This window comes from Pan troglodytes, chromosome 9, assembly GCF_028858775.2.
Source record: "Pan troglodytes isolate AG18354 chromosome 9, NHGRI_mPanTro3-v2.0_pri, whole genome shotgun sequence".
NCBI classification, from domain to species: domain Eukaryota; kingdom Metazoa; phylum Chordata; class Mammalia; order Primates; family Hominidae; genus Pan; species Pan troglodytes.
In genome coordinates this window covers 123339829-123628186 of record NC_072407.2, presented here as the reverse complement: position 1 = coordinate 123628186, position 288358 = coordinate 123339829, and the positions used below count along the sequence as shown (strand labels likewise).

Genomic DNA, 288358 nt, shown 5'->3' with positions numbered 1-288358 from the left:
CCAGAGCTCACATGGGCTGGAAGATAGTTAAGCTCCAGCCAGCCAGCATGAAGAGAGTTCACAGAACCTCAGGGCATTTAGCAGAGACTACAGAAGAACCACACCTTAGCAGTAATAAGATAAAACTACCGTGAGGGTAAAGACTATTCTAGACCCAAGTTTTAAAAATTTTTACACAAATCTCAACACAGTCAGTGTGATCCACAAATAACTTAATAGTCTGCCAAAACAAAATTCACCGGTCTTTAAAGGAAAACAAGAAAATCCAAGACACTCAACAATGTAGCTTTCACAATGTACAACACCCAATGGACACCCTACACCAAAAATGGTTAGATATGGAACCCATAGTCAGTTTAAAAAAAAAACAAACAGGCAATAAGAACAGTGGCAGGACAGATAGAAATTATGAAAGTAGCAGACAACAACTTTTAAATGGCTAATATAAACAAGTTTAATGATTTAAGAGAGAATATAAAAGTATAAATTAAAAATATGAAAAAAAATCAAAATGGAACTCCCAGAGCTGAAAAATATTATATCTGAAATAAGAAATTTACTAAATAGACTTACCTAAAGCAGACTAGACATTGCAGTAAAAAAGACCAGTTCTGTTTTAAGAACTTGCCTGAAGTTCTTTTAGGCAAGGCAATATAAATTATCCAAATTGAAGCAGAGGAAAGAAAAAAAGAATTAGAAAAAAAATGAACATAACATCAGCGACTTTCAAGACAAGAGGAAGCAGTCTAGCATGTGTGTAATTTGAGTCCTGGAAGGACAAGCATAAAATATTATTTAAATAAATAATGGTTACAAATTTACCAAATTTGATGAAAATTATAAATCCAGAGATCCAAGACACTCGACAAAGAGCATGTAGAATGAAAATAATTGGACACACCAGAGTGAAACTGTATAAATCAAAGGTAAAGAGAAAATTGCAAAAGCACTTAGAGAAAAAATATATACAAAGAAGCAAAATAATACTGACTGCAGACTTTCCAAAAAAAGAAGTAAGCCTGAAGGAAATTGAATGACACTTTTAAAGTGCTGAAAGAAAATGGTCAATCCAGAATTCTATATCCATTGACAATCTGTCTCAAAAATGGAGGCAAAATAAAGACATTTTTTAAAACAAAAGCTAAAAGAATCTGTCATCAGCATATCTGCATATAAAAATATTAAAGAAGTTTAGGCTGAAGGAAAATGGCATCAAATGGAAACTGAGATCTACACAAAGAAATGAAGAGCATCAAAATGGTAAATGTATTAATATAAAATATATTTAAGTGAATTTAATTAAAGACATTCTTTTCAAAAACGCAAAACTTTCCCAAAAAGCAAACTCCCACCTCAGATGGTTTCCATAGTCAGTTAGTTGAAACTTACAAGGAAAAAATAATACTTTTTTCACAGAATATTTTTCAGAAAACAAAAAAGGGGAAACATTTGCCAACTCATTTTATAGGACAGTAATAATATGATGCCCAAACCAAATAATAAAATTACAAGAAAAATATTCAAACTAATATCCTTCATAAATATAAACACAAAAGTGTTAGCAAAATATTCGCTAATTAAATTCAGCAATGTATAAAAATCATAATGCATCATAACCAAACAGGATTTATACCAAGAATGTAATACTGATTCAACATTTGAAAATCAGCCACTGAAATTTGCCATAAAACTTTGCCACAAAATAAAGGAGAAAATTACATGATCATCTCTATAGATGCAGAAAAAGCACTTGACAAAATTCAACATTCACTCATGATAAAAACTCTCAGTAAACTGAGACTAGAAGCAAACTTTCTTCAACCTGGTAAAGGATGTCTATGAAAACCTACAGTTAACATCATACTTAATGCTGAACACTAAACTCTTTCCCCCTAAGATTTGTAACAAGGCAAAAATATAAGCTCTCACTACTTTTAGTCAACTTTGTGCTGGAGGTTCCAGCCAGTGAAATGAGAAAAGAAAAAGATATAAAAAGATAGCTGTTGGAAAGAAAGGCGTGAAACTGCTTTTATTTAGAGGCAATATCACGTACGGAGAAAATTCTAAGGAACCTAAGAAGTCGTTGAAACTAAGTAAATTTGGAATATCAGAGGATGCTAGGTCAACACACAATAGAGGATGCTAGGTCAGAGGATGTTAGGAAAGAGTCAGTTATATTTCTATACACAAAATAAAAAATAATATTTAAAAGCAATATAATTTGCCATAGCATTCAAAAACATGATATAATAAGGGATAAGTATAAAAATCTTTTCAAGACCTGCACACTGACAATGGCAAAGCAAAAGCATTGTTGAGAGAAATTGGAGAAGAAAGCCAAGATATGCCATGTTCATGGATTGAGAGACTAAATGTTATCACTCTCCCAAATTGATCTATAGGATCCGTATAATTAATTATTTATTTATTTATTTATTTATTTATTTTGAGATGGAGCTTCACTCTATTGTCCAGGCTGAAGTGCAATGGCACAATCTCGGCTCACTGCAACTTCCTCCTCCTGGGCTCAAGGGCTCAAGTGATCCTCCTGCCTCAGCCTCCCGAGTAGCTGAGATTACAGGTGTGCACCACCACGCCTGGCTAATTTTTGTATTTTTAGTAGAGATGGGGTTTCACCCTGTTGGCCAGGCTGGTCTCAAACTCCTGACCTTGGGTGATCCACCTGCCTTGGCCTCCCAAAGTGCTGGGATTACAGGCGTGAGCCACTGCACCCAGCCAGGATCCATATAATTTTGAGCAAAATTATAAAAGTTTTTTTTTTGTAGAATTTGACAAGCTGGTTCTAATATTTATAGGGAAATAAAAAATCCATAATGTATAATATAATTTTGTATAAAGAACAAAGTTGGAGAATTTATGCTGTCTGATTTTATATTTACTAGAAAATGACACTAACCAGTGAGGTTTGTGCTCACACATTGGTATGAGGTCAGGCATACAAATCAATGGAGAGTATATAGGGTCCAGAAACAGACCCACACTCGTATCTGGTCAGTTGATTTTTCAACCCTTTGGTCAGTTCATTCAAACAGTTGAACTGCCAAGGTAATGCAATGGGGGAAAAAGCAGTCTTTTCAAAAAACTGTGTTAGAATAACCAGATGTTTGTGAAGAAAAACTTAAATCTTGGCTTCTATTTCACATCACATACAAAAAAGTAGCTCAAAGTCCATCACTAAACTCAACTTAAAAGTTACAACTACAAAACTTCAAGAAAGAAACAGCAGAAAATGTTACCAATCTCAGGGTAGGCAATGATTCCATAATAAAGGCAAGTAAAGCATTAATCATATAAGAAAAAATAATCAATTAAGCTCCATCAAAATTAAATATGGCTGTTCTGATCTTTAATACTATTAAGAAAATAAAAAGAAAAGCTACAAATCAGGTGAAAAGAAAAACAAAACAAAACAACAATGACATTATATATATATATACACACACACACATAGGGAGAGAAGAGAGAGAAGTTCAACCTCATTAGTAATCATGGAAATAAAAATTAATTGCCCAATAAGTTATCATCGCACACAATACCAAATGATGGCAAGTATGTAGAACAACTGGGACTGTCAGCCAAGGCATGGCAGAGGTGAGCTGCAAACTCCAGGTGAGGGCTAGACACCGAATAGATCTGTTTTCTGCATCTCCAGCAAGGCATGGGAGAAGGCCTCAAGGGCCCTTTCCCAGCTCATGCCGCCAGCACTTTGCACCTGCTTACAAGGAAACCAGGAAGCCAGAGTGCATAGGTGTTGGTGCCTAGGACTCAGGGTTCAGGGTGCTAGACAGACAATGCAAGGTGCACTCTCATACACTGCTGACAGGAGGGTAAAATCTGACAACTACTTTGGAAAACTGGCAGTTGCTTATACAGTTAAGCATACACTTACCCTATGACGTAAAAATTCCTCGCTTAGGCATTTACTCAAGAAAAGTGAAATGAATGGACTCATACACAAGGACACACAGACTCACAAGGACTCATACAGGAATATTTGAGACTGAGTTAATCACGATAGCCAAAAACTGGACATAACCCAAATGTCCATCGAGAGGGGAGTGCATAAACACATTGTGACAAATTTACACAGTGGAGTATTCTTTAGCAATAAAAAGAACAAATTACTTATATATGCTACCTCATGAGCGAGTCTCACAAACATTATGCTGAGTAAAAATGGCTGGATACAAATAGTACATAATGTATGATTCCACTTATGTGAAACTCTAGAACAGGCAATACTGTACTAATCAATAGAGACAGAAGACAGAGCTGTGGTTGCCCGGATCCAGGAAGGGGTGAAAACTGCACACAAAGCGACATGGTAGATGGCAGAAATGTTCCGTCTTGACTGTGGCGATGCTTGCAGGGGTGCATGTGTTGGTCAAAATTCATCAAAATGTGCACTTTAAATGGGTTCATTTTAATCTATGTGATTTTTGTGTAAATTATACCTCAATAATATTGACTTTCAATAATCAAAAAAGATTCTATAAAATGGATTAAAAGTACGGGGCTTTGTTCTTGACCTTGCCCTGTTCCACGTTTTCATATGGCAAGAAATCCTACTTATTAGATTTACTGGTGGCACTTAGTTGTGAGAGTTTCTTTTATGTGTTTATCCAACAAATGTTCTTTAAGCGTCCATGTTGTGGTAGATATTTAAGACAATAATGATGAAGAAAAGAATGAGGTTTCTATTCTCATGGTATTACCGTCTTATAGGGGAAGCAGACATTAATTGAACAAGTAGAATGTATGATTTCAAGGTGAAAGAAGCTGAACAATTCTATGGGACCACATACAAAGGGACCTGGCCTAGCCTAGGAGAGCAGGGGAAGCCTCCTTGAGAAAATGACCATCCAGTTAGATGCTTAAGGATGAGTAGGTATGACTTCATCCAATTGGGGGCGGGGATGCATTTTGCATTTGCAAAGTCCCTGTGTGGGAGAGGGAAGCATTTTGAAGGAAGTATAGGAAGATCAGTGTGGTTGGAACTCTAAGAACAACAAAGCAAGATGAAATGCAAAAGGCAGGAAGTCATATCCAAGCCATGTCCTGAGAACCATGAAAAGCCAGCCAGGGGTCCTACGCAGGAGCAAGAGTATTAACCAAACAGTCTGGGTGAGAGAATTGGCAACTTCTGCTAGGCCGATGGCAGTGGAGAGGGAGGAAGTTGTTGCATTTGAAAAATAGCTAGGAGGTAAAAAGGACAGTTAGTGAGGGATTAGATTTGGAGGATGAGAGACAAGGAGGTGTCAAGGATGACAGCCAGCTCTCTTCCTTAGGCAACACTGAATGGAAGCATCTCCATTCTATATGAAGGTAAAGAGGCACTCAGGGGATTTTGAGGCAAAGATGAGGAACATATTCAACCTCACGTACCTAGAGGATGCTGATATGAAAAAGTCCAGATTACTCCACACGGTGTCCTGAAGTTTGGGACATCCGGGCTGGAGGTATGGAGATGGCACCCATCAGAATAGAGCAAAACCTTTGGGAGGATGAGGTCACAGAAACAGAGCTGTAAGGAGAGAAGAGTAGATCCTGTAACAGAGACCAGAGGAGAACCAGTCCTTAAGTGCCAGGCCAGAAAGAGCAGGGTCCACAAAGAACAATGAGAAGGAGTGCCCAGGAAGTGGGAAGAAAAACAGAAAAATGTTATACTGCAAAAACCAAGAGGGTGCAGCTGGGGATGGCGTCCCTTCTAACTCAAGGTTCCAGAACCATGCAGAAGGCTAGTGGGAGGGTGGTGATGGCAATGTCTAACGTGATTGAGTGCTTACTGTATACCCTGGCACTACTCTAAGCTCTTTATGAGAATGATCTCATGTCATCACAACAGTGGCATTGCGTAGGAAAAGGGATCACACTCATCTAGATCTCTCTGCCAGAGCCAGGATGAATACAAGACTCCTGACTTCTGAGCCAGTACTCCTCGCTCCTCTTGCCTTTTCACTGGCCTAGCCTACCTGGCCATCTCTTTCTCCAAAACTGCCCCTCAGGCTAGGTGACCTAAGTCTTCTGTACCATGGGATGTGATACTCATCAAAGATATTTGAGACTTCGGACTTCAGGGTCTTCTTCCTGGCCCACGTTGAAGCCAGCTGACTCTGACCAGAAGGGGAGGCCACTGTCAAGCAAGTCACCAGAGAAAGAGCATCTACTCCTGCAGGAACCTGGTGCAGCACCCCGTCCACCTACCTGCTTCGGGATTCCTCCTTTATCACGCAATTGATGGCACAATTTCTGCAGGAGAAGTCACTGTCACTGCAACCTGCTGTGGGTGGATAAAGGGGAATATCTCTAGCTCTGCACCAAAAGTGGCCTTCCCTGCACTCTCCCCATTCTTTCACTATCCCATCCCTTAGGTTGGCATCATTCTCTTTCCTTCCCAGGCCTTATATAGTCATGAAGTTTCACAAGAACTCAGGCTGACTGTGACTGTCTGCCAGCACCTCTAACCACTCTACTGCCAAGGCATGGCTGAAGCAAGCTGCAAACTCCGGTCAGGGCCAGACACCAAATAGATCTATTTTCTGTGTCCCAGGCACCCGAGAAGGCCTCAGGGGCCCTTTCCCAGCTCATGCCGCCAGCACTTCACACATGCTTACAAGGAAACCAGGAAGCCAGTGTGCATAGGTGCCGGTGCCTAGCACTGAGGGGCCAGGGTGCTGGGCAGGCAATGCACAGTGCCCGTGGATGCCTGGCAGGTGCTGAGCACCCACCCTTCTCCCACTTGCTGCCTGCACAGGCTGCAGTTCTTTGTGTCTGAGTTTCTGCTCCCTGTCTGCACTAGACTGGGTGGGGTGGGGAAGCCGGAAGTGTCAAATCAGCGTCTGGGTCTTGAGAAATGCCTAGAAGTGGACATTTGCATTAGAAACTTCGCCCGTTTGGACAGAACAAGTCTGCCTGTGCAGTTGTTTTCCTCTCCTGGCCTCCTTCCCTCCCCCGCACCCACTCCTTATCACCTTAGCTCCCCTTTCTGATTTCTCTACCAACCCCCTCCCTCCCTGGTCATCTGGATCTCGTTGTTCTTGCATTTCCCCAGCTGCCTGTCTGCATTAGCAGCCCTGCACGTGCACAGACACACACGTGCTCCCGGCACCCCCACCCTGTGGCTCTTTACCCCAACAACCCCACACCTTTTGCAAATTCACAAGGCAATTCCTTCCTTGGCTCCAGGATCCCCTTAACAGAATGGATTCTTTATTCCAAAGTAGGAATAGAAAGGGCCTTGGGTATAGTTAACTTGAGTGAGAGAAGCCACCAGGAAGGGGTGCATTTTTGTATGGGAGAGTGGGTGGGCGGCTTGTGTGGTTTGCAGTATTTTAGTCCTTTCTCAAAGACTATACCATATGAACAATCTACTTCTCCACTCCAGGGGCTTCCCTAAATGAAGACTGTTGAAAGGAATATATAGGGAACACCCTTAACAAAATGTGTTTCCCTCACTTCACCTAAAGGCCTTTTGCTGCATTCAATTACTGTTCATTTTATATTGCTTATGTTAACCAATGTGTTGAAAAAGATCAGCAAAAATCTAAGACATTGTCACTTTAAGAATCTAGACTAAAACACCTTAAATGAACTCTGCAGCAGACAGATGAAAAAAAAAAAAAAGCCCTTCTCTGGCCCTTGCTGCTTTTGCCATTATTCATGATGTAATTTTTCAGGTGTTAGTTTGGCAGAGAAAGATTGGAACAGAGCTTGTTGCTAGGACATGAATGAAGAAGAGGGATCCCATTGGTTCTTTGGGACTTGGCAGAAACCAATGGGAATGAAGGGGATGGAGGGGGGAAAAAAGCCACCAAAAGAAAAAAAAAAAAAGACTCTCCCGGCTGGACTATTATTGCGTTTTCTATGTTAAAGTGGGGTATTGTAAATTTATGGGAGATTTCGTTGGTCTATTTTTTTAAGGTGTAGGTGGGTAGTGGTGCTCGATGGACCAAGGCTGAGAATGAGCAATTAAGAGGCAGCTTTGTTCAGACTGTCCTGGGTTTCACTAATAGCTCACTGTTACTGGCAGTCTGGAGAGGTATGCAAACGAGGCCGGGTACATTTCACACCCTCGCCATGCTGCCACACACCGTTTGGGGAATACAAGTATACTAGAGCTGGAGGCAGGGAGGCAGGGATGAGGGTGGAGGGGCACTGGGATGCTTCCTCCAGCCTCAAGATTAGGTGAACCCCAAACAACCTTTTACAATGTAAGTGAAACTGCTCTGTGTGCGGAAACGAGGGGCCCAACGTGTTCCCTGCCCAACGCTTCTGAGCCGCCTCCCAATACGCTGCCCTAAGCATTTCACTGAGTCAGGGCAAGATGTGGCCCAGCGAAACCTCTAGTTCTGATCACACATGAGCCCACATGCTTGTTACCAGTGCAGCAGAGAATGTCACTGGGACTTCCAGACGGAGGCTATAAAACGTTCCCCCAGTTAAGCCGTTTGCGTTTCAGCCTCCCAGCTAGCAAAGTAAGCAGTTCTGTGTGCCAGTCATGCTTAGCTGCTTGATTCTAGGCAGAGCCTTGCAAATCTGGGCAGGAAGAGAAATATCGATCTCCACAGGTCCCCCTCATCTCCTCCATTGACTGTGTAGACTTGACAATCATTGCCCGGCCTCCGTTGCTATATTCCATTGTCTGGGCTCCGGCTGTAACCCACATCTTTTCTTTAATACATGGGCAGGGTTTGGGCTGAGTGACTTGAAACACACACACATAATAAATTGACTTCTATTGGGTTATAGACCTGGCCAGTTTATTTACACCCTGGAGGGGGCTCAACCTCTGCCAGATTCCTAACATCAGAGATTTTGTGGCTGGAGTCCAGCAACATAAAAGGATTTCTTTTTGTAATCGGAGCACTTCCTAAGACCACAGGCAGTTTCAACCAATTAACATCTCTGATTGCAATAGAAACATTTTAGAAGACTCACAAGGACTAGGAAGGTTTTCATTCACAAGCCTTTATTGAATCCATAGCATCCAGGAATTGATCTGATTATTGATTTATGATGATCATCCAGGAATTGATCTGATTATTGATTTATTTCTTGCTGATTTCTGTGACTTCTCAGGTTGTTGGCGATTTGGGAAAAAGGAGGGTGGGGTGTGGGCAGAAAATGGGAAGAAATGAAACAAAAAGGGAATTGTTTTTAATAGGCCTGTCTTGTTCTTTCAGCCAAACGAATCCCACGCACTGTTCATGTCCACCCCTCAGCATTGATAGAAAACATAGCTCCAAGTACAGAGCTTAATTGCACTCTTCAGGTCACAGGTAGCTTGTGTGCCTCAGTTCAAAGCCAAAGTCCGGGTTGAAGAAATCTGATTTCAGACAGTCAGCATTTTAAAATAAAAGCATTCACCCTGAGCCCCAAATGGGAGGTCTCTCTGCAGCTTTTTTGTTTGTTTTTTAACCAGGAATCCTGTGAGATGCACTGCAGTCAAAGTCTCCACTCAGACCTCACTTTGTTCTCAGTTCTCATAAAACCTCAGACTGCTTAACAAAGCTGCCTCACCCAAACTAAGCAGAGGCTTCAGAGCCTGGTGCCAGGGAGGGTAAACTGTACAGGAATGAGGTTGCAGGCAGACTCCACTGGGGAGTGGGGAGCTGAGCAGCCACCAAGGGGGACAAACAGGTCTCCGGAAAGAAGAAGGAAGGTGGCAAGGCGTCTCTTTCCCTATATCTCAATGCATTAATGATTTATTTATTAATTAGGAACCTTTCTATATTTACTGAGGAAAATGTGTGAAAATCATAAGATCTGAGCTCTCCCTTTCATGGAAAAAAAAAAAAAAAAGACAAAAAAGACTATCAGACCAGTTGAAGAATCAATACTAGAGCTCTGTCATTTAAGCAAAAGGGATTGTATTCAAAGCCAGGCTCTAACTTGAAGCCTCCAAATATCCAACTTATGTATTATTAACTGTATAAAAGCGTTGTCATTCCTGGGAGCAAGAAATTAACAAGGGCCCCACAAGTTAAGAGAGCTGCTTAGTGACACCCGATCAACCTTGGTCAGGAACCAGAAAGGAGAAAGGAACACCTCCCACTTGGATCAGAAAGGACCCTCCACCCACGAACAGACTTTAGAAATGAGCACATTTTCATTGCCACTGCGTGACCTATAAGCTAATTATGTTTTCCTGCAAGGGAAGCAAATTATATTGATTGTACAATAAAAGCTATTGTCATTCCCAGTATATTCATCATGACTCAGAAAGATGCAAAAATATTGACTTGCTCTAAATAGCATTTTACTTTTGTCTCCAGACAACAGTTTTTAAGGCGTAGCATGACTAGAGATGATTTTGTTAACCAGTCATGGGGAGGGAAAGGGACGGAGGAGAAAGTAGTTTATGGGCATAACCTCGTCCACCATTTGTGAATGACAGAGAACTCTAAGGAAAAGCATACACATTTCCAAGTTCATGAAAGAGTTAACCTTGGTTATTACATATATATTTTTTAAATTCCCTAAAACTCCCAATAGTACGCACGGTAACAAGAAAATAACGAAGCCCACTGACATCTTTGAAAAGAAGGTGATTAATTAAAGTAATTAGGCTGCACTGAATTATTAAAATATGAAGTCTTCTGTAGGGACGACAAAAAAAGGCAGAACATTTTTGCAGTTCAAAAATTAAAACCATATTCTGGTTCATTAGCTGAGACGGGAACTCACACGTTTTAGCCTACAATCTTATTCACAGATGCGTAAGTGTCTAATATTTCACACCTTTGTAATGGCTTTTGTAAAAAATTAAAAAAAGAAAATACAACAACCTGACTTTAATTATTTTATTGCTTGTAGAAAAGAGGCGATCTTTTGAAAGAATGGCAATGAGCCTTTCGGGTTTGCTTTGAAAATGCCCCAGGCTTTGAAATGCCAGGTGTGTTGGGGCCGTGACTAGGCTCAGGCTGGGGACAGTGAAGGGCAAGGAGACACCTCTTAACACATTTCTTGGCTGTGTCTTCAAAGTGGTCCATGTCTCTTTCCCTCTTACTAAATCAAACCGAACTCCTTAGTCTGACTTTAAAATCCCTTACCACGTTGCTTTGCCCTATCTGTCCCCACTCTATGAAACCTACTCCCAACGTAGTCAAACAAATCTCACTATCTTGCTCCAATCCACATTTATTTCTTCTACCTCCTCAGCGGGCTTGTCCTTTGCCTGGAAAGTCCTTTATTTCTCTCTGATATGATCATAGCATCCCCATCACTCAGAATCCAGCTCAAGTCCCCTTCTCCTCTTCTCCCATGTCTTCACACTTTAGGGACCTGGGCCACTTATGATTTAATTACGAATCTGATCATGTCACTCTCCTCCTTTGAAGCCTTCCATGGTGCCCCCTGCCCTCAGAGTAAATGTTCGGGTGCCTTAGGCTGGTGTTCATTGCCCTCTGGAATCTGGACCTTACCTGTAACAGCACCCACTCTGGAGTCAGATGGCCTCAGGGACAAGCTTAGCTCTGCCTTATAGTACTACTCTGGACTTGGGCAAATTAACTTAAATAATACTTAAAATCTTTGGGCCCCAGTTTCGACAAAGGACTATTGAGATGACTAAATGAGTTACTATACGTGAAGCACTTAAAACCGGGCCTAGCACATACTTGGCACTCAGTTATCATTGTCCTTCATATCCTTCCTCCTCATCTCAGATCCTGCCCTCAAGCAAACTATTTGCTGTTCTATGTTGCTTTTCTACCAGCATGCCTTTGTTCAAAGACTCTATCAAAACCTACCAATCCTTCAGGCTGTAATGCCATGTTCTCCAAAATCCTGTCCTGGATTCTGTCCCACCAATCTGTCCAGTCTCTCAACTAACTCAGCACTTTATCTGTATCTCTCTGATGGTGCTTAGCACCATCTGTTTTGTGTCATAGTTTTGAACAGGAATTGAGGGTAGGGACTATATCTATCTTTATATCCACTCCCACGTGTCGCAGAAACTGTTAGTGTTCATCAAATATTTCATGTATGCTATATTAAAGTTCAGCCACAATATGGGGAGCTCCCATCTGTATGGGTCCCTGAGTGACTATGTGGAGCAGACAATTCCTTACACCCTTGTTGGATGTATTATCTGAGCAAAATTAACCCTTTGTTGTGTTAAAGCTTTAAAATCTGGGGACTGCTGTTACTTCAGCACAGCTTAGCTTATCCTGCCTATTTTGACACCCTACATTTTCAACACCTGATATAGGAAATTTAGCACATAGCAAGTATTTAATATTCAAATGCCAAATACATCATATACAGAACTACCTTTTTTTTTTTTTTTTTTTTTTTTTGAGATGGAGTCTTGCTCTGTCACCCAGGCTGGAGTGCAGTGGCACAATCTCACCTCACTGCAACCTCCACCTCCCTGGTTCAAACAATTCCCCTGTCTCAGCCTCCTGAGTAGCTGAGATTACAGGTGCACGCCACCACATCCGGCTGATTTTTTTGCATTTTTAGTAGAGACGGGGTTTCATCGTGTTGGCCAGACTGGTCTCAAACTCCTGATCTCAGTCAATCTGCCTGCCTCGGCCTATCAAAGTGCATGGCATGAGCCACCATGCTCGACCCAGAATTACTCTTTTTTATGAACCTGTCTAATCGTTTACGTAGTTCAGTCCAACTTTAAGCATTTTGTTTTGACTCCTTACCTAGAATGCACACCCTTCGTGGGTTTTCTCTGTTGTCCAAAGGACCTAGCATAGTACTGGACATGTGCTTAGTAAGACCTGTTGATTAATGGGTCAGCCTCAGTCCACCAGTTCACCAGAAGTCAACTCCAACTGAGACTACAAATTGGTAGTAAAGGCTCTGATGATAGCTGATTCCTCTGGAGCTACTTCTGGCTCCACACTCTATCAGGGTATAGTGGGATGATGGCCATGCAGTGAGGTAGCTGTTCCAGCTCCAGAGACCACAACTCTTTGGTGGACATAGAGGACAAAAAAGATCAAACTGGTTTTCAGTATTTTTTTTACCCATACCATATTAGTCAAGATTTTGCTAGAATTTTGCTAGATAGTTTATATTATAAACATTCATTTTCTAAGTAGGAATGTATAATGAATATATTTTTCTGAAAAACACTAGATTTTTTTTTTCCTCCTTTGCCCACTCTGGAGATTCTGATATCCACCAGATGGGTGGATATCGAGTTGAAGCCCTGTTCACAGTGCAGCTTTCTACCATCTTCATCCAAGATGGATGAGCCAGGTAATACATATGACGCCTCCCACCCTCAAAGAACTTCTCCCTGTGGTGGGAATCTGAAGACCCAGGTTCAAGTCCCAGATCTACCTAATGGATAGCTCATTCCTTCTACATCTCAGTTGCCATCTATAAAAAGGTAAAAGGTGAGGAGGAGCAAGCTATTCCACTCTCCTTCCTTTCCCTGTAGGATTATTCTAGTAAAGATTAAATAAGATACAATGGGAAATTCTTGGAAATAAAAAGACATGAACAGTTTCCTTTGGGCTTTTAAATAAAATCCCCTGTCCCCTAGAATGCTCACATGCACTTACCTGTTGGGGGCTGTCACAAGCATCTGGGGCATATGAGATAGTTTATATAATCCAATCCACCTTCAAGCATCTTATATTGACTATTTACCTAGAATGCACACCCTTCATTGGTTTTCTCTGTTGTCCAAAGGACCTAGCATAGGAGCTCTTATCTGAGCACCTGATGAGAAGACGACACTCAGAAATCTCGGTATCATGCTCACCTTCACTGTCAGGGTCATCAAAGTTGACACAAAGGGAAAGATTAAAATATCTATAGAATAAAAGCAACTCAATTCAGAAGAAGGGTAAATTTTGGAGTTTCTCTACTGACTGAAATTTAAGAAAAAAGCTAAGAGGGTTAAGAGGAGGCAAATTTCGTCAGTTCAGCTGGAGAAAGCTCTCCATTCTGAGGTCATGCTCTGAACCAAGATGCCGTCAATCCAAGGTCACCCACCCTCAAAAAGGAAAAACATTGAAATTCTTTTAGAGCAGGGAGAGTTCAAGAATAGGCACTATCTGGGCTGAGATGAACTGACTGAGGTAGGCTCTTTTCCAGGATGTCAGAACATTGTACAAAGAGAGCGCCCAGGGATTCAGGTAATTACCATCACCCTGACTTGGAAAGTCCACCAATGATAGACTGTGCCACGGGTCCCAGCATCTCTGAACTGCCCTCTTAATTGGTTTCATCCTGTGCCAGTTACTCTCAAAGGCTCTAAATGCCAGTTTGCCCTGTGGGGCATTGCCCCTGAGTGGACAGAACTAGCTCAGAGCTGCCAGGGCCACCTGGATGTCAGGCTGCTCTGAACCACTACATGGGTAAGGCAGGATATCCCAAAAGGAAAGGGCTGGCTGAAGGCGACCAAAGGAAATCTCAGCCAGGAAAGATAGGCTTTGTCAGGTCACTGCTTAAAATGCAACAGGGAAGCAAAGCTGGTCTCTTGAGCCAGGTGGGAGCCAAGGCTGGTAATTAAGAGGTAAGAGACACTGGAGCCAGCGGGCTGGGAATTAACTAAGCAGATGGTGGAGGTGGAAGTGCAGTTGCTCCCCAGCCAAGTTCCCTTGTGCACAAATGACATTGTTGGGTACGTGTCCTACCAAGGGCTCCAGCTCTTTGACACAGCAGTGCGACTGTCCTGCCTCCTGCTACATGGAGACACATTATACCATACCAGCTCCTACACTGTTCCGAAAGCATGCTAAAACAATGCTATCTCAGCCCCCGAAGCCTCAGCTTTAAGGGTATTTTATTCTCCTGCTTGGCCTTTGAGATTCCTTCCTTCCTTCCTTCCTTCTTTCTTTTTCTTTCCTTCTTTCAATTCATTAGACAATGAGCAAGCACCAATTATGTGCCCGGCTTTGTGCTGTGCCCTGCCGATTCTAAGATAAATGTAATTCCTGTACAGTCTGAACTTGAGCTGGACTTGGAAAATGGGTCTAGTCAGTGAGACAGACAAGTAAATATGTGCATGAAGGTGACATCGTTTCTAGGAGTGAAACTTTACATGGCTGACCAGTGCTCCCTTAACACTGTCTGCTCTGGGCTTCAAGGATAGCACAGTCACCTGGTTTTCCTCCTAACTCAGTGACGCCTCCGTCTCAGCCTGCTTTGCTGGATCTTGTTCCTTCATGTCTCAGAAAGTCCTATGGCTTATTCCCTGGTCCTCTCTTCCCCTGAGTGACATCCAACACAGTGACTTTAAGTACCATCTATGTGCTGACAATTTTCAAATTTATAGTTCCAGCCCAGTTCTCTTCTGAGCTCAGTTCCCTACATCCAACTTCTCTCTGACATCTATGTTTGGATACCTAATAGACATCTCAAGCTTATTTACTGTTTACATGTTGACTTTCCTCTTCTTCAGGTCTGCTCCCACATCCACCAGCAAATCCTCACTCCCTCAGTACATGGCAGGACACCCATCCAATCACTCAAAGAGAAAATCCAAGATAAAGAAAATCAATCAATAAATCAATAAGTCCAAAACAAAATCCAGCATCTGCTACTTCTCACCATCTCTTATGCCCTAACTCTCACAGCAGTTGTGGACCTTATCCCCAAAATATGCATATATGCAACATTTTCCATATCATTTCAGAGGTTTCATAGACTCATTCACACACTGCTGGAGGAGAGGCTTGTCAGTAGATTTCAGGTTAAGAACCCAGGTCACACTGGCTGCTACAGATGAGTGTTTATATCTGTTTAGCAGTTTTAGATGTTAAGCTACTTAGGGACAGGGACCCTTCGTGTAATTATCTCAACAGAGCACCTGGCACTGTGCCTCATACAGCTAATCCTTTAATTAATTCTTTTTGAATATAATATGGAGAAGAAAATTAATCATTCATCCAATAAACGTTTATTGAACATATACCATGTGCAGTGACCTGTGCTGGTTGTCATGGAAAATACAAAGATTTACACAAAACATAGAAGGAAAATCAGCCAACAACACAAGGAATGGCATGAACAGGAAGGGAGTACAGGATAGAATGGGACAAGGTAGGCTTGTTAAAGAATAAGGCAACTCAGCATGGCTAGAACAGAGGGTGTGGAGAGGGCTTGCTGGAGCCAAGGTTAGGAGGTGATGGGCAGTGGAAGCAACTCTCAAGCAATACTTTCCTGTGGCTGAGTTGGCAGGAGGATCATTTGACAATGTTCAAAATACATTGACTCTGAAAGGTGGTGGGCAGCCTCCTTTATTTTCCTGTTTTCATGCTGGAAGACGGAAAATGGGTTGGATCACACTCTTCAAAGGACACTGGGGTATCCAGGTACTTACAGAGGGCACTGGGGCATTGGGTGCTTAATTGTACGATGTATTTTTGAGTGTTTTACAGGCGCATGTAAATTAATTTCAAACTTATCACTCCCTTTTAAATAGGGGTGCCTGAACTCCACTATATAAAGACTGCTAACATTTTCTTTTAGCCTCTCTGAAAACCCTGATTGTCAACATCTGTCTCTCTATCAACGGTTCTTCATCCAGTGCCCCCAGTTCCAACTCTCTGTTCTGATGGCTGTGGATTCCCCACCAAAGTCAAGTGAAGAGGAATGTCCCAAAATAATGGAAGTACCATTTGTAGCACTCTTATCACCAGTCCTCTGAATGGCAGGCAGAGGGTGACTATGTCTGAAGCCAGGGAATTTAGAAATAATCATATTTAGAAATAATATTTCTAACGGAATGAGCTTTGAAAAATTGAATTCAGAGCCGGACTATTCTTTTGCATACCAGCTTTTATTCAAGATTCTCAACTGAATATAATCACCACTCATATTCCCATTTCCTGGGGTCTCCTTCCTCTACACCCAATTTATCTAACAAAATCTGAAAGAGGAAATCAGTTCTGTGGTCCTACAAGAAGTTGGGGTAGAGATGGCTATAGATCTAGACAGCCTTGAGGAAAGGATCAATGTCTAGTTCATAGTACGATGGCCCTACAGCACCTGGTGTGGCATCTTATTCCTGAGAGCGCCTCAACAACAAATAATCACTGAATTTCACTGAGCCTAGCTGAATCAAAATGGCCCCATGAATACTGCTCAGCAGAGAGTGTGGTAGGTGATTCCTTGGTCACAAGTTTCATCATTAGTAGAGAGAGAATCCTGGTGCTCCTAGTTTGAGAAGGTGGAATCAAGAGATGACAAGACCTCTCTATCACAACGTCCAGTCCCTAAGCCCAATCAGCTTTCCAGGTATCCATTCCCGGGCAGTGGAATCAATCACCCAAGCCATTGTCAGTTGTCCTGCATGGGATTTAAGCTATTGTTGGATCCAGTATGAAACTTTTATTTTTCTATAAGAACCAAATAAACATGGTCAGCTTGGTTCTGAATTATGAAATCAACTGGAAACTTGTTTCTTATCCTTTACAGATAGGGGCCTGGGGGTGAGGGGCAGGGACAGAGAGAATATTTTGAAAACAGTCATTAAGGAAACACTGCCAGGACAAATTACACAAGCCAACACAATTACTCACCATCTGTTACATGGACAAGGGATGGTTATTTAGTGATCAGAACAGATCCCTTGGTTCCTGGCCTGAGCTCTTCATGGAAACTGCTTTGTGCTCTGAAGTTGGTGCCTCTGTCTCTCAGCACACAATTTACTGGTGTGTCAAACAGAGGTGAAACGGCCATACCCTTGCGGATGTGATGACAAAGTTTTTTCCATACAGATTGAGCAGGAATGTGACGCTAGCAGTCTTTAATTTAATTAGTCTTTGCTACATTTTGGGTGGAATTACTGGTGAAAAGGGCCACATAGAGGAGCAAAGTCTTGTTACTATAATTTATGACTCAACTCTTTTCCCAAGCTCTGTGTTGATACATTTTGCAATCCTGTGTGATTTCCACAGCAGAGTTCATCTCTTCTACATGCATTGGAAAAACAGCTTCCCAGAGGAACACCACTAGAGGCTCTCACTGTCTTAGGGAGCCATACTTAATGCATTAATACAAGTGCACACAGAAATGAAACTTCAATAAGGGAGACTCTCCGTGACCTATTTATGGCTGTCGGTTTCTAAACACATAATCAATTCTTAATTATGCATTCAGATAAAGGACAAATGATGTAGGAATCTAAATGGATGTCAATGAAAAGATACTTCTCCTTCCATCCATTCATTTATCCACTCATTCTTGCAATAAGCATTTATTGAGCACCTGCTAAGTATCAGGAAGTATGCTAAGTTCTGGTGATTCAAAGCTGACTAAGATACAAGATTGTCCTTTAAGGACTCACGGTATAGCAGAGAAAACAGGCAAAAAAAAAAAAAAAAATATCACAATACAAGATGATAGGGACTGTAGCAATAAAGGTATACAAAATTTCCCTGAGAACATGGAGGAAGAAATGCTCTTATTTCCATGCTGGTGAAGTCCCACTGACAACCCAGCTGATGTGGGGCCCTGGCATAAGCTGGGCAGCAGCCAGGCCTCTCGATCCTGCAAGCTCTCGATCCATGGAGCTGGCAAACCAAGGTAACATGAAGATATCAAAAAACCATGTGACCACTGGCTGGTTATCCCAGCAAGCAGACACTGAGGCAAGTAAGTGTGTGGAGCTGAGTTGTGGAGCCAAAGGACTGGTGATCCAAAAAGGATAAGAATAAGAAGCAGTGGGCCAGGTGCGGTGGCTCACGGCTGTAATCCCAGAATTTTGGGAGGCCGAGGTGGGCGGATCACTTGAGGTCAGGAGTTCGAGACCAGCCTGGCCAACAGGGTGAAACCCCATTTCTACTAAAAATACACATACACACACACACACACACAAAAGGCAAGGTGATGGATGCCTATAATGCCAGCTACTTGGGAGGCTGAGACAGGAGAATCACTTGAACCCAGGAAGCAGAGGTTGCAGTGATGCCAAGATCATGCCACTGCACTCCAGCCTGGGTGACAGAGCAAGACTCCATCTCAAAAAAAAAAAAAAAAAAAAAGAATAAGAACCAGTGAGTGCATTCTAGAGAAAGCAGGCAGAACTGGCTCTTGTCAAGACTGACCTTACCTGCTCCTGGTGACATCGCGATGAGTGTGAATGGACTTCAGAAACAGAAAGAGAAAAGGCCAGAGTGACTAGTTCTATCTGCAGAGGTTGGGTAAAACTTTAGAGAGGAATCTTATGTGCTAGTTTTGAAGAATGGGCAGGAGTTTGCCACAGAAAATTCATTAGTTAGACAACCAAGTGTTGATGGTTATACTGCAGCTACTTGTGGGTGCAGCATGAAATACATGTTTGGTTTATCTCTTCTTGAGGTCAGAGTTTTAATTGCTTGTATAGCTTTTGAGGCACCCATTGTCAGACACCAAGCAATATTTATACCCCGTTACATCCCTCCCCATACCTACTACCTTCCAGTCACATAGAGTAATCTCTGTGCCCTAAACAACTTCAGGCTCTGTAACTTTGCTTCCATTGTCCCCTCAGCCTAAAATCACCCCCCCCACACACACAACCTTGCCCTTTTCCTGTTGAAACTGTACACACCTTTCTATACCTAATTCAAATACTGCCCCATTAAGAAGCCTTCCCTTACCCCCATCAAAGCCCTAGGAAAAATGAACAACTCTCCATTTTGGTCTTCCAAGATCTACCACTTACACCTCCTCTGGCCATGTATTCTATTCTGCCTTGGATTAAATATAGTGATTCACATGTCTGTTTGCCTTTGATAAGCAGCAAAGGGTAAATAAATGGGAAATGGAAGCCCCCTGTGGACAGGGGCACTCCCTTTTGGTCATGACTTTTTATTTCGAAAACTCATCTCCAGAAAAGTTGAGTTAGTCAATGAGCACTTGATACTCCCCATCCTTGATTCATCAATCATCAGCATCTGGTACATTTGCTTTTTTTTTCTGAATCATTTGAAGGAACGTTGCAAACATCATGACACTGATCCTTAAGTACTTCAGCATGTAAAATGTCTCATGTAAAACCACAATGCTATTATCAAATCTAAAAAATGTGTCAATAATCCCATTACGAGATCTATATTCAGATTTCCACAGGTCTCTCAAAAATGTCTTCTCTGGCTTTTTTCTTCTTCTTGGATCTAGGATCCAATCAAGGTCACATACTGTATTTAGTTATAATGCCTCTGTAGCCTCTTAATCTAGAAGAGTCATTCCTAGAAATAAACATTCTTCCCCATCCTTTTTTTTAAGCAGAGTTGGTACTTAACAAATGTTTATAAGATGGAATAAATGGGTGGATGGACAAACAAGCCCCAGTGATGCAAGATCCCTGGGCAGTTCCTCTAAGAAAAGAAAGAATTCTAGAGAAGGGACTTACATTAAGTGTCCTTTGTGAAGTCACCAGGCACTGGGTAGGGAACCAAGTCATTGTTTTTGTGTGGCTGCTCATGTTCTGACCTCCATGTTTAAAAATCATGAGTTAGTCCTAAGGTCACTGGGGAAATGCCTCAAGAGTAATTGACTTAGAGAGAGAAGAGAATCCAGAGCCTCACATCTGACCGACAAAAGGAAGATCCCAGAGATGAGGAACTCGTTGTCCCATGGAATGTCAGAGCTGGGAGAGACCTCAGAGATCATGTCCAACTTCCTGGCTTTTTTCCAGAGGAAAAAACTTGGGCCCATAGTGATACAATGGCTTGTCCAAGGTCACACAGGACACCGTTGCCTGACTCCCTGTCCAGCTTCATTTCCACTTTACCTGGTGACCACAATGTCTGGGCTCTTTTTCTCTCTTGTTCCCAATGAGTTATGGTAATATGGTAACTTCCTCAACCTTCGAGCATCAAAGATCTCAAAATATTCAAGTCAAACCAATTCTCAGAAGCATAGGGTTAAGCCAGTGACTGCTTCCTTGCCCACAGAGAACAGACGTATTTCTGAGGGTGTTTGTTACCTCCAGCAGGTGATGACTAACAAGAAAACAGCACCTTGAGCAGCCCCAGGGGAAGAGAGGTGAGATTAAAGCAGTGATGTCACCAAGGGCTGGGAAGTGGGTGCCTCCATGTTCATTTTGCCTCTGCCATCTACTTTGGCCCAAACACGGCACTAAACTTTTCTAGGGCCCAGGAGCCTCATCTCTAAAAACAAATCATTGCAAAGCAGTTATCACCATGATGGCCATCTGCAGGTATGAATCCCTTTTGGGAACATAAGTGATAAATAAGGGACATCAGGGTTGGCGGGGGTTAGATTTTCATTTCTAAAGGTCTCAGTATAAGCCTTTATTTAAAGCTACAAAGTTGAAAATTCCCCAGTAAGTACTGTTCTCTCTCGGTATTTGTGGGGAATTGGTTCCAGGACCCTCACAGATACCAAAATTCATGGATGCTAAAGTCTCTTTAGATGAAATGGTGTAGGATTTACATAAAACCTACACACATCCTTCTACATACTTGAAATCATCTCTAGATTACTTATAATACCTAATACAATGTAAATGCTATGTGAATAGTTGATATACTGTATTGTTTAGAGAATAATGACAAGAAACAAAGTCTACATGTTCAGTACAGACACAGCCATCCGTATATACATACATACATATATATTTTTTTAATATTTTGTATCTGAGGCCAATTGAATCCATGGATGAAGGACCCATGGATACAGAGAGCCGACTGTAAGAGGAATTTCTTATAGGCAACAGCAACACAGGTTGTGGCTGATAGAGGGTTTCATTAAACAGGGAAAAGAAGTGACTGGCTCAGTCATTAATGGGTTCAAAGATTGAGGAAAAGCCTCAATCATTGCTGAGGAGCAAGGAGGTCTTATACAGAAATTCCATACTTGGACTTGAATTTGTGTGACCTTGGCTGAGCCGCTTAACTCTTAGGAACCTCATCTGTAAATCAAGGGAATTTGGGTTAGAAATGCAGTGATTTTTAAATTTTGTTTTTTAGCTTCTAGCTGTACATTACAACCACCTGGGCAGAGAGTAAAATCATGACCCCTATCCCCAACCCCTTTTCATTGTGATTTCAGCAGCTCTGGGGGTAGGGTCCAGGCAATTCTTAAGTACGCAAGACTGAGAATTTCTGGATTATAGCATGTCCAAAAACTGATTCTCAGAAGGGAATAAAGTAAATGAAGCAATGGAAAGGAATACTGGAATTCCTTAGCCATTCTACGCACACAGGCCTCGAACCATTGTACTCACCTGAATGCCTAATTTGCCTATTTCCCTCCAAGGCCAAGTCCCCTCTAGGATCAGGGTGAGGCTCCCGCCAAGACAATCAGCACTTTCCCAACAATCTGCAGGGACACATGTAGTTTTCAGACTGAAAGGAGGATAGCAGGAAGTCTGGGTCCCTAAACACTCTGGAGGTATTGGACCAGATGAGTGCAGGTCCCACCATCTTTCCTATGCCTCCTCCACACAGTGGGGTGGCCCCTGCAGCAGGTAAGTGACGAGCGAGGCCCCAACCACATCTAACAAGATGGCCACTCTGTCTGCCTGGCTGGCTGATGCCAGCACCAGCCACTAGCTCCCGACATGCAGGACTTAAAGCATCTGCCAGACTGGTGCCAGCTTTTGATCAGTACCATGTTGAGACAGAGACCTGCAGGGAAACGGTCAGGCTCCCTGTAGTCGACTAGCAGGAATCTTACTGAAGAATTTGAGCACAGATTTAAAAGTGAGGTGCAGGCAGGGGGAAGGGGTGTGGGAGACTGCTTGACAGAGGCTGTCTTTTCAAGGCCAGGTTATTCCATCTCTGCTAAGGGAAGAGACACCCTTTCCTGGCTGGTGGTTGGAGCAGGATTTCTGGGCTCCCTTTGTACATTTTGCTGCTCTGCCCTGGGGGTCAGAGGGAGTCTTTTAGCCTCAGCTCATGCATCTGTAATACCCTGAGACCACCGGGATGGGTCCCTAGTCTCCCCCGTGTCCAGCTCCACGGTGTTGCAGTAAAACCACAGCAGGGCCGTTTACAAGACACTTGACGACTCCAGCCAGTCCACTCGCCAGAGGGCCTGCAGGAGGGCTCCTGCCTTCTAAACGAGTCCTCTGCGGCCTAGGCTGCTGTCCTCAGGAAACCCAGTCTACATCCTTGGCAGACATTCAGAGTGCCCCTAAAAGCTGTGTGCTAAGATGGGGAGCCCCCTCCTCCACTGCCCCCTTCCTGGGACACCAAGCCAAGTGTTAAGCAGAGGCCCAGCCCCAGAAACAACGCGTTTTGTGTCTGACAATAGCAGCCTACGTGACTTGAAGGACTCTGCTGTTGGTAAACCAAATGCACGCCAGTTTTGCTTATTTGCTCTAACCTTCAAAGAACCTAGAGGTCCCTTCCTAGTTCAACAAATAAATCCAGTTCCACTCTAGCGGGCCTCCTGGACAAAGTTCCATTGTTACGCCTTCCCTGAATGTCCACTGCTCGCTCCCTCTCAGGCACCCTAGCCCCACGCCTGTTCACCCTTCTTTCGTTTTGGGATAAATCAGCCTCCTTTTTTTGTTTTGTTTTGTTTTGCTTTAATTCTTTCAAAGGGTAAGGAATGTTGACACCCCCGAAACATGCCTCTGATGTCTGGTTAGACTTCAGACGGCTGTATTTGAACGTGCGCTGACGCAGTCGGGCAGATTGGGTTAAACCAAATATTACAATTGCAAGAACTCATCTGGAACTAATAATTTTGAGGCCACCGAAAGTAAAAGGGCCCTGCTTTGGGGCTGGCCAGCGGCAGAGGCCAGCTCGGGCCAATGCTGCCACCTGCCGAGGGCGCCGGGAACAGGGTGCGCCGCCGCGGCCTTCCTGTTTTGTTCTGGCCCCGCTCACCGGCTCCCACGCAGACAGGTTCGCCAGCCAGCCAGACCAGGGCTATTTTAAAAGGCTAGCGCCTCTTCCCAGCCCTTGGTGTAAAGATAGCTAGTCTGGCTGTCCCGTGTCTTCGCTGAAAAAAAAGACAACTTCCCAATTATAGAGCCGGGGCTGGCTACAAAGGCAGTTGCAGTTGGAGTCCGATTAAACATGTGCCGGGTGGATTACACAGATCATGTGTCAGTGGCTCGCCTAGGAGGAAGGCTCGTTTAAGTTCAGGATTTTTATTTTGCGGGGGATGATGGGGACGTACAACTCTGGGTTATGTCGGCGCATTGCTGAACTGCGAGTCACATGCCAGATCCAGAAATGATGAAAACATCTGTTTTTGCTTTAGACCAGCGAGGCTCTGGCGGTGGGGAGGGGCGCGAGAGGGACGGGAATGGCTTTGCTCACCAGCACCATCTGCTGAGCCTGCTGTGGAAACGCGTGCGTCCCCAGCACAATGCAGGTTGTCACTCGCCCCAGGAAGGGGGAGATCAACAGGTGGGGGTCTCTGCCGGGGCGATCACTCTCCATGGAGGACAGCCCCGATTGTGCCCTGGGGACTGTGCAATCCCGTATTGTCTCGGAGTGTTCACAACAAAGAGCTTTGTCCCTGGGGACTGCCCGAGGGCAGAGGAGGAGGAGAGAGAAGCAGCAAATGAATTCCCAGGTTGGGAAGGAAGGAGGTAAAGGGGGAGGGGAGTAGCTCCTTAGTGGTTTGCAGACAGTAAAAATTTGCTGTTCTTTCTGGCTGAAATCTACCAGAACAAAGGAACCACGTCTCTAGGAAAACTCCCAGCTGCACTTCCCCCCACCGTCCCTCTTGCCTGCGATGGTAGCTTTTGCTCGGCATGTCTGAGAATGTTCCAGTATTCACAGAGACCTTTCTGGTCTCTATGACCAAAGTATTCACAGAGACCTTTCTGGTCAGGCAGGGCTTGACCAGCCCTTCAACGTGCAATCCTCCCAGCTTCAAGAACCCAGCAATGGGATGGTTCTGAATCGGAGCCATACTGACAGCCAAGCCAACGGCATTCTTTCGATGTACAGCAAATATTTACTGCCTGCCTGCTAGGTGCCCGGAACTCACTCAGCACAACTATTTGTCATACAGTTTAAAAAACAATACAAATATGTCAGAGAAAAATGTATGTTTAGTGTCAAGTGCGTGTTTGAGACAATGACAGCTCTGAGTTCAGAGGCAAGGAGAGGATTGCAGACCTCGAATCTACCTTTCCTCAGTATTTGGGGGCAGTTCTGAGAAGAAGCTGGATTCCTCCAGCTTGTGTTTTGGGTTGTGTAGTCAAATCCCCTGAGTAACTGATTTTAATCAACCTGCTTCAGCTGTGACCTCCAGCCCTCTGGCGTTAAAGATAAATCCTCTACAGTTCCCATCCAAACGGCATCCATTACTCACAATCAGAATTGGGTGGGGACCTAGATTCCACTCCCAGGAATCTCCTCTGGGCCAGGTACAAAATTCTGAGCTACAACCAGATGAACAGTACTTCCCAACAACACACAGAGAGGTTAATCCAAGGGAGAAAAACCTGGGTCAAATGAAAAGCACGAGGCTTGCAGACCTCATTAAGCACAGTGCCTCCCTTTACACGCAGCTACCGAACACGCCCTCAGTTCTCTGCTGCCCACAGCTGAGGTTCCCAGAAGAGCAAATGCTGCTGATCCGGACCGAAGTTAGTCTCTTCCGTAGGCTCATTTTTGCCCACTTACCTATAAACTCCCAAGTTCAAAAAGGAAAGGGATCCTCTCCATTCCATCCCTTCTTCCATCCATTTCACTCCCAAATAAGTATAGAAAGAGCTGCCATTTGCGTGGGAATGGGAACTTGACGCTAGGGGATAAGTCAGAAAAAAGCCTCCTTCCCATTTTACAGCTGGACAAAAAATGTAAGAACCATCCCGATCCTCACAGAGCTTGCCGCCAGCTATATCCCCAGTGGCCACATCCGTTCCCACAGGACTCACGTTCTCAAATTATGAGGGCGCAAACTAATCCCCAAAGCCATCTACAAGTCCGTTGGTCAGTCACCTGCTCCGCTCTGATGTTGAAAGATTACTAGTTCAGGGGAGCCATGCAAATCAACACAATCAACTTCACTTTTTGTTTCAGGCCTCAGAAGATTAGAACATGAGACAGCACTTTAATCTGGTTTGGTATTGGGCTGATGTGGAGAGTTCTGATGAATTTTCTTTGTTTTATAAACTGAGGAAACCTTGTCACTGACCCGTATTTCTTTTCTGGACTCTTCTTGACAGTTTTCCTCATTTCTATCTGGTTTTGCAACAGGTCTGTGTTTGAATCTATTGAGGGCTGAAATTTTTCATGCTGCCTTGACAACTGTGAGCCCAGAATTTAGGGTGTTTTGTCAACATTCGGCAAAATAAAATCTCTGAACTAGGCTCCAGCAAGAGGGTAGAAAAACTGCAGATGAAAAAATATGTGGCATGAAAATAAACTTTGGTGATTTTGTGCTTTACTAGGCTTAGGATGCCAACCTCCCAACTATTTTTCCAGGCCTATATAAGACTCTCTTTTTCCTCATTATAAAAAATAATTTCTGTTGCCCCACTTCACGCCATACATCTTGGTGTGATTCTCTTCACACAGAGAAATAACCTTTGTTCAAAGCTCTGCTCTCCTAAGCTGCACTAAATTCTGCAAGATCACTCTCCACATACAAGATTAGCACCTCCTTTCCAGCTCCAAATAGACTATAATCCAAAAGCTGCTCTTTTAAATAGAGGTTCCTTTTATGCTTAAATTCCTACATAAAAGAAACATCAATGCTACTGCTAGTCTCCCCAGTTAAATCCGATTTGCAAGAAATGCTGCATGCTCAAAAATCTGGGTGTGAACTGAAGTCTGGGCTAAGGGAACGCATTTGGGATTCTCCAGTCATTCTCTATCTGGAGGGCCCTCCAGTGGCCAAAATAATACCTGATATAAACAAAGACCACCAAAGCAAGTGTTACAACAAAGGCAGAGGATGGACGCTGGCCTGCATTTAAAATGCTGCATGTGAGCCCCACATTTGCCCCTTAGAGGTGTGTCTCATTTAAAGAAAGCCAAGACAGAATCTCAGCTCACAAAACGAAGACATTATTTGCATTACAAAAGGACCCTTCACTTGATTAAAAAGAGGCAGGTTTGAACTCCATTAAACGACAACTCCCCCTAATTTCTTTAAGATTCTATTGAATTTGCAGGAAATAAAAAGACTGACATACAAATTTGCAGAATGCATGTGCGGCGTAAAACAAGGTACATTTGTAGTCACTCTGCACTACCTGACCTACCCCACCCACATCTCCACCTCTGAAAGCCTAATAAGCACTCTGACCATGAGACACGGGGGGAAAGTGCAGGTCAGAACCTGTGGAGGTAAGATCTGAAGGCTCAGGGCAAGTTCAAGGTGCTCGGAGCCCAGAGCTGCCCTTCTGGAGGACTGTGAGGGAAGCAGCCATTTGTTCCAATACAATTTGCTCTGGACCTGAAGGATGCTGTTGGTTTTCCAGAAGGAAAGTTCTAGCTCTGTCGTGTATTGTCATCTTATGACACGCAGGCATGCCTCACTTTCCACAGGTGTAAAATGAATGGGTGGACTACACAAGCCAGATACAAATTCTAGAACCTTGGACTCCCAGACGTCATAATGATCTTTTTTCCCTCGGAAGCATTGGGCATGAAGTGGGGAGAAAGGGGGGAAGGAAACTTTCTCCCATTAAGTCCTTTAGGTCCTTCTGACTTCTGCTTCTGCACCTCACCCTGACTCCAGTCCCCCAACCAACCTGTGACCTGCAGCAGCACCAAATTTCAGCACCCCACCACAGACCACAGTCTTCACACAGCCACCCTCACCTCACTCCCTGCTAGGCAGACTCCTCCTCATTCCTCATGGCCCAAGTCAAATGCCAGTCCTACCCTTAATCATTACCAACTTCCCCAAACACTGGGCTGTTTTCTTCCCCGCTTTATGTCCCAACAGCACTGTGCACCTGCCTCGGTCCTGGCGCTTGGCCATGCTGGTCCTCTCCAGCCTGAGGACTACAGGGCAGCCACTGCCTCCTTTGTAGCTACATCCCCAGGGCTTAGCATAGTGCTGGGGACATGAGGTGAGTAAACGGGGAATGAAAGCAAGGGATTCCTGAGAGCAGAGCTCCTTCCATTCCCTTGGGAGATGAGACAGTGGTTGGGGTCAGCAATCCCTTCCCCAGGCCTGCTCTGACCCAGGGCCATAGGCTTCCACTGCCAGATGCTGGGAGAAACAGAACAATGGTCCCTCCCTTCTGCACAGTGTGGTGGTGGTGATGGAGGGATGTCTTGTCCTCCCCATTCCTCTCTTTCAATCAAGCACCCGCCATCGGTCAGATCCCCCTTTGTGTTATAATGATCTGTGCTAGAGACTGAATATTTGTATCCCCCCAAAATTTATAGGTTGCAACCTGATCCCCATTGTGATGGTATAAGGAGGTGAGGCCTTTGGGAGGTGATTTGGTCAGGAGGGCAGAGCACTTATGAATGGGATTCATGTCTTTATCAAAGGGACCCCAGAGAGCTCCCTCACCCCTTTCTCCATGTGAGGACACAGCAAGAAGTCTATGAACCAGGAAGTGGGCCCTTATCAGTCATCAAATCTGCAGGTGCCTTGATCTCAGACTTCCCAGCCACCAGAGCTGTGAGAAATACATTCCTCCTGTGAATCTGCCACCCATTCTGTGCTATTCTGTGACAGCCCCAAACAGACTCAGATCACCTGGGTTCTTTTTGCACTTTCAACGAGGCAGGTTCTCAGTGCCGTGGGGACATAAAGCGGGGAAGAAAACAGCAAGTATCTGGAGCAGCAAGTGTCTGTCTGGAAACTGTGCTAGTGCTGGGCCCAGCCACATCTAGTTGAGGAGAAAGGACACATCTGAACAAGATGATGACGTTCTGAGGCAGGTGGGGGTGCAGGTGGCAGAGCAGTGAATTCTGAGGTGGCAGAAGCCACTGAGCACACAGGTATAGGCTGCAGGGCTGGCCTCCTGCTCTCCAGACACTCCTGCTTCCCCTCTGCCCACCAGACATGCCCCGGTCTTCCCCAGACTATGAGATCTTTCCCTTGATCTTTTTTTCACATTGAACCTACTCTCCCCTTTCTCTCTTTTTCAACATTTGTAGAGATAACTCTAAACTCATTTCTTCTCCCCACCTCTCAATCCCTGCTCATCCTCTGCTAGTCTGGTGTCGCTGCATAGTGTTCCAAAACCCGCTTGTTGAGGACGCCAATGGTTTCTTTATCTGTCAAGGGCTGCAGGAAGGATGAAGGAGGGGCACTCTCACAGCCAACACTCATAGTCTTGGTTTCGATATGCATTATTATCTCCTTATCTAATTTCATCCTCACTACAACACTGTGAGTCAGGTGCTAAACCACCCTCATTTACATCCAAGGAAACTGCGATGCAAAGGGTTAAGAAACCCAGAGTCACACGGCCCCTGAGTCCAGATCAAGCCCAGGCCATCCGAGCCCAGAGCCCAGACCGTTAACCACATGTGATTCTGCATGGAAAATGCAAAGAAGAGTTTCTGGAACAGAGGAGCTTCTCCACAGTCATCATCCCTGAACTCCCTGTGGTATTTGAGCCAGATCCTGCCTCATGAGCTCCCTGCGCCCCTTGACATCTGAGTGCTCCTGATCTCCACCTACCTCTCTGGCCTCCCTAGCACAGCCTGTCCCAGGCTCCTAATGTTGGATGTTGGAAGAGTCCTGGAAGTGTTGCTTTGAGATCTCTTCTCATTCCTGACATCCTTCTCCCAACTTTTCTCTCTACCCTCCCTCTTACTGCCACAATTCAAGATATAAATCTCCGGCAAACATCTCCAGCCTAGCTCTGCACTCCAAAAAAAACTGTCTAAACTGTCCTCCCCAACCGCCCCTCCCATGCACAATTCTCCTTCGAACTCTATACCTCCCGCAGCCCCGGCCCCCCAGCACTGGTAGCACTGACCACCTTCAAACATACGATGTCACTTTGTAATCTCTTGTGTTTATTGTTTGTCTCCCTCTGCTTGAGGCCAAGTTCCTCGAAGACAGCGGTTTGTGTGTTTGTTCACTGTATTATCCCCAACACCTGGAGTGTGCCTGGTACATAGTCACTCAGTAGATGTTTGCTCAATGAAAGAAACCAGCTGTCAACCAGTCATGCTGCCTGGAAGTGCCACTAGCCCTTCAAACTCAACATTTCCAAAACAGAACTCACCACCTTTCCCAGCCCTTGTCCTCCTTCCGCCTCTCCTATCTGGGTTCATTCAGCCAGACCCTCAGTTTTACAGGCTGGGAATGGTGGAAGTGTCCTGAACCTCGCTCTGCCTTCATGCCCCTTCCTCTAGGGGCACACTGCTAGCTGTAGTGAGTTCTCTGCAGATGGTGTGACCTCTGAGGTTTTGCAAAACAGTGATCTCTGTACTCAAGGAGACCCCTAACAACCTTATTAGCAAGGCATTTTCGTAGATGAAACAACTGAGGACCCACGTAAGACTAGATAATGAAATGGGCGGCACGAGTAGTGTGGTGAATGCAGTGCAGCAAAGTTGGTCACAAGACATTGGCCTGGGCTAGGTGATCATTTGCCAAACATTGTCTTTTTTCTCCAAACACTTATAGAAGGGAAATTCATCTAGTGCCTTCCAGCTTAAAAGCACTTGTACGACCCGGTGCTGTGGCTCACTCCTGTAATCCCAGCACTTTGGGAGGTGAGTCCTGAGGTCAGGAGTTTGAGACCAGCCTGGCCAACATGGCGAAACCCCGTCTGTACTAAAAATACAAAAAATTAGCCAGATGTGGTGGTGGGTGCCTGTAATTCCAGCTACTTGGGAGGCTGAGGCAGGAGAATTGCTTGAACCCAGGAGGCGGTGGTTGCAGTGAGGCGAGATCACGCCACTGCACTCCAGCCTGGGCAACAGAGTGAGACTCCATCTCAAAAAAGAAAAAAAAAAAAGCACTTGTACATCTACATCTTTCAAACCTTCCAACAACCCTGTGAGGTCCGCTTCCACATCATTCCATTTTATGGACAAGAGAACGAAGGCACTGAGGTACTGAGGTGACCAGGGAAATTGTCTTAGTGGTCACCGAGCCACGAAGAAGCGCTGAGGCAGGCTGATGCCTCAGCTTATACTCGCTCCCCTGCACCGCCCTTTGGGCTAGACTTAGCTAACCTGGCCCTCCGTATAATCCGGCCTGTTTTGTTTTTGTTTTTTGTTTTCTAACTTTTCATTTGTTTTACTATTATCTGCCACAGACTGTATGGCAAAGATCACTAGTTGCCTGCTCAATATGGATTCTCCCCTTCCTCCTTCCAGCGCTAGAAGTGGCAATGAGCCAGGATAAATGCACGTGCTTCCCAGACTCCTTGCAGGAAGGGATGGCCAAAGCCACACAATCAGAAGTTGTTGGGTGGAGATTCTGGGAAAGCTCTTTAAAAGGAGCCGACACAACAGTGAGGTACTCTTACCCACCTCACCTCTTCCTCCCTCTCGATGCCTGAAACTTAGACATGGTGGCTGGGATGGGAACTCCATGCAGGCTGCAGACAATGTGGTGATCTAAAGGAAGAAATTCACACTAAGGATGACGGAGCAGAAAGATGGGAAGATCCTGGATCTTTGATGGCCAAAGCTTCTATACCAGCCCAAGATTTCTTTTACACAAAAACAAACAAACACACAACCCCAGTCTTTTGAAGCCACTGTTATATAGGGTTTAGGTTATATGCAACTGAGCCACATACTAACTGATTGACTCTTCAAGAACAGGTTGATTAAGGCCTGGTGCAGTAGCTCACATCTGTAATCCCAGCATTTTGTGAGGCCAAGGCAGAGAATCACTTGCGCCCAGACTCTGTCTCCAATAAAAATTTAAAATCAAATTAGCCAGGCATGGTGGCACAGCCTGTAGTCCCAGCTGCCTGGGAGGCTTAGGTGGGAGGATCGTTTGAGGCTGGAAGGTCCAGGCTGCAAGTGAGCCATGATTGCATCACTGTACTCCAGCCTGGGTGGCAAAGTAAGATCCCTGTCTAGAAAAGAAAAAGAAAAGAAAAGAAACAAGAACAGGTTAATTCATCCCCTCATCCATTCAACAGATTCACTGAGTGTCAAGGATTGTTCTAGGCTCTATGGAAATAAACAAATGAGGAGCTCCAATTTAAAAGGTTCTGTATTTTCTACTTCTTCACCCTCACTCTACCCCTAACCACTCGGGATCCAGGGCTGACGAGTGGCAGGCTTTATTCCACAACAGTTTGCCCACTCTTGGGTAAGATCAATGGCCTTCACTTTTGTACTCTCCCCAGCAAGCTCACCATCTCCACAGATGGGGTGACTTGTGCTCCTGAAGCAGAGAGGTCACCTTTTGTGCTGTCTCCCCCTATCAGAGCCACTTCTGGCCCATGTGTCTCTGTGTGAAGAGCAACCTCACATGACCTTGGAATGTCTTTTAAGAGTGAGCCCCCAAAGGACTACTTCAGTCTGGCACTTATTCAGAAAGTTTGCTACATCTTGAAAATGTGTCCATTCATTCCAACCTATTCAATGTATTACCAAATTTTGCAGCAGTAGAAATTTAAAGATCATGTACCTATATAGAATAGATTACTCTGTGTGTGTTTGTCTCATTTTCAATGAGGAGTGTGATGGTTAATTTTATATACCAATTTAACTGCCCATAAAGTGCCCAGATTAAACATTATTTCAGGGTGTGTCTGTGAGGGTGTTTCCAGACGAGATTATCACTTGATTGCTGGACTCGCTAAAATAGATCCCCTTCCCCAGTGAAACTGTGAATCATCCAGTCCATCAGGGGCCTGAATAGAACAAACGTGAGAGAAGGAGGGGCTTGCTCCTTTTTTTTTGATTCCTACCTGCCTGCTTGAGCTGGAACATCTCATCTCATTGTCTCCAGCCCTTAGATTAGGATTTATACCATTAGCTCCTATGGTTCTCACCTTTTGGACTAAGTTACACAACTACCTTTCCTGGGTCTCCAGCTTGCAAACAGTAGATTGTAGGACTTCTCAGTCTTCGTAACTATGTGAGCCAATTCTATGTATATATTTCCTACTGGTTCCACCCTAATGCAAGGAGATAGGGAAATCACATAAATCTCTGGGCTCACTCTTCCTGCCATGTCTTGCTGCCTCTTGTAAGACATAATTACTCTGTCTTCTCCTTTCAATCTATCCCCCTCCACCCAGAACCTCTGAATACAGGAAACACTCAAGTAAATGTCGATTCCATAAAAGAGACCATCTGGTAACTAGCACAGTGGGGTTAACTCCAGGAAGGACCAGATAGATCTGGGCTCAAAACTGGCTTTATGTTCTATGTAAAACTTGATGATTATATTTATTCCAAAGGAGTTTTCATGTTTAATGATATGGCAATGCCTGGCACATCATTGGTCCTAAATAAATGGGAGCAATTATTAGGCACTCACCCGTCCATCCACCCAACAAACATTTCCAAAATAACCATAAATTCAGAGCAGTCTAGTGTCAGTGATAGAAAAGAAGTAGACAACATGGTCTTTCATTTTAGAGAACTTAGTTTTGCCAACCAAAATAGAAGTTAGGGGAAATTTTACCAGGTGAGAAGGTAAAATAGATTTTCCATCAAAGGGTTCCAATGGCCACGGCTCTCTGTAATCGGAAAGTTGATTCCCTGATGAATCCTCCAGTGTGATTTATTTTATTTTATTATTTTTGAGGCAGGGTATCAGTCCATCTCCTGGTCTCAAGCGATCTTCCCACCTCGGCCCCCAAGTAGCTGGGACTACAGGCGCAAGCCAACACGCCCAGCTAATTTTTGTATTTTCAGTAGAGACGGGGTTTCACCATATTGGCCAGGCTGGTCTCGAACTCCTGACCTCAAGCAATTGACTTGCCTTGGCCTCCCAAAGTGCTAGGATTACAGGCGTGAGCCACCACACCCAGTCAGTGTGATTTATTTTAGTAAGAAACCACATCACACCTCAGGCCCTGTGCATATATGCCATTCCTTCACACAGCCCAACTTGAGAGATGAGCAGAAGAGAGCTGCCCTTTCAGTGAAGGACTGAAGGATGCATTCTTCACTTTCCATCCTGCTGGTACCCCTGCTACAGAAGCTGACAAGCAGAAGCATTCAGGGAAGGACTCCGTCCCCTGCTCTACTGTGCAGGGGATGATGCTATTTTCACATCAACAGGCCATATGGGTGTAGGATGCAGCTGCTTGCACCATTGTTTCAAGGCTGTCTAAAAGAGTCAAGGAGAAGGAATCCCATCTATGGAGTTCAGAAAAGGGAGGAAGATCAACTTGTTAATCTGTGGTTTAGAGACTCATTTTTAGTATGAATTACAGAGTTTAGGGTGAAATGGTTAAGACAGACATATTACCTGTGCTCCATTAAGAAAGGGAGCTGAGAAATTCTGGAAAAACTTTAAAAGGTGGGTTATTCAAAAATGTATTTTCTATGTGTGTTTTATAAACAAAAAGCTTGCCTACTTGTGTACATTTTGCTGTTATTACAGTCAGCTTTTATTTCCCCAACATAAAATAACAGAATAGTGTTAGGTTGTAGGAGAGTATTTGGGTACTGGGATTCTTCCATTCGTCCCTTTTTCCATTTGAGGAAGAGTCTACATATAAAAAACAATGGCCAAGGGGAATAAGGTACCACATTATTAATAAAATCTGGATCAACAGACAACAACACAACCCTTCCGCCCCAGTGAAGAAGGTTTCTCTGAGAAGCTGAGTTGCAGCCTGACTCAGGCTGGAAATCAAATTGGAGCCTACTCCCCCATCCCAGTAGAATCACAGGATGTACAGCACAGGCTTCACTTCAGAGCTTTTGGATTAAAACTGATTAGCTCACTGATGAGCCAAACTCTTAGGCAAGTCATTTGACATCTTTATTCTCCATTTCCTCTTTTATCAAATCATTTATACTACCTACATAAGACCCGAAATGGCCTCTCAACCCTGAGGTTTTATTATTTGTTGCTCTGGAGAGCAGGAATCATGCCTGTCTTATTCCACATTATATTCCCAGGACAAATATAGGACTGGATACAGAGGAAGTACTCAATAAGTATTTCTTGAATAAATGTTGCTATTGGATCTATGCATCCAGTGCCCTAATTGACCAGGGAGTTTTGAATCTTGCCAAGTAGAGCTTGAGACCTCACTTTCCTCTTTAATTTCTCCAGAAACTACTAAATCCTCAGGATTCTCTTTTTCTCCTACTTGAACTTGATACTATATCCTGAAGACTGCAGACATAAAAGATTCCAATAGAAGGCTCAGCATCTATTCACATAGAATCCGAATTTTACATCCTCTAGCTCTGGCATCATAATCTCTTTGTCTTTATTTTTTTTATTTTTTTTTTTATTTTTTGAGACGGAGTTTTGCTCTGTTGCCCAGGCTCTGGAGTGCAGTGGTGTGATCTCGGCTCACTGCAAGCTCCGCCTCCTGGGTTCATGCTGTTCTCCTGACTGGCATCATAATCTCTATAATATTCTTGTGCTGCAATTTAATACTAAGGAAAACCATCTTGCCCATTTAACACATTCCCATTCTGAGTTGAAATGAAGAAAGTATTCACCACCCAACACTAAATACCTCCAAAGCTCCTTTCATCTCTTTCTCTTCCTCCCTCCCCATCACAGAAACCCGCAAACCAGTCCCACCACTGAGCTTTTAGCAGACTGTAGACCATCCACTTCTCTGCAGAGTCAACACCTCCTTGTTTGCAAGTCAGGTTCCTTTTGTCCTAAACGTGCTTAATGTGACAAACATGTTTGCGACCCATCTTCTGTTTATGTGCCTATGTTATGCTGTCTCATGTCTACTTCTGTTCTCCACTTTCATTGATGGGATGTGTTGATAGCTATTCCCCCAATCTTGTGAGCAGCAAAACACTGAATAGTAAAAACCTGGTGAGCCAGAGATAACGAGGTGACTGGAATGAATCCTCCTGGGAGCTCCATTAATGTGAAAGATGACTCAAAGCACTTGATTGTAATGATAAGAGAGGGAGACACACAGCTGGCGGTGCAGCAACAACCCCCTGGTGCCACTGGTCTTCCGAGTAAGTCTGTATTAAAACTGCTCACAGGGACAAAGGGGGAAGAAGATCCTGCTCGGCTTCTATCTGAATTCAGATTTGTCTTTATAGTTGGAACTAAGACCTAAGAGAAGTGACAGAGGTCTGGAACACTCCCACACATGGACTTAGTCATTGTCACAGCACAACTGTAACAGATGCCATCACTCATATAGAACAAAGCAATAAAAGGACACATACCAAATGTTAACAGCCATTATCTCTGGGATTACCTGGAAATCTTATTTCCTTCTGGCTGCTTTTAGTTTCCAAAAATGTCTACAATGGATACAAATTGTCAGGCCTCTGAGCTCAAGCTAAGCCATCGCATCCCCAATGACTTGCACATATATGCCCAGATGGCCTGAAGTAACTGAAGAATCACAAAAGAAGTGAAAATGCGCTGCCCCACCTTAACTGATGACATTCCACCACAAAAGAAGTGAAAATGGCCAGTCCTTGCCTTAACTGATGACATTACCTTGTAAAAGTCCTTTTCCTGGCTCATCCTGGCTCAAAAAGCTCCCCTACTGAGCACCTTGCCACCCCCACTCCTGCCCACCAGAGAACAACCCCCCTTTGACTGTAATTTTCCTTTATCTACCCAAATCCTATAAAACGGCCCCACCCTTATCTCCCTTCACTGACTCTCTTTTTGCACTCAGCCCGACTGCACCCAGGTGAAATAAACAGCTTTATTGTTCACACAAAGCCTGTTTGGTGGTCTCTTCACACAGACGTGAGTGAAATTTGGTGCTGTGACTCGGATCGGGGGACCTCCCTTGGGAGATCAATCCCCTGTCCTCCTGCTCTTTGCTCCATGAAAAAGATCCACCTACAAACTCGGATCCTCAGACCCACCAGCCCAACGAACACCTCACCAATTTTAAATCGTGTAAGTGGCCTCTTCTTACTCTCTTCTCCAACCTCTCTCACTGTCCCTCAACCACTTTCTCCTTTCCACTCTTCAATCTCTCCCTTCTCTTAATTTCAATTCCTTTCATTTTCTGGTAGAGACAAAGGGGACATCTTTTATCCGTGGACCCAAAACTCCGGCGCCAGTCACGGACTGGGAAGGCAGCCTTCCCTTGGTGTTTAATCATTGCAGGGACACCTCTCTGATTTTTATTCACCCACGTTTCAGAGGTGTCAGACCAGGCAGGGACGCCTGCCTTGGTCCTTCACCCTTAGCGGCAAGTCTCGCTTTTCTGGGGGAGGGGCAAGTACCCCAACCTCGTATCTCTGTGCCCCAATCCCTTATTTCCATGCCCCGACCTCTCTCTGTGGCCCAACCTCTTATCTCTGTGGCCCAACCCCTCATCTCCACGCCCCAACCCCTTTCCCGCTTTCCTGGAAGGTAAGAACCCCTGAACCCTTTCCCTCCGTGTCTCTATTCTCTCTTTTCTCTGGGCTTGCCTCCTTCACTATAGGCAACCTTCCACCCTCCATTCCTCCTTCTTCTCCCTTAGCCTGTGTTCTCAAGAACTTAAAACCTCTTCAACTCACACCTGGCCTTAAAACCGTATCTTCTTCTGCAATGCCGCTTGACCCCAGTATAAACTCAACAGTGGTTCCAAATAGCCAGAAAATGGCACTTTCAATTTTTCCATCCTACAAGATCTAAATAATTCTTGTCGTAAAATGGGCAAATGGTCTGAGGTACCTGACGTCCAGGCATTCTTTTATACATTGTTCCCTCCATAGTCTCTGTTCCCAATGCAACTCGTCCCAGATCCTCCTTCTTTCCCTCCCACCTGTCCCCTCAGTCCCAACCCCAAGCGTCACTGAGTCTTCCTAATCTTCCTTTTCTACAGACCCATCTGACCTCTCCCCTCCTCGCCAGGCCGAGCCAGGTCCCAATTCTTCCTCAGCCTCTGCTCCCCCACCCTATAATCCTTTTATCACCTCCCCTCCTCACACCCGGTCCAGCTTACGGTTTCGTTCTGCGACTAGCCTTCCCCCACCTGCCCAGCAATTTCCTCCTAAAAAGGTGGCTGGAGCTAAAGGCATAGTCAAGGTTAATGCTCCTTTTTCTTTATCTGACCTTTCCCAAATCAGTTAGCGTTTAGGCTCTTTTTCATCAAATATAAAAACCCAGCCCAGTTCATGGCTCGTTTGGCAGCAACCCTGAGACGCTTTACAGCCCTAGACCCTGAAAGGTCAGAAGGCCGTCTTATTCTCAATATGCATTTTATTTTATTACCCAATCTGCTCCCAACATGAAAGAAAGCTCCAAAAATTAAATTCTGGCCCTCAAACCCCACAACAGGACTTAATTAACCTCACCTTCAAGGTGTACAATAAGAGCAGAGGCAGCCAAGTAACAATGTATTTCTGAATTGCAATTCCTTGCCTCCACTGTGAGACAAACCCCAGCCACATCTCCAGCACACAAGAACTCCAAACGCCTGAACCGCAGCTGCCAGGGGTTCCTTCAGAACCTCCTCCCCCAGGAGCTTGCTACAAGTGCCAGAAATCTGGCCACTGGGCCAAGGAATGCACACAGCCCAGGATTCCTCCTAAGCCATGTCCCATCTGTGTGGGACCCCACTGAAAATCAGACTGTCCAACTCACCTGACAGCCACTTCCAGAGCCCCTGGAACTTTGGCCCAAGGCTCTCTGACTGACTCCTTCCCACATCTTCTCGGCCTTGCAGCTGAAGACTGACACCACCTGATCACCTCAGAAGCCTACAGGACCATCACAGACGCTCTAAATAACTCTCACAGTGGAGGGTAAGTCCGTCCCCTTCTTAGTCAATACAGAGGTTACCCACTCCACATTATCTTATTTTCAAGGGCCTGTTTCCCTTGCCTCCATAACTGTTGTGGGTATTGACGACCAGGCTTCTAAACCTCTTAAAACTCTGCAACTCTGGTGCCAACTTAGAAAACATTCTTTTATGCGCTCTTTTTTAGTTATCCCCACCTGCCCAGTTCCCTTATTAGGCCAAGACATTTTAACTAAATTATCTGCTTCCCTGACTATTCCTGGATTACAGCTGCATCTCATTGCCGCCCTTCTCCCCATCCCAAAGCCTCCTTTGCGTCTTCCTCTCGTATCCCCCCACCTTAACTCACAAGTATGGGACATCTCTACTCCTTCCCTGGCAACCGATCACATGCCCATTACCATCCCATTAAAACCTAATCACCCTTACCCCGCTCAACGCCAATATCCCATCCCACAGCACGCTTTAAAAGGATTAAAGCCTGTTATCACTCGCCTGCTACAGCATGGGCTTCTAAAACCTATAAACTCCCCTTACAATTTCCCCATTTCACCTGTCCTAAAACCAGACAAAGCTTACAGGTTAGTTCAAGATCTGTGCCTTATCAACCAAATTGTTTTGCCTATCCACCCCATGGTGCCAAACCCATATACTCTCCTATCCTCAATACCTCCCTCCACAATCCATTATTCTGTTCTAGATCTCAAACATGCTTTCTTTACTATTCCTTTGCACCCTTCATCCCAGCCTCTCTTCGCTTTCACTTGGACTGACCCTGACACCCATCAGGCTCAGCAAATTACCTGGGCTGTACTGCCGCAAAGCTTCACAGACAGCCCCCATTACTTCAGTCAAGCCCAAATTTCTTCCTCATCTGTTACCTATCTCGGCATAATTCTCATAAAAACACATGTGCTCTCCCTGCTGACCGTGTCCGGCTAATCTCCCAAACCCCAATCCCTTCTACAAAACAACAACTCCTTTCCTTCCTAGGCATGGTTAGCGTGGTCAGAATTCTTACACAAGAGCCAGGACCGCACCCTGTAGCCTTTCTGCCCAAACAACTTGACCTTACTGTTTTAGCCTAGCCCTTATGTCTGCGTGCAGCGGCTACCACTGCTTTAATACGTTTAGAGGCCCTAAAAATCACAAACTATGCTCAACTCCCTCTCTACAGTTCTCATAACTTCCAAAATCTATTTTCTTCCTCACACCTGACGCATATACTTTCTGCTCCCCAGCTCCTTCAGCTATACTCACTCTTTGTTGAGTCTCCCACAATTACCATTGTTCCTGGCCCGGACTTCAATCCGGCCTCCCACATTATTCCGGATACCACACCTGACCCTCATGACTGCATCTCTCTGATCCACCTGACTTTCACCCCATTTCCCCACATTTCCTTCTTCCCTGTTTCTCATCCTGATCACACTTGGTTTACTGATGGCAGTTCCACCAGGCCTAATTGCCACTCACCAGCAAAGGCAGGATATGCTATAGTACCTTCCACATCTGTTATTGAGGCTACCGCTCTGCCCCCCTCCACTACCTCTCAGCAAGCCGAACCAGTTGCCTTAACTCAGGCCCTCACTCTTGCAAAAGGACTATGCATCAATATTTATACTGACTCTAAATATGCCTTTCATATTCTGCACCACCATGCTGTTATATAGGCTGAAGGAGTTTTCCTCACTACGCAAGGGTCCTCCATCATTAATGCCTCTTTAATAAAAACTCTGCTCAAGGCTGCTTTACTTCCAAAGGAAGCTGGAGTCATTCACTGCAAAGGCCATCAAAAGGTGTCAGATCCCATTGCTCCAGGCAACGCTTATGCTGATAAGGTGGCTAGACAAGCAGCTAGCTTTCCACCTTCTGTCCCTCATGGCCAGTTTTTCTCCTTCACGTCAGTCACTCCCACCTACTCCCCCGCTGAAACTTCCACCTATCAATCTCTTCCCACACAAGGCAAATGGTTCTTAGACCAAGGAAAATATCTCCTTCCAGCCTCACAGGCCCATTCTATTCTGTCATCATTTCATAACCTCTTCCATGCAGGTTACAAGCCGCTAGCCCGTCTCTTAGAACCTCTCATTTCCTTTCCATCCTGGAAATCTATCCTCAAGGAAATCACTTCTCAGTGTTCCATTTGCCATTCTACTACCCCTTAGGGATTGTTCAGGCCCCCTCCCTTTCCTACACATCAAGCTTCAGGATTTGCCACCACCCAGGACTGGCAAATTGACTTCACTCACATGCCTGAGTCAGGAAACTAAAATACCTCCTAGTCTAGGTAGACACTTTCATTGGATAGGTAGAGGCCTTTCCCACAGGGTCTGAGAAGGCCACCACGGTCATTTCTCCCCTTCTGTCAGACATACTTCCTCAGTTTGGCCTTCCCACCTCTATACAGTCCGACAGCAGACCGGCCTTTATTAGTCAAATCAGCCAAGCATTTTTTTCAGGCTCTTAGTATTCAGTGAAAACTTTATATCCCTTACAGTCCTCAGTCTTCAGGAAAAGTAGAACAGACTAATAGTCTTTTAAAAACACACCTCACCAAGCTCAGCCACCAACTTAAAAAGGACTGGACAATACTTTTACCACTTTCCCTTCTCAGAATTCAGGCCTGTCCTCAGAATGCTGCAAGGTACAGCCCATTTGAGCTCCTGTATAGACGCTCCTTTTTATTAGGCCCCAGTCTCATTCCAGACAGCAGACCAACTTAGACTGTGCTCCAAAAAAACTTGTCATCCCTACCGTCTTCTCTCTAGTCATACTCCTATTCACCATTCTCAACTACTCATACATGCCCTGCTTTTGTTTACACTGCCGGTTTACACTGTTTCTCCAAGCCATCACAGCTGATATCTCCTGGTGCTATCCCCAAACTGCCACTCTTAACTCTTGAAGTAAATAAATAATCTTTGCTGGCAGGACTATGCTGAATCTCCTTAGGCACTCTCTAATTAGATGTCCTAGGTCCTCCCAATTCTTAGACCTTTTATACCTGTTTTTCTCCTTCTCTTATTCCGTTTAGTTTTTCAATTCATACAAAACCGTATCCAGGCCATCACCAATAATTCTACACGACAACTGTTTCTTCTAACAACCCCACAATATCACCCCTTACCACAAAATCTTCCTTCAGCTTAATCTCTCCCACTCTAGGTTCCCACGCCGCCCCTAATCCCGCTTGAAGCAGCTCTGAGAAACATCGCCCATTCTCTCTCTCCATACCACCCCAAAAATTTTTTGCCACCCCAACACTTCAACACTATTTTGTTTTATTTTTCTTATTAATATAAGAAGGCAGGGATGTCAGGCCTCTGAGCCCAAGCTAAGCCATTGCATCCCGGATGACTTGCACATATACGCCCAGATGGCCTGAAGTAACTGAAGAATCACAAAAGAAGTGAAAATGCCCTGCCCCACCTTAACTGACGACATTCCACCACAAAAGAAGTGAAAATGGCCAGTCCTTGCCTTAACTGATGACATTACCTTGTAAAAGTCCTTTTCCTGGCTCATCCTGGCTCAAAAAGCTCCCCCACTGAGCACCTTGCCACCTCCACTCCTGCCCCCCAGAGAGCAACCCCCCTTTGACTGTAATTTTCCTTTATCTACCCAAATCCTATAAAACGGCCCCACCCTTATCTCCCTTCGCTGACTCTCTTTTCGGACTCAGCCTGCCTGCACCCAGGTGAAATAAACAGCCTTGTTGCTCACACAAAGCCTGTTTGGTGGTCTCTTCACACGGACGCGCATGAAACAAATTCCTTCTATAATCCATCCCCTAACAGAACATTACTGTATTGAAAAAGGTAAACTGGCTGGTTAAAATAAATTCCTAATGTATACACCCAAAACTGTGCTATCAAAAGGGTTGTTTGGAGGGGCTGTGCAGTGAAGTAATTGAAAGCAGTCCGGAGCCAGGTTACCTGGGTTCATATCTCAGCTCTCACACTTAGAAGCTGTTGTGACCTTGGGGAAATTTCTTAACCTTTCCGTGCTTCAATTTCTTTATAATATGAGAATAATAATACCTTCCTTAAAAGGTTGTTGTGAAGATTAAATGAGTTAACATACAAGAAGCCCTCAGAACGGTGTCTGGCAAGTAGCAATTACTTACTACTTATTACGAAGTACTATTACTTATTGCTACAGTGTTGCCATTGCTCAAGATATTTTCGGACCACCTTTTGGGAGTCTTGTCATGAGTCTTAAACGCATTCTTTTGAATCACCTCAATGAGAACAAAACTTCTCCTTTGAAAATGTGCTAATTCTTAGGAGCAGTCAAGCAGTTTGGGGTCCAAACTAAGGTGTATTTATGAAACCAACAGGTTGTTCTCATGTTGTTCGTCTGCTGTCTATGAAGAATTCCATCAAACATAGCTGCGCACACACACCCAGACAGTTCAGCACCACCCAGGGCTTGATCAATCCCTGGGTAACTAATAAGTTCTGCCTCTGCTAGAGAGAGGTTGAAAAACAAGTTTTAATTATGAAACCTCTTTGTCTGATAGATCTTGAAGGCTTTACAGATTAGCATATAACCAAAGGGCAAATCTCATAAAAGGCTGATTTCTATTTAAATCCTAGTCTTTTTTCTTCCTCAAAGTTTGCTGATGCTGAGTTTTAAGTATGAAATGTCATTGTTTTCAAACAAATATTCCCAAACATTACCAATCGTCATTTTGGCATTAAATAGGGTTGCAACATTACAACGGTAACATTAGCATTTTAAAAAGCATAACATCATTGTTCTGTAAATTGTTGCAGGCTCAAATTACCCTGCACATGATCTCTTAAAATTAATGGGCCACAAGCATCAAAGCCAGTTGGGGCTGGATGAAAAGCATGGGAGCCACCTCCTTTTGCTGGGATTTTTGATGGTCTCATACTAGCCCAATTATCACCCTAATAGAACATGTGATGATGTACCTCACTGCATATGTAAATAAAGGTGAATAAGATATTCACTGAACCTTCCTATCCAAAGATGCAAAGAATTTTGATAAAATGTAACTGGGTTGCTGCAAAACAAAAGAATCCTCCATGTTCCTAATTATTGAACTCTTTGCAAAAACATTTTCCAATAAAAAAGGCTTCATTGATCTACCATCCATAAGTAATACTGTGTTCCATATAAATGGCTGTGCAAAGAAATCTAAGTATACTTCTTTATGTCTCCAAACGTTGTTTTTAATCTTTCTAGTGGAAATCCTTGAAATATCACTATTACAGATTCTTAATATTGTACTGACAGGGCTAAATAGCATGACAACTAAGAGCAGGAGTTTAAGGATGCAATAAATCTAGGTTATTTTGACTCTTCCACTTTAATTCATGTGGGACCTTGGAGAAGTTACTCTTCTTTTAAAGCAACATCTTGTTTCTTTTAAAGGAAAGATTAATACCTAAATCACAGAAGCGCTTTTAGAATTAAAATATGTATATATATATTTAATATATTTATATTCATATAATATAAATATACACAAATATATTTAATACATTTGATATTTTAATTCTAAAAGCGCTTCTGTGATTTAGGTATTAATCTTTCCTTTAAAAGAAAAAAAGATGTTTTTATATCTATAACAAGATATATAATCTTTCCTATAAAAGAAAAAAGATGTTGTTTTATATATAGAGAGAGAGAGAGAGTTTAGCATAGTCACTACCAAAGAACAGGGGTTCAACGGAAGGGAATGATAATTATTCTAATTGGATGGGCTACTTACTGTGTAGGACTCTGGTTTTATGCCAAATATTCCCAATAAGCATATTTGCTGGAGTTCCTTTATCTCTCACATAGGTTTTCCAGCAGTCCAACTCTAACTCGTGGCTTCTCTTCTATTGTCCTCGGAGTAGCTGCCTTTAGCAGCCTCAACCCATGTTCAATTTGCTGTGGGCTGGGGAACCCAATAATCATAGCTGACGGATGTAGTCAGAATCTGGCTCTTAGCCAGGAAGATTCGATTCAAACTCAGTCCAAATGCATTAATTTTGCTATAGAATGTTTTCATGAGTGGGAGAGTTTACTCAACAACAGGACATGTAGAGATGAGTCAGAGTGACCGATGTGGGAGTGCCCAAGCCCTGTCCAGGGGAACCACAGTGCATGGACTTAAAGTATTAGATCCCATTGGCAAGATCTTTTTAACTAGAAATGGATACAGGGTGTTGCAATCTGACGGCTTCAAATACTAAGTTTATATGGAGTAGATTATTCCTGTTGTGGAGTGTCAAGCCTTTGTTCATTCATTCAGTATTTATTGGGCAACCACTATGATAACCCAGATCCCTCTTACTTTTAAAACTCTTTGCCCCTGCTCTCCAAGCAACCTTCTGGTGGTGACTGGCTCCTGGGGTAGATCTCCCTACAGGGAGAGAATGCACTGGTCATGCAGACATTGTAAGGGACAGGACACTTTCCCAGGGTGAATTAACAAATGGACATTATGACGTTGCATATCAACATCCTGAGTTTGGTTAAGGTGTGTTTGGCCATGAGAGATGAATTCACTATCATGTGTTGACAAAAATTATCTAAGCCTGAAAACCTAAGGATGAGGCCATGACCAAGGAGGCTCACCCAGGTGGTAGTTCTCCCCTTGGGATTTCGCTTGGTGCAATGTGTTGGACTAATGTGTTCTTTGTGACACTGAATGGTGACATGAGGCGCTGTGGCGTCGTGATTCAGAAGAGGATCTGGGATCGGAAACACCTGGGGTGGGAGGCTGGTTTTGCCTTTTATGCTCTGGTTTCTCCTAAATTACTTCACTTTTCTATGCCTCCTTTTCTTCATTCACAAAACCGGATGATAATACTTCAGGGTTTGGCTCTGGCTCAGTGTCTAAACAAAAGCAGCATACCAAAAGACCTGTTAACTTCTTAAAAACCTGCCTCCCTCCCCCACCCAGTTCCACAGCCTCCAATCCTGACTTACAGGCCCATGGCCATTCAGCTGCCCATAATAGGTACACACAGCGCTCCTCACAAGACTGTCTATGGAAACCCACAGAAGTGCTCTTAGACACACAGCTCATCTATACTGCTGTGCTTCCGCCTCTTAGATTTGAAAATTGCCGTCTTAGCAAACTGTCTCTTAGCAAACGTAGTTACAAATTTAAGGGAGCCACTTTAGTCATTGTCCCTACGGAATAATTCTGTTTACTTCAAAACAGCCAGCACATCTCCCCCCTCCTCAACCAACACAAAGACATCGTGTTCTTCAAGGATCCACCATCTGAGACCAGCTTGTTAATAACAAAATTATTCCAGGCCTTGGTGTTCTCTCATCTATGAAATAAACATCCGTTTAAAACAGACCAATCAAATGGGGTTTGGAGACTGCGTCAGCCATCTTTATTGCGCTCTAAAGAACAACTCGAGACACACAGAGACAGTGGATTTTCAAAGAGGTGTTTTCTTGACCCAGTTAAATTTTTATTCAGTGAAAAAAGTTGACATTGAGACAAAAATTATCTTAAAGTTGTGCAACAATACAGTAAAACCTTCAGCAGATTTCAGTGACTTGGAAACTTATCGAGGCAATTGAAATTATAAATACTTAATTTCACTTTGGAGAGAAACAAGTATACAGTGTTTCACTTTAAATAAGAGTAGAATAGGCCTTTATTTTGCCGCAAATACTTTTGATTTTGCCTAAAGTTTCTAATAGTTCATAACAAGAGTCTTTAAATGAGAAGTGACATAGAATATTTGAGGATAATGGTCCACTCCAGCATTCATACTTATTCCATTTGAGCTATTACACATGAAACTAATACCATTCTTGGGTTATTACTCGGCTGTGATGATTTAATTCATAATATGGCTGCTCAAAATTAGTGGGCAGAAACATACATACAACCCATCCTCCCTCAACCCATTTTCGGTGCTGGTACTCCATCTGAAAACACACTTACTGTCCATGTACCCAGCAGTACATACTCTTGCTATCTATTCCATATCTCAGTCTTGCATAGAAAGTAGTCTATATAAACTTAATGCACTGGCTTTTATTACACAAAAATTGTACCTGAAAGGCAGCACACACTCCAGTTAAGAAAAATAACATAACAGGAATGTCAAGATACAATCCCAACACAAGATTCTGCACAGAGTTTTAGAGTCAATTCCTAAAATCAATATGGGATGATATTCAGTTTGGTTATGTCTCTGGATGCCTTCTCTAAGGGACTCATCCAACTGTCTGCAGAAAGAAGAAAATTTTCAGGAATTCACCATGACTCCCTTCATGAAGAAGGGACTGACCAAACCTGACAGGATGGTGTTTCTGCCCTAAGGAAGTGTACTGGAAATATAATCTTACTAGACGCAGTGACCACTTGGTAAGCATCTGAAGGCAGCATTCGCCAAGGAGGAGTAGGCGCTCATCTGTAAGGGGCTCACCATACTATTGCTCTCCCAAGCTTCCCCTGAAAATGGCCAGTTCTGAGAAGGGTTACATTCCCTAAATTGCTGAGTACAGCTTCATCTAGTGGGCCAAACATGATGGGCAGGAGAGAACAGGCAGCTGTGTGTCTTCTGTCTGTCCCACCCAAATATCCCTGGTGATGCTACCAAAGACAGAACCCCAGGAATTACTTGTCCAAAAGTCAGAGTTTCAACCAGTTACCCAGAATGATAACTATTTACCCAGCTTGTCAAGGTAGCCAGTAGTTCCTGGAGCTTCTCACCTGTCTGGAACTAGGACTGCACAGACATGGCCTCTTCCTGGAATCCTCTGTAGAACTCCACTCTCTAACATTTTATCCATGTGGACTCGTATCTCATAAAGCTCAAGGGGCATTCAATACATCCAGGAGTAAAATCGGTTTCCAGAGAAAACTCATAAGCAAACCCCCTGCCCACCAATTTTTAGAGGCCCATCGTGGTCCACATGGATGCAAGCATCTGACATTCTAATGTATGCCAGGAGAGAATAAAACCTTTTTCCTGCACAGTGTGAACTTCTGAGGTGGCACCTCCAACAAGGTACAAAAGCCCCTTCTTCACAAGCAAGCAGGGACTCCGATTGGTCACAGTGAAGACAGTTATCTGGTCACCTTCAAAGGCTGCCTGTAGTACAAGGCATTTGTTTTCATTTTCTATTGGCACTCCAACCTCTGGATTCTTTCAGACAGCATATATACATGAAATCCCCACAAAGCTACACAGAGGGAAACAGGAGTGTGTGCTTCAAAAGTTCATAAAAATATACAATTTACATATAGCTGCAGCTATCTAGCTTAGTCTTCAGGAACTTAGCTCTTCTGTTTATATAAAATACTCTAGCCCTAAAAGGCTGCTTTTTTTCAAACAGCACAGTGGCATTTTCCAAGGAGAGGGGTGATGGCCAGTCTACAGTACTGTGCACTAAGCATTGGGAGGCACTGGTAGCTAGAACCGGATGCTCGGAAATATCTCAAGCTGCCAACTGGAGACATATGCTCTGTAAAAAGGCTTGCCTATGGAATAACTGAAAATAACATCTCAGAGCCTTTTATATCAGCTTTTACAAATGCCACCAAAAAGTTGGCAGAAAAAGAAAAGAAAATACACTTCCTAGTGGTTCAATTAAATGACTTGCCTCCCACCAGGTTGTTAATGATTCAACTATTTAAAGAGCTTATTAAAGGGGAGGTGGTAGGGCTTAGAGTTTTGAACAAATCTCTACGGTAAGACAAGATAAAGCCAAAAAAAATTCCAGTCTTTAAAAAAAAAAACTTAAAAAAGGAGAGTGACAGGAAAGAAGAGAAAATACGCTAGAAGAAGGCTTATCATTACCACCAGTTGTTAAAATGAAATACAGTCCTACCCGTATGGCAAACTAAAGGTCGACAGCTTAAAATACTCATCCAAGTATACATATAAATAAAAATTTCAAAAACTAAAAAATTTAATTGGCTCTTTCTTTGTTTTCTAAACAATCCCTAAGTAGAATGAAACTATATTATCACCCAAGAATGATACTTGTGGTTAAAAGAAACTAAACACTTGTGAGAAGGTGATGCCTCGCACCTAAGGGGGGATGGGGTTTTACAAAGCTTGCATATCAAGGACACATATTCAGAGACATGACTTTGGAATATTCCCAGACCTCACTGCTTCTTGGCTGAAAGGAAATTCTTCAGTGAGAATCATACAGTACAAGTCACAACGATGCTCGACATTGGTGCCTACAACACTAAGCCTAAAGGGCTTGCATCGGCCCACGATGGATTCTACTAACTATCAAGTGGCCATGGTTTGAATACACGGGTGGCATTTTAAAGGCAGAAGAAAAAAAGCACAGCTTGTTTTACAGAGAGAATAAATGAACAAACTCTAGTGCTCCTGCTGCTGTTAACTGGATTGAGTAGTCTCAACTTTTTAGATCTTCTCTATCTCTATGAGAGTGTACAGCACTGTCTCTTTAGATTGGGTGGGGGCATGGGTGAGGGAGATGGAAGAAGAGGGAAAAAAAAAAAAAGAGAAGGCACTGTCCAATTCAAAATGACTGCATATATCAGTATGGATTTTTAAGGACAATAAGTGGCCATCTCAAACCAAATACATAATTTTACATTTGAGATCCTTCAGTAGTAAGTAAAAACAAAAAATGGAAAATGGAAAAATTATGTACTCTATTAGCCAGTGTATGGATCATGGCACAGATCTAGAACTCTCCCCCACAACCAGGGTAAGTTTTTGCAATGACAATGAAACCAGTGTGTAATAAAGCAGTGTTATCATTTTGTAGCTCTCAAAGCTACATCTTGTACAGAGGCACATACAGTAAAATTCCATCAATTAATATAAGAGAGGAAGCTGTGGGCTTACAGGGCTTCCCAAGCTGCAGCTCTGTTGAACTGAACTCCAGCAATGACTCAGTGCTCTCTCCTGCCAAAGACCATTACATGACACACAAGTGAATAAAAATGGATTGCTTCCGGAATGGCAAAAAAATATGCTTCTCTTCCCACCCCCAACCCTATGGGTAAGGGGCTCATAACACATGTGGTGTCTAATGACCACTAAAGCCTGGCCTTACACAGAGTCCCAATAAATTAACAAAATAACATAAAGAAACCTTCCCCCATAATACACCCACACACTTGCCTATAAACTATATCCAAACAAAATGGAATATCTGTACACACTTTCAAGGAGAAGGGGTTCCACCCATCACTCTCTCGAGGTTTTTATTAAATACATTTCTGTGTCTTAGAAAAATAAAAAGATTGGCCAATTTACTGAACCGAAATTATCTCACAGACGTAAAAGCATGCCCAGCAAGCACAGCCCTGTAAGACTACATTAATGTCAAATCAAAGCAATTGGGTTACTAAAATCAACCTGGTTTGAAGTTCACAGTTGATTACTACAAAGTTTATTCATTCCTTTCTTTCCTTTTTTTTTTTTTTTTTGTTTTTTGTTTTTGGCCCATATAAAAATAACATATTGCAACTCAAAGTGCATCTTTTAAAATAAACCATCAACTATCTTTATCAAATAAAATATTTACACCATTTGGTTTCTAGTGAGGAAAGCTCTTTCAGGCTATCACCATGGGGACGTCATCTGAAAATCCAGTTATCATAGGGGCATCTTCATCATCTTCCCCTAGAGACAAAACAGTCAGGCCTTGGTGAGTTCCAACACATTTTCACCTGACCCCACATCCCACCACTCTACCCACCCCTCAACCCTACCACAACCCTCTAGCTGAGAAGGTCAATGCCATAGCCAGGCAGCCACCATAATCAGTTGTGAAACCTAGCCCAGCTTCCCACTGTCCCTCCTGGCCACCTTCTACCCGTCGATGGATCCTCCCATTTATTTTAGTGGTCGTTTGAACGTAGCCAAATTAGGAAAACAAAGCTTCTCAGGAGAAGACTCTTATTACCTACTCAAAAGCTAAGTGGGTAGTTTGGGTTCCCCAGTTTGAGTTATCTATACCCTACACTAGCACAGTGAACTTCAGTGTCTGCTTTCTCTTCTGAACCCAAAGTGCTCTGAGGAAAAGGATCTGGGAGGAGTTTAAGCATTTTGAGGACAGCTTCCCAGACTAACGGCTGTCCCCTTGTGACGCCCGGTATAATCCTGTGTCACCAAGTGTGGACCGATACTCAGTGACTATCGCAGGGCATGATGATGGGTCCACTCCTGTTGCCTCCAACGGCAGAAGCAAAGAAGCCACCCCATTCACACAAGGCAGTCCAGGTGCCGGCTTATTAGGCAAGAAAGGAAACTGACAAGGAAAGGGAACAGAGCTAACATCATATGATCAGTGAAGGGGAATATACAAATGTCTTTATAAACATAGATAAATAATTGTAACTAGTTAACGGAAAAAAATAAACTTGTACATTCACAGTCATTAGTCTAAGTTTGGGGAAGCCTCGTAACACACCCACTTTATTATATTACTATCTTACTATCTCTATTAGCATTTAGGGTTTTCATTGTGCAAAGATTTCAAAACGGGAAATTTCTTACTTTTTCCCTTGCTATATGTTAAGACAGGGATCCCCAATGCCCGGGCCGAGGGCCATCAGTACCAGTACATGGCCTGTTAGGAATGGGGGGCCGCACAGCAGGCTGTGAGTGGTGAGTCAGAGCATTACAGCCTGAGCCTCGCCTCCTGTCAGATCAGGGCAGCATTAGATTCTCACAGGAGCGCAAACCCTATCGTGAACTGAGCATGCAAGGGATCCAGACTGAGCGCTCCCTATGAGAATCTAATGCCTGCTGATCTGAGGTGGAACAGTCTCATCCTGAAATCATCCCCCAACCCTTCCCCCTCCACCGCTGGTCCAGTGAAAAAAGAATTATCTTCCTCAAAACTGGTCCCTGGTGCAAAAAAGGTTGGGGACCACTGTGGTAAGGTACATAAAAGAATGGCTGGTGAGGTTACACTAGCAACCAGAAAGAGAAACAGCAAGATGGAAAGGGTCTCCTTTGATAGAAGCTGATTGGGAAAGCATTATTTTTTATCTTGGGTTAGGATCTCCAGAGATGTCAGACCTCCAGCTCAGTGAAGGATGAGACAGGGGTCAGATATTCTTGAGGATTTTCCGATACTTTGGGAGTCTCAAGGCCTGGGGCAAGCTCCCTGTTTCAGGCCAGAACTACACAATCAAAGAGAATACAACATTTTAATTTAACTGAAAAGTTAAAAAGTGAGGGCTCTGAATGGTTTAACCAAAACTCATGGAATCAAATCGCTGGCTGATGAAGAGCTCCTCCAGGGTCAAAAGAGGAGCTGAAGGTGGGTGTTTCCTAATCAAGTCATTGGCTGCGTGGGGGTCAGCCCTGGGAGGAAGAACCGACTCTCCCTGCCCCACTTACCCAGGTCATCCCCAGAGGAGAAGATTGCGGACCCCAGCCTGGAGCTGTAGTGGCTGTTGGCAAAGGCGGTGAAGCTGCTCTGCAGCCTCCGGTGCTTCGTGTACAGGATGGCAAACCCCACCCCCAGGCTCAGCAGTATCAGGAATAAGATGGGCACCACCACAGCAGCAACATCCGTAGATCTGGCAGCCTGCGTTGCAGATGCATCTGCACCTGCCAAGGCAAAGTTCCCACCAATAAGCCCACCTGAGGGCAGGAGAACAGACCAGATGACTCCTCAAGGCCCCACCCACCAAAAAAAGCTGGGCGATCGCCACAGCTACGCAAACTGCCTGTCTGGTGTGAGACGTTTCTGCATGTGTGTGATGCCTGATTGCTTCCCCACTACTTGCCATGAGCTGATAGACCAAGGGCCTTGTGCATGCAAATATGGTAATTACATTAGACTCCTAATCACTGCCTTGTTGGTTATTTAGATAATCTCTTGGAAGGGAGACCTTTGTTGGGGTATCAACATTGATTTCATTAGCATTATTACTTAAGACCACTTGCTTGCCTTACATAAGAGGATGTGAAATCAGACCACTAATTAACGAGATTGCAATTATTTCCCCCTACTTGGCACCAAAGTCACTCTGAACTGCAATTACCTGAAGCTCCATTAAGTGATACAAACGAGATTCCTACACCACAATACAGACTTAACAGCTCATGAAGTTTTATGAGGTTTTTCACTTAAGTGAAAAAGAGAGTGAGGGAGAAAAACAACTTTCCATATACATTTAACATTTTTTAAAGTTCTTTGCAAAGCCATTTCGGCATTTATAACCTAACAAAGATGGCCCCTTCCTATTGACTTAAACAAACAGGCTCTGTGATGATTCACTAATAGATTTGTACCACCAGGGCTCTAGGGCAAAGCCATGCCCCACGTCCCATCCTGCTGGGGTAGGGGCCAGTCTCCTTGAAAACAGTAGACTTTTCATGTTAAAAATCCCAGGGTAAGTCTGAACTTGAAAATGAAACCTAGGAATCAGTTTTTGGCAAAGGAAACAGACTGGACTTCCCTCAGTCTAGGTCTCCATGAGGAGCCTCAACAGGCTCAGGGTTGCTCCCTGGTGTCAGGAGAGGTGGCGCAGGCCAGGTCTCTGCTTCACTAGAAAGCTCTGTCACTCCCCAGGCATTCACCCTGACAGGGTATTCATCAAGATGGGCCAGAGAACAATCGTTTCTTGCAAACCTAATCTAACAATTCAATATTCGTGTCTGTATTTACATTTCTTTCATTATTTCCTTGCCAGAAAAAAAAAAAAAAAACTCTAGCAACATCTTATTTAATATGTTCCAACCTATTCCAACTGTGCAGTGGTTAATGAAGGGGGTGTGCTCGGCTGGAGCAGTGAAGAGGAAGTCGGCACAATGAAGGCTGGGAGCTCCAGGAACGAGTGCCCTCCCTCCCCCACCCCACTTCCAAGGGGAAGGTGAATGTGAAGGGGCAAGATGTTGGCCAAGAGCCCTTCTGCCTGACAACCTTGGTTCCATAAAGGTGGCCGGGAGGGGTCTGCACAGGAATTTTTCCCAAAGCATATTTCACAGGTTGCCAATTAGTTTTGCCTAAAAATGGGGCTCTGTTGAGGAAATACTAGGTCAACAAGAGTTGGGCTGGTTTTTGTAGGACCTTCTTAGAACCTCTAATATGTTAAGATTCTCCCAAGGGAAGTGGCAGGCAGTGTTTCCCTCTCTTAGTGGGGGGTGCCAAGGATAAATATTGCACGAGATCTCACCCTGAGAAACACTATGAGACGGAACATTTAACAACTCTAACACAAGATTTTGGCTTGAGCACTGGTTAGTTCTTGGCTGAGAGTAAATGGAACTAAAAAAGACCAGTGGCAAAACATTTGTTGAAATCCTGGCCAAACTACTATAATGTAAGCAGACTTTCTGTATGAACGGAAGGGTCCTCTCTTCCATCACTAGCATGGCCCAGCATAAGACATAAGACAGAGATCCCAGGACAAATTCCAGTCCTAAGCTTATGCTGAGAGCTAAGATGAAGCCGGGGCGGGGCAGAGGTGTGCACTGTAAAATCAGTTATATGATTTTACATGTAAAATCCATGACAAGGAGATGATCTACTGGCTTGGAGATCCACAGGATATATTAGCATGTTAGAGGTGCTGAGAAGTCCCACAAAAAACAAACGAAACTCTTGTGAACCTAGAGTTTCCCTTTTTAAACAAAGCCTTGCCTTTCTTGCACTTTATGTTCAGAATCCGGTCCCCCTGTAATCTCAGCTTCCTGTACCATGTTCAGCTCAGGAAGTATTTGTTAAATACATCACTACCTGACCAAACTGATACATAAATGATTTTCTTTTAAGCTGAGAATATCTTCCATGTGTTTTAGAAAGACACATGGTCATCAAACCATATGACATTCTTGCTATTTCCCTAGAACTGAAGACAGAAACGGGCAGCAATCGCAACTCACCAGACCCCAGCTCATCGTACAGCAGGATGGCAGGCTCCCCACAGATCTGGCTGCCAAAAAGGCATCTTGCTTGGACGGTGAACGTGTAATTATGACCCATCTTCAGGTTGGAAATTTTAAAGAAATTGTCAGTAGTATTCCCAAGGTAAGCTGTGATATTCATGGCACTATCAAACATGTGTATCTCATAGCCCTGAAAACAAACACAAGAGATTGCTCAGGAAGTCGAATATGGAAGCTGACAGCCTCTATTACTGGTTCCATCTTTATGTGAGCTCCTCACTGCGGGCTGCTACAGACGCGAAAGCGCCCTGGGTTTCTCCTTGTTCTTTTTACATTACCACTGAGATACTGGATTCAGAAAATGAAAATTTTCTCATCTCCAATATCTCAAATAACTGCCACACACCCGCCCCCTACAAGCTATATTGTGGAAATGAAAACTGTGGCCCTCAGGAAAGTCATTTTAACAAAGCCACACTCAGAGATTTGCTCAGCAGTCTGCCTGTCTCAAGCAATATTAAATGCCACCAAGAATCTGAACAGTTTGCCATAATGGAATTTGACTAATAATAAATCCAGGTCGCAGTGGACTCCAGCAATGGGGTGAGAAAGGGGAACTTGCAATTAGAAAAGACAAGACATTTGTCCCCAGAACAATATGTAGGAATGACCTTGTCGGCTCACTTCCTGTCTCCCTGCTTTCTAGCTCCTTCTGAGCCGATCTCAGCCCCCCAACAACCTGGCCTTGAAATCAGAAGCACTGCAGCCAGCTCAGGCCCCTGTTCACTGGAGGAGAGGATGAAATGTCTTCCTAGTTACAGCCCTGGACTCTGGTGCTGGGAAAAGCCATCCTGGGGACAGCCCTGGCCCAGGATACTAGCTGGGATGAGGGTTGACAACCTGACTTCTCTGCTGATCCCCAACTATTCAAGTGTCAAAGCTACTGACACTCTCCACCATCCCCCTGAAAAGACTCCATCACTTTTCTCTAGCCACATATTGGGCCCCCTTGCATAATCACAGTCTCTTGATCCCAATACCACTGACCCATCTATTCTTGATGTGGTTTGGCTGTGTCCCTACCCAAATCTCATCTTGAATTCTAGCTCCCATAATTCTCCTGTGTTGTGGGAGGGACCCGGTGAGAGATCACTGGATCATGGGTGCGGCTTCCCCCATACTGTTCTCATGGTAGTGAATAGTCTCACAAGATCTGATGGTTTTATAAGAAGTTTCCCCTTTCACTTGGCTCTCATTCTCTCTTTGTCTGCCGCCATGTAAGATGTGGCTTTGCTCCTCTTTGCCTTCCACCATGATGGAGAGGCCTCTGCGGCCATGTGGAACTGTGAGTCAATTAAACCTCTTTCCTTTATAAATTACCCAGGCTTGGGTATGTCTTTATTAGCACTGTGGAAACGGACTAATACAATTCTTTGAACTCCTTGTCAGAGGAAGGGAAGAAGGACATGCTATGCCTATGCCAGACCCTCCACTAGGAACGAAATACTAACCTAGAATCTTAACCTAAGAGCCGGGCTCCAGCCACCCAGGAAGGATCCCCTAATGGCGACTGGCTGCCGAACTGGGATTCCCAATACCTGCCTGGAATCTCATCCCCGCATTCTTTCCTATAAGCCAGCAGTTATTACCTTCCAACTAATAGATATCTGGTGTCGATCATTTGTAAAATACATAAAGGTTATAAAGAAAATAATTGAGATTACACAACATCAACCACCCATACATTATTTAACCCATCCTCTTCTGTTCAGCATCTCGGCTGTTTCCTCTTTCTTGCTGTCATAAATACTACACACAAATTCTTCATGCACATTGTTGCTTTAGAGTAAAATCCTACAACTGCTGGATCAATGGGTGTGAACACTTTCAATGTTTTTGATAGGTATTACCCAAGAGCCTTACTTGAGTTTGAACCAATTCATATTCCCAGAACGTTTACTTCCCCAACTACTATTCATACCAGTTATACTCTTCCCTGCAAATCTTTACCAATTTAACGTGAGAGGGCTACCTCTTTGTTATTTAGATTACTGGTGAGGTTGAACTTTTCTCCTTTTGCTTACTGCTGCTGGAATTTTCCGCTTTGTTACATGTCCCTTCTTCAAAATTAGAATTTTTCCATTTTGAACTTACTTGAAAGCTTTCCTTCTATTTAAGGATATTAGCCATTTAGATGTCATAGTTACAAGAGTTATGAGAATTCTCACCGAGTGTGTGGTGAGAATTTTCCAATTTTAATTTCACTTTGCTTTGGCATTGCATGGTGACTATTTAGAACCCATGGCTCTTTGCCTATGCTGCATCTCCAGGTAGCCATAGTTGATTCATCACATTCCTATTTAGCAAAGGCTTTGCTGTCTCTGGGGCCAACCCAGCTTTACTCAAGAATCTGTCCACCCCTGGGTGGTAAATCTACTCCCAGGTCTTACTCCTCTTCCCCTGTCTTTTGCTGTGAATACCATATTGGCCTACCAATAGCAAAACCAAACAAAACCAAGGTGTTCTTCATAAGTCAGCACAGTATCTTCAAGTGCCTCCTGCTCCCTGTAATTTATCTGGGAAGAGAGTGCTGAGATGCCAGGCTGAGAGTGCAGCTCAACTCCTGGTACTGAAGCCACAGTCCCACCCTCAGCGAGTGTGGAATAGGCAGGGCTCCTGGTTTAACACCCTGAGCCCCAGCCCAGCTGCAGCTTCTGCGGGAAGCATAGCATGGCCTCCAGCCCATTTGTCTTTCTTCAGGGGAAGACAAGTCAGGATTGAAAAGCGCTTAGTGCAGAGATTCTCATCTTTAACGGGCAGTATAAACATTTCGCTAATTAGCAATCCCACTGAAAATGGTCCTTTAATTCTCAAGTTCATGTCCATGTCCTATTCTTTTTCTTTTTTTTTTTTACACTATCTATGCCAGCATGCTGTTAACAAGCTCATCTCTGAAACAGCATTTCAATTAAATTTCCAAAGTCATTGAGAATGAGGGAGGAACTTACCCTGCTTTCATTAAAATGCTTTTCCTTTAAAGCCAGGCTTTTCCAAAACAGAAGAACATGGTCATTTTCTGTTATGATTTTTAAGGCATCAGGTGCTGATAATGAAACTGAAAATTAAAGATGAGATGGGATGCGGTTAGTGGATATACATTTGAAACTCCATTTTCTTGTCTGTCAAAGAGAGATTAAATAATGCTAGCCTTGGAGGGCTGGGTTACAGAAAAAATAAAACACATAGATTGCTGAGTACAGAATCTAGCACATGGTAGATATTCTTTAATTGGCATCTCTTTTATTGTTGTTATAACATCTTTAGCCAAGAAATTTGGACAGTACTTAATAGCCCTTGTAACCAAGTGTGTGCAAAAACAAATGGGGTGGGGTAGAAGGGTGGTGAGGAAGGAATGGGATGGGATAAGGAGTTCCATCTGAAGACAGGACACTGGAGTGACAATGGCACATGGCCCAGGCCCACTGCACACCACCAGCATAAATGGGGCTGGGCCTCCATTACCCAATATCAAAACTCCCAATAATACCTGCTGCTGTATGAGCAACGGAGCTTACTACCAGCTCTCTGAACTTGAGCCTGACTGCCCTTTGATCTACTGCCCAGCTGTGGGTCTCCCTCCATTTCAACATGTCAGATTGCCACAATGGACCACTGAGAACCTGTCATCCAGATTCTCAGATACAGCACTTGGTCTTAGTGCTAACTATTCAGTTTTATTTCCTCTCTTGGGCATCCCTCCTCTTTTCCTTTAGTAATATCAAAACCAGCGAGGGGAGTTAAGAAGACTTAGAAAATATAGAAAACGATAGCCACTCCCCAGCCCACTGTGCCCTGGCCACCACGCCATGGCCCAGACCCTGGAGCCTCTGCACTACTCTGCCCCTGTAGGGATATTGAAGGGCAGCGTTTGCACTCCCTGTGAAACAAACGCCTAACAAAAAGTCTGTCTCTGGAAGTCTAGCGGCACAGCACTGAGGGCAGGCTGTGTGAGAAGACCGCTAACCTCTCTCCTGCTTACCTGTGGTAATTTTTATGCTGGAATCTTTGCTCATGTTCCCCAGTTGGACAATGATGTGGTATTTCCCGCCAGGCTCCAACTTGTTAAGGGTGTATTCCACAGTGCTGTTACGGGATTTTACTTTGTAGCTCCTGTCAGTCTTTCTTATGAGATCTTTGACTGCAATTGCATACAACTAGGACCAAAAAAGAACACGTGAATGATAATCAGAAAGTTGACATTTTTCACTCTTTGTAGTTCAATGGTGGACAATGTAGTATATTAATAGCTGGGACCCACAGCAACAAGAGTTTGAGTCCCGAAATCTGACTCCATTCTTTGGAAGGCCTTTGGAGTGACCAGATCCAATCTTAAAATAACTATTCACTCATAGAACTGCACATAGAGCTATCAGCTAACATTTTTTTAACCCTCTAGGGAGGGCCACATTCATCGTGACATCAGCAGGTAGGTTGGAACAAGCAAGCACATCCAAACTCAGTACTCAACTTCCACATCTCCACCACTGCAATAGTTCATGGATGTTGTTGGTGGAGAGAGAATGAACCAAAGTGTTCAATCCTGGCTCTAAAGGGCAAGGCTCTACTTACTTTCTCCCAGGCTGCTTCTGGGTATAGGGGGGGCAAGGGGAAAACAACAGGGCATATAGTAAGCACAGGAAATTCAATCATGACAAGGAAGTGGAGAGTTGAGAGGAGTATTAGCAACCAAGCATTTTAAACCAATCACCGCTGGATGAAGGGGAGTGGAGAGAGGAGAGAGGGAAGAGCAACCCAGAGCAAGGAAAAAATGGCAGTTTTTTTGTTTTGTTTAGGATCAATGCTCCTTTTAAAGAGGGGTCAGAAACTTTTTGTAAGGGTCCACACACAGTAATACTGCAGGTGTTGAGGGCCAGATAGTCTCCACCACAACAACTCTGCTGATCATTGCATGAAAGTGGTCAGATATAATATATAAACAAATAGGCATGACTTGGTTCCAATAAAACTTTATTTTAAAAAAATAGGCAATGGGCTGTGTTTGGCCTGCAGGCCTTTGTTTGCTAATCCCTGTGTGAGAGGGTCAGGGAAGGAAATATCAGCAGCGGAGGAGAAAGAGGGACAAACCAAAATGGCAGCTAGGAATAATGGAGAAGTGCCAACTAAGAAGAGGTCCCTGTACGGACCCCGTCTTTGGTCAGACAGAAATGGGAGAGAGGCCTCCTGCTGAGCGCCAGAAACCAGGCCTGTGTTTCTTGCCCCATTACAGGACCCCCTTCCATCCCACCCCACCCTAACCAGGCCAGGAATAAACAAAGAGGCCTGGAAGCCCAACCCACTCACCAAGTCCTGGTCAGGAGAGTCATACGGTGATTCCCACTTGATGACCACGGAGGTTTTGCCCGTATGAACCACATGCAGGTGACGGGGTGGAAGCCTGCTGTCCGGGATCATCTTCACTACAACGTAGTCAGAGGACGGCCCCTGGTAGGGTACCACTACACGGACCTGAAGCCCAAGCACACATGAAGGAAAAAAAATACATCATGGCCTTATGCAATCTTTATTAAAGTATTTTTTCAACAAAATAATGACAACGATTAAAATTCAGTTAGTACAAAAAACCATAAAATATAAAATAATTTCCCACCTACCCCAAATCATTTTCCAAGAGGTACCACTGGTAAGAGTTTTTGTGCTTCCTTCCAGAAATCCCCTATGCATATATAAGGAAGGATATGTATGTACGTGTATCCTTACACATATATGCACATGTATATGAAGCCTATCTTCCTCAAATATTTTTCATACAACTGAGAAAATGGCACACATATTATGCTCTTGGCTTCTTTTATATAATAATATAGCTTAGAGATTTTTCCATATCAGTACATTTAGAGTTGTCACACTTCTTATGAACGGCTGCCCTGCATTCCATTGCATGAATAAACCATGATATGTTTAACCAGTCCTCTCTTCATAGACATTTAAGTTGCTTCACATCTTTTGCTATCATAAGAATAATAATGTACCATGTATCTTTCTCCATATATCTTGGCACACACATAAAAGTATGTAGGCTAAATTCCTAGAAGTGGAACCTGATAAAAATTTTTGATTTATCTATACTTGTGATCATCTGCCAAGTTATCAGTCCTCCATAACGGAGCTGCAGTTGGTGAAAGTGGCCGTTCATTCTGTATTTCAAGCAAGAACCTGATGATGCTTATGAAGAAGAGGAAGTTGCCTCTCGTCACACACATCAATCCTGGAGTCCAGGTATGCGAGCTCCCCAGGTCCTGGGTTGAGACCAGAGCCCAGGACTTAAGACATCCCTTAAAAAACTGAAACGGTATGGGAAACTTACCAGAAACAAATATTGCTCATCCTTACTGACAATGACCGTCTTGTTGTGGAGTGAAGTAGTCAAGCTCTTCGGGTTGCGATAGAGGTCAAGAAAGGACGTGGCATAGAAAATACCATAAACCTGGTAAAAGCAGAGAATGGAAGAGGACATCAGCTCATAGGCCGATGATCTCATTTCCTTGAAATCCCCAATTTAAGACCCTGGAACTGCTTCAAAAGAGCTCACAGAGAAGTCTTCATTCAACATTTATTACATTTACAGCATTTACAGAGAAGGCACTTGGGCCAGGCACTGTATGTAGAGCTACAAAAATAAATATGATGTGGTCTCTGTCCTCAAAGCGCTCCTTCTGGAGGAGAGGCGGGCAGAGAAGAAAAACATACATAATTATAAATAACAAGTGGCAAACATAGAGTGTTAGATGCTACACCAGAAACCCACATGATGAGCCAGGGAACGGGGGGGTTATTAAAGAGGGGGTGTCATTCTACCATTGGCAGCACAGACGTAGGCTCCAAGGGGATGTGCTGAGTGGGAAGGAAAGCCATGGGAGCTTGCACAGTGGATGCGAACACCCCAGGAAGTATGTGGAGGGAGGGAAGGAGAGCAGACACGGCTGGCTGTCCAGCAGGTACCCATCCTCCCTTTCTTCCTCAGAACTCTGGTTCTGATTGAGAATTGCTGCCTGGAAAAAGTCTAAACTGCGAACCTCCCTAAGCTAGAAGAGGCTAGACAAAGAGCTTCCAGCCATTGAGACGCAGAAGTGTCACAGGAAAAGCTTTAGGAGGGCTCATTACAACAGAGGGAGGAGCCCTTCTTCCTGCCCTCTGGTCGCCTGGAATACAGATCATGACTGCAGGCCCAGGAGGCCTCTTGTACCATGAGGTGAGCTTGAAGACACATGCCACAGGCTGGAGATGACAGGGCTCGGGTGCCCAATCAAATTGTGCTGCCACGACAGAAGCCCTGCACTGCTCAACTCTAAACTTCTTTTAATTACAAGAGGAAATAAACTGTTCGAAGCCACTGTTACTGTCACTTCCTCTGCTCTATGCATCCCTGCTTAGTCCTAACTGGTAAACGTTGGAAACTGAGGGAGTTTCAAGCAGGGAAGTGGGAATGGGATGAAGTTTACAGCAGAAAGTGGAAGACGAGGGAGTTTATAACTGGAGGGCGGGAGCCGAGGAAGCTTTCTTTGTAAGGCACAATCAAAGAGCATTTTCTCCAAGAGTTATGTGCACATGTAAGACAGGGGCTTGACGAGGACCGTAGGAGCTGCAGGATCCATGGGATGAGCAGGAACTGAGCGGGGATCCACAAAGGGATTTCCAAGTCCCAGGCAACAAGGTGACTTTCTCCAGCACTGCTCAGCAGCTGTGAGGACTAAGCTCTGATTTTTTAAATCTTGCCCAAATCCCTATCTAAGGGGTCTGGGGAGTCATGTCCTACAAACCACAGATTCTCATCAGATGGGTTTTATTTAATCCTATATATCGTGACTTACTTTCCAAGTTGACTCTGGCATAACATTATGAGACAAGGAAGAAAATCAAAATATTTTTACCCCAAAACATGTTTCTTTGTCATATCTTGAAATGGCCCTGAAAAGCTGTCCTTTATGGGGGAAACTTCGCACCTGTAAAGAATCTCTATTAACATAGCTAGATCTTTTTCTTCCAGGTCCTCCCAATCCTAAAGACATTAGCTGAAAAGTCTTGCACCTTTTAAAGATCTGGATAGGAAACATTTGTCATCTATTTCCCCTAAGGGCAGCCACTAAAAGACGTCAAAAGAACCTTGGTCTCCACAATCTTTTATCTTAACCTGAACATCTCCTTTCTGTCAATCTCAGGTCTTTAGACAAACTCAACCAATTGACAATCAGAAAATGTTTAAATTTCCCTATAGCCTGGAAACCCCCGCTTCCCCATGCCCACTTTGAGTTGTCCTGCCTTTCTGGACCAAACCAGTGTATTTCCTAAATGTATTTGATGGATGTCTCATGCCTCCCTAAAATGTATAAAACCAAGCTGCATCCCGGCCACCTTGGGCACATGTTCTCAGGACCTCCTGAGGGCTGTGTCACGGGCCATGGTCACTCCTATTTGGCTCAGAATAAATCTTTTCATATATTTTACAGAGTTTGACTCTTTTTGTTGACAGATGAGAAAGGACAGACAGATGGGAGAGCACAGACAGAGAAACAGGAAGGGAAGCCCCGAAGGGGGTGATCGCCTGGGAGGATGTAGGAAAGAGAAGCGCTGAGGGACTCAAAGGTGTCCCAAAGCAAATGCAAGTGGAGCTGCAAAGCATGAGATGGGAGTAGGCCAAGTGGGGGCTTAGAGTACAGAGGTAGGATGACATCACCGAGGACAAGGCTGGTGACCGCCCGGGATGGGGTGTCTCTGGAGAGGAAAGGGGTCCACAGAGCCACGGGAGCCAAGGGATGGGAGGTTCCCCACATGCACAGTGACAATGGCACTTCTCACAGTAGACAGGAAAATCATGAGAGCTGCCAGGGTCCTCAATGAACTAAAGAGGGGCAGAAGCAGAGAGCTTCCTACAGGTGATCCCATTTGCGCTCTCACCTCTGAAAGCCACCTTTAGTGTGACCAGTGCATGAGCTGAGATGAGAAGCAGGAAGCCTCCTCCAACTTCATGCACAATTAGAGACCCTAAATCAAGTCAGGCTTCAGTGTTCTGTGCAATTGCCCTACTCTGGAGAGATAGTTGGGGGTGATGAGGCAGTCATGTGCTGCCAGGTATATAAATGGAAAGAAAGGGTTCTTTACGAGTAGACTCAACTTCCAGGTAAAAGAGAGCTTCTGGGGATAGGTCAGGGTTTCTCATCACTGTCCCTGCCTCAGCATCAGGTGCTGGGACACACAAAAGAGCAGAGGCTGTTAAATTAGCCAGACCTGAGCTGAAACTCAGTCTACTGCTTGTGAGAGCTTTAACTCTGGCAAGTTACTTCGCCTCACTGAGCCTTAGTTTCCTCGCTGGCAAAATGGGAATATTTACCCACAGAACCAATGAAAGGAATAAGGGGGAACATGGGTTTATCGGATTTTATATTGTTCCTGGCACTTACTGGCTGCTCAGTAAATCTTACTTCTTCCTTCTTCTTCACTGATTTTACAGACAACTACTTGCAAACTTTGGTTATTTCCCTATGAATCAGCCCTGTGCCAAATGCACACTGAAGATATCCTCAGAAGACCAGACCTAGGCTAGTTCCTCCGCTCATCACTAAGGATTTACTAATTCCTTATTATAAATTTACTTCTGTATGCTTTTCCATTGAGAAAATCCAGAAAACAATCCTTCCCTTCAAGGAACTTACAAACTAGTTAGGAAGGTAAGAGTAACAGACAAAAATTATCAAATAGGGTAAAGCTGTATTTAATGAAATATCATGCTATATGGAACCAACTATAAATATATTAGGAGTTCATAGGGAGAGAGATCAACTATAGAAGGGAGGATTTTCTTGCATAGCAAGAGGAGGGAAGGACACCAAGGAGGAGAAAGGGCATAAGCCAAGTACAGAGGCAAGAGGGGGATGAATGTGCCAACAGCCTTGGGACGGTTGATCTAAAAGCAAAGGAGACACACTGGGGAGGAGTGGAAAGTAAAACAGTAGACTCAAAAAGGAGCACAGATCTGATCATAGTGAATCATAACGCACGTATGAAAACAAAGGAAAAAGAAAGGCCTATATCCAAGAGCAGCAGGGGCACCAGAACATTTGCAAAAGAGAGAAAAGCCCTGGAGTTGTGTGGTGGCGTAGCATTAGGGGACAGTCCACACTCACTTTGTGATGGTCATTCTGGCTGACTCACCACATTCCGGGGGCCGGTCCAGGTACATTCCACTGCAGTCTGGTTGATGGCTTTGGCCTTGAGGCTAGGTGCAGGTGGGCGAACCCCTCTGGTCATAACATGCTCAAATGCCAGAGGGCTATCCCCCAAGTCAGTCTTGGCCCAGGCAGAAATCTCATAGGATGTATGAGCTGTCAGATTGCCAACTGTGAAAACAGGAAAAGGAGATTCCAGGAGGAAGTTGGGGGTGTGAGTCAAGAACGTGTCTTGGTACATGCACTTTTTCAAAAAAAAATAGTAATCTCTTGATTTAAATGAGTCCCATGTGCTGTAGGACTGTCATTAGATGAGAAATTCATTCAACGTTTATGTACTGATGATGACGGTACATAACACACTGCACAGGCACTGGGTAATTTCTTTAAAGCTGCCCATCCGCGGATAGGAGTTGGTACAACGCTCCTGGAAGCCATTTGGCCTTGTATAACAAGAACCTTGGAAATCATACCCTTCAATCCGGTTATCCCATGAAGTCAGAGAAAGACTCAAAAGTGTGTTTAACAAGGATCCCCATCACAATGTTACAGCAGGAAAAAACTGAATGTAATTTGATTATCTAGTAACAGGATAATAATTAAATAATGTGCATTCCATCAACTACTGTGCAGGCACTAAAGGTTGTTTCAAAAATATTTGATGACACTGGAAAATTCTCACAATTTTATGTGAAGTGAAAAGGGCAGGATACAATACTATATATGGCATTATTCTGACTTTAGAAAAAAGATATAAAGAGATCAATCCATGGAAAAATATATTAGAAGATATCTGAAATGTAAAAGTGAAATTACAGGCAATTTTAATTTTCATTACACTCTTTTTGTTCTCTCAATTTTCTGAAACAAATATGTATCCCCTTTCTAATCAGAGGAAATGCTATTAAAACTAAAAAAAGAAAAGTGAGAAGGGGGAGGCTACGCTAACAGGATAGCCTTTGGAATCAGAAGGACTGGGGTTTAAGGCCTGACTCTATACTTTGTGGTTGTATAACCTTGGGTAAAGGATTTAAACTCTCTATTTCCTTGTTTGTAAGATGGAGAAAAAAATAACAGCACTTACAGCAGCTGCTGGCTGGCAGGGAGAAAAAAAGAAAATGCTTAGAAAGTGCTTGGCATAATGCCTAGCATCGCACTAGCCCTAATAGATTTCAAACAACAGCTAGTTAAGCCTTCTGCTCCTGACTCTGCCAGTTTCTACTGGGGCAACACTAAGGCCATGAGATCATAGGCTCTGGAGTTAGAAAGATGTGGGTTCCAATCCTGGCTCTGCCACCGTCTGAGCGTATGACTTATTCTTTCAACTTCAGTTTTGCCTCTGTAAAGCGGGCATATCTCACGGAATTATACTTGGGGTTATGTAAATAATATGCGTAGAATGCCTATGTAAATGCCTGTACATGGTAGGTGCTCAGTGTGCAAAAGTCAAAATAACAACCTCCTCGGGCACCTTGTAGACTTTCAATTAAAAAAAAAAGTAACAATAGAACATTTGTAGTCTCTACTTTATAAGGCTATGACAAGGACTAAATAAAAACATGACTGAAAGTGCTTCACAGCCTAGAAGGAGGAGACAGGAAGAAGCTCCCAAGTCATTCTCAACAGTTACAGGCAGCTTTCGCCACTTAGAAATAAATTAAAATCCATCCTTTAGCACGTGTTTAGATAGAGGAATTTTAGCTGAGACTTGCTGCTGGTACATACATAACAGGGACTGGACCACTCCTCCCTTAGTTTGTTGTCCATTCCTCCAGTCAACATGTATTTACTGAACACCAGTTATGCATAAGGCCTTCTGCTGTCTCTCATTAGCAACGGGAGAGTGAACCAGACTAGAAAGGACAGACAGGTAACTGTCTACATCTAAGAACTCTTTCTTTTGGAAATCAAAACTCATCTGCAGAGAATTAGTCTTGCCTCTGTCCAATTTTCCTCCTTATGGCCCCCAACTTCCACTAAGGGTCATGAGGTTGGAGGAGGGCTCGAGGGGCCACTGAGTGAATCCCTCTGCCTAGGATCAGCAGCACACTTATAGGATCCTCAATGCACAAGAACCTGTCAACACAGAACAGCTTCTAGAGAATACCTCCCCTTCCCTGGCACCCACAGTCAAGCTCTATAGCGGGAAAGCATTGGTCCAGCCTTACCCCTTCCTGCTCACACACTGACCAGCACCAAAGTGTTACCTTTGTGTGACAATATGCTTCCTCGGAAGTTCAAAGTTCTCCTCTCTTGCTTGTGGGTGTCAAATGCCCAGAAAAGGTTCACCACATAGCCATTTACCTGCCGAGAACCAAGAAGCATGTTAGATGAACAGCTAGTCATGGGGCACACTAAATACAAAAGGCGGGATTAAAAATACACCTCTTTCCTGTTCTTTCCTTGGGTATCTCATTCTTACGGTGAACAGGTTGTTTTTTAAAAATTTTAAACAGGTTCTACTTGTGCTACCATTAGCTAATATTTAGTTGTACTCCACCTACTTCTAAAAACAAACATGAGACCATATTTAATTTATAGATTCAATGAAACAAAAAAGTGAATGAAGAATAAAAGGACAAGAACCAATTAATAAAGGTAGAAAGAGGAAACACTGGAAAGATAATTAGGCCATGGAAATTAAGGATAATCCTTGCAGTCAAGGCCAAGAAGACAATCCATACAAAACAGGCTGGTTAGATCTCATTGTCTAACTACAGAAAATACATCCACCCATCAGGAAAGACTACCTTTTCCAAGTCCTGAGCTCATAAGAGGATTTGATCTGAAGATCGTTAAATATAGGACAACAAACAAAAATATTTTCAAGATCAAAGACTACAAGACAAGAAGCATATAAGCCCATTTCTTTTTTCTTTCTTTTCTTTTTTTTTTTTTTTTTGAGACAGAGTCTCACTCTGTTGCCCAGGCTGCACTGCAGTGGCATGATCTTGACTCACTGCAGCCTCTGCCTCCCAGGTTCAAGCGATTCTCCTGCCCCAGCCTCCAAGTAGCTGGGATTACAGGCATGCACCACCACACCTGGCTAATTTTTGTATTTTTAGTAGAGACGGGGTTTCACCATGTTGGCCAGGCTGGTCTCGAACTCCTGACCTCAGGTGATCCACCCATCTCAGCCTCCCAAAGTGCTGGGATTACAGGCGTGAGCCACCATGCCCGGCCAAGGCCATTTCTTATATCAACCCATTCTGAAGCCAAGGTCATGACACTAAATGGCAGTTAAGTAAATGGCAGAAAGACTCTGAAGGTTGCTTGTCCCAACTTGTCCCAACACAAATTCATCAATGGAGAGGCTGTGAGGAGGGACAGATAAGAAGGAACACTATGGAAAGTGGATCTCAGCTTGAGGAACCACATGGGCACAGATAACAATGAAGAAGTCGGCTATGCAGAGGGCCAGTAGAGGGGAGGGCGGTGCTGGAAGAGGAAGATCTTAGGTGGATGCAAAGTGAATATGTTTCCAAGGTATCCAACTCTCCCACAAGAAGGTTGTTCTTCCACTGTGAGCGCCTCAGCATTAGCGCTTAGCACCAGGAAATCCAATAAAGCTGAAAATTACAGGGCATACATATTCTGTTAACACCAACTCTTTATTTGCACTGTAGCTGTGAACCATTTAATTATATGGTTAAGGATAAAAAGGCACCAGGCTGAGGCAGAATAATTACATGTGAAGACTCAAGTTGTTCTTCATGGGGGAGGGAACCACCCTAGTCCTGGTATTTTAGCTTCACTAGATCTAGCCGTTCGTTTTTTTTGTTTTTTGTTTTTTGTTTTTTTCCAGTCTTACTGTGGTGTGCTATGTCCTTTCAGTTCCCATACAAAATAAAGCCCCATCCAGCTGCTGGCTTGAAATTCCCACATTACCTTGATATCACTCTCCATGGTCAGGGTGAAGCTTAGATAATTTTCACCATAGCTGTCAATGTGGATATCTGGTGGTGGGATCACTGAAAACAAAAAGGAATTCAAAAACAGAAGCCACGTGATGAAAAGCGAGGAAGGCAGGACTCAATAGTTTTCAACTCAACGGACAAAGCCATCTTTCAGTCGGGGAAGAAAGGGTATTTCTTTGGCAGTGTTCCTCATCGATCTTTTTTTACCACTGTTTTCCTGAAGCTAAGGTTGGTCCACAGTTGCTTGGTGAACACAAAACTATCTGGGCTCAGTCGGCTATCCTGGCAATTAGGTCAGGCAGAAAAGTTCCATTTTGTAAAGGTCCCAAAACAGCCCGGCTTCAGCCTGGTTCTTAAAGGAACAGGGATCATTCACTGCGAGTGGCATCTTGATTGGCATTAACAAAGTCCCACCAATCTCATGTCCTTTCGGAAGGCTGACAATGGAGTAAATCGTAAATGGTAAACGTGCGTGTGGCAAAATGGAAAGAATGTGGCCTCTGGAAGCTGGCAAACTTGAGTTCGAATTCCTGTTCTGGCAGCTGTGTAACCTAGGCAAGTTACTGATCTTCCTGGAGCCTAGATAGAGATGTTATCTGCATTTCACAGAGCTGGGAAGGTTAACTAAAATAATGTATGTGTGATGCCTAGCACTCAACTGATACTCTCTTTCTCTTCCTTTCCAATATAGCCTCACATATGGCCAACTAAACAACTAGAAACCACTGGTGCTCTCAAAAAGACTGGAGCTCAAGCTGAGAGTCGAGGGGGCAAGGAGAAGTGGCCAAGGAAAAGACCCCTCTCAGTTCAACCAATGAGCGCCATGCTTGTCATCTGGAAGGTCTTCCCACCAGAAGGCTGACAGTGCTTGGCCCAGCATGATCTAAAAGAGCTCAATGGATCAATATTATCAGAAAATATTATTTAAACAACAACTTGCATATTAGACTCTCCACACATATGCCCCTTCTATAGACTAGGCAAGAGAGACTCAAAGGAGCAGATAAGATTTGGTGGCAAAAGAGATGTGTCGAAGTCTGAAGAGGTCTGTCCAGATGATCAATCATGTAATAAAACTAGGCTTCAGGAAAATGCAATAACTGGAAGAAGAAAGGATATTGGAAGCTTCAGGTGGCCAACACAGAGCAAAACAGTGCGAGTGCTGCATATGGTAAAGCTGACTTGAATTATAATCATGGCAACCAGGGACAAGTCACAATCCACTCCAAACCCGTTTCCTCAGCTACACAATGAGGATAAGGATACTTATCTCATAGGATTCATAAGGATTAATAAGGGATCCATTCACGAGCAACAATGGCATGGTGCTTAGTGTATAAGAAGTGCTCAGGGAATGGTGGCTTTTCTCATTGTCATTACTAATCCACTACATTCACCAATTAACCTGGCGCGTCTGGCTGATGCCTCTGCTGTCTTTGTCCTTTATCTTAAAACGTTATTATGATACTATGTCACAGATATTTTACAACAAACACTTTTTGGATGTGGCACACAGCTGCCTTCTGTACAAATCCTAGCCCAAATACATGCAAGCAGCTGAGATTCATCAAAATCACAGAAAAGAAGTTAAAGAGAAGCAACCATCCACTGAGATTTTCAAATGCAGTTGTGACTTGTGCCTTCGGAATTCAAGGTACATGTATTTGGTTGCTCTTCCAACATCCCTTCTTGGTAGGTGTGGTCAGTGTTTTGAAACAGACTTTGTAGAGAGAAGAGATACAACAATAAAAACTCTAGGAGAGTGTGAATTCAGCAGGCTTTCTCTAATACCTGCAAGCACTCAGCTCCAAAGACCATCTGGTGGCACTACGTTTGGCCGCCTTGGGCCCTGATCTCAAAGGCTCCAGATTTTAGAGGGGACTAGATAGTGACTCTCCATGACCCAGAGCCTATTCCTCATAGTCTTAGGTTAAAGTAAAATCTTCCAGTCCTATTGCATGCCACAGCGTCCATCTGGTTTTAATACCTGGAAGTCCAGAAATGCAAGTCCCCAGTGTCAAGGCTAAGGTCAGGAAAACCACTCTGGAAAATGAGCTGTAGTCCATCTCCCAAACTATGCCAGAACCCTTCATTTAACTGCTTCGATTCACTCAATCATCATTTCCTTAGTCTCTACTAGATGCCCGTGATAGAGTAGAGAAAAACAGACCAGATCTCTGCCCTCACGAGGCACTCGTGCAAGATGCTGAGCCCGCCACCCCCGGCAAGCAGGGCGGTCCAGTAGGCCGCATGTGTCTCAGCCCAGAGAGAAGCGTGGAGCACAGTGGTTAAGAGCACAGGCTTTGGAGTCAGGCAGATCAGGTTCCAGTGCCAGCTCTGTCACTTACTGATTGTGTGGCCTGGGACAAGTGACGTAACCTCATTCCAGTTCCTTATCCTTTCTTGTAGTTGTTCTGACTGTTCAATTAGATGAGCTGATGTACGCAAAGCAGTGAACACTCTAGAGCGTCCTGCCCTCGGCAAGCCATCAGTTATTACTAATATCAGCTCTAGTACAAGATAAAAAACCACCTACACACAGTTTGCCAGTGCCACTGGGAGAATAACAAGAGTCAGCATGGTGCTTTCTTTAAAACCCCATAAATGAACATGCACAAAATCATCTTCAGCTTTGGCGAGAAGGAAGGACTCCTTCTATTTTAGATATTGTGACTACTCACAAAGGGCTGCGCATGATGGCCTTTGGAAATCCCTTTGTATGTCTGCATTAGAAGAAATGCTCAATACTAGGAGGAAAAAGACACTCAGTCACCCCAAAAAGACTCTATCTAAAGCACTACAGAGACACCCAGAAATGTGCGTGTGTTGGGGAGAAGGAAGTTGTGTGATGTTTTTCTAAACTACGTTTCTCCATTTTCCGGTCACACTGAAAGTCATTTGAAAGGGTTTCTATAATATTTTCTCTAAATCTGCAAATGCTGGGATCATTTACCTTTTCCTTTTATGGTGGTAATGGATTTAGAATCGCTCCAGTTTCCTATTCCACGACTAGTCACCGCAGCCACCTTTTCAAATCAGAGGGTGAATTAATATGAAATAAAGGCAATACACCATACACCATACAGCAAGAATACCGAATGAGCTAAAGGGGTGAGCTTTTGGCAGTGAGGCTGGAAAAATTGTATACAGAGTGATCCAGAATATTCAGAGGCCCCAGCATCTGAAATAAGAGGGCAAAAAAGCCAAGGGAAGGAGCTTGGGTAAAGGGCATTATGACAGTCCTAAGATCAGAAAATTTCTATTGATCGACAAATATCAAGGTTCTTCTAAAGGGCAGGTGTATGGGGGGTGTGTTCATAAATACACACATATACAAAAAGGGTACTGACAAAATTATCAGTGTGAGAGTCACGAATGTATACACTTAATGGTCTCAGCAAACATGTTGTTCACAAAATCTCTCTCTCTCTGCTAAAAATACTAAAAATATATTTCATAAGAACCTCATAAAATCAGTTTAGAAAGACTACTTATCATAGCTCTGCATCATCCTGCAGCTAAAGATAAGCAGAAAAGAGCTGAGTGCAAAAGTATAGGAGCTGGAAAGCTAGCAGAATATCGGAGTTAAAAGCAGGGAAAGCGGCATTCCCATAAACGCCCGGTTATCTACAGAAACTCTGATGTCAAGCTCTTTGTGGTGTCCATTTAAGAGACTGAAAGAAACTCTGAGCTCCCCCGTCCCAGGGCAAGAAGTTGGGTATTTTGCAGATTACTAATATGCATCTCACAAAGGTGAGTAGAGAGTTCTCACAAAACAGCAGCAATTTCGCTCAGTTCTAAGACTGCATGGATGGCTGGAATGGATGATGACACTCACTCTGACGGTGTATAGAGTGTTGACCAATAAGTTCTTGATTTCTGTAAAGTTAGTAGCAGCCCTCTGGGAGGCCCACATCTTGGAACCACTCCTGCTGTATTCTACCTAAAGGGAGAAGAAAAAAATGTGAGTAAAGGGAACCAAAGGTCCAGGGCATCCTAATATCTTGCAAGGAGGCTGGAGGAGAGAAAAGAAGGTGAGGAGCAAAATGTTCTGACGGATGGGTCATCACCTACAAAGCTAAACCAAATCAACCCCCTAGTCATACAGAATACCCAGAAATCTCCTAGCACCCCCAACACACATACAGCCAACTCATGGAAGGTACTTACAATGTACTCACGGATGAGGCCATGGGTGTGGATGGGAGGAGCCCAGTGGCCTACAATCACACCTTCTGCTTCCCTGGGGAGTGACAGCTGGAGATTTCGAGGGGCATCTGGCACTAGAAAAAGAGTCAACTCAAAGTTAAAATCCAACTGCATAGCAGCCAACCAGAGGAATTTTCCTGGGCTTAGAACAAGGACAAGAATGACTCCACAGCCGGCATTGAGACTATCCACTAGAAAGGCTGCTAGCTTGGTCTTCACATTGACAAGACACTTTTCCTCTTCTTCCAAAAAGCAAGGTGTGCCATCCACACATCACATCATGGCTCAGTTGAGTGTGTGGTAAATTTGTGGCTCATAAGGGCTGCAGGATAGAATCACTTGGGCAGGCTGAGTCACCACTGACCCTGAGACTTCCATGCTGAGATCTTAATTGTCAATGACAGCACCTGCTGCCTCTGCTTCTTGTACAACAAAAACTGTACTGTAGGCATGACTACCAAAAAATAAGACTAATTTTGTAACATCACAGAATTTCTATATCCAAATGAATTTGATCATCTTCAAAGCAGGCTCCTTAATGAGTTTAGTGCTAGCATATTCAAGATACTTTAGGCAATGGAAAAATATGACATTCAAGCAGACAGTTGCCCATGTCAACTACTTTGCAGTAGGGAGGAGGCGAGGAACTCTCTTAGACACATAAATTTGGTAAATTTCTTAAAAACTTAGCCACAAAGCCAGGTGCAGTGGCTCACACCTGTAATCCCAACATTTTGGGAGGCTGAAGTAGGTGGATTGCTTGAGCTCAGTAGCTCAAGACCAGCCTAGGTAACATGGCAAAACCCTTTCTGTACAAAAATACAAAAAGTTAGCTGAGCATGGTGGCACACACCTATAGTCTCAGCTATGCGAGAGGCTGAGGCGGGAGGACCACCTGAGCCTGGGAAGACTGAGGTGGTGAGCAGTGATTGCGCCTCCACTGCACTCCAGTGTGGGTGCCAGAGTGAGACCTTGTCTCCAAAAAGAAAAAAAACTTAGCCACAAAATTGCTGACATGCCTCATATTTTAACGACAATGACCTCCTCCTAAGTACCAAGTACTAGGAAATATCTAGAGGAGGAACGTAGAGGTAGAAACTAGACAAAAAACGCAAGAGGGCAATGGTGGAGAGAATCTTAAATTAACTTAAGGTACAAGAACAGTCTCTGATGCAGTAAGAAGAACAGATGTTTGACAACTCTGGCAAGACTATAAAGCTTAGCCGCCATACTTCTGTACATGTGAGGCACACGTATGTTCCCACATTCCTGAGAATACTCAGAAAGACCCTCACAAACCCCGACCTGAGGTCTTACCCATGCCATAAAAATTAACTGAAACACTTACATCCCTCGGGGGTCCTCAGGGTCACAAAGTCATTGGTGTTGTGTGCCTTGCTGAGGCATTGAACCTGTACTTTAACCTGATACGTGGTATCTGGTTTCAAGACTTTTAATACAGTGTTTGTCTTATTGCTGTGGGTCTCCAGAGTCTTCCATATGCTCTCTCCAACCACCCTGGCCCAAAAAAAAAATAAAGATATTGTCACACTGGAGCAGCATGGGGGGCTGAGATGTTTGACTCCGTTAATAGCATGGTGCATGCCACTAGAGAGTTTACAGAACATCCTGGGGCAATGAAGACATCATTTTCATCTCCCATGACAAAGATGGGACCTACCTGTAGTAGACATTATATACACAAGAAGCAGAGGGCATTTTTTTGGGCCTCATCCAGGTCAAAGTCACATCCCCAGAGAAGTCAGCTGTCCACTGAAGATTCTGTACTTTGTACACAGTCAACTCATCTAGAGAGATAAAGGAGAAAAAGTCAAAAAAAGTTACATCTTGGCTGGGCGTGGTGGCTCACGCCTGTAATCCTAGCACTTTGGGAGGCCGAGGCGGGCAAATTGCCTGAGCTCAGGAGTTCGAGACTGGCCTGGGCAATGTGGCTAAACCCCATCTCTACTAAAAATACAAAAAAAAAAAAAGTTACATCTTACAAAACCTTAGATTTCAAAGGACTCCTGCTTTTAAACAGAACTACCATGATCTAGATTATCAGGAGGCCATAATCATTATCTGAAAAGAAATCTCAGAAAATGTAGTTGAAACCTCCCTATACAAGCCCTCCTAGGGTCTCCTACTTTTCCGGTCATGATATTTTCCCTTGAATTTCATCTTCCTCCTGCCTATAACAATTTAAGCCTATTTCTCAATAGAGAACGCTACAAGTCCAAGGACCATGTCATAGGGTCCGTTACTAGACACTCCAGAGATAAGAACTGAGTTAATCCCACCAGCAGATTGAGACTGTGAGAGCCATGGTGTATGGGCATGAGGTGGGAAGTCCATAAAAAAAAAAAAATCCAAGATTAGCATTTCACTAACAGGGAGGAGACAGCTGCATGTTATATCAGAGTCTGGCCAAGGCTCACCTCACTTGGGGCTCCAAAACTAGGCACAAATCTGTTTTATCCTTAGATTGAGCAACAGTTCAAGAGGGTCCTAGCTCAAGGTCTACACAGGAGGGGCCCTGGGGTAAGCGAGCCTCCCAGCCCAGCCCAGCCCAGCCCAGCCCGTGGACCGGCACTCACCACTGCAGGCCTTTTCATCGCTCTCATCCGAGCAGTCCAGGAAGCCGTCGCAGCGCTCCGAGAGCACAATGCAGGCCTCCCCATCCTCGCACTGGAACTCCCTGCTCATGCAAGTCAAGGTGCTGTGTGTGGCTGAAACACAGAGAGGCTTCTTAAGTCCACGGGGAGGGGCCGTATGGTACTAAAGGCTGGGCCCAAGTTTATTCTCATTTAGGCAAAGTACTAATCGGCTTCTGCTTCAAAACACACCTCTGGAATGACCAGTGGTGGAATCTATACCGGCACTAAGGTGCCATCTCATCTAACATTAACAACTGGAATCTGCATTCAGGAAGAGTGAGCACTTTAGAGTCAAACAAACTAGAGTTTAAATCCTAGATCTGCATGAGCTTGAGCAAACCGCTTAACATCACCTGAGTTCAGTTGCCCTATAAAAAATGGAAGTAACAATTCCATCACTATCATGTCTGCAAGGATCTAATGAGATCACACACCTGGAACACTGCCTGGCTCCTGGCCGGCATCAACAAACTGTAGCTATTGCTCTATAGTACTATTAATTATTCTGCTACTATTATTAGTTTGCAATCTAGAAAGAGGAGCTGATTTCTGGTTTGAGTAACAGAAATAACAGTGAGATGAATCCCAACAATATTAAGAGGCATGCATACTTTATGTAGTATTTAAAGTTGTTTGGCTTTTCAAAGTACTTGAACAGAAAATGAAATAATGCAAATAATGAGCACTGGTAAGTTAAGGGTTATGCAACTGCATGTCTAGGCTATTGATCAAAATGTGATGTTCTCTCCAGTTCTGAAAGTAGATTAAAACTGCATGGGAGGCTCCAAAAAGAAAGCAATGACCATATAATTGCAAATGCTCCTGAAAAGAGAAAAGGTGAGAATGGCTGTAGACAGCAAATCTGCTATGCAGGCTGTGTACCTGGGTGGTACAAATCTGCTATGTAGCTGGTTGAGCCCAGGAACAGTAACTTGAGGCCTTCCTTATACAGATTCACACCTGCCTGCCCAGTCCTGGACAAGGAAGGGCTACATCAGAAATCCAATCCCACCAGTGATGAGGGTCTAAAATCAATCTTGCTCCTCCAAGTCAAAGACGTCCACATCCTAATCCCTGGAACCTGTAATATGTTACCTTATGTAACAAAGCAACTTTGCAGGTGTGATTAGATTAAGGACCCAGAGGTAGGAGAGTTCAGCCTGGATTATCCAGGTGGGCTCTGTCTAATGACATGGGTCCTTGAAAGCAGAGACCCTTTTCTGGTTGTGGTGAGAGAAAGAGAGAATACAGAAGAAAGGTGAGAGACATGCAACATCACTGGCTTTGAAAATGGGGAAATTATAACAGACAAAAGGAGGCTGAACATGAGTGGCTCCATTCTGCTCCCCGCACCCTGCCCCCTGCCCATGGTGACATCTTGTAGGTTAACGACCTCTGCTTATCTCTGCACGTAGGCCAAGCTAACTATGGAAGGAATTTTGTTTATAGTTTAATTTTAAAGCAAGGATGATAATAGTCCCTTCCTGAAACTAAGCCCTGAGGAAATAAAGAGAGTGTACCCACAAGTAACAAAGTTATGTTAAAGGTGATATGAGCATTGTGACCTGAGCAAGGAAGCTTCATATGCCCCACTTCAGACCCAGGCATGTGGTCATGGGTCACCTCTTGACCTCGACCCCCTCCCTCTTCTCCTTCCTCCTAACATAAACAACCACACTTTGAGATACAGGTAGAGAAACTGGATAATGTTCCCATGAGAGCAACCAGGATGGTCAAGAGGAATGGATAAAGGATCCAGGGATATTTTCCTAGAGGTGAAAAGATACAAGGATGGGGGAGGTGGTGAGAAGACATGCAGACCACTCTCACAAGTGTTCTCCACTGATGAGTTTTCATGAGAAAGAAGAATTAAGACTTCTTTGCACGAGTCTCCAGGATGGAGGTACAGACTTCAGTTCACTACTTATTAAAAAACAATCCTGATAAAAAATTGTCAATAGGAGAAGGGAACTATCAAAACCACTTATGAGGCTTTTCACAAACTATAATCCCCCATTCTCCAGGAAGATCATTGCATTTCAGAATTCTATTATATACTGAGCTGAAATTAGTTTGCCATGGTGGGGGGAAGCTCATGAGAAATAAACGTGTATTCAAGAATTAAAGAAAGGTTTGAGAACCACTACTGTAATAGTCTCAGAAGCCCAAGATGGAATTCTGTGAACATTCATGGAGGTCCTACCATGACTCGGGCACTGCTCCAGATGTTAAAAATATGGGGATATGTAAAACAGATGAAGGACCTGTCCTCAGGGAGTTATCTTCTATTGAGAGAAACTGCAAACAAGTAAATTAATCTGATCAGGTTATGCCATTTTATATAGGATTGCCAGGGAGAGACTATGCTCAGAGGGGATTATTTTGAAAAATACCAAAACCCCCATCACAGAAGTATTCTACTGGGTAACAATGTGGTCAAATACAATCAAACAACAGCTAAGCCGTAGAGCTGAGGACGTTGGAGGTTTCTTTATAAAGTATGTCTCAAAATTTTAAGAGCAAAAAAGCATGGGCTTTAGACCCTGGAAGTAAGCTGGGTGCGGTAGTGTGCACCTGTAATCCCAGCTACTTGGGAGGCTGAGGCTGGATTGCTTGAGTCCAGGAGTCTGAGACCAGCCTGGGTAACATAACCAGACCCTGTTTCTTAAAAAAAAAAAAAAAGCCTTAAATTAAAACAAAAAAAAAAATAGAATCTGGGAATAAAGTTGTCACTAACTCTGAAAATTCTTAAACTGATAATTAACCGATGATTAACAGGCACTTAGAATAGAACTTAGTAGCCTTCAGGGGACAGGTTCTCTAAAAAGAATCGCACCACACTAATCTCATTTCATTTTTAGATAAGGTTATCAAATTAATGTTGGGAAAAAAACGTGGATATAACACATCTTGATTTTAAGACCCTTTATCAGGCAACATCCCTGTGAATAAGCCAGATTGGAAACAGGCGGAAAACACTGATTTAAAGAATGCCAATTAATGAATTAATATCATCCAGGAGGGAGGTCCCATTTCTTTTCTCTTTCTTAATTATCTCCAATGTTCATCTTATTATGTGGTTGCTTATTCGCCTCAGACGTTCCTACTGTTATTTTGGTGAGTGTGGGATCAACCTGTCCCTGATGGTTTAACACTCTAGGAGTCTACTTTGTTCATTCCTTTAATGTAAGTGTAGAATTGTACACTAATCCCTATTCAGTTCATCTGTGTTAGTTTTGGTGTATTCTTCCCTGATGAGAACTTTCAACATGGCTTTCAACCTAAATAAATAACCCAATCTGGTACTGGCTAGGTGATCCTCTTGGGACCTTAATTCTCCTATCTCGACAAAGGAGATAAGACCAAAATCACAGTTATTTTGAGAATTAAGTGAAACGAATACATGATTTGCTTGAGAATAATGAATAGCACATTAAAACCCGCCACCAAAGTTTAGCTTCCCTTTGTAAATCCTGAGTGTTTTGCCAGAAAATAAGCTATCTGGGTAACTCTGTATTACTTGCAAGTATGACAAGCATGCCTTCCAAGTTTTCATCTGGTCATTACTGACTTTGTAAAGAAGATAGGGCCACTTTAAAAAGCATCAGAAAATATTACCACAGCAAATAGAAAGAGTAAAGCAGAAGCAGCCTGAAAAAGACCACTTATGATAAAGCAAAGTGAAAAACAAAACAGCCAAAATGCAGGAAAGCAAACAGGCATAAGGTGACAGAAAGAGAAATAATAATCTTTTAAGGCTTATCAAAGGCTGCCGCATCCTGCTAAACACCGAAGAACTTAAAAAAAAAAAAAGTACACAGCAGGAGAATTAATTATATTGAAGACAAACTCCATCAGCAAATCCAAACACTTATTTGTGCAAACTTGCATTAACTTTGAAAGTAAATGACAAAGCTCAACCTTACAACTGAAAGACATGACAAAGAAATGAGAAAGAGATGTAATATGGAAATGTTAACCAAGGAGATTAAAATATCCCCCACCATCTGAATTTATTTGGTTTATTTTTTTACTTATTTGACAGAGTTTCGCTCTTGTTGCCCAGGCTGGAGTGCAATGGCCCGATCTCAGCTCACTGCAACCTCCGCCTCCCGGGTTCAAGCGATTCTCCTGCCTCAGCCTCCCAAATAGCTAGGATTACAGGCATGCGCCGCCATGCCCAGCTAATTTTACATTTTTAGTAGAGACGGGGTTTCTCCATATTGGTCAGGCTGGTCTCAAACTCCCGACCTCAGGTGATCCACCCGCCTTGGCCTCCCAAAGTGCTGGGATCACAGGCATGAGCCACCGCGCCTGGCCTATTTGGTTTATTTATATAGATTCATTCATTTATTTATATGGATTTATACACAAGTATCAAGAGATATCAAATTATCTTAATCTTTTTGGTTCTTGGGTTCCAGATAACAAGTGGCATGTTCTGGACAGAGAGAACTCCATCCCCAAAATGGATCTGAGTTCCAACAGGAATAGTTTAGTAATGAAAGATTCCTTATGATTTTCCTAAACTAAAATAAACAAACAAATAAATAAACAAAACAAAAAGAAATCACCCTACCTTGGAAATTGAAGAATTGGAAAGACTCAAAGGGTGTTTCTTGAAAAAAAGACCTCTAGGTAGCAACTTATCCAATTCCTTGACTTTTAGTCAAAGAAAAGACCCTTCAGGCAGCCGAAACAAAAGCAAAAGTGACATTCCTGGAGAGGAAAGGACGCATCAACGATGGGGGTCCTGGGACCCCTCCGAAAAGCCAAGTGTTAGGAGAAAAACCTATGCATGGTGGAAATAAATTAGTTTCATATTTCAAGTTAAGGACTTGGCCAAGATGATTTTTCTCTCAAATCAGAGCACATCAAGGCCTAGAATGAAATTCGTCTCCAGAAGTCCATCACCGTAGAGATCATCACAAGGAACAACAAAAGTGTGAAAACTGGCAAAGACTCATTGCAACAGGCAAGCGAAGATCACTTGCATGGACAATTAATGTAGTGAAATGAAAAGGAAGACAAGAATGCCCCGGTTTCTGACCTCCCCTTTTCAGTTTCTTCCAGGATGACTTGCACTACCTCAGATGCTGATGTCAATCAGTGAACCCACCATCGTGCTAGCCCCACCCAGGGAAAGCTGCGACTCCTCATCCTCAGTAACCCCCGCATAGCTGGTAGCATCAGCTTTCACTGTCATCCTGGGGAAAACCCTCATTCTTCCTTTTTCCTTATTACCACAGCCAAAAAAACTCACTGGATGCTGTTAATAGTACCTCCAATATACAAAGAGGTCACTCTTCCTTTTTCATCTTCACAGTCCCATCAAATTAGCCTCCTAATGGGCACCTGGCTTCCAATCTCACCTCAGCCTTCTTCTAACCCATTCCCCCCATGATGAAGTCCAAGTGATCTAAGATATAAACCCCCCATCTCTGAAATCTTCAAGGGCTCCTTAGGACCAGAAAAATAAACTCCAAGCACAGGGGTCACCCTATCTACCTCATGCCTACCTCTCTGCACTCACCTTTGTCCCACCCACGGCCACTCTACAGGTCTGTTTTCTTATGCCTCTGAGCCTTGGAATATACATGCTGTCCCTTGTGTCTAGAATGTCCGTCATCTGCCACCTTGTCCCACCGTTGTCCAGGCACCATCAATGGGGCTGCCTCTCCTGGCCTGTCCCCACCTCTCCAGGAAGCTGGCCCACCTGCAAACTATGCCAGTTCCTTGGATAACTTCTGCTACTGCCTACACCACACTGTAGGATAGCTGCTGACTTGATGTCCCTCCCACTAGAATCTGTATTGCCAGTCACCGGGCATGGTGGCTCAGGCCTGTAATCCCAGCACTTTGGGAGGCCAAGGTGGGCAGATCACTTGAGGTCAGGAGTTTGAGACCAGCCTGGCCAACATGGCAAAACCTGTCTGTACTGAAAACATAAAATTAGCCAGGCATGGTGCCGCATGCCTGTAGTCCCAGCTACTCGGGAGGCTGAGGCAAGAGAATCACTTGAGCTCGAAAGGCGGAAGCTGCAGTGAGCTGAGATCCCACCTGCCCCTGAACTCCAGCCTAGGCGACAGAGCAAGATGACATCTCAAAAGAAAAAAAAAAAAAAAAAAACACACACACACAAAGAATTTGTATTGCCAGAAACCTGATCAATGCCTGCCAGAAAAAAAACACAAAGAATTTGTATTGCCAGAAACCTGATCAATGCTTGCCACGCTGTGCATGATCAACAAAAATTTGTCCAACCAAACTGAAGATGTTACTGGATCCACACTCCTTCCTCTTTAACCAAGCCTCTCCAGGGAGAGCCCAGTCGGGCACCCTGTGGAGAACAACGCTACAGACAGAGAAGGGACAGCCGACTCCCTCTTCCCTTTCCCCCTGAGCCTTACTGGGTGAACTATTTAGGACAGAGCAGTATTTGCCAATCTTGTCTGATGCTAAGAATCAGACAGGGCACCTGTGAAAAGGCTTGGGTTCCCGAGCATCTCCTCCACCATTGCTCTTGATTCAGTGGTCTGAGGTGAGATCACCAAATTCACATTTCTTATAAGCACTTCCACATGATCCTGCTAAGTCCCATAAATTTTGTAAATACTGAATTAGAGGAATTAAGAGATGACTAACCTCCACCTCAGATTCTATTCCATCTCTAAATGGTAAGACTTGGTAGGATTCCAAGTGAGGCTCAGTTTTTCATTGGTTGAGGAAGTCATTATTTTAAGATTAAAAAAAACGGGACCAGAACAGGGATCTAAGTGGAGGAACTGAGGTGTTTGCTGCTTAGGGTTAGGGCTTGGCGGCAGGGTGGCTCTCAGCAGAGAGTGAGAGGGGCGTCTTCTACATTCACCAGGACAGGAATCAGGCAAGCATGGACGAAGCCCTTATCCCGGCAAGGAAGGGAGTGTGACTGGCTAGGACATCTGCTGTCTGCAGCCAGCAGGAGACTGGATGGAGGGGAGGCCCGCAAAGCAGGGATCCCCGAGCCAGAGCAGCACCCAACCGTCAGAGAGGCAGGCCGGTGGGGGGCTGCATAAGCACCGTCCAGCCATGCCCTCCCAAGTCTGCTACAGTAGGACAGACCAGCCAACGGCGGCATTAGCGTGCGGCCAGGGACTGAAAAGCGCTGACTGGTCACATGAGGATAAACGCTTGCAGAAGCCAGTGTCTCCCTCCATCACTCACTGCAAAGATCCTCCCTGGGTTCATCAGAGGACCAAACACCAGGACCCACCAACTCCAAACCCGTAGAGAATGCATGCATCACCTCACACTGGGCTCAGATGGCCCTGTGATTATTCCCCATATGGCTCGGCACACTATCTCACCAACCATAATTACCCTAAGGACTAAGAATGAATTTTCTTAATGGGGTGCTAGAGGCAAACCCTCTAATAACACAGCTTCTATGCCCAGTAAGTGCTCACTAAATACTTCCAGAAGAATGAATGTACATACAGAAGAGTTGTGGCTTTCCCCAAGGGCGTTTTTAAAGAGTTAAACATGCTTATGAAACCTATTTAAAATATTTATCTTAGTCATTCAGAAAGTATTTTTATTGGACACGCTCCTGGTATTTAAAACGCAGTCAACTTATTAAAAAGAAGGTGACTAACGCAATGGTATGGGTGCACGTGGCAAAGCGCTTGTGGAGAATGCAGTAAGAGCATGGTTACGCAAGTACACAGACTCACACACAGGCGTGTGCTGATCCAGAAATGAAGCAGAAGCACCGGAACTGTGCTCTCTGCAGAAACGTGCCCAGGGGGTGAAGGGCTCTCTGACTACTCACGGCAATTGGCCTCGTCCCGGCCATCCTGGCAATCTTGGTGGCCGTCACAGCGCTTCCAGTTGGGAATACACTTCTTCGGTTGGTGGCATTCGAACTCAAAGCGGTCACATCGCCCAAGTTGGGTGGGAGTGGAGGCAGCAGTGACATTTGCTAAAATAAAAGATTTTTAAAATTTACTTTTTAGTATTGAGGGAGCTGGCCAATAACAGCAACCCATCAATATGCTAGGAGATTACGGTGCTTTAGAAATTACAATGGGAACCTGAAGACAAATGCGAGTTCCGGATAGAGAGCAGAGTAGATACAGACATCTAATGTTGCTTCCCCACAGGATCCCACTAAAGCCACAGTCAAGAGATTGTTTTCAAAGACCTAAATCCACGAGGACATGGATAATGAGATTTGGGAGCTGGAAAGAAGACAGATAGCGGTATGTGACTAAAGAGGCCAGCGAAGGCTGCGTCCTACCCTAAGCCGTCAAAGGAGAAAGCTCAGAACCAATCAGATCAACAACACACAGTCCTCCAAAAGTTCAGAAACTGTTACCTCCTAACTGGAAGTGAAGAAGGAGTTAAAATAAGGGAACTGACTGAATGATGTTTAAGATGCAGCTACATTCCTTATATCCCCTCCTATCAGTCCCATGAGGCAACCAACCCATACGTCACCCCAATAGAAGAATGGAGGGTGGTTATTTGGAGAAAGTAAAAACAGAGAGTTGTTTAGATAGGCGTAGTTGACAGCAAGTATATCCTACTGATAAAAGGGGGATTAAACCTACATATGGAAGTCCCAGTCCTCTTCTCCGAGGATCCTAGCAATAAGGTAATTATTGTCTAGGCAGGAGATCTAATAATCTTCTCTGGGGAAAATGACCAGCTTCAGAGACTAACCCTGAAGTAACCAAGATTCAGAGTTCCCCCATGGTTCCCAGCCATGAACCTCGAAGTTGACAAGCCCACCCATGTGCTCAGAATTACTTACCAGCACTTCAGTCCCCAGCCTTAAATACAAGCAGCAACCAAGAACTATCTGAGAAAAGGCTTTGACATGAAAGGCAGAAAGCCAAACAGAGCCCTAACCCCCAAAAAGGCCATTTGGAGGAAATAGAGGCTTTGCAAGAAGAAAACTTCAAAAACAAATATCCTTAATATGTTCAGAAAGAAAGAATATATTATTTATCCAAGAAAAAAAGAAAACAGGATACCATAAAAAGGGACAGTGGTAAAAATGGAAAAGCTCTTAAAGTTAAAACCATGACAACAAAGATGAAAAACTCAGCAAAGAGTTGAAATAGAAAGTTGAGTAAATCTCCTAGAAAATTGGGGGGGTGGGGGAAGGGAATTTTCAAAACTATAAAAGATTAAACAAAAAAATAAGGAAGAAGACCAGATCAGGAGACAATATATGAATGACAAGAGTTCCAGGAAATGAGAGAAAACAGAGAGGGAAATATCATTAATAAAAACTTCAAGAAAAATTCCTTGAACTAAAATATATAAACTTCCATATCAAAAAGCATGCAAGTGTCCGCTATGTTGGATGGAAAGGGTCTCAGAGCAAAGCACATCATTGTGAAATTTTAAAACACTGGTGCCAAAGGGAAGATTCTACAAGCTTCTAGAGGATTAAAAACAGGTTACATACAAAAAAAAAAAAAAAAATCAGAATCAAAATGGCTTTTGGGTTTCCGAAAAGCTGCTTGAAGGCAGTGGAACAAAACCTTCAAAACTCGGAAGGAAAATTACTTACAATCTAGCATGCCAAACCCAGCCCAACTATCAATTAAGTCTGAAGACAGAATTAAAACACTTTAAGACAAGCAAGACCTCACACAGGCCTCCCACATACATTTTCTCAGGCATTTTCCAGAAAACGTGCTCTACTGAAACATGGGATTAAACTAAAAAGAGAAAAACTGGGACACAGAAAACAGGAGTTCCAACAGGAGATGGAGGTAAAGCAAATCCTGAGGATGATGATGGTGCAACGTCCTAAAAGGCAGTTGTGCCCCAGGTATACAGGGCAACCAATACAAAGCAGAGCAGCAAAATTCAAGAGACAAACACCTGAGAGCTGTCATCACAGTGTCCTTGGCCACTGTGTCATCATATTCACCTGACAAGGCTACTGAAGGATGCACTCCACCCAAACAAGGGAGTAAACCAAGAAAAAGCAAAACACAAGATCCAGGAAACAAGGAATCTAAACTGGGAGAAAGGCAAAGAGAATTCCAAGGAGGCAGTGAAAGTCCCTGGATAACAGGCACACAGCAGGACTAGAGAACAATCTGTCCCGAAAGGAGAATCCAAGTTGTTAGAAGGAGTATCTCCAAGAGAAAAACTGGACTTGATAAATCCCTGGACATGTTGACCTGTGGAAAGTTATCCTGAGTGGCAATTGAAAGGCAGAAAGCATTGGCAAATGGTACAAAACAACCTAAGCAAACAAATGAAAAAAGCAATTATTAACTTCAGGATATTGTGCATATTCTATAGTTTTCATTGGATTTTCAAAGGGGCTTTCCCTAAATCTCAGAACCACTCTGCAGAAACACAAGGTACATGGAGACAGGTGATAAAAAATAAAAAGGGGGAGAACGCCAGGCCAAGGCAAATCATGCCCTGGACAATAAGGGAGGCATCAGAGGGCTCCAATACTGGGGAGGACATGATCATTCATCAGTATGGGCCTTATCAGAAGAAAAACTGAAAGGGGGAGAAATATGAGGTTGATAAGCCAGTTAGGAGACTTCTACACTAAACAAAGAAGATCCACGAGCTACAGATAACAATAAGTTTAAATTTGTCCCAGCATTGCACACAAAAAAGAAAGTACAAAAGCTGAACAGGATATATAAACAGAGATCTGCTCACTGGATTAGTCAGAATTTGCTAGAGTCTATTAATGTCCTGGTCAGAGTTTCAATAAGCAAAAACAACTTGAAGAGGATAATCAAGTTATTCAATAAATACGTAGGCCTTGAGGGGAAAGGACAGACACAAAGTTTTGTTTTCTCTTTTACAATTCATTTTAATTTGAGAAGCATTTTAGGGGATACTGACTATTTGCCTATTATTGTAGGAAACACAGAGCAGGACTCAAAGCAGTAGACAGCATGATTCCCAAACAGGAAATCCACACAATGGCTATGGAAGCAAAGATCAACACGCATGAAATAATTAGGAAGCAATATATGGCAGATCATAGTTAAGAATCAAAAGGTCAATGGGTAAGTTTAATGAGACTGGAAAAGAGATGGAAATCATTTAAAGGAATCAGTGAAAGCGCCACAGAGGTGGAGCTTGAAAGGAGAATAATACCCTACTTGTTCAAAGCAGAAATCCCAAACTTTTGTGAACCTAAGAATCATATGGGGATCTCCTGGGCTCCACCCAGAAATTCTGATTCTACATTTTTTTATAAACACCCCAGGCGATTCCATTAGGGTGGTCTTTGCATCACATTTTGAGAAGTTCTGATGATATTAATATATCAAGGTCTCTTTTGCTATAAAATCCATGCTTCTGTTTGCACTGATGGATGGTGGGTTTCAGTGATAAGGAAAGTAGGAAGACAAGGTTGAGGGTACAGGAGTTCCTGCTGAGGGCAAAACCTTGCTGCAGGTGCACAGGCAGGAAAGAAGCAAGTCTATCTGAAGAAGATCAGGAATCTAGCTTGGCTGATGTAAGGAATCCAGGGAGGCAAGGAGGAATCAGCTCATAGAGGGCCTGGAAAATAGAAATTGTCAAAAATTGATCTTCTAGACAGGAGAACAAGAGGAAACTCAATATGGCAAAAAGACCACCCTAGTAAAAACATCATTTTTATAATGTTTTATAAAAAACATAGGATCAGAATTTCTGGGTGGAACCCAGGAGATCCCTATATGCTTTAGGTTCACTAAAGTTTGGGATTTTGATGTTTTTAAACAAGGAAGCAATAGAAAGAACATGCTCACAGAAGAAGGGAAAAGATCATGCAAAGCATGCAAAAAATTATTTGTTCTCCTATTATAACTGAGTTTGAAGTAGACTCCTGCTTAGGAAAGAACACAGGATCCTCACCTCTGTTCCGCCTGCTGTTAGGAGCACACACGAAATGGGATTTCAAGGTCTACCCCACCTCCAACAATATGGTGACTACAGACCTTCAGCTGCCTCTTTGAGTTTAGCCACTAGATGGCAGTGCTTACCCTTCTTTTAGTTGGACAGGCCGGCCAACTAGCAAGCTGAATTGGGCTCTCTCCCCGGAGAGTTTAATACACACACAAAAAGTTCCACATTAATTCCAATTTGTACTTTCCCACTAAGAAGGCAGCAAAGATGGCATAACCACAGCCTGGGTGGAAATCAGGGTGGCTGGCATCTTGCAGGAAGGTCAGAGGCCAGTTATAGAGGATGAGATGCTCCCATTCCAATTTCCTATGCATCTATGATCCAGGAAAAAATGCTAGAAATCAGCCTTCCCTGGAGGTACACCATTAGTAACAGGCAACCTGGCCACGAAGCAGAGTTCCAGACAGCAGGGCATGGGGCTCGATTGGATTGTGCCCAGAGCGCACCCCCAGAAGGTCCTCTCCACAATAGCAGGTACCACAGGAGAGGACCTGGGCCAGAACTCACCAAGTGAGGGGCAGGCTTCCTCGTCAGAGCCATCTGCACAATCTCGGTACCCGTCGCACACCCAGGTGTCCATCACGCAGGTCCCACTGCTGCAGCGGTAGTAATTGGGCAGACACGTGGAGGGCCCAGGAGTCGAGAAGGGAAGAATATGTGAATCTGAGAAAAACACCAAGCACGGAAACCCAAAACATTAGAAGCAGCTTGATCTTAGACCAAATATGTCCCAAACCTAGTGCGGATGTCCCAGTTTTAGCTGTACCTGCTGAGGGAGGCCAGTGACAGGCACAGCTCTGAGCAGCGGCTAATGTAGAAATCATGTATAATGGGTTGTCAGAAGAGGCAATATTCTTTTCCCTTTTGGGGAGTAGATTTCCCTTACTTACTATATTTGATTTCGGTTAATATTCAGATAAGTTTGCTTTTGCAGGGGCTGGTGAAAGAAACAGGTGGCTTGAGGAGGCACAGGGTGGCTAAGAGAATTCCTACTGAGGCAAAGCATTGTGTTCTAGTTAATTCAACCACAACTACCCCACGACCTGGTTCAGAGATGAGAATGCCAGAAAGGAAAGGGGCAAGTCTGCCTTCCACATGAGTGCTCCTCAAATGCATTGTGGAGCACACAGGACCTGGGGGCTTATTAGCATGCAGATTCTGACTCTGTAGGTCTGGGGTGAGGTCAGAGATTCTACATTTCTAACAAGTTCCAAGGAGATGCAGATGCTACTGGTTGCAAACCACACTTTGAGTAGGAAGGCTCTAGACTTCTCACTCTGCCCTGCAAATACGGAATAAATAGCCTGAAAATAGGAGAAACCAACCACACTTATTTCAAAATGAGAAAGAGGAACAGAAAAAATTTGAGTCACTCCTCTCACAAAAATATGCCCCCCAAAACACGGAATCAGCCAGGCACATCCTGCATAGCTGGTGGAACTATTCTGGCGTGTCTTGGTTGTGGGGCTGACCCAGGCCCCAGGGGCCTCTCACCTCCACAATCCTTCTCGTCAGACCAGTCCCCACAGTCGTTCTCCCTGTCGCATTTCCATCTGTTGGGGATGCAGTGGCCATTCTCACACCGAAACTGGAAGTAGCGGGAGCAGTTTGGGGCTTCTGTGGGGTTTTCTGCAGAGATCAACCACATCATCAGTTGCTTTCCCTGCATCAGTGTGAACACAGGGCTCCAACTCTGGGCATCCTCCTCCAGACCCAAGTTCCAGGGCAACCCACACTTCCCACCCATAAAGAGATAAGACAGCTTCATGGACCCAATGGGGAACAAAAAATACGCCTACAAACTAAACAAAACCCCATCTTCCCAGCCCCTAACCCATGTTCCTCTGATCTATACTACAATATCCTGAGAACCATCACCTGAATTTTAATTCTGACATTTTACCAAAGGAATAAAACAACTATTGATGGTAATCCAATCATGACAATAACTATTACATTGTGGCCTGTCACTTTTAGGGGGAGGTCACTCCATAATATTTACCATAATTCCTTATCTACCACCTTCCTTATACATAATGTGGTCTTCCCAACTGCAGAAAGGAAAGGAGATCAAATAAACTTTTCCCTAGCACCTGCTGGGTGCCAGCTGCCCCCTTCAAGACTCAACTCCTCGTGTGAGTATTCAGGAACTGGCAGCAACTGCTGCTGAGTTACGGGAAGGCCAAGTCTGCAGTGGGGTTGCCGGTGAGTGTCCCTGTAACTGCAGGCATCACTGTTAACTAGAGGATTAGGATGCGAGGAGGCAGATTGGACGTCTTACCGCAGTTGGCTTCATCAGAATAATCGCCGCAATCATCCATCCCGTCGCACTTCCAAATCAAACTGATGCACACTCCATTCTGACACTGGAAACCGAACTCATCACATACCTTGTGGAACTCAGGATCTTGGGCTACAGAGGGAACAAACATCCATGAAGTCCAGGAACTTCCATGCTGAGGGGTCGAAGCAGCAGTGCTGCCCAGAAGCAAGGGGGAACAGCAGTGAGTTCTGGCAAGGGACTGTCTGGCTAAACCATGCCTTGAAAGCAAAAGCCAAACCTAATCTAAACAGAGCACACACTTTGTTAATTAATCCATTCCATGAATCTTTACCGAGTCGTGTTATGAGCTGAGTTTATCCTCCCAAAAATCATGTGTTTAAGTTCCAACCTCTAGTCTCTCAGAAACAGGACTGTATTTAGAGATAAGGGCTTGAAAGAGGAAACGTTAGAATGAGGTGATCTGGGTGGCCCGAATCTAATAGGCCTGATGTCCTTAGAGAAGAGGAAATTTAGACACAGATGTGTACAGAGGAAAGACCGTGTGAAGAGCCAGGGAGAAGGCAGCCAGGCAGCCGTCTATGAGGCCAGGGAGAGAGGCTTCGGAGGAACCCACCCTGCCGACACCTTGATCTTGGACTGCTAGCTTCCAGGCTTGCAAGAAATAAATTTCTGTTGTTTGAGCCATCTGGTCTGTGGTACTCTGCTACAGCAGTCCCAGGAAACAAATATAAGAGCTGCTCCAAGGAGGGCACTATTTTAGGATAGGGCCATAGCAATGCACAAAACAAGCCCCTGCTCCTGTGAAGCTCAAGCAGCAGAATGAATAGACAGGTTCAAATTGGGGCAAGTTGTGACAGGATCATCGAAGCAGGGTAAGGGGCTACGGCATGCTGGGAGTGCCATCTGATACAGTGCTGGCAAGAAAGGCCTCTCACTTTCAGCGACCCTTGAGCCAAGACCCTGGTCACTCGCCATCCTGCCCCTTATACATACACCCACAATTGAAAAGCAGGATTCCTTAAGCAACCAAAGAAAGTCTTTCTCAGAAAAGGCAAGCTTGGATGCTCAACCTAGACACGTAAGCTAAATAGAGGTGCAACTCCAGGGTGGTCAAACCCTTGACACTCAACCAAGACCTGTAAGTTATTAAATAGAGACACAACCCCAGGGTGGCCAAACCCCCATGCAAGTTCTTTAGTGACCGTGAGTCACCTCCCCTGCCTGCCCCAACTCACAGCATCCTGCAAACGCCGCATCCTCATCGGACCCGTCGCGGCACTGGATGATTCCGTCACAGACCATGGAGTGGAACAGGCACTGCTGGCGGTTCTTACACACAAAGTCCATGAAGTGCGTACAGAGGGGCTCTGTAAGGGATCCAGAGAAGGGAAGAGGCCATGAGCACTGTGGCTGGCTGGGCCCTCTAGCCCTGGGCAAGTGCACACGAGTACAGATGTGGCTTCAGGAAGCAACAGTAAAAGCCACCATTTATTGAGCACTTGTTTTCTGCCAAGCCTAGAGCTAAAGCATTTGACATAAGGTGCATCATTAAACCCTCAAGACAACATTAGGAGAGATTTTATTGTCACTAATTCAAAATGAGAAAACAAGGGCAGTAGCATTAAGTATTTTGCCAAGAGTACACAGCTGATGAAGATGAAGCCAAAAGTGAAATCCAGAGCTGTCTGGCATCAAACCCCCGATCTCAAGCATGATTAATAGATACTGACTCTCTAATACAGGGGTAGGCAAATTTTTCTGTAAGGAACTAATATTATGGAATGCACTGTGTTCCCCCAAAATTTGTATGTTGAAGCCCTGATCCCCAATTTGACTGTATTTGGAGATAGGGCCTTTAAAAAGGTAATGGAGGTGAAATGAAACCATAAGAATGGGGCCTAAACTCAAAAGAATTCATGTCCTTTGAGAAGAGAGAGACACCAGGAATGTCCACACAGAGAAAGGGCCATGTGAGGACACAGCAAGGAGACCTTCGTACTTGAACTGCAACTGGCTCTCTCCAAGGTTTGCAGCCTGACAGCCTTTGGACTTGAACTATATAGCCTCAGTGTGTCCCTGGGTCTCCAGCCTGCTGGCTCACCTAGCAAATTTGGGACTTGCCAGCTTCCAAAATTGCATGATGGTTCCTTAAAGTAAATCTATATATATACATATGCATATCCTATTGGTCCTATTCCTCTGGAGAACCCCAACTAACCCCAACTAACACAACTAGAAAGCAACTATTGCAGGGTTTTCAGGTCATACAGACTCTGTCACAACTGCCCAAGTCCACCACTACAGCATGAGAGCAGCCATATACAACATGTAAACAAATAGTAGTTACTGTATGCAAATCAAACGTCATTTAATAGAGCAGGTTAGGGACTGGATTTTGCCCACAGGCCAGTTTGCCACTCCCTGCACTGATAACATTAGCTCTCAACCCGGACTGCACAGTAGAATCACCAGGAGCACCATAAATGTCCCAACGTCCCAGCCACACCTACGCTAATTAAATCAGAATCTCTGGGGGTAAGGTCCAGGCACCAGGTGGTTTTAAAGCTCCCCAGGTGATTCCAATATATAATCAAGGATGAGCACCAGTGACCCAAGGCAATCTTTCTGGGGCTAAAGGAAACTGAAGATAAAAAGGGTCACCTGGCCAAAAAATGCCCCCCCACCCCTAGTGATACTCAGCAACACTAACAAACCCAATCAAGTAGAAATAAGTGGCCGATTCAAAACAACTGGTCAATTAATAGAACATATTTCAACTAAACAATAACTTTCACTGAAGTTCGATCTAATCCCACCATCGCCCCCAACCCTGCTTTCTTCCTTCCTGCTCTCCTTTAACCAAACCCTGTCTCTCTGCCACGATCAGCCTCCAGGAGTCCTAGCCAAGTACTCGGGGATCAACTCAGTTAAAAGCTAACCACAAGCAGGTACTGAGGAAATGAAAGGATTTAGTCAATATACGCTCTTCACTCATAATCACTAGGCCTGAGTGCTTCCTGGGGGCAAGGAATGAACTCACCGCAGTGCTGTTCATCGGAGCCATCAGAGCAATCACGCAGACCATCACAATGTTTGCTGGATGGGATGCAAGTGCCATTTGGGCAGCGGAATCCATTGCACTTCTTCTCTGAAATAGAATTCAACAACACAGAAGAATGACGAGGAGGAAACAGGCAGGCACTCACACACAGTGCTGGCGGGAGTACACACTGGTACCACCACTGGGGAGGGCAATTTGGCTGTAACTAGCAAAATGACAAATGTATACACACTTTGACCCAGTAATTCTACTTCTGTAGAAATGTATTCTACTTCACAACTGAAAAAATAATGTAAATAAAAGTTTACAACCTTGTACTTAATATAAGTACAAGGGTTGCATTACAACACTGTTTGTAATAGGTTGAAAACCGCCCACAAGTACAAGTGTTGCATTGCAAAACTGTGTAATAGATTGAAAACAGTCCATCAATAACAGACTGTTTAATAAATTACTGTACACTGGAACACAGACAGCTATAAAGAGATGCAAGAAGTGCTCTATAAAAATTATGCCCTAGATAAACAGTTCTGTGAAAAAAACAAGGTGCAAAACAATACGCAAAGTTAAACATTACGGGTATGAAATAGGACAATAATACAGAGTATACTTAAATTTGTTCATATATGCACAAAAATATTCTGAAAAAATATACAACTTGGTTTCCTATTAGGAAAAAGTGGGAACTGGGCAGGTGAGGAGATCAACCTACACCTGAGAGATTATATCTTTTTGTATCTTTTCCATTTTGAACATTTCCATTTTGATAAGTGTGTGTGTGTGTGTGTGTGTGTGTGTGTGTGTGTATACTTTTTTTTTTTTTAAGGCAGAGTCTTGCTCTGTCACCCAACCTGGAGTGCAGTGGCGCGATCACAGTTCACTGCAGCCCCCACCTCCCATGCTCAAGCAATCCTGCCACCTCAGCCTCCTGAGTAGCTGGCACCACAGGCGTGCGCCACTGTGCCTGGCTAATTTTTGTATTTTTGTAGAGATGGGGTCTTGCTATGTTGCCCAGGCTGATCTCAAATTCCTGGGCTCAAGCCATCCTCCCGCCTCAGACTCCTAAAGTGCTGGGATTACAGGCGTGAGCCACCATACCTGATCTAAGTATATTTTTTAGAAGAAAAAGAAAAGCTTCAATGAATAGAAAAAGCACAATATGAATCTTGAGTATGAAATCCTAGTTTTATAAAGCTCTTTAAATCACTCACCACCTTAATTCTGGAGGAATTCTAAAGCAAAGTTGTTTTGGAGAAAGTTTGCCTAGAAATGCTAAGAGCCTGAGGTTTCACAACAGTTCCAGGGGAAATTAAACTACAACTAAGGTATCTTGATCAGAATCTTTAGTACTAGGTCACCCTTTCTCCTGAGCAAAAAGTTATTGCCAGGCATTGGACTTGAAAATCAGTTCTGGCCAGGCGCAGTGACTCGTGCCTATAATCGCAGCACTTTGGGAGGCCAAGGTGGGCAGATCACTTGAACCCAGGAGTCGGAGACCAGCCTGAGCCATATGGCGAAAACCTCATCTCTACAAAAAAATACAAAAATTAGCTGGGCGTGGTGGCCAACCCCTGTGGTCCCAGCTACTCAGGAGGCTGAAGTAGGAAGATGCCTTGCGCCCAGGAGGTCAAAGCTGCAGTGAGCCACAATCATACTACTGTACTCCAGCCTGGGTGACAGGGTGAGACCCTATCTCAAAAAAAAAAAAGAAAATCACTTCTAATGAGGCAGTCATAGATAGCCTTTGCAAACCGAGCTCTGTGTAGAATAGTTCCTTGAGGATTAGGTATAAGCATGAAAATGTGTTTTAATCCTGTAAAAAGTAATCATTTCTGGGAAATTAGCCAAAGGATATCAAACAGAAACAGTAAACAAGCACCACTATTTGGAGAAATGGTTAATGTCACTAGGTAGAAAAAGTATTTTAAAAGAGGTATATATCAAAACTACATGAGGCAAACACACATATTACATTAGTGGAAGCAACTAAAAAGATACAAATCTAATATCAAGGAGACTTGGGGAAACATGCAACGTTTTACTGGTAGAGACACATTTGATGTAATCCCTTGGAAACCCAATTTGGTAACAGAGAGACTCAAAAACTGGTTAGAACCTTTCACCTTACAACTCCATACTGAAGAATGCCTCTCAGAAAATATCTCAAAGAAAAATCAGGCCATTTCCAAGGACACGAATAGTGGTACTAGCATAACAGTATAAACCTAAAAACCTCAAACACCCAACCAGGAAGCAACCATGTAAACTAGGTTATGGTAGCATAAAGTGAATATGCATCCTCCATGAAAATGCTTACTACACAAAAACAGAGTTGCATAAACATCTTCACTTAAGGAGTAGAATGTATAACAACATGTAGACAACTAACATCCCCTGAAAACTTGGAATGTTTGGCAAAAGGATAGAGAACCTTAAACATATTCGGTTTCAAAAAACATTTTATATATTTTGTTTACGTGGCAGCATTTTATATAGTTTGTGTGTGGGGCAAACTGCTTGCCTGCAACTCTTAAGACTATATAATATAATCTGATACATCATATGGCAATATAGCATAGAAAGTAGATGGGCTTATTTGGTTTCAGAGTGTAAATACAGGCATAGGAGAACAGCATTTCATCCCCTGGCTCTCTGTTGCCTCTCTTCCTGAACAGCAGACACTGGGGAGGCTCAGGGAGGGAGCTGGGGAATTTGCATTTACCACAGTTGACTGGATCCTCATCAGAACCATCCTGGCAGTCCGTATCCCCGTCACACGCCCACCGCTGGGGGATGCAGTGCCCGTTTCGGCACTGGAAGTTGGAGGCCTCACAGGTGTGATAGATGGCTGTAACAGAGAAGAGAGACACAGTCGCACACCCCTCATCTCCATCCCCCGCCAACTGTCCAAGGGGGTGGGCTGAAAAGAGGTTTGCACGAGGTAGCAATAAGGTCTGAACTGTGGGAGCATCTGGGTTTCTCCTTGGCTGAGAATTGGGCACTTGGGCTGACGTTGGGCAGCTCCCTCGGTGGACTTGAGCCTATGGATTTATAAACATGACCCAGGCCATTGCCCAGGGACAGATGCACATGTTAAAAAATCACTTGCTCTTCACAACAACCTACGAGGTAAGGATTATTCCCCTTTCACAAATGAGAAACAGGCTTAGAGAGAATAGGAAAATTAGAGATCATTAAGTAGTAACACCAAGGCAGTCCAAGGCCCAAGCCTGCACTTCTTCTGCTATACCCTGGTAGTTTGCCTTCTCACTTAAGTCCTCTTACTCATCCAGATGCTGAGAAATAAGGAGCGGCAGCCTGTGCTCAGGAGACGGAGTCCTGGACCTGGTGCAGCCACTGTGTGGTGATCTCAAATTCACCATCCTTACAGTGAAACCTAAGGGCCCTGCTAAGTTCTGGAAGGCCATACATTACAATTCTTAAAAAAAAAAATCCAATTTCAAATGTGAAAAACCTCAGGCCAGAGGAATATAAAAGAGTCATCCAAAATCACAAAGAAAGCAGGCCTAAGAACTTGAAATTGTCTTTCTGTAGAGTTGAGAGGAACATCTACCAGCCAATAATATGTGGTGTCCACTATAATCACTAGAAGCAAAAAAGAAGCTAGTGAAAGAGAGTCACTGTTAAACATGAACAGCCTCCTCTGCACACATGGGCTGAGGCCACCTGGAAGTCATTTAGAACCACCTCAAAAACTCAGTCAAACACTAGTTCAAATGCGTAATATGTGCCTCCAACCCAACCAACACTCCTAACGGTCCTCTCCATCTGATTTCCTCTTCCTCCTCTGAAATAGAAAGCTGTTTGTGTCTGTTCATTGCTGAATGCAAGCCAGGACTGGCCTTGTTTACAACCAGCATAAGATAATAGAACCTAGATAGACGGACTCTCTGTTAGTTTAACTGTGTGGAGAGGATGACACCACAACAGAAAGAAACAAAACACACAGAAGTGGGTTGCTGAGAGCAAACTATAGTTCTCTATTCAACTGAGACAGTTGGCAGTAAGCTGCCCAAGGACTGGGAAAATTGGTTTATGATGTCCTCAGGAATTTTACTGCATTTGAGGCTATTTTTGCAATGGTCAGAAATCCAAAGAACCTGATTTTTCAAACCACTTTAAAACAAGTGGTAGCTCATTATCTATGTCTTCCCATCTCTCCAAGGACCAAGGCTGTATTTGGCAGCATGTATATACAACTATAAGAAGTTTCAATATTTACAACCTTTGGCACTCAGAATCCATTAAACATCTTTAAAAACTATACTTATTTCTGATAAGAGGAATAAATGTATCATGCATGTTACATGAGTTTCTGCCCCAGTAACAGCCATCGCCTGGAATACTTTTGATTTATTCGTGTCACAAGTCTGACAGCCTTTCAAAACAACCCTCACCGACACCTTGCTCACATTCATAAAATATAAAGTTGCCTAAACCGATTGCCATACTAATCTAGTTATTATTCAGCCTCTGCATTTCATTTTTAATTGAAAACCATTTCAGAGTGCTAGTGAAGTTTCCAAATGACAATTCTGGGAGGCATGGCTGAGATCTCCAGATTCTATCACAGAAGCTGAGCTCAGAAAGAGTAATCAGTTTGCATTCAAGTGGCCAGGTATGGCTGGAATACATAACGCATTATCTTTTTCTAGATTTTTCTATCTTCTTAGTAACTTATGAGCTCTGATTTTGAGTGCCCGGTAAATACTGCATGCTTAATACATAATTTTTTTTTTAATTACAAGGATGGAAGAGATGGACTTTAATCCAGACTGAAGAATTTAGGGAAGAAAAAGAATCCTCTGCATGGTAGGATTCATTGTAACTATAAGAATGATGAAGTTCATGTGGTAAACAATCGTGGAAATCTAACATCAGTTTCTAATATAGGTCAATATCCTACAACTTAATCTTTGACTCAGGCAGAACTTTCCTGATTCATCAAGACCTGCTGGAACGCCTGATTAAAAGCATTAACCAAACATGAGCAGAGTAGAATGGATGAAATAAGTACTATAACAGGGAAAGTACTGCCTTATTTCTTACAAAGCACTAGACTATAAAGAAACGCATGAGGCGTGGTAGCTCATACCTGTAATCCCAGCACTTTGGGAGGCCGAGGAGGGTGGATCACTTTGAGTTCAGAAGTTAGAGACAAGCTTGGCCAACATGGTAAAACCTCATCTCTACTAAAAACACAAAACTAGCCAGGCCTGCTGGCGCACATCTGTAGTCCCAGCTACTCGTGAGGCTGAGGCAGGAGAATTGCTTGAACCTGGGAGACAGAGGATGCAGTGAGCCAAGATCGCACCACTGTACTCTAGCCTGGGCGACAGAGACTCCGTCTCAAAAAAAAAAAAAAAAGTGTATGAGAAGGGGACCAGGTGCAGTAGCTCATACCTGTAATCCCAGCACTTTGAGAGGACAAGGTAAGAGGATCACTTGCACCCAAGAGTTCGAGACCAGCCTGGGCAATATGGCAAAACCCCATCTCTACAAAACATACAAAAATTAGCCAGGCATGATGGCACATGTCTGTAGTCCCAGCTACTCAAGAGGCTAAGGCGGGAAGATGGATTGAGCCCAGGAGGTCAAGGCTACAGTGAGCTGTCATCGCGCCACTACCCTCCAGCCTGGGAGACAAAACAAAACCCTGTCTCAAAAAAAAAAAAAAAAAGTAAGTGCATGAGGAAAAAAATGACTATCATCACAATTTGAATGATTAATGGCAGAGAAGAAAAAACATAAAGTATTAAAAAAAGAACACTGAAAAATAAAAGGCAGATTTGAAAAAGAACCAAACAGAAATTCTAGATACAAAACGTATACTCATGGAAATAAAAAAAACAGCTCCATGTATATGTGAAACAGCAGTTTAGAGTTAGCTGAAAAGAGAATTGTTGAACTGGAAGATAAATCTAGAGAAGTCGCTCAGATTCTAGCACAGAGTCATAAAGAGACAGCAAATATAAAAACAGGAGGGAAGAGAACAACAGAATGAGGCAGTCCAACGAATGGCTTGGAGTAACTGCTGAAGACAAGACCAGAGAAAGTAGCCAACAGGTATAGTTGAAGAGTTAGTAGCTGTAACTTCCCAGAGTTGTCTTTCGAAAAATTCTCAGATCTTAAAACAAAGTCTCAAGCAGGATAAGTAAAAATAATTCCACACCTAGGTAGGTAAAACTAAGAGCAATATAACCTAAAGGTAATTAGAAAGAAAAGAATGTCTGTTATTATTTGAACAGACAACTAAGAGCAGAATTCAAATCAACACAAAAGAGGCCAGGAAGAAATGGAAGAATTCTATGAAAATACGGAAAATTACTAAAAGCCTAGAAACCCAGACCCATTTGAATTCAAGATTGAGGATTAAATATATGTCTATAATAACAAAACCTTGAAAGAGTTTGCCACTCATAGACTCCTGCTGCAAAACCCCTGAAGGATGTACATTGGTGGGAGGCATTAGCAACAAGACACAGAGGTAGTTGGTAATACCTGTGTGCCTATGCAGAAGTGTGGTTATTTAAAAAGAGTAACAGTGAAGTTTAGGATTTTTTAATATAAAACTAAAATACTAAATATTTAGTGTTTAAAATACTAGGTATTTTAGTACTGGAACTGTAGGCAGAGATTTGGATCAAATTCTAAAGTCCCCATATATCTAGGAGAGAGGAAAGATGTTAAGAATACAAATAAAATGTCTACAGGTAATTGTCCTAAAAAAACACACAGAAATCAGATGTACACGTTTAAAAACAATAGCGGTGGGTTGAGGTGAATAAAGAAAACAGCCTCGTGGAAAGTAAAAGTGGCGAAAAGAAAAGCAAAGAGGACGCACAGCAGAGTGCGCATCCAAGCTGATGCCAACAGGAGGTCAGCTACCTTGACCTATTTCTTTTGGCACTGTACGCAGCTTAATTTAGTAGGTCTGAAAATGAGGTGTCATGCCACACATCACCATGAGCTCACATCTGACCTCCAACTATTTTGAGATGACAGAGAAGGTGGATCATCCTTGAAAGGTTTGGAAGAACAGCCCTTGGAACAAGGCTGCAGCTGAGCAGCAAGGACTCTTAAGTTTTCTCCAGTTTGCCTTGCCGGAAGAAAATCAGAGAAAAAACCAGGAGTTTATACAAGCTTGCCTATAGAAATGAAGTTATCAATTCATTCTGTAAGACCGGCACACGCTGCTGAAATGCAAATTTGAGTAAGGCAGTTGTGTTAACAAGATGTTCAATCATACTGCAATTTACAAACTGCAATGTCCAAGTGCACCCTTCTAATCTATTAACTAAGTATCCATCCAAACCCGAAGCTTCCAAACAGCATTCACATGTTTCCTGTGCCAACGGCAGCTCCTTTATGGGCCTCGGTTCTTCCTCCTTCTGCAGACCATGCTTTAATATACAGAGAGAAGCATTTTCCTGCAGTCTTTTCAGAAGCAGAGGTGCAGACACAGAGGCTGCGCCAGAAAGAACATGGGTGGACTTTACAGGCGAACAGGATTTGGTAACACCACAGAATATCCCATGTGATGTATATGGCATTTGAAGAGATCTATTCACTCCCTTAAGGCCATATGAGGTCACCTCCAAACTAAAAGGAATGGAGGGAAGCAGTTGCATAAAATTACTCAATCCACAAAGGTTCTCTGAGCACATACTCTATTATGTGCTGGACACTGCAGAGAATACAAAAGAGTAAAAGAAGAGGTCATCTCTCTCCTTGGGGAAGCAAGTCTAAGCCAGAGCATAATGCACAGTTATTTATCCTTAGGTCTGAGATATAACAGATGTACCTTCTTTGTATTTCCTTTTACCAATTAGTAGGCGTGCTTTGAGCCGCCAGATGCCGGGCAGTGTAGGAAGTGCTGGGATACTCTGGGGGCAGAGGAGGTTAAGACATGAGATTTAAAAGTCCAATAATTCACAAGATTAATAGCTGGCTTCAGATAATTGAGAAGTTGACTCAACAATGAATTACACAATGAAGTCTGAATTATCCGAGTGTAAAAACAGATCTGTCCTTACCATGAAATGTTTAAAGGAAACATCTTTATCTCCCTAGTCCAAAATCACTAGAGGGGTACAAGACAGAACTGAATAACAGCTTCTCAAGGAGGCTGTAGAGCAAATTTACTCAGTGAGTAATAAAATCTGGAACAAAAATTCCTTAATTTTTGTTTTTTGGACAAATTACAATGGGGTACAAAGTGATGATTATAAAATGGAATTTGTTTTCATTTCTCCACAAGCTTCTCAACTCTTTGCACTACCCACTGCCTATCACCCCCAGTCTGCCCTGCCCCATCATAATATATCTGGCCACCATTCATCCACTCATTCATAAAAATAATGTAATGAACATAAGCGAACCCAACAAAAGAATGAGAACACTACCCCTACCTTATAGCACCTAGCACATTGATGTTGCTTCCATCTTTACTTTTAATAAAATCTTACCCAAAACGGGTACAAACACAGTTTACATTTTCATTGTCTGGGGAACCCCCTGAGGCTCCATTTTAAAAAACATGAGCTAGTTCAGTGCTTACTCAAAGTATGGACCCCAGCCGAGGGGCTGGTCTGAAAACTGTTTAACACTGGTCCTAATTGAATAAGAAGCTTGAGCCAGAACATAAATCAACGATATCACTCAGAACACTGTTTAATCAGTTGAAAGCAGGGTGTTGATTTACATTCTGGCACAGGTTCCTTATCTCATCAAAGACCAGCTCTTTGAGAAGCATGAAACTCGCTGATTTCTAAGGTCCAAGCTAATTCTCAGAGCCTAGATTTTCCGATCGTTTAAAGCTATAATGTTAACCACTGCATGAACGGATGAGTGCTGTCAACTGAGTCCAGGAAGTACTGACCGGTACAGTTGGCTTCGTCAGACCAGTCCCTGCAGTCATTGTCCCCGTCACATACCCAGGAGGAGCGGATGCACATGCCGGAACTGCAGTTGTACTCGTCACTCCGGCACTGGTGCATTTCTGCAGGTGAGACCATAAATAGAGAGGTGAGGACAAAAGCTTGTTCAGAATTTTGTCTCTGGTGTCAAAGCTCTCATAAAGGATGGAGATGGACCCGTGATCACCAATGATCCACAGAGACCATGAACGAAGAGACTTTACCAGGGACAAAAGGTCATTTAACAGCTTCCAGTCAGTGTGCCGCAAATGGGTTACAGGTGTGCTGAGATTCTGAGACCCTCAGACCCTTAGAGCTGCTTGCCTCTTGACAACAGCATCCTTGTCCATTCATCCCAGTGCTCTCCACATATATTATTTTCTATGCTTGCTATGATGGGAAGAAGGTTAGGAAGCAGTGATAGAGGAGGCCAGGAAGTAGAACTTTCAAGAAACAGAGGACTCCTACAGACACAGCCTGTGGTTTGAGAAAAGGAGTGCCGAGATGTCTGCATGAGCTGATCACCGTGAGATGCTCAGTCAGAGAGAGTAAAATCAGTGCTGAGCTCCCAAAACGGAGGAAACATAACTCGGGACTTTCTGTGGGCAGAGCTCCAGGGACACAGGTGGATGCGCTGTCTCTAGAAGGGTGGGGGCCTGGTAAGAACCAACCAGCAGAGCTTGACCAAGAAGGGGAAGGAGGCTGCCCTGGCAATAGCCTTCAAAGCTCCTGGGGAGATCATGAAGACAGAATGCTATAGACTGAGCTTATAAACAATAGCAATTTATTTCTCTCGGTTCTGGAGGCTAGGAAAATTCAAATGTTTATACTTCATATGTTGAAACTTCAAATTCGTATGTTGAAACTTAATCACCAATGTGATATTATTAAGAGATGGGGCCTTTGTGAGGTAAGTAAGTCATGGGGGCAGAGCCCTCATGAATAGGATTAGTGTCCTTAAGAAAGAGGTGGGAGGGAGCTGTTCACTCCTTCTGCCACGCTTGCGTACAGATAGAAGCATTTCCCTGCAGTCCTTCCAGAAGCAGAGGTGCCATCTGACGCTGCAGTGAAGGTACCATCTATGAGGAACAGGCCCTCACTAGACAATAAGTCTGCTGGCACCTCAATCTTGGACCTCCCAGTCTCCAGTACTGTGAGAAACAAAATACTATTGTTTATAAATTACCTACACTAAGTATTTTGTTATCACAGCCCGAATAGACTGTGGCATAGAACTTTCACATGGAGTTTACAGAGCCTCAGAAAACAGGAGCAGCCAAGCGTGGGGCCCAAGGCAGCCGTCTCAGTCATTCTCGCCAAGAGGCTTGTTGATGGCAAAGCTAGTAAATCAGATATTTTTGAGGAAGAGTGTGGAAACTTACGAAGAGGACCTGCATCAGAAGAAGGGGCTAACTGGGACCCTGGGATGAATTCAGGACAAACTAGTAAGAATGGGCCATGAACAGAGGATCCGGGGGGCTGAAACTGCTTCACAGTCAAACATGTGCCCAGTATGTGAGCTCGATGATACCAGAAAGAGGGAACCACGTGGAGTTTCCTTCTTACTAGGGCAAAACTAGCTACACATTTCAACCTTCTAAGAGTGCTGGGAAGGAAATGGCAGGGATGAAGGGGAAATAGTTGCACATTCCAAGGACATGTTTTCAGGCACTTGAAGAAGGAAAACTGGGAATTTTTTAAAAACCTTCCAAGAGCCAGGCTAGGGGTATTTTCTGTGTGGAAATGGCCTAGGCTCTGCTCTGCTGGTTAACTTGCATTGAGATGATTTACAAGCTGCCCTTGCTCCCCTTATTTCAGCTGCTGTGAGTCAAACCACCTGCTCATAATCAAGCAGGCTGTGTCCATGTGCGTAAGCACAGCGTGGCTGGACCTGTCCCCCGTGGACAGGGAGAGAGGGCCCAGTAGGGCCCCGCCAACTCATCACCACGTCTGGGTCAGCGTCTGACCTCCACTCTCACTTCCCTCTCATGCCTCAATCTGGCACACCATGCTGATTGCATAATGTCTCCTTCGGAGGTCAGCAACTATGAGTCTGGGACCAGGGACTGTTAACTAAGATGGGTCTCATGAAACTGACAAGGAGGTACTGTGCAACAGAAATAGTGGAGGATTAGAAAACGGGAGACATGGATTCCAGTTCCCCATTCTGACACAAACTAATTGTGTCACCTTGAATAAGCCCCCTGACCTCTACAGACCTCAGTCACTTTAGAAAGTAGAAATTAAAAGGATTGGACCAGAGAATCTCTATCATTCCTTGGAATTGTAACCCACTGTTTTTCTAAATATAAAAATGTCCATTCAGAAAACAGATGCTCACTCAATGCCTATACCATCTGCTAACTTCTAATAATAACAGAGTTGAATGAATTAAATTGGTTAAAAAAAAAAGAACAGTTCACAGAGGTGCAGATTTGTGTCTTCAGCAGGCTAATCTCACACCCACTGAGACATGTGGGCCAAGCCTGTAGAGCTGTTAATAACCCCCTGAATTCATTCAGAAATTTACTTCCTTATCATCACCTTTCATCCTTATAGTATCTCTCCAAGGCAAAGCAGGGTCCATTTCCCCATTTTTCAGACTAGAAAACAAAGGCTAATCTAAGAGTAAGTGACAGGAGCTGAGTCCAGGCTCCATCTTTTCTGACCATGAATCATGAGGATTCAGTTCTGCTGGAGACACTTGATCCAGAGTTAATGGGAATCTAGGGTCCCATCCAGAGTTAATGGGAATCTAGGGTCCTAGTTCGCAAGTGTCTCCAGCGAACTGAATCCTCGTGAAAAGCAGCAAACAAACTCTTTAAGAATGGACAGAGAAATGACTCAACCCCACCATGTGGATGGAGAAAGCCATTCAGCTAGAATATCATAAATCCTGAGACGGCTATCAGAAAACCAGTACACACCAGTACAGCCCTGTGAGGGAGCACGATGACCCCCCTCTCCAGAGCAGGGTTTCAGGATGTGGTGTCCCCTTACCACAATGACTTTCATCACTGTTGTCTCCACAGTCATCCTCAAGGTCACATTTATAGGACAGTGGGATACAAGTCCCAGACTCCTGGCAACGAAACTGGGTGTCCAGGTCACAGATGGTGGTAGCTAAAATGGGATAGAAAGACAACATATTCCTTAGGTACAATTCATTTCCCACAAATGTAAACATCCTACTGGAAAACCAATTAAAAAATAGAAGAAAGCAGATATTAATTGTAGCAACAGAAATTAAACCTAGACTTACAGAAGAAATAAATTACATGAGAGCTTGAAATTTACAACTAAGAGAGATAAGGGCATATCTTTCTGTGGACAGCTTCCAGATCGGAACAGGGCTGGGAAAAGTGAGAAACTGTCATCTGTTGGCGAGAGAGAGTGACAGGCTAGGTGACCTCCTAAGATCCCTTCAGACGTGAAAAGTGTCTTCCTAAATAAGTGACAGAAATACCTTTATCTATGAAACTACGATTAGAGAAGCTCAATTTCACACAAGAAGTTAGCACTTCATTGTACAGATGGTAAAGGCAGCATGGAGGTAGAATTCTACAGTAGGAACATAGGCTCTGTCTGCAGTCAGTCAAGACTGGGTACCAAATCGTGGCTCTACCTCTTCCTGGGGAAATTAATTTTAATCTCCCTACGGCTGTTTTCTCAACAGTAAAACTGGGTAAGATAATGTGTCCTAGTGCTTGAGATCACAGTCAGAGAGACTAGATTTGTTTTTCTGTTTTTTGAGATGGAGTCTCGCTCTGTTGCCAAGTGCAGTGGCGCAATCTCGGCTCACTGCAACCTCCGCCTCCCGGGTTCAAGCGATTTCTCCAGCCTCAGCCTCCTGAGTAGCTGGGATTACAGGCACCCACCACCAGCCCCAGTTAATTTTTGTATTTTTAGTACAGATGGGGTTTTGCCATGTTGGCCAGGATGGTCTTGAACTCCTGGCCTCAAGTGATCTGCCTGCCTCAGCCTCCCAAAGTGCTAGGATTACAGGCATGAGCCACCATGCCCAGCCAGAAAGACTAGATTTGAATTGAGTCTGCAACCTACAACTTACTTAACCTGCCTTTACTTGGTAGCATTATTATGAAGATAAACCAGGGAACAAGTTTGGAACCAGAGCCTATTAAATAGGATGTAAATATAATGGGCTCTAAACAAATGTCACTTCTCTTCCTCATCATTCCTCATGTCCTTCTGGCATTAGAATGGATATAGAATTAGATTTTTCTTCCTCTCCTAAGTAGATATTTCCTGTGCTTAAGCACAATCCCTGGCACCCCGTGAAACACCCTCCAGGAAAGGCGAGGGGAAGGCAGGCTGCTCTCAGGAGAGTGAAAGGCTGACCCAGGAGGTAAAATGTGGCAGAACAGAATCCTGGCACGGGGGAGGGGTTGTCGTGCACGAAATGCCAAATAGCAATGCTGCCGTTAGACATCCTGGCAGCTCTTATTTGAGGCTCCATTTCTTCTCTGTAATTGAGCTCGTGGTGGGAGGCAGGGGATGAATGCAAAATGACAAGACTGCAGGGATTCGCGTCAAAACCCTGAGTGCCTGACAGTCACCCAGCTAGAGGAATCTGTGTAAGAGGGAGGGAAACCCACTGACAACACCCTCCTGCATCCCTGTGTCCCCCCTCCTCCACTGCTCCCTGGCAGCTGGCGGGGTGCCTCACTTAACTCCCCACATGGCAGTACTCAGTCACAGTGGTCCCGCTCCTGCAGCCCTGCTTAGAAACAGGGAACCTCTCTCCTCCACACGCAACCTCCTTGATGAGGGAGACACACATGCAGGCACAGATAAGCCCCTCTCTCTTGACTCCCAGTCTCTAAGTTTTAAATCCTTCTGGTTCCTCCTCTCCACGCCTCAGCTCCATCTGACATGTGTAGACCTGAGCCAGGTGAAACAGGGAGACGACGGAGCAGAAAGTAGGTCTCGGGGTCTCTGGAAAGTGAATCCCAGCTGACATTCACGCCAAGCTGGGAGGAGGGCAGGGCCAGCTCCATCCTTCATGCATAACTGTGCAGTCTGCAACAGAGCTCAGGGGCTGGGTGGGAGGAAGCCATTGGGGGCAGCAGGTGCCTCCCAAAAGATGCAGGTCTTCATTCCTCTCAAAACTCGGAGCCAATACAAGATTCAGCTTGTCCATTTAGTAGAAACCAAGCCCAAGGGCACAAGGAGGAATGCTCTGCCACCTGTGTCCCTCACTCTTGGATATGAGGTCATCTGGTTTGTATCTCACTGCTTCCACTGTGCCTAATTATGTCTGGGCAATTTCCTTCTAACTTGTTAATTCTAAGAAGCATCTTCTATCCCACCCAGATATGTAATAAACTCCTTTCCATTATCTGCTTCAATGCTGTTAATAAGCATTAATGTTTTTAAAGAGCTTTGGCTATTCCCCCACAAATATCACACCTTCCTGCAAATCTGAGAGACAAAGGAGGCTTTATAGGCCTTATTTTTTGCAGAAAAGACACAGAGAGCTAGTGCTTTCCCAAATCTGCCATTCAGCAAATAAGCTCTACTCCCTCGGTGTGAAAGGCACCCTCTGAATCCAAGGGAAAACGATTAAGGAAAGGCTTTGTAAATAACCCTCTATCAGCCAAAAGGGGGAGTCTATAGGATTGCAGGGCCCAGATGTGTTTAATGAGCTGGATATTTCACAAGTTGCTTTCTGGGTGAAGTGGCAGGGGAGCCGGGCACAGGCCCCACGGATGACTGGCTAAATGAGTATCTAGAGCTTCCCATTAATCTGTTCTTATAGTACAAATGGGTAAATGAGCCCCTGGGTTGCCAAAGGTAAAATATATAAAAGAGAAGCCTCTGACTTGGTTCCTGCTTCTGGTCTCTCTCCACCAAACACATTCTGCCCACTACTTATCCTTCCAAAGATGAACTTTTATCACATGACATCAGTGGTTCCCAACTGCTTCTCCGATCAAGTCCACAAAGCCCTTGCTGCCCTGGGCGCTGCCCACTCATCCAACTTCACCTTGGCCCCTGTGCCTATGCCCATTCTCCATAACTCAAACCAGTTTCCTGGCCATGCCAGCTTCCCCACATGCTGCTCCCTTGCCTGTGAATTGATTCCCTCCACCTCTGCTTGGTTCACCCCAGACACTCTCCAGAGCTCTTTGCTAGGGCCTGCCCAAGTTTGCTTTGGGTGCCCATCCTACATGCATATGACACTTCCGCATCGCAGTGCCCGTCACTCTACTGTAACTGCCTATTTTTCTGACTCCTACTTCAGACTGTGAACTCCGTTTCTGCCTTGATCGGCAATATAAATGCAGGCCCAGCACAGAGCCTGGAACACAGGGTGTATAGCAACTGCTTGTTGAGTGAGTGCATGACTGACAAAAGGGCAAATCATCTCCTTATAAGATAATGTCGAAGCTATTAAAAATTAAGTGAAGAAAAGATAGTGAAAATTCATGGTTAATAAACTATCTGTTATTTGTGGTTGTTTGGTTTTAACTTCTGCTAACCACAGTCTTATACTTTAGAAGTCAGATCTTAAAAATTATACAGCCCAAAGATGACATTTACATGGCATGTACACCAATGGCCCCACACTGTAGGCCAAGCTATGCATTACTAACCAATGAAAACAATCTCTCTTGAGCCTGGTAGGTAGCCAACATCAACCAACTGGAGTAAATACTCATTTCCCATCCCTAAAAAGGCTGAATATTGAATTTCCAAATCAAAGAATATCACCCGTTTACTCGCCCCAAGTCACCAGCTTTATTACAGAGCCACAGCCAAGACTAGAGCCCAGATTGCCAAATCAATTCAGTTTCAGCCATGTGATGGTTATTTATAAATCTCTTGTAATGAGTGGTACCTCTGGGGTGGTTAAAAAAATATTATGTATATAATATTAATCCTATATATCTAATATCTACCTGTGTATGGAAATATGTTTTCTCTGTCATCTAGGCCCCATCAACTTAGATGGGCATCACCAATCATGGGTGGCCCTCGCCCTAGACCTTAGGCCCTCAGCCTGGGAAGAGCCAACCAGGCTTCTGAGTAATGGTAAGTGCTTAACGTCCAATCCAGAAGACTCACGGCAATTTCTCTCATCGCTCATGTCTCCACAGTCGTTGTCAAAGTCACACCACCAAATGCTGTTGATACAGTTCCCGTTGCTGCAGCGATACTGGTTGCGAAGACAGGTGTTCTCTACCCATCAGAGTGCGGCAGGGGAGGAAATGAAACCAATATTATTCTTACTGCTGGACCACAGGACTTTCTCTTTTGAGTTTCCCTCCCTTTAGTAACTATTGGGGGAAATTCAGCCAGATATCGGGTGAAATTCACCCCCGATATTTCACGTAGGTTCTTTTCTATTTTCCCTAAGTGTCGGCCGGTCTGAGAAATAAAGGGACAGCGTAAAAAAAGAGAGAAATTTTAAAGCTGGGTGTCTGGGGAGACATCACATGTCGGCAGGTTCCGTGATGCCCCCTGAGCCATAAAACCAGCAAGTTTTTATTAGTGATTTCAAAAGGGGAGGGAGTGTACGAATAAGGTGTGGGTCACAGAGATCACGTGCTTCACAAGGTAATAGAATATCACAAGGCAAATGGAGGCAGGGCAAGATCACAGGACCACAGGACTGGGGCGAAATTAAAATTGCTAATGAAGTTTTGGGCACGCATTGTCACTGATAACATCTTATCAGGAGACAGGGTTTGAGAGCAGACAACCAGTCTGACCAAAATTTATTAGGCAGGAATTTCCTCATCCTAATAAGCCTAGGAGCACTACGGGAGACTGGGGTTTATTTCATCCCTACAGCTTCGACCATAAAAGATGGCTGCCCCTTGAAGCGGCCATTTTAGAAGCCTACCCTCAGGGACGCATTCTCTTTCTCAGGGATGTTCCTTGCTGGGAAAAAGAATTCAGCGATATTTCTCCCATTTGCTTTTGAAAGAAGAGAAATATGGCTCTGTTCCGCCCGGCTCACTGGCAGTCAGAGTTTAAGGTTATCTGTCTTGTTCCCTGAACATTGCTGTTATCCTGTTCTTTTTTCAAGGTGCCCAGATTTCATATTGTTCAAACACACATTCTACAATTTGTGCAGTTAATGCAATCATCACAGGGTCCTGAGGCGACATACATCCTCCTCAGCTTACGAAGATGACGGGATTAAGAGATTAAAGTAAAGACAGGCATAGGAAATCACAAGGGTATTGACTGGGGAAGTGATAAGTGTCCGTGAAATCTTCACAATTTATGTTCAGAGACTGCAGTAAAGACAGGCATAAGAAATTATAAAAGTATTAATTTGGGGAACTAATAAATGTCCATGAAATCTTCACAATCCACGTTCTTCTGCCATGGCTTCAGCCAGTCCCTCCATTCCGGGTCCCGGACTTCCTGCAACAAGTAACATGATGGTAAAGGGGGAGGAGGAATGCCAAGCACACATGTCTACAGGGAAGGAAATGTCCCATACTAGCCTCTTGCTTTCCTCTTTTAGTTAAAATCAAAAGAGAGGAGGAGGCTGGAAGAAATATTTAGAAGCAGATACAATGCTTTAAGAAGGATAACCACAATACCAGTTGAGTCTATTGGGTAGTGAATACAGTACATCAACATTATAAAATACTAATTACACACAGAACTCCTTAATGGACTGTGTCTACACAGAATTAAAACATACAGATTCAATATATCTATAGGTATGTTTTTATATACATAGTTACATATATCCATATATATTCTATCTATCAAGCAAATGAGTTATGAAGATTTTCTCAATACTCTGAGAAATTTTTCTGCCCCATGACTACTTTAAAGCAAGCAATTAAAATTCCTTACAGAAAAAAATGTATAGTTTGGCAAACTGCATCAAGGACATGAGATGATTGGTCTCATATTTGGATAATCAAAGGCATTCTAATGGGAAATATGGAGTAGCTTTCTTCCCCTTCTCTTGGAATTTAGTGTTGATTCTATTTCTTTCCAAACAGTTTTAAGATTGTATCCATAGCCTGAAAGAAAGTCTCTTGTTTCTAAGAAAGAAAGGCTCATCTTTTTTCTGTTTATATTTCTTAAGGAAGATTGACTAAAAGGCTTGTATTGTGTGTTTCACTGCCTTGGACTTGGGCTGCTGTGAGAAGCAGGGTTAGGATTACAAAGCAAATAGAGTAGGCACAGTGGCTTATGCCTGTGATCCCAGCTCCTTGGGAGGCAGAGGAGGGAGGATCCCTTGAGCCCAGATGTTCAAGACCAGACTGGGCAACAAAGTGAGACCTCGTCCCTATAAAAGAAATTAGCTGGGCTCGTGCCTGTAGTCCTAGCTTCATGGGAAGCTGAGACAGGAGGATCCCTTGAGCCCAGGAGTTTGAGTTGAAGCTGCAGTGAGCCGTGAATGTGCCAGCCTGGCCAATACAGCAAGACCCTGTCTCTTTCTTGTCTCTTTAAAATATAAAAAAAAAAAAAGGCAAATAGAATCACAGATAAGGAAAAGCAGAAATTCTGGTCATCAATCCATGCACTTCATGGCAAGGTGCCCTTGCAGGGGTTCACCTCACTCACAGAAACATGACGCTGGAGGCGGGGGAAGTGGTGATGGTAAAAATTACACAGGAAGGAAAAATTTTTAAATTTCGGAGGAAAGAAATGTTAAATCTCTATATTCAAATTCAGAGGGGGAGTGGGTGTAAGGCTGCTCTTGCCACTTGGTCATGGCATAAGGTCTAGACTCAAAGTGCTTTGCAAACATTGGTCTGAAAGTTCAGGACACACTGGGCTAGGCTACGGTGAGAGGATGGACAACCGTTAGGTGAGAGTAAGTCAACGCGGAAGGAGTCACACTGGTTATTTTTCCCAGTCAGGTTGGTCCAACTTATGCAAAACAGGAGAAGGTAAGAAACCTGGATGTGAGGGATGGGTGAGGAGAGGAAGAAGCAAAAGAATAAAAAGGGAGACCCTGAAGAAAGCCTGTGCCATCTGACATGAAACCAAAAACCACAGCTACTACTTAGAAAGGTACAGCGTAGGCCTGTTCTGAGTGAGGACTGAAGGGCCTCTTTGACCCTTACCAGGCCTTAGAACCCAAACCAGTATTCTTGTGAGTATCTGGTAGGTTTGATTTTTATCTTGGACTTTTTCCAATAACACGAAAAGGTTAGGAAACAGAGAGCTATCCCTCCCTCCCCTGGCGGGGAGCAGGAAACAAAGGAAGGAGGATGACAGGCAAAAAAGAAAAAGGGAAGTACCTTCTTTGACACAGGTATTGTTCTTGAGCTGATAGCCCTGAGGGCAGTCACACATCAGGTCCCCTGACGGAAGCACACTGCTGGACACGCCCTCTGGACACCTGCAGCTTCTACTGTTGTTGGCCTTGGGCAGGCACAGCAGGCTGCATGGCCTGGGCACACAGGCATTGCTTCCTGGAGGGAAGACAAACAGCAGCAGGTAGGTTAATACACACCATGAGGGAGGTACTGAATACAAGGAGACCCACTGCAACCTCCTCGTCTTACGGAAAGGACAGCGAGAAGCTCTCAAGGGTCAAGTGGCAAGCTTTGGGGCGCCTACTGTGCTGAAAACTTCTGCTCAGTATAACCAGTGACTTGTATCCTGTCTTCAGCCAGATCAGACTGCCCCAGAGCCAAGCCAGGCAGCAGGGTTCCTCCTGGGAATTTGTAATTGGGTCACTGAAAGACAAGAAAGCAACCAAGGAGCTGGAGCCAGGGAAAGGGTCACAGAGCATGGGTGTTGAAGTGGCACATGGTAAGCCAAAACCGTGTGGAAGTCAAAACTCTGGGTATGCAGATAAGCTCAGTCTGCAGACTGTCAGGAGACTAAAAGAGACTTAAGGAGGCCAGGCATGGCAGCACGCACCTGTAGCCCCAGCTACTCAGGAGGCTGAGGCAGGAGGATCACTTGAGCCTGGGAGCTCGAATCCAGCCTGGGCAATATAGCAAGATCCTATCCCTTAAAAAAATTTTTTTTTTAATTTAAAAAAGAATCAGAATGTCTTTGGACTTCTCAATTACAACACTAGTGGCTATAATATAGTTGAACATTGCCTTCAAAATTCTGAATAATTTTTTTTTTAAAAAGAAAGAGACTTACGGAGAGAAGAGGCCTAATGAGAGGGAAAGAGAAAGAACAGCTCCAGTCCCCATGAGGCTGTCCTAGACTTTCATCTTTGGGCTCCTTTATTCATTCCATAAAACCATTCACTTGAGCTAGCTTGAGTGGGTTTCTGCTCCTTAGGGCCCCAAAGGCCCTAATTAGAACATACACCTGGTTAATGGTGGGCCCAGGACAAAAATCCAGGCCTCCCCTTCTCAATTCCTTTGTGCCAGAGTGCCCCTCAAGAGCTAAAGGAGGAGCCAACCACAGTACTCATCAGCCACTGCTGTGCAATGTGTTCATGTAAGGACTAGTTCATGCTGATCTAGCCCACTCCTGCGAATCTTTTCTCTGGTTCAGCTTACTAAAGGCAGCACCGGAGAGAGTTCGTAAAATCCACCACTGCACTCTTGAGAAGGAGCCTTTGTGGATGAACGAGGATGGCAAAAGTGCCATCCTATCCCCTACATCGTTCCGGGGATGGCAGGTAAGAAGATGCATAAGCCATTTTATAACAATCTGAAACATGATACAACTATGGGGTCACAGAAACTATGAAATCATGTTTTTTCTTTTGACTGCAATTATTAATCATGAAAATGGGAAAAATGAACATAAAAACTTAGATAAAACTCAATTGCTAATTCTTCATTCGTGCTATGTCATGGACAGAGATGCCCTCCCACACTTCAGCACCATATCCAAATCATCTGTTGCCACCCAGCCAAGCATTCATCTAAGCCATGCCTATCCTGGCCTACAGGTTAGACGAAGTTCATTAATGATAATCAGTGTCGATATGGATAATATACGCAGTAGCTTTGGGTGTGTGGGCACATCATTGGTTAATTTACATTACAAATAAAACTAAAAATCACAATGCTATGGCAACAACGTTATTATGATGCCAAGGAAAAGAGTAAGAGGTATTACCAAAGAGAAAACACACACGTCCAGAGGAAAGGAGGTTCATATGATGAAACATTCCAAAAGATTCAGTAAATAGAGAGAAAACATACACCTCCAGAGGAAGGGAAGTCCACATGATGAAACAGTCCAAAAGGTTCAGTAAATAATCAATCATAACAGCTTAATTACCATAGCAGACTAACCAGCTGACTAGAGCAGAAGTCCCAGACATCCCTTCACTCTGATCCATTAGTGGGCACAGATGGCTCCTTTAGTTCAAAGGTACAGGCCACTGGCTACAAGAGGGAATGCAGAATTGACATAGAGCCACCACTCATGAGAAACAACTCAAACAAGGATGTGGGAACATGTGTTTTGTATTCAAAGGACAATATATCACTCAATGTTCCAAGATCCTGAACAATAATGGAATATGATGTTATTTTAAAATACTCTATTACCGGCTGGGTTCAGTGGCTCACATCTGTAATCCCAGCACTTTGGGAGGCCGAGGTGGGAGGATCACTCGAGCCCAGGAGTTCGAGACCACCCTGAGCAACATAGTGAAGACCGCCTCCACAAAAAAAAATAAGCAAAATTAGCTGGGTACACATCTGTGATCCCAGCCACTTCAGAGGCTGAAGTGGGAAGATTGCTTAAGCCCAGGAGACAGAGGCTGCAATTAGCTGAGATGGCGCCACTGCACTCCAGCCTGGGCAACAGAGCCAGAGCCTGTCTCAAAAACAAACAAACAAACAAAACGAACAAATAAAAAAAACTACTCTATTACAGGATGATTTTTTTCACAGGGATCATGTCTGTAAAATCATTTAACTAACCTTTTCATATGCAGAGCAAACATTCCTATCCAAACAAGCAAGAAGAGCTAAGAGTAGAGAACTCAAAATGGGGTATCATATTTCAGGAGGCTGATCTAGGCAGAAATGTATGAAACTGTACTCTGAGGCAGTAACCAGGGGCAAATTGCAAAACAAGCTAACCAAGTCACTGATCCTAAGAGGTAGGCAGGGGCAGGAATGTCTAGGCTAGTCTGAAGCCAGAGAATGGAAAATGGGAAAGCTGCATCAGAGAGAAGCTGGAAGAAGATGGAAGGGTAATTCACCAACTCCTATGATGGCAGTTCTACCACAGCCACAGACCCTTTATACAGGATGACAATTGTCTTGAGTGGACCAGGCAATATGAAAACCGTCATCTCAATGTGAAGAGTGGACAATCATCTTCAAAGACATTCCCTTAGAAGATCAAACACGTAGCCCCGTGACGTCTTCACTGGGCATGTTCAGAACATTTTCACATTTCCTGTTTGGAAAATTCCTCCAGGAATACTTTAGGAGCCAAAAATGTCATCATCTCAAGTATCTATACACTTGGCAATTATCAAAATCAAATCTACCTCAAATAATAAATATGTGCCCTCATTATAGATACTTAAAAGCACGTACTTACTGCAGGCTCTAAAGGAGAATTCCAAAACTGCAAAAGAATTCCAAAGCTCCAAGAGCCATCGCAGGAGCAACTGAATACATCAACAATCTTGTAAAGTAACCTCTTTAAAGAAAAAACACACTTTACAAAGAATAAATTCCAGTTATACCATTTAAAAACCAGCTAGTGGCCAGACACAGTGGCTCACACCTGTAAATCCTAGCACTTTGGGAGGCCGGGGCATGCAGATTGCCTGAGCTCAGGAGTTCAAGACCAGCCTGGGCAACATGGTGAAACCCAATCTCTACTAAAATACAAAAAATTAGCCAGGCATGGTGGCACATGCCTTTAGTCCCAGCTACTTAGGAGGCTGAGGCATGAGAATTGCTTGAACCCAGGAGGCAGAGGTTGCAGTGAGCCAAGATCACGCCACTGCACTCCAGCCGGGGCAACATAACGAGACTCTGTCTCCAAAAAAACTAAACAAATAAAAAATAAAAACCAGCTAGCTATAAAGGACCAAATATTTCAAATTGATAAATGTTGCAACTGAACAACATTTTTATTATGAACCATCATCAATCAAAATCTAGAACAGTACTTCTGAACTGCTGTCATACTACCAGGGCACTGCTATTCTAGCAACACATGACAGAGGGAGCAGAGCCTGGTGGTTTTATCGAAGTTCAGGCTTTGAAGTCAACGGGCCACAGTGCAAATTCTTACCACTTACTAAAAGTGTGACCTACACAAGTTACTAAACCAGACTTTCATATTCTCATCTATAAAATGGAAATATTGATAGTACATATAGAAGTCTTTGGGAAGATGAAGTGAGGTTATACAAGCCCACAAAGCACATTACTGTGGTACTTATAACACAGCAACCCCTCAATACATGTAGTTACTATCAATTATTATTATTTAACACTTGATTAATATAGTAGTCCCCTCTTATTCCAAAACCCCCAATTCCAAGACCCCTAGGTGACACCTGAAACTGCAGATAGGACCAAACCTATACTGTGCATGAATTTCTTTTTCTTTCTTTACAATTTCAGAGATAGAAGGTTCGTTCTTACAGCAGATCTTAGCAAACTCGGTGTAAGATTTTTTTTCCTCCCTTATTAAGTCTAGAACTTTCACCCTTTCCCTAAAGGAAGCACTTTACAACCTCTCTTTGGCATATTCAAATTACTGGAATCACTACTCTTGAGGTGTAGGGTCATCATGAAGTAAAATAAGGGTTCCTTGCGTACAAGAACTGCAGTACTTTGACACCCTGATAACCCAGCCGGCTCCTAAAGGGACTAATGAGCCGGCAGCAGCAACAGCATGAGACGCTGGACAAAGGGAGGATTCACATCCCAGGTGGGACAGGGAGGAGACAGTACAAGATTTCATCACACTATTCAGAACAGCAAGCAATTTAAATCTTATACATTGTTTATTTCTGGAATCTTCCATATATATTTTTGGACAGTGGTTGACCGCAGGTAGCTGAAATCACAGAAAGCAAAATGGCAAATAAGCAGGAGACTACTGTAGAAAGTCCCGAATGTGTTAGGAGGAGACAACAAAAATAATAAAGATGGACAGGAGTCACATTCTTTCTTAGAGGAGTCACCTGTTTTAAAATAAGGAGAGTTGAAGGAATCTTGCTTCTCGGCTCCAGTGATTGAAATATTCAGGCCCTTGCTTGATGGAGGACACCCACCCCTACTGATCTGACTTGCTAGCTAGCAGAGTGGATTTTTAGCATTTCTCCAAGTGCTAGATCCAACACACACCGTGGATCTCTAATACAATGTCCAAAAAAGCAAGTGTCCTCTCAGTATCCAAAAAAAGCAAGCAGGTTAGAGCAAACAAGTTCAAGGCCAAGAGGTGCGGAGTGCTCATAGACAGTGCTGACAGCCAGACACCACTGCAAAAACTTTGATTTGACCCAAACTGGGCTGCAGAGAAAGACAAAAACGTCTTTCTCCAGCCCTGTGTTTGGAGGCAGTAGGTCTCCTGGAAGTATCCTGCTCACAACCAAAGGAGAGCAAGAGAAAATCCCAAAGGCAAACAGAAAGGAGCAGAGAGGCGATAACTGGCCAAGGCCAAAGGGACAGTCACAGCCGCCCATGCACAGGTCCAGGTCTGTGTTCTACTCACCAACACAGATCTCCCCCAGACTTTTTTTTTTTTTTTCGGTGACAGGGTCTCACTCTGTCAACCAGGATGGAGTGCAGCAGCACGATCTTGGCTAACTGCAGCCTCAACCTCCCGAGCTCAGGTGATGCTCCCACCTCCGCCTCCTGAGTAGCTGAGACTACAGGTATGTGCCACTATGCCCTGCTAATACATATCTCCCTTTTAAACCAGCCTGTCATCTATCCAGACCTCACTCTGGGCCCCAAAATGACTCTGGCTAACTTAAATGAAGATGACTCTTTGAGGCATGAAAGGGAAACTACACCTAAGGTGAGGATTGCAGACCTGTCTGACTGGCACCAAGACACCATGTTTGCATGTGCTGAGACCACAAACTCTCTCCTCCTGCACTGCTCCTCAGTCACAGGTGTGACTGCATGTCAGCTGTGCCCAAGTTCTTGGGATGAAGTGGACAGTCAAGACTGGGAAGTAAGTTGTGACCGGGTAGCCACTGGCTTCATCTGCACACAGTGTTTCAGAAGCTCCTGTGTGCAAATCAAACACATGCATACAAGCACTCGTAAAAATGAAGACCCACTCTTCTGGACTAAGTGGTAACGTGGAGAAATGCTAAAAATCCACTTGGAGAAATACTAAAAATCCACTCTGCTAGCTAGCAAGTCAGATCAGTAGGGGTGGGTGTCCTCCATTAAACAAAGGTCTGAAGATTTCAGTCACTGGAGCTGAGAAGCAAGATTCCTTCTACTCTCTTGATTCTAAAACAGGTGCCTCCTCTAAGAAAGAATGTGACTTCTCCATTTAGCGGCAGAATTGCAACAAAAGGCCAGCCCCTAAACTAGTGAGGATATTTTGGGAAAGCTAATTCATATCTGAGATTTAATTCCCTAATCTATAAACCATGGATCATAATACCAGCCTTCCCTACCTCACAGGTCAGTGGTGAAGACATAACAAATAATATCGTCTTACATTTGTAAGACACTTTATAGTTTTCCCAGGGTGTTCTCATGCTATCTTCACAATCCCAAGAGGATAACAATGATATCTATAACAGTATTATTTCCCCTGTCAATTTTCTCCTAGTATAGGGTCAGCCAAGAACCATAAAACAATATCAACATTCCAGCTAAGAACAGAAAACTTAGCAGTTTGTCAATAAAGGAGAATCAGCAAACCCAGGATGCCATTTAATCCTGCTGAGATAAAGAGGGAAATTCTTAAAGGGACTATTCTTCCTGGTAATCCTCTGATCTTTCTCCTCTAGAATCAATAGTATGGCTGGGAGATAAGCAAAATTAAAGAGCAGTCATGAAATGATAAAGGCTTTCCACTGAATAGTCTCAGACTCCAGGACTAGCAGGTCAAAGCCTCATAGCAGTTCTTGAAGCCTCACCCAGTAGATCTCTAAGACAGCTACTGTCTGCACCCACTGCAATTCTTCCCCTCCCTTTTCATCCCTTATTCTTTCAACAAATATGAATTGAGCACCTACAAAGTGCTAGACACTGGCAAAACTATCGGGGAATAAAAAAGACCATCTCTTTCTTCATGGGGTTTAGAGTTTCATGGTGGGAAAAGTTAATTAAAACAACACCTAACTACACAGTGCCATTCCAGCAGAGGTAGGTATGGTCAATGAGCAATAGGTCATCTGGGCAACCGGAGAACAAGCAAGAGGCCCTGTCAGGAAGCAACAACTATCTGAGCACCCAGCACAGAGTCTCTTCCTGCAAGCATGCCAAACAGGGATTAAGCACATGTTAGGACTCTCCCAGCTGCAACAGAAGCCGCGCCACCAATCAGTCAGGGGCCAAGGGCAGGAGGAGGGTGTAATTACCCACCAAGCACCAACACTCTAGGCAGGCAAAAGCATGCTGTCTTCCAGCTGTTTGTGTATCATTAGAAAAGAAATTAAGATGTCATTAGGAAGAAATTAAATAATGTGCATGTTGTCGTGACAACAAAGATGCAGGCTGCCAGCTCCTACTCTGAGCAGAGATTGGCCACACGCAGCCCCTTTCTTGAGATCAACTCTACAGAGACAAAAGAAGAGACTCTGGCTTACCAGTGTTCTTCCCCTTGTAGAAAATCTTCATGTCCATGAGCCCCGTGAGCTGGTTTGCCAGAATCTCCATCTGGGACCCACTGTATTTGGAAGCTCGGAATATGCTGAGCTGTGACCAGTCATCCCAGTAGATTTCATTCTAAAAAGAAAACCTTTGCCCATTAGTCCAGCTCTTTCGTTCTTTATTCTGGTTCTCTCTAAGGGTAAGAGTTCCCCCAGGCAGGAGACAACTAACATTTATTGGCTGAATGACTGGCCTGATCAAGATTCTACTTAAATGCAAAGGACAGCAATTTTATCCAAACCTCACCATATAACCCCACAGAAGAAACTGCCCAAAAGAAACTATCTGATAAGCATTCAAGTTTATGACACACACCCAACCCCCTCAGTTTGAAATCTGCTTCCCAGAGTTGGGAAGAGCCATGTTGCTCTCCAGAGTCAAAAAAGAACTGCAAGGCACCATAGGTGGTGCAGAGCTCACCGGAAGTCATCAGAGAATAAAGTGAGCAAAGCGCACAAGAAATGAAGACACCACCCCGAAATGAGGCTACTGACACTGAGGGGCAAACTGGGAATGTTCATGGGAAGAGCCTTCACTTTTAACCTTTTGAAATGTGAACAGCAGGGGAGCCTGGACCCTTGGCGCCTCTGCCTGGCATCCCTCCATAGGCTGAAAATAAGTTATCTCAAATTTGGAAAAAAGGCAACTTTAAGAAGTTAAACAGCTTCTCTGCAAAGCCCAGGGATGCAGGCTCCTGATCTCATATGCTCCTCACCCGCTCTAGCAGACTGTCCGGCAGCAAGAAATGGACTCACCTTAAAGACAGCAATGGCATAGGGGTGTGGGAGGTTGTCCAGAATGACGGAGCGCTGCTGGCCACTGAACGTGATCCGCTCTATGCAGTCCAGGTAGGCATCTGTCCAGTAAATCCACTGGTCGTCCACAGAGATGCCATTGGGCCACTTCACATCCTCTGACACCAGGCGATAGGCAGCAGAACCATCCATATTGCTCCGATAAATCCCAGGCTTCAGGTCTCCCCAGTCTGTCCAGAACATCACCCTAGCGAAAATGGGGACAGAACACATACCTCATCAATACTAGAGAAATGGGAGCTCAAATACTACTCCAGAAAAGGTCAGAAACTCCTTTCGAATGATTCAGCTGGTTATTTCAGCATTATTATAACAATATGTAATGATAACACCTGAAACTACTTAAATTCCTTCACCTGGAAATTCCTTTACTAGAATTTATCTATAGATAAAATCAAATTATGCAAAGATAATATACAAAGAAATGTATATGTATGTATATTAAACTAAATGTTAATCAGCAGAGGAAGTGACACATTATGGTACATATAATAGAATACTGTGAAACCTAAAAATCTATATATGCTCACACAGAACTATTTTCAATACATATTAAGTTTGTTTAAAAAGGTACAGAATAGTAACTATACTACAATTCTATTTGGCGTGTATGTGTGTGTATATGTGTGTGTTTTAAAGATAATACTTGTACATAAGTAAAAGCAATCATGAAAGATACACAAGACATTATTAACAATGATTACCACTAGGAAGTGTGAGGGTAAAGGGTTAAGAATGAAAAGGAAGAAAGCAAATTTTTTTCATAAAGTGCTGTTCTCTCTAAATATTGTCAACCAAGTACATACATTACTCTTAGAATTTTCCTTGAAAAAATTGTGCCAATTCTCTATCATAAATGCTATGAGAGAGGAAAAGCCAGAATGTCAAATCCAGAATTTCCCTCTTAAATTATGTTTCCTTCAGTTAATGAGTTAATAAAAAGCACCTTTGCCTTCCCCAAGTGCACACTGATTGTACGTAAGAAAACCTACACATGCTGGGAAGGCAGGGGAAAGATGGAATGAATTAAATGTTTGTACCATGCATGAAACTCAAGAGAAAGTTCTCACAATATCCAAGCAGGCCTGTCTATGTCTACAGAAGCTCTCTTTTAACATCGACTTTTCTAGAGAAACAACCCACAGATGCAAGACATCTGGATGCCTAAAGAGACTCTGACACCGGCTAACAAAAAGCGAACGGAGTTACCTGACCACGATGACTAAGCTGTGGTCTCAAACTTCTCAGTTAATAGACCATTTCAACCACCATCATGAGAAACAGAGTTTTTGTCCCGCAGTCTGTGTTTCCATGAGAATCTATTAGTGTAGCATTGGACGCAAGACTGATTTCCTTTTGGGGCAACACTTACCCCTCTTGGGGCACGAGGACCAGAGCCCTGGGACGATCAAGCACAGAGGAATTGACGATTGTGAGTCGGAAGTCGCCATCTGGATTAGCTACCTGACAAAAACAGGGGGAAAAGAGGCTGAGATGGATCGGAGCTCCTTAAAGACCCCCATTGCCAAAGATGGCTACTCAGCTTCTGCTACAGACATGCCCCCTCCATGCCTGCCTATTTCCCTGACCTGACCCATCTGGGAAACCAGCCCCAACTTCTAGTCACAATGCGCTGTTCCTTCCTCTGACTCATGGGACAATTTTCAAGTGGTCTGAAAGAGGAGCTAGAACCATGTATGCCTCAGTTTCCAGGGCATGATGATGTGGACAAAGCAGTATCAATAAGTAAATTACTCAAATAAGTAAATAAGCAAATGAGCATTTACTTATTTCACCATCCCGTGTCACTCCACGTTCCAAGGCAATCGATGGCTCCACACTCCCATAAAACAAATTCTCAATGTCACAGCCTTGCAATGAAGAGTCCACAGGTGGGACTCATATTCTTGCTCCTTCCCGTCAGCGAGGCTGGTCATCTCTTGCTTCTCCAAGCCTGATGCGGACTCACTCCTGTCTGCTCTTGCCACATCCCATCCTGGGCCTACCTGCCCCACTGCTTACTCTAATCAAGGCATAACTCTCCTTCAAACCTCACTGCCAGGCCTGCCTCCTTTCCTAACTCTTCTGACCCACCTGGACCAATAAGCATCAGCAGCTCTGCACCTTGGCTCATCTGACACCATTTTGCACCAACAGTATTTGAGTTGTGCAGTGGCCGCCCCACAGCCTGTGAAAAGGTGGGTGCTTGTGCATCACCTGCATTCTTCTAGCCCCTAGCCAAGTGCTGACCACACGCAATTAAAGAAAGGAGAGAAAGAGCAATAACACAACCACCGAGGCAGCATTCAGTAGATGCCAGTTCACTTCTATCAGCATCCCCAGGAGGTGGACACAAGATCATCCTCTTCTCAGCCAGGGCTCAGCTAAGACATCAACCTCAAGTTGCCTGCTCTGTCTGCCTATTCTAATGTTGCCCCACTCTCCAAAAGCGCAATCACACTGCACTGCTTCAGAGTCTTTGCAGCATGTACCACCAACAGAACTGATTTATTATTTTGCTTCCTCCACTAAAATCTAAGCTCTACTGGAATAAGAACGTGTGTGTCCTGCCCACTGCTTTATCATCAGAACCTAAACCACATGTATCATGCAGAGAACCCCTGTCAAATGGTTGCATGAATAAATGAATCGCCATCTAACGCATGAAGCAACTGAAGTTTAGAAAGCATAAGCACCTTGCCCCATGTCGCTGAGCTACTGGAGTCAAGCCTACACCCGGGTCTATCTCTCAAGTCTGTGTCTTTCGTCTTGCAACTCCTCTTAGCTCTCTGCATCTCCCTGCTTCTACTGCACTTCCCACTTCACCCACATGCCATCTCTCCGTGCAGAGTCAGTATAAAGAGGTGCTGAGGCAGTGAGCTGAGCACACTACATTCCCCCAGACAAAGATTTGGCAGTTTAGAGGTCACTCATCATCCTTGCCTTGGGTATATAAGGTGGGACAGGTTACCAGGTAGCTAAGTTGCAGAGAAATGGGGATTAATAACAGTGGCGATGATGATGATGATGATGATATTGTTGCTATCACTCTAATCGACTAAAATAATACTAGACGATTATTGTTATAGCATTATAATAATACCATGATATTAGGCTGATGCAAAAGTAATTGTAGTTTTTGCCATCATGCTTAATAAAAGTAGTAAAATAAAACAAAAATAATATATAAATAAAATAAATAAGTACATATATAAATAAAATAAAAATATTACCATTTATTGTTATTAGCTAAGCTTCTGCTAGCCAAAAGATCAACTCCCAGGTACTTACCCCCTTTTCTCTCCTCTCCAGAGGCTCAGCTGGTCCATTCTCTGGAAACTCGCAGTAAATTTCCAGAGTAATCTGACACACTGGCCCTTGCCTCTGTGTCAAATGTGGCTCAAAGCCCAGGTGCCCCGCCTGCTCCCTTAATTAAGAACAGCACGAAAATACACATACCTCAATCTTTTTGAAGCCTGCATCTACCCAGTAAAGCAGCTGGCTGAGGGGTTCAAAAGCCAAAGCTTCTACTGTCTCCAGGCCAGAATTGATGATCACCTCTTGCCCTGTGCTTCCATTCAAACAGAGGCGCTTAAGAGAGAAAAGTAATAATAAATGCTAGGAACTGTTCAAATGACCCCCTGCCAAGTCAGTCCCATGAAGGGTAACCCTTTATTCAACTGGCAGGACTGGCAAGGGATGAGATGTTTTACGTTAGTAAACTTTCCAGACACATGAAGCCAGGTTTTCATGAAAGCATTTCTAAAATGTACTACATTTTTGTTTTTTAAGCAGAATAAAGAGAATTTAATCATATATATTACTCTGCATTATCATTATGAACACTGGTTACTAAATTATGCTGTATGGCAATAATAAAGTCGGAGATTACTGAGATTGTATGAGTCTGTTTGCTTTTAAAATAAGTGAAACCAGACTGCTGTTACATTTCAGTTCTTGTGTCTGCTTTTATACTCTTTCTTCCCTGTGAGGCTCTTAGCCATCAAGTGCTATTGTTGGACAGCTCCATTCAGCATCACCGCCATCCCCGACCCCAAGCCCCTCAAATACCCAGGCACTGTGAAATTTCTGTTGGGTTGGAATCTAGATAAAAATTTGTTGGAATTGCTTTTCTAAAAGGATTGAGTAGACAATGAATAAAGATCAAATAGCTCTCCTTTAAATGCATGGGTTTGAGCGTATGGCTATCTACCTGGCCCGTCCAGGGCTCTTTAATGCTTACTTCCTGGTTCTTACCTGTGTTCAGAACAGCTGAAGTGGATAATTATGTGAGCTATGGGTAAGTCAAGCGTTACTGTATCATGGCTTGGGAAGAAAGATGCTCAAGAGGCAGTTGGCACAATAGGGGGGCAACTAATCATCCTACATTACTAGTCCCAACACCTTCCCAGCAGGAAAAGCAAGACCTCACTTTCAAGCAGGTCTGTGGATTTAGGGCTTTCTTTATCCTTCCTATATGAACAGATGAAGACAGAGAAAGAAAAATACTAACACAGAAGACTGGAAACTTTCACCTGTCAGCCCTGAGATGAGTAACACCTACAAACTTCTAACTGCCCATTTCCATAGGCCATTCTGCATGCAGCTTATCAGGACAGGGCAGTCACGATGCACAGCTCCCACAGTCAGACCAAGCGCTGACTCACCTGGATGATGTCCAAGGCCAGGTCGGACCAATACAAACAGTTGTGCTCATAGTCAAAGTCCAGGGCCACTGCTGCCCGTAGCCCGGTGAGAGGCAACTGCTCGGTGGCTCCCGAGGCCAGGTCATAGCGGTAGATGGATTTCCTCACAGCATACAGAATGAACTCGTTCTCTTCTGCCAGACACACAAGACACGTGGGAGGTTGGACCCAGGGGATGCTGAAGAGGTCCTAGCACATCTGACCTATTTGTTTCTCACACACAAACCTCAAATTCATTGGCATGTGGTGTGGACCAAGTGAAGAGCACAGAAATCAAGACTCAGGAGGTGTGTAATGGAATCACATTTCTGCCTCAGGCAAGTTACTTAAACTCCAGTGAATCTGTTTCTTCATCTGCAAGTGTTTTACTTGTTATGTTTTTCTTTATTCTAAATCTCCCAATATGCATGCTTCAACAACCATACTTTGGGGCTAAGCCTGCCAGTCTTCAAGTCACACTTGCCAACCTAATTACACCAATCGCCCTGTTCTCCCTCCTCACGTGACTGTATCACCACAGCACCATCATCTTGTTGACGAGAGACCATTAGTCACTGAAGCTTTGTAACTAAGCTCTCTAATCAATTTGCTCACTTATTCATATCGTTCACAACACCATATGGCAATTCTATGAACCTCTTAGATCTCCAAAATAATACTAATAATGCATTTGTTCTTGGCTATTTACAAAATGTTCCACAACATAATCACCACAAAAATTCTGTTTCTACTCAACAAATATAAATTGTGTACACATTGTGTATAACGTGCTTACTACGTATTGGGTATTGTTTAAGACCCATAACAACTGCCTGATGGTAGAACTCTTGTTAACCAAATTTTACAAATGAGAAAACTGAGACCAGAGAGGTTAAGTAACTCACCCAAGGTCACACAACTAGCAAGTGGCAGAACCAAGATTGGAACCCAGGCACTCTGGATCCAGAGTCTATGCTTTAACCACTACACTGTGCTGCCTGTTATGATACAGACACTAGTGTGGATGATTTTTAAGATGTAGAAATGAAGGTCCTGAGTGCTGAAGATACTTACCTAATGTCAGACAACTGGAAATAGGAAGACCCAGTACACTCTCTTGTCCACTTAGGGAACGGCCTGGGAAACATCCAGATTCTTCCCCAGGAGTGGACACAAGCAGCACACCAGCCTCTGTGTCTAAAGTGTGCATCTTGACAGAGTGTTGCATATGGGACCAAGATGCAAATCGGAATTCTTTTGCTGCATGCCTGGGTTAGCCATTCCTGCCCACTTCCTGATTCCATACACTCAGTGACTTAACATGTACCACTCACCTTCTTTATAAAAGCTGTAATATAGATACTGCATCAAAAAATAAATCTACCTACAATTTTTAATAAGGTAAGTTTTCCTTCTTTTCCTTTGGTTCCAGGTCACTTTAGAAGTATCTATGTTACCATCACATGGTAACCTACCTCCCCTTTTGGTTGTCAAGGAAACCTTCCCGCTGTCATTCCCAGGGAGGGGGCCAGCTAAGGTATAGGGACATGAAAGCTACATTTGCAGGAGCAAGGCTTTTGCCCCACATCTCTCTCCAGCATCTATAAACCTCATTCTGTCACTCTGGGCTTTTTTTTCCTCTAAGAAACTAATACCCATAAAGTAGAACCTGAATCCAGAAATACTTGTTTTAGGATTATGTTCAGAGCAGCATGCGGCATTCCAGCGCGCAATGCTTACCCTGGAAAAGGAATGGAATTCTTGGCTGGTCCTGGCCATACATACAGCCTAGGAATGTGTGTTTTCATCGTAATTGTAAAGGAAGAAAAATTCTTGCATTTAAAAAATCCTTCCAGATGCCCAGATTACCTCATCTTTGCAAAGATATTACGGCCCCCATTAGTCCTGTGAAAGCATCTTTTTCTTTCCTGGTATATCCCTGCCTCCTATTCCATGCCTTTTCTTTTTCTCTTTTACATAGGAGGTGGCCCACAATGGAATGAGATTTCTCCACTTCATTCCCTGTTCTATCTTCCAGTAGAAGAGAAAATAGCTTTCCTGCCAGTTTAGATGGCTTTAAACAAACTGTTTTGTCCCTTGCTGAATTATCTTCAGAAATATTTATTACAAAAGTAGGCACTCCAGCCCCTTAAGAGCAATCACTCAAACCCTACTAACCCACGCCCTCATCAATAACAGCTCTTGTGAGGGAAATATTTGAATATTATCTGCTCATTTGTTGGAATTTGCTGAAGTGGTGGTTCTTTTCAAGTCTCCATAGTGAGGTATGTTAATTACTCTGGTAATGATGAAAGATTAAATTAAGGGACTAACGAACTTAGCATGAAAAACACCAGGGCAAGCTGGCAGCAGTGAGCAAAAGAGAGGGCTGCCCTGCCCTGCCTGTGGAGACCACACACTTCTTTCATGATTCATTCGGTGCTTATGGCTGTCCACATAGACACCACCACCCACCACAGACGGAAGTTAACTCCAGCCATTTACCTTCACCAAGAGGTATGGGCAGGAAAGAGGGCACAGAGGGAATAAAGAAGCTTTAAATGAATAAGAACTGGAAACAGAGTGAAGAAAAGCAACTAAGAGATTATTTTTCAAAGTATCATAATTTCATGTCTCTGTGGTAAAGACCCCATGTTACATCGCCACTAAATCTAGTGGAAACGTGTTTTAGAACACACTATACCTTTATAGCATGTGAATCATTTCAGAGAAGTTTTTCTTAATTAGCATGCATAATGACTACCTAAAATAGTGAGAATGACATTTATTTGCCATTTGGGCAATGTCCAATGAAGAGCATGGGGCTTAGGGTCTGAATTTCAACTTTGTCACTTACTAGATGTGTGACCTTAAGCCATTTAACCTCCTCTGAACATGCTTCCTCGTGAAAAAGTAAAAAACAAAATTGATAATATCTGCTTCCCTGAGTTGTTAAAAAGGTTAAACTGGCAACACATAAAAAGTACAGTGAAATCTATAAAATTCCATTAAAATTTTAGTTACAGTTAGTTTTACTACAAAATTAACATAGACTACTTAGCTACTTCCTAAGAAGTCACACACCTCTTTATACTCAACTTTGACAAACAGATTAAGGACATACAAAAGCCTGTGGGGACCTTTCTACCCTAGTGGATGCTGAATAAATATTTTTCAATTAACAAAGGGATTTCCCTCAAAGAAACTGAGCTGACACAAAGTACTTTCCATTCCTAAAAACGGGTATGGCTATATATAAGTTCAGTGTGGAAACCAACCTTAGGGAAAAGAGGAAGCCCTGTGATGCTTGTGACGGCCATTGTTTTTCTCCACTCAATTAGAGGAGCCACAAGCCCGGACTTGGGTGAGATCATGATACTGCTTCAACCACGTCTCGAGAAATGAAAAGGAAGAAACCACCTCTCTTACCTGCCAGGGGACAGGGGACCAGCTCTCCTTCCAGTCGCGCTTCAACATCTCCTCCACTACAAGTGTCCCCAGAAATCTTCCGGTAGCTGTCACCCCACCCCAAGAGCAAGAGGTCAGAAACATGGAAGAATAGCCACAAAGGCATCCCAGCTGGGAATACATTTACTACCCACGGCCAGTAGAGTCCATCCACTCATTTCCCTTTAGAACTAGAAAGAGGATGTTCGTAGTTCTGAGTCAGTTCTGCTTATAATTAGACTAGGCAGGCCCAGACAATTTAGGGCACTGTCCTGGCCAAGATTTTTAAATATATCTCTTGAATACATTCCTCTGAGGATGTTTCCCTGCTGAAGTTGATGACTTAAGATATTCCTAGAGTTTCAGGGATGCTTACAGACTTGCAATGTGGAGGTAGGAGAGTTTATAAATACCATAATTTATAATGTTGCCCAAACTACTTGCAGGCTGTTAACTTGGAATTCTAGAATTTAGAGTGTAGAACAATCCAGACGGTCCTCTATGCTCTCGCTCCATGTGCGGACCCCTAAGAACCTGACAGGGCAACCTCTGTGATACATACCCTCTCGTTCTCCTGTAAGTAGAACCCACAGGGCAAGGCACAGGAGGGGAGTATGACTTTCCAGAAAATTCCGGATCTGGAACACAAACCTCTAATGACAAATCTTCACTCATCTTGAAACCGAAGTCACTAAAAAGGCAATTGGGCTTTGTTAAGGCCACTGTTTTATACAGTTCAGCCATTCCTGTACCAATTCTGCTGACTTTACCTTACTACTTTTCACTTTTATTATTTAACATGTCCCTTTAAAGAATATTTACTTTTTATATAAAATACATCTTCAAAAGAAGATTTATATCAGAACCACAGTAGGAAAAACACAATCACATGCCATAAATAGACCAAAAAAAATAAAAATCATCATGCCAAATCAAAACAGTATTAAATTTTAGCCAGATCCAGTTCCCTACTCTAAGACTCTGGACCTGCCCTCTCTGTTAAAAGGGATTAGGCAAATGTTACAGTTACTAGCAACCAATGAGACCTTCTTTTTGACAGAATCTGAAGAAGTAAAAGAGAAATTTTAAAAGAATAACCTTTTTAAGAAATTATTTGGGGCTGGGCATGGTGGTTCACACCTGTAATCCCAACACTTTGGGAGGCCAAGGCAGACATATTGTTTAAGCCCAGGAGTTCAAGACCAACGTGGGCAACATGGTAAGACCCTGTCTCTACAAAAAAGAATAAAAAAAAATAGCCAGGTATGGTGCTGCACACCTGTGGTCCCAGCTACTTGGGAGGCTGAGGTGGGAGAATCATTTGAGCCCAGGAGGTCAAGGCTGCAGTGAGCCGTGATTGCGCCACTGCACTCCAGCCCGGGCAACAGAGCAAGCCCCTGTCTCAGAAAAAAAGAAAAAATTTGACTAGGGGTTCAATGTTATTTAAGAGTATATCCACATACTAGCTAAGTCATCCTGTACTTTGAGATACAGTAGTTAGGTTCATGAGACCTCCTGTGATCTGGAGTCACATCTGCCAAACCTTCCAGCTTGAAGGGCAGCATCCTGGAGTAGGAAGCAGGAGGCCTCAGTCGAAGACGATTCTAAAACGAGGTGACTGTACTATGAATGTTCTAAGGCCCTTCCAAACCTGTAAATTCTATAATTCAATGAATTACAGAATATATTCAAAGAATTATAGAACAGAACATATATTCCACGTTCATGTGCTCTACCAGAACACATTTATTTGCTCTATTCAATTCAACAAATATTTAGGTCCGGCATGGTAACTCACGCCTGTAATCCCAGCATTTTGGGAGGCTGAGGTGGGTGGCTCACTTGAGGTCAGGAGTTCTAGACCAGCCTGGGCAACATGGCAAAACCCCGTCTCTACTAAAAATACAAAAATCAGCTGGGCATGGTGGCACGCACCTGTAATCCCAGCTACTCTGGAAGCTGAGGCAAGAGAATGGCTTGAACTTGGGAGGCAGAGGTTGCAGTGAGCCAAGATTGCACCACTGCACTCCAGCCTGGGTGACAGAGTGAGACTCTGTCTCAGAAAAACAAAAAACAAAAAGAAAAACTCCAAATATTCATTAAACATTTCTGACACAAAAAGTATTAACAGATACACAGAGAGTGATTTGTGTGCATTATATCATAGTCCACATTTAATAGTTTGTAAGAATTGTTCAAAAGGCAGCAGTTTTGTCACTATCAAATGTGCCTCTTTCATTACCTCAGTTCGTTATTACTGAACAGCCACTTTAAATCTTTTTAGGAACCAGATAAAGCATTAGCTAATTACTTATTTGCCTCCAATAGCAAAGCACTCTTCCTGGGCAGCTTTCTTTGACCATAGGTCACGACCTAGTGGACTCTGAAAGTACTTGGGAGGCCCAAGACTAGATTCTTCCCCTCCCAAAAAAGTGCAAAAGATTGCAAAAGGCCCCATCATACATTTAAAAGTCAATGTTGTCTCCTAAAACTTGTGTTTTAATTATATGTGTGTATGTATCTACACATACATATGTAAGTACAGGGTCATAAGAGAAAATGTATTATTTACTAGGGGTTGCAGTCAAGAATGTGAAAGCTGTATGACTTGGCAATGTCGAGAAATATAAGAATATAAAAGAATCTACCATGGAAATCAGGAAACATGGGCCAATAGCTGGGCTTCCCAGTGTGGTCTAAAAGGACTATCAGAAATAACCTGGTGTTCAAACACAGTTGTCAACCAGTACCTGAACTAATGGACAGATACTATAAGCTTGCTCAGTCTCATCTCATTTCCTGACGTCCATCTTGGGACCATTTTCCTTCTCAGTGCCATAGTCCAATGCCATCAAACATCTCCAAGAGCCATATAGTTGGGCTGGCTGCCTTCCAGCAGCTACAGCAAGCAGAGAAACAATTGGGAGGGGTGGAGCAGGGAACAGCTGACATCCATATACCCCTTACCATTTCAGAGGGTCATCACCCCACGATCTCATTTGGCCTGCAACCCAACTCCACAAGGGGCAGAGCAGGTGGTTTTACTGGTCTACAATAAAAACACTCCCCATACAAGCAGGGTGAGCATACAGCAGGTTCCAGCAAGGCAGATGGGGTGGGCATGGTAGACCAGCAGGTCCCAGGCCAGTTTACCCAGGAGGGCACACCAAGCTCCATTTCTTTTCTTGTGTGTGTGATTTTTTTTTTTTTTTTTTTTTTTTTTTTTTTTTTTTTTTTGGTGAGGGTTGGGGAAATATAGGGCAAGAGAGAAAATTTTAATGTTATTTGTTTTTAAGCCTAAATGTCATGAAAAAAAAAAAACCCAAAGATTTGTTAGACTTTCTTACCTATTTTTTACTTAGTCTTAATTTTATTTTGAAGTACATATTGGGGATAGGAAGACGGGAGAGAGAGGGCACTATGATCTTTTCAGGGATTGGGACCTCTCCAGTCTCAAGCTGGTCTGGGGAGGACTACCTGGAGCCAACAAAGCTCTCAGATTAGATTAGACTATAATGCAAAAGTGTGTAAGAAAGAGCAGAAGGCAAACAGCATGGAACTGAAGTCACCAAGAACATCAGCCAGCTCTGTGCTTTTGCTGTTAAAGAGTCTGTGTCGTTACCTTGGGAGCACACACCTTTCTAAGGAAATGACTGTCTTCTCTGTTCTAAGCCTTGCTGCTCAAAGGGCGAATGTGCAGATAAGCAGCATCCACATCCCTTGGGAGCTTGATGGAAACGCAGAGCCCCAGAACTCCTGAGGCAGAATCTGCATGTGACCAAGGCAGAATCTGCAAGTGATTCATATGCACCTTAAAGTTTCAGAAGCACTGGTCGAGAACAGAAGTGGCCAAACCTGGTTGGCCATTTTTGTAAATAGAGATTTACTGGATCACAGCCACGTTCATTCCTCTAGAGCTGCTTTCATTCACCCATGGGCACTGCCATGGGCAAAGTGAGGAGTTGTAACACAGATCATAGAAACCATATGGCCTACAAAGTCTAAAACATTTACTATATGACCATGTTCCAACCTCTGGTCTAGAATACATCAGAGGTTTCTGGCTTTAGTCAAGACAAGTACAGCTGCCCAAAGCAAAATCTAGTTCCTCTGTGCCTCAGCAACCACTGAAATATGAGTTGTGTATTTATATTAAATACCCATGGCTCTCTTGGTGCTCCTGACTAAACTACAATGATTTCATGCTGAATTACAGACTACAGTGACTGTCCAGGAGCTCTGAGATCCTCTGTACTCTGCCACTAGAATCCTCTTCCTACAGCTAAGCTCTGTTCTCATCATCAGCTCTCCTCAAAAGCTCCTACAGCTAAGCTCTGTTCTGATCATCAACTCTCCTCAAAAGCCCCTGAAGGCCTCCTCGTAATTATAGAATAAGGTTCATCCCCTCTAAGGTCTCTCTCCCCTACTGTATTCTATCTTTTCAGCCTCATCTCCAATCGTCATCCCCATGTCATACACCCAACAAGGCATCCCAATTCAACTCCCAACCACACCCTGCTGCCTCTACACCTGCCTGTTGCAGACACATGGTCTCGAAACACTGCTGTCTGCAAATATTGATGCTCCCTGAGAGCCCAGCTCACACAGCACTTCTTCCAAAAATTTCCTCATTCTCCAACAGCAATCCACAGCCCTCTCCTTCCTTTCAATAGTCACAATTAAAGTACCAGTTCCTCCTCTGAGGCACTTGCTCTCTTCTATCTCCTGTGCCAATTAGCCATGCACAAATCACTTCTCCTACTTTTAGCATTCGCAGCAGTGCCTTGGATATTTTGCTTAAGGAATAACAAATGATGCAAACACACACACATATACACACACTAACATCCCTTCGTTTCAGATAAAGAAATAAATCCCCTCTAGAATAGGGTCCTAAGAAAAAGGATTAAAAACAATGAAACCTTCAGCATATTTTTGGGTTACCCTAATAGAAATAAATCCCAGAGCTATCTATTCCTGTAGAAATAGCTGCAGCTCTCCTAGACACCTCTACCGCATTACCTGGCTATAAGAACTAAAGAAAACTTACATGAAACATGCCTAGCACAGTTCCTGGCACATAAAAGATGCTTCACAAATACTTGTTTCCTTCTATTCCCTTCCTTTGCTCAGGGAAAGGGACCATGCCTAATCTCTTCCCGCAACACTGCTGAGTGAATAAAACACAACTCAGTCCCCAGCCATCAAAGAAGAACTGACCACTCATAGTCCTCCCGGGTGCAGGAGCAGTTGGACACGACCACCGGCCTGTCAAAGTCCTCTCCATTGAAGCATGTGGCATGGGGGGTCCTCCGTTTGAAAACAGTCTTGTGTCCCAGCAAACACTCATTCCCCCGCTCATCAGATGGTGACCACAGCTTGTAGTCATTCTCTGTGCAGGGAACTCCTAAAGAAAAAGGAACACAGCATGAAGCATTAGAGGCAGGCCCATGTAGGGTTTCCTGCTATGCCTCAAGGTGCCTGGCCTCAACCCCCACTTCCTGTCTATCTGTTGCCACCCCGCAACACAGACCCTCCAATCAGCTTGCTTTGAAGCTGGGCAGCCCTATGCCAATGAAAAGGATAACTGAAACGCTGGCATTTGCCTGGAAAAGTTGGAAAGAAGCAAGCCACCTTTAGGCACTATCCAAATTTCCGAAACATTACAGAAGAGTCAGCAGTGACCTTTAGAAACGAGTACTCAGAAGTGTTTCTCTCCTAGAGAACTAGGGAACAGCTGAATCCTTGATGAGCAATACCATTGGGGGTTAATGTTCCTGGCCTGCTTCCTCGGGCAGTGAGGGCACATCTGGTAGTGTGGCCTGAAGGCAATGGAGGGCTCACTGGCCCTACTTGAAGGTACAGGATCTCCATGGAAAGAGGCTGGAAAATGCTAAGATACTTTGCACCATCACTCCATCTGCCACGTTCATCGAAATGTCTAAGTAGGGTGCTTTCTACAAGCATTCCAAAGTATGCCTATGTCTATGTTGGCACTTTGTGTCTCTTATATATGTGTCTTCAGTCAGATTAGATACTACCCGAAGCTGATACACAATCTTTGACTCAATGCCATGCAAATCAGTAAACTTATTAAACTCCTACAGACTGTTAGGCTATCAGGCTTTCCAGTAGGTGCAATACAAATATGCACAGGGCAAGTTCTTATCTTTAAGGGCTTTATAATCTAGTCAATGGAAGGTGAAACACACCGAGTGACAGACACAAAGTTATGCATACACTTATGTTCTGGACATAGAGAAGAAGGGAGACGTCTTCTGGTTGGGATATCAGCCACAAATGTGTTGGATCCTGAGATATGAAAAGGATTTCGAGCAGGGGAGGCTGAATGGGTGGAGATGAGAAGAAACAGGGCACTCCGGGCAGCTAGAATCAGGTTAGCCAAGGCTGAGAGGTAGGAAAGGGTAAGATAACATGGGGAAGCAGGGAGAGGATGCTGAAGAGTTTCACTTCTCCCTGCATACTTATGCATCCTGTATCTAGATTAGCAGATCACAACTAGATCCTAGATAGCTTTGAGAGGACCCTGCATCGCTTGGCACACTGACTTACAGACAGTCAGGCACACTCACTGAATACGTCCAATTGGCACTGCTGATTTGGAAATATGTTTTTCATTCATGCATTTATCTACATATTCAGCAGACATATATTTAAACTTCTTATGTGCCAGGAACTGCATGAGGAAACTAAGATACAAAGAATAACATCCAGTCTTACTAAGAAGAATTGAGCAGGCCTTCAATTACCTCCCTATGCTTTTTGCTAACTCTTATGGGCCCATCTCCCCCAATGAATGTCAGGCTTTTCTGAGTACACAGTATCTAAGCTGGTGCTTTGCACATAACAGGAAGTCCACGCATATCCATGTGAAAAGGTCCAAGGAGGCAGCAGCTTACCCAAGGCATCCGTGGCATTGACCTGGAGGATCAGCCAGCTGTGGACATTCTCTTTGTTCGAGCCAAAGATGGTGAAGACAGTGCTCTTCTCCCCGGGTTCTGTGAGGAGGCCATACACAAACACTGGCTTCTCAGAGAAGATGAATGTTTTCCAGGTCTCCCCTTCATTGGTACTGTATCTGCCCAAATGCAAGTAAGAGAATCCTTGCAGTGAAAGTCTCTAAGGCAAAGGCTTGGTTTCCATATAACATTCACCAGGAACAGGAACCAGGGCTCCTTGGAGAAATGGCTGATCCTGGGCTAAGGCAGGGAAAGTTTAAGGAAATGCTCAGAAATAAATGCAGTCATCTCAAAAGAACACAGGAACCAGCCTGATGGGGCTCCAACTGGCCGAATTTAGGAGAATTCAAACATAAAAAAGAAAAATGATGGTAACAGATTACGCATTGAATGAAAATAGGACATGTGTCTCTAATGATACTAAAAGACAGAGGAGCAAAAGAGAAATTTTTTTCTTTTTTTTTTTTCTTTTTTTTGAGATGGAGTCTCACTCTGTCCCCAGGCTGGAGTGCAGTGGCGTGATCTCGGCTCACTACAAGCTCTGCCTCCTGGGTTCACGCCATTCTCCTGCCTCAGCCTCCCGAGTAGCTGGGACTACAGGTGCCCACCACCACACCCAGCTAATTTTTTTTTTTTTTTTGTATTTGTATTTGTATTTGTAGTAAAGACGGGGTTTCACCATGTTAGCCAGGATGATCTCGACCTCCCGACCTCGTGATCCGCCTGCCTCGGCCTCCCAAAGTGCTGGGATTACAGTCATAAGCCACCGCGCCTGGCCCCCAATTTTTTTCTTATATTAGAATGGCACTTAATAAGGGTTGGACACAACAATATATATATTATATTATAATTATAATATAATATAATATAATTACAGAAAAATTATCCCCACTGCAATAACTAAATCACACAAGGATCATCACTGGATGCTAAAACCATTCGGTGAAAGTGTTGGGGCCAGGATGCTCAGATGATCTGAACAGACAAATCATTCACTACAAATGGGGAAATAAAATTTTACAAAACATAATCTTACAATGAATGATCAGAGAGTCACAATCTTAACTAAACATCATCAACAGCAGGACAACTTGATATTAGGTGCCTCCTGAATAAAGCATTGAGAATAACACATCCTTTGTGTACTATTCTATACAATTGGACAAATCCAAAATGTGGGATATTCTACACGATAACTGCTCCAGATTCTTCAAAAAAAATCAAGGCCACAAAAACCAAATAAATAAAGAAAAAAGGCAGATAATGTGTTATAGATTTTAGAAGACTAAAGGAGTATAAAAGCCAAATGCAATGACTAAACAAATTTGCAATGTGTAAATCCAATCCAGGGTTTAGTTCAGGACTGGCTAAATCCCAGATTGAAGGGGGAAAGTGGCCATAAATAATTTGAGACAACTGAGAAAATATAGTCTATAAGTCATACCGAGTTCATGTTAATTTTCTTAGGTGTGAGAATGGCATTGTGATTATATAGGAAAATGCCCTTATTTATTGGAGATACACATTTAAGTAGCTGTGAGAGAGCATGATGTCTGCAACTTTCTTTAAAATGATTCAGCTAAAAAATAATGGATGGATACACAGGATAGATAAATAGACCAATGATAGAAGTAGAGCAAACCGGCAAATGCTAACAATTTGTGACTCTAGGTGAAGGTTTCATGGGTGTTCGTTATACGGTTTTTCCAACTTTTCCGTGGTCTTAGAAATTAAAAAGTAAAAAGTTGAAGGAAAGTATATACTGAGGAAAGTCTCCAAGACAGACTATAACAGAACCAGGAAGCCAGCCCTTGAAAAACTAAGCAGCATTTGAGTAACTGCACTGATTTTACATTATCTTTGGTGTCGAAGAAGGAGAAGAGGGACGGAGAGGGAGGCAAGGAAGAAAATCTGCCCAACACTTGTTTTATCACCCAGTGAGCTGGTGAGACGCTTGACATGAGAAATCACTCAATTCAAGCCACTCAATCACAGGGCTTCTGGGTCCTTCTTAAATCCAAATTATATGCAAAACTTCTTCTTTCACCTTTCTCATGTTTTTGAGATTTTAGTTTTACATCTTTGGGATTCTAATCCTTGACATAAACCTTTTCATGACATCACTCCATCCAAACACTTCATCTCATATTGAGATTATTAAAATCGATTTGGCTAGGCGTGGTGGCACATGCCTGTAATCCCAGCACTTTGGGAGGCCAAGGCAGAAAGATCTTTTGAGGCCAGGAGTTTGAGACCAGCCTGAGAAACATAATGAGAACCCCATCTCTACAGAAAATTTTTTTTAAAAATTAGTCATGTGTGGTGGTGCCCCCTGTGGTCCCAGCTACTTCTCTGGAGGCTGAGGTGTGAGGATTGCTTGAGTCCAAGAGTGTGAGGCTGCAGTGTGCCATGAGTGCACCACTGCAGTCCCACCTGGATGACAGAGCGAGACCCTGCCTTAAAAAAAAAAAAAAAAGAAAGATACTGCTACAAAAAGGCTAGGGGTTAAACCAACTGGTAGGGTTACAAGGCAGAATAATAGATGTCAATGGGAGACTAAGTAATCTCCCCCTACAAATCTCTCACAAGGGGAGAAATCTCACCTGGCAGATATGCTTTTGGTTTAAGAAAATTTTGAAACAGATATTTGGATAAATTAACTCATTCAGTCTCCTTCTTGTAACCAGTGTGATAAGCTAAAGGTTTATATTACTTTTAAAGCAAACTGAACCAACAGAGTCAACCTATTATCCAGACATGATGGTAGCCATCTGCCCACTCAGTGGTAATGCTAAAGTCCATCTATGTATATACATTGCCAAGTTAATTCTCTTTAAGAGCTCCTCGAACCCAACATAACCTCAGGAAATGAATCACCCCATTTCTTGAGAGTTCCCAGAGGACTCTGACAATAACTCATTAATGAAATAACAAGCAGGTACATGACCAAGCATAGCTTGTATCTGAAAATACACTGCTCATTTAGAAAATGGTGCTCTTCAGAATTTTGGGGAAAAGGCTCTTGTCTTATCAACAGCAGCAGTTAAGAGAACACGCATTTTGGACTGAATTCTGACCCCCAAAGGAGAACTTGTATTGGTAAAAGTAAGTGACAAGAACCTTGTGAAGAAACAAAGTCATCTTTGCATTCCTTTTTTTTTTTTTTTTTTTTTTTTTGTATTTTTAGTAGAGATGGGATTTCACCTTGTTGGCCAGGCTGGTCTCAAACTCCTGACATCAAATGATCCACCCACCTCAGCCTCCCAGAGTGCTGGGATTACAGGCGTGAGCCACCACGTCTGGCCCATCTTTGCATTCTTAAGTTATGAAAGAGGATATAGGGCACTAGCCTTTAGGAATGAAGAAATCAAACTGTTCAGATAAAAATATAGACATAATCCCAGGGCCAAAAACTCTCAAGAAGATGGGAAGGTCAGATAATATAATGATAAAACATAATATAACCACAGATACTCTAAAAGGAATAAGTGTGGTAGATACCCAACTTAGGACTCTAGCAGGCAGCTATCCAGAAAAGTTCCTGATGAGTTCAGGTTTCTAAAGAACACATTCAAGATGGGAAAAAAGGTCATATAACCAAGAGCAACAAATTCAGTTACTGCTAGCTAATTCTAGCTGTAATTCTCATAGCCAGTAGTCTGTTGGAATAGTAGCAAGATAAGTTCAAAATGAATCAAGGTTTATGTTTCAAATTACCAAAATAATTGGCAGACTGGTGGGTCAATGGATTGGTTATCTGGCAAGTTCTATAAAGAATTAGAAAGGAATAGGATCATTGCTGTGATGGCCAATAGAATAAATAATAGCAGACATAATCATATGTATCAATTTAAAAAAACAGAGCACTTGATACACATTCGTCCATTCGTTCATTCATTCATTCATTTATGAAAACCATCACCCAGTTCTTCCTATCTTTACTAGAACTTTGAATTGAAAATACTTTATGTTTTCTGGCTGATTGGAAAGCTGAGAACAAAAGAAATAAAGACTTCGTTAGTAAAAAAAAGAAAAAAATCTTTGAATAACAACATAGTAGTAAAGCTGGGTCTAAAAAAAAACAGAAAAAAAATTTCTATTTTGCTTTTATCTTTATCAAGAAAAATAATCTTCAAATTGGACAAGAAAAAACATTTAAGTTAAAGGAAAATGAGTACAAAATAAATTCTAAGGAACTGAAAGACTTAAAGATAGGATGATTATAGCATCCTTTTCAATAATCTCTAGAAGAATTATGAAGAACAAAGATCTCAAAAACTAGAATGGGAAAATACTTTTATTTCCTTAATGAAGAAAAGGTGGTTTCAAGAATGGATTATGAAACAGTTTATCTGAGAGCACTCAGACGAAAAGGAGGTCAAGGCTAAGAACCCAAATGGTTTCACACACAAGTCACAACAGACTAACTCCATTTCCTTTCCTCGTGGTAATTCTTGATTTGAAAAACAGGACAATGACACAGAACATTCTTTTTTTCATGAAGATCTTTGTGGACCACGCAGTCAGATAAAATTCACTGATGGTAAAATAAGCACATCCCAAGAGTGCTGATGTATGGTTTGATCTCAACCCAAGATAAGACTTCTAGTTCTCACAGAGCTCAACACATCTGTCAATGATCTGGATAGGGATCCGGAAGGCGAATCTGCCAAATCTGCAAAGGGTAAAAGGCCAATTGTATAAATAATATAATAAATGCCGGGGCCAGGCACGGAGGCTCACGCCTGTAATCCCAGCACTTTGGGAGGCTGAGGCGGGTGGATCACAAGGTCAAGAAATCGAGACCAGCCTGACCAACAAGGTGAAACCCCGTCCCTACTAAAAATACAAAAATTAGCTGGTCGTGGTGATGCATGCCTGTAATCCCAGCTACTCGGGAGGCTGAGGCAGGAGAATCGCTTGAACCTGGGAGGCGGAGGTTGCAGTGAGCCAAAATGGCGCCACTGCGCTCCAGCCTAAGCAACAGAGTGAGACTCTGTCTCAAAAAAATAAATAAATGCCAAAAATACAATTCAAACCAAAAAAATAAGCAAAAATAAAAATAAAGCTCCACACGTAGTTTCAAAAACCTGTTTGCTCAAATACAGGACAGGGAACATCCGGTCTTTAATAAGATCCATAAGAAAGAAGGATCTCAGGTATTTTAGTTAAAGTGAACTCAGCCTACTGATACCAGCTAAAAGACTGATAAATCTCAAAATCATTATGCTGAGTAAAAGAAGCCAAATACAAAACATACAAACAAATGAAATTCTGGAATAGGCAGCTACAGTGATAAACATACCAGTGGTTGCCTGTAATTGGGGCAGGGGTTTGGGGGTGGAGAGCACTGACTGGAAAGGGGCACGTGAGTATTTTCTGGAGTGATGGAAATACTCTACATCTTGACATGCACCCTTCAGAACTGATTAAATGGTGTAGTCAATATCTGAGCATCCTGTGGTATGCAAATGATACCTCCTCTCAAAAAAAAAAAATAGGAGCCACCCGTTTGAGATGGCTGTTAAAAATGGAAACACTGTCAGAGGTTTTTATTAATAGATACAGAGTGTTCAGAATCATGAAGGCAAAATCTCAACATCTTCTGCATGTTTCAGGCTATTGGGGCCAGATCCAGGTACCACATTTTAAGGCACTGACATCGTGAGGCAGACCTAAGGGAGAACCTAGAAGATGGAGATTGAGGATCTATAGAATATGAGGAAAGGAACTGGGGATATTCATCATGAAATGGCAGACACTCAGGAGAACATGACAGGGTCCTTAAATACTTGAAAGGCTTTCATGCAAAAGGAAGTATCTACTGTGCATCTCCAGGGAGCAGAACAAAGTCCACGAATAGAAGCTGGAGGGAGGAGAATCTGGGCTCTCCCTTACCAGAGAACTTTAATTCACAAATGAATTAGTGAACAAATGAACAGCAAACTGTCCCAAAGTAAAATGGAAGCACCTTTTGATATGGCAAATTCCCCATTAATAGAAATGTTCAAGTATAGAACAAAAGATTGTCTATCACAGATGGCATGGAGAAAATTCTTGCAAAGGGTGGCGGAAGGCTGCACCAGATGTTGTAATATGTCCAGATTCCTGCTGGACATCGCCCCTTGGACACACAACAGAGGCTTCAATTCAACCTGTCCATGTCTGCATTTAATATACAGCCCTGCAAGCCTACTCCTTTACCTCTGCCTTTCTATGAGCGGTATAATCACTTCTCCCATCATCCCAGGTGAATCAGAAACCATGCCCTGCAGACTTAGTCCTCAAACGCACCCCAGCATCAGCTGTCACCTCCATTCTCTCTCCACTGAATCCATCCTCTCCATTCTGCCAGATCCATCATTCTATAATGCAAGTCTAGCCATGTCATTCCCCTACTAAAATCCTTCAAAGGGACCCTATCACCTCAAAGCAAACTTTAATCTCTTTAGTAAGGCACAGGTGAGGTCCCCCAGGACCTGGCCTCTACATACACACCTTCCTGCAGCCTCGTTTCTCACCACTTCCCACCTGGAAATTTGCATTCTATTAATACTCAAGAGCCGTGCGCATTCCCCACTGATCATGCTTTGGCCCTTGCTCAAGGTCTCTCTAGACCTGGAAAAGCATTCCAACCTTGCTTTGTATCCTTTTAGGCTCAGCTGGGGTTTCCTCTCTCAGAAGTCCTCCTTTGTCCCCCAGATAGCATCACCTGGCCCTCATTCTGGCTCCCACCGCACCCAGCGCTCTCCATAATCTTATACCTCACTGTATTTCAGTGACTTGATTTTGCGAGTGTTTTCTACTGGATTGCCGTTCATCAGGAATAAGACCTCTTACTTTTCTGCCCCTGGCACCTCGAATCTTTCCTAGCACACAGAAAGGGCATTATTCATAAACGCTTGTTGAAGGAAGTTAAAGAAACTGCACTGCAATTCCGTTTCTCAGTTTCTTAACAGTTAAAAGGTGATAAAGACCAAGCTTGGTGGCTGACACCTGTAATCCCAACACTTAGGAAGGCAGGTGGATCACTTTGAACTCAGGAGTTCAAATGAGAACAACCTGGGCAACATGGCGAAACCCGTCTCTACCAAAAAAAAAAAAAAAGATATAAAAATTAGCCAGGCATGGTGGCTCATGCCTGTGGTCCCAGCTACTGGGAGGCTGAGATGGGAGGACCGCTTGAGTCTGGGAAGAGGAGGTTGCAGTGAGCCGAGATCGCACCACTGCACTCCAGAAAAAAAAAAAAAAAAAAAAAAAACACAGTGATAAGAACACCTGCTTCTCTATACCTCAAGGGGCAGAAAAACCACAGGGGTTAGGATAAAGTAGGGGTGGCTCTCCCGACAACTGTACCATTGAGAGGTGCTGCAAGCAAGTGAAGACATTAACCACTGCCTCCCACATTCTGGAACTGTGGGGCTGCTTCCAGAGCCCAGGTCCAGAAAAGACAGCTGCTCTGCTGCGTGGAGTCTTTTCAGGGGCGTTTCAGGATTTCCAGAGAGACGCCCCTATGAAATTGGATGTCTTAGAAAAAAAAGATGCTTTGGGGCAAGTTCAAAATATTATTACTGACTACGAATAATATCATCACGCTGACAAGCAAACCGCAGCGAAGAAACAGAAATTGATCTTCTCTTCCGTGATCAAGCTGACAAACGTGTTTGAATCTTCTTCGGTCGGGGTGCAAAAATGCAACAGCCCCTTCTCTGACGAAAAAGCCACTGCTCCTATGCCTCCCATGGGCAGGTTCACAGGAGCAGCGGGCTGAATGAACGAATAAGTGGATCCCCAGTGCAGGTTCTTATTTACCCAGTTCAGACATGTAGACACAAGAGCAAAACAAAGTGTTCCACTTCTTGCTCTCAATTTCAATTAACAATAACAAAGGTAACAGTCTCAGAGGAGACTCAAGGCAGAAGCTGAAACAAATAACCATCAACTCCTAGATATCTGTGCTAATCAGGGAGAGAAAGACATGCATAACTTAAAAGAACATCAACCAAAAAAAAAAAACCCTAACGTTTACTTTGAGCAATGCTTCAATTGCTGTCCCCACTACAACCTATTTGAGTTACTAATGCTACTTTACTTGGCTTTCCTCCCTAAAGATGAGTAAAATCAGAGCAGAAAGCCCTCTTTCAAACAACCCCCTCCTCCCAGCCTCTCTCTCTGCATCTGCCTCAGAAACATCACAGAGCCACAGTGGGCACAGGCAGCTCCCGATCAGTGCCCCACTCGCCTTTGCATCCTTGGTATCTAGCACAGCATCTGCTTCATTGTAGATGTTCGACAGTTGTCTGTGTAATTGACCTGAAATGATTCCTAACAGAAATATGCTCAAGTTCCAGTGTGGGCATTAACTCCTGACTAATCTCTTATTCCCTCATGTGAAAACTAAGGAAAGTGGATTAGGTCATCTCTGGTGTCTCTTGGGTACCACCAGGTTGCACACATCCAGGGAGCCTCCACTCACATCTGTGCTCCAGGGGTTGTCATTGACATGGAGCACAGTGGCAGTGGTCCCCTTGGAGCTGTGCAATTGGCACACTAGCTAGATCTCCTCTAGTTTTATAAATCAGTTTAAAAAAAAACCATAAGCAATCTTGAATGATTAAGTATGCATGACCTATTTCAATCAAATATTTGCTAAGTGCCTGGTAACCTATATCGAGCAGAAATATTTACCTACAAAGACCTTACTAAGGAGTTGCAGAATTCAGGCGCATCATGTAAAGGTAACTAACATAAGGAGTCAGAATATGATCAATGCCAAATGAATGGGACAACCTATACATGCTACGAGTCATAAAGGAAAAGAGATCTCTGTGATTGGGGAGGCCAAACTTAGAAGGGGCCTGAAGCCCTAGCCCAGCAACAGATATCCAGTCTTGTCAGAAGCCACCTGTCCTTGTGCATGGGTGTCACAGTAAATCACCACTGTAGTCTGAGAATATCAACTAACTTGAATGTTATTTCTTGCTTTTCAGAGCAGCAGGGGAAGAAGCAAAATACCTCTGTGAACAACACACTGAGTAAATGCCAGGTGGCTACACGGATTTAGGCCAAGCTCAGGTTGTTATGTGGGACACATGCACCTGTCAATAGGAGGCTTGTATGAATTTTCGTATTTTCAAATGTTTTATTTGAACTATTCAAACAGACACCTCCAAATGAAACCTATACAAATAGAGGAATGCTACAGTGTCCATAATCCCCCAAAGTCTACAACCCCCAAGTCATTTCAAAATGTCTGGGGAAGGCTTTATGATTTTCTGGCAGCAAGTTTATTTTCCTGATCATGTTTTGCTCCAGCTAGTGCAGAATGACGCTGCGTTCCCTGAGCACATATGCACCGACAGATGGTGTAAGAGGACTAGAATCACACTAACTCCTTCAGAGGAGCCAGTTTGGAATGCAAATTTAATTTTCAGAGAAGTTAAACAAGGCAAATCGAGAACTGACTCTGAAATCTGAAAGCCATACAAAGAATGAAATGTATTCCTAGGAAGCCAAACTATGTCCCCTACGTGCGTATTACACACATAGCAGTATACCAAACACTACAATTGTTTCCTCGCCCACCTTTCAACTACAGGGTGGCAGGCATCCTATTCATCTACAGATACACAGCATCTGGCACAATCGGTGCTTGCTGAACATGTGAAATGAAAATTAAATTAATGGGTATATAAATGATAGCACAAATGTGGGAAGTACTGTGCTCTGTGATGGTCGTTGTCTGAGCAAACACCAATCTGAATATGAATACAAAGTGTTGCACACAAACAGGACCTCTTCGGAGTATCGCCTCTAAAGAAATAGCTAACCAGTGCTACACAGAACAGAGAACAGCCAGGTGGAATGCCAAATACCAGTACTTTGCTTCTCTCTCCTTCTCTGAGGCCAGGCTGCTCAGCACATGTCAAATTAACCACAGGGAAAAAAAAACAGCTGCTAAGATCTCTTTTTCCAAACCACCCACCTCTCACTTACTGCTGGCTCTGCTTCTAAAAGGAGCAAAGAAAAAGAAAGCTTTGTCCTCGCAATAAACAAGATAGTTACAGAAGCCCTCTCCAGATCCTTCACCAATCCATCTAATGGGTTCAGCTCAAAAACAGGGAGAAGTGTGGTCCAGCATGAACTTGACCTAACATGAACCATTCAGAAACGAGCCAAAGGTAATCAGAGGACTGGTTCTGATAAAATCAGAACATAAGGGTGTAGAGGTTACAAACTCTTGACAGTTTTGCTTTTCAGAACAATATATTGCAAAGAATGTAGGACGCAATCGAAAAACCCAAGTGCTAATCCTGTCTCTGTCACTAACAAAGAGAATGACCCTGGGCAAGTTAGTTTGCCTTGCTGAGCCTGTTTTCTCATCTGTGAAATGATGCAGTTAACCCTAAACACCCCTTCCAGCTCCATGAGACCCCCCACCAACCTAACACACCAAAAGTCAATGGCTATCAAGTTGTATGCATTCTGTAATTGTTACTGATGTATTATTATTATTGCTATTTATTATTAGTCATTCTATGTAATAAAGACACAAAGCAAAGAAGGACAAATTAAAGAGCCTCCACTTAATGATTTGGCCATTAGTATTAATTGCCCTCTTGCTCACAATCTCCCTTTGTGATAGAAAGGACAGGTTCTTATATTCCCATTTGGGAGATAAAGAGTTTAAATTGGGGTGGGCACAGTGGCTCACACCTGTAATCCAAGCATTTTGGGAGGCCGAAGCAGGTGGATCACCTGAGGTCAGGGGTTCGAGACTAGCCTGATCAACATGGTAAAACCGTGTCTCTACTAAAAATACAAAAATTAGCCGGACGTGGTGGCAGGCGCCTGTAATCCCAGACTCAGGAGGCTGAGGCAGGAGAATCGCTTCAACCCAGGAGGTGGAGGTTGCAGTGAGTTGAGATCGCACCATTGTATTCCTGCCTGGGGGAAGAGAGCAAGACTCCATCTCAAAAAAAAAAAAAAAAGTTTAACTCATATCCTGAGATCACAAATTGTGCTGTCAACAACATAGTGCTGTAGAGAGATAATCCAATTATAATCACAGACGTAAATTTCTGGGAGAAAGTTTGATGTTAAAAGGCCTCATCAGAGACACTTACTTTAGCTCATTGGTTTCCATGCCCTGGGCAATGGCCGTGATGATTCCGCCGTGGTCTCCCCACGTGTAGTAGTGAGGTCCAGGAAGTGCCTGAAGAGGAAAAATCCATGGTGACACCACTGCTGTGGAAGTAATTGTGCAGAAACCATGTATACACGCCCACAGGCATGCACACACGTGCACATAGACATAACAGCAATGACAACCACTTGAAAACAATTTTTCCGTTTACAGAAGACATTGACATCCATTATCTCATCTGTTCCACACAATCCTAGGGACAGGTGGAGCAAGTTCTAGTATCTCAATTTTTTTCCCAAATGAAGAAACACAGGTTTAATATTAAAATGGTAGACTGTGAACAGCAGAGGTAGGACTCAAATCCAAATCTATGACTCCCACCAACCCTTGATTAAAAATTAAGTAACTGGGGTTTCAGTTCTACTATGACAGTATTAGGCCTCTATAGCCCATCCTTCCTGCTAATTACAGCTGAAAACTGGACAAAAAACACTACCAGTGGATGCTGAAAAGTAAACAAAAGCAAGCCGCTTGTGGAGATTTAAAACCTAGAGAAGCTACACACACAAGTCATGAATATCCTGGTAAAGCTTTGCCCAAAGGAAAAGTCTCAGTCATGGGGTGCACCTCAGTCTCAGCCACAGCTAAAACTGCAATAGATATTATTTCCCCCAAAGGAACCAGAGAAAGGAGCCCCTATAGGGTAGGTAAAGTGTGGATGGAATCCCATAGCAGGGAGTGTCAAAAAAGTAAATCTCCTAATTTTGTATATGAACTTACGCAAGTCGCAGCCTAACCCCTGAAGTGTACGTGCATGAAACAGACACAAACCAGTGTAACAAAGGCTTAGCATACTGAACTGAGAGTTAAACTACCACCTACAGAAAGCAAGACAGAACTCAGGGTCAGAACCTAAACAGGCTGATTACATGCTGAGACAAAAATATCAATATCCTCCAGAAGGCTTAATTTCATGAATTTCATTCATATGTGCAGAATACAAACCAAAATTACTTAACATACAGCATACAAACATATCCATAAGATGTGTCCAATTCTCAAAGGAAAAGACAGTCAAAAGGTGCCAATCCCAAGTGACCCATATATTGGAATTTTTTTTTAATTTTTAATTTTTTGAGACAAATTCTCACTCTGTTGCCCAGGCTGGAGTGCAGTGGTGCAATCTCAGCTCACTGCAACCTCTGCCTCCTGGGTTCAAGTGATTCTCCTGCTTCAACCTCCCAAGTAGCTGGGATTACAGGCACGCACCACCACGCCCAGCTCATTTTTATATTTTTAGTACAGACAGGGTTTCACCATGTTGGTCAGGCTGGTCTTGAGCTCCTGACCTCAAGTGCTTCCACCTGCCTCGGCCTCCCAAAGTGCGGGGATTATAGGCATGAGCCACCATACCTGGCTGGAATTTTAAAATAGCTATTATAACCATGTCCCATGAGGGAAAGAAAAATATACGTGAAATGAATGAGAGAAAAGAATTCTCCCAGAGAAGTGGAAACAATTTTTAAAAAGAAACCAAACAAATTTTATAACAGAAAAATATAATGTCCGAAATAACAAATTTACTGATGGGCTCAACATCAGAAAAGCAATGACAAAGGAATTAGTGAACTTCAAAATAAATACAGATCTGTAGAAATTACAGATCTATCTGTGTGTTCTAGAGAACATACGGGGGAAAAAGGATTTCAAAGAAAGAAAGATCGCCAAGGACACAGGGAACAATAACAGTAGGTCTAATATGTAACTGGAGTCCGAGAAGAACAGGAGAAAGGGATGGGAGCAGAAAAAAAAATTTGAAGAAATAATGGCTGAAAATTTCCCAAATTTGTTGAAAGATATAAATATAGATTCAAAATCAGCATCTACATAGAGAATAAACTCAAAGAAAAGCCCTCCTAGACACATCATACCAAAACTGCTGAAAACCAATGAAAAAAAAATCTTCAAAGCATCTAGAGAAAAATGGCACGTTACACACAGGAGAATGATAGCTAAAGTGAAGAGAGGTTTCTCATCAGAACCCACGGAAACAAGAAAACAGTAGACATCTTTAAAGTACTGGAAGAAAATTACTGTCAACCCAGAATTCTCTGTCCAATAAACATATCCTTCAGGAATGAAGGTAAATAAAACAGAAATTTCAAAAGAGGGAAAAACAAGAGAATTCACAGCCAACAGATCTCACTACAGGAAATGCTATAGGAATTTCTTTAGGCTATAGGGAAATTTCCCATGGGTAAACAGAGATTTTTCCAGAACAAAGAGCAAGCAAGAGAAATGGTAAATATCTGGGTAAATATTTAAGTTCTTTGAAATTCATATGATAATTTGAAGCAAAAACAAACACTGCTTTGTGGGTTTTGTAATGTGTGTTGATGTGATAAATATGAAAATAACACATAGGTGGGGGAGGAGAAAAGGGACTTGTATGGTTGAAAGGGTTCTAAATTTTACGTTAAGTGCAATTATCAACTCAAAGAAGACTATAAAAGATTAGATATGTATGTTGTAATCCTTAGAGAAGTCACTAGAAATACACATAGATAAGCCCCCCCAAAAATCTAAATAAAAGTAGAATACTTAATGTATCTAGTTAATACAAAAGGAGAGAGGACAGAAGGAACAGAGGAATAATAAATAGGAGAAATGAAAAGAAAATAAATGAAATATTAGGCCTAAATTCAAATATATCAATAATTATATTAAATGTTAATGGCCTAAGCATTTCAGTTAAAAAGCAGAGCTTGGCAGAATGAGTAAAAAAAGCAAGACCCTACTATATGTTGTCTAGAAGAAACACTTCAAAGAACTGGGCATGGTGGCATGTGCCTTTAAGTCCAACTATTTGGCAGGATCACTTGAACCCAGGAGTTTAAGACCAGCCTGGACAACACACAAGACCCAACTTCAAAAAAGAGAAAAAAAAAACACTTTAAATATAAAGACATATATAGGTTGAAAGCAAATGGATGTTAAAAGATGTACTATCCAGGGCTGGGCGTGGTATCTCACACCTGTAACCCCAGCACTTTGGGAGGCCAAGGTGCGTGGATCACTTGATGTCAGGAGTTCAAGACCAACCTAACCAACATGGCGAAACCCCGTCTCTATTAGAAATACAAAAATTAGCCGGGTGTGGTGGTGAGCGCCTGAAATCCCAGCTACTCGGGAGGCTGAGGCAGGAGAATCACTTGAACCCAGGAGGTCGAGGTCTCAGTGAGCCGAGATCATACCATTGCACTCCAGCCTGGGTGACAGAGTAAGACACCAACTCAAAAAAAGATGTAATATCCAAACAGTAAACAGAAGAAGGCTATAGTAACTATTTTAATATCAGATAAAATAGATTTTAAGACACATGGCATTACAATAGATAAAGAGAGATAGTTCATAATGATAAAAGGGACAATTCATGAGAAAATATTATTATAAATGTGAATACACTTAACAACAGAGACTCAAAATGCATACCAAAATAAAGCAAAAATTGATAGAATTTAAAGGAGCAAGAGGCAATTTCAGAATCATAGTAGGAGATCTTACCATTCCTCTCTTAGGAATTTAGAGAACTAGAACCCCCAAACATCAATATGAACACAAAAGATCTGAACAACATTATCAACCACCTTCATATAAATAATATCTACAGAACACTACCTCAAACAACTGCCTAATACATATTCCTTCCCAGTGCACGTGATATATTCAACAATATAGACCACAGGCTGGATCTCAAAACAAATCTCAACAAATCTAAAGGGACTGAAATCATACAAAGTGTCTTCTCTGACTATAGGAAATTAAATTAGAAATCAATAACAAGATATCTATGAAACCCCCAAATACCTGCAAATTAAATAACACTTTGCTAAGTAACTTATCATTCGAAGATAAAAATCAAGAGATATTTATGGATTGATGAAAATGTTCTGGAATCAGATAATGATGATGACTGAATAATACTAAAAACATATGAACTGTACACTTTAAAATGGTGAACTTTATAATATGTGAATTACATCTCAATTTTATCTGTTTTTTTATTTTTTTGAGACCCGGTCTTGCTCTGTCACCCAGGCTGGAGTGCACTGACACAATCACAGCTCACTGCAACCTTGACCTCCTGGGCTCAAGTGAGCCTCCCACCTCAGCCCCCAGAGTAACTGGGATCTCAGGTATGCCCAGTTAATTTTTTTATTTTTTGTAGAGACAAGGTTTTGCTATGGTGCCTGGGCTGGTCTTGAACTCCTGGCCTCAAGTGATCCTCCTGCCTTGGTCTTCCTAAGTGCTGGGATTACAGGTATGAGCCACTGTGTGCAGCCTATATCTCAGTTTTAAAAGGGGACATTAAATATACTCTGAACTTAAAAACACTAAAAACATATCTAAATATGTGGCATATAGCTAAATTAGTACTTAAAGGAAAACTTACAGCTTTAAATGCTTACATTAGAAAAGAAGATATAAAATCAATAACCCAAGGTTATATCTTAATAAGCTACAAAAAGAACAACAAAACAAATAAGGGAAAAAATAATAATAAAGAAAAAAAGCAACAAAACAGAAAACAGACAATAGAAAATCAACAAGGGCCAAAAGCAGATTCTTTGGAAAGATCAACAGTATTGAAACACCTAAACGAACGAAAAATAGAGAAAATACACATATCACCAATATCAAGAATGAAATCATCACCAAAGATCCTACAGACTTTAAAAAGATAAAGAGAATATATCATTGATAACATAAGGCCAACAAATGTCACAACTTACATGAAGGGACAAATTTCTTGAAACACACAACTCATCAAAATTGAAACAAAAAGAAGAAAATCTGAATAGCCTTGTATCAACCAGAGAAATTAAATCTCTTATCAAAAAATATTCCCAAAAAGAAAACTCAATGCCTGGACAGTTTCATTAGGGAATTACTCAAGAAAAAATAACACCAAACTTTGTCCTAAAAAAGAGGAAGAGGGGTTTACCCCTCTGCTTGTTTTATGATACTAGCCAAACACTAATATCAAAACTTTAGAAAGATTTTACAAAAAAAACAAATTAAAGACAAGTATCTCTCACAAATAATGCAAAAATCTTTAACAAAATATTAGCAAATCAAACCTAGCTGCACATAAAAAGGATAATGCATTATGACCAAGTAGAGTTTGTCCTAGTAATTCCAGGTTGTTCTAATATTCAAGAATTAATTAATGTAATATTTAATCATCATAGTAATAGAAAAAAATCATTTTAATAAATGTAAAAATAGCATTTGACAAAATCCAGTATCTGATTATGATAAAAAAAAAAATACTCAACAACTAGTGATAATAGGGAGCTTCCCAAATGTTGATAAAGAAATCTACTGCTAACACCATAGTTAATGGTAAAAAGGTTGAATTGTTTCCCCCAGAGAGAGAACAAGGCAAGAATGCCCACTTTCACTACTTCTATTCAATACTGTATAGAGGTCCTAGCCATTGTGATAAGAAGAATGAAAGAAATCAGAAGGGAGAAAATGGAGGAAAGGAGGGAAAGAGAAGAAAGAAGGACAAGAAAGAAGAGAAAAAGGAAGAAGAGAAGAATGAGAGAATACATAAAAGACATTAAGATCAGAAAGGAAGAAATAAAACTGTCACTCTTTGCAACTGGTATGATTGCTTACATAGAATCTAAAAACCTACTAGAACTAATGAATTACCTTAGCAAGGTCACAGAATACAAGATGAATATATAAAAAATCAGTTGTATTCTTATATACTAGAGCAAAAATTAGAAAATAAAATTCCATTTACAGTAATACCACAAAAAATTAAAATACCTAGGAATAAAGCTAATAAAAGATGTACAGGACCTCTACATTGGAAACTACAAAGTACTGAGAGAAATTAAACAAGAAATGGAAAAAGATACTACATTCATGGATCAGAAGACGCAATAGTATTAACATGTCGATTCTCCTCCAAACTGATTCTATAAATTCAAGGCAATTATAATAAAAATCCCAGCAGATTCCATAGAAATTGACAAGTGATCCTGAAATGTATCAGGAAATACGAACGACCTACAATAATAAAAAAGATTTTTAAAATAATCAAAGTTGAAGGACTTACCCTACTTGATCTCAACATTTACTATAAGGCTTTGGAAATTAAGATAATTTGGTATTAGTGAAAAGACAGACAGATTAATGGGACAGAATAAAGACCTGAAATAGACCCAATTGGCCTAAAATTGGCCCATATATGGCCAATTGATTTTCAAACAGGTACCAAGGCAATTCAATGGGAGAGACAGAAGGGTTTTCAATAAATGGTGCTAAATCAATTAGATCTCCATATGGAAAAAATGAGTATCTACCCATATATCATACAAAAGACCTGAATCCAAAATATATTTTTTAAAAAACTCCTACAACTCAAAGAAGATAGACAACTCAATTATTAAAATTAGTTTTTAAAATTTATTTATATATTTATTGAGACAGGCTCTGATTCCATTGCCCAGGCTGGAATGCAGCAGCACAATCACAGCTCACTACACCTTCAACCACCAGGGCTCATGTGACCCTCTGACCTCAGCCTCCTAACTAGCTAGGACTACAGGCATGCACCACCATGCCTGGCTATTTTTATTTTTTGTAGAGACAAGCTTTCCCTATGTTGCCCACGGCTCCAGCAACCCTCTTACCTCAGCCGTCCAAAGTGCTGGGATTATAGGCAGAGCCACTGTGCTGCACCAACCCAATTTTTTCAAAAAGGCAAAAGATTTGGGCAGATACTTCCCAACCAGATTTTAAAATGGCCAATGAGCACATGTAAAGAATCATTACTAATCACACAAATGCCAATTACAACTACAATGAGATATTATCACATGCTTATTAAAATGTCTAAAATTAAAAAGACTAATCATACCAAGTGTTGGCAAAGATGTGAAGCAATTAAAATTCTCACATACTGTTTGGTGGAAATGTAAAAGGGACAATAATTTGGCAGTTCTTTAAAAAGTTAAACATATACCCACCATGCTACCCAGCTATTCCATTCCTAAGTATTTACCCTAGAGAAATGAATAAAATATGTACATGAATGTTCATAACAGCTATATTTGTAATCAGCAAAACTGGAATGTTTATCAACAGATGAATGAATAAATAATGATATATCCCTACAATGGGATACAACTAGCAAAGGAATGAACAATTGATACACGAAGCAACTTGGATGAAACCCAAAATCATCGTGATGTGTGACAGAAGCCAGGCAAAAAGAGTATATACTGTGTGAGTCCACTTATCAAAATTCTAGAAAATGCCAATGAATAACCTATTCTAGAAAATGCCAATGAATAACAGAAGCAGACAAGGACAAGACTGGAGAGTGGGACGGATTACCAAGGGGCACAAAGATACCTCGGGGAGGGTGATGGAAATGTTTGTTATCTTAATTGTGGCGACCATAATTAATTCTGATCAAACTGTACACTTTAAATATGTGCAGTGTACTGTCCCCTTATCTGCTTCAATAAATTTGTTAAAGAAAAAAGCTAAAAATAAAAGAAATAAAAATTATTTTAAAAAGAAAAAAAGCACAAAAACGGAATTCTGAGGATCAGAGAATTTGCAGATGGAAATGTTTGTTATCTTAATTGTGGTGACCATAGTTAATTCTGATCAAACTGTACACTTTAAATATGTGCAGTGTACTGTGCCTTCATCTGCTTCAATAAAGTTGATAAAGAAAAAAGCTAAAAATAAAAGAAATAAAAATTATTTAAAAAGAAAAAAAAGCACAAAAAAAGGAATTCTGAGGATCAGAGAATTTGCACAACTAATTAGGAGGAAAAGGAAAACCACAATTACAGTCATCAGTGCTCCAGGCAACATTCTGTCCACTACAGCCTCTTCCTCTGCCACCACCTGCTCCTGCACACAGCCCAGATTGTCCCTCTAAAGTGAAGGCTGCCCATGGGGACTCAGATGCCCACTCACACAGATAAACTCACAATCTTTTCATCCCCAAGTTAGTTTTCTGCTATGTCCCAAAATAAGGTCTCTTATGCACTGGTTGCTTCTTGGCAGGCACAAGGCACGTGTGGAGGGAGGCACTGACAGCTGCCCCGGTAATCACCAGACGATACCACTTCACTGGAGGAGGAACAAGACACTGCTTTCTACCCAGAAGGAAATCACTTGCAGATGTGCAAATCCCAGATTACACCAACAGCAGAAGGCACAAACAAACCACAGGCCTATTCGCAGAGAAGAGGATACCCCATTTCAAAGGGAGCGTCCAGCTCCACGAAAGGGGAAAGCAGCTGCTTAATCTTCCCTTGGGAGCTGGACAAGGACAACCCGAAAATTTCCATTCAAACTGTTTGCACTCTGACTACAATGGCCTTAACAACCTGCCTCATCTGAACACATATTTGTGTTCGCCACATACAGTACACAGTGTCTGAGCCTCATCTCTGTCCTCGGGAGGGATGAGAAGCCCTGCCACAGTGAGAGAAGGCTTGTGACAGGCCTCTGTGAACTGCAAGGTGCCAAATGAATGTTGGTATTTTTATTACTGCTTTACGTATTACCTATTCAAATATCAAGGTGAGCATGGTGCATTCCCAGTAAAGCACCACGTGGATGGGAACTATGTCTGCTAGCTGTTCTGAGAACTCCACATCACTCCCGACGTGCTGCTCCGGCTGCCCAGCCTGCGGGGCTGCTCGATGACAAGGTGCTCATCCTGTCAAGTGATCTGTTGGGTTTTACCCTGGTGGCTCCTGGCATAACTAGAGGGTCACCCCTGAAAGCAACCCCTACAGAACGAGACCAAACGCACTTCCTTGGCCTTAATCAATGGGAGGCTGGCAACAACTTTTTTTTTTTTTTTTTACAAGTTTGGAAATTCTCTAATGCCCAAAGGTGAAGATGAATTAGCATTTTGGAACTAGGGAACTAGCCCTGTCTTAGGAATTGGTATAATCAGAATCGATATTAGTTATACAACCTTAAGGCAAAAAGAGAGTCTACTTCCATAGCACAGAGTGAGACGAAAGTGCCTATACAACATAGCCCAGCAAGGACAGGCTTCATCTCAACTTCAATAATATACAAAATAATAACAATAATAGCAGCCCATTTCAGGGCTGATACCAGTACGCTGTAATTTGCTGATACATGCAGCATATATGCCCTGAGCCCCCACTCCATGCCAGGCACTCTTAGGTCCTAAAGATAAAGAAGTCAGTAAAACAGACATTGTCTTTGCCCTCATAGAACTCATAATCTTAGAACGTTCAGTAAAATTCACACATTTGCAAAGGTCTGTTTTTAATTTAAAGTAACTGTGGATATAAATCAGTGGCTTCAGGTACCTTTCTTTACTTTATAGTCATATCTGGCATTACTGGTCTCTGCCATGGACCATTTGTGTCCCTGAAATGCCAAGGCACAGTCTACATTCTCACACAAATGGGAATGAGGGTGGAGGGGACGGGATTGGGGGAGGGCGCTGACCTCTCGCCACCTGGCTCCAGCACTGCTAGAGATGTACACGTTTGTCTTGCTAGCCAAGTTCTTTCCCACTGAGCCTAAAATGCAAGAGAAATAATTATTTTTAATTTCAAGAATATGTCAGATAATCACCTTGCCCAGCCAGAAATTCTGCGTAGTATCTAGCAACTAAGAATGCTTTCAAACCACAAAGCGTGGTTACTGCTGGAGGTGTGGGTGATAGCTCTGCATTTGGCTGCATATCACCAGACAGCTGAACCCCTCCCTTGTGAGAACAGGCAAGCACACTTACCAGTGGCGATGATGAGGCCTGGAGCCGACTCCTTGGACAGGATGGGCATTCTCCGGAGCTGGAGGTTGAGGAGCTGACTGAGGCGCTGAGCCAGATGAAGGGAACAGCCCTGGGAAAGCTATACAACCAAAGTTTCAGGCAGTGTCAGCACATGATACCATGCCTAGCGTTCCCTGTAAACCCTGCGGCCTGTGTGAGGGCAGTGCAGCTGACACGGGGCAAAGAGGCCTGGCCCAGGGGAAACCAGACTCACAGCCCAGCTGTCCCCACACCCCTCAGACAGAGAGGATCATCTGAACCCACATAAATGTCCCATGGAAGAAGAGAACAATTACAACTTAAAAAGGCCTTCTGAGACTCTCAGGGAATAACAATTAGAAATCAGTGTCAACTCAAGTAGATGGGAAAGTCATCATCTCATCCTATCACTCAGAGATCCTCTCAAGTGACTCAGAACTAAAGAGAAATGAAATGATTTTGTCATATTCACTTTCTAAGTCAGAGACATATTTCAAACATGATTCCAGCAATTCTGTCATAAGAAAGACCAAGAATCAGAAGTCATAAGTCTCATGGAAAAGCTCCCCTGATGTACAGTATCAATGAGATATAAAAAGCAAAGGATTAGCACTACATTTTTTCCTATGTATTTTACATTTGCACAAAGGTGTAGATATACAGGGCAAGGCTTCAAGTGATTCAATCTGGCCTCCATCACTCATGTCCAGATTTTCATAGCTCTGCAAGCAATCAGGACAACACCTTTTGCCATATGGTCACACTCAGTTCTCCTGGTCAGAAAGAGCTTGTTCAATGTTACTCAGATGTGGCCAAGGTTCTGCACAGGAGGACTATGTGCTTATGTGGTTATGGTCAGGTAAAAATGGTAGCAAGGTGTGCTGGATTATTTGCTACTTATTTTTGTCATAAAAGGGTCTCTAACGAGTATCTGTCTTGCTAGAGTCTCAGTTTGACCAATGAAAACTGAAACAAATTAGGCTGGGTCTCAAAGAAATATTTATTTGCTCACTCCTCTTTCTGACTCATGCTTCTCTGCCTGCCAGGAAGTCTATTCATTGAAGAGTTTCTGTAACCTCAGGTAATCAGACTTACCCATTTCCTATACATTCCTTCCACCACCTAAACTCAGAAGAAGAAACCTATACCTAAAGCTGATGAACGACAGTTCATAAATAAACTGATTAGTCAGGGAAACAAAAAGCTGAATTTGAATGATACTATTAATTCAATTTAACTAAAGCCTGACCCCCATAGCACGCTCAAAAACACCCAAGTCCCAACCATCCCAGGATCTCACCAAGCTGCTGTAGAAGACACTATTGAGGGAAGAGGAAGTACCCAGATATTTGTCTATATCCATTTATAGGCTGCCTCTTTCCAAAATTAGATTTGATGTGGTAAGCCAAGACCCATTGCCAAATAGAGAAGAAAAACCAAGAAGTAAATTCTAAGGTAAGAGTCTCCAAAAGAATTTTCCCAAGGGCCACAGATACATTACATAGGGGAGTGTCCACATAGCCCACCATGGACAAACAAAATTCAAAAATCCAAAAGACCAAGTAATGGTCTAACTAAACAAGTAGTACTAAAAATGAATACTACTTTTTTTTTTTTTCTGAGTTGCTTCTGCCCAGAAGTGGTAGCAAGACCTTGGAGCAGTTTGGGAACTGCAAGTGTAGCAACACAAATAGAAGTCTGCTCCATGTGATATTAATAGAATACCATGTGATCTTGTATTTTTTCAATAAATACTAGACATAGTAAACTACCACAGAGCAGGGCTCTTTCCCTTATATTAAAAAGCAAAAGAAGATTAAAGCATCAATACCTCACAATTGATTTTCTCTCCATATCCCGTGAAGGCTGGAGCCTGAAGAAACTCCCAGGTTCCCCCTTTGTCAAAGGTGATGACTGATCTCATGTTCTCCTCATTCATAGAACCATTAATCAGAGTAGCAATGTAGACTCCTTGCAATCCTTCCACTCGGTGGAAGTCAGCAAATGGCTCATTTGCAAAATACCTACAATATGAAAATAAACAGCTATGAACCTGAATTGGTATTTGCTTGTTATTGTAAATAACATAAAATTTGACCATTTAAAAGTATACAATTTTGTGGCATTAAGCACATTCACAACGTTGTGCAACTATCATTACTATCTAGTTCCAGAACATTTCATCATTCCAAAAGGAAACCTCATACCCACTGGCAGTCACTCTCCATTTCCTCTTCCCTTCCCAAGCCCTGGAAACCACTCATCTGCTCCATGTGTTTATGAATTGGCCTATCTAGACATTTCATATAAATGGAATCTGCAATATGTGGTCTTTTGTATCTGGTTACTTTCACTTAGCGTAATGCTTTCAAGGTTCATCCACATTATAGCACATTGTTAGAACTTCATTCCTTTTTTTTTGGAGACAGTCTTACTGCTGCCCAGGCAGGAGTGCAGTGGTGCAATCATGGCTCACTGCAGCCTCAACCTCCCAGACTCAGATGATCCTCAATGATCCTCACACCTCAGCCTCCCAAGTACCTGGGACTACAGGTATGTGCCACTATGCCCAGCTAATTTTTTTTATTTTTTGGTAGAGATGGGGTTTCGCCATGTTGCCGAGGCTGGTCTTGAACTCCTTAGCTCAAGTGATCCACCTGCCTTGGCCTCCCAAAGTGCTGGGATTACAGGCATGAGCCACCATGTCCAGCCAGATAATCTGCTATTTTAAAAAATTTGTTTCTTTTCAACTTTTAGGGCCAAAAGGCTTGTCTGATCAACAATTCCTAACAGGGGGTTTAGAATGATGAATATAACATACAAAAGTTGATGAAAGAGTCACATCTATTACATCACTAACAAAATTGACTCCAAATCCTCCAGTGAGCCTTCAAAAACAGAAATCATTAAGTCAGACTTGCAAGACACTAATAACAGTGCTGAGGCTTAAAATTCAACCCAATCTGTAGGAACCTAGCTCAGGGTTACACAGCCCCTCTCCAGGTACTTACAACCTAATTATCCAACACCCTGATCAGATAGAAGCCCACAGGGTTTTCTGTCAGGAAGCTCAGCAGAACCTGTCGATTCTTTCCTAAAGAAACTGTACATATAGCAAGGATGGCTCTAGAAAGCTTGGGGTTATATTCTTAAGAGAATATGGACGGCATGAACCCGGGACGCAGAGCTTGCAGTGAGCCGAGATCGCGCCACTGCACTCCAACCAGCCTGGGCGACAGAGCGAGACTCTGTCTCAAAAAAAAAAAAGAGAGAGAGAATATGGGCTTCCCAGGCTTTATCTACCATGCGGATACCCTGATGCCACAGCCACAGGCAAGTGGTTTTGCACTAAAATGATACACGTATTACAAATAGAGCGGATCTCTGAGAAATTGTAACCAGGGTTCATAGGTGGCTGTTAAGACTGGAAGCTTGGCCGGGCATGGTGGCTCACACCTGTAATCCCAGCACTTTGGGAGGCTGAAGCGGGCAGATCACAAGGTCAAGAGATCGAGACCATCCTGGCCAACATAGTGAAACCCCATCTCTATTAATAATACAAAAATTAGCTGGGCATGGTGGCACGTGCCTGTAGTCCCAGCTACTTGGGAGGCTGAGGCAGGAGAATCGCTTGAACCCGGGAGGCAGAGGTTGCAGTGAGCTGAGATCGTGCCACTGCACTCCAGCCTGGTGACAGAGCAAGACTCCAACTCAAAAAAAAAAAAAAAAAAAAAGGAAAAGAAAAAAGACTGGAAGCTTGCCCTTTACTTCAGGGGTTCTAAGCCACCGGCTACACAATAAAGCCGAGAAACGCTGCCCTCCATCAACCATCTCCACACAATCTCTTCCGCTGGATGACTGCCCTGCCACCTCAGACAGAAAGACCCAAACAACAACCTCTGAGGCAGGAAAAGGAACACTAGGAGCCCCACCAAAGCTGCTTCAGGCTGAGGGACTGAGCAGAGTGCCGAATGAAATGCTGGAGTTGAGACCAAATTCTCTGACATGTGGTTTCCTTAGGTCTAGTTCAGTTATTTTTCAGGGGCTTCCTTAGGAACCAGCTGAAGGTCTCGATTCCTCCTTCTCTGTTGACCTCTGCTCTACCTCTCTGAGGGTTATCATCATAAACTTGTCATCCCACTGGTTATGGGCTTCTTCTAGATACCTGGGAGGCCTGAGTTTCTCTCATTTAGATGAGCCGTTTCTTTCCCGAGTCAGATTCCTGGAGTTTTATCTTTTACTTCTAAGCAGAAGCCTGTCTTCCTGTACCTCACATGCTCCTTCACCAGAAGTCCCAGCCCATCCTTTCCTTTCCCCCACTTGACCTGCCCTGCAACAATCTGCCCCACCCTAAGTACTTTCTCTGAGAGTCTACTTTCTTCCATTTTATCCTCACTGGCCCTCCCCAGGGCACTTCTCCCCTTCTTCCCAGAGTGCCCTGGGCCAAGGCTTACCAGGAAGCTCACCAGGTCCCCTATAGCCCCACTCAGTGCAGAATCCATGCCCTGGCAATACCCCCACCAACTGGGCCCATGCCCCTCCCTAAGGTGACCCGCGGGGCTGACATCTCCTCGGCACATTAGTTCCTCCAAAGCATCCAACATCTAGCTAGTGCTTTCCATGAGACTCCCACCTGACACATCCCACCAGGGCCAGGGTCATTCCCTAGAAAGAACTCTTTCTCCATGTCTCTGAGTAAATCAGAAGCAGTTCCCAGACACCATTCTTTGCTATTCAGTTCAAAGACTTGCTCATTTCACATACCAGTTTACTCTAAACCAGCCTGCCCACACGATGTGCTAATTCACCTTTATCCCATTTCATCTGGCTGAGATTGAGATGCAGATGACAAAACGTCACTCAACTGAGTATAATGGAACCTCTCTAGTCCTCAGATAAAATCTGAGAACAATGAGAAAACTGAGTGGGACGTTGGCCTATAACTCTTGACGTGAATCTACTTCCAGTTTCTTCACTGGACTGTGCGCTCAGGCAAGGAGGGGAGGCCTTCATAACTCTGTAAAGGGCCATCGCTCTGGCTTCTGGCTCATACTCTGTCCCAGCATGAAACATTCACCCTGAATATCTGACAAATGAGGAAGACGAGAAAATATTTAGCAAGCTGTGACTTTTCCATTCCACAGCCAGGGGCCTTCAATGGTGAAAAAAGAAAAATTAAAGAGTCAGTGAAAGGTCTGAGGGATAGTGATTCATTATTTTAATTATTTTTAAAAGGAGAATATTATTCACCCATTAAAATGAATGAGGCACTGATATATGGTACTCACGGATGAACCTTGAAAACATTAGGCTAAGTGAAAGAAGCCAGACACAGAAGGTCACATATTATTGTATGATTCCATTTATATGAAACATCCTGTAAAATAGGGAAAAATCCACAGACACAGAAATCAGACTGACGGCTGCCAGGGGCTGGGAGAAGGGGACGGTGGAGAGAAGCGGCTTAATGGACATGGGATGTTCTCTTTTGGAGAAATGAGAAGGCCATGAAATTAAACAGAGGTGGCGGTGGCACAACATTGTAAATGTATTGAATGCCACTGAATTGCCCACTTTAAAACGATTAAGCTGATGTTATATACATTTCACCTCAATAAATAATTTTTTTTTTTTTGAGATGTAGTCTCACTCTGTCGCCCAGACTGAAGTGCAGTAGCACGATCTTGGCTCACTGCATTCTCTACCTCCCAGGTTCAAGCGTTTCTCCTGCCTCAGCCTCCCAAGTAGCTGGGACTATAGGTACATGCCACCATGCCCAGCTAATTTTTGTATTTTTAGTAGAGATGGGGTTTCACCACGTTAGCCAAGATGGTCTCGATCTCCTGACCTCGTGATCTACCCACCTTGGCCTCCCAAAGTGCTGGGATTACAGGCGTGAGCCACCATGCCCGGCCAGTAAATAATTTTTTCAATAAAAAAAGACAAGAACCAAACAGAAGGAGGTAGGGTCCGCCACTGACCAAACCAGGACAAGCTGAGCATCAAAATGTATCATGGCAGGAATGGTTTATAACACATTAAATAATAATTAATCCATGAGTCTATGTCAGGGGAGGAAAGGAATAAAAGATGACAGCACCTCCAGAAGAGAAGAAACAGGAAGTGGAAAAGCACTATCAGAGACCAGGTAGAAAGCTGGGCACATGGATATCCAATAGGCCTCTCCAACCAGGTAAGTCCCAAACCAAGCTGGTGATCTCCCCCCAGTATTGCTCCTGCCCCAGCTCTCCCTGACTCCCTATGTGGCCATCTCTTTAAAGGCAGCTCGGGTGAAGCAGTAGCAGTCCCCTGGCTCCTCCTTCTTTCGTACCCCTCGTCCCATCTATCAACAAATCCCATTGGCTCTACTTTCAAAATATATTTAGGGTCTGACCATTTCCAGCATCTCTAGTGTGACCACCCTGGGTCCAGCCAACATCCATCCCTACTGGCCTGTATCTCTGCAATACTTTCACAACTAGTCTTCCTGTTCCCACCTTTGTCCCCTACAGTAGTCACAGGAGTCAAATTCCCACACAGCATTGAGGATAACTCCTGTAAAAGATAAGCCACATGAGTGCTCACTTATAATTATTTATAACACTATCCATTTATGTTTTATATTCTTTTCATTATATAATGCAATTCACAGATTTTAATGGAAAAAAATTGAAAGGTTAAATCAGATCATGTCCGTCTCCTGGTCTAAACCTTCCATCTCATTTAGAAGGAAAAGACAGGATTGAGTGTGGTGGCTCATATCTGTAATCCCAGCACTTTGGGAGTCCAAGGCGGGCAGATCACTTGAGGTCAGGAGTTTGAGATCAGCCTGGCCAACATGGTGCTGTCTCTACTAAAAATATAAAAATTAGCCTGGCCTGGTGGTGCACACCTGTAATCCCAGCTACTTTTGAGGCTAAGGCAGGAGAATCACTTGAACCCAGGAAGCGGCGGTTGCAGTGACCCAAGATTGCGCCACTGCACTCCAGCCTGGGCGACAGAGCGAGACTCCATCTCAAAAACAAACAAAAAAAAAAAACAACAACAACAAAGAAAAAAACAAAGTTCTTCACAAGCCCCTGAAGGCCCTATAGGATCTGAGCCCTGCTGTCTTAGGTCCTGTTTCTTCCTTCTCTCTCCCTCTCTGCAGCCCTTCCAGCCACCCTGGCCTCCTCCCTGCTCCTAAAACACCAGTGCAGTCCAGCCTCAGAGTCACTGTGCTTCCTGTCTGCCCTGCTTGCAGCGCTACTCCCCCAGGGGTCTGCCTGGTTCCTTCCCTCATGTAATTCAGGCACCTGCTTAAATGTCCCCCTCCTGAAGCAGCCAATAGAATAAAAGAACACCGTTGCAAATCCCCATCCCCTGATCTTGCTTTATTCTTCTTTTCAACATGTTACCAGGCAGATCACATATTTGCTTATATTCTATCTTCCCCAACTAGAATATAAACTCCATGGAAGAGGGACTTTGTTCTGATATTTTATTGCTTCACACATTACTTTGTGGCTATACCTAGAACACTGTCTGGCAGAGAGCAGCAGCATACTTGTGAATAAATTGACAATGGAATGAATTGCCCAGAAACAGTGGGCACAGGGGCATGCCCTCAGACCTGGTTGTCATGGCCGGAGAGCCAGACCCCACCCCAGACCAGTCAGCTTCACACAGGAGACTCTTTCCAGGAGCAGAGGGGACTCTAACCACAGCCACACAGGTCACACAAGTCTGGTTGTCAAACGACAAATCAGAATAAATGGCCCTGAACGGATCTTAAGAACCAATTCATCCCTCCCAAACCCCCAACTCCTCCACCACCCTTTGATGGGTGTGGTGGTCAGAGACCGCCCACTGCTGGACTACAAAACAGCTCTAAACACATGATTTACAGACAAAGGATCAATGACGTTGGTGCCTTTCTTTACAAAACACCGTCCGATTATCTCTTAAAAAGAGTAATGACATCAATTAACCTGATCCACTGGCCGCATATGCCAGCTCTCACTGACTGATATTTACCAAGTGCTGTTTTTCACTGCTCAGAAACCGCAAAACCAGAAAACTGAACAAAAGGAGCTCAAGGCAGTGATTAATACAGTAGCTTGGACCCTAAATGTTACCTAGAGCTGTAGTTCCCAGACTTGGCTGCACGTAAGAATCACCTAGGGTGCTTCTTAAAATCCTCATAACCTGGCCACACCCCAAACCCATCCCATGGTGATCTCTGCGCACGTGAGCCAGGCATCGGGTTTCCGAAAGCTCCCCGGGTGTATCCACATGGGCAGTTAATGTTGAAAACCACAGAACCAGAGAGAAGCTAATGGTTGTGTTGGCCTAAGAAGGCAGGAGAAGGACTCACAGTCTCCTTACCTCACCAAGGTGTCACTGCCGGCCCCTCCTGGGCTGTAATAGAGCACGTTCTCCAAGGACAGGGAGAACTTCAGCCCCTCTGCCTCTGAGATGTATAAATTGGTGCGGTTGTTACTGTGGCTGACACAGACAAACACCTGGTCCTCGGAGGCATCTGCGATGTAATATTCCTTTGGAATCAAAAGTCAAAAAAGATACGTCAAAAAACAAATGTGCCCTGTGGGCTTTTACTATACACATGGAAGCAATGACTTTCAAATGTTCTAGCAACGAATGTTGGCCTAAAGCCCACGGGAAGCTCCCTAACCTTGGCAAAGAAGCTTTGGCGACTTTCCCTTTGGAGAACCTGAGGCAGATCTGCAGCTTAGCAGGCCCCTTACTGGCAAATGGGGTACAAAATAATGGGCCACTGCACTGCACAAATGACCTACAAACCTCTTTCCGTTAATAATGTCTCCCTCATTTTCCCATGAGAACTTTCATTCGTACAAAGTACAATACGGGTTAATGCACTTCCCTTTATTTTTCCTAAGGTGACCAAAGGAAAGCAGAATCCATAGAAATTAGCAAAGGACTGGCAAGACTGTTCTCCATATGATCCCATTCATTTGGTGGAAGGTAAGTAAGTGAGCTACTTACCTTTCACCAAACCACCTGCCAATGTCAAGACGTTTCACTGTGACTGCCTCCCTGTGGCAGCTCCTCTAATGACCCCATCCCATGCAGACTTTTCCTATCCATCTTCATGTTATAAAGTTGCATATTTAAGCATTTGCTTATGTCTGGTTTCTTCTGCTACTCAGTTCTTAGTCTCTCCAGCCTGTTTCTAAAAGGTGGGACCCAAATCCTATCCTCTGTTGGAATTCACCCCCTGCAAGCAATCCAGCAGTTACTTAATAAAAAAAAAATCCTATCATGCACAAACTTCCCATTGCTTCAGTACTGGCACATTGCTCAGATGGCACTGACTCTGTCTCCAACCTCTCTCTGCCAGTGCTGCTCCACTTAAAGCAAACTAAGTCTCTCGTTCAGCTCTGCTTCAGTGAAGTGGGAAACACAGACCACGATGCCCAAAGCATAGCTGCACTCTCTAGAGACCTGACTTCAGGGAGGCGCCATAAAATATCCACTCCAGCAGGCCATCCCTGCAACAACCTTCCTCTGACCTCTGCATAAAGACAATGATACTTCTTCCTATCCTCAAGCAGACCCCACTCACATTAATAGGATGTCTTGTGACAAACTGGGCTGCTCGCATGGGCTTCCGGCCAAAGGAGACCCAGAGCTGGACAGAAGACTGCTGTTCACTGCCCAAGAGATGCTGCCAAGGAAGAGGAGAAAAAAAAAATTAATGGTGCCACATTACAGTCATTCAAAAGCAGCAAAAATAAAAATAGAAGAGTCAGATTCTTCCAGTTCTACTGGAAACACAAAATAGAGACTGTGATTGCAAATTCATATTTTTGCAATGTCTGCCATCACTGGGCAGTTTGGGTTGTACTGCTTCATCTTAGATACCCGGTTTGCAACAGACACTAGACACTCCATGGATATTAGATAAGGAAATGGTATGATGGTAGAACTTGGACTAAAGGAGGTTTTTGGAGGCTGCCAACACTTCAACAGAGTAAGAGATAGAAAGAGGATTGTGTGATGAGGCTGAAGAAACACGCAGGGAGGAGCCTACAGCCCCCAAACCACTAAAGGGTGAGATCAGCCACACACCATGCACACAAAACATGTTCTTTTCTTCTTTCTACTCCTATTTTTAGATTACAAGGATGCTCCAGTCACAAGGTTTTAATTTGCACCAAGACTTGAGAGAATCTTCATTGATTCTGGTTTTCCATCTCTGAATAATCTCATTGAGGAAGGTCTTTTGCTAGAATACATATTCATTGGTAGATTATTCAACATGATGTTGACCACATCACATTGCATTTTAGAGATTTTTAAGTCACAGCAAGAATCTTGGAAATGTGTATAAAAGCATAGATTAAGAGCTAGCTCTACCAACTGAGAAAATGACAGAAATCTCTCTAGCTTTCAGTTTATTCACATACAAAAGGAGAAGCTTATTTGGATCAAGACTTCCCTGTAGATGGGTTTAAATGGTCCAGCAACCCTGTAAACATATATGCAAATTTTTTTATATACACTCATTTATTTTGCTATGGAGGCTCCGTACGTTTTATCAGATTCTCAAGAAAGTCCACAACTCAAAAAAGGATAAGAACTGTTATAAACACTCTGTGTGGTTTCTTCCAGCTCTAAAAGAACATGGCCAGAAGCTGAAGGCAAATGTTGCATATCTATCAGGAAAGACACAGGGAGGCATACCCTCATGTGGACATAATCATACAAATGACTATTAAACGTATTGAGATGTTGGGATTCCCAGCCAGAGGGGTTACTTTGGCTTCACTTATCCTTGACTAGGTTGCTGTTTATTATAGATATTAACTTCCTATAGAGTAAGGAACATATCCATTTATTTTATCTGCAATATAACGATTCAGTACCCTGTGCCCATACATGCCCCATAAATACTGTGAGGACCCAGCTGATAAAGACAAAGTTACTTTTAATCCATTTGAGCAGCAGACATTCAAACCACCACTGAACAAATGGTTAAAAGTAGTTTTGTTTTAAAGAAATCAGGCAGAGAGGTACGAAAGACTGCCCACCAAAATGGAAACCTGAAAACCATATTAATAGCTTGTACTAAACATAGGACCATAGGAAATGATGGAGCTATTAAAAATGTAAAAGCATATTAACTGAATAAGAAAACAGTTCCCAGCAAAATAGTTACATATAAATTCCAAAAGCCTTCATTAAGTTGATAAAATGTCATGGCTATGTCAGATGATTAGTTTAAGTCAGCCTATACACATACATTTTTGTGAATATATAGAGGAACATATCAATGAAATACACATTTTTATGCTTTGTTTTTTACGACTTCCAACTGTGAGTATAACTTTAAAAAGAGTGATTTCTCAATGACACCCAGGCCCATCATTAGTTAAAAATACTTAACGATTGCTGCTGGGAGGCCTGAGTATTAAGAATATATTTCACAGGTCGGTCTTACCTCATAAATGCAAAAATCACAGAATACTACAATCATCAAAAAAAAATCTCAAAATGCATCGATCCCACTACCTTCTTGGAGAATTATTCCTAAACCTGGACAATTCAGGTTCATTCTTAATGGATTTTTAAAGAGTTACTGTATTGCTTTACTGCCACCAAGAAATATATTAACAATTAAACTATGGCACACTAGTGATTATAAGATGTATTGTAAGGCTCTGAGATTTTTCTTAATAAACCATAGGTTTCGGGTTGGTTTGTTTTTTATCACTATTATTAAAAAGCAAAGCATACTCATGGAAAATATCCAACAGCACAGATGGGTATAAGGTAAATGCAGAAGCTCTGCTCTGATCTCCACATCCCTCCTCCCACTCTACCCTGCAGAGTGCCCAGTGGCTAACAGCTCTTGTGCATCCTTTCAGAAATGTACTGTGCCACCACACGCAAGCATACGTAGTGACAGACACTGCTACACCTACCCCCAACACCCATTATCCCTTTCCTCCCGAGCAGTGGGACCCTGACACCACCCAGAATAAATGACTGCACTTCTCTACCATTTTTGCAGCTATGGGAAGTCACGTGACTAAGTACTAGTCAATGAGATAAAAACAGAAGTTTCGTGCTGGATTTCTAAGAAAGCTGCCTAAACAGACGGAATTGGTGGGAAGAGGTCCTACTTGCTGTCTTTCCTTATTCTTCTTAACTGCAATAAGGACTTGAAGGCTAGTATGGATGTCTTGAACCATGAGGTAATCTTGAGAATGGAAATCACTAGTCAGGATGGTAGAACGTTAAGACAGAAACCTGGGTCCCCAAGAACATCAGGACACCAACATACCAGCCCGAGACAGCCTACCTCCAGGCAGCAAGGGGGAGAAAACTAAACTCCTGACTTGGTTAAGCAATTTTTATTTCTAGTCTATTACCAGCAACCTAATATAGTTCTAAACTGACACAGGCAATTTAATTTTTCACATACAATTTGGATCATGATATAAATGCTGTTGTATTACTTAACTTTTTCCATTAACAGTGTATCTTACTGTCCCACAATTTAAAATTTTATCATTGGCAATGTATCTTAGACATCTTTCCACTTAACAGCTATTGGTGGGCACTTTAGTTATTTCCAAAAACATTCTTAAACACACACACATATATATAGGCATGTATTTATTACTTTTTCAGAACTGCACAATACCATTGGTAGGATGCAATCTTAGAAGAATTATTAAGTCAAAATTTGTATTTTTGATAGCTATCATGAAATAGCCCTCCTGAAAGGTTGTACCAACTAATACATCCACAAACGCACATACTTCATCAACTAGTAGGAATGATTTAAATATTTGAATCTAATTCAATCTTATAGAGTCTGAGAATTTATAAGAAGATTTTTTTTAATTTTGTGTTTTCATTTCTGATAACTAAAAATAAATTCTGCTGGGTGCAGTGGCTCATGCCTGTAATCCCAGCACTTTGGGAGGCCGAGGTGGGCAGATCACGAGGTCAAGAGATCAAGATCATCCTGGCCGACATGGTGAAACCCCATCTCTACTAAAAATAGAAAAATTAGCTAGGCATGGTAGAGTACGCCTGTAATCCCAGCTACTCGGGAGGCTGAGACAGGAGAATCACCTGAACCCAGGAGGCGGAGGTTGCGGTGAGCCGAGATCATGCCGCTGCACTCCAGCCTGGCAACAGAGCAAGACTCCATCTCAGAAAAAAATAAATAATTAAATAAATAAATTCATCTAGGTATCTGAATAACATGAATTTCCATTTAATATTTGAGATTGTGTCAAGAGCAAAAAGAAACGGAGGATCAAGGAGAAAAGAGGAGTAAAGGAACTAAATAAAGGACATTCTTATCAAGTAAAGGCCAAAGGATACTGCAATGAGCTATCCCACTGAAAGTTGCATGGCAGCTCAGCTAGAGAAAATGGGTAAAGAACTAAGCCCTCCCAGGGCATGTGGAAGCACAGGGCCACTAGTTCAGAAGCACCAGAGCCATGGGTCACATCCTCCCTTGGAGCAGCAACAGGGGTTCAGCAAAACATCCTCATCCACCTTAATGTTGTTTACAAAAACAATCATAAATAAAACATAGCTAAAATCTGACATCTGGGATATTCCGGGGGGGGGAGGGGGAAGTGGTGAGTAGATAGCTAAGGAGAGGTTGGCAAATGTAGGTAAGTAATATTGAAGTTGGATGAGGGCACGTGGGGAGGTCATATCAGCATTAACTGTTCTTTCGTGTAGGTTGGAAAATGCCTATAATAAAGTTTACAAAGTTAATATTAATTGGAAGCATTTCTAGGAACTCTAAAAATACACTTATCCATAAAAGCAAGAAAAACACTGACAAAAATCCTCAAAATCAACTTTTTCAGAATTCTGCAAATGAAATAAAGGGTTGCAAAAATCCAAGGCACATTTACTCAAGAACAATGGCTGAATCTTGGCAAAAATAGCCAGCTTTGTGATGTTTTCATTTGCCCTAATCCCATCCCCCTCTCTCTAGCTCTGTGGTAGCCTTGGAAACCCACAGCCTCACATCTACAATAGCTGTGAAAAACAGCAGCCTAGCAGCCACTGGAGAGGACAGAATAGGTCTGGAGTTCCCAAAAAGCCTGACCTGTCTGGGGACTCACAGGAAAGCTGCATTATCAGCTCTTGTCTTTACATAGCCTGACTTGGTTCATGATATAGACAGCCTTATAGCCAGCCAAGGCATTTACTGAAAATAGTGAATAAAAATTAGCAAAGGCTTATCACTGTAACTTCTGAAGACAGTATTACCAATTGGGAATTAAAAAGAGGCTAACTAAAAAGCTTAAAAGGAAAAACTAGGGAAGAAGATGCCCTTAGGAGGCTTTAATAAGCTCTAGAGTATTCCTGGGACTCTACAATGTCAAGCACATAAGAGCCGTGAGTATGCTCAAGAAAGAAATGAACGGGGTCTAGTCTCTTACCTCCAGCTAATCTTGAAGCTCTACATAAGCAGGAAGTGAAGGCTAGGACAGAGTTGTAAACTGCCTGCGAAAGCATTGAAGGTATACTCTAACACACACCCAGAGGCCATTAGCAAAGGCTGAGAGACTTAGTGGTTCAAAGAGTTTAAGAAAATCTCTGTCTTATCATTAGCTGACCAATAAGCTATATTACAAGACACTTCAGTAGCAAAAACAATAAAGAACACAAACTTGATAGCAGTACAGGAAACTCCCTGAACAACAATAACAACAACAACAAAAACAGCAACAACACAAAACCCTGAGGAGGGGGTGTCAGTGGTTCGGAGCTGCCACACCATTTAAAATGTCCAGTTTTCAACAAAAAAAAATCACAGGACAAGCAAAGAAACAACAAAGTATAGCCTATACACAAGCAAAAAGAGTAGTCAGTAGAAATTGTCCTTAAAATCTCAGACATTAGACTAAATTTTAAAAAAAATTAAATAAGCTATCATAAATATGTTCAAAGGACTAAAAGAAATCATGTATAAAGTATGAAAGCACAGTATGAGAACAAAGCCTTATCAAATAGAGAATATCAATAAAGAAATAGAAATATTTTTTAAAAACCAGTAAATAGAAATTTGGGAGTTGAAAAGTATAATAAATCAAAAGAAAAATTTAGTAGAGGGGTTCAACAGAAGATTTGAACCGGGAAAATAAAAAAGCAGTGAACTTTAAGACATGTCAATTGTGATGTCTCAGTCTGACAACAACAACAAAAAAGAATGTTAAAAATAAACAGCCTAAAAGACCCAGGAAACACCATCAAGTGTCCTGACATACACATTACCGAAGTCACTGATGAGATGAGAGAATAAAGGAGAAAGAATATTTGAAGAAATAATGACCCAAAACTCCCCGAATTTGATGAAAAACATAAATCCAGTAAGCTCAATGAATTCCTAAAAGGATAAACTCAGAGACCCATACCCAGACACACCACAGTAAAACTGCTGAAAGCCAAAGATAAAGAACCTTGGAAAGCAGCAAAAGAAAAATGACTCATCTAAGGAGTCCTCAATTAGACTAAAACTGTGCTGATGGGCTTAAAGAGTATAAAGATGAAACAATAATAGCACAAAAGCAGGGACACAATAAAGCTATATAATGACAAAGATTTTGTACACTACTGAAGTTACATTGTTATTAATCCAAATTAGATTTCATAAATTAAGATATTTATTGTAATCCCCAAAGCACAGATTAAGAAAACACCTGGGAAAAATTTAGTGAAAGAAGGTACAAGGGAATTTAAATGTCACCCTAGAAAATCTGTATTTAATACAAAAAAAGGCAGTAATGAAGTAATAAAGGATCCAAAAAAAATTTATCAGGAATATAGAAAGCAAACAGCAAAATAGCAGATATGTAGTCTACCTTTCAGTAATTACACTAAATGTAAGTAAATTAAACATCCTAATCAAAAGGCAGAAATTAAAAGAATGCATAAAAGACCTGACACAACCATATGCTATTTACAAGGATTCAAAGATACAAATAGATTGAAACTACAAGGATGAAAAAATGATATGCCATGTGATATGGTTTGGCTGTGTCCCCACCCAAATCTCATCTTGAATTCCCACATGTCATGGGAGGGACCAGGTGGGAGGTAATTGAACCATGGGGGCAGGTCTTTTCCATGATAGTGTTATCACTGTTCTCCTGATAGTGAATAAGTCTCATGAGATCTGATGGTTTTAAAAAGGAGGAGTTTCCCTGCATGAGCTCTCTTTGCCTGCTGCCATCCATGTAAGACATGACTTGCTCCTGCTTGCCTTCCACCATGATTGTGAGGCTTCCCAGCCACGTGGAACTGTAAGTCCATTATAAACCTTTTTTGTAAATTGCCCAGTGTTGGGTATGTCTTTATCAGCAGCATGAAAACGGACTAATACACCATGTTTACTGTACCCAGAAGAAAAGAATAGCTATAATAATAGGCAAAATAGAATTTAAGACAAAAAATAGTTACTAGAGACAAGGAAGGACATTTAATAATGACAAAAGTGTCAATCTAGAAGAATTAACAATCATAAACATATATGCACCTAACAACAGAACTCCAAAGCACATGAGGGAAAACTGCCAGAATTGAAGGGAGAAATAAATAATCAAGATGATAATACTTAAAGATTTCAACAGTTGAAGATTTTCCCACCTTCAATATAGAACAAGGCAGAAAAGGAAAAAGATAAACTGAACATCACCATCAGCCAAGTAGATTTAATAAACATTTATAGAACATAATACCCAACAACAGCAGAATACACATTCTTCTCAAAGCACATGTTTCATTCCACATATTCAGCCACATTCTCAAGGATAACAGATGTTAAGTATTAAAATAAGCCCCAATACATTTAAAAAGAACTGAAACCATATAAAGTACATTCTGTGATCATAATAGAATAAAATGAGAAACCAAAAAGAGAACGAAATTCACAAATATATTGAAATTAAACAACACATTCAAAAATCATCAATGAGTCAAAAGGAATCACAAGAGTCATTAGAAAATACTTTAAGATGAATGAAAATGAAAACATAAGCATATGAAATGCAGCTAAAGCAGTGATTAGAGGAAAATGTATACCTGTAATCACTTATATAAAAAAAGAAGAAAAATATCAAATCAATAACCTGACTATCCACCTTAAGAACATAGAAACATAAGGGCAAACTAAGCCCAAAGCAAGCAGAATGAAAGAAATATAAAGATTACAGTAGGAATAAATGAAATAGAGAAGAGAAAAATAATAAAGAAAATTACTCAAATAATACATTGATTCTTTGAAAAGATTAACAACGTTTAATAAACTAGACTACAAGCTAGACTTACCAAGAAAAAAAGACTCAAATTACTAAAATTAGGAAATAAATAAGAAACATCATTAACAACCTCACAGAAATAAAAAAAAAGATTAGTGTGAACACTATGAATAATTAAAAATTAAATAACCTAGAATAAATGAACAAATTACTAGAAAGATACAAACTGCTAAAACTGAACCAAAGAGAAATTTTAAAAACTGAAAAGATTGAATTAGTATCCAGAAAACTTCCCACAAAGATGGTAAATTCTGCCAAACAAATTAAAGGATAAAAATGATTATAAACCAAGAGCATGTGGGATTCATTCCAAAAATGTGCATTGGTTTAACATATGAGAAAGATCCATCAGTGTAATATTCAATGTTAATAGACTAAAGGAGGAAAAAAAAGAAACATATGATCATCGCAACTGACACAGAAAAAGCACTGACAAAATCCCAGATTTTTTCATGATAAAAACACTCAACAACCCAGGAATAGAAGGGAACCTTCCTCAAATTGATAAAGGACATCTAGAAAAACCTCACAGTTAAAAATCATACTTAATAAGACTGAATGCATTTCCCCTAAGATCAGGAATAAGACAAGGACGCCTACTCTCTCCACTCCTAGTCAACATTTTACTAGAGGTTCTAGCCAAGGCAGTTGGGCAAAAAAATAAATAAATAAAAGGCCTCCAGACTGAAAAGGAAGAATTAAAGGATGATGTTGTCTCTTTTAGCAGACAACATCATCTTGTAAACAGAAAATCCTAAGGAATCCACACACCAAAACAGTTAGAACTAATAAAGTTCAGCAAGGTTGTAGAATATAAGATCAATAATACAAAAATCAATCATGTTTCTATATATTAGCAATGAACAATCTGAAAATGAAATTTAGAAAAGAACCATTTACAATGGAGCCAAAAAGAATACTTAAGAAATTTTTTTTTTTTTTTGAGACAGAGTCTTGCTCTGTCGCCCAGGCTGGAGTGCAGTGGCACGATCTCAGCTCACTGCAATCTCCACCTCCCAGGTTCAAGCGATTCTTCGGCCTCAGTCTCCCGAGTAGCTAGGACTACAGGTGTGCTCCACCACGCCCAGCTAATTTTTGTATTTTTAGTAGAGACGGGGTTTCGCCATATTGGCCAGGCTGGTCTCGAACTCCTGGCCTCGTGATCCGCCCACCTCAGCCTCCCAAAGTGCTGATATTACAGGCATGAGCCACCGCACCCGGCCAGGAAAAAATTTTTAACTAAAGAAGTCCGGGACTTGTACACTGAAAACCAGAAAACCCAGTTGAAAGAAATTAAAGAAAACCTAAATAAATGGAAGAATATCCTATGCCATGCATTGGAAGGCACGATATATTAAGATGATAACACTCTCCAAATTGTGTTGAATCTGTAGATCAATCTCTATCAAAATCCTATCTGTGGTTTTTGTTTTGTTTTGTTTTGGCAAAAAATTGACAAGCTGATCTTAAAATACACATGGAAATGCAAGGAACCCAGAATAGCCAATACAATCTTGAAAAAGAACAAAGTTGGAGAGTTCAAATTTTCCAAATTCAAAACTTATTAGAGAACTACAGTAATCAAGACAGTGTGATGCTGGCATAGGGATAGATATATAGATTAATGGAATAGAATTAAGAGTCCAGAAACAGGCCAGGCGCAGTGGCCTGGGCAACATAGTGAGACCCTGTCTCTTCAAAAACCTAGCCAGGCACAGTGGTGCATGCCTGCAGTTGCAGCTACTCAGGAGGCTGGGGCGGGAGGACCACTGAGACTGGAAGTTCAAAGCTGCAGTGAGCCATGACCATGCCACTATATTCCAGCCTAGGTGACAGCAAAACTGTCTCAAAAAAAAAGAGAGAAGGAGTCCAGAAATAAATTCTCATATTTATGAGAAAATAATTTCCAACCAAGGTGCCGAGGAAAAAGTATAGCCTTTTCAACAAATGGTGGTGGGACAACTGGTTATCCACATGCAAAAGAATGAAGGTAAATAACTATTGCACACTAGATACAAAAATTAATTGAAAATGAATCATAGACTGTAAGAACTAAAACTACATAACTCTTAAAGGAAAGGGAAGTGTATCTTCATGACCTCAGATTAGGCAATAGTTTCTTGGATATAACAATAGCACAGGCAACAAAAAAAAATTGATAAACTGAACTTCATCAAAATTAAAAACACGGCTGGGCATGGTGGCTCGTGCCTGCAATCCCAACACTTTCGGAGGCCAAGGTGGGAGGACTGCTTGAGCCCAGGAGTTTGAGACCAGCCTGGGCAACATGATGAAACCCTGTCTCTACAAAAAATAAAAAAATTAACAGGTATGGTGGCACATGCCTGTGGTCCCAGCTACTTGGGAGGCTGAGGTAGGAGGATTCCTTGAGCACACGAAGATCACGGCTGCAGTGAGCCACGATCGCTCCGCTGTACTCCAGCCCGGGTGACAGAGGAAGACCCCCGACTCAAAAAAATTAAATAAAAATAAAAACATCAGTGCTGAAAAAGAAAAAAGTAAAAAGATAAACCACGGAATGGCAGAAAAGATTTGCAAATCATATAACTTGTATATAAAGAATATATAGAATAAAGAACTATTATAACTCAACAACAAAAAAGAACCCAATTTAAAAACGGACAAAGGACTTGAATAGACATCCATCCAAGAAAGACATACAAATGGCCAACAGCCACGTGAAAAGATGTTCAACATCCTTAGCCATCAGGAATTCAAATGAAAACCATGAGATACCACTTCACACTTAACTGGGATGGCTATCATCCAAAAAACAGTAGCACATGTTGACAAGGATATGGGAAAACTACACCCTAATACATTTCTGGTGGGAATATAAAATGGTACAATAGTTTTGGAAAACCACTTGACCCATTCTCGAAAAGTTAAACATAGAATTGTCGGCCAGGCATGGTGGCTCACGCCTGTAATCCCAGCATTTTGGGAGTCCAAGGTGGGTGGATCACAAGGTTAGGAGATCGAGACCATCCTGGCTAACACAGTGAAACCCTGTCTCTACTAAAAAATACAAAAAATTAGCCGGGTGTGGCAGCGGGCACCTGTAGTCCCAGCTACTCAGGAGGCTGAGACAGGAGAATGGCATGAACCCGGGAGGCGGAGCTTGCAGTGAGCCGAGATCGCACCACTGCACTCCAGCCTGAGCGACAGAGTGAGACTCCATCTCAAAAAAAAAAAAAAAAAAAAAGAATTGTCACATGACCCAGTAGTTACGCTCCCAGGTATAAATTAACAGAATTAAAACATAAGTTCACACACAAACGTGCATACGAACATTCACAGCAGCACTGTTTGTAACAGTAAAATAGTAGGCACAAGCCAAATGGCCACCAACTAATAGATGGATAAATAAAATGTGTTATATTCATTACAATACTAGTCAGCCATTAAAAATGGTTAAAGTAATGATACATGCTACAATATAAATGAAACTTGAAAACATTATACAGTGAAAGAAACCAGTCACAAAAGGTCACTGATATGGTTTGGCTGTGTCCCCACCCAAATCTCATCTTGAATTGTAGCTCCCATAATCCCCACGTGTCATGGGAGGGACCTGGTGGGAGGTAACTGAATCATGGGGGCGGGTTTTCCTGTGCTGCTCTCATGATAATGAATAAGTCTCACAAAATCTGATGGTTTTATAAAGGGCAGTTCCCCTGCACACGCTCTCTTGCCTGCCGCCATGTAAGCCATGCCTTTGCTCCTCCTTCACCTTCCGCCTTGATTGTGAGGCCTCTCCAGCCATGTGGAACTGTGAGTCTATTAAACCTCTTTTTCTTTATAAATAACCCAGTGTCAGGCATTTCATCATACCAGTATGAAAATGGACTAATAAAGTCACAAATTGTACGATTTCCATTACATAAAATGCCCAAAATAGAAAAAGCCATAAAGATACTAGGTTAGTGGTTACCAGCATCAGGGAGGAGAAGGAAGTAATGGTAATGGGTATGTGGTTTCTTTCTGAGGTGATAAAAATATTTGGAATTAGGTAATGATGATCATTGTATAACCTTATGAATAAACTAAAAACCACTAAATTGCACACTTAAAAAGGGTAAATTCTGCAGAATGTGAATTGTATCTCAACACAGTTGTAACAAATATTAATTTTAAATGTATTGTTATTATAGTTTTATTTTTAATCTGTAAATATCTGGGTTTTATTGATCAGGTATGAGAGTTATAAGCATTGGGTGCTTATACATTTAAGTAACATAGTTAAAATAATTTATAAGTAGTTTGGTTTGGGTCAGTTATCCTATAATTCACAACACAGTTTTGTCAGCTGATTTCTCATCTAGAAGACCACAACACCCTGTAGCAGTTACTAAACTGTTCTGTTACCTCTGATCAACATTAGAGAGTAAATTAGCTTAAGGTTGAAAATTGGTTTTCAATAGTGAAATTCGTGGTTGCTTAGTCAGAATCATGAAAATACACATGGACCCTCACTTGGGAGATTGGTGTGACATCAAAATACTTGAATTGGGCATAATATTCTAAAGATACCATCCTGTCATTAACAGGGCATAACAATTTAGAGAGGCCCATAACCTATACTTTTCTGGATAATGCCTGGGACCTGTCAAGACATTGTGATTCCAGTTACCTGATGCCAACTGAAGGGGTAACAGACAACTATCAGCATAGTCAGCAACTACAGGAAGTCAGACAACTATCTGTAAAGGTCCAGATAATAGATATTTTAGGCTTTTGGAGCCATACTGCCTCTGTATAGGTACCTATGCAACTCTACCACTGGGCATGAAAGCAACCTTAGACCACAAATAAGCAATGAGCATGGCTGTGTCCCAGTAAAACTTCATTTACAAAAACAGGTGGTGGGCCACAGTTTCCTAGCATCCACTCTAGAACACAGCGTCTGCAGCATGCAAGGCGTGGGTGGCTGCATCATCTGTAAGGTCACAGAAGAGACTTCAAGTCCACAGATCATGTCTTTGCTTACTGATACACATTTGTGCAAGAAATATCTGGGCCTGGCTTGCATGATAATCTTAATCTGGTAGTGAGGTTATGAGGTTGTGAGGTTGTAGGGGAGTAGCTAACCCTGACCCACCTCAAGCTTTTCAGCAATTACTGTTATCTACTGAAAGAGCCTAACAGTTGTATATTACCAAATTAACAAATCACAGAGGAACCTCACTGTTTCTTTAATGGCCCTATCATTTTGATGTAGACTATGAAAACAAATAAGTGAACTTTATGTCAAAAAGCAAGGAATAAAAATTAAACAAGGCAACTTAAGGGCAAAAAATACAAAGCATATTACAAAGCCAGAGCGAGGCCAACAGGGTACCAGGAGGTTCTGAAGACCTGGACACCAGCTCCAGTCCAGAAGCCAAGGGGCTGAAACAGTAGCTTGCAAAGGACTGTAATCATTCATGGTGCTGGAAGGAAGCAAAAGAGTTAATCATGCAAAACCAGCTTTCTGTAGCTTTAAAATCAGTTCTTTGATTTTCCCAATTTGATTTGAATTCATTTAACACTAAAGCCAGCTGGAATTTCCCAAGCTCAGGCAGCCTTAGAGCTAGGCAGACCCCAGATAAAAAGTTACACTTGCAGGTTTCAACACTCCTACTGGGAAGGGATTATCTGACCAAGGCCAACTTTGTTTATCCTTGTGGTTTAGCAGTCTGATGTAATAAAAAGGAGGAAAGCACATATTTTATGTGCTATCCACAGCCACTTGTGTTTCTTTTCCCACCAATCCATCCCTTGAGAAATATTCCCTAGACAGTAGTACAACTCTGTCATTTGAAGCATCTGCCTGTAGAAGGCTCAGGGCAGAGTTTGTCAAACTGGTGATTGTTAGACAACCTTGGGATGATCTGGGGAAAAGTGCATTTGAGCCCTGCAGTCTGCACTTGTAACAACTGTCCTTGCCTGATGCTGACGTGGGTACTCCTAAGACCACAATTTGGGAAACACCTCTCAGTGGTGGCCTAACTCATCTTACCGACATCCTCTCGCTAACACTACTGACCCTGGAATCTGGTGGCTCATCCACGTGCAGAAGGAGGAGCCAGCTCATAACTACAATTTTGCCACCAACAGCATATAAATAAATCAGCCATACAGAGAGTTAAGAATTGCCTATAAAAGTACCAAAAATTTAATACCTCTCCCACCAAATTTCTAAAAATTGACTACTTTTTAAATTAGGTGGGCAAACATGGCATTTATTCAACTCTATTGCGCATCTGCTGCGTATCAAACATAGCGCAAGGCACTGGGTACTGTATCAGTGAGATCAAAACAAACATGACCCCTAATCTTACCACTGGCCAGGTTTAATTAAAAACTCACCACAGGCAGTCTGTAAATCAGATACATCTGGAGAACAGACATAGCTGTTAGACTGGAATGGAGGGCACAGAAAGCTCCAGCTAGAATATAACTTTTTTTTTTTTTTTTTTGAGACAGAGTCTTGCTCTGTTGTTCAGATTGGAGTGCAATGGCATGATCTTGGCTCACTGCAACCTCCACCTCCCGAATTCAAGCAATTCTCCTGCCTCGGCCTTCCGAGTAGCTGGGATTACAAGCATGTGCCACCACACCAGACTAATTTTTGTATTTTTAGTAGAGACGGGGTTTCACCATGTTGACCAGGCTCATCTCGAACTACTGACCTCAAGTGATCCACCCACCTCAGACTCCCAAAGTGCTGGGATTACAGGCATGAGCCACCATGCCCGGCCCAGCTGGGATATAACTTAAACTCTCGACCGTGACACCTAGAAATAACCCAGTTAAGAGAAATGCACAACAGCTATCCATCCTGCCCTGGTTCACGCAAAAAGGAGGACAAACCAGGCAGTCAGTCAATGTGTTTTAGAGTTCAGAATTAAAATCACACAATAACTCCAGGCCCAAGGCACTAAGGCAGAAAAGGCCTATAAACCCTGGAGAACTGAAGACAAGGTTTTAGACCATACTGAAAACTCAAGACTGTCCAACTGATGTCACAAGGCACCAGTGCTTGGGCCTGATTTCTCATCTGTGTGTTCCCATCACCCCATCCCTGCCCAAGGCCATTCAAGGATGCTTATGTTTCTGGGCTGCTGTACATATTTGTGCATGTGTGTTTAAGAGAAAGATAAAGAAAGAAACAGTCAAGGCAGGAAGGCACTGAACCAATGTCTATGGGTCAATGCAAATGGCCTGACAAGAAAAACTGCCATAGGCTAATGGTTTTTCAGAACATTTTGCAAGGTATGTAACTGGAAATGCCTCTAGCCTTTAGCCACCCACATCTCTCTTCTCATTCTGTCCTTACTCCCTGCTTTTCCTGCTGGGGAGATCCTCTCTTGACCCTAAAATCCTACTAAGAAGGTTGACCTACTTCCACCTGGCCTGCTACCAATTATAGAAGTAAATGAGAACCTGAAGGAAAACATTACGTCTGATTTCAGTCTCTAAGGTTAACAGTGAAAGACAACAGAGCAACCTCCCAGTTAGCAAAGGCCTTCAACAGACCCTGAGTCAACAAGGGAAGGGCACCATCAGGAAAGCAAGCTAGTAGCCTCCCAGAAATAAGAGCCCCACCTGCCCTTGACTGGGCCTGGTTTTTTCCTTTACAACCAGGGTGATAAAGACTGAACTCGATACAATTTCAAGACAAGTCCTGTTAAGTAATCAACTCTGGTTTTGAATGAGCAAGCCCACCATTTCGGCATCTGGCTCCAACACATCAAATCAAGGGGAAGATTTTCCCAAAGGCTGAGAGTTAAGCTACTTACTGACAGCTGGAAGCTTAATTACTGCTTTTCTTAGAGCATTAACTCCCACTAGCCAATGACTACACATCCTATTAGCCATGTAAATTAACATGTGTTGAAAAATCTCAAAGAAATCAGCCTAAGTTTAAAGGAAATCAGGCAGTGGGATTAAAGGAAAGAAGCCACTGAGCCACCCTCCCCCCTCCATTCTTTGTTCTTTTCATTGGGATTTCAAAGAAATACGTCTTTGTCAAGGATGCTTGGCTACCAGGAAACAACCAAATTCCTAGAGCCTAGAGCCACTTTGAGTGTTTGTCCTAGGCCTCTCCACTCCTCTGACTTCCTAGCACCTGCCAAGCCCTTTGGGAATGTTCGTCAATGTTGTCAATGTTGAGATTCCTTCAGTCAATCTGTCCCAAGCACATCCTTCCAATTCCCGTGTATGCAAACTCACCTGTTTAATCACAGAATGCCAAACTTCACAAAGGAAACTCAAAAGTAGTTTATTCTTTAGTACATTCAACTTACCACCACCTTTGTAGCAAACATGTACTTGTCCCGAAGCTGAAAATCTCTCACTTCCTCAAGGATCACTTCCTGGTTTTCCCGGGACTGGAAGAAATCTGTACTTCGGAAAACAGTGGAGTAGCCAGAGGGTTCATGTCGTTCAATGTAGATGGTATTTGGTTTGTCATAGGGATCAATTCCCCTGGCAGAAAAAAAAAAAAAAAGGTTGTTATCATTTGCACATTTAATTACTAGAGGCATGGAAGTTTTGCAATGAGGATAATCAACTAGAGTTTAGGCCTACCATGGTGTGACCCACAGATCATACTCTCTGTGCCTCAAACATATCCCTTTGGTTACTCCTTGACTCAGGATAGAGGGGACAAATTGCCATTTGTAAGGTGTTTTATGTTGTTTTCAAAGCATCCTGGGTTTAGCTCAAGGCAACCCTGCCCTGCTTAGGAAGAGCAAAAAGTAGTAGTACAAGATAAAATGTTTCAAAATTAATAAGCAAGGGACTGCTTGAAGCTATAAGCAAGTTTCTGGTCTAAAGTTATGAATCTCAGAGGAATGAAGGAGAGTTTTCCCAAGGTGCTACATCCTCTGAAGAACATTACTGGAGAAACCACACCATGAACCTCTGAGCCTGATCCTTCCAAGTGACGCTGCCCTGTCTCTGCCCTGTCCCCTACCAATGTCATGGATCTAGGCAATCTGGAGCTGCCTGTGCATTTCATCTCCCATGAGGCTCTTCCACAAACTCTTTCTCAAACATACTGATCTCCTTGATGTCCTTCAGAAAGGGAGGGCACCTTTCTCCCACTGTGCTTTTGCAAACACCACACTCTCGTGAGGAGATGCCCTCTGCACGCACTCTGATCCCTCCATCCAATTCCTACTCTCCTCTGTCATCAAGTTCAAGTCTTCATCTTCCAGGAAGCCTTCCTCAGTGCTGTCCTCTCTTCTCCCAACACTAGCAATAACATCCCTCTGCAGCATCCAATTCCAAGCCTTTTACATGAGTTTGAACTCCAAACAAAGGTATAAAACCCCTTTAGTTGGGTGATTTTTTAGAATCAGTCTTATTCCTTTATGCAGTAATGCCTCTTAGACACTGTATTTTATTGTTCACCATTATGTATTTGTCTGAGCTTCCTAGACACAGTATAGATGCCTCGGAAGGCCATGTCTTAGATTTCATTTTACCCTATAGTATTCCTAGCTGAAGAGATACTTTCTGCATTGGATCTGTGGGGCAATTCAAGAAGCTAATCCAAAATGAAAACATAGAATGACCAGGCCAAACTACCTTGGAGAAGAACTTCTGAGCCAGTGATCCCCCAAGAATCCCCACACAGCAGCTCAGAGGACAACTTATCTGCTCCAGGTCTCCTAACATTCTCAAGAACACCAAGGCCATGGGAACCATTCAGCAAATGGAAAAAATAAATGGTAAAGTCGGGAAGATAGTCTTGTAGTGAGAATACAGAGTGATGACTCAAGGAAAAGCAGAAGGCCTCAGTTAGGTAACTGCCCTTATACAATCCCATATGCATGATGGCTCTCAGAATAATGAAGGTAATCGTGTCAAATTCCTTCAGAGATATACTGTCAAGAGCATATTCCCCCCACCCCTCCCAAAAAGGAAAATAAGAAACAGAAAAACAAGAACCTCTTTTGCCAGATGTAGTGGGTCACACCTGTAATCCCAACACTTTGGGAGGCTGACGCCAGGCTAGGGAGGGGGACCATTTGAACCCAAGAGTTCAAGACCAGCCTGGGCAACATAGTGAGACTCCACCTCTACAAAAAATAAATTTAAAAAAATTAGCCAGGTATGCTGGCGTACACCTGTAGCCCCAGCTACTCAGGAGGCTGAGGTGGGTGGATTGAAGCCTGGAAGTTTGAGGCTGGGTGAGCCATGATTGTGCCACTGCACTCCAGCCTGGGCAACAGAGCAATACCCTGTCTTGAAAAAACAAAGAAAAAAGAGCTTCTTTTTACAATGGGAGCAAGACTTGAGTTTTGCCCTACAATCTGGATTCTTAGGGCAACGGAGAAACCAGCAGCTTTGGTCCTAGTGTGGGAGAACACTATTCTTCATTATCAGATCCTCTGTGTGCATGTGTGGGCGGGTGGTGGCATGTTCTCTTCTTTTCCACAATTAGAAGTACTGATTAAAGTACTTCCTCTAGCCAGAGGATATGCAAATTAAAATGAGGCTGCTTGGTATTTTTAAAACAGCAGAGAGGAAGGAACCTCTATTGAGCTATTTTGAGACCCAGCTCACCTCTATTATTCCTTCCTAGCCAAAAGCAGCAGCCAACACCTAGAGATAGAAAGAACTGTGACTTTCATCCCAATTTTCTTCCGTAATCCATATTTGGACCTCCCATTTCTGCAAGCTGCTCCACCTACAAGTTCTCATACTTTGCAATCACTTAGACTTCCAATGTCTTACGCTCACTGACACCTACTTTCTATTGTCTTTGTCCTCATTGAGAAATTCCAATCCTTGCTCTATCTCTGAGCAGTCACCAGCCTCACCTGGCCTCACCTGAAATCCCTCAATGATGCTCCACAGGGTATCTTTGAGTCCCCTCAGCCCCCTCCAGGTCTTCCACTGTTCTGTCTTGCCAATCTCAAGCTCCGGACCATGTAAATTTTTAGCTTTCCCACTCCTGCTGCTCCCAACTTGCCAAGCATTGTTGAACAAATGTATATCATTATTCTGAGAGACTAGATTACACTTTCACTTATTATGGGGAAACCTAGAGGGAGAAATCCCACAAATAGCCTAAAATCCCCTAACCGACATGTCATTAGCTTCAGTGAGATAAACCAGTCCTTTCTCCCAGGATATCTGTATATCTACACAGAGGCAGAAGGTACAATATGATTTTAGAACTTAAAATTTCTAAATTGTATGTTCCCTTATCTAGTAATTCTGCTGGTTTGCCCTCTTAATTTATAGTTTCTTAAGCAGATAAAAGAACAATTTTTCCCCTTAAAATTCAAATAAAGCAGAAGAAAGTTCTAATGGTTCTCCTTGAGCAGAGGGTGTCCTTGGATGAGACTGTGGTTATAATTTCACTAAGATCCCACAACTTTTGCTCAAGGAAAATAACAAAAGGGTCAGAAACAGCTACCCTCTGTGGAAACATAATCTATGGGTGTCTGATGATGGTCAGCTGTAAGGCTCCTCAACATACCAGCTCCATCTTTACCTCTATTACTAAGGAAGCAATACCAACTAAAAGACATTTCACTTTACATGGAGAACTAAAAGAAACAAAGGCAGTATCTACATCTTCTGGGACCATTACACTTAATGAGGACTAAAATTACAAGTAAAAGTCTAAAAACAAATGAAAAACTAGGAGATAGAAATATAAATACACACACATACGATCTATCTCATATCACAGCCAAAGGGCTAATCTCGAATATATAAAGAGCTCCTTGAAACCAACAATGAAAAGACTAATAATCAAATAGAAAACAGGCATGAGATCAGGCACGGTGGCTCACACCTGTAATCTCAGCACTTTGGGAGGCCAAGGTGGGTGGATCACCTAAGGTTGGGAGTTTGAGACCAGCCTGGCCAACATGGTGAAACTTCATATCTACTAAAAATACAAAAATTAGCCAGGCATGGTGGTGGGTGCCTGTAATCCCAGCTTCTCGGGAGACTGAGACAGGAGAATCACTTGAATCCGGGAGGCAGAGGTTGCTGTGAGCCAAGATCATGCTACTACACTCCAGCCTGGTCATACTTAAACAGACAAACAAACAAATAAATAAAACAAACCATAATCCCAGCACTTTGGAAGGCCAAGGTGGGAGGATTGCTTGAGGCCAGGTGTTTGAGATCAGCCTGGGAAACATAGGGAGACCTCCTTTCTACAAAAAAATGTAAAAATTAGCTAGGCATGGCTGCACATGCCTGTAGTCCTAGCTGCTTGAGAGGCTGAGGTGGGAGGATCACTTGAGCCCAAGAGTTTGAAGCTGCTGTAAGCTATGATAGTGTCACTGCACTCCAGCCTGGGTAACAGAGTGAGACTCTCACTAAAAAATATAAAATAAAAATAAATAAAATTAGCCAGGCGTGGTGGCAGGCACTTGTAATCCCAGCTACTCAGTCGGCTGAGGCAGAGAATTGCTTGAACCCTGGAGACGGAGGTTGCAGTGAGCCAAGATCACGCCACTGCACTCCAGCCTGGGCAACAGAGCAAGACTCCGTCTCAAAAAAAAAAAATGACCCTTAAGCAGATTAAAAGATGTTCTAACTCATAATAAGGAAAATGCAAATTAAACCACAGAGATAATATTTCTTCCCTAACACATTGGCTGTGGAGGGAGACACTATTCTATATTGTTGAGATGAGTGCAAATTTGACACTTTCTATATCAAATCTGGCACTCTCTACTAAAGTTACAATTTTAAGGATTTATTCACTGTGGATATATCAGTGCACAAAACTTACAAAAGTCCTTGCCCTTGGGAAGCTTTCATTCTATTGAAGGGAGAAAGACAAATAATAAGCATAATAATAGTATATTAGAATGTGGTAAAGTGCTCTGCAAAACAGAACAGAACACAGTACAGGAGATTGGGAGTAATGGGGGAGTAGGTGCAATTTTATTTTTATTCATTCATTCATTCATTCACTGAGACAGTTATTATTTATTTATTTATTTATTGAGACAGTGTCTTGGTCTGTCGCGCAGGCTGGAGTGCAGTGACGCAATCTCAGCTCACTGCAACCTCCACCTACCGGGTTCAAGCGATTCTCCTGCCTCAGCCTCCCGAGTAGCTGGGACTACAGGCGCCCGCCACCATGCCCGGCTACTTTTTGTGTTTTTAGTGGAGATGGGGTTTCATCATGTTGGCCAGGCTGGTCTCAAACTCCTGACCTCAGATGGTCCACCCACCTCGGCCTCCCAAGGTGCTGGGATTACAGGCATGAGCCACCGCACTTGGCCAGGTGCAATTTTAAATAGGATCCTAAGGTGGGCATAAATGAGTTGGGCTTCATTTAGAAGATGTTATTTGAGCAAAGACTGGAATGAGGTAAGGGAGTAAGCAGTAAGTATATCTTTGGTAACAGCATTTTAGGCAGAGAAAACAGCAATTGCAAATATCCTGTTCCCTGTGGTAAGAAGGTATCTGACATTTAATCTGAGAGAAATGATGAAGCATTAAAGGGTTCAAAGCAGAGGAACAAAATGATCTAATTTATTTGAATAGACTCAAACTGACCACATGCTGAGAATTAATGATAGAAAAACAAGAGTAAAAGCAGAAAGACTAGTTGGGAGACTAATGAGCAATGACACTGGAGGCTGGCACTAGAAGTGGTACCTGAGTAGAAGATTCTAGATATATACTGAAGGTGAAGCCAATAGGATTTCCTGATAGAATGAATGTAAAGCATAAAACAAATGTGAAATCAATGATAACTCCAAAGATTTTGGCCTGAGCAAATGAGAAAAATTATAGGTGGAGCTGATTTGGGGTGGTGAAGATCAAGAGTCAATTTGCGAGGGGTCAAGTTTGCAATATCTGTCAGTCATCCATGTGAGTGAATGGATAGCTGTTAGATAAACCCACTGACCCAGCATACCCACTCCTAGAAATCTGTCCTACACATTTGCCTGCACATGTACAAATTCATATAATTCAAGATCCTATACTACTTTATCACTGTAATAGTAAATTACGATAAGTATATTACTATTTACTTCTAGAAGTACTTCTTGAAGTACAGCCTGTTTATTTCACTCCTCTTCTCACAAAACTACAGGGGTACCTCATTGCTTTCAGAATCTAGCCCAAATTCCTTTATCAAGCAATGCAGATTCTAATACCAACTTCCCTTTCAAAACTTCACCCAATACACTGTCCAAAATTAAGAGTTCATCTTCTCTACCCAAGCACCACATTGGCGCATCCCTGTGCCTTTGGCAAGTCACTTTGTTCCTCTGCCTGGAATTCCTGTCCTCCACACCTCCACACAGGGACATCCTACCTGTTGTGCACATCCTGGATCAAGGGCCACCTCCCCTACACAGCTGTTTATGATCCTCCCATCTGGAAGGATAAATCCTCTCTCTAGCTTCTCATACTATGTCTGTTACCTCTGTGCCTCTTTCACAATGTGTGTTACGTACCTGAAATGTCTTTCCTTACCTCTCCTTAATAACTATATCCATAAATTATTCAACTTCTTATACCCTTAAGAATCTAGTAGGTTTTATATTTAACAGACATTCAAGAAAATGTTATGAACAAATGCAGGAATTTTTTTTTTTTTTTTTTTTTTTGAGACAGAGTCTCACTGTATCGCCCAGGCTGCAGTGCAGTGATGCGATCTCGGCTCACTGCAACCTCTGCCTCCCAGGTTGAAGCAGTTTTCTTGCCTCAGCCTCCCAAGTAGCTGGGATTTATAGGCACATACCACCATGCTCGGCTAATTTTTGTATTTTTAGTAGAGACAGGGTTTGACCATGTTGGCCAGGCTGGTCTTGAACTCCCAAGCTCAGGTGATCTGCCCACCTCAGCCTCCCAAAGTGCTGGGATTACAGGCGTGAGCCACTGCACCCAGCGAAATGCATGAATTTTATATAGAGAAAAAACTCCCACTTCTAATATGATGCTCTAAAAATGAAACTCTACAAACACGCAAGGGCCTCAAGATTCCCCTGGGTTCCCTGATTGATTGAAAAATGCAAAAGCTCTACCACTCCTCTCATAAATACCTTACTTTCACCTCCCCCCAACTCTCTCCCACAGTGAGATCATTGTACTTGCAGCTCTAATTCTCAGATCTGGAAAAATGTATTTCCTGAATAAATGCTGGACATTTCAGGGGAGGGCAGTTTGTCCACCATGAAGGAGCTAGAACTGGAGAAAGGAGGTTACATATATCAAGATTTCTTAGATGACACAACTTACCAAGAAAAGGACTTGACATGTTCCTGAATCATGATCCAGGTCTGGCCAAAGTCATCTGACTTCCACAGCTGCAAAGACAAGTGGTCATGATGCAAGAGGCATGTATAATACAACCTGAATGGCATCACCATCAAACACCCGCTGAAATCCCACCTTCCATGACACGCTGTCTGTGAAGGCAGGCACTGAGACTGCCAAAGCCAGCTCAGTTGCTCCAAAAGCAAACAAGGGCAAGAAAGGAAAGGCAACTGTGTACCTATGTGTTCTCTCAATAGCAACTGGAAGGAAAAATGAGTAGGACTTGCCTTCCATTTACGGATTACCAAAAATTATATTTCACTCAAGACTAGCCTCTAGGTAATGGTAAAAACCAAAGGATGATTATACTCAGCACTTTTCAACGAAGAAACAGTGTCCTTAAAAACCTTTCACAGATAGCAGCATTATTCACAACAGCTAAAATGTGGAAGCAATCCAAGTGTCCATGAGGGATAAGCAAATAAGCAAAATGTGGTCTATGCATACAATGGAATATTATTCAGCCTTAAAAAGAAAAAAATTGACACATGCTACAATATGGATTAATCTTAAGGACATTCTGCTAAGTGAAATAAGTCCATCACAAAGTGACAAATAGTATATAATTCCACTTAGGAGGTACCTAGAGTAGGCAAAAGCATAGAGACAGAAAGTAGAATGGTGGTTGCCAGGGGCTGGGGGCAGAGAGGTATTATTTAATGGGTGTAGCATTTCAGTCTTGCAAGATGAAAAGTGTTCTAGAGATGGATGGTGGTGATGGCTGCAAAACAATATGAATATACTCAATATCACTAAACTGCATGCTTAAAAGGGTCAAAACAGCAAATTGTACGTTATGAGTATTTTAACACGCACAAAAAAGAGGAAGAAAACAACAGTAATGGGCCCTGATAATTAAAGATGAATGCAGAGGACACCAGCTAAGTACAGAGCCCCACAGAGAACCAACTGAATACACGGCTGTGGCAATGAGGAATTAACCTGCTGATCTTTGCCAAAGCCCCTCAACTTCCACAGATGGAATCTGAGGGTTCCTCCGGCCCTAGCAACCATGTATTAAGAAGCAGGAGACCCAAAATAACAATAATTCCCCCTCCGCTGGTAATCTGACCCAGCCCATACTTAGGTTACTCCCTAAGGCAAGCAAAGGTAAACAGATCTGTGTTTTGGTTAAACAACCTGCAAAAAAACGTTCCAAGGTTTCTCTGAGCAAAAACATTCAAGGCTCACTGTAAATCCAATCGTACAGGATCTACAAGTTTCACAGATTTTTGCCAAACTAATATCCTTGACTTGGCAAGCTTCAACCTTGAGATATAAATCTTACTCAGGCTCTTTCCTCATCTCTCAGATTTCCTTCAAACCTGGGTTGAAGGAGGAAAATACACACATGTATATGATACACACGCACGCACTCGAAGGAAGACTATTACTGTTAGTGGTAACTTCAAATAAATGGGAGGCAAAAGCAGTGTTTAAGGTGGAGGATGGAGAAAGCAGAACAGAAATTCAACAAGCGGTCCCTGAAGAGCTCAGATTCCAGCTTTCTCTACCTGGCTCTCTCTCTGATTAAATTCCAGAGCCTCGATTTACCCCAAGGGCTAACAAAGGTGCAACTGCATGGAGAAGGGCATGCTGTTTAACTCACAGGGCCTGCCAAGTGCTGGGTGCTGATGGCTGGCTGGGCTGCCAACTGAGAGTGCCAGGAGGAGATATTTTTCTTGAGCCCTGGTAAGTGAAATAGTAGCTACAAAGGCTAGGCCCGAGAGAGAAGGAGGGAGAGGCAGGAGGCAAGGTCACTCAAAGGACACACAATCCACACAGGCAGAGGAGAAAACTAGAGGAGCCCCATGCAACTGGGTTCCGAAAGCCCTCTTACCTGCTTGTTGGGGTGGGACCTGTCGAAGCCCAAGAGAAGGTTGGAGGCCTTACTGTGTAGGAGGAGATCAGCTGCCCGAAATGGGATGGAAAAGCCTTGAAGAGTGTTGCAGAAGTCAAACGTGATCCAGAGGTACTGGGCATAAGCGTCTGCAAAGATGTACTGCAAGGGAAAACAGGTAAGTTCAGAGCAGGCCCTGTCCAGAGCTGCCCAACACTCCCCTAAACCATGTGCGAGTCCACACGAGTACACACATGTGCAGGGGCCAGCTGGCACCAACAAGGCACCACAGCCTTACAGGGCTTCCACAATGGCTTTCTCCCCATCTCTTGGCAATAAAAAGACACTGGCATACTCCAAACAAGGCTCAGCGAAAGAGGAGGCCTGGAGATGGACCAGGATGAAGCTACAAGGTGGGCTTGTTTAACCAGGTAATGAAGTGGGCCTTTCTGTTTTTTCCTTTCAATGGAATTAGCAATTCCCACTCCCTAGTGGGTCACTCAGTCACAACCAGAGGGTAGTTACTGGCATCTGGGACACAGACGCCCTACTTTTCAGATTGGCTAACACAGATGGGATGGTTGAGTCTCCCTGCATCCTCCAAGCAGCTATGGGACATGGCTTTCCAGGAAAAGCACTAAAATCACTTCCATCTAAGAAGATAAGCTTCTCTTTCTTGCTGCTATGCCAGGTGACCGGCAGCTCTGGGGACCAGGCTGCCACTGTGGCTGGCAAGCTCACTCTGGGGCAGAGCAGTAAGTAGCTCTGGTGAGCATGGGCCTCATCCTACTTAGCTTCTGTGTGGATGAGTGAATCTGAACAATTTAGGCTGGATAGTGGCTGCGGCTGAAAGAATTCCCTGGGGAGAAGGATCCAGGCAATTCAACCTAACACATGTGTGCTGCATTCCCACCACAGACCAGACGCTCAGGAGCTGCCACAAAAACCCAAGATGCCTTCCCTCAAGTAGCTCAAAATCTAACATGGGAGACAGACATGTCCAGGGCTAACCACCAGTCAAGAGAAAGTGAGGCTGAATGAGAAGCCATGACCAGAGTCCTGTGAGTGCCTCTCCAGGCTGAGAGATGAGAAATGATTCCATGGAAGAGGTGGGCCTCGAAGGGCAGGTGAGACTCCCGCAGGGAAAGAATATTCCACGTCTAGGGCAGTGTGGGTTTGGGCACAAAGGGGGAAAAGAGATATAGCATGGGTTTGATGAGAGTCTTGTTTATTTGAGACAAGGTCTCACTCTGTTGCCCAGGCTGGAGTGCAGTGGCACAATCATGGCTCAGTGCAGCCTTGACCTCCCCGGGCTCAGGAGGTCATCCCACCTCAGCCTCCCAGGTAGTTGGAACTACGGGTGTGTGCCATCACACCCAGCTAAGTTTTTGTATTTTTTGTAGAAACAGAGTCTCACCGCCGGGCGCGGTGGCTCACGGCTGTAATCCCAGCACTTTGGGAGGCTGAGGCGGGGGGATCACGAGGTCAGGAGATCGAGACCATCCTGGCTAACAGGGTGAAAACCCATCTCTACTAAAAATACGAAAAATTAGCCGGGCATGGTGGTGGGGGCCTGTAATCCCAGCTACTCGGGAGGCTGAGGAAGGAGAATGGCGTGAACCCGGGAGGCGGAGCTTGCAGTGAGCCAAGAGCGTGCCACTACACTCCAGCCTGGGCGACAGAGTGAGACTCCGTCTCAAAAAAAAAAAAAAGGAAAGAAAGAAAGAAACAGAGTCTCACCATGTTGCCCAGGCTGGTCTCAAACTCCTGAGCTCAAGCCATCAGCCTGCCTTGGCCTCCTAAAGTGGTGGGATTACAGGCATGAGCCACTGCACCCAGTGACAGTCTTGAGGGCCTGAGAGAAATAACCAGAAAACAAGGCTGGGAAGCACAGATGATGTAAGGCCTCGCATGCACACCTGGCAAGACCCGGAGGCCGGTCCCTGCTCCTGGAAGAATGAGGAAGGCTCAGGAGATTATGAATCAGAAACCAGAGCAACAGGGACCTAGTTCTACCCAGAGCCAGTCATTGACATCCTAGAAGTCAAGCAATCCTGCAGGATAAGCCCAAGGACACTTTCTCGAATGGACTCCACCTGACCCAGATCAATCTCCAGCTTTGAAACCTTTCAGCGCCACAGCCTCGGTGTGGACCAGCACTTTGCACTTGTCTCATGCTGCTTTCAGATGTGCTCACTCCTTTTCATTTGCACTCTCTCCCCAAATCCAGACCATAAACTTCCCAGGGACATATTTTGTGGATTCGCTCTCTCACGTTTCCTCCCCAGCATCTCAGGTAAATCTCTAAACTCTGCAGAAGCCTCATTAAATCGAACTGGAAAAGGTAGTAAATGTTTTGAAAGCAAAAACTACAATAAAATGCAATGTTATAAAAAACAATTATGATCCTAAGAGGATCATCATAATTTCTGGCATAAAAGTATTCCCCAGAAATAACATAGTCCATCTTCCTGCTCCCAAACCACCTAGGTTATTGGGGAAGGAAGCATTCTCAATTTGAAAAGATTTCCCCAGAAATCTGTTCCATGGCTTCCTGCAGTCTCACACTGGAGAATCCAAAAATCACGCACCCCGTCATAGGATGTATTATTGTCCATGGTAATAGCTAAACGTTTTCAAGAGCACTTCCTATATGCCAGGCACTGAGCTAAAAGTTTGGCATGCCCTATCTCATTCAGGGTTCACAGTGACTCAGTGCTTTGGATATTACCGTTATACACTCTTTTAATAATGAGGACACTGAGACTGAGAGTAGTTTACTGCCCAAGGTGACGCAGGACTAGGCAGCATTGACGTCAATATCTGACTGGTTCACATGTTCACATCTCACCCCTTAACAGCTCTTTTAACAAAACGGCAACATTTCCTGAACTTCATTCATAGGTCTTACCTTGTACCATTTAACTCATTTGTGTGCCTTTTCTCCTAATCCACAGCACCCTCTCATTTCACCTCTCCATCCCCAGCCCCTGATCATCTCAAGCCTTGATTCTCCTCTGCTGGCTCCTTGGTCCTCCCCACTCCCTACGCTCATATAACCTCATTCTTCTTCCATCCTTTGCTGCTAACCTTGGCTTATCCTTTCACAAAGCTTCGACCACCGCCCTTAAGAACAAGCATGGGGCCGGGCGGGGTGGCTCATGCCTGTAATCCCACCACTTTGGGAGGCCAAGGTGGGCAGATCACTTCAGGTCAGGGGTTCGAGACCAGCCTGGCCAAGATGGCAAAACCCCATCTCTACTAAAAATACAAAAAATTAGCTGGGCATGGTGGTATGCACCTATAATTCCAGCTACTCAGGAGGCTGAGGTGCAAGAATCGCTTGAACCTGGGAGGCAGAGGTTGCAAAGAGCCGACATCACACCACTGCACTCCAGCCTGGGTGATGAAGTGAGACCCTGTCTCAAAAACAAAAGAACAAGCATGGCATGACTTTCAAATCTACAGTCTAACCCTCAATTCTTACAGAGATTCCATTTTTGTTGACCTTCTCACCATCTCCACTTTTGATGGGCCAAGATATTTTACTATACGCAAAACTTGAGTTCTTCAAAACTTTCCCAACAAAACCCAATTCTCCCTCCCCACGTCCCAAGTCCCCTGCCTGCTATGCCTTCTCCCAGCCCCACTACTCACAAGCAGAGATGGGTTTTTACTCCAGTCCTTCCCTTTGGCCCTCACTATCAGCCACCAAACCTGTTTTGTTTTCCTTTAAAATCTTTCTCAAAATATGTGCCTTCCTTTTTCCTCTCAGTGCTATTGGCATGGCCCACGTCTTCACTAGAGACTAAACAAACTGGAGGCAGGCAATGGGTCTTCCTCATCCTCATGTCTTCCAGGGCCTAAATGAAATACTTAGAGGGTGATACCAGGTTTGATTGAGCAACTGAGCAACTTCATGCCTACACTGCCACAATAGTTCCCTTTCTAGACTCTTCCCTAATCTTTCCCTGCTAAAAGGGGAAGTCAAGAATATTGCCAGAAGACACATTTCCCTAAAGGACACTATTCATTTACACCCCTACTCAAATATTCTTTCCTAGCTCTGTTCAGCCCTCAAAGCAGAAGACAATCTCCATCTTCAGACACGGGCCTGTTTGACATTGCACAGCAGCTCAATACAAACTCTCCACCACCAAGAAGTGAATCTCCTCGCTGTCCTGCACAGAAACCACATTTTGGCACTTTGCAGTCTCTGCTGACGCCCTTCTCCTGCTTGAGGGCTCCTGCCAGCTCTCCTCTACTTACTGGGGTCACATACCCATCCTTGAAGCTCATATCAAATCCTAAGTACCCCATGAAGACTTGGCTTCTATGATCCAACCTCATTTGATTCCCCTAGCTCTATTATTTGTAGGTTACATTCATCACTTGAGCACATGGTACCTCATGCTGTGATACAAAGGGTCAGATATGTACATGTTAGGGAGACACAGTATTTCACCCTGGCTTTTAAGTCTCTGTGCTGCCTGGCTGTCAAGTTTACTGGAGGCCAAACCTACAGACTGACCAAGAGCTGACCTACAAGGTGCTTCCCAAACTACGCAATTTCAGGAGTGCCTTTGTGTACCCCAATCTCTCCAACCCTGTTTGCAGTAACTTAATATTCCAGAGGAGCTTCCTCCTTTGGTTAAAAGCTGTGTTTCCTCTGAAAATACAAATACCTCTGGAAAGAAAACAAACTAAGCTATAGAATGTATCCACAGTCTATTAGCATAAGTGACTTTCTCCAGTTTCAAGTGGAGAAACCAAGAGTACAATGAGAGGAGGAAGGGCAGAGAAGGCAATGAAGGAACATCCCTCTAGAAGGTGGGAACGAAATTTTACCTAGGACCAACCTCTGCCTGGAAAAAGGCAGGACTGGCTCTTGCTTCTGCTGAGGCTGAGGCTGTGAGGCCTAACTGTACATTCAGTGGCCTTTTTTAAAAAGCCCCAGATATGCAGTGGCGCTGGCCCGTAGTCACAGCTACTTGGAAGGCTGAGACAGAAGGAATACCTGAGCCCAGGAATTTGAGGTTACAGTGAGCTATGATTGTGCCCAGGATGTATGGCAGAGCAAGACCCCTGTCTCTATTTTTTAAAAATTATTAAGTAAGCAAATAACAGAGCCAAACATATTTCAATTCTGTCTGACCAATCTCAGGGGCCCCACAATGTTGGCAGAACTGCCATGTGGCCAGCACTGCACAATGGTTCAGGGCAGCACACAGGAGACCAAGAAGGAAGTGGGACTGCTGGCTAATGCAGAAATAGACCCAAAACTCACATGGGCCCACAAGCACCATCTCCATCACAAGGCAAAGCCTTCGGACTGGAACTGGATGCCGCGCTAGCACCTTCTCTCCCCTTCCACAGGCACTCATGTTCCTAGACATCCACGCTGCCCTTTCCTGACATCTTAACCTTTCCAAGCAGCTGCTAACATTCATTTCGACCATTTCAAATGCTCCTTGGCAGCTCGCATTTCCACCTGGGTGATTTGCCTAGGCAGAGCGCCCTGCTGTTGACAGCAAGGCACCCAGCCTTGTGTGATTTTTCTCAGGAAGTGGTAGGTCTGGTGGGGCAATTTGCCTTCCAGGGGACAAAGGCAAAAGTAACAGAAGCAATCAGCACTGTTAAGAGTCACCATTTCCTTCCTGAGAGTCTGGTGGGGTGGTGAGGAGCAACCTTCTCTGGGGAATTAGAAACTATCTACAGAGAATGCTGCCCGCACCAACCCACTCAGCCTGTTCCAGGCCTGAGGTCCAACTGTCAACAAATTCTCCAAGAAGGCAGCCTTTTTTCTCCTGACTTCTCCATCCCCACCAACTCCAAAGAATATCCACCCATGAGAATCTAAGACACACCACTCGGAGGTACACAGCACTTGGGCTGCAAACATGTCACCCCCATTCCACAGTGCAGCACCTAAACTCCCTTACTGCAATCACCCTCCAGTTTCCTCTTGCTCTTGCCCCAAACACCACGGCCCCTGCTCTGCTCCTTCTCCAGATCCAGTGCTTCCAAAGCCCCAGTCCTCTGCCTGCACTAACCCTCCTCCTCCAAGTCCAAAACATCATCTGTCCTGTCTTCTGACTCTTCAGACTTGTGGCCTTAGCAGTTGTTCACCACAACCCACAACAAGCAGAAAGGAAGTCAGAACCCACCTACAGGCATCTGTGTACTACGGAAGAAGCTGGGGAAGAAGAGATGGAGCCTGCCTATAGACATCTGTGCACTAGGGGAGGAGCTGGGGAGGAGGAGATGAAGCCTGCCTATAGGTATCTGTGCACTAGGGGAGGAGCTGGGGAGGAGGAGGTGAAGCCTGCCTGTAGGTATCTGTGCACTAGGGGAGGAGCTGGGGAGGAGGAGATGGAGCCTGCCTATAGGTATCTGTGCACTAGGGGAGGAGCTGGGGAGGAGGAGATGAAGCCTGCCTATAGGTATCTGTGCACTAGGGGAGGAGCTGGGGAGGAGGAGATGAAGCCTGCCTATAGGTATCTGTGCACCACAGCAGGAGGTGAGGAGGAGGAGATGAAGCTGAAAAGACAGATTCCAGAGGGACAACAAGGCATTTTCGAGGCCACAACCTCTGCAAGAGTGAGCTCTGAGACAATGTGTAAATACAGTAATCATCATCAGCATCAGGTACGTACAACTTAATAAATGGAGAAATCCAGGTGTTATTAGTTTGCTGCAAAAGAAATTGTGGTTTTTATCCTTACTTATGATAATATTTGATTAGTTTTTTTTCAAATTTAATTATTTAAATAGACATACTATTATATGTATTTATCATGTAGAACACAATGTTTAAAAACATACATACATTGTTTAATGGTTAAATCTGGCTAATTAACAAATGCTTTCCCTCTCATAGTTATTTTTATGTGAGAACACAAAATCCACTCTGCATTTCCAAGCATACAACACATCAGCAGGTGTAATTTGATTCTTGAGAGGTGGGGCGCATATGGATCCATCCACAGAAGAGGCAGCTATGAGCTGGACCCTGGGCAGGGCTCCTCACCTCACGGAGGAGCCAAAGGCAAGGCAAGCAGCGGGGCCCACCCCTCTCTGGGAGTCCCGGGGACCACACTGTATGGTGGGGCAAAGGGGCACAAAGGCTGGCTGACCCGTCTATGGGGCCAGTTCCCTCCAACACCTTCTCCTTGCTTTTCATCTCAGGGGGAAAAATTACTCCGTCACCCTGGAGTTAGGTAAGAAAGGGAAGTTTCCTCCTAACTGCCACTCCACTCTGAGATCATCAGGCAGAGCTGATATTTTAACAAGTATGTACCAGTAATGACCATTCCAGTTGTTAAAAAACAACTGCTCTGTACCACCTGGTCAATAGCCGCTGCCCTGAAACCCTTAAGTGGCCCTTCCTAAGCCTACCCCACAACACTTCCCATGGCCTGGTCCCTTCCCCAGGATCTCCCTGAAATTCAGCAACTCAAAAGTTAATGCATGGCCCAGCAGGGGACGTCCAGGACCCAGCCTCCTCCAGACAGGATTTGTTCTGATTGGTCAGTGCCCAAGCCACACCAGTCGCTAAATATTTTGAATGCAGCCCCTGCTAGGAGACCTCAAGCAACCTGAGAAGCCAGCACTAGGGACTGGAAGGAGGACCCTGTAGATCTTGCTTGCCTGTTCCTTTCTGGAGCAGAAAGCTTTTGCTACTAGAATGTTTCTCTTAGTTTTTCTACTAAGGGTCTTTCCGTAGAAGATCTGGCCTGGAAACAAACACGGTAACACAAGAGTGGGGAAGAAAGCAACGAAATACAACTCTCCGAGCTAAGAGCTACCCAACCGGCAGGAAAGCCTTGCCGGCTGCCCGGTTCCTGCCCTCCCGCCTCCACCTCCCTGGGGGCCCAGGGTCAACGCTTCCTCAAATCAAATTGCCTAACTGAAGAAACAAAGCCCCCAGGGCCAGCCAGCTGGGAAAACAAAGCAGGAGGCATAGCAATATCTGCTGCCTTGGTTTTCTTTTCCATATCGGTACAGGTTCAGAGGCCGGGGGACAGAGGGTTGCACCAACACACACACGCAGGTACCCACGTGCACACAAGCATGCGCATGCACGCAGGTACCCACACACGCACATGGGTACCAATGCATGCACACAGGTATCTGCACACACACACAAGCACACACACAGGTACCCATACGTGCATAAGCACACACACGCAGGTACCCATACGCACACAAGTACCTACACGCACACAAGCACACACACAAAGGTACTCACATGCACACAAGCATGCACATCCACACAAGTACTCACACGAACACAAGCACACACACACAGTTACCCACATGCACACAAGCGCACACACACAGGTACCCACACGCACACAGGTACTCACACGCACACAAGCACGTACATGCACACACACGCATACAAGCACGCATAAGCACGCAAGCAGACACACTGATAGTATCCTAGAAAACATGAATTAGACTGCAAGGTTATTCTCAGTGTACCTGGGAAACATTTTTGCCATCTGCGAGTCGGGCAAGGTATTATAATTGTTGGCTGGTTTTCTGTGGTTTAACCTGTCATCGTTTGTCTAGAAATCCTGCCTGACCAGTACTTGGCCTGCCTGATTGTGCAGAGACCCACCCTGAGAACAGCAGTCTATCACAAATGCCCAGGTTAGCACAAAAACTCACTAGCCATCAGTCATGCTACAAAGATCACAGAGAGCGCCATCTCCTAGCTCCCCCTTAAGTGCGGCAATCTTTCCAAAACCCAGTCCCATGAAGTCGGGACAGGAGGGATGGCCACTTCCTTACCCGCTTGTTGTCCGCAGGGCTGTGGTAGAACTGGGCGATCACAGCTTCACTCCTATTTCCCACGCCAAAGTTTAACTTGTCTGAAATTTTCTTGAATGATTTTCCGTAGTCGTAAGACACGTACACCTGGAATACAGAGAAAAGGAGATGAAAAAGAAAGAGTTGGTGAGAAACTGGCAGAAAGATCTCTTTCTTTTTTTTTTTTTTTTTGAGACAGAGTTTCACTCTTTTTGCCCGGGCTGGAGTGCAATGGCGCGATCCCAGCTCACTGCAACATCTGCCTCCCGGGTTCAAGCGATTCTCTTGCCTCAGCCTCCCAAGTAGCTGGGATTACAGGCACCTGCCACCACGCCCAGCTAATTTTTTTTTGTATTTTTAGTAGAGACAGGGTTTCACCATGTTGGCCAGGATGGTCTCGATCTCTTGACCTTGTGATCCGCCTGCCTTGGCCTCCCAAAGTGCTGGGATTACAGGCATGAGCCACCGTGCCCAGCCAGAAAGATCTCTTTCAAACATCCCATCCTGGATCCTGAACATGGCTCCCATTAGGTGCCTGATAGGAAATGACAGATGTTACCAGATAACACACAAAGGTGAGGCAGGGCACCTCTATGTCTGTCCCCAAGCATGTGGGGGCAGAAAGCATGGGACCCCTGCAGTCCCCACTGCCTGGAATACACAAGCCTCTTTTCTGAGGCCAAGGCAAGTCCCTGGAGCAGGAGACAAATGATAGAAACAGTAATAACCTCCTCACCGGGGCTGAGTTCAGTGTTTAACAAATTACATCCAGAGGAGGGAGAATGTGGCTAGCTGAGGGGAATGGAACGGAGGATTTGTTTTGCCATCTGTTGAATGGTTCCCAAAACGTATCTAATTCTTCATTCTTCTGCTGGGAAGTTCTGTTTGTATAGCATTCCATACAAAAGAGAAGAAAACCCTCATGGGTCTCCACCACGTAGCCCAAGATGGAAATGAAAGAGTGCTGAGTGACGTGAAAATACTGTGAGATGTACCTACCTGTGAGATGTGAAATAATTAATATAATCACGGGGTTAAAAACAAGCCTGATAGGTGAATATATTAATAATAACTTAGTTATTTTTCAAATGATTCATGGAAAAGGGGATTAGGATGAGCATTAAAGAAAAATGAGGCCAGGAGCAGTGGCTCAAGCCTGTAACCCCAACACTTTAGGAGACTGAGGTGAGAGGATGGCTTGAGGCCAGGAGTTTGAGACCAGCCTGGGCAACAGAGTGAGACCCTATATCTACAGAAAATATAAAAATGAGCCTGGCTTGGTGGTTTGAGCCTGTAGTCCCAGTTAGTTGGGAAGCTGAGGTGTGAAGATCACTTAAGCCCAGGAGTTTCAGGCTGCAGTGAGCCATGATCACACCATTGTACTCCAGCCTGGGTGACAGAGCGAGGAAGGAAGGAAGGGAGGGAGGAAGGGAAGAAGGGAGGAAGGAAGGAAAGAAGGAAGGAAGGAAGGGAGGGAGGGAGGGAGGAAGGAAGCGTGGGAGGGAGGGAAGGGAAGGGAGGGAGGAGAAGGGAAGGAGAGAGGGAGGAAGGGAGGGAGGGAAGGAAGGGCAGGTGAATTCAAAGTGGAGCAGGGTGTATTCCAATCCTTGCTTGTCTGAGTCATCAGCAAACATGTTTTGAGGGTTCCATGTGGGCCAGGTATTGTCTAGACACCAGACAGACAAAGACTAATAAAAGACATAGTCTTTAGACACGATGGGCATGTAAACATGTAAATGTCTGCAAACAATGCCCTATGTCAACACAAGGTATGTAGAAAGGGAACAGAGAGCACATGCACGTCTTTAATACTTACTAGATATTAAGGTTAGAAGAGGCCAAGACAGAGCCTCTGCCTTTATCTGGGTCACAGTTGAAGAAGCTATTGGAACACACAGTATGTGTTCCCAACTACCAGATACACAGTAAGGGGCTGCCACAAAAGCAGCTTCAGAAATTGTGCAGGCTGAGAGTTCACAGATAATCTGAGTGGGTAAAATGACGAAGTAGCACTTTCTCACTTCTATTCTGCTGGCCAAGCATGGACATTAGTGTCCCGGTTAGGTTCAAACATCACATGGAGCAAAATAATGGCTTCTCAGGAAGGAAACTAAAGTCCCTTCCAGCTCTGACATCCCATAATTTGATAACCACCCATGTATATCTTCAGGGGCACAAAGGTGATAGTTTACATTAAGGTAGCATTTTTCAGTATGTAATACTCCTTTACAAACATTCTCTCTCTTCATCTGAAAAACCGGAGTTAGTCTCACCTTTGTCTCTTTCAGTGTACCTGGGGCATAGCAGGTGCTCAACAAAGATTTCTAGGATGAATAAATATCATTATAAACCAAAGAGCAAGTAAACAAATGTGATAAATAAATGAATAGAAAAGAATGAATTGAATGAATCAGTGAGTCACTAAGAGATTTCCATTTAAGAGATAAACAAAAACTAAGATTCCCAGAAGTGAATGGCTAGCTCCGGGTCATACCGCTAGTAAGAGACAAAACTATGACAGTTTCCTCCAATTCCACGTCCAGTTGTCTCTCTACTCCAACAAGTTACCTCTAGGAGAATGTTCTCTTCTCCATCTTAACGTTTCTCTGCTAAGTAGGAAGGTCTTATACCAAGTCTACAGGCCAAGCACTGGAAGGAGTGCTGGCCCGCAGAGAGAAAAGACCCACATTAACCAAGTAGGAAGCCTTCCTGAGATTCTCAGCCATGCCGCTGCCATCGTGCACATGGAGGTAAAACCACCTTCACTATCAAAGAGCTCTTCCCTAATTCTCACCTACAAACAAAATCCATCTCTTTGGGTCTTCTACTTAACAGAAGTGAAAAGCAAGTATGTAAGAGTCCGTCCTATGCCTGAAGGCCATCATGAACTGCTCATCAACTTTCCTTCCCTTGGCCAGGTTGAAAAATTCCAACATGACATTTTTATCCTACCTTCATAATTGTTATTTCTTTCTCTTTTTTTGACGAGACAGGCTCTTGCTCTATGACTCAGGCTGGAGCACAGTGGCACAAGCACAGCTCACTGCAGCCTTGACCTCCCGGGGTCAAGCAATCCTCCCAGGGTCAAGCGATCCTCCCACCTCAGCCTCCTGAGTAGCCGCGATTACAGGCAGGCGCCATCACGCCCGGCTAATTTTTTGTATTTTTTTTAGAGATGGGGTTTCCTAGGCTGGTCTCCAACTCCTGAGCTCAAGCAGTCTACCCACGTCAGCTTTCCAAAGTGCTAGGATTACAAGCATGAGCCTCCGCACCCAGTCCTTAATTCTTATTTCTACTTAATTAGCATAGACTATAAGCTCCATAGAACAAGGACAATGCTTAAAGCTGGTGCACAGTTATCTATCTTCCCCCACATTGAACAGCCCAGAAAAGGCCTCTGCCAGTGTGCAGTTAGCTCAAGCGGATTGGTGGCTCCACCCCGACTTGCGCTTTCCTTTCTAGCTGTCTTTTCTTCATGGCAGCACCATGCTGCTGACTCACAGTCCAATACCATCTCCAGGTGAATTTGAGAGAACACCCCGGACTCACTCATCTTGTGCTCCTAGTTGGTTTTTCATCCAGACGGGATTTCTGCACTAAATAGTCCCCTCTGACCTCAATATGATGCTACTCCCTAAAAAGCAAAATAGCACAGGGGAGGAGTTACTGAACTGCCCACAGTTTCTGGTTAGATCCTTTTTTACCTACAAAGATGGTCCTTGAAAGTGAGTGATTTTTAATTCTTTCCCTTGTACCTCAAAACTACGTAATAATAAAGAGGAGGGAGAGAAAGGGGAGAAACAGATGACAGCTAAAATGTACAGAAAACATCCCCATATCTGGCACTGTTCTAAGTACTTTACAGCAATGTTCTCAAACTGTAATATGCCCACAGACTGCCCCCTCTCCGCCCCCCACCTGCCCCCTGGCCCCGGCAAGACACTGGTCAAGTGCAGGTTCTGATTCAAGAAGTCCGGACGGGACCTGAGATTCTTTTCTAACCAGCTCCCAGAAAATCCCCAAGGGCTGATCCACAGACCACAACCACACTTTGGGTAGCAAGGTTTAACAAGCACTATGTCAGTGACAGAGGAGGACAAGAGAAGGTACATCACCTGGCCCAAGGTCAGATTGCTAATGAATGGCACATCCGGGATCCCAGCCCAGGTGTTCTGATTTCAGAGCCTGTGCTCGGCCAGACATCAGCCTCCCTCTGTTAGTAAGAACTGACACTGCTCCCCAGTCAATCCTGAGGGGTACAATCATGATGTCACACTGCTCTAGGGACAAAAGCAGAAAGTCCTATCCTGCACAGTATCTTCCCTGGTTGATTCTTTTCTTTTTTTCTTTTCTTTTTTTTTTTTTTTTTTGAGACAGGGTCTCACTCTGTCACCCAGCCTGGAGTGCAGTGGCACGATCACAACTCACTGCAACCTCTGCCTCCCGGATTCAAGTGATTCTCCTGCCTTGGCCTTCTGAGTAGCTGGGATTACAGGCTTGTGCCACCACGCCTGGCTAATTTTTACATTTTTAGTAGAGACAGGGTTTCACCATGTTGGCCGGGCTGGTCTTGAACTCCTGGCCTCAAATGATCCACCCGCCTCGGCCTTCCGAAGTGCTAGGATTACAGGCATGAGCCACTCCTCACCCAGCCCCTGGTTGATTCTGATCTTCTGGTGGACTGTACCCCTGGACAGCTCTTCAGCCAATTATGTTGCACCTGAGCACTTTGTAAACCTAGTGCTTTGTAAAATACATCATGAGAGAGCAGAAACAAAGAGTTAGGAAAAGGTGAGATAAACATCTATTAATTCTTTTGTTGATTTATCACAGGACAGATGAGTCCTGCAGGAGCCGTTCTCTTCATGGAATCACACTGGCTTCAACTTCATCAGTGGATAATGATTCATTTTTTCCCCCTGTTTGAGAGCAAGACTTTCTGGATTCCAGCTTCCAGAGCCATCCCTTTTTAGATACTGAATATGCATGACTTTGGCCGCTCACCAACACCCACACAGTTCCTGATTTGTTTAGGTTCTTTCCCTTCTGGACTGCTGATGGGACCTTACAAACCATGCTCAGTCTTCTTTAAAGAGAATTTGGATTGTTATTACCCCAACTACTGCCTCTGAGTCATCATTTCTTTTCACATTAACTTTTTACATCAGGCATCTCACTTGCATCTGCCAATCCTTTAACACAGTTTGTATACAGAGGAAGGCCATTTCTGCCATCCCTACTTATTAACCCTGGCCATTGCGTTTCCTTCCCATTTAATCTATCTCCTTTTTTTTTTTTTTTCTTTTTTGAGACAGAGTTTTCTCTCTTGTTGCTCAGGCTGGAGTGCAATGGCATGATCTCAGCTCATCGCAACCTCCACCTCCCGGGTTCAAGCGATTCTCTTGCCTCAGCCTCCCGAGTAGCTGGAATTACAGGCACGCACCACCACACCCAGCTAATTTTGCATTTTTAGTAGAAATGGGGTTTCTCCATGTTGGTCAGGCTGGTCTCAAACTCCCGACCTCAGGTGATCTGCCCACCTCGGCTCTATCTCCCATTTCATTCCACAATAGTGTATCCCACTTCAAATGTTCAATGGGCTCTTAGTCAGACACACCCAAATATACAGAGAGAGCAAGAGTTGGGTTTCAATAGACTGGCAATACTTAGGGTGACAAACCACCCTGGTTCACTCAGAACTAAGGGAGGATCCCAGGATGTGGGGCTTTTAGTGCTAAAACCTAGACAAGTTGGTCACCCTGCTAATACCACATCTTCGCACACTGAGTACATGATTGGGCCTTGATTCTCATCAGCCCCGACCTTCCCACTGACATGCTGAGTGACCTCATGCAAGTCTCTTTACACCTCTTGGCTCCTGTTTGTCCAGCAAAACTATAAAACAATGCTTAAGGTCTTTATCTACCTCACAAAAAATGTTGTCTGGATTAAGAGTTTTTTTAAACGCATAAAAATTCCAAGAAGGATTTCTCAACACAGTATAGCACAGTATATATATCTCCTGTGCCCAGGAGGGATATGCCCATGGGCAGGGACTACACACGGTGTCTATGAAGAGTCTCACAGGGCCAAAGGCATTCTTTTCTATTTTTTGTTTTATTTTTTCTAGAGAAAGGGTCTCACTGTCACTCAGGCTGAAATACAGTAGCACGAAGATAGGTCACCGCAGCCTTGAACTCCTTGGCTCAAGGGATCCTCCTGCCTTAGCCTGCTGAGTAGCTGGGGCTATGGGAGCAGGCCACCACACCCGGCCACCAAAGGCATTCAGACACAGCTGTCTGTGGTGGCCACAGCTGTAACTTGCAAAACCTGATCATATTTATAAATGGGCCAAAGTCATTGCCCCAAACAAGTCTAGCCCTGCCCCAGAGCACTACACCCAGACTGGCCATCAGTAGCAGTGGTCTCCCACACAGCATGGCTCAGAACCCACCCCGGGCAAAGTCATGCATCCTGACAGCCAGCCCTTCTGTCTTCCCTTCTGTGGCTGCCCTAATTCAACTCCCTGGAAACAGTCCCTGAGACAACTTCCCAACACCTGCTTCTCAACACACCCAACCCAGACAGTGGATATACAGAGAGGGACCTCACAGAGACCAAATCTTCATTCAAGAATTATAAATGTATCCTTAAGGCTAGTGTGAAAGTGCTGGCAAATTCATCAGAAGGTTCCCCCGGCCAGAATGCAGGGTGACCGAAGCTGTAAAGCATGGTGTTCCGTCCGCAGCCTCGTGCTGCCACAGTGTCAGACCCCAGGCTGAGGCAGGGGCTGCTCCTCTCTCCCACAAGGAGGAGTCCGGAGCACAGGCCGCAGACCTGGGACCAGCCGTTGGGCGAGCTTTGGCCCTTACATGTGTTTTACTTGGCTCACGCGGTGTCTGTAAAAACTATACACTGGCTGCCAACTTGTAAGACTCAGCAGTTTTCACATGAAACTCCAGACCTCTGGGTTCCTCTGGAAAACCAGAAGATGTGGCAACACTGGGCCCAGCATCCTGCACAGCAACCAGAGCCTGGAGCTGACAAGCAATGCTCCTCGGAAGCATGCTTCTCCCGGTCCCCAAAGGCCCTTCCCCTTCCCCACGTCTCTCCAACACAGGAACCAAGTATCCATTAGTACGTTCAAATTAAGATATGGGAGATTGTTTCTTGAATGTGCATCTCCATCAAAAGTGGAAATGACATATATTGTCCAACAAGGCCACAGACTTCAAGAAAAATGGGAGAAACCGTATTTCTCTGAGGAGGTAGAGTGTTGTAATGGCCAGGTGTGGTGGCTCAAGCCTGTAGTCTCAACACTTTGGGAGGCCAAGGCAGGCGGATTGTTTGAGCCCAGGGGTTCGAGACCAGCCTAGGCAACGTGGCAAAACCCCATCTCTACCAAAAAATATATATAAGCACAAAAATTAGCCAGCAATGCTGGTGTGCACCTGTAGTTCCTGCTACTCTGGAGGCTGAGTGGGTGGGAGGATGGCTTGAGCCCAGGAGGCGGAGGGTGCAGTGAGCCAAGATCACACCACTGTACCCCAACCTGGGTAACAGAGCCAGACCCCGACTCAAAAAATAAAAATAAAAAAGAGTGTTATAAACTTGAAGGTGGCTTCACTCCTGTCCTTTACCTGCCTGGCCTCCCACAGGCCTTTGAGTTTATAACCCTTGGCATCTTGAGTCTTCAAAATACCTCACCTACTAAACATCATAAATACCCAGCTATAGAAATTAAGAATATTAGAGAATCAGTTTCAACAGCTCATCCCACTATAATGGGTTAGAAGAAACCAGCATATGGGAAAGGCCAATTTGATTCCATCTGGCTCAGCTGCAGGCAGGCAGCTCTGCCCAGGAAGGCACTCTGGTATTTTCTTGGGCAGATGCAACAATCCAGTCCATACGCTATTACTTCCCAAAGGTAATCACACATTGCATGGATCTGTCTGCAACACTGACTGCACCTCCCTGTGTTCAGCAAACAAGGGATATATCATTTTCTAGATTATCTTCCCTGTCATACAATTCATCCCTTCCATGTTCCAATTACCCACTACTTTTTCCAGTACGATAATCCCAGTGGACCAGAAAAGGGCATGTTGATGGCACCAAGGTGTGCCCAGAGCCAACACAATACTTACATCACTGCTCTTGGGCCTCACCAATGCCAGGCTATCTCGGGCCAAGGCCACGATCACGTTGCTTTTCTCTCCAGCCCAGTGCACCACCATCTGATTGTGGGAATCATTCAGACTAACCTGAAAGAGATCAATGTAGGAATTAGGACCCACGATAAGTGATGGCCACACACATTCTAAATCAAGACTCTTTCCTCCTTTGTCAAGCAGAAATGATGAAGATTCTGCCATCTAAAGCATTTGGGCCAAGGTGGCCTTTTCCCCTCCCACCTCATGCATATTCTGTCACACTCAACTTCCCCACAAAGAAATGAGTCCCCTGCTATTTTGGATGTAAACAGATTGTAGAAAAGCTTCTTGGGCTCTCATCGGCATAACCAATTCCTTTGATTATTTTCATCCTTTATGATACCAATCTCTGGTTACTCTGATCCTTACTCTATGTATGACATGCACTGGTAAGATTTTAAACCAAAGCATGGAAACATTGCCCTTGTTCAAAAAAAATTCATAGGCCAGAAAGATCATATGGTTTTCAAACTTCTGTTCCAACTATGTTTTTTCTGGCTTGGTGGTACTGTCATTCACTTTCAGCTGGTAATGAGAAATGAGAGAAGTATCATTGTGAAGCTTTTCAAAATTATTTTTGAAAGGTCTCAAGTAAGGAAATATTTTAGTTCTCAGACTTTTAGATTTGGTAAACCAATAAAATAAAAATGAGGAAGGCCAACAGAGAACTGGTTGGCAACTTCTATTCCGCCAAGTAAGGACATCACAAAAACAGGACTAGCTACTCTCTCAATCTCTTTCCTCTGCTTCCTGAGGACACCGCAGACTCTGCTTCAGGCTGTGGGGCAGAAGGTGTGGCCTGGGACTGAGTTCCAGCAGGTGTAATGTGAGAGAAGTCATCAGGGCCACTATCAGCCTGGCCCCCATACAGTCCTCTTTTCTTTCCCCATCCGCAGGCCGCATTCAGAGGACTCCAAAGCCCCAGAGGAGGGCAGAGCCGAAGACGGAAGGAGCCTGCATCCCCATGGAAAAGACCTCCACTAACCAGTAGCACTCATCCTGAACTTCTCATAACCCGGAGCCTCAACTCAGCCACACCGCTGAGCCTTTGGGATTTGTCTGTTACGCAGCTCACCTTACGGGGCGATATGACCACTATCTAGAGTCATTGTCATTTTTTCAAAGATGTGTTAACACTGAAAACTGAGGAAGCATATCATCTCAGAATAAAGAACCGTTGTTTCACTGTATGGAAAACTACATTACTTTTATTTTCTTATTTCACTGTTGGCTGATGGACACCTGTCTGAGGACTGGCATTTGAACACCTGAACCATACATTCCACCCACTCTGTGGAAAGCAAAGTCATGACAGGAATAACAAAAATTCTGAGAGCTGGTCAGGCTCGGTGGCTCACGACTGTAATCCCAGCACTTTGGGAGGCCAAGGCGGGCAGATCACCTGAGGTCAGGAGTTCAAGACCCGCCTGGCCAATACGGTGAAACCCCATCTCTACTAAAAATACAAAAAGTAGCCAGGCATGGTGGCACGCACCTGTAGTCCCAGCTACTCGGGAGGCTGAGGCAGAAGAATCGCTTGAGCCCAGGAGGCAGAGGTTGCAGTGAGCTGAGGTTGAGCTACCACACTCCAATCTGGGTGACAGAGCAAGACTCAGTCTCAAAAAAAAAATTCTGAGAGGTGGTCCAACACTCAGAAGCAGGACAATGCCATGAAACCAGGATCACAGGCTGCCTCTCTTGCTGAGCGATGTCTGAGAGAAGCCTATTCCACCAGCCTTCTCAACCTCAGCTGTCTGAGGCACACGTGGAAGGAAATCAAGCTTCTGGGACTCCAGCCCACACAGTCCACCCCACCCACGAGTAAGCCTAGACTGATGACAGTTCAAGCCTGGGCCAACCTGCCCTCCGAGCTGTCTTCTCATCAAGGCTCTGCAGCAGAAAACCCACAGCTCCTTTCTCCTTCTCTTGCTTCCTCCCCCCAGCACACTTGAACTTTCCCCACCCACTCCTTGAGGTGCTCTCAGATGTCATCAGGGAAAAGAGAAACACCTGTGCCACATATATGGCTGGCAGAAGGACAAAGCGGCTAATCCTTAACGAGGTTACTTGGGGTTTTAAATACCTGCATTTAATTTGATCCAGGATCAAACTCTTTTTGAAAAACATTTGAAAGGCGACCTTACTTTAAAGAAAAGGACCTAGGAATATGTGTCCTTCCAAAATGTCCCTCCTCATTCCCAGATAGAGAAGTCCAGGCAAGCACTAACAGAGAAGTGCAAATAAGAAATAGAAGTAAATAAATTATTTAATCCAGAATGCTACAAAGAGAAAGCAGCTAAAGGAATCTCCTCCGGTCGCTGAAGCCTTCCCTTTTCCTCCTCTCTCTTTCCAGCCCAATCCCCTGGATCCATCTGGAGATCAGAAACTCACAACACATGTGCCCTGGGAATCCCAGCTAAAAGTTTCCTCCCCTCCCAAAACATCTGCACTCTTGAACCAGAGTGGGGATTGAAAACTACGCAAATGCCAATACAATAAAGGACTAGGAACCTAGAAAAAAAAAAAAATCACCCATGTTCCCCTGGGATCTGGAATAAAAAGTCCTCAAATATTCAACTTGGGCATCCTCAAAGATGACATCAAAATGCTCCCTCTGGCAGGTAACACTCAGATAATGCTTTGAGTAGGTTGCAAAGCTTTCAGTGATCAGAGTGGGCAAAAGGTCTGAAGATAACTTGCTGAAATCGATCTACTCAGAGGACAGGAGACCTCCTCACCAATCCCAAGGCAGGTGAAAGGTGAGAAGAGCACCAAGGGCAAGCCTCAAAACATCCAAGGGCTTTTCTACAAAGAAAATCTCCCATCCTGGTTAACACGGTGAAACCCCATCTCTACTAAAAATACAAAAAATTAGCCGGGCATGGTGGCGGGTGCCTGTAGTCCCAGCTACTCAGGAGGCTGAGGCAGGAGAATGGCGTGAACCCGGGAGGCGGAGCTTGCAGTGAGCCAAGATTGTGCCACTGCACTCCAGCCTGGGCAACAGAGCGAGACTCCACCTCAAAAAAAGAAAACCTCTAGAAGGCAAGCCTGGTAAAACACCTGTTTGTTTATTACTTTGTTTCTTTCTCTTTTTTTTTTAAGAAAAGCTTTTTTTATTAGATGTCCCTTTTACTCATAAGAGCAGACTGAAAAGGGGCAGCCCAGTAGGGGGATAAAATCCCTGGCAAGAAATGACTTGTACGAGGGCCACCAGGCACTCGCAGGAACAGCTCAGCTCCTTTGCTTGGCGAGATGTCAGGCACATCCTGGTCATAAGAATAACTCCCTGGTGAGTCACAGCTGATCCCCAAGGCAGCCCAGGTGCCCATCCCCCCACAGCAGACCTAGTTGCAGGAATCAGGAATGGATGCGCGCAGGACAGGGGAGCCAGCAGGCAGGCTGACAGGAAGTAAATTTTATTATCAAGACATGCATTCTACCCTCTGGCCTCACCTGTCTCCTCTGTCTCCACCTTGCCCCCATCCTCACCCCCAGGGGAAAGAAAAGAAGTCAACAAAGCAGGCTTTTCCTGCTAGCTCTCCATGGCATGTGGCCAAGATACCAGCAGCCCAGGGCAGACCCCAGCAATCAAGAACAACCCCCAGGTCCCTAGATCCCTTTACTTAATCAGTGGCTTCCGGTTTGTTTGGTTCCTTTTCCATCCATCCCCAAGGATCTCCCCCTGATCTCCCCTTTCCTCCTCCCCAAGCCTTTTTCCATCGCCAATCCCCCACGCAGGTCCCACACCCAGAAGACACTGGCCTGGGAGTGGGTGGGAGGGTGGTTTTCCCAGGAACATAACCTTGACGTGCAATCAGCTATAACCACAACCCCGGGGTGTGAACAACCTTCCCTCTCCCCTGTCTAGCTCACAGGGCATAGCTGGAGCTTGATAAATGAGACACAATTAATTGGAGCTGTTAAGGCAACAGGGAGGGGCCGAGTGCCTCCCCTCAGAAGGCAAACAGAGAAAAATTACATGCCACAGAAACCTCTGAACACAGAAACTGCATCATAAACAACAAACAGCATCTGGCTCATTGGCAGGTCGTTAAGAGTCAAGATAACTCCTCCCACCCCACCCCCCAAGATCACCTGGCCTAGGCGGGTCCCATGCCCCACTGAAGGTCAGAATCACCTAAGAGGCCCCACTCCACGCCTACCGGCTCTGTCGCCCTCTGCCTGGAGCCCAGGAATCAGTCTTTTTTAAAAGACACACCCAGCCAGGCGTGGTGGTTCATGCCTGTAATCCCAGCACTTTGGGAGGCCAAGGCAGGCAGATCACGAGGTCAGGAGATGGAGACCAACCTGGCTAACACAGTGAAAAACCGTCTCTACTAAAAATACAAAAAATTAGCCAGGCACGGTGGCACGTGCCTGTAGTCCCAGCTACTCGGAAAGCTGAGGCAGGAGAATTGCTTGAATCTGGGAGGCAGAGGTTGCAGTGAGCCAAGATCATGCCACTGCACTCCAGCCTGGGCGACAGCGTGAGACTCCGTCTCAAAAAAAAAAAGGAGACACACCCCAACCCCAGGTATTTCTAATGCATCCTTTGGGAAACAATGAATCTAGTTGATTCCCCTGCCTCCTGGCAGGAGCTGGAACTAAATGACGGTAGCTAGAAAGATGTACCATTTTTGGCGGGGGGCTTGTCTTTGGGGATTTGGGATGGTCATTAAAACTCTAGGATATACTGATGATATATGCTACAATGTGGCTGAACCTCACAAACAATATGCTAAGTGAAAGAAGCCAGATACAAAAGGTCACATATTGCATGATTGCAATTTATATGAAATGTCCCGAATAGGTAAATCCATAGGGAGAGAAAGCTGATTAGTGGTTACGAGGGGCTGGGAGATTGGAGAGGAGGGAATCACTGCTTAATGGGTAAGGGGTTTCATTTCAGAGCGATGGAAATGTTTGGGAAATCATGGTAGCACAACATTGCGGCGATATTAAGTTCACTGAACTGTTCACTTTAAAATGGCTAATTTTATGTAATGTGAAATATACCCAAATTTTTTTAAGGCCTCTAGGACCTGCAGAGAACATTATATTTCTCAAGTGCTAATCAAGAACCTAGGAGCTTCCACTCTTAAGAAGTGCTCCTTTTATCTCATCTCAAGCCCTCATGCTACCAAAATATGCAGCTAGAATGAGTCATACAGGAGGCAGGCTGGGGACTGGGTCTCTGGCCAAACCAATCCTTCAAAGTGCTGTCAGCGGCATCTGCAGAGCCACAGCATCCGCACAGGCCTCCCTGTCCCCAGCTGGAGAAACAGCCGCAGGCCCAAGGCTAGCATCCACCGCCAGCTCACAACAGTGGATGCCACCCACACCTTGACTCGCCTCGGCATCTTCATCGAACAAGTCCATATCACCCCACACGTGTTGTCCCTCAGCCCCCTGCATGCCCTGGCAACCCGGAGAGGTGAAATGATTCACCTCCTATTATTCAGAGTGAGGGGAAGGACCTGCTACCACCCAGTCCTCAAGTTCTGGGTTGTTATAAATAGAGGGAAGGAAGTCAATGGCTTGGATGAAGGGACTGATTACTCATGCGTTCACTTGCGGATGAAGTAGGCGCTGAGGTCTGCTAGGTGCCAGGCACCCTGTAGGCTCTTTAATCACTTCTTACCTGTTAGCTCACACAGAGCACTTCTGGGGGAATTAGGGTTGCAAGTCTAAGCCAATGATGAGAAGTTTCCAATAAAACCCCCGAAATCTGTATAGTTGTTGAGGCTTATGCAGGAGGTGCGGCCACTGAATAGAATGGGTCACAGGTACCCTCTCTACACCTCTTTCAAATTGGTCAAACCCAAAGATCAGGATGTCCTAGACTCCCACAGCTTGCAGTCCTCACAACTCCTACACAGCCTCCTCCCAAAACGCAGTACAAGGAGGACAAATAAGGCAGTCTGATTCATTTCTCTGCTTCACTAGCAGTGAAATACAAAGAAGCGTTTTCAAAATTCTACAATATTGCATAAAACAAATATCCTGTCCTTCAACTGTGAGGACAGAAGGAGCCAGGCACTCCCCTGAACTATATGACGAAACTGAGGAAGCCAAAGACAGCCTCCTGAGGTCCAAGGAGAACAAGGTTTTCCCAAACCATCCCTTTGCATGGCCTAAATGCTAGGTATGCAAATTGCCTCTCACTGTCCCCTTTCAAGACTGTGTTCTCACTATATTTAGCAAGCTTATTATCCTCCCTGGACTGCTCACCTCAGAAGGAAAGCTGAAATCTAGTTTACGAGCACTCCCGGAAGGGAGGCCCAGTTCATGGAATCTCAGCTCACTCACTTGACTTTTGAGTTTGCTCAAGATGCTTCACCTACAGAACTCCTGAACTACTTTGCTGATGAATTCAGGCTGCCCATTTTCCAGATGAGGAAACAAGGAGAGAATGACCTTGGACTAGAACTTAGCATTCACTACTATCTCCTTCACTGGAGCCATGACCATTCTACAGAGAAAAATACAAATATGCCCTTTCCTTTCTCTTTGCTAAAAGGATGATAATCATAATCTCACTGCCTTATAATATCAGTTTAGAGAGCTGATTTCCCTTTCTGATTGATCCTTGGCAGCGAGAACCTATCTACCGTTTACCTCTGTGTGCCACTCTGTCCTGGTGAACCCACTTTGTCAATGAGCGAATGTGCTTTGCTGTTTTGGGAGGGGCTCCCTACTAAAAAGAAACTGTGGAAAACTCTCTTTCTCATGAACATAATATCACCCCTTAATTTACCAGTTGGTAAAAAAAAAAATGAGGAAAATATCAAAGCCAGAAAGAATCTCAGAGAACAATTAAATGAAATGCTACCTTTTGCAAATGAGATTAAGCTCAGAGACAGACTTTAAGGCAATGTGGTGGTTCTCACTGCCTGAAAACACACGGCCATGTGCAGGAAACACAGTCAGAGTGAGCACAGCAAATACCCCCTCAAGAGAGCGCACCCTAAGCCAGGACTTGCCCTACGTGAGGATTTCCCTGTGAGCCCAAAGTCATTTCTCACAGCTCTTCAGGATGGTTCCAGACCACCGACTTGCCCTCTGCAGCTTCACCATAAATAGACCCTCACCGCGTTCAGTCAATAAGTATTTATCAAGCACTAACTATATACCAGGTGCTATACTAGGTGTTAGTAAAATGGCAGACTCACATCTGCAATCCCAGCACTTTGGGAGGCCAAGGCGGGTGGATCCCTCGAGCCCAGGAGTTCAAGACCAGCCTAGACAACATGACACAACCCCATCTCTACAAAAAATACAAAAATTAGACGGGCCTGGTGGCGCATGCCTGTAGTCCCAGCTAGTAGGGAGTCTGAGGTGGGAGGATCACTTGTGCCCAAGAGATCGAGGCCGCAGTGAGCTATGATCATGCCACTGCACTCCAGCCTGGGCGACAGAGCTAGACCCTGTCTCAAAAAATAAAAAAGAAAGAAAAATAACACAATTCTAGGTCCTGCCTCATAGCTCTGAATATAGTAGGGAAAACACGCATTAAACAACTAATTCCAGGAATGATGATTGAATTACTGTTGTTACACAGGGGACCTAACCTCATATCGGGGAGAGAGTGAGGCTTCACTGAAGACCTGACCTATGTACTGACACCATAAGGATGAAGAGGGAGGAGTTAGGGAAAAGGGGATGGAGAAGTGAGGCAGAGAACAGAGACCCAGACCTAAGGCAGGGCAGAGCAAAAGCCAGGAAGGAGAAGGGCCTTGAGACTTGCTGTGTTTGAAAAATTACAAGATCAGTGTGGCCAGGAGAAAGTGGAATTATGTGAGATCTCCAGGTTTTAAAGGTGGAGAAAAAAAAGTACTGCAAAAAAGCTGTGGATGCCTGCCTGAGATCAAAAATTTCACTAGATTACTTAGGATAGACAAATATGCCTGCATAAATCTGAAACAAGTTAGCGGGTTGGTTTGAGTCTTGTTCTCTCCGGTTTACCACCTGTCTAACTACGGGTAAGTCACTTCACCTTTTCAAGCTTCAAGATACTCATCTCTGAAATGAGATGAATAATCATTCTTATCTTCCCCATTTTTCAAGATTGTCGTAAGAATCAAATGAGATGCAACCTGTGGATGTCATTTCATAAACTTCGACGCACTAAAACATCATTTCTTTTCATTACCAAATGCTTCTCAACCAAAATAAGCCATTCCTCACAAAACGGCTCCACATAAAACATTAACATTAGCGAAAGGCCTAAGAGCAAGCGATGACATATATAAAATGACAAAACACTGCACGCCTGAGTCAAGCTAGGAGCTCCTGCCTAACTGAAACTCACAGGCAGTTTTCTCCTTGATTCCCAGCCGAACTCTGAAACCTGGGGAAACCCAACCTCCAGGTCCCAAGGCTCCAGCCCAGAGGCGACACTGTTTTCTAGCACTTTCCTAACTCCAAGAGAAAAGCATGTAAACATTACATCCCAGAACCGAAGGCCTCTATACCCTACCAGTGGCTTCTTCACCACCGTGAGGGCAGCTATAAACAAGACTAATGGAGAAGGGGGAGTGCATTAAACCCATGGCTTGGCCAATTTCTCAGTAATAGGAGATGCCCTCTGGGCTACCAGGAGGTGAGGCAACAGGCGGATGTCCCACAGGCTCTGGTCTGCTAGCTAAACTCCCCCAGCTCTGTTTAGATAGCTCTTTCACCTCTAACCAACTTTCCACATCCACTGCTTCATTTTTCTGCTCTAGAGATTGAAGGCCTTGTTTCTGCAGTAACCATCCCCCTCCACCCTACCCATCACCACCACCACCAACAGCACACCTTGCCAAATTCAGCAAACCATGTGCACAGTTAACTGCAGATTTTTTTTTTAACCACTCAGTGAGAGAATTTCAGGGAACCAAATGTACACAGATGAGGTAAGTCATAGGTACAGAGTCTCAGGTTACTCAATTAATTGAGCACAGGTTCAAAGCATGCAAGTCCTTCCAAACACTCCTGGTTTCACAGGACACTCACCCCACTCTGCTCTGTCCCCACTCCCTGCCATCTCGGGCTCCTTGGCTGAGATCCTTGGGCAGATCAGCACTGGCCTTTCTTCCCAGGTCCCTGGGGCAGAGACAGGTGGAACTGTCTCGCATGTGTCTCCTGGGCTAATAGAGAAATGGGGTCCTTAACTATCTGGGACCTTAACCCTATAGCTTGCTATCTCACAGGTACCTATTAAAGTCTTCCCAGCCACAGTCCCCAAGCTAGCCTTTCTCCACAGGTGGCTCTTAACCCAGGGCCCTCCAGGCTCAACCAGATCATACCAGCCTTTCCAATGCCTCTGGGCACAGAGTTAAAAATTTCATCAAGGCCAGGCACGGTGGCTCACACCTGTAATCCCAGCATTTTGGGAGGCCAAGGTGGGTGAAACACGAGGTCAGGAGTTCGAGACCAGCCTGGCCAATATGGTGAAACCCCATCTCTACTAAAAATACAAAACAATTAGCTGGGTGTGGTGGTGCGCACCTGTAATCCCAGCTACTCAGGAGGCTGAGGCACAAGAATCGCTTGAACCTGGGAGGCAGAGGTTGCAGTGAGCCGAGATAGAGCCACTGCACTCCAGCTGGGCAACGCAGCGAGACTCTGTCTCAAAAAAAAAAAAACAAACAAAAATTCATCATGACACTACACCTCAGCTCACCAGCCCACCAAAGTCAGAAGGAAATCATCTCAGTATCCCGAAAATATTAAAATCCCAACTGAGGGCCCACCCATTGATTCACCCCCACATTTATTTCATGTAAGATTCACCCTAGTCATCTTCCCCCAGGGTTTCTACTCAACAGGCTAGTCTCTCTTCTAAATAATAGAGGTCACATCAGTTACCTTCTTCATTTAAAAAACCCCCAGAAAGAGGGGGAGATAATAAACAACATACTGGTCTCTACACGGCACAAATGCATTTGATATAGGTACATCTTTTTATTGCCCTTGTCAGCCACTCAGATTTGGGATATAATCACATCAGCCTGCCTTTCTGAGAATTCGTAGCTGTGTTTTGAATCTAATTCAGAGGACTGGAGATAAATCATTGTGAAGGGTCCTGATTTTCCAAGCTAAGAGCCTGCAGCAGCAGCAACAGCAATGGCATGCTAAGTTAAAAGGTCAGCCAAGAAGTGGGGGAGGTTTATATGCAAAGATGAAGACCACACGCCTGTAGTGTTTGTCTTCATGCCAATCTGGAGGGTTGAAGGGAAGAAAGACAGACCCAGCTACATCAAGGTAAGTCAACAAAAGCACAGGAAGCAAAGGGCAGGGCAGGGAGATGGCCCCACTGTTAAGGCACTGTTTACATCTTTCATTGCTAAACAGAATGTGCAGGGTCTGCACTCCACCTTAGCGAAGCCCGATACAAGTGCAGTGTTTGCGGAAGTCCAGATGAGAAGTGAAGCCACAGAGATCTGGTTCACCCTGTGAATAGCCAGCCTTCATTGACTAAGTGACTGACAGAAGGAGGCAACTGTGCAGAGGCATGCCCTAGAGCCAACCACCGGACCCACTTGGCCCTCCACTGTCCCCCTGGTGAGTTCCTACCTAGGAAAGAAGGACCACTGTCTCCTGACACTCAACTTGGCAGCAGCAGCCACCAATACCTAGGGTCTAGACCCAAGCCCTCCACTCTTGCTTTTATTGCCCTGTTTGCCATGCCTACACGAGCAGGTCTTTGCAGGAACTTCTCTCTTGGGTGAAGCAGAGGTTGCCTACAGGTGGGAAGAAGAGGCCTCGTCAAAGCTTGTGCTGTCTACACAGTAGCCAAGAGCCACATGTGGCTATTTCAACTTTAAATTCGTTAAAATTAAGTGAAAGACACTTCAAATCTTCAGTCACACTTGCCACATTTCACCTGCTCAATGGCCAGATCTGACTAGTGAACATGGTGAACAGCACAGACAGAGAACATCACTATCACAGAAAGATCTATTGAACAGTGCCACATCGGAGGGTCCAGGACGCGGCCAGGAAGATAGGATCTTCCAGCTCTTGGCTAGTAGCAGTGCTATGGGCATGGAGGTTACCATTATAATAAACAGTTACCCAGTGGATAACAGAACTTTGTAATTATTTTTTAACACACTATTGTACTTGTGATCGTTACACAGTCCTATTTTTATGGAACCCACCATAAAATGCACAAAGCTTTGGTCATTTTACAGTTAAAAAAAAACTGAGCATCTCACAATAACACAGGAGGAAACTCAAATCTTGATCTTGCTCAGCAGCCCACCCTGCCTTTTCTGGATTTTAGCTTCATCAGCCACTTCAGTGCTTGAAGGCCGCCCATGCCACTTCTTCGAAGGCCCAGGGTTCACAGGTCGATAAACCAATAAATTAGGTCGAAATTAACTGTGGCTCATTTTAAATTGAGGGAAATTGATTTTTGCATGTACGTGGCTAGACTGACTATACCATCTGCCAACAGTGTCTGGCATACCTAGAAAATGCATAGGAAGGTCCCATGCTCATCAACAGAGAATGCCTCACCCCCACAGCCCAGACCACCTCTGGAGAAATACTAATCCCCGAATATTCAAACCAAAAATGCAGTGAGCTCTCTTTTACTTTCCATCACATTTATTTAAATCCAAATAAATGGAGGAAAGGTCAATGTAATGCCCCCAGGTTTTAATACATTTTTATTCATTTAAAACATTTAATACATTTTTATCAACTCTCAATTATCTGCATCTGAATTATTGTCGCAAATTCTAAACTCCAAACTGCCTTTCCCTGAATACATTTAGGCCAGCCATTTCCCTTATCAATAGATCAAAGAATGCAAACTCATTTTAATATTCACCTGAGCAAAACTTAATTAGGAAGGTAAACGAATGCTTTAAAAAAAAGACTACATAAATACATAGCAAAAGCAAATCGATTATTTTTTGGATTACCTGCTCTCCAGATTATGATAAGACTGCCCCGTGTCCCTCCATTACAGTGGGTGGAACAAAGCTGGCTCCAACTATCTCTGCCCTGGGATTCAACAATGACACTATAAAGATGGCCGTCATCTCTAAGGAGGAACAGACCAAAATCTGACAATGAAATGTTCCTACAACATCCACCTTTTGCCTTGGGATGTTCGTTGCTATAAGGATCTGCCTCGTGGATCCCAAGTCTCAAAGCAATTTATTAAGCATACCATTAACTTCATTTTACAGAACATAGAGAAAACATTCTCAGACAGAACACAAATTAAAACCAAGATCCATGATCACTGTATTCTGATGCTCTTACAAGCCTGGACTCCACATCTCAAGGGAACTGTGCTCCAGCATCTCTCCAAGTTACAAGAGGGCTACATCAGGCTGCTCTCCTGCTCTGCAAGAACGCTTGAAGTGAAAGGAGAATGAGGTTTTTCTCACCTGGCCTGGAAAAAAAGTAATCATCTATTTTATATTATGATACTTCAGGTAATTTTCTAACAATTCACCATCATAATATCACAAATATAATTTAGAGCTAAAGTTAATCTCATTATTCAGGATACCAGGGACTACAGATAACAGGAAGCCATTTATAATTCAAGTTTACAATTTTATGTACATACGTGTTGTACATGCATAGACTGTTTCTGGAAAGATATACAAAAATATTGATAACAACGGATGCCACCCGGAAAGGAGCTCTGGGTGAACAGGGGGCATGAGAGGGAAGGAAATTTGTTACCACATACTCTTTGGAACAAATTTTGTTTTGTAAACGTGCATTACCTAATCAGACAGCTTTTTATTTCATCCCTCGAAATTCCACCTCCTTACTCTTCTCACCAACCCCTTTCCTCCATTCCTTCCACCTCGCAAAGCCTCCACCTTCTTTGCCTCTAACCATGCAAGCTATTTATGAACTAAAAGTGGCCAGAGACTGGGCACAGAGCTCCCTAAGAAAAGACGCCAAGTGGAACCAGGAAGAGCTTTTCAAGGTCACGTCCCTTATTGAGCCAACCCAAGGCCCCGAGCAACTCTTTAGCTACATAAAAGCCAACCTGAAGCAGCACATTCTTTGCCTTCTCATCTTATTCTGGAAGCACACAGGTCAAACATCCTAACTTCAGAATCAACCAGCCAATTCTTTCCCAAGCAAGTGTATCATGGAAGAATCTACTCAAAAGAGATCTAAAGCTGAACGGTATTCCACCCCCAAAGGAGACCCTTTGTCCCAGGGCCTTGTGCTGTAATAGACACTTTATTTTCAGTCTCAAATCAGGACACTGAATACTCCCTGGCTTCTAAAATGTAGGAATTATGAAGAGAGAGCTTGTTGGAAGGAAAATAAACCTGTAAATCCTGTTAGGCTTTGTGCTTTATTCCAAAGGATTTTTCCCCAAAACAATACCATTAGCATAAACCAGAATGATAGCCCTAAAAGGGAGGATTCTGTAAAACAGAATCCAAGCTCTTCATTGAAAATAACTCCCATATAGCACAGGAAAATCAGGGCTCCACTATCTGTAGGCCATGCCGCTTGCATCCTCACTACCGAATGAGCCATCTCATTTTCACTATCCATGTGTGGGTTCACTGTATTCCTCCTTACAAATACATTTTATATAATGTGAATGTGCTTCCTACCCTCTGGGCCTCTCTTCTTCCAGGTGCGTGGCTGGTCCACAAATACTCATTAAGGGCCTCCCAAGTGCCAGGGAAACACAAGAGAACTTGATCCATGCCCTCAAGGAGCAAACAGGAAGATGAGACAGTCGAGCAATTCTAACACAAGGCAGTAAGTGCTGCCTCCAAGCTCAGAAGAAACTCTTCCCACCATAGCCTGAGAATACCAAGAGGTATTCCTTGGATGTTAAAGAATGGAATAAGAGCTTCCCAGGCAAGGACAAGAGTTGGGGAAGATCATTTCAGGCAGAGGAAAAAGCAGGTATGATGGCGCAGACAGACAGAGCTTATGAGAAATCAGGAGGAAATTCAGCGTGGCATGAATTAGGGAATCCCTCTTCTTGGACCTGGCCTTTAAGAAGGGGCTCAACTTCTAAACTTTGCCTTTTTTTTTTTTTTTTAGATGGAGTCTCACTCTGTCCCCCAGGCTGGAGTGCAATGGCGCGATCTCGGCTCACTGCAACCTCCCCCTCCGGGGTTCAAGCGATTCTCCTGCCTCAGCCTCTTGAGTAGCCAGGACTACAGGCATCTGCCACCACACCCAGTGAATTTTTGTAGTTTTAGTAGAGATGGGGTTTCCCCATGTGGACCAGGCTGGTTTCAAACTCCTGACCTCAAGTGATCCACCCGCCTCGGCCTCCCACAGTGCTGGGATTACAGGCGTGAGCCTTGAACATGGGCAGAAAAGTCCTGATATCTGCCAGCAAATTATTTTCACCCCTACAATCACATTTCAGTATCATAAATGTGCCTTTAAGTAATCATGGCAGAAGCCGGTCTCCCCACCTTAGAGAAATTGAGGAGGAAAATGGTCAAAATAACCAAGCCTAGTTTACCCAAGACATTAGCGAAGCAGAGGAAAAAGGACCGACATTGACTCCAGCACAGGGCTCTTTCTCAAATGCAAGTATTCCCCTAGAAAGCCTTCCCTTCTCTTCTCCCTGAAGCTGGTGGCCTTAACATCGCCTCTAGGCCTGCTTCCTTCAGGCAGCTTCTGCTTCCAGCCCTAACCTGTGCTGCCAGTGTCCTCTTAACCTCACCCAAAGGTCAGAGGGCAAGAAGCTGGACAGTGTCTGAGCCCACCACCCCTTATCTCTCCATCTCCCATGCGCTGCATCTCACACAGCCCGTTATCACACCATTGTAGAGTTGTGGCTGGTTTCTTGTGACCACGTTTCCTGGTTCCCATCCTGGTACATTGACATGCCTGTATCTGCATCTGCTTGCTCTCCTCCTTAAATTGTAAATTTCCTAAAAGCAGGAATGAAATTTTATTCCCCAGCTCACTGCACCCCCATGGAACCACACTCAAGTCAAGCAGTACTGTTGGAAAACATCACCATTCCTTAGGTTTAAACGTTGAAGGGGAAAGTCGTGATTACAAAGTGGAACTTGGCTTAAGGCTAAAAGTAGGACCATATAATTTATTGTCACATCTTGACACTTTTGAGAGTGAAGGGGGTGCTATTCATAACCACCAGAGACAACTTAGACACCAGGTCTGCCCCAGGGAAACACAGAGGCAATGGTCATCCTTGCTAGAAAGATCATTCCAAATAGATGTTAGTTACTCCAGAGTTCCAAGAGGGGCACCTCAAACCCCTTCAGTCACCAATCTGTGCTTGCATTCTGAAGGGTCTGCACCAGATAGAACTTGTGGCAGAAAGCCCAGTACAGGGAAGTTCTTCCTTTTATCTGACTCAAATCCTTACAGATTCTAATTAATTCCACTTCTTATTAACCTCAGAGCAAGAGGCAACAATGGCATAGGAAGGCAGCCACAGAGAAGAAAAATCTCACCCTTGTATCCTCACCCTCCGGTTAGGAATTCCTCATTATGAGTTTGACTGCTAGTTCTCCATCCTTCAGCTGAACCAAACTCAATCTGGCCGGCCCAGAAACTCAAAAGCCCAGGGTTTGGGAGTCACTCCCAGTGAGAAAAGAGTTCATGTCCAACCTGCCCCACATCCCCTGGAGCTTTTCATAAACCAAACCCAAGAAAGAAATGGCACATGTACACATATTTTTGAAACCAGAAAGCTTTTTCCTCAACCTAAACTATAGCTTCAGGGGACCTGAGCACTGGGAGGGATTGTCTCCCACCAGCCCCCAACTCCCAGTTCCCAGAATGCTGATTCAAGAGCACAGCAGAGCTGGGCTGACTGGGGAGGCCCAATGAAGAAGTGGGCCACTCCTCCTCCTTCTCCCACCCTCCATCAGCCCCATGCTGGTGTCGCTGTTAAGAGCAAGGACCTTGATGACTTCTTTTTGTTCATACACATATTTGTCATATGGGGTGGGGACAGGGGGACAAGGATCTGGGCCCAAGAGGAACTGAGCATGCAGGTTCCTGCAGCCTGTGGCCACCATTAGTTACATGCCCTGGGGCACACATTCTTGCCCAGGGACCAATAGTGGAGGGAAATCCAACGCTCCCACCCAGTCACCACCATCCTTTCCCCCTTTATACCAGATCTATTTTATTTTAGAAAGGAGGTATTTCAGCAGCATTGCATAAAGACAGGGTGACTGCAATCAAGCAAAGGTCACTGAGACAATGCAGACAAAAACTAGAGAGCAGGCCACCTTCCCGGTATGACCTTGGACTAGTCACTTCACCATTCCACGCTTCAGTTTCTTCACCAACAAAATGACACAATAGGGTGATATGTTTATAAGGTTCGTCCTGGATCCAAGGGTTGAACATTTAACTCTGTATTTCCTGAAGAAATGGCTAAAGTGAAATTAGTGAGAAAAGGCAGAACTCAGGGTAATCTTTTATTAATAATTTCTACTTCAAAAGGAACAATTTGACTCTAGAAAACAAGTGTATTTACCCCCTCCTCTGGTCCTACTTTTTCTCCCCTACCGACCTTATACTTTTGCTGATGTCAATCTTAACTGCAGGACTGGGAGTCTCATGAGGCAATAACACGGTCAAATTAATTTTGCCAGTGCTGATCCTAACCTACAAACTCCATCTGCAATTCCTCGCAGTAAGTCTGACCATAAAAGTGAAATTCACGTTACTTATGATCTAATAAACCTATTGCCTGGGTAGAAATAAATCACTTATAGAATAATAATGCCCACCAAATTTCCTGCAGTCCTTTCAAATCTCCAAGTGCCATGAGGGGTATTCCTCTCCAGAATAAAGTTATCTTGACGGGGGTGGGAGAGTCAGCATCTTGAAGGGTGGGGAAGAAGGAATGGAGAGCATCTCACACCCTCGCCAAAAATTAGAAATTAAAAATTCAGCCTTTACACACGCACACACATACACACACCTCTTGTCTGACTGTACAGAGATAGTCGACAAGCTTTCAGGTTTGCCCACTTTTATTGTGCTAATAATGCTAAGTGTGGAAACCCCCACCTCGTGCTGTTCTGTGTAAGTGTACCGCAACTGCAGGGTGCTCGCCTCCACTGCCAACTGATGATACACTAAAGAAAGCCCGTTTTTTATCCAGATGTAAAATGAAGCTGCACCCCTCCTATACCTGCCGGAAACTACATCTCTCTGCACACACCCTGGGGTAATACGCACTGCACCCGGCGAGTTACCTGGAATACGTTTACTAAATCGACAGGAAGAAGGAAAGATCAATGCGATTCAAGTGCTGACGGTTGTACTCGTGAAGGAAAAAAACAAATGCAAGCCGGGAAGTCCCCAGTGGTGCCTGCACCTAGGAGGCGACTGCAACGGATGGATGCGGGGGTGAGGAAGTGCAGGGAGAGGAAAAAACTGGAGGGAGGCGGGTTGCGAAACTGCTCACCTGTCCGTACACCTTGATGGGCTCGGGCTGCAGGGCAGCGCTCCGTTTCCTCCGGAGCGGCTTCTCGTCCGCGCGGCTCGCCCCCCTGGCATCCCCGCGCTCCCACAGCCGCAGCTCGCGCGGGTCGCCCTGCACCACGAGGAAGCCCCGGTCCTGGGGCAAGGGCGCGCTGCCGCCGTGCAGCCTCTGCGTCCAGACTTCGCAGAGAGCTCCGGGCGGCAGCAGTGCGACCAGGGTGAATAGGAACGGGAGTCGCGACTCCCTCCTGCTGCTCCGTGTCGCCATGTTCGGGCGAACGCTACTGCAGGTGGCGCCGCCGCCAGGAGAGAATGTGCAGCGCGAGGCCAGGAGAGCCGCTGGGCCGGGACCGCGCGCGCCGCTCCCGGGGCTCCAGGCCGCCCGCGCCGCTCCGGGCCGCCCCGCTGCGCCCGCCGCCGCTGCCGCCAGGTCCCGCTCGGTTCGGCGCGGCGCCGTCACGTGTGAGGCTCGCAGCGCGTCCCCTTCGCGCACTTTCTGCGCTCGGCGGCCTCGGCGGCGACTCCGGCCCCTCCCTGGCGCGGGGATGGGGAAGTTAAGGCAGCGAGCGCCGGCGGGGGTGCGTCCCTTCCCTGGCGGGCACACCTCCTTGTTCTCCCTGCAGGAATGAAGAGTTGCGTGGGGCTCGCTCGTTTTCTCTGGAGTTAGTTGCCTCCTATACAGGGTCGTGTCGAGGTCGTCCTAAACCGTGGCCACTTTCCTGAGTGCACAGCCCGCAGTCGCGCCACAAGACCACCTCCTCCCGGCCCCGGCCTCATTCCCCACCTCCAGGGAAGAGTCCAGAGCCACAGAATTAGCTCCTAGAACGCAACCAACAAGAGTCCAGATGAACCCGCTGTATTGGGAAACTCACAGTTTTTCATCTACTCTGGGCACCACAACGTATTTGCAGGGGCCACAGCAAAAACTACCCTTGATCAAGCTACGTGCCCCCGCCTGAAGCACAGCAAATAAACATCCTGCACAGAGGCAGTAAAAACAAGGGTACATCTGACAAAGAATGCACCACACCTGGACAATTATTACACAGCTATACAGGGTGTGCTTGCACGCACGCATGAATACCTGTGCGTGGCACAGGGCCCCAGCGGCGGCTTGCTTATGATCCCTCCAAGGTGACCAAGCACTGAGCCACCCTGCCTCAGCAGTAAAATAGACATATTTACCAGTCCCTTCAACCCACAGCCAGGAGCTAGGCAAACACCCACAGAGGAGGGAGGACACACTTTAACCCTACATTCAGCTTGACGAGCCAAACTCTCTGAACCACAGGAGATAAAACTTCTGCCATGGAACTGCTAAGGTACGCCCAAGGAAAATATTTTTTTTGCAGGTTAGTGGGAGCAGCCAAGGTCTATGTACTACTGCAACCTTTCCTATTTCATTTTATGTTTCACTGCCCTCTGGACTCAGATCCTGGTTTTTGATAAGAATAAAGACACAGCAAGCAGGGCTGAAAGGGAGACTACCTCTATAGTTGCATACAAGCTGCTGTTCAGGGGAAGGAAGGGATGGTCAGTTCAATTTTCTAAAAACGTTCCTCATCTCCGACAAGCCACGGTAGCCCGATTCCTACCCCGGCCCACTCTAGTACTTTTCAGGTAGCTTAGCAAAGCCCCCTCCTCTACCCAGGACTACCACTGACAACCTGCCAGAGTCAGGCCAGCTTGCCTCATCTCCCTGAAGCCAGTATTCAACCACCCTACCCTACCCCATGCCAGACTTGCTGGGGACCTCTGCCTCAGGTTCTGCACTCTCCCACCTCCTCCCAAACCCGATTTTCTCCCCAAGTCAGATGATGTCTTTCTGTCCATCTCAACATAATTACAGAACCATCCAGTTCTCCCCACCAAGCAAATCATGCATTCTCTATGTTAACCACCCTGCTTTGTTCCTTATACATTGTATACAGGTATCAAAATATCACACTGTGCCCAGTGTGGTATTATTGGGGTGCCTTCATCCTGCACCCCAACTTTGATGTTATTTCAGAGGGATGGAGGAAGTGGTAGCTTGTTTACAACCCAGAGCTGGTTTTGAAGCTGAGAGGAACGCCTTGCTCATATTGTGCAATTCAGCTCTAACTCATATATATAACATATATATTTATTATATACTTATATATGTCAATTAAAAATAATAATTCAAACAATCATGCATCCTCCAAGAAAGCCACTGAACCGCTGTCACCTCCCACCCCTCATCTAGATCAGCTCTGTCTGGTCAGCATCACCTTACCAGGAATGGACAACCCCATGGTCTCTCAGGACCAGCAGCAAAGATATCTCTACTCCCATTTAGCCCTCAAAGGAAAATGAAGGCAATATGGCTAAAGTGAGAACATCCTGTAGATGATTCAATTATTGGGGTTTTTCCAACATATATTTAATGAGAACCTTCTCTGCAAGAGCAAGTGTCAGAGTCCCAGCAGAAAACAGAGACAGGAGTCTCCTAAGTGTGGATTTGAAGATGGGGATCTGTTTGCCCACACAAACTGCTGGCTTAAGGTTCAGATGGCCCCTTGCACAGAAGGACTAGTAGGGCAGGGCCAGCTACTTGCTCATTTTGATGTTGATTTGCAACTTGAATGCTAGAGAATTGGTAAGAATATTCAAACATGGTTAATTAACTCCTTGCAAGCCCTCCTATCTAATCATTATCTACATTCCAAACCATTCTCAGGTAGATAATCAGCAACCCCCCAAGACTGTGCCTGCTGCACAACTGCAGAACGCAGTGGAAGACACGCTGAATTCTGAGTCAGAAGGTTGACTTTCTAGCTGTGGGGACTTGGCCAAACCTCCTCAGAGCTTCAGTTTTCTCATCTGTAAAATAGAGATCTTAATCCCTACCAATCTCACAGGACTGCTGAGAGTATCAGATGAGGTAAGTATATGAAATAGCTGTGCAAATGTGTGTGAAGGCCTCCAGAGAGAAATAGTGCATGCAGGTGGCATTAGAGACATAGATTCTAGTCCTGGCTTTGCAACCAAATTATTATGTAATTTTTTGTCTTGATCATCTTGCCTCTTACGATTTCTTCATAAGTTAAATGAAAAGACACCTTTCAGCCCTGACCACTCCCAAACCTTCAGGACCCCCACTGGGTCGTGAGATAGGAGCAGCCACAGGCAAGGTCACCCAGGACAGGAGTTAGAGCTGAATCGTGCAATATGAGTGAGGTGTTCCTCTCAGCTTCAAAACCAGCTCTGGGTTGTAAACAAGCTACCACTTCCTCTATCCCTCTGAAGTAACATCAAAGTTGGGGTGCAGGATGGAAGACAGTACCATATCCCCCTCTGTCCCATCTTGCATGGCCTTGCTCGGATGCTGCCCAGCATCATGACGAAAATAATCATGCACGGAAATGTAATGATAGACTCACAGCTGTGTATAAAACAGTCTTAAGCCTGTTGTCAGACTTTAAACTGCCCTCCTCTGTCCTACTGCCCATCTTAGGCCACTGGAGATGGAGGTAGAGGACAAACACACGGAGGTCACAGTGTCCTACATTTTTATCCAGGTGGAGTCATGTTTAAAATAGCAGCAAGGACAGCCACGAAGAGGAAAAAACTCCCCAAAGCCTAATTTGACTTCTTTCTGTTCTTTCTCTTCCTGTGGCCTTCTCACATGCTCACCTCCTGGCTGGTCAACTTCTATTCATCCTTCAGGTTTCAGAGCAGCCTCCTTAGGCACCTAGGCTAGGTTACAGCCCTCACTCTAAGGCTCTAGTCCCCTGTAGCCTTTGATCCTTCCTCTCTGGTCACTTGCTTAATCTCCATCTTCCTCTTAATCTACAAGCAGCAGAATGACAAAACCAGTCTATCTCATTCAAGTCTAGACGCCCAGTGCCCAGCATACTCTTGGCACATGGTGGCACTCAATGATATTTATAGGATGCATGCATTTACATGAAGGTGAGAAGTGACACCACCTTTGTCCTGGTGGCAATGGTTGGTTAAGGGGCCAATGCAGTTGAATCTCAGATCTTTTCTTACCACCATCTGCTTCCCACCTCGTTTTCTCCCCCAAAGCAGGCCTCTCTGAGTCACGCAACCAGACCAGAGTCATTAAAGCAGAAAAGGGACTTCCCTGCCCTTAGGATAGTAAACATTGTTCCCTCTTCCTTGTTACTTTGGCCAAATAGCTACCATTTACCTCACCAGCTCAGGCAAAATAGAAATACCCGCCTGCCCTCAAAGAAATAACTCCTTCTCCTGCTGTTGCCAAAATCTACTTCAGTTAGGAAAGCGTCCAAGATAATTGATGAGGTTTAAAATACAAATGCACCCAGAGCATAGAATAAGTAACTTATATTCTCACTCTTGATTAAATTAAATCCAAAGAGGAGTTTCTGGAAATAGCAGTAAGTTATTTTGCATAGCAGTGATTTACATTTGCATAACATTCTAACAGCATTATCTATCTCATTCCATCGCACAGCAACCCTTTGAAGTGGGCCAAAGCGAGAATTATTGTCACCCCCATTTTACAGACCTTAAGCATTGAAATTCAGAAAGGAAGACTATTTGCTTTGCCTAAAGTTAAACAGGCTTGCTAACTTACTGTTAGTAAGGGATAAATTTGAACCCAGGCTCCCTTTTTCTGCCACATCTGATACCTCCCTTAGGAAGAGAAGAGCTGGTATTTCAAGTCCTGGGTATAGTGGAACAGCGGGAACTAGGGCAGAAAGAAGGAAAGGGAGTGGCTGTAGGCCTCACCTCCTTCACAACTCAGCCCTGCCTTAACCAGCGCTGTCTCCCTTCCTAGGTACCTAGCCTAGGTGCGATGCTGTATCTGCTTGACCCTCACGCCCTGATTGGGACAAGTTAGCAGTAATGTTACAGTTACAAAGCTCACAAGTCCAGTCCTGTTTTCTATACTTTTCTAGGAGATGAATTTAGCGAGGGATTTGGTTTCCAATGTGTTTCAAAACCTGTGAGAGAGCGCAAGTTTTAGAAGGTCCCTCGGACAGGCACAGTGACTTATGCCCTTAATCCCAGCACTTACAGAGGCCAAGGCGGGAGGATCGTTTGAACCCAGGAGTTCAAGACCAGCCTGGGCAATGTGTCGAAACCCCATCTCTACAAAAAATACAAAAATAAGCCAGGCATGGTAGCACATGCCAGTAGTCCCAGCTACTTAGGAGGCTGAGTGGGGAGGATCGCTTGAGCCCAGGAGGTCAGGGCTGCAGTGAGCTGAGATCGCACCACTGCCCTCCAGCCTGGGTGACAGAGAGAGACCCTGTCTCAAAAAAAAAAAAAAAAAAAAAAAAAGCCCTCAAGTTTTGGTTCCACTGTTTACCCTTGTCTGGCCTTCATCCCTGCGTAACTCAACTTCCTGAACTTCTAGATCAAGAAAGCATTTAGACCTTTCTCACAAAGTGTGTGAAGCGGGAACCTAGAAGTTTCTTATAATTATGTAGACCCAAGGACAAACCTCCTGACATAAGACAATGGGTTGCTGAGGGTCCCTAGGAAATTACCTCTTTCCCTGGGAATATAGAGGAGTAGGACTCCCCCTCCTGGGTTTGAAGTGAATGAGAGGAACTTAAGCTGAAGATTATTTGAATATCCCCGTGTACTTACATATCAAGGCTTGTATCTTCTTCCCTTGAGGCCTTTGCTGTACATTCACTGGGGATGCATGCATTAGGCACAGACGAGCCTGGGGATGTGACCAATCAGCTTGGACACAGCACAGTTGAAATGTGATGCTTTGTTTCAGCAGATGCCTCTGCACTCTCTTAGGGCCAGCAAGACAGGGAAAGCAGACAGTCAGACTAGCTTTTTGGCCCACGTCTCCTGGATACTTTCCTTTCTTTTTTTTTTTTTTTCTTCTCTTAAGACAGAGTTTCTGTCACCCAGGCTGGAGTGCAGTAGTGCGATCTCAGCTCACTGCAACCTCCACCCCCTGAGTTCAAACAATTCTCCTGCCTCAGCCTCCCGAGTAGCTGGGATTATAGGCATGTGCCATCACACCTGGCTAATTTTTGTATTTTTAGTAGAGACGGGGTTTCACCATGTTGCCCAGGCTGGTCTCGAACTCCCGTCCTCAGGTGATCTGCCCACCTCAGCCTCCCAAACTGCTGGGATTACAGGCATGAGCCACCATGCCTGGCCTTCTCCTGGATACAGTCTAACAGAAACCTAGGATCCCCCAGAGCCCTTTTCCAGTCAGAACAGATTGAAATGCTCTCCCCTCTGGCCTTGTTTATTCATTAACTAAAAGGCCACTTCTTGACCTCTTCCTGGATTTCCCCCAACTACTCCTAGAGGCCCTGAAACTTGCTTTAGGCCTCTTTTCAGATGTTGATCATGTTCTGCCTTCCATTAGAGCAACCATTTTGGTACTTATCTCCTTTTCTAAATTGTAATGATGTCTTGGAGTCTATTCCCCTGTCTTGTACTTAACAGAGACAGAGTAGATCCTACAGAATTGAAATAAAAGTGAAGGGAGTGGTGAGAGAGAATTACCCCCACCCCCGCTCCTCACACCCTTCGGCAGTTGGTTCTGGAAGGAGGAACAATTTTGAATCAATGCTCTGGGGAGACTGAATTTTTCATTCTAGTTTTCACTGCAAAGAATGGCAGAGAGGCCTCTGAGGGCCTGTCAGCACCAGGGCAGCCAGCCTGAGCAAGAAGGGGGTCCTTTCCCTGCAACATATTTTTATGCATGTCCTAGTCATCATCTGCCCAATAATAGGTCCAAATGCCTATAAAGGACACAGCCACTAACTGCAAGGAACTTGAGAAAGAGAAGAAAGATAAACATGAAACTAGCAGAAATATGTAAATACAAAAAGAATTCTGTCTTGAGGGGAAAAAAAGATGAGTACTGGCTTTGGGGAGGGTGATAGGCAAACTCTCTGGAGAATAAGACGTTATGGGCTGTGGTTTCAGGTGTGTGTGTGGAAGTTGGAACGGGACAAGCGGAGAAGGCTAAAGTGCTCTGGTTCCAGGAGGAAGCAGGAAGTTATTTTCAGCGTCTGAGAAGGAGGAAAGGTTTCAGGGTAGAGTGGCGGCAAGGTAGGGTGTGGGAACAAGTAGGCGGGGTGGTGCCTGCTATGGGAGGCTGGGAAGGCCAATGGAGAGAGACACCAAAGGAGAGCTGTGGGGACAGCAGAAGCTGGGGTGGAGCACCCAGCTCGTCCCTTTCAGCACTGTGGTGCAGGGATCCGTGGAGGCTGTGCAGCCAGGGGCTCTGAGAAGCGCTTCTTCCAGCACCTGTTTCACCAGGGCCACAACACGTGTTCCAAATGCCACTTTTGCCCATCTCCTGCTACAGCTCAGGAGAAGTGGGAGGACCTGTGTATCATGCATATAATCTCCCAGAGGGTGCGACAGATCATATCTCTCACTGTGCGCCTTCTCTAAATCCATCACCCTGGAAATTTTACGTGGTGTCATCAGCTGAATTAACACCTGTTAAAATCATCATTCCCACCAGACTCAAAACTGCAAGTGCTTTTAATGAGGCTCCACATAAAATAATACATTTTCTCAGAGCCCTTAAATTACATTAAATCCTCCACACCAAATAAATTATTGAAACTGCGATTAGAGTTTGGATCATACCAACAGACCTGCTCGGAGGCAAATTTTCAAACTGCCCAACCACCTAAGCAAAGAGGTGAGTGAAAAATTTGTTCCTTTTCAATGGTTATTTCAACAGAAGCTTCAGTGCTAAATTAGCAGTGAATTTTGTGTATGAATTTTCTTTGAAATCTAACATTATGTAAATGAAAAACCCAACACAGCACAAATTAAGACTATTCTTAATTCTAAAAGGCTGCTATTCTGTGATAATGACGCCATGGAATACTTACAGTCTGCCAACCATGGAGTGTGGTTCCTGCTCCCCCATCTGTCTTGGATGCCTCCCAGCAGGGGGACACCCACCGTGTCCTCATTTCTTTATCCTGCCCACTGAAGTCAGATCCTGTCCACCCTTCCGCCCCTCTTCCACCTCATAATTTAATCTTGCCCAGATCATTTAATCACCTAAAATGGAACCAGAGATTGAAATGGGCTTAACCTGCATCCATGTGCAGTGTAAAGTACTAGAGGCGTGACGTCAGAAGCCCATTCACCTGGGTTTATATCCGGCTCTGCCAGAGACCTGCTGGATCTGCTCAGGCACTTTCTCAGAGCCTAAGTTTCTTCATCCGTAAGTAAATATGAATTACCTACATCTGCAGGTTTAAAGGATTAATTGAGATTTTACATGTCAATGGTTTAGAAAGTGAACGCCTGGCACATAAAACTTGTTTAGCTAATGATGCCTATTGTTATTGAGCAAAGCTCGGGTTAGGTATTGTTGGTAAATCAATTTGGCCATTCAGCAATTTTTGGGTTTTTATTCAGGTTTGTACATGTCCCTTCAACCTCACTACCAGGTGATATGTTGCTATAAAAACTGAGATTAGTTTTTATAAATTAAACCAGGTTTCTCTCTCTCTCTCTCTGACACACAGACACACACACACATGCACGCACACACACACACACATTTCTTAGCAAGCAGGCTAGAGGCCATCACACATCCTGTACCAGAAGGCTCAGGGCACCCCTAAAACCCTTACAGGAGAACCTAGACCCCAAACAGATGGAGCAATGTTCTGAGGCCAGGATCCACCAAACTCCTGGTCAAATCAGAGAACAGTTTCCCTTTAAGTGGAGAGACAAAAGACCAGATGAATTCAACAGCTCTGGAGGAGGAATCAGCCTGCTGGGTCTGCTGGATTCTTACATCTTGTCCAAGCAAGCCCACTCCAGCTATGTTTCTTGAGCAGCGCTAATTTCACCAGTGAAAAATAATAACTAATATTCCTTATGCTAATTTATACACCTTCTGATTCAAATGTACATGATGTTCTCAGCGCAGCTCCCTGAAAAGCTTGAATTCCTGACCAGGATGCTTTAAGTGCCAATCACATTTAGAGCATGGATTTCTGATGAAGTCCCTTCAAACGTGAGCTGTACACCCCTAGCATGGATTAAAGTTAATTTATACACATATACACAACTCTGTTTATATTGAAGTATTTAAAATCTACTACAGACAATATAGCAACTATGAATAAGGAAAAGCTTCCAACATCAATGGAACAGGAGAGTGGTATAAAACCATGGCTTTTCCTTCAGTGGGAATATTCATGCCTTAGGTTCTTGTCTGTTTGACATGGCATTGTGAGAATTTATTTTAGATATGCCACTGTAGACAGCCAGATTTTACTGTGTTTGTTTGGCCAGCAACCTGGGGCAGTCATTTGTCCTAATCAGGAATTCATGCCTCAAGGGTGGTCAGCTAGCACTAGAAAGTCCAACCCTAGCTCCAGGGTAGCTCTAAATCTCAATCAATGCAAGTGATTTTTTACTAATTAGCATAACGAATGTTGAGAATGAATTTTCATTAGTAGCTTGTTAGTTAGATTAATAAGTATTAGAAACGGGCTGTCATTAGTAAAGTCAGAAGTATTCAAGACATATGGCTTGTCAAAAATGTCTTATAGACACTCTTTTCCATCCCACATCTTCATGTCCTCTAGCCTCAGAGATGCCAATTGAGTCTTTTTTTTTTTTTTTTTTTGAGACAGAGCCTCGGCTGGGCGCGGTGACTCACGCCTGTAATCCCAGCACTTTGGGAGGCCGAGATGGACGGATCACGAGGTCAGGAGATCAAGACCATCCTGGCTAACACGGCGAAACCCCATCTCTACTAAAAATACAAAAAATTAGCCGGGCGTGGTGGTGGGCGCCTGTAGTCCCAGCTACTCGGGAGGCTGAGGCAGGAGAATGGCATGAACCTGGGAGGCGGAGCTTGCAGTGAGCCGAGATCACGCCACTGCACTCCAGCCTGGGCGACAGAGCAAGACTCCATCTCAATAAATAAATAAATAAATAAATAAATAAATAAATAAATAAATAAAAGAGAGAGAGACAGAGCCTCACTCTGTCACCCAGGCTGGAGTACAGTGGCACCATCTCAGCTCACTGCAACCTCCGCCTCCCAGGTTCAAGCGATTCTCCTGCCTCGGCCTCCTGAGTAGCTGGGACCACAGGTGCGTGCCACCACGCCCAGTTAATTTTTGTATTTTTAGTAGAGACGGGGTTTCACCATGTTGCCCAGGCTGGGCCCGAACTCCTGACCTCAAACAGTCCACCCACCTCGGCTTTCCAAAGTGCTGGGACTACAAATGTGAGCCACTGCGCCCAGCCCCAATTGAGTCTTAATCCCTAGCTCTTCCTGTGTCCTTGGGTTTAAGGATTCTAGTTGCTCGTTACCAACCATAAGTTTAACTGAATGCCGACTCTGGAATGTCGCATCTGCGTCTAGTAAAGCACATTCAAGTAAGGTGCAATGAAAGCACCTCAAAGAGCTGAGAGACTTCCTATGCCTTCTTGCTAATAAATATTTACTTAATAAACATCTGCCTGTATAGCAGAATCTGGTGCAAGGTTTGCTATCATTAAAATCTGGCAGTGAGGTTGTGGAGGATTAACTAAAGCTTACATGCTCCAACTTGGCAGCTACTCTGTCTATCAAAAATAACTAATGATTGGGCATGAATAAACTTATCTAGGTCAATTGCAATATATTACTAAGTGCTCCTGTTGGAAAACTAGGGTAAGAGTAGGGGTAGTGGCACACGGGTTTTTAGGATCAGTGGATTAGTTGGGATAAAACTTTAGCTGCATGCCACAGAGACCCAAAATGATGGTGGCTTACACAAGACAAAAGTGTGTTTCTCCCACACATTAGCTGGTGTCTCTGCTGTAGCTCCATGCAGCTGTCGGGAGTTCAGGCTCCTTCTGTCTCATTGCTGTGCCATCCCAGGGTGCCTCCTTTGTCTGTATGATCCACAATGGCTCACCAGAACATCCTCAAGCCACTCAGTGGGAAGGAGAAAGGGCACAAGCCAGTGCATACACATCACTTCTGCTCACATCCCATTTGCCAGAACTTAGTGTCATAGTCACACCTACCTGCAAGGGATGCTGGGAAATAGAGGCCTTATTCTTTTTTTTTTTTTTTTTTTTTTTTTTTTTGAGACAGAGTCTCACTCTGTCACCCAGGGTGGAGTGCAGTGGTGGAATCTTGGCTCACTGCAAGCTCCGCATCCCAGGTTCTCACCATTCTCCTGCCTCAGCCTCCTGAGTAGCTGGGACTGCAGGCGCCCACCACCACGCCCAGCTAATTTTTTTTTTTTTTTTTTTTTTTTTGTATTTTTAGTACAGATGGGATTTCACTGTGTTAGCCAGGATGGTTTCAATCTCCTGACCTCATGATCTGCCCGCCTCGGCCTCCCAAAGTGCGGGATTACAGGCGTGAGCCACAGCACCTGGCCAATAGAGGCCTTATTCAAAGCATTCATGTACCCACTTACAAATCAAGGGTTCTTTTCCCTTTAGAAGAAGTGGAAAACAATACCAAGAACAACCAATAGTTATTTCCAAAATCAGAAAGTAGTAATGGAGATAATGGGCCTAAAAATTAGTAGGCAAGCTCTGTTCCTGGGTCTCGCTTCTAAAACATTGAAATACTTATATCTCCATTGGTAAGTAGTTACTTCTGCAGCCAGTAGGGGCAGAAAAGGAGTGATCCCTTTCCTCACCCATCATAAGGGCCACAGCCAACACTCCTATAACAAAAGACAAGTTAGCAAGAGAAAAGCATAACTGTATTTAATCATAATTTTATGTGACACAAGAGCCTTCAGAAATCAAGACCCAAAGACCCAGGGAAGACTGTCTACTTTCATGGTTAATTTTGATGAAGAATGGACAGCTACGTAGAAATGCGACTGGACAAAAGGGTATAATCTAGTGGTAATAGACTGAGAAGGGAACCCCAGCAAGTCTTGTCTGTTCAGATTCTTCCTGACCTCCTTCCTCCTGAGTATGGAAAGGGACCGCTCTTGAATGAAGGTCTTCAAGAAAGAAGTTTTAAGGGAGAATATGATCTTTCCAGGCTCATGGCTTGCTTTGGGAGAAAGAAATTCTAGTTTCTGTGACCCACCTTGGGAAAGAGGAATTCTGGTTTCTATGAGTCAGGAGAGAAAGAGGGACAAGAGACAGGAGGGCAAGAACTTGTTTCTGAGGCTGCTGGTGGGGCTTTCCCATCTTCTTTAGTTCAAAGTCTCAGCATGCCATCCTCTGGCCCTCTGGAGGTTTTTATTTGTTTGTTTATTTATTTATTTAGAGACAGGGTCTCATTCTGTCGCCCAGGCTGGAGGGCAGTGGCATGCTCTCGGCTCACTGTAACCTCCGCCTCCGGGGTTCGAGCAATTCTCTTGCCTCAGCCTCCCGTGTAGCTGGAATTACAGGCCATGTAGCATCAGGCCCAGCTAATTCTTATACTTTTAGTAGAGACAGGGTTTCACCATGTTGGCCAGGCTGGTCTCGAACTCCTGACCTCAAGTGATCTACCTGCCTTGGCCTCCCAAAGTGCTGAGATTACAGGCATGAGCCACCATGCCCACCCTGGGGTATCATTTCCTGAGCCCCAGCAAGCTCCTGAGCACTACCAAATCCCATTGTCCCAGGCACCATGCCTCCCCACCCAGAACACTGTGAACTTCCCCCAGAATCCAGTAACTAGAAGATTAATGAACGTCTGGTCCACTAGGGGCCTCCTAAACTCTCATCCAGCCCAATGGCCTGTGTCCATTCTGATTGGCCAAAGCCCTTGTCTTACTGATTTTTAAAAAATTCAAATATAACTTGTGGCAGCAATGTCTGGAAATCATATTTTATGCAACAGTTGAAGAAATGAGATATTTAACTTAGAATAGAGGAGATTTAGCAGAGGGCCAACTCAGCCATTATCTTTAAACATTTACATTAATACTCACCGTCTTTAAATGTTATTGTAAGTGCCTGTTATGTGCCAGGATTGGATCTGAACTCAGTGCTGTATTTGTGCTCTCTCAGATTCTCAAAGCAATCCTGTATGGTGAGAATTATTTTTATTTTACCGACAAAACTGCTGAAGATCAGAGACATTGAGTTACTCATAGAAGATATACAGACAGAGCCAAGATTCAAATCCCTTGGGTGTCTGGCTCCAAAGTGGAAATTTTCTCCACGGTGCCAAAGGACTCATAAACAGAATGTACAAAGGACTCTTACAAATCAATAATAAAAGGACAATCAATTTTTTTAAACAAGCAGAAGACTTCGATAAACACCGCATGTAAGAGAATGTATGCATGGCCAATGAGAACATAAAAAAGATGCTCAGTGTTGTTGGTCGTCAGGGAAGTGCAGATTGAAAATGCAATGGGATACCACTACACACCCGCCAGAATGGTTAAAATTTAAAAATTTTAACAGTACCAAATGTTAGAGAGGCTGTGAAGCAGCAGGATGTTTTATGCATGGCCAGCAAAAGTATAAAATGGTAGAGCCATTTGGAAAACTGGCATTTTCTCATAAATATTCACCTATCATGTGATCTAAAAATTTCAAAAGAAATGAAACTATATGTCTACAAAAAAAGTTGGATAAGAATATTCATTGTAGCTTTATTTCTTTTGTTGTTGTTGTTGAAACAGAGTCTCGCTCTGCCGCCCAGGCTGGAGTGCAGTGGAGCCGTCTCAGCTCACTGCAACCTCCGCCTCCCAGGTTCAAGCAATTCTTGTGCCTCAGCCTCCCGGGTAGCTGAGACTACAGGCACGCACCACCACACCTGGCTGATTTTTGTATTTTTAGTAGAGATGGGGTTTCGCCATATTGGCCAGGCTGCTCTCAAACTCCTGACCTTGTGATCCGCCTGCCTCGGCCTCCCAAAGTGCTGGGATTACAGGCATGAGCCACCGCACCTGGCCATGGCTTTATTTCTAAAAGCCAGACTTTGGAAACAATGCCAATATCTATCAATAGACTAAAGAGATAAATTGAGATTTTTCATACTGTGAGATATTGCCCCACAATAAAAAGGAGCAAACTATTAATGCATACAACAACGTAGATGAATCTCAACAATATTATGTTAAATGAGAAGCACCAGACACAAAAGAGTACACACAGTGAGTGACTCCACTTATGTGAAGTCTAGCAACAGGAAAAACGCATCTATGGAAATAGAAATCAGAATAGTCATTGCCTGTGAGAATGTAGAGGGAGGGTGGGCCACAGGAAAGGAGCACGGGAAAATTTTTTGGGTGATGGCAATTTTCACATTTTGATTAAACAATTACGTTTAATCAAATTATACACTTAAGGTCTGTGTATTTTACCATATGTAATTATGCTTCGAATAAAAATAAAATAAAGGGATGAAATGAGTTGCTTCTTCCAGTATTATGCCTTGGCACTGGAAGTATTTAAGCTAGACTAATGCTTATCAGAGATATTGTGGACGGTTCAAATTGGGAGTTCTGATTAAGTAATAAAAAAAAGCCCTCAGATTTTAAGACTTCGGTGTGATACTTGATATGTAATGCTGAACTAATCATGTATTTCGGAAAAGGCAAAACCTGCATTCATCTTCTATTTTGGAGAACTCCACGTAGATGTGGAAACTTATGTTACCGAAAACTTTCTTGAACCTGTTTATTTTTCTTTTCTGAAATTCTTCCCCTATTTACCATTACCTCTAAGTACTTGCCTCCTGAAACGCAAACCTTTAGCCACTCTATGTTCCTATATCTTAGAACATGTGGTGTTTGCACATTCCCTTTGTTAAACATCCTCCCTACTCCCACTTCCCATCAACTTCTGCCCTTCCGTGAAACTACACAGAAGTCAAATGCACCAGTAAGACTCCCCTATAAGCCCTGTGGCCCACAGTTTTAGTCTATTTTTGAGTCTAGATTACCTGTAGTATAGCAATTATCCCAGGCTAAATGATGCCAAGGTCCCTTCCAGCTCAAAGAGTCTGGCTCTTTGAACAGGGGAATCTGGGCTTGAAGAATGAAGAGAAACAACCAAGCCATCAGCAGTAGCACCTTCATCAGGTTCTACATGAGGTAGACTGAATGACAGAATATGACCTGGGTCATTTCTGTGAAAACTATATTACTTAGAATTAAGTCAGAAGTTTCAATCCCAGCTGATTAATAAGAGAACCAGTTGAGATTGCCAAACTTGTTCAGACTTGGAGACTTGCCATTTTGGAGCTAGATGAGAAAGAATTCAACTCAGTGGTTGCATAAGAATGGGTCTGTGCAGATGACATGGAACATGGTGGGTTGAAAGAAAATGGGTGAATAAAACCCTAGGCTAAGTGCTGAAGCTAATATTTACTGATCACTCTCATGGAGTCAGATCCTATGCTAAACACTTTGTCCATTCATCTTATTTAATCCTCATTGTGACTCTCTGTACAGAGGCTAAGTAGTGTGCCCAAGGTTTCACAGCTAGTAAGTACTAGAACTGGGTCTCATTTCCAGGTCTATTTGACTGCAAAGTCCATATTCTTGCTCACTAGGCTCTAGTAAGTCCCAGAAAGGAATTGCCAAAATCATTTAGCCCTGTTTCTCGGTTCCAGGTACCTCAGCCACCCCAAACTGGCGAACTCCTTTCCCATTATTTTTAGGATTACTGGGAAGAGAGGTCTGCAGCATTCCTCAGTAACCTGTCTCAGTGCCTCTAATATCTGCAGCAAGAACATTCTTCTTTGTGTTTCATCTGAGTCCTCCCTACTTTTGTTTTATCATTCATAGGTGAGATAAGGCTCCGTTTATACTTATAATTTCAGTGAAAGCAGGAGGCTGCAGAAACCACTGCAGTAAGAACTTTAAATATTCTAGTGCATCTTCTGTTTGTCTGAGAGTTGTCAGGTTCCTCTAGCAGTGCAGTCTGGAGCCATATGAGGGGAGATTAATGAGGGGACATGGGGGGTCAAGAAGCAAATCTTCATTAAAGAGATCAGGAAATGGGTTTGTCCTCATTAAGGCATAATTGCAGCAGACCATAGAGCATAGTGGAATATGAAGCTGTGGTTTAGCCAAGGAAAATGCAAGGAACAAATCTGATAGACATGGGAAACAGGAGCAGGAAACCGTAGCACTGTTAGGCTGAAGTTGTGTAACAGTCTTCTCCCCGTGGTCATTTTGACTAAATCAACTAAAACCATGTCTAATATATTTAGCACCTATGAGGAACTCATTTCTCCTCCCTCTCCTCTTCTTCTTGTGTGCATGTGACTGGCTTACTGGACAACCTTTATTTCAAAAGCAGTGTTGTGAGAACCCAGAATATGGCTCTTGCTCAAGAGCCTCTCCTCAATCCTGAGTTGTAGCCCAACACATCACAGATCACTGAGCTGGGGTGTGGGAGGTCCTCAAGCTCTTGTCCTAAAGCTGGTAGAGGGCAGAGCTCAGATATGAACACAGGCAGTTGAGCTCCAGAGCCCGTGCCCTTAATCACTTCATTGCTCCTCAGTTGATTTGTGATCGTGATATCCCTAATCCCCTGACAAAAGAGAAGTACCCTTGGAGATCTAGCCAGTGGTTTACAACCATTTGAAAATTTCAAGCAGCAGAACTAGATTTATTACAATTAAAACCTGACATGGAACCTCAATGTATGAAACAGACAAAAGCAGATGTATGGTACTGAGGCTGCAGGGGGCCCAGGGTTTCTAAAGCCCTGCTTGCTTAACTCTGCCAATCCCTAGGGTTCTGCAGAACACACAGCGAGAACTACATCACTCTGTTAGCAACCAAGTAAATTGAAAATTGACATGTAATAGTAAAGTGACATGTTTTTTCTTTTTATCTCTTTGCATTTCTTTCAACCAGATAAGAGAAATGAGACTCAAGACAAGTAGACAGAGCAAAGGGAAAGGGACAGAGCAAAGGGAAAGAGCCAGTGCACAGGGCGTTATCAGAGAGCAGAGCTGAGCAAGGCACTGCAGTGGGGCATCATGGTCAAGGTGAGCCGTATGAGATCACCCGCAAGTACAGGAAAAAGGGACGGGCCATTTGTGCCTAACACCAGCCCCAAGAACTTTTGAAGGAAAGGTAAAGACAGGAAACTGTGAACTGGGCCAACATGTGAACAGCTTTCTGCCCTCTAGCATCCCTTCTTTTTGTCTATGCAACAATCACATGTACTTTGCACAAGCCCAGAAATGGGAACCCAGTTTTCTGTCCTTTGCTTATGTTTGTAACCTTTCCAAGCCTACCTCAGGAAGGATGTCTATTGAGCAGGTGGGTTTGTGAAATTTCTAACAGGAGGAAGCCGTTTGCTACAACAACAGCTCGGAGGGTTCTTCTGCACTCCGCACTTCAGCAGTTGTGCCAGCTGGGTAAGGAAGAACACAAAGGGAACCAAAGCTGTGGGCTGGTGCATTTGAGTCAGAGGCCTCTTTAAATGTAATTGATGGAGAGAGAGATTGAGAGAGGATTATAATAGTCAGGCTGCCCAACTACTTAGGTAACCACACTTAGTGAGGATTCCCCAGATCCAGGAGCTGGATTTTAATTTGCCACACTCAGAAATTCCATTTTACCAAAGCACATGCCCTGATTTGGGCCATTATCAGTTTCCTGGATATTGTCCATTTTCCTTTAAGCCAGTCTTCATCCTTTCTTGCCCTGCCCTGTGCTTCAGGAGACTGGCACTTGGCTTCCAGTTGGCTTTGGCCAATTGGAGGCACTGCGAGGAGATCATAGTGTGGCAAAGAAAGGAGGGCAGGGTAGTTATTCCCCTACTTTCCTGCCTTCCAGGTAGTTATGGGTTAGCTATGTCCCTTTACTGAAGGCCTGCCGCTGTGGGGCCGTTTTCTTCCATCCAGCTGCTCTCTCTGGGTGTCAGTAACTGCCCCTTCCTCTGGTCCCTTCAGGCTCGGGTTGGTAAGAGTTTCCCCCACTCTTAGCCCAGAATACTGCATTATCTCATGTAAGTTTTGCACACTTTATAAATCATAGCTTTTTAAAATTCATGTTAAAATATCCAATTGCATATGCCATCTCAGAACACTTCTGCTATTCAGTCAACATCTGTCAAACTGACAGTATGGAAATGAAGAGCAGAATAACTGCCCCCCAAGACTGTGATTTTATCCTATAACTTTATTAGTTTAGATTATTGCAAATAGTTTTTGTTTGTTTGTTTGTTTTGTTTTTTAATTTTTTTTTTTTTTTGAGTCGGAGTCTCACTCTGTCGTCCAGGCTGGAGTGCAGTGGTGCAATCTTAGCTCACTGCAACTTCCACCTCCTTGGTTCAAGCAATTCTCCCACCTCAGCCTCTCAAGTAGCTGGGACTACAGGCACACACCACCATGCTGACTGATTTTTGTATTCTTAGTAGAGACGGGATTTTATCATGTTGGCCAGGCTGGTCTCAAACTCCTGAGGTCAAGTGATCTGCTCGCCTCAGCCTCCCAAAGGACTGGGATTACACATGTGAGCCACCACACCTGGCCACAAAGAGAACTTTCCAAAGCTCTTAAATTTGACCTATGTACTATGCTGCCAATTTGAACAAGCTCCCTGCAGATGAACGGTAGTGCCTGGGTAATAACCTCGTTAAATATGTATAGGTGTTAGATAAGCTTACTTTTTCACTCAATTGTGTAAGAACGTAAAACTAAAACTGTATAAAAACAGTAAATTATTAAAAGTGACTAAATATTAATAGGCTATAGTACAGTAATTCAGTGCACAGGCTTTAAGATGAGACAGATAGGGATTCACATCCATTAACCGTGGCCTTTGGAAAGTTACTTCACCTCTCCAGTCTTGGGTTTCTCATCCATAAAATCATCATGATAATTGAGTGCCCACTTCTTAACAGGTGTTGTGAAGATTAAATGAGATTCATAAAGTATGAGTACTGTGGGCATTTGAAAAATACTAGCTATTGTTGTTGCTATTAATTTTAATTTGCAATTCTGTAATGACATGATATTGAGCATCTTTTCACATTCTTATTTGTGCACTGTATATCTTCTTTGGTGAGGCATCTGCTCAGATCTTTTGTCCATTTTGTATTTGGGTTGTTCATTTTCTTATTGTTGCATTTTAAATGTTCTTTTTATTTTTATATGGCAGTTCTTTATCAGATATGTCATTTATAAAAATTTGCTTCCAGTATGTGGCTTGTCTTCCCATTCTCTTGATACCACTGCTATTAGTAAGTTAAAATAATGATATACTTTAAATTATCTCAGAGAGTTGTCATGTGGATTATATGGGTATATATATATATATATACACACGTATATATATATATTTAAATGGAGTTTTGCTCTTGTTGCCCAGGCTGGAGTGCAATGGTGCGATTTTAGCTCACTGCAACCTCTGCCTCCTGGTTTCAAGCGATTTTCCTGCCTCAGCTTCCTGAGTAGCTGGGATTACAGACTCTCGCCACCACGCTGGCTAATTTTTTGTATTTTTAGTAGAGATGGGGTTTCACCATGTTGGCCAGGCTGGTCTCAAACTCCTGACCTCAGGTGATCCACCCGCCTTGGCCTCCCAAAGTGCTGGGCTCACAGGTGAGAGCCACTGCGCCCAGCCTATATAGGTTAATGTTTTTAAAGTACTTAGAACAGTACCTGGCACATAGTTACCAGCTATATGAATGTTAACTAATATACAGATAATAGTTAAGTGTGAATACCTAGAAATAATTTTATTCCTTTCCCCTTATCTTTTAATTATTCTCAGTCACTTTTCAAACTACCTTTGGATTTCTTAAGTAGAAATAGACCCTTCTAAATTCTTCCTGAATTTTTTCTTGGAGTCAAAAACCTTCCTAAGCACATGTAAGGTTGTTTTAAGTTCTGATTTTTTCTTTAAGAGATGGGGTCTTGCTTTGCTGCCCAGACTGGAGTACAGTGTGATGATCATAGCTCACTGTAGCCTCCAACTCCTGGGCTAAAGTGAGCCTCCTGCCTCTGCCTCCAGAGTAGCTGGAACTACAGGCACCTGCCCCTACATTCACTGAATTTTTAAATTTTTTGTAGAGATGGGGTCTCACTATGTTGCCAAGGCTGGCCTCAAACTCCTGGCCTCAAGCAATCCTCCTGCCTCAGCCTCCCAAAGTGTTGGGATTACAGGTGTGAACCACCGCATCCAGCCCTGATTTTTAAGCATTGGTCAGCTTGCTGTCAAAAGCTATCTTGAGCAAGTTTTCTTGACTGTTTCAATCCTCACACTCCCAAATGAGATCTTAGATATATTTTTAATATAGTGATACAGCAACTGAAACTTTGCTTACTAATCCAGCCTCTTACCTTTACCCTACACCAGCAACATAAGGCAGGGAAACAAGTGGTTAGGAAGAAGTGTCTAGGTCCGGAGCTGTTTATTATCTGGCAATTTAGAGATGAATATCCACTAGAGAGACAACTCAGAAAGGAAAAATGCTTTCTTAATGAAATGAGTCAAGATTATTGCTCTCAAAGTGTCAAATTTATGATAACAGAGGAATATGAATTTCTTATTTAGACCAGATAAATGTTTTTATGACAATTAGTCCTTGAATTCATGACCTGTGTTTGGTTACAGAGAGTAAGGCACCCATGGCCCGGAGTGACATGCTGCTCTCCTTCTACTTCCTTCCCTTATCCTCAGGACTTAAGCTTAAACTGCCTCCTTTCCTGGGGGAGCCAATGGACCCTAACACCAGAACTCTCCCCTTCTGGCTGCAGAGCAGCAGCACTGAGTACATGAGTCAAGCCACTGATACCCCATGGAGCTTGAGAATGTGAAACTTACCATATACAAGAAAAAACTTAGGGAGACTGAAATTTGACTATTTCTCCAAGGAAGGTGGTAGATTCCAAGAGAAAGGGGGATTGGATGGGGAAGCAGAAGGAGAAGAGGTTAAAAGGAGAATAAAAATGAGAGAGAAGATAGGAAGAAAGGAATGTCCATGAGGGATGCCCTCCGAAAGCATAAGCAGTAAGATCCAGCCCTTTGTAAAAGGTACAAAGGAGAAAATTATCTAAAAGAGGCACAACCCTTTATCTCTACCTGTGTCTGCTTCCCTCTATATTAGCCACTAGTCTTTTAGATGTAAGGGGTAGAGACTAAAACCAGCTGAAGTGATAAAGAAAATGTATTGACTTATATAACCAAGAGGTCTAGAGGTGATCTAACTTCAGGCCTGGCTGAGTCTAGGATTTCAAATTGTAAGGACTATTATTTTTTTGTCACCTCTTAGTTCTATAGGTACCTGGGTCCGTTGGCTTCACTCAGATTTTGTCCATATGACCCAAAGATGATCACCAATTGTCCCTGGCTTATACTATCCTTAAAGAGAAAAGAGAGAACCTTCTCTCCCCACCACATCATTCAGTCCATATCAGTCCCTGAAGAGGATTCTGCTGAGGTCACATGCCTCAGTGTTCTATATCCAGGAGGATGGGGTATTCTGGTCGGTCAACTGGAGTCATGTGCCCACAGTAATCAGCAGATGTGGGGGAAGGACATTTCCCAGAAGGAAGGCTTGAAGCACAGCCATCCCAAACAGCCCCCAACTCCATCTGGCTAGAATACTTTTCTAAACTCTTCAATGTAAGGCTGTTTTAACATCCATGGCCAGGCGCAGTGGCTCATGCCGGGCCTAGTGGCTCACGTCTGTAATCCCAGCACTTTGGGAGGCCAAGGCGGGTGGATCACTTCAGGCCAGGAGTTCGAGACCAACCTGGGCAACATGGTAAAACCCAGTCTTTATGAAAAATACAAAAATTAGCCAGGCGTGGTGGCGAGCACCTGTAATCCCAGCTGCTCTATAGGCTGAGGCATGAGAATTGCTTGACCCTGGGAGGCAGAGGTTGCAGTGAGCTGAGATCGCGCCACTGCACTCCAGCCTGGGTGACAAAGCGAGACTCCGTCTCAGAAAGAAAAAAAAAAGCCATGGTGTTTTGGTGTACATTTAGTAGGGGAAAGGAACACTATGGGTTTGATGCCATGGTGGGCATTGAGGACAGGGGTCAAGGGTCAGGGGTCATCCTCTCAGGACTCTTTGCACTTCATGGTGGACCACTAGATGATGAAGACAATCTACACAGACATTGCAATTTAGATTTTTTAAATCAAAGGGTCACTCAGCTGTACCACCTCCCCAACTTGCCCTCCTTACCTCCCCAGCTAGTAACGAGAGACACACCTGTGAGACAGAAAAAGAAGGTCTCTTGACGCAGATTATGTAATTACATCAGCCATGTTTATTCTTTCATACTCTCAGTTCCCTAATTTCCTTTTCTCTTCATTGGGGTAAAAACCAAAAAGACAGAAAGTAGAGGGACCGCAGCCATATTATTCATAATTCCTCTGTGATAACTCCATGATGCCCCTTATTTTTAAGTGAGGGGGTTTTCTGACAGCTGGCTTTTTAAATTCATCTACTAGACAGTTTAAATTTAATGACCAATTTCTTTTTAATAATCTTAGCAGGCCCCCCCTAGAGTTTCAGCCATTTAAACAGAACGTAACAGAAATTTCCAAAGAAATAAAAGGTGATTTCTTTATACAGCTTCTCACATTCAAACACATTTGCATACATGGCCCATCTGAAAAGCTAGAACTAATGAAATTATGAGTGAGATTCTCATTTTTCTATTCTCAGAATCCTCTCCCTCCTGGCATCTTTCAAAACTCTAATCTGAAATTATTCCCTCCAGGAAGTTATCCTTGATTAATCACTCCCAACTCTAATTATGTATTTCTTCATTATATAAACAATAGCTGTGGATACAGTTCCAGTTAGGTTCACCTTCTCTCATTCATATATGGATTTAAAGTTTCCTGAGTCTTGGGATGTGAGTGTGTTCTTGGGCAGGGATGTCTTCTGTCTCTGTGTAGCCATTCCTTCCCTCTACCCTCATCCCCAGGACTGCTTTAAGCAAAGACAAAAGAGGAACTTATTTACTGGTGTAATAAAAAATCCTGGGCCCTGCAAATTGCCAGAACTGAAGTGAAATTTGAGCTCTGCTGATACTAGCAGTATGGGGGAAAAGTTAATTTTTTTAAAGCTTGATTTTCTTACATGAAAAAATGATAAATTCTTTAGGGCTCTTGTGATAAGATATGTATTCAAAAACACTTAAGGATGCTTGTAGATCTTTTTAAAAGTATTTGTTTCCTTAGTGATATGATTGCAGAAGCTACTGAGTCCATGAAATATCTTTTTCATCTGTTGTTGACATCTGAAATTCTTTTCCAGAAGACAAAAGCCATTTATGCCAAATTAAAAATAAGATTGAGGCCAGGCACAGTGGCTCACACCTATAATCTCAACACTTTGGGAGGCTGAGGCAGGTGGATGACTTGAGCCCAGGAGTTCGAGACCACCCTGGGCAACATGGCAAAGCCCTGTCTCTACCAAAAAAAAAAAAAAAGTACAAAAATCAGCTGGGTGTAGCCTGTGGTCCCAGCTACTTGAGGTGGGAGGATTGCTTGATCCTGGGAGGCAAAGGTTGCAGTGAACCAAAATCATGCCACTGCACTCTAGCCTGGATGACAGAGTGAGACCTTGTCTCAAAAAAAAAAAAGAAAAAGAAATAAGGTTGAAATTGCAAATGATCTTGGCGTAAGTAACAATGAACTTAAATACATTCACTCTGCCAGGCATGATAAATACCTGGCCATACATCCCTTCACTGATCCTTCCCCTACCCGTGATTGACACCATAAATTGGTTGGAGTAGAGTGTCCCACTCAGCCCACTGCATGCCTCAGAACTCTCAACACAGGGCTCTCTAGACAGACACTACCCATCAATTAGAGTTTGGGAGGGTCCAGTCGTGCTAAGACATACATCATCGACACTGTTACTCTCTGAAGAGCAGGGTTTGCTTAGAGGATGAGGAGATTAAAGGAAGGGATAAAAGAGCAGCCACTGCTGGATGTGGTACTGACAAAGGGCACTAGGAGAGAAGGTGCAATTTCTCTAGCCTGATAAGTTTTCTAAGATGTCCCCATGACCCAGAGAGGCATTGCTCAGGGCCCAAGTGAAAGGTTTGGCCCATGAACACGCTGCTTCTTGACCTAGCTCCTCATTTTCACATCTTCGCTGTCCTTACTCTTCATTGTCAACGTTGACCCACTTCTCCGTTCCAAAGTCCCCCATGTATAACTCCTTTGGTTCTGAGAGGAAATAGGGGGTGGGTTATCTCTAAGGTCTACTCCAAGTCCAGACCCTGCGCTCCATGTTGCTGACTTCAGGGTCCATTCTCCACTCAGCTTTCCCTTCTGGATTGACACTTCCACCAGCGGATTCCCAATAACCGGCTGATGATGAGCAAGCCCTGGCAAGCCTCTCCACACCCCGACCCCACAGGCTTCTGCCACCAGGCATAGTCTGATAAGTGGTGGGATGAGATGTAGACTAAAATGGTGAGCCTCGTAATGTTGCCTTGATCCTCACGAGCCTGGATGAGGCCATCCACAGAGTGACAGCCAAATACATTGAGGTCAACTCAAAGTGACTTAGGGGTGGCTAAAGTTAATGACTGTTGAGTATAATTATCTCTCCTACAAATGAACTGTGTGTTTACAAGCTTATCAAGTCTCTTTTCTGAACCTTGGTTTTCTGCTCTGATCAGCGAGGGGGGCTGAACTACTGTGGAGAAACAAACCCCAAGGCTCTGTAGAGAATGAATGGGCCATGGGTGGGCTCTGTAGGGAGACATTCCAGGGCTCCCTAGCGGTGGGAAAGAGTCCAGGAGCTAGTACAGTTTTGCCTGCCCTTTGTTTTCACCAATTCTCACCAGATTCAAGAGAAGCTCTTCTCACAGTAGGGTAGTGCCAAGAAGAGTCAGATGTGAATACCTCACATCACTCTTCATCCATCCATTCATCAGTCCATCCATCCATCGTTTTCATTCATCCTATACATACATACATTATTGTATACATATATCCGTTCTATACATTATTCATATGTAAAAATGAAAATACGTAAATATGAATAACATGTCAGGGCACTGGGATACAATAATAAATATGCATATTTATTCATATGTAAATATGTAAACATGAATAATACGTCAGGGCACTGGGATGCAATAATAAACTAATCAGATGTCACCACCACCTTAGGGAGCTACAGTTTATTATAGGTATAGACAATAAGCAAGTGAGGTGACAAATAAACTAATTACTAATTGTGAAGTTCCTGAGGAAACAAACAGGGTGGTATGATAGAAAATGGTCCGGTGCCCAACGCCCCGCACCCCCGCCGGCCGCACTTAGCGGAGCTTTGCGGGGGAGGCGCCGGCGCCGCGGCTGCGCAGCTCGAAGTTTCCGCGCGAGGTGGGCGGGCCGGGCTGGGCCGGGCGCTGCGGAGCCGGGACCTGGTCTTGGAGCTCTGCGACCGCGCGCTCGCCCTCCCGCGGCGTTGGCAGGCGCCGCCGCATCTTCCGCCCCTTGCGCGGGACTGCGACCTGAAAAAGTGACTTTTACTCATGTGAGCTGCCTTCAGAGAAGCCTCCTCCAGAAACAGGAGAATGCGTGGCTCTCTAGTGTGGTCCCATCTCTGCAGGGTTTGTGGATGTTAAGGGTCCCAAACCTGCACCCGATGTCACAGGCACATTACTGCCCTAAGGAGCATGGATGCCACACTGGAGATTGACACAGGAGCAGGCTCGGACACAATAGGAGTTTGCACGATGCAGGTCCTTTTTTTTCCAGAATTTGACATTGTAGCAGAAACAGAAAATGAGATTACACATGAAATTGTGGAAAAGGAGGGCGACTCAGAGATCACAGGGAGCGTGGGTGAAGCCCTGGAGAAGGGACTGGATTCCATGGTGAAGCGCGAATCCGGGATAGACACAATTTCCCAGAAGTTTAGCACTCAACTACCCGTTGAACCAGAACGGATTCTCAGATAAAGGCAGAGGGCTTGCTGCCATTTGGACTTCTGGTGAAAATATCTTTCAAGAAAAGGGTATTCCAGACTGCCTCTGTGTTGCCAAGAGAATGTTTGAATTCCAGGCCCTGCAGCTGGCCCTGAATCGCCTGAAGGCCACAGACCAGGCAGGAGTGCTGACCGCAGCCTCCTGGACGGCTTGTCCTGCGAGGAACACTGAAGCTTAGGAGAATTTGTAAGGACGCAAGATGTAACAGATCCTACCCAAAGACAACATCTTAAAGCCTTAAGAACGTTAATAATCTTATACCTTGCAATTCCATTTCTAGGACTTTCTCCTAAGGAAATAATTATATCAGAGATAGAGGTACAAAGATATTGCTTGAAGCATTGTTCACAATGTCTGAATATTAGTAAAACAAAAAAAATGTCCAATGACGGAATTAAAGAGATTTTGGTACACACACCCACACGAAGAAGGAAAAACATGAGCAACCTCCTTTGGACAGATGGGACTGTGCAATGCCTCTCTAAGAAGGTGACATTTGGGTCGGCATCTAAAGAATGGTCTTTAGGAACCAGCCACACAAATGGGCAAGAGGAAGCAAGTAGGAAAGGTTCAGGCCAGAAGGAATTAAGCGCCTAAGAAGTTAAACAAAACCCAGTGGGGCTGGAGCAAAGGAAGCTGGGGAAAGTGACTGATATAGTTTGAATATTTGTCCCCACCCAGATCTCCTGTTGAGATGTAATCTCCACTGTGGGAGGTGGGGCCTGCTGGGAGGTGTTTGGATCCTGGGGGCAGATACTGCATGAATGGCTTGGGCCATCCTCTTGGTGATGAGTGAGCTCTAGCTCTGAGTTCACAGGAGATCTGATTGTTGAAAAGTGTGTGTGGCGGGGCTTGGTGGCTCACGCCTGTAATCCCAACACTGGGAGTCCGAGGTGGGTGAATCATGAGGTCAAGAGATCGAGACCGTCCTGGCCAACATGGTGAAACCCTCACATGGTGAAACCCAGTCTCTACTAAAAATACAAAAATTAGCTGGGCTTGGTGGCGTGCGCCTGTTGTCCCAGCTACTTGGGAGGCTTAGGCAGGAGAATCTCTTGAACCCAGGAGGCGGTTCAAGAGGTTGCAATTAGCCGAGATTGTGCCACTGCACTCCAGCCCGGCAACAGAGCGAGACTCTGTCTCAAAGAAAAAAAAAAAGAAGTGTGTGGCACCTCACCCCCTCCAATTCTCTGTCTCTTCTCTCTCACTTGTTCCTGCTTTTGCCATGTGACCTGCCTGCTCCCCCTTTGCCTTCTGCCGTGATTGGAAGCTTCCTGAGGCCTCCCTAGAAGCTGAGCAGGTGCCAGCACCATGCTTCCTGTACAGCCTGCAGAACCATGAGCCAGTTAAGCCTCTTGACCAATTAAATGGCCTAATATAGTGACAACGGATGAATGTGAAGAGGTGAACAGAACTGCAGCCCACAGAATTCTGGGGCCTATAATAGGAAATTTGGGTAGACATTGAAGTGCTTTTAGGCAGGGTAGTTGTATTAGGACATTTTTGTGTTGCTATAAAGAAGTATCTGAGGCTTGGTAAATTCATAAAGAAAAGAGACTTAATTGGCTCACAGTTCTGCAAACAGTACAAGAAACATGGTGCCAGCATCTGCTTCTAGCAAAGGCTTCAGGAAGCTTCCAACCATGGTGGAAGGTGAAGGAGTAACAGGCATGTCATACAGTAAGAACAGGAGCAAGAGAGAAGGTATGGACAAGGTGCCACGTACATTTTTTTTTTTTTTTTTTTTTTTTTTTTGAGACTGGGTCTCCCTCTGTCACCCGGGCTGAAGTGCAGTGCCATGGTCTTGGCTCACTGCAACCTTGACCTCCCGGCTCAAGCAACTCCCCCTGCTCAGCCTCCCGAGTAGCTAGGATCACAGGTGGATGCCACCATGCCCAGCTAATTTTCTTGATTTTTTTATAGAGACAAGGTCTCGCCATGTTGCACAGTCTGGTCCTGAACTCCTGGTTTCAAGTGATCTTCCTACCTCAGCCTCCCAAAATGCTGGGATTACAGGCATGAGCCACCATGCCCAGACACCACACACTTTTAAACAACCAGATCTCACAAGCACTCACTCACTATAGTGAGGACAGCACCAAGCCATGAGGGATCTGCTCCCATGACCCGAACACCTACCGTCAGGCCCCACCTCCAACATTGGGGATTACATCTCAACATGAGATTTGGAGGGGACAAATATTAAAATCCCTCTCTGGCAACTGTGTGCAAATTGGGTAGGAATGGGTCAAGAATAGAAGAGAGGACACCAGTTAAGAGACTAAATGAGAGGGAATAGTGGCTGAGAGAATAGTCTGGAGAAGGGGACCGTCATGTATGTTCTGGAGGTTGACACTGTAGGACTTGCTGATGCACTGAGAGTAGGGCATCAGGGGGAGAGATAAGAGTTGACTCCATGCTTCCAGATCATCATGCCATTGACTCAGATGAAGGTTCTCAGGAGAAGAACCATCAGGGGCAGGGGTGTGTAACTTTTTGCAGAACAAGTTTGTATGTCTTTCAGTGGCCAATTTCTTCTATCCAGGGGGAATTCTGGGGATGAACTGAGAGAAAAGCAAGATTGAGAACAAAAGGGAATGTGTGCTTTATCTTTGACTGATTGGTTGATTGATTCATTGATTCATTCATTCAACAGATATATGTTGGATACCAATCATGTGCCAGATTTGTCGTGTGTGATAAGTGCTATGAATAAAGCGATGTGAGGAGTAAAGAATTAAGAGACAGTGTGTGTGAATGTGTAGGAGGTGGTTTGCTGTTGTATATGTGGTAGTTAGTCAAAGCCTCTCTGATAAGGTGACATTTGATTGGAAAGCTGAAGGAGGTGAGGAAGTAAACCACCTGCATATCTGGGGGCATCCTAGGCAAAGGAACTATAAGTGCAAAGGCCCTGCTTGTTTTGTTCCTGGAGCAGCAGGGAGGCCTGTGTGGGTAGAGTGGAGTGATGGAGGGGTGCACAGTGGGAGGTGAGGCCAGAGAGGTAGTGGGGGCCAGGTCTTATAGGGCCTTAGAAGATCATTATAAGAAATTTGGATTTGACTGTGGGTGAGATGGGGAGCCGCTGGAATGTTTCTACCTTTATTGAGGACCCACTAACGAGTCCCATTTGCATTCCTTGTTCCTATTAAATGAAGAGAGTTTCAACCTTGGCTAGTTTGCAGTGAAGCATAAGAAATAGATCAATATCTCACACTATTAGGATGTCTACTGTCAAGAAAAATAGAAAATAAGTGTTGCTGAGGATGTGGAAAAATTGGAACCTTTGTGCAATCTTGGTGGGAATGTAAAATGGTGCAGCAGTTATGGAAAACGATATGGAGGTTCTTCAAAAAATTAAAAATCAGATTACCACATAATCCAGCAATCCCACTTCCGAGTATATATTCCAAAGGAATTGAAAGCATAGTCTTGAAGAGAGACTAGTACACTCATGTTCATAGTAGCATTATTCAAAATAGCTAATAGGTGGAAGCCACTCAGCTGTCCATGGATGGAAGAATGGATGAACAAAATGTGCTACATACAAACGGAGAAATATTATTCAGCCTTGAAAAGAAAGGAAATCTGGTCAGGCATGGTGGCTCATGCCTGTAATCCCAACACTTTGGGAGGTCGAGGCAGGCAGATTGCTTGAAGCCAAGAGTTCGAGACCAGCCTGGGCAACATAGTGAGTCCCTGTCTCTATAAAATTTTAAAAAATTAGTCAGGCATGGTGGCACGTGCTTGTAGTCCTAGCTACTCAGGAAGCTGAGGCGGGAGCATTGCTTGAGCACAAGAGTTGGAAACTGAAGTGACCTATGATCATGCCACTGCACGCAGCCTGAGCAACCGAGCAAGACCCTGTCTCTAAAAAAAGAAAGGAAATCCTGTCACATGCTGCAACATGAATGAATCTTGACGACATTATGCTAAGTGAAATAAGCCAGTCACAGAAAGAACAAATACCATATGATTTCACTTATATGAGGTATCAAATGTAACTAAGTCCATAGAGACAGAAAGTAGTATGGTGGTTGCCAGAGGCTGGAGGCAGAAGGAATAGAGTTGTTGTTTAATGGGTATAGTTTCAGTTTTGCAAGATGAAAACATTTTGGAGACTGCACAATGTGAATATACTTAACACTGCTGAACTCTACACTTAAAAGGGGTTAAGATGGTAAACTTTATATTATGTATATTTTAGCACCATTAAAAAACTTATTATTGGAAAATAATGACTTCTTAAATCAAGATTAATAGCATGTAACCCACACACTACTTTGTTTGAAAAAAAAAAGATCAAGAATAATGACATAAGTGTATGTACATATTAATAAAAACTGCCTAAGCCAAAAAATATCAAGTATCTCTTACGTAAGCCATTTCACCACTAAGCAGCTTGAGATATAATATCTGCAGGTGGCAAATTCTGCTATCAGGGACACAATTTAGGAAAAATGGGAAAGCATCCATCATTCTTTCACAGTTTCTCAACTACCAAAAATCTTATCCATCCATTCAACCAAACAGCATGTATTGACCCTTGACTACATTTATAGCAATATGCTAGGTACCATGGACATATACAGACAGATAAGACACCCACCAAAACTTCTCTCTCCCCTTTCCCTCTCTCTGAGTCAAAAATCTCTTCCTTCCCTTTGATCTTTGCCTAATTTTCTCTTTGCCATGCCTAAGATATGGTTCTTTGCTCATACAGTCTTGGTCCATGTTTCTCTGAGCCTCTGAGACCTGGAAAATTGATATTGGCTGGTTGTTGGTAGAACTATTTGCTTTTCTTGAGTGTCATTTTTCCTTGCTACCATCCTTAGTAGGCTGCAGGCTAACCCTTCATTTCCTTTTAGGTGCTGCTTCAATTCCTCTTGCCTCTGATAATTCTCAAAGAAGACCTACAATATATTCAGGCCACTGCCCAATTTTAGAGACATTTCCACTCTAGTTGTCATGGTCAATGTCTGAGCTTTAATGCTTCCTCCTGAGCCGTGGTTCATCCAGCTAAGTCATGCTTAATGATAATTAGAAAAGAGGTGACCGACAGGGGGATTTGAGTCCATGGCTTAGTCATCAGGGAGAGATATTTTTTACTGCTAACTCATATGACAAATCTGTGAAGCACTGTTGGCTACCATAATTTATTTTATTGAAGTAAGAGGTTGTGTTTTTTCTAACTTTTCAGTTGAGCTTACTGACCTGTATAAAGTCAGCAAAATCAGGTAATTTTGTGTACGCATCTTTGTAGAATCAACACTAAATACTGGCAATTGAGATGAAGGGGATACAGTTGGTGTTCTTTAAATATTTACATCCCAAAGCTGATACAATCACAAAACAGTTCACCACAATGCCATGAAATATTGTATGCTCATGGATTATAATGACTGATTAATTCACAATTGCTTCCCAGGTAAGTTTTAGAAACTAAGCACCAAGGCTCCCCTCTTTGCAGACCTACTGGCCTACCCTGGAATTGCCAGGTGCTCAGCCACTGATCACAATAACAGTGAGAACATTCAGTAGCACCTTCCTAAGTCTTTGGCTTAGTTTTCCAACTGTTGTACTCTGGACTCCCCTCTTTAGTGACTGGTAACTTGGCGTTTTAATTCAATATTAGGCTTCAGATGGCTATAATGTGTTAAGTAACTCTGTCTTTTTCACAATGCACATTTATTGAGTTCTCTCTTAATATTCATCAGACATTCCTTAAGAGGCCTCTCAATGGCATGGAAAGGCAATCTGGTTTTGCAGCACATATCTGCACACATCTGTCCATTCCTCAGGAGAACTATAACCACAGCCTGAGTCCCTCCATTTTTCCATATTGCCTTTGGGAGCAAATTTTAAAAACTTAATCCTGCATTTGATAGGTCACTAGCATTTATCTGAGTAACAAGGCCAGTTTCCTGCTGTGCTAAACCTTTCAAAATCATACAAAGCTTCACCTGTATGTTCCTAATCCCACTTCCACATCCTGGCATGGAGTTTGATGTCATAGCCACATTGCATGGGTTTATCCTGCAGAGTGCAAGAGGAAAATCATTCTGGATTTTAGAGAAGAAAATCCAAGACAAGAAACAGAGGTAGCAAGAGAGAGATGTCATTGGTGCACCGCTAAAGAAAAACCTCAAGCTGCCAACGTCAGCTCTACAGAGAAATGGGGACTGAAACCAAAGAGAGGGATTTCAGACCTGTGTCAGCTGAAATCTAAAATGCAGTCATTCATTTAGACAATAGCTAGGAAGTTATTTTTATGTATCAGTGACTTTGAAAATGCAATATCAATCATGGTGTTATTTCTCTTGGACCTGGGGCAAAAGGACTCAAATGGAAGGTTCCGATTACCACAGCCGTATTTGAGGGAGTGAGGAAGTTGGGAGGGAGGAAAAACAGTATGTCCCTCATCTGGGGATTTTCTCTCCTCATAACTGATCTTTTAAAATCCTTTATGTAGGGATTTTGCAAACTGACTATGAAAAGGAAAGCCCCACTATCTCTTACTGTGCCATCAACTCACACTGTAAAAGGAGCAAAAAGTGTTTTAAAAGCCAATTTGACCAGAGCTGATTTATTTTACTTTGTTTATCGACAGATGTCAATATCTTTATATTTCTTATCTCCCCAGTGGACTGTAAGCTTCGGGAAAGGCAATAGCTTTGTAATAGTTACTGCGCTACTGGACTAGTGCCCATCAGACTGTGTGTAAATGAGACTTGGCTGTCAGTCACCCTGGGAGGCGATGCACATTCATTCTCAGGATGCTGCTATTGCTCAACTGATTTTTAGAACTTTGAGGGAAGAATTTTCTAACCCTTTCCATTTGCCTTTAGAATTGGTTCATAAGTCACCCCAAAATCAATTTTTTATACTTTATAATCATCATATTCCTTTTTTTTTTTTTGAGATAGAGTCTTGCTTTATTGCCCAGGCTGGAGTGCAGTGGCGCGATGTGGGCTCACTGCAACCTCCGCCTCCTGGGTTCAAGCGATTCACCTGCCTCATTCTCCCAAGTAGCTGGGATTACAGGCATGAGCCACCATGCCTGGCTAATTTTTGTATTTTTAGTAGAGACTGGGTTTCACTATGTTGGCCAAGTTGATCTCAAACTCCTGACCTCAAGTGATCTGCCCACCTTGGCCTCCCAAAATGCTGGAATTACACGAGTGAGCCATGTCTAGCCACATTTCATTTTTCAAAAAAGCTTTATTGAGGTATAATTTACATATAATAAAATGCACTCACTTTAAGTGTATAATTAGATGATTTTTAGTAAAGTCACAAGTATGCAACCCTCACCACAATCCAATTTTAGAACACCTCCATCGCCTATTCCCATCCCTAGCCCCAGGCAACCACTAGTCTACTTTCTGTCTGCATAGATTTGCCTTTTCTGGATACCTCGTATAAATGGAATCCTACCATATATGATCTTTTGCGACTGGCTTATTTTGCTTAGCATAATGTTTTCAAGGTTCATCCATGTTGTAGTGATGCAGATGCACCCCAAAACTGGAGCTTAGCTTGGTGGGTTCTTGGTTTCACTCAGAAAAGAATTCAAGAATCAGCTGACAGTGAAAGAAAGCAAGTTTATTAGAGCAACAGTGTACATCACAATGGCTGCTCCATAGAGCAGGGCTAACCCATAGGCAGAGAAGGGCTAACCCATAGGCAGAGCAGGGCTAACCCATAGACAGAGTGGCCCAGAGCAGCAGTGTACAGCAACGTGGCCACTCCATAGGCAGAGCAGTGCTGTCCCATAAACAAAGCAGCCTAGAGCAGCAGCAGCTGCTGCAGTCCCAAGCAGGAGCAACAGCTGCCACAGCTGTCACAGATTGCTGGCCAGCTATATTTTTGCCTACTCTTAACTAAGTGCTAATTATGGGATTATTCAGAATTTTCTCGAAAAGGGGCGGGGAAGTTCCTGGAACCATGTAAGGCAACTTCCCACTCGTTACCATGGCATTTGTAAACTGTCTTGGCACTAGTGGGAGTGTCTTTATGCTAATGAGCAGTGAGGGCAACTAGAGGTTGCTTTCGTCACCATCTGCTGGTTTCCGCCAGTTCCTCTGCTACATCCTGTTTTGATCAGAAGGGTCTGATTGGAAAACAAGTCCATCTACCTCAGTAGCATGTATGAGTACCTCATTTCTTTTTAGGGCTGAATAATATTCCATTGTATGGATATTATCACATTTTGCATAGGCATGGACATTGGAGTTGTTTCCAGTTCAGGGTTATTATGAATAAAACTACTCTGAATATTCACATATGTTTTTGTGTGGACTTCTTTTTTTAAAATCAGAAAATATATTCCTCAATTTTATCTTGCCTCTACTCTCAGTGGCTTCGCAACATTAAACATATTCAAAAGAATGAACCATAGGCTCTGAGGCGATGCCCAAAGAAAAGATGTTCTAAAAATACTTTCTACGCAGATAACACCATTGGATTAAGAATATTATCTCCTGAAGGCCGGGTGTGGTGGCTCACGCCTGTAATCCCAGCACTTTGGGAAGCCGAGGTGGGAGAATCACGAGGTCAGGAGTTCGAGACAAGCTTGACCAACAGGGTGAAATTCCGTCTCTACTAAAAATACAAAAATTAGCCAGGCGTGGTGGTGTGCGCCTGTAATCCCAGCTAGGAGAATCACTTGAACCCGGGAGGAGGGGTTGCAGTGAGCTGAAATTGCACCACTGCACTCCAGCCTGGACAATAGAGTAAGACTCTGTCTCAGAAAAAAAAAAAAAAAGAGTATTATCTCCTGAAATAATTGTTCTAAAGATGACAATACTCATTTGATATATAAACATAGGTGTATTGTTTGTAAATAATCTCATGTGTACAACTTAATTACAGCACGCTTGTGAATCTGCAACAGTTTAGCACAGTATTTTGCAGATAGAAGCTGCTTGATAAATATTTGCTGACTGAGTTTTTAAATGCCCATAGTGGTTCCTCTTGGAAAGTAAAATGTCAAAAGTTTCAATGTTTAACAGCCTTTTCCCATTTTGTATAAACAAAGCCAAAGCCCTCCGAGAGAACATGACAAGCTATCCAAAGAGCTCCAAGTCACAATTATCTATCAGGCAGCCTTATTGATCTTCCTTCAACTTGAGAGGCCTCAGGCAAAGCAATTGCTCTGTAGGCTTGGAGGGGCAGGAAGCATTTGTGTGGGGCCTGTGGGAGCATTGGTTTCACCACTGAATTATGCCTCCATGAGAAACAGCCAGAGGAGCCCAGCTCTTCTCGGCAAGGGCCCTGCCCCTTGCTGGCACGTTTTCTTAGAAGTTGACTGGCCGGGATCCAACATTGGCTAACTTCCTCTCGGTTGCTCCCTTGCACACTGTTCCAATCCTGTGTGGTCAGATTTGGGCTGTTAACTCAACAGACTCCAACCACAAGGAAACTAGAACCACCCGGTGTCCCCTCTTGCTGACATTCTAGCCACCTTGTTGGCTCTGGGCAGCTGTGAATGCATCTGGGCCTGTGGTCTGTGGGATCTGAGGCAGCACTCAATGAAATCCCATCTTTAATTGGACAAATGAAGTGTCCTCCTCTGGGTTTCCCCAGTGCTCAAGAAAACAGTGTATGAGAAATGTAGCCAGCGTGTCCACCCACAGCATGAGCTCTTGTGTGCCTCTTCCTTAGAATGGCCGCCCAAGCAGTAGGACCACAGCCCCCAGCACAGGAGAACCCTTCATCCAGGTGTTCAATGCCTCAATAGTTTTCCACTGTCATGTAATCATAAGTTGATTCTGTTTTAATTTTCAAAGCACTTTTTCAAATAGATATCAAGTCACTATTAGCACAGATTTTATAACATTTTAAAATGTATTTAAATAATTATAATTATTTCCCATCACAAAATATTAAATTGCATTCTTACTAGATATCAATTAAAAAATCAATGCACTCAACATTTTCTTGTTTCTTCATTATTTGTTTATCTCCCTTAAAAAAAAACTATCAGGCCAGGCCTGGTGGCTCATCCCTGTAATCCCAGAACTTTGGGAGGCCAAGGCGGGTGGATCACCTGAGGTCAGGAGTTCGAGACCAGCCTGGCCGATATGGTGGAACCCTGTCTCTACTAAAAATACAAAAATTAGCCGGGTGTAGTGGCACACGCCTGTAATTCCAGCTACTTGGGAGGCACGAGAATTGCTTGAACCCAGGAGGCGGAGGTTGCAGTGAGCCAAGATCATGCCTTGGCACTCCAGCCTGGGCAACAGACCAAGACTCCATCTCAAAAAAGAAAAAAAAAAGTATATATATTACTCATTAGCCAATTAAAATTTTTTTCTAGCATTGCTGCTGTCTTAACAACTCTATTCTTAGAATATTAGAGTGCTCTCTACACCTTCCTTTTTTTTTTTTTTTTAATAATAATCCTTAGAAGGCCAGGCACAGTGGCTCATGCCTATAATCCCAGCACTTTGGGAAGCTGAAGTGGGAGGATTGCTTGAGGCAAGGAGTTTGTGACCAGCTTGGGCAACATAGCAAGACCCCATCTAAAGAAATAAATATGCAATAACTGAATAAAATATTTAGTGTTTGTCTTTGACTTTGTGGCTCACTCTCTGCAGGGCACCTTTATGTTTGTTTGCCTATGTCCACACCTTCACCTCTCTCCTGGTGATACTCTGCTCCCTCCTCTGTCCGTGTGATCTGGGTGATTCTTTCCTCTTCTTACCCAACTATGACTTCCCCACCCAGGAATTGGCAGTGACCCAATTTGACTAATCAGAGCCCTTTTCCAACTGGAACTGAAGGGGGAGAGGGCTTTTTGCTCTCGGGTGAAAATATTCTGTTATTTGTTTAAGAAAGTCCCAAATGGGTTTTATCACTTGCAACAGAAAGCCTTGACTTACATACTTACCTTTCCCTATAATCCTGGTCACAGTCTTTCCAGTCCTGGAACTTTATTACTGACTATTTTTTTTTTTGAGTCAAGGTCTTTCTCTGTTGCCCAGGCTGGAGTGCAGTGGTGCGATCTCAGCTCACTGCAGCCTTGACCTCCCAGGCTCAAGCTATCCTCTTGCCTCAGACTCCTGAGTAGCTAGGACCACAGGTGTGTGCCATCACATCCAGCTAATTTTTTTTAAATTACGATATTTTTAAGGTGGTACTCACTTATTCTCCCCATATTTCCCAGGCTAGTCTCAAACTCCTGGGCTCAAGCAATCCTCCTGCCTCAGCCTCTCAAAGTGCTGGGATTATAATTACTGATTTTTTTACTTGGCACATTTTTAAACTGTCATGATACTTTTGCTTTGTTTTCTTTTCATTTTATAACCTAATGATTTTTAGTGGCTCTGAGGATCACCACAGATGAGAGATAAGAATAGGAAGGTGTTTAGAAACTCCATCACTGTGGGACATTGCAGAGAACTGGGTGTTCAACTAGGAAAAAGAACAAAACAGCCTGGAGGAAGGGGTGGTAGATATAAAGCTAGTTGCAATTATCCGAAAAGCTTTTAGGTGGAGAGAGTTATTGTTTGTCATCCTGTAGGGCCATTGATTGCTGTAGTTGGAATTTATGGAGAGGCTGACTTCTGTTCTTTATAAAGAGAATATACTTTCTAATAACCAAGGTGTTCCAAAAATGAAACAGGCCTCCACTCAAAAATTAAGAATCCCAGGACTTAGATGTTATCTTTTTAAGGACTCCTGGGCTAGGAATGTAACCTCAAAGATCCTTTTAGTTCTTCAAAGTCTGCGATGTCGAGATGGAGATGAAGGTGAAAATGTTGCTGGTGAGAGAGCTCAGGAACTCTGCCTACGGTTCGAACCAGCCTCTGTCTTATATAGAAACAGGTCCAGATCCCATATCCTGCCATGATCATTAATTTCTCTGACCTCATTCTCTTTCAGTGTTGCCTATTATAATTTTTATTTGGTATAATAGCAATGTAAGATACCTGGAAAAGGATACCTAAATAATTTAAGTGGTAGCTGGAGGAACTTGCATCTCTGGATCTTGGTATTCTTATGTGTAAAATGGGGAACTTGGACTATCTCAGAAGTCTCCAGGCTTTCCTAGTAGAAATTGAGAAGTAATCCGCAAAGATGGAGGGGTGAGAAGATGCAACCTCCAGTGTTCCACATGCAATGCTTTCCAGCTGCCTCCAGACAGCTGAAATTGTCTTACTGCAGGAGAGGTATATGGAGGGAAGGAAGGCTGAACATGAGGAGATATATACAGACTGATTGTATAATTTGCAGGGCCCCTTGTTCAAAATAATAAGAATTTCAAGACTGCAACAGTAGAACATTGAACCAAGCATGGGTCCTTGTAAGTGTGGGGCCCCAGGCAACTGCACTAGTTGTTCCTTTATGAAGCCATCCCTGAATATGTTACAGGCCAAGAGGCTGTGGCTCCCCATGTAATGAAAATTAACATGAGGCCAAGCAGGTTTCCTGGACAAGGATTCTATTTTGGGGCTTGTGCTAGAGCACAAGAGAGACAGCCAAAGGGAGATAGCAGAGGCAAAAGGATTCTCCAGCTGGCTCTCTGAAACAAAGCTGTTAGGGATTATTATTATTATTATTATTATTATTATTATTATTATTTTGCCTTGAGATGGAGTCTCACTCTGTCACCCAGGCTGGAGTGCAGTGGAATGATCTCGGCTCACTGCAACCTCTGCCTCCCAGGTTCAAGCGATTCTCCTGCCTCAGCCTCTTGAATAGCTGGGACTACAGGAGTGTGCCACCATCCATGGCTAATTTTTGTATTTTCAGTAGAGGTGGGTTCACCATATTGGCCAGGCTGGTCTCAAACTCCTGACCTCCTGATCTGTCCACCTCGGCCTCCCAAAGTGCTGGAATTACAGGCGTGAGGTCAGGAGTTTGAGACCAGTCTAGCCAACATGGTGAAACCCCATCTCTACTAAAAATACAAAAATTAGCCGGGCATGGTGGTGCACACCTGTAGTCCCAGCTACTTGGGAGGCTGAGGCAGGAGGATCACTTGAACCTGGGAAGTGGAGGTTGCAGTGAGCTGAGATCATGCCACTGCACCGAGATCGTGCCACTGCACTCCAGCCTGGGTGACAGAGCAAGACCCTGTCTCAAAAAAACAATAAAAATAAAAATGAAAAAGTTAAAGAAAAGAAAGGAAGGTGGGATAACTTTGCTTGCTGAATCTTCTGGCTTCCTTCTTTCTCCCATGCTGGATGCCGCCTTCCGCTCCTCCTGCCCTTGGACATCAGACTCCAGGTTCTTCAGCCTTTGGACTCTGGGACTTGCGCCAGTGGCTTTCCGGGGTCTCTTGGCCTTTGGCCACAGACTGAAGGCTGCATTGTTGGCTTCCTGGGTTTTGAGGCTTTCAGACTCAGACTGAGCCACTACCAGCTTCTCTCTTCCCCAGCTCACAAACGACCTATCATGGGTTTTCATGATTGTAATTGTGTGAGCCAATTCTCCCTAATAAACTCTGCTTTATATATATATACACATGTATCCTATTGGTTCTGCCCCTGTGGAGAACACTGACTAATACGGTGGAATGCAAGAAAGAATACCGTAGTAGGGGTGAGCTGAAGCCAAGCTCCATCCCTACCCTGTCTCATGACAACACCCTGTATCAACTGGACCAGTTTAAAACAATTCATTTGAGGCTCCTTGTCTAGATGATTTCAAAACTCTCTTTTGGCTATAATAGAAGATACTTCAATCAATAAATCAATTAAAAGCTTTGCTGATCATCTGTATATTAAAAAAAGTTGTGATTCTATGAGTAAGTAATAGAAAAAAACACATAAATGCAGAATTACTAAATATCTCTGAATCCTCCAGAACTGAGGGGGATTCTGGGATGATTGTGGCTTTGACTCATTACCACAATCTGTTTCAAAGAGGCCTGCCAAATAAGGAGACTTGCCTGCACTTTTTTTTTTTTTTTTTTTTTTTTTTTTTGAGATAGGGTCTCGCTCTGTCACCTAGGCTGGAGTACAGTGGTGAGATCTCGGCTCACTGCAAACTCCGCCTCCCAGTTTCAAGTGATTCTCCTGCCTCAGACTCCCAAGTAGCTGGGATTACAGGTGCACACCACCACGCCTGGCTAATTTTTGTAGTTTTACTAAAGAGAGGGTTTCACCCTGTTGGTCAGACTGGTCTCAAACTCCTGACTTCAAGTGATCCGCCTGCCTCGGCTTCCCAAAATGCTGGGATTACAGGCGTGGGCCACCACGCCAAGCTGCCTGCACTTTTTAAACAGACATTTTATCCCCATTTGTCTTTATTCAGAATCACACACATCCATTTACCCTTTCCTCTGGGATTGGGGTCAATGAACCACACTTCTCTTATTCATTTCGCAACTATTTACCACACTGGAAATATGTTAAGTGCCCCACGGTGTGCTAAGTTCTGTGAGGTACTGGGAGCCAGGCCCCAGCCAGAGATGACTGGTTAGGGAAGGGGAAGAGTTGGCTAAAGGCAGGGAATATCATGAGCCAAGGCATTAAGGTCAAAGTCTTAAATTGGGAAATGGCAAGGAATCCAGTGTGGCTAGAGTATAAGGTGTATATGAGGGAAAATGTAGGAGGTGAATATGGCAAGGGAGTTTGGAGCCAATAGTGGAGGCTTGTGAATGCCATGTTAGTCCTCGATCCTATGAATAAAAAGGAGTTTTTGAGCAGAGAACTGCCAAGTTCAGAGCTGCCCTTATAGGGAGTTAATTTGCCAGTCACATCCAGCACTAAAAAGTGGTAGCTATTATTATTATCATATAATTATGTAATCATTAGAACATTTATTTAGAAAAAGTAGCCAAGAACAATGTACAGCAATGCCATTTCCCTACAGCGTCCTCCATGTGGAGCATTATCAACTCTTCTTGTCTGTCTCTCCATTTAGTCAGGCCTTTCTTAATTTCTCAGTGTGGAGGTCTTGCTCATCATTCATTAAATTCATACCCATGGATTTTTTTACACTGTTATATATATTACTTTATAAATCATTTTCAATTTTTCATTATTAATACGTAGAAATGTAATTGATTTTTATGTTAAAATTCTATCCTATAAGCTTTGAAAGAAATAAAAATATTTTACCTCCAAATATATTTCTTTGACATATTTTGAGATGGCTGTCAGAGGGCCAGCAAACAGAAGTGGCCCTGTAAAGCTGTCTTATTCCTTCCCATCAAAGAATAAAGGTTTTTGCTTTTTGAAATCTTTGAATCATCACTTTGGCTACATGAATCACTATTATTTCACAGTGAGCTGTGATCCTATTTTGAGCAAGTGTTTTAAACCTTTAATATCTGACAAACTTTCCAAAATCAAAATTTCAGATTTGAAATTTGCAGGGAGATTTGCATCTGCAGAGAATCTGCATTGATGCAGCCAGGCCTTCCTTTGCCCAGATCTAGGAAAGATTCACTGAGAGGCTGACATCTTTAAAGGTCTGAAAAGAAGCATTACCATCTATTCTCTCTGAAGGCTGCTACCTGTGAGGTTTCATCTACATACAAGACAACCTTTGGTGGCCAGGCCTCTTCTTTCCTTCCCAGGACTTCTCTTGCCACCATCACCTTTTTTTTTTTTTTTTTTTTGAGACAGAGTCTTGCTCTGTTGCCCAAGCTGGAGTGTGGTGGCACGATCTTGGCTCACTGCAATCTCTGCCTCCGAGGTTCAAACGATCCTCCTGCCTCAGTTCCCCTAGTAGCTGGGATTACAGGCATGCACCACCATGCCCGGCTAATTTTTGTATTTTTAGTAGAGATGAGTTTTTGCCATGTTGGCCAGGCTGGTCTTGAACTCCTGACCTCAGGTGATCCACCGACTTTGGCCTCCCAAACTGCTGGTATTACAGACGTGAGTCACTGTGCCTGGCCACCATCACCATATTTACCATCATAACCTGCTTTGGGTCATGCTGTGAGCTGCATTCTCTCTCTAACCTCAAGATGGTATAGAAGCTTCTGCACCCCATTGGAGGATTGGGTCTTCATTCTGAAGGCTCCTATGCCATATAAAACTGTGATCAAATACATCTGTATGCCTTTTTTTCCTACTGTAATACTAGCCTTTTATGAGTTGATTTTTCAGTGAAACTTCTGAAGGCAAAGGGGGAGATTTTCCCAGGTTTGCCTCAAACTCCTGGGCTCAGGCAATCCTCTTGCCTCACATCCCGAAGTCCTGGGATTACAGGCATGAGCCACTGTGCCCAGCCTATAAAATTTTATTAAAATTAGCTGTAACATTAATAATACACTGATACAAAGGTAGAATTAGGTTTTCTCTTTTGAACAGGATTTTTGTGTAGCATTAAGGGATAGTAAAATATTTTTTGGTGTACTTTTGCGTAAACTGAAAAAAAGGTAGAGGGAAGAGAGGGAGAGGGAGATTTTGTTTGCCTAATGGTTTCTATTAGGTCTTATGATTGTTTTGAAAACTGTATTCCTTCCCATCAAAGAATAAAGGTTTTTGCATTTTGAAATCTTTGAATCATCACTTTGGCTACATGAATCACTATTATTTCACAGTGAGCTGTGATCCTATTTTGAGCAAGTGTTTTAAACCTTTAATATCTGACAAACTTTCCAAAATCAAAATTTCAGATCTGAAATTCATTCTTTTTGACCTCAAACTAACTTTTTGAATGTTAGGGCCCCTAGACATCCAAGAGAGACATATTACACTTATTTGGTATGTTAAAATCATATGGAAAGCATTATTAAATAAGAAATGGTGTTTAACTTTTGGAGGGTTATGTTTGTATAAATATGTTACTAATATGTGCTCCAAATTGTATGATTTCCTAAAATTCTGATATGTCTTGGTATACATTGTCAATAATAATTGGAATTATTATGTTCAATTGTTGCATGCCATAAAACAACGAAATGTTCTTGTCAATTGTGTCTGTATTTATGGCCAAAACTTTTGTCACTCATAGACAATTATTGTTTTACTTTGATTCTCCTTAAAAAAAAAAGCAGTTTATAATCAACTAAGGTCCAAAATTTGCTTTCTCTGAAGGAAATTCAGGGAAGGTCTCCTGAATACAGTTTTCTAACTTTGGATATCATACCACTGGACTAGGAAAAAAAACCTTCCAGGATTCTAATTAAAAAGCTGATGTGCTCATGAGGATTGCTAACCCAACATCAAGCAGAACAAGAGCTAATTTCATGGGGCAGAACTAAGAAAGGACTAAAAAACTTTTTGTTTGATACATAGCTAATTCTTTTTATGTTTTGATTTCCAGAGTCAAAAAAAAAAACAAAAAAAAAACCCTTTTCTTTTGAGCTATTTATAGCTTACAAGAAATTGGGTAAAGTATACTTCGTGAGCAAAATTTGAAGCATTTATCTTTCCTTCTACCTGATATCTCCAGAATTTGGAAACTTTTTTGATTATTCTTAATTTAGGACAAGATAGCTATTTGCGTACATTCAATATGAATCTGTATTCTTTTGGAGGATTTGACTGGAATGGAATATTTTCAGATATGACCAGATTGCTTTGAGGAATTGAAGTTGACTTTATAGAGCTAATAAAAAACCCAGTTTCTTTGCAAGTTTCCTGACCTGTGTACCTTGACTGAAAAGGTATCTTTACAAGGTACACAGTTTCTTCACAAGGTTCCTGACCTGTGGTAAGTGACGAGTGTTACTTTCTGACGTGCCCAGGAAACTCAAGTTATTTTGGGACCTCAAGAAGAGAAGAATTTACCCAATTCATACAGGCATTGCAGGCAGTCAATGATAAATGACAAATCCTTGCCTTGGTTTTATAGCCTCAAGGCTTTTAAAAGTCTAATCTGAGATTTCTTATGAAAATGTTTCCACAAAGCCAATTTGAGAAAAGCCTGTATGGTCAATCACTATTCTTGCTGCACTTTATGCAAATAACCAGGCCAAATATAATAAGATAAAAACTTATTTTACAAATAAATTTGTCCTGCTATGATTTGTCTTTGGTAGAAATTTGCGGGACTGGGCCAGGTGTGATGGCTCACGCCTGTAATCCCAGCACTTTGGGAGGCCAAGGCGGGCAGATCACCTGAGTTCAGGAGTTCGAGACCAGTCTGGTTAACATGGCGAAACCCCATCACTACTAAAAATACAAAAATTAGCCGGGCGTGGTGGCACTTGCCTGTAATCCCAGCTACAAGGGAGGCTGAGGCAGGAGAATCATTTTAACCCGGGAGGTGGAGGTTGCAGTTAGCTGAGATCGCACCATTGCACTCCAGCCTGGGCAACAGGAGTGAAACTCTGTCTCAAAAAAAAAAAAAAAAAAAAAGAAATTTAGGGAACTGGAGAGAGAAAATTATGTTTCAAAGGAAAACTGTAGAACATCTGTTATTAGATTCTAGCCTTGTTCATTGTTTTTGAGTTTTTATCATTTGCCTGCAACTTGTACTGGATCCTGAATTCTTTCCTGGCTACAAGTCTCCAAACTAATGTTGTCAAATTTTTATTTAATTTTTTTCTGACTTGGAATTACTAGAAATGCATTGACAAACAACAACAACAACAAAACTTTATAAAATATTTAAAGAGGCTTATCCTGACCCAATATGAGTGACCACAGCCCAGAGAACAGTCTCAAGAAATTCTGAGAAAGTGTGCCCAAGGCTGTCAGGTTATAGTTTTGTTTTATACATTTTAGGGAGACAGAAGTTACAGGCAAAAACATAAGTCAATGCATATAAGGTGTACATTGGAGATGTCCCGGTAAGGTGGGACATCTCAAAGCAAGTGCTTACAGGTCACAGGTGGATTCAAAGATTTTCTGATTGGCAATTTGTTGAAAGAGTTCAGCTTTGTCTAAAGATTCGAAGTCAGTTGAAAGGCATGCTTGAGTTCAGATAAGGGGGGTTGTGGAGGCCAAGGTTTTGTTACATAGATGAAGTCTCCACATAACAATCTTTAGAGGGAATAGATGACAAATACCTCTTTTCAGAACTTAAAAGGTGTCAGAAAGTTAGTTAATCTTTCCTAGGTCCAGGAAAGTCCTGACTGTATTAACAGAGATTCTCTACAGATGTAAATTTCCCCCACAAAAGCTGGCTTTGCAGGGCCATTTAAAAATATGTCAGAGAAATATATTTTGGGGTAAAATATTTTGATTTCCTTCAGGATCGGCTGTCATGTGATGCTATGTTTGAGTCAGGTTGGAATCTGGTCATCTTCTTGCCACAAAGAGTCTATTCTGTCAATCTTATGATCTCTATTTTAATGTTAATGCTGGTCAGTCTTGCCTAAACTCCAAAAGGGAAGGGCCATAATGAGGCATGTCTGACCTCCCTCCCCATCATGGCCTGAAATTTAGTTTTATAGGTTTCTTTGGGATCCCCCCCTGGCCAAGAGGGGGTCTGTTCAGTTGGTTGGGGGGCATAGGATATTATTTTCAATTCATAAATTAAAACTGTGTTTTTCTTAAAGTCCTTAAAATCGAAGCTAGACAACTTTAATAAACTTTGAGAGAAATAACATCAACTTATATATAAACAGACTTCATGCCTGCTGAGGTATGCAGTACTCAGAAAGTTCACTTGAATACCTAATTCAAACTACAATTAAAAAAAAAAAAATCTGTCTGATTGTCATAGCAATCTGAAGATGCTTCAGAGACCAGAAAAACTATGGTACAAGCTACTACAGACATGGCCCTTTGTTTTTCTTCTGTTTCCATACAAATATCTCTTATTAAAGATCTGCTTGCCTGGATCAGATATAGAGGCCTAGCCCATCTGCAATGCCACCTCCTGGAATGGGACACAGCTGTTTAACTGAACTGATCTATTCTCAGGACTGAGAGACCGACTAAAGAAGAAATGGGACGTTATATTTAAATTTGCTCTTTTCTGCTTATCCCAATTTGTCTTTTCACTCTTTTGCCTATCTCTATCTAACAACCTCTAACCCAAAACTCTCCAAAGCTATCAGCGTTGGCTGTTAATATGTAAAGTTTTTTAAGTTTCAAAGTAGGAACTGGAGGAAATAAAAATATTTTATCTCCAAATATATTTCTTTGACATATTTTGAGTTGGGTGTCAGAGGGCCAGCAAACAGAAGTGGCCCTGCAAAGCTGTCTTTTGTGGGGAGATTTGCATCTGCAGAGAATCTGCATTGATGCAGCCGGAACTTCCCTTGCCTGAATCTAGGAAAGACTAAGAGTCTGATACCTGTAAAGGCCTGAAAAGAAGCATTGACCGTCTATTCTCTCTGAAGATTGCTACCTGTGAAGTTTCATCTACATAACAAGACCACCTTTGCCGGCCAGGTCTCCTCTTCTTTCTCTCCCAGGACCTGTCTTGCCACCATAACCTGATTTAGTACCATAACCTGTTTTGGGCTGCACTCTGAGCCTAATCTTTCTGTAACCTCAAGATGGTATATAGGCTTTTGCACCCCATTGAGGGATTAGGTTCATTCTGAAGGCTCCTGTGTCACATGAAACTATGGTCAAATACATTTATTTGTATGCCTTTTCTCCTATTTCTATGCCTTTTGTGACTTGACTTTTCAGCAAACCTTCCAAGGGCAAAGGGGAAGCTTTTTTTTTTTTTCTCCCCTACACTTTGCTAAATTGATTAATTTCTAGTAAGTTTGGGTTTTTTGGGTAGAATTTTGAGATATCGTTCTCTAAATACACTCTCATGTTGTCTATGAATAAAGTCCTTTTACAGCTTCCTTTCTAATATGTAAGCCATTTTGTTCTTTTCCTTGTCTTATTTCACTAGCTAGTAATAATAGAAATGTAAGAGTAGACATCCATGCTTTGATTCCAATCTTAAGGGGAAGCTTCCAGTCCTTCAACAAGCATCCAGTCCAGTCCTATGATGCTGGCTATTATTTCCATTTGTGTTTCTTTTTTTAAAAAAAAATTGTTCTCATTTCTCTTTTTGTTCCCCTTTTGTATTATTTTTTTGTCTGTTTTAAAATCTGAGCTTCCCTTTTTGTTTTCTTTTTGTATTCGTCTTCTGAAGCTGCTACAACACAAATTGGGAGGCTAAAAACAACAGAAAATTGTTCTTTCCCTGTTCTGGATATTGGATGTTTGAAATCAGTATCACTGGGCTGAAATCAAGGTGTCAGCAGGGTTATGCGTCCTTCAGAGGCTCTGTAGGAGAATCTGTTCCATGCCTCTTTTAGCTTCTGATGCCTGCCAGAATTTCTTGGCTTGTGGCTGCATCACTCCAATCTCAAAGGCCAGCATCGTTACTTTATTTCATTTTTTTGAGACAGGGTCTCACTTTGTCACCCAAGTTGGAGTCCAGTGGTGTAATATTGGCTCACTGCAGCCTCAACCTCCCAAGTTCAAGTGATCCTCCTGCCTCAGCCTCACGAATAGCTGAGAATACAGATGCGCACCACTGTGCCTGGCTAATTTTTTTTTTTAGGCTGAGTCTGGCTGTATCACCCAGGCTGGAGTGCAGTGGTGCAATCTCGGCTCACTGCAACCTCCGCCTCCCGGGTTCAAGCGATTCTCGTGCCACAGCCTCCCAAGTAGCTGGGATTACAGGCACCTGCCATCATGCCTGGCTAATTTTTGTATTTTTAGTATAGACGGGGTTTCACCATGTTGGCCAGGGTGGTCGCGAACTCCTGACCTCAAGTGATCCACCCTCCTCAGCCTCCCAAAGTGCCGGGATTACAGGCTTGAGCCACCACACCCAACCTAATTTTTTTATTTATTGGAGAAACAGAGTTTTGCTATGTTGCCCAGGCTGGTCTTCAACTCCTGAGCCCAAGCGATCTGCCCCCCTTAGCCTTCCAAAATGCTAGGATTACAGGCATGAGCTACCATACCCAGCCAAGGCCAGCATCTTTAAATCTCTGTCTGCTCTGTCTTCATGTGGCCTTGTGTGCATGTAACCTGCCTCTCTTAAGGATACATCTGACTGCATTTGGGGCCCACTCAGTCCAAGATCATCTCCCCTTCTCAAGACCCTTAATCAAATCCACAAAGGCTTTGCCATGTAAGGTAACATTCACAGGTTTCAGGATTAGAAAGCACATATCTTTTGAGAAACCATATTGTGGTCTGTCATACTCATTATATTTATTTTTTTCATCTACAGTGTCTAAATATTCATAATAACTTTTAAAGTCTTTGCTAATTCCAACATCTGAGTCTGTTTCTATAAACGTTTTCCCCCCTTACAACTATGAGTTGTGTTTTTCTTCTTTTCATATATCTAGCAACTTTTGATGGTCTGTTGGGCACTGTGAATGCTACATTTTTTGGAAGTTAGATTTTGCTCCCATGTTTTAAATATGCTTGAAATCTGTACTGCTAGGTATTCATCTGTTGAAGTCACCTTGTCTTGTTGAGACTTACTTTTAGGTTTTCTTAGAATGAGTCTAGGGTAGTCCTTACCTTAGGGCAAGATTCATTTTTATTATTACTATTACTAATAGAAATTATGACATCAAGATTATTAAATCTTGCCCTAAGGTAAGGACTACTAAATTACTATAAGTTACTAAAGTCTCACTCTGTAGGTGTGGCTTTCGTATGATTGCAAGTGAAGGCCAAGGATGTTCAACAAGGTCTCTGACTCCAGCTGGCTGGAATTTCAATGTCTCCCAACACTGTGTGATCTCCAGAATCTCTGAGGAACTTACTGATCCATCCTTGGCTATTTTCTGTTAGGTCTATATCAGTTTTGCATTGTACATTTCTAATTTGGTATTTTCATCAAAGACTCAAGCTCCCTAGGCCAATTTCTGGAGCTCCTTCTCTGCATGGCTTGCTACCATCCAGGGCTGTGCCCTGAAAAGCCTAGCCACCTTAGTGGCCCCAACCTTCCATCTCAGTTTCCTGCATCTTTCTTTTCTCTTTCTTGTGCCTTAGTTTGGGAATCACTCGCTGGTGGAAAGCTGTAGTAAATGCAGAGCCAACCTCGTGTGTTTTTATTCTCTAAAGGATCAAACCCCTCCTGTATTTGTTGTCTGAAGCATGAAAAGTGTTGCTTCATATATTTTGTTCAGTTTTGTAATTATAAATTAAGCATAAGTTTATTATCAGTTACCTCATCATGGTCAAAGTCAGAAGTCCAATATTATGAATTTTTTTATGCCTGCCATTTACTGAGCTTTTGTGTAAGAGACAACATTTCACATGAATTTTTCTCATATAACTGTCATATAACCCTTTAAGACATACACTATATTTATCTTCCTATTACCTATGGGTAAATGAGACTTAGATATGTTAAGCAATTTTCCCAAGATCACAGATTCTGTAGTTGAAATACTTGGGCTTGCATACATCTCTGTCTGTCTGAAGATCCCAAGCTCTTAAGCGTTATATGATAGTATCATCCTGTAAAGGCTAAATAAATTTACCTCTGAAAAACACCAAGACCCAAGTCTGGAAAGTAGTAGAAATTCAATAAATCAGTAAATCAGGCCTACTCAAATTTCTAAAGTAACCATACAAACACTATTGAGTGAGTGACTGGTCATTGGCCTGTTTGATTTCACACCATTTCTCCATTTTTCTTTTTGCTATTCACTATTGCAGGAAATCACTTATTTTTTCCAGGTTTCCTTGCCCTTTGGATTCAAGAAATAGTAATTGAACTTCTTTAGGATGAAAGCAAGTGACCCCGAAATGTAATGCAAGTCAACATACACACACACAAGTGCAAGAGTAAAGATATGTAACTTTAAAAGACAGTATAACTATCTCTGTCTTCTTTCTGCTCTTAACTGATCTAAAAAGCAATTGTACAAAGTGATATGTATGTAATTGTCTTGTTGGGCTTATAGCTTATAGAAATGTAATATATTTGACAATTATAACATAAAGGAGGTAGGTGGGAGCAAAGCTTTATTGGAGTGAGGAAATGACAGCAGATGGTATCCAGATTTGCAGGAACAAATAAAGAGAACCAGAAATTGGAAACAAGGTTAATATGAGAAATTCCATGAACACATACTAGATCTCCTTTCTCAGATTTTAAAACAGACAAAAAATAAGCAAAAGAAATGGAAGACTTGTATACTGAAATTACAAAATATCATTGAAAAATTAAAGACCTTAATAAATGAAAAAACATGCTATTTTAAGAATTGAAAGACTTAATCTTATTAAGATGAAAACATTCCCCTAATTGATCTACAGATTCAACACAATTCCCTATCATAATCCCAGCTGGCTTATTTGCAGAAATTGACAAGCTGAACCCAAAATTCATGTGGAAATGCAAGGAATAAGAATAGCCAATATGGTCTTTAGAAAGAACAAAGTTGGTGACTCACACTTTCCAATTTCAAAACTTACTACAAAGCTACAATAATCAAAACGGTGTGGTGCTGAAATAAGGTTAAGGGTAGTCATATGGTTCAATGGAACAGAATTGAGAGTTCAATTAGGGAAGAATAATCTTTTCAACAAATGGTGCTAAGACAACTATATATCCACATGTAAAAGAATGAAGTTGTAGCTACAAGGAAGAAAAGGCGTAAGAATGATATAATGGACTTTGGGGATTCTGGGAAAGGAACTGTGGTTGGGAGGGGGATAAGGGCTAAAAGACTACATACTGGATACAGTGTACACTGCTTAAGTGCTGGGTGCAACTAGAATCTCAGAAATCACCACTGAAGAATTTGTCCATGTAACAAAAAGCCACCTGTGCCCCCAAAAACTATTGAAATAAAAATAGAAAAAAAAAGAATGAAGTTGGCACCCTTCCTCACATCATACACAAAAGTTAACTGAAAAGGGATTATATACTTAATCATAATAGATAAGACTATAAATCTCTTAGAAAAAAATATAGGCATAAATTTTATGCCTTGGATTGGGCAAAGCCTTTTTTACACATGACACCAAAAGCACAAGCAACTGAAGAAAAAAAAAATTTGATAAATTGGACTTCCTCAAAATGAAAAACTTTTTCAAAGGATAGCATCAACTAAGTGAAAAGCAACCCACAAAGTAAGTGGAACACTTGCAAATGGCATATCTGATAAGGGACTTGTATGTAGAATATATTTTTAAAATCGTACGTATCAATAATAAAAAGATTAATAACATGATTACAAAATGGGCAAAGGATCTGCACAGATATTACTCCACAAAAGGATATACAAATGACATATAAGCACATGAAAAGATGTTCATTACCCATCAGGGAATTATAGAAAAAAACACACACAATGAGATACCACTTCATACCTGATAGAATGGCTGAAATAAAATTGACTGATAATAATAAGTGTTGATGAGGTTGTGGAGAAATGGGAACACTTTGTTGTGGAGAAATGGGACCTGTCGGTGGGAAGGTAAAATGGTGCAGTAAGTTTGGAAAACAGTCTGGACATTCCACAAAATGTTAAACCTACAGTCACCATATGACCCAGCAATCCTATTCCTTGGCATATACTCAAGAGGTATGAAAACATATATCCACACAAAAATATGTATACACATGCTTATAGCAGCATTATTCATAAGAGTCAAAAAGTGCAAACAACCTTAATGTCTATCAGCTAATAAATGGATTTAAAAATCTGGCATACAATGGAATATTATGCAGCCCTAAAATGGAATGAAGTACTAATACACACTATCTTGAACACATTATGCTAAATGAAAGCAGCCAGTCACAAAAGACCATAGATTATATGATTTCATTTATTTTCATTTTATTTTAGAGCTGGGGTCTTGCTTTGTTGCCCAGACTGGAGTGCAGTGGCACAATCATAGCTCATTGCTGCCTCAAATTCCTGAGCTCAAGCAATCTTTCTGCCTCAGCCTCCTGAGTAGCTGGGACTATAGATGCATGCCACCTAGCCCAGCTAATTTTTAAATTTTTCATAGAGAGGGGGGTTTTGCCATCTTTCCCAGGCTGGTCTTGAACTCCTGGGCTCAACAATCCTCCTCCCTCAACCTCCCAAAGTGCTGGGATTACAGGCATGAGCCACTGCACCAGGCTGATTCCATTTATATGAAATGTCCAGTATAGAAAAATCTATAGAGACAGAAAGGAGGTTAGTGGTTTTTTGGGGCCGGGGCACTTGGGAAAATATGACAAATGACTGCTAATAGGTACAGGATTTCTTTTGGAAGTGATAAAAATGTTCTAAAATTTATTGTGATGATGGTTGCACAACTCTATGAATGTAGTAAAACCGTGTAATTGCACTATTTAAATGGGTGTTAATGATGGCATGTGAATTATGTCTCAATAAAGATGTTATATGTTTAACACTTGGAGGATGAGTAGGAGTTGACTAGGCCACAATGGCTGTGAGGAAGGAATGGGTGGTTGTCTTAGTCCATTTGTGTTGCTATAAAGGAATACCTGAGACTGGGTAATTTATAAAGAAAAGAGGTTTATTTGGCTCACGGTTCTGCAGGCTACACAAAAGGCATGATGCCAGCATCTCCTCAGCTTCTGGTGAGGGTCTCAGGCTGCTTCCACTCATAGAGCAAGAGGAAGCAAGAGAGAGAGGGGAAAGGTTCCAGACATTTGTCAACAATCAGTTCTCTGCGGAACTAACAGAATGAGAACTCACTCACCCCCCTCCCACCTCTTGCCCCTGCCTGGGAAGGGTGAGCATTAATCTATTCATGAGAGGTCCATCCCCATGACCCAAACACCTCCCATTAGGCCCCACCTCCAACAATAGGGGTCAGATTTCAACATGAGAGTTGGAGGGGACAAACATCCAAACTATAGCCGTAGTGTTCCATAGAAAGCATTTCAAATGGGAAGGCGTATTTCCCCAACCACTATAGAAGCCCATTTTATAGTATCTCTACTAGTTATCTTAACCTCTTCTTGACTACTTCCAGTGAATGATCATTCTATATTCATTGGCATAGATAGCTAGGCTCTGAAATAACTGTAAACAAAGCAATTCAGGAATCCAGTGAGCTAGGTGCTGTGATAGCGACGTGTACAAGTGCCAAGGGAGTCTGTCCAAGGGAAGGGCACGAAACCCACTAAGTGCTCAGTGAAGGCATCTTGGAGGAACTCAGATAAAAGCCTTGGCTTAAAAATTAGTCAAAGCAAAGGAGGCAAGGGAACAAGAAAAATTTTCAGAGAGAAAAAGTATAAACAAAGGTCCCTGCTTGCTGGGAACTACACATCATTGAAAAGGGCTAGAAAGTAGAGTGTGGAAGCAAGGAATTGATGAGAGATGGGGCAAGAGAAATGAACAAAGGCAAGATGATGAAAGCCAGCTATATTTGTTTCCTATTGCTGCTGTCACAAAGTACCACAAATTTAGTGGCTTAAAATAACACCAATTTGTTATCTTATTGTCCTGAAGGTCAAAGGCCGAAAATGAGACTTAGGAGGCTAAAATGAAGATGTTGGCAAGACCATCTTCCTTCTAGAGGCTCCAGAGGAAAAGCCCTTTCCTTACCTCTTTCAAGTTTCAGAGGCTGTCTGCATTCCTTGGCTTGAGTCACTCTTCTCCATCTTTAAAGCCCATAAACCCAAACTCTGCTTTATCTCTTTTTTCAACTCCCACCCTCTTGCTCCCCTCTTATGAAGGACCCTTGTGATCACATTGAGCCCACCAGGATGATCCAGGATAATCTTTCCATCTCTAGATCCTTAATTTAGTCAACATTTGCAAGATCCCTTTTGTCAAGTAAGGTCACATATTTTCAGGTCCTGGGAATTAGGATGTGGACATCGTCAGTGGGGAGGGCATCATTTTGTCTACCACACCATCACCATCTTAAGAAATTTACTCATTACCTTAAATGTAATGGGAAGTAATGGAAAGATTTTAAGAAGAGACGGCATATGATAAGATTTGGGTTTACAAAATATTCTTTTGGAAGTGGTAGATGAGATGGAGAGAATGTGTGACAAGACTATAGGCAGAGTACCACTTAGAAAGTTTCTCCAACAATCCACGCAAGAAAGCGTGGCAGCCTGAGCCAAGGTAGGGGCAGTGAGAATGGAGAGAGGTAGCCAGGTGAGAAGCATTAAGGCAGCAAGTGATTGAACATAAGGGACAGGGAGGGCTCCTGAAGACCACTATTTGGAGGTGTCTGTATTATTTAATACTTAGATGAAAACAGGTCTAACAAAGATCCAAACATGACTTAACAAGATGGGAATTTTAACCTGGTAGAAAGTTCAACTAGATAGAAATGCTGTCTGTCTCAGTGCAATGTTTCCAAGGCTGAGAAGAGAAGATGGGTCCATTGTATTGGGAACTCAAGCTCCTTCTACTTTGTTGCTCTGCAATTTCTTGGTTTGTCTACATGATCAAAGAAGATCCATCATGACAACATTCAAGGCCAGAGTCAAGGGAGAGGAAGAGGGCACACCCCAATCCTTTTAAGGAAAGACCCCTCTTAGATTTTGACTGATCCCTCTTGTTTGAGCAACAGGTGGCATACATCGTTGCTGCGTTTATCTCATTGACCTGAACCTAATTTCATGACCATAGTAAGGAGAAGTAGAAAATATAATCTTTAGTTGGACAGCCAGGGGCCCAGCTTAAACTTCTACTACCAAAAATCAATGGGAGAATGGACGCTGGAGAGATAAGAGCAGTGTCGACCACAACTGTTATGGATCCAGTTGTTAGAAAGTTCTGTATTCAAAGAACTGTCTGCCTCCCTGACACTCAGTGATTGACCCTACACCAGCACTTTCAAACAGCTTAAATCTATTTCAATTTCTACATGATAGCCCTTGAAATATTTGAAGACAATTTTAAGTTCCCCCTAAGACTTTTCCAGGCTAGACGTTTCAATTTCCTTCAATTACTTATCATATGACATGTTTTTCAGACTCTCATGATCCAGGCTGATATATTTTATTTTTATTTATTTATTTATTTTTTGAGACAGAGTCTTGCTTTATTGCCGAGGCTGGAGTGCAATGGCGCAATCTCAGCTCACTGCAACCTCCGCCTCCCAGGTTCAAGCAATTCTCCTGCCTCAGCCTCCTGAGTAGCTGGAATTACAGGCACATGCTACCACACCTGGCTATTTTTTTTTCTTTTTTTGTATTTTTAGTAGAGACAGGGGTTTCACCATGTTAGCCAGGATGGTCTCAATCTCCTGACCCCGTGATCTACCCACTTCGGCCTCCCAAATTGCTGGGATTAAAGGCTGATATATTTTAAAAATTTTATTTTTATTTTTGTTATTGTCTTTTATTTTTATTTTTTGAAACTGGCTGTCACTCTCTTGCCCAAGCTGGCATGCAGTGGCGCGATCTCGGCTAACTGCAACCTCTGCCTCCCAAGCTCGGCCATCCCCCCACCTCAGCCTCCTGAGTAGTTGGGACTACAGGCACACACACCACCATGTCCGGCTAATTTTTAGAGATGGGGTCTTGCCATGTTGCCTAGGCTGGTCTTGAACTCCTGATCTCAAGCAATCCCCCTGTCTCGGCCTCCCAAAGTGCTGGGATTACAGATGTGATTCACTGCACCCGGCCTGATGTATTCTTTAAACTCTGATTTGTTCTGCCTTTCTTAAAAAGTGGAACCAGAATATGGTGCATTAGGCAACATGAGTAAAATAGGACTATCATCTTTTCTGTTCCAGAGAGAGTTCCTAAATTAATGTAACCTAAGATTTTGTGTTAATGCTTGAATTATACTATTCACCCATGTGGAGTTTGAGATCAGTGAAAGAACAGCTGTCTCTCTCACACCTAGTTCAAGTTAGGATTCCAGCTGGTATTTATGCAATTCATTTTATAAGGTTAAAGGCAGCATGTGCACAGTTATCCCTACTACTTTTTAGGAGATGGGGTTTTACTAATGTTGCCCAGGTCGGTCTCATACAACTGGGTTCAAGCAATCTTCTCATCTCCACCTCTTTGAGTACCGGGGACTACAGGCGTGCACCACTGTGTCCAGGTGTATTACTTTTTACCTTACTACTTTTAACTTAAGGTTCTAGGATGTCAATAGGGTTTTATGACCTAATCTATTACCTATAACTTTGAGCATATATTTAAAGAAGTAAGAACATTTTAAAGAGCCAAAATAATGATCAACAAACAAAAAGTTGTACAACAAAGGAAACAATAATAGTGTACTACTCTTTTTAGTTTCCTTAAGAGTATCCTACTTAATACTACTACTGCTAATACTATTAGCTATACTACTTAATTAAAAGTATCCTACTCTTAATTCGCTGATAGTGTACCACTAGTATACTACTATTAATGAATAGTAATGAATGTCATTTATACAGCTATAATAGTAAAGTACTGAGTACAAATTAGCAAAAGCTGAGATGAATAATAATGAAAGATGAAATGAGAAGAGAAAAGAGCATGAAATTCTCATCTTCCAAAATAGAAAGACGAATAGATACCTAAAATTGATGCACCAAGATATAATTTGTATAAGCAAATTATTTACAAGTACAGAAATCAACACCAGAAGAAATAGCTTAAAAATGGAAAGTAAGAGGTCTGGGGAGTGGGCTGGGGACAGAAGGCATGCAGGCAGGGGACAGCTGATTTTCCGTCTGTCCTTTTGCTACCATTTCACTTTTTTTTCTCTTTTTGCTATGTGCATTTATTACTTTGTAAAAATAAACATTAATTAAAAAAAGAAATTCAGTTTAGTTTGAGCTGCTCAATAAGCCCTAGTTTAGGAATCTATTAATCACTTTTATGTGTCATTACCTAACATCTTAATACAGGAAGGGGGAGGAAGCCATTTTCTATACAATTTAACACTACATTTGGTATGGAGTTATCACTTGTGTCAGGGAGATAAATTTAATCACCCCTTTGGTGTCCTATTGTTATGAAGTGACAAAGTTAATGCAATTTATTCAGCACTCTTGTTTCATTATTAATCTGTCACTCATGATAAGGCTCTAATTTTGTGAAATGACTTAATTTTTCTTCTTGGTTTTAAAATCATATTTATTCCAGTTTGCCTTAAAAAAAAAATCAGGAATTCAAATGAGAAGTTCAGATCAAATTCCCTAAACTGCTTTAGTTCAGGGGGAAATAAAAACTTTCCTTGGTGAGAAAATTTGTCATTTACTTCTCCTAAAAAATTGGCATTTATTTCTCCACTTATTTACACCTTTTATTTCTATTTTTTAACACTTTTTATTTCTATTTTCTTATTTACACTTTTTATTTACGCTATTTATTTCTCCACTTATTATAAAATTCAGGCGAAAGAATCCTTAGTAATCACCCAATACAGACTCTTTATTTGGCACCCAGGTGAACCATTGCAGCAAGGAAGGTTAGAATTACATCAGTATTGTAATGATGCTACAAAGTAACCAGCTCCCTCAATGATCCAATTTTCTAGCTACCCATCCTATTTTGGTGCTTTGGATTTTGGCTCAGGTTGTAAGACAGCCTGAATGCTCTCTTACACCACGTGCTATGGGTGCCTAGTTAATATTCCCTCATTCCGCAAATATTTACTTGGTTTCTGTCATGCGTACAAGACAGTGGATTGAATGGTAAGCCCAATTCTCCATTTTGAGAAAAAGAACATAGGAGTTTACATGAGACCTGGGACTCTTCACTCCTTTGTTGCCCTGTGCTGGGTATACAAATACTCCACGTGGCCAGGAAAAGATTGAGGTGTTCACAGCAATCTGTACTTGCCCTCCTGCCCCTAAGGAGGAGAGCAATTCTTCAGAAGAACACTGACAATTGTCCCCTAATTGGACTCTCCTTTGTCAAACCAAGGTTACCAGAGTTTGTGTGGGAGGGGTAGGGTTTTGCACAAAGTACCAGACACAGGAAGGTACATGTGTGCCCTTGGGATCTCTGCAGCTGTCTGGGTGTGCATGTAAATGGGCCAGGACCAGCTGCCTGGGGTAAAAGCTCTCCCAAGCATTCCAGTACGGAGTGGTGAAAGGGGGCAAAATGGTTATACAGACAATAATGCATTGGATAATGTGGAAAATTCGAAGTAACTCCTTTTTAGATCACGTTCTTTTTGCTGCTGTTATCACGTTACTAGCGAAGCATTGAGGAAAGAACACACGCTTTGAAACCAGACAAATCTGGGTTCAAATCCCAGCCTCCCACCTTAACCCAAATGACACTGCACAGATTACTGAAGGGCTCTGAGCTGCAGTTTCCCTTTCTGTGAAACAGAGATTCTGTCCACCTCATGTGTTGTATGTAAAGCTTTGAAACACAGCAAGCAGCCAATCAATGGGAGATATTAAGTTGTGTATGTGGAACACCAGCAGGATTCAGTATAAAACTTGTAGACAGGGAAGATGTCATCAAGAACACTTGAGCTTTTTTTTTTTTTTATTGAAGAAGTGGTAATTTTTCTAACTCTTGGTGCACTCTCGCTCCTCTACAACTTGCAGACTTAGCCCAGATTTCTGACAGGGGCCTCTGAGTAGCCATTGCCAACCAGAGATCATGTTCCATTTTATCATCTGTCCCCAGAGTTCTATCAAGTAAACAAGTGAACACCTCCATGAGCTGGGAACCAAGAATTCTTCCTACCTGTGAACTACTTTTTGATGGTCTCTAAGTGGTATTTATTTGAAACCAGATTGGTGTACAGCATTGTTTGTACCCATCTTTCATGCAGGCTGCAGCCCTGCCCCACCATGGAAGCGAGAAACAATAGCCAGGAGGCAGGCAAAAGACCGAGGACTTCTCAGGCAGGGAGAGAAATGCAGGTGGTTTTGCGGTCAGAGGGGATACAGGAAGGACTGCAGGACAAAGGAAGTTGCTGTTTAACCACTGCATGAAATGGAAACTGTTTTGAACTTTCCTGAGAATTGGACATGGAAAGAAAAAGAAACCAGACATAAGGGAAAAAGAAACCATAAAGGGAAACTTGAACATAAAGGGAAACTTGTTCAAGTTTTTGTGTGTGTGTGTGGAGATCTCATGCTTATCTAAATTGTGGCAGCTTTCAAGGCCAGTGCAAATGCCCATGCAGCTGGGAAGCCCAAATTATCCTGAGCTATAATCATTTGGGTAAGGGGGATACTTACTCCCTTTTATCCCTAGCTCAGAGTACATGCACACATCCTACGCCAGCACCAAGAACAGTTATGGTGGCCCACAAGTGTGCAAGAAGGTCCTGGGGAATTGTGGCCAGAGTGTCTGGAGATGAGTGCTTGAAGCACAGACAGGGCCAGCAGCCCACTCGTGCCTGGTGAATGGCTCTAAAGCCCTAGGTGCTGGAACCCACAGTTTCTGGACAGGCACAGCACACTCATGTATCACTCCCACACCATGCTTCTTCTTGGGGTCTGCTGCCCCTGGCACTTACATACAGAGCCATGGTTCAACCAGAGTCCAGCTCTCAGGAATAGACACCCTCAGACTCAGGGTCCTTTTTTCCTATCTGCTTCTTGGTTTCCTACCCATTCCCTTTTTTGGCCGCACTCTCAAAAGCCCTTATTCTTCTCATTAACTTTTTTTTGTTTCTTTGTTTTTTTAGCCATAAAAGGGCTTGATGGATCTCTAAATGAGCTTGATGGTTGATGGTGGGCTAGAAAGTTTGTAAATCCTTGGCAACACCCTAATACTTGTTAGCCCCCACAATTCCTAGAAACTCAATCAGATCTCTTGCCAGAGTAAAACAATGTTTCCAATCTTTCTGAATTGTCATCATCCCCTAAGGATGGACAAAAGGACTTTTTTTCCTAGAGAAACACAACATAAACAAAATAGAAACAAGACAAGAAAACCCCCACAAACAGATTCCTTTTTTTTTTTTTTTTTTTTTTTTTTTTAAGAGATAGGGCATCTCGCTATGTTGCCCAGGCTGGCCTCGAACTCCTGGGCTGGAACAATCCTCCCGTGTAGCTGGAACAACAGGCATGCTCCACCATGCCTGGTCCACAGATAGACCCTTAATAAACGACTGCAAGCTAAGTCTGGTGAGTTACCTTGTATATATCCACATACATTTATATAAATGCTCCTTATCTCTTATGAGGGCAAGGAAATGCGTCCTCATGTATTCTACCCTTTCTCACATAGCATTGTAACTTACACCTAATAAATGCTTTCTAAATATCTGAATTCCTTCTCGTATCTATATTGACATGTCTTTATATGACATGTCTTCCAGTCCCCTCATCGTTTCATTGCTATCCCTGGCATGCTCATCTATGTCTGTAGCCTTCTTCAGATGAGGCCCTTGGAAGAAAATTAAGTATTTCAGCTGTGATTTGACCTGTCCAGAGCATGGATTATAACAGGGCCATAATATTAAAACCTCTCTGTAGAGATTAAAACCAACCCATTACTCTGCACCCTTATGGTCACTCAAGCAGTTATAAACCCATCTAATTATTCTTGGCTTTAACTCATCTTTCTCTATCTTGAGCACAAGGATACCTATAAGAGATTTTAATAAACACTGTTGAAGTCCCAAAACATTCTGTCAATTACAGTTCCCTGGTCTTCCCTGAGTAATGTATTAAGCAGGATATAATTCTGTCTACGTATCTTAAACAAGACAGAAGTTTGTCTTTTTATCATGTAAAAGTCCAAGCTGCTATGGTGGCCTTGCTCCAAGAAATCTGCAGGGGCTTAGGCCCTTGTGGCCGGGCCACACCCAGGTACTGGCCTTATCTGCCAAGTCTAAAGGGCTCACTCATTCATGTTTCAACAAATAGCAGGTACTTTCCTCGAAGAGCAAGACTCAGAAGGCCAACACTTCCCTTTGGCTCATATCCATTGCCAGGGCTTGGTCATGTGTTCTAAACGCAGCTGCAAGTGAGGCTGGGAAATTGAGTTTTTATCTTGATAGCCGAAGTAGGCTGAAAAGTGCCCCCCACCCCCAAATGCTCGTGTCCTAATCCCTGGAAGCTGCAAATATGTTACTTTACATGGCAAAGGGACTTTGTAGATGCAATTATATTAAAGATTTTCAGATGAGGAGGTTACCCTGGATTGTCTTGATGGACTCAATGTAATCAGGAGCGTCCTTCTAAGAGGGAGGCGAGAGATTCAGGTGAGAGAAGACAGGATGGAAGCGGAGGGGAGAGAGTGAAAGCCATCTGAAGATGCTATGTTGCCGACTTTGAAGATGGAAGGAGTGGCCACAAGCCAAAGAATGCGGGTGGCCCCTTTGCATTCTCTGTTTGTTCTGCTAAAATTTCTGTTACTATGGAAAAGACAGAGAACAGATACTGAGGGATAATTAGCAGTCTCTACCATGACTTTTTGTGTGTGTGTGGTGATCTCATGCCTATTCCTGAAGATCACCTCTTTCATTTTAAGTGGCTCACACATTCTTTTTAAAAATCCCATGGGCCGGGCACGGTGGCTCACAACACCAGCACTTTGGGAGGCCGAGGCAGACAGATCACGAGGTCAGGAGTTCAAGACCAGCCTGGCCAACATGGTGAAACCCCTTCTCTACTGAAAATACAAAAATTAGCCGGGCAGGTGGTGCACGCCTGTAATCCTAGCTACTCAGGAGGCTGAGGCAGGAGAATTGCTTGAACCCGGGAGGCAGAGGTAGCAGTGAGCTCAGATCGCGCCACTGCACTCCAGCCTGGGCGACAGAGCGAGACTCTGTCTCAGAAAAAACAACAACAACAACAACAACAACAACACATCCCATGGTTTATCTTGCTTGGGTGCATTGCCAAAAAACAAAACAAAAAAACAAAAAACAAAAAAAACAGTTCTGTAGCTCCAGGAATCTTCTCTATTTCTGAAATAATTATTTTCCAGTACTTGTTTTTTTTTTTTTTTAAGATGGAGTTTCGCTCTTGTGGCCCAGGCTGGAGTGCAATGGCGCAATCTCGGCTCACAGCAACCTCCACCTCCTGGGTTCAAGCCATTCTCCTGCCTCAGCCTCTGGAGTAGCTGGGATTACAGGCATGCGCCACCACGCCCAGCTAATTTTGTATTTTTAGTAGAGACGGGGTTTCTCCATGTTGGTCAGGCTGGTCTCGAACTCCAGACCTCAGGTGATCCGCCCGCCTTGGCCTCCCAAAGTGCTGGGATTACAAGTGTGAGCCACCACGCCTGGCCTCCAGTACTTCTTTTAATGTTCCTGATGCATCAGAGATAACCAACTGGAGTCCAACCATCTTACTTACACATTATCTTGGTATTTGGAGGTGTAATTTGCATGGACTCAAAACTTGAAGCCATTAAAGGATTAAGGTGTTTCACAGTTCACTCATGCATCTTGGAACAACTATTCCCACCTGTGAATGGTTATTCATCATTTTCAGTTAAAAGATCATCTTCTGAGACAGAATTCAGAAACTACATAGATGCTGAGGAGTTCTGCTTTCTTTATGTCACCCATCAGCATCCAGCAACAGATTTTGAAGTTCTAGCTTAAATTACCTTTGATGGTATCACCTCACCTCTACAGGATTGATGGAAGTGGGAGCCACTGCTGTTCTTTCTTGCCCATCCAGAAAAATGCAAGGGATTCTGATTTCTCTACAGGCCTCTTAGCAATTGTCTAATTGCCTTCCTAGAGAGTTCAAATGCCTCCGTTTCCAAGCCTCCATGCCCTTTAGGCCTCTGCTGTCCATACTAGCAATAGTTTCAGGATTGCTAAAACTGATGCTTTGGCTCACCTTAGCTCACCCAAGACCCACCACTTCTAAGAGTATTTGTTCTCAGAGAAACAGCTTATGGGATGACAGCCAGGATAATGAGAAAATCGAATAATTCTAAGGCTTACGGTTTCCAAGAGATGAGCATATTTCTTTGTTTTGTTCTCCTCACCTGCTCTGTGTTCTCTCTGCCAATACTCCCTCTGCCCCAGATTCGTTGGCAGTCAAGGCAGGAGCCAACTGCCTGCCGAGGCGTCCTCATTAAAATGCACTGCTCTTGCTAATTAGGAGCCAAGGTTCTCCCACGGTGGGCTTGGCCTGGATATTGCCATTATCTTCATAAATAGACTCTTTACTTTGCAAATGGTGCTGTCATACCCAGGCATTCCCGACCTGGCAAATGCTCTGTGCATTCTTAAGTGGCGGAGGGAATGTGTTAGCAAGAGAAGGCAGAGGCATTCATGCTGAAGCAGGGCTCTGTCCTGAGCTCACCCCGCTGTCTGGGCAGCAGGCAGCCAACACAATGGCTGACTCTGCATGTACAACCACAATGGGAAGCAACATATGGCCCAGATTTGCTGGGAGATCTTATTTCCTGCCATTTTAATCTTTACAGTAAGGGCAACTTGCTAAATGCAT

General features: G+C 43.4%; 1 protein-coding gene and 2 long non-coding RNA genes across 8 annotated transcripts; 2 read left to right on the top strand and 1 right to left on the bottom strand.

The window, feature by feature from the left end:
* Positions 1–46119: 46119 nt before the first annotated feature.
* On the bottom strand, positions 46120–231564 carry SORL1 (sortilin related receptor 1). Of its 5 annotated transcripts, none has more exons than XM_063784581.1 (48): positions 231002–231564; positions 207899–208015; positions 199731–199856; positions 190932–191093; positions 189014–189081; positions 182077–182257; positions 166027–166128; positions 164808–164977; positions 158272–158464; positions 156423–156540; positions 156134–156207; positions 146577–146665; positions 135391–135569; positions 133691–133877; positions 129033–129161; positions 128453–128538; positions 125006–125178; positions 123798–123929; positions 121711–121802; positions 120279–120525; positions 119460–119598; positions 112015–112188; positions 108857–108970; positions 104768–104890; positions 101731–101850; positions 95551–95676; positions 92808–92915; positions 91003–91134; positions 89765–89896; positions 88978–89112; positions 87991–88146; positions 83366–83515; positions 75496–75627; positions 74580–74706; positions 74247–74416; positions 72860–72972; positions 72528–72632; positions 71643–71715; positions 68661–68743; positions 66980–67076; positions 64759–64943; positions 60917–61036; positions 59893–60057; positions 58571–58745; positions 57540–57646; positions 54529–54721; positions 52036–52248; positions 46120–50307 (listed from the first exon to the last, which is right to left on the bottom strand). In XM_063784581.1, exons 2-48 carry the CDS (start codon positions 207986–207988, stop codon positions 50240–50242), a joined length of 6333 nt encoding a protein of 2110 aa, XP_063640651.1. In that variant the 5' UTR covers positions 207989–208015; positions 231002–231564; the 3' UTR covers positions 46120–50239. The 5 variants fall into 5 exon arrangements, with proteins under 5 accessions (XP_063640651.1, XP_016777658.2, XP_054518761.1 ...); XM_016922169.4 differs by lacking the exon at positions 231002–231564 and adding an exon at positions 225378–226067; XM_054662786.2 differs by lacking the exon at positions 231002–231564 and adding an exon at positions 225166–225269.
* Positions 197346–200665, top strand: LOC134807388 (uncharacterized). The gene is made up of 2 exons (XR_010147695.1): positions 197346–197579; positions 197812–200665. It is a non-coding gene; the product is annotated as an uncharacterized LOC134807388 (long non-coding RNA).
* Positions 225145–239832, top strand: LOC134807387 (uncharacterized). 2 transcript variants are annotated; one of them, XR_010147694.1, is made up of 4 exons: positions 225145–225319; positions 228096–228299; positions 232316–232441; positions 238349–239832. It is a non-coding gene; the product is annotated as an uncharacterized LOC134807387 (long non-coding RNA). The 2 variants fall into 2 exon arrangements; XR_010147693.1 differs by lacking the exon at positions 225145–225319 and adding an exon at positions 226018–226716 and having other exon boundaries at positions 238349–239674.
* The last annotated feature ends 48526 nt before the right edge of the window (positions 239833–288358 follow it).

Coding starts and splice junctions, on each gene's coding strand:
- SORL1 (XM_016922169.4), bottom strand. CDS start 225,662: ATGGCGACACGGAGCAGCAGGAGGGAGTCGCGACTCCCGTTCCTATTC. Junction 129,162..133,690: donor ACCCGGGAGGACTATGAGTG/GTCAGTTCTTCT, acceptor TTGCCTTTTTAG/TGACTTCGGTTTCAAGATGA. Junction 125,179..128,452: donor GGTCCCCTGTCCCCTGGCAG/GTAAGAGAGGTG, acceptor TGTGTCTGGCAG/AAGAGAACGAGTTCATTCTG.